At 37.2% G+C, this 219,065-nt stretch overlaps 5 protein-coding genes across 17 annotated transcripts; 2 read left to right on the top strand and 3 right to left on the bottom strand.

The window, feature by feature from the left end:
• Positions 1 to 13,183: 13,183 nt before the first annotated feature.
• KLF5 (Kruppel like factor 5) lies at positions 13,184 to 31,922 on the bottom strand. 2 transcript variants are annotated; one of them, XM_027674535.1, is made up of 4 exons: positions 30,976 to 31,194; positions 28,207 to 29,077; positions 27,010 to 27,069; positions 13,184 to 15,143 (listed from the first exon to the last, which is right to left on the bottom strand). In XM_027674535.1, the coding sequence occupies exons 1-4, from the start codon at positions 31,192 to 31,194 to the stop codon at positions 14,965 to 14,967; spliced, it is 1,329 nt and encodes a 442-aa protein (XP_027530336.1). In that variant the 3' UTR covers positions 13,184 to 14,964. The 2 variants fall into 2 exon arrangements, with proteins under 2 accessions (XP_027530336.1, XP_027530338.1); XM_027674537.1 differs by lacking the exon at positions 30,976 to 31,194 and adding an exon at positions 31,849 to 31,922 and having other exon boundaries at positions 14,339 to 15,143.
• A 19,091-nt stretch (positions 31,923 to 51,013) lies between these two features.
• On the bottom strand, positions 51,014 to 164,571 carry PIBF1 (progesterone immunomodulatory binding factor 1). Of its 6 annotated transcripts, none has more exons than XM_027674523.1 (19): positions 164,333 to 164,571; positions 163,631 to 163,719; positions 162,585 to 162,888; positions 161,652 to 161,752; positions 159,311 to 159,509; positions 155,109 to 155,228; positions 144,636 to 144,769; positions 142,524 to 142,632; positions 140,150 to 140,331; positions 136,054 to 136,179; positions 131,980 to 132,078; positions 97,528 to 97,693; positions 94,306 to 94,456; positions 90,216 to 90,306; positions 85,961 to 86,063; positions 81,726 to 81,856; positions 73,215 to 73,299; positions 53,756 to 53,947; positions 51,014 to 51,649 (listed from the first exon to the last, which is right to left on the bottom strand). In XM_027674523.1, exons 3-19 carry the CDS (start codon positions 162,834 to 162,836, stop codon positions 51,593 to 51,595), a joined length of 2,298 nt encoding a protein of 765 aa, XP_027530324.1. In that variant the 5' UTR covers positions 162,837 to 162,888; positions 163,631 to 163,719; positions 164,333 to 164,571; the 3' UTR covers positions 51,014 to 51,592. The 6 variants fall into 6 exon arrangements, with proteins under 6 accessions (XP_027530324.1, XP_027530323.1, XP_027530325.1 ...); XM_027674522.1 differs by lacking the exon at positions 164,333 to 164,571 and adding an exon at positions 163,863 to 163,956; XM_027674524.1 differs by lacking the exon at positions 163,631 to 163,719.
• DIS3 (DIS3 homolog, exosome endoribonuclease and 3'-5' exoribonuclease) lies at positions 164,107 to 185,414 on the top strand. The gene is made up of 21 exons (XM_027674520.1): positions 164,107 to 164,347; positions 166,463 to 166,620; positions 167,354 to 167,547; positions 167,660 to 167,733; positions 168,819 to 168,986; positions 169,852 to 170,016; positions 170,925 to 171,038; positions 171,129 to 171,266; positions 172,421 to 172,567; positions 174,352 to 174,468; positions 175,301 to 175,402; positions 176,020 to 176,084; positions 176,181 to 176,265; positions 176,851 to 176,978; positions 177,433 to 177,519; positions 178,490 to 178,646; positions 180,492 to 180,706; positions 181,818 to 181,986; positions 182,412 to 182,570; positions 182,925 to 183,047; positions 185,290 to 185,414. Exons 1-21 carry the CDS (start codon positions 164,111 to 164,113, stop codon positions 185,377 to 185,379), a joined length of 2,892 nt encoding a protein of 963 aa, XP_027530321.1. The 5' UTR covers positions 164,107 to 164,110; the 3' UTR covers positions 185,380 to 185,414.
• Positions 169,376 to 205,206, bottom strand: BORA (bora, aurora kinase A activator). Of its 7 annotated transcripts, none has more exons than XM_027674530.1 (13): positions 205,034 to 205,206; positions 204,017 to 204,187; positions 202,901 to 203,007; positions 199,560 to 199,605; positions 198,098 to 198,179; positions 196,863 to 196,928; positions 196,048 to 196,104; positions 193,809 to 194,026; positions 192,470 to 192,623; positions 190,849 to 191,450; positions 190,316 to 190,447; positions 188,618 to 188,795; positions 169,376 to 169,686 (listed from the first exon to the last, which is right to left on the bottom strand). In XM_027674530.1, exons 2-12 carry the CDS (start codon positions 204,170 to 204,172, stop codon positions 188,646 to 188,648), a joined length of 1,770 nt encoding a protein of 589 aa, XP_027530331.1. In that variant the 5' UTR covers positions 204,173 to 204,187; positions 205,034 to 205,206; the 3' UTR covers positions 169,376 to 169,686; positions 188,618 to 188,645. The 7 variants fall into 7 exon arrangements, with proteins under 7 accessions (XP_027530331.1, XP_027530330.1, XP_027530335.1 ...); XM_027674529.1 differs by having other exon boundaries at positions 169,378 to 169,617; XM_027674531.1 differs by lacking the exon at positions 169,376 to 169,686 and adding an exon at positions 183,068 to 183,212.
• A 168-nt stretch (positions 205,207 to 205,374) lies between these two features.
• Positions 205,375 to 210,883, top strand: MZT1 (mitotic spindle organizing protein 1). Its single transcript, XM_027674519.1, has 3 exons — positions 205,375 to 205,508; positions 208,371 to 208,516; positions 209,966 to 210,883. The coding sequence occupies exons 1-3, from the start codon at positions 205,460 to 205,462 to the stop codon at positions 209,987 to 209,989; spliced, it is 219 nt and encodes a 72-aa protein (XP_027530320.1). The 5' UTR covers positions 205,375 to 205,459; the 3' UTR covers positions 209,990 to 210,883.
• The last annotated feature ends 8,182 nt before the right edge of the window (positions 210,884 to 219,065 follow it).

Below are 219,065 nucleotides of genomic sequence, written 5' to 3'. Positions count from 1 at the left end.
CCTCAGCAAACATCAGCTATTTGGCAGGTCCCTGAGAGGTGTGTATGTGTGGAGCCTCTCTGAGCTCCTGGGTTTGGGAGCACGTCCAGACTCCACTAAGAGGTAAAACAGAGATGCACGCTGGCTCCTGGCTGCTTGGGCAGCCCCAGAAGGACCCCAGCAGATGTCGCAATGTGAGACACCACAGCTCAGGACTGTAACTGCCCGCCATCAGGCAGAGTTAAGTGCTGAGAGTCAGACTCCAGTGACCTTACTAATACCCCTTCCCTGGAAGTGTTCAAGGACAGGCTGGATGGGCCCTGAGCAACCTAGTTTAGTGGAACATGTCCCTGCCCATGGCAGGAGGAGGTTGGAACTACATGATCTTTAAGGTGCTTTCCAATTAAAACCATTCTATGACTTCATGATCCTGAGGGCTCTGCCCTCCAGCTGTCCCTTAAAGGCCATGACCAGGTAAGATCAATGTTTAAAGAACCCTTTTAAAATATATCCTAGAGATATGGGAAGCCAAGTGCTTCTCATGAATGCCCTGTCCCAAAGAGTGATCTTATACTGAGAGGCAAAGCCTTTATGTTCTGGGTTCATGAAAATACACAGCAACAGACAGTCATGCCTTTGAGTGCTCTCTGAACCTGGCTAGTAATAGCATAGGCAGTGGTGGGTGGTTCTTGGGTTGATAGCAGCTGTGCTGCCACCACAGATCCAGTGAGCATCTCAGAAACAAGGCTGGTGGTGAGGACACTCAGGCTGCCTTCTCCAACTCCTTCCAGGAGCATAGAGCATGAGGTTGCTGACTGAAGATGGCTGTGCTTGGGTCTGTTCCTGCCACAGTGAAAGGTTAGAGCACAGAACAGTACAAGTCCCACAGAGTGCTGCCCTTCTGAAATCTCTGGACTTCACTCACCCTGTTCTTTGCCTTCTGCCTTCTCCTCCCAGCCATCCAGAGCCCTTTAGAGCACAAATGTAGGCATTTCCCAGATGAGGTAGGATTGCTTGTAATCTAACAAAATGTAATAATATAGCGTGAAATTTTACAGGTGTCTGTCTATCTTCTGCAGTGTTTTCTTTTTATTCCCCTGCTATTTCTGAAATGATTTTTGGGCATGCAAAGCAATTATTGAGCTTTTCTCTTACGCAGCCCTTGGTTCCCATATTTTCTAGGCAGGCCTCGGAAGTCCAGAATGATGGTAAACCTAGTTCTTTGCCTTTCCCTTCTCCAATGAAAATCTACCCAAATTCAGGAAATTGAAAATTTTGAAAATTTGAGGTATACACCTGCTCAGAGGTTCATCTGAGCAAGTATTTAAACCAGCTAAGGCTAAACTGCTTCAGTATTACTAAACATGCTTGCATTTCTCACAAGTTCCTACATGTGACTGTACTGCACAAACATGGTCCCAGGCACGGCATGTAAGTCTGGGCAGGTATCTCTTTCTAAATCACCCATGCAAGACTCTGGTCTCGCTGTGTATGTAAAACCAAGGTCCCTGCTCACACTACGGTCAATAGTATGTCCAAGGCATTTGGCATCAGACCTTTAATGACTACAGGATCCTTTTCCGACCAGAGGTGAAAGCATGATTCCTGTAGAACCACGCACTGAGTGTCCCTACAAAGCAACTGGGCAGAAGCAAAGAAGGCTTTCTTCATGACTTAGTGGCTGTTAGCAATGGTTAGGAGTGGAAAGGGATCACATAAAAGAACCAAGAGAAAGAAACTCATCTCTTCTGCATCCTCTGGGAGATTGCTGCTGGATGCAAGGCAGTGGGAAGAGGAAGCAGAGATGTGGTTTGAAGGGTGAGACATCAAAGTCGGACTAGAGGATCAGAATGGGATCCACTGGGAGGATAAGTTTTGTAAGTTTGTCCCAAAGCAGGGAACAGAAACCTAGGCTGGTTGGGTGTGGAGACAGGAGTGATGACTGAGTATGGAAAATTGGACTAAGACCTGGGACTGAAGAGCCAGATAGCTGAGAAACAGAAGCTGCATCTGTACTTACTTGCTCTGCAGCATATCTTAGGGCCATCATTTCCTGGTCATCTGAACTGTCAGGCCTGTTGGGACACGCTGCAGCTCCCATCCAGTGCACATGTCCAGGTTTCCATCTCAGCATGCAGCTGGGGCATGACTAACCACAGATCCAGACATGGGAACTGGGAAGCACTCTTGGGTCCAATGGGGTAAACATAGACAGCAAGTCTAGATAAGGAGCTTGAGAAAGAGGAGGACAACAGCTACATGTCTATGGTTTGCCAATGGAAACAAGCAGTTTGGTCATAAGGAAAGAGTGTGCAGGATACAAAAAGGCAGTAAGATGGAGTGTTGGATCTGGAGAACTCTTCAAGCAAAACCTTGGGAATGGGAAGCAGGGCTGGGGGAACATGGGGGTGGAGTGGACATGGCACAGTGGCATGGAAAGACCACAGACTGGACTTGGCCTGACAAAGCCAAGAGGCTGGAGCAGTGTGACCAGGCTGGGTTGTAGCAAATCTTGACAGAGGGCTGGGACCAGCTGTGCAGGGAATCAGAGGTCAGGAGAGAGGCTGGGTGCAACTGATGCCTACTTCTGACATTATCCATTGCCCGTTTAACCCTGTTGTTTCATTCTTGCCTGAGTTGTGACACACAATCAGACATTATGATATACCCTGTCCAGTAAAAGGTACTTGACATGCTTTGTCTGGTTGTGGCACTTGCAAGTAGAGTGTTTTTACTAAATGAATGTATGCTTTTGCATGTATTATGATTATTTGGGTACAGAAGCCTCATTTATTTCTAGTCCTAGCCTGAAATACTGAATACTGAATTCTTTGTTACCTGTCAAAAACACAGGTCAAGCTTTTACAGATTTCTCTATCTAAATGCAATCTGTGGGACCTTTCTTAGATTGCTTTCCTGCTACTCACATTATTCTTTAAAACACTCATCTTTATTGTAACACTTTAAGGCTCATTCTCCTGACTACTTAAGCCAAAATCCTACTAGTGCTAAGAGCTTCTTTTAACACTGATAACAGAAGCCGGAAACAGACTTTCCCAGAAACATTATGCTGAAAGCCTTAGCTCCTTTTTTGGAGATCACATCCTTATACATGGTAGTCACACTACATATTTTGTCTCAGACAGGCTTTTCAATAAAACTATAATGTAAATAATGTACCTTTGGACTTTATTCCTTGGCATTTTTTCCAAGGTGCTCAAGAGAGTCTGTTTGCTTCACAAATCTCACTCAGGATTGCATCCAGTTTGTAATTCTTATATTTGTAACTGAAAAAAAAATTGTTTCCCAGCAAGATGCTTGCCAGGTCCCTTTTAGCAGAGGCAATAAGTAGTTTATGATCAGTTTCAACTGGCAAAAATTCCAACAAAGCTTTTTTACACCTCATGGCCTGGGACCAAGTCTTCCTTCTCTATTTGAGTGCTGTGATGTTTCATTTCTATAAGTACCTATGACACATGATCCACTACTGCTACTTGGCCGGTTTCCAACTAGTCAGGCCAGTTTTGCTGTGGCTTGTTAGCTGGTGGCAGAACAATTTAATCCTGGGCTTTCCTTACATGAGGGGATTGGGGGACTGGTGTGGTAGGAGAAAGCAGGGGGAATGCAATGGATCTGACGGGGTAAGGAAGAAGAGGATGAGTCTCTCTCTGCAGTCTTGGAAAAGGAAATTATCTTCCAGGTAGCCAGGTTGTGAGATGACCACAGCTAGAGTGGACAACCTGCCATGCCACCATCCAGGTTGTCCCTAGGGTCACTGTGACCACAGCTCCAATGGCGAGGAGAAAGGAAAAAGGAAAAGACAGGCTATGAATGATCAGGATAATACAGTGCTAGGACTGGGAGATAACAAGGGAAGATGATGGAAAGAGAATGATTCAGAGCAAGGGAGATGAGATGATGGTTCCTATGTCACTGTGGAGGTGAAGAGACTAGATAAAGACTAGATAAAGACAGGACTAGATAAAGACTTGGTCAAAGGCTCAGGAGAGCTGCAGTTCTCTGTCACTTCAGTGCTGAATAGTGGATGGCTTTCAGGTAGGAAAACAGGTTTGCACCTTTAGATTGCTGATTTTTCTTTTTGTTTGGGTTGGTTTTGTTTTGTTGTTGAGTTTTTTGTTGTAGTTTGTTTTTTTATTTCAAAGATTGCAACCTTATCTGCAAGTTTAATTGTGCTATTGGAAGAGGTCTGAGCAAGCCCTGTCATAGAGCTGTCTGTGGACAAGTTTGCATTTAAAATAATAACTTCTAGATTGTGTATGCCTACTTTACTGCTATGCACCATAACAGTCATTGGCTTAGAAATTATTTAGCTGACACAAATCCAGTTTTCCTTTCATACAGTCTTCCTTTGCAAGGTGTCCTTGTACATTCCTGTCTACCAGGGCAAGGCTATCAGAGATGCCACGGCTGGTGGCACCTCAACAGTGAGATAATGTCAAATACCTTGTGGACCTCTCAGTCTTTGGAAAAGTAGTCCTCTGATAAGCCTTTTATGCAAAAGCTGGCTACCACCATCATTACCCCTAGTAAGCAAAAGGTCTACTGTTTTTAGGTTGATCATAGAGGTAACCTTATAAGTATTAGCAAGCTGGCCATCCTGACAATCGCCCAGGATTAGGCACCTAAAGACCACTGGAATCCTAGTTTTAATCTATACCTAGGAAACTACTTGCAGATAGTTACAAGGGTTAGTATTTGTCTCAGAATCCAGATCTGCAGGTTCTGCTCTCAACTGGGCCACAGCTGTACCATGTCTTTCAATCAAGGCAGCTCTTAATGCTTTCATTTCCTCAGATAGGACATTGCAGAAGTTACTTCACTAACTTTGGAATGTGCAGATTACAGTTTTTCAGAGGGTCCCACTTGAGTACTGTTAAAATGCTGATGCTATATTCTCTTAAAACAATAGGCATCTCAGTCTAATGAAAATATTAGAAAAACTATACTGATCATTTAGAAGCACAGTTGCAGGCAAGAATATTCCCACATATGCCTGCTAAGATGCAATGCAAGTAAACTGGGATGTCAAAGGTCTGTGTGGCAATTGCTCATTTAAAAGGGACATTAAAAGCACTTACTGGGAGTAGGCAGAAGAATAGCAGAAAATACTGTAAGGAAAGGTGGGGAGCCACAAGCAGATCTGACCCTAGGCAAAGAGTTTCAAAAGGCGGAAAGGGCAAAGCTGAAGACAAGAAGGAACCAAGGTAGTAGAAGAGGTGACCAACTTGGCAGCCCTGTCAAGAATGAAGAAAAGGGACTGACTCTACCTGTGAGATGACAAGGTGTTGAACCACTCTGGCTCAAGCAGAGACCACCAGCAAATTTAGGAGGAAGGACCAAAATTGAGACAACACATGGATGTTACAGGAAAAAGATGGCTTTATCGCAGTGTCTTTCACTGCCACTTTGACTGCCAAGTCTGCCCCTCCGTTCAGTAAATGGGCAATCACAGTGCTTGGCAGGGCTCCTAACGCAAGCACTACAATCCCTAACATCATCTGAGGTTTGTATCGGATCAAAGTCAGAAAAGTTGGGTGCTAATCAATGGATAGATACCACTATGACCCCACTCAGGTATTAGAAATTTGTTTTCATTCCTAAAGGAGCCAGGTTGAGTTTTCTTCAGCTCTCACCTGTCCAATGGTTTATGGATTCCCAAGGTCAGGAGCAATAAAATATTAACATCTAATCTGTCATACCACCAATGAAAACTATAATCTGGCCCATGACCTCACGTGAGTACCAGGTTGTTAACTAAAGAAAAGAATCAAATCTTCCTCTAATAAATACTCCAGACTGTGACAGGTAAAATTCAGGTCATATGTCTCCTTTGAAGTTTTAATGACCACTCCAATTTTATGATAAAGCCACTCACCTTATGTTTGTAGTAATTTTGCAAAGCCTGAAGCGGCTTTAGTCATCTTTGGTGCACAGTTCCCAAGGACAAAGCTCTCATAAAACTGCAAGCTTCAAAGGGATTAGACCTCTTCTTTTCTCTCTTTTTTTTCTCTCTCTAGTTTTTTTAAAGGAACATTTCTGAATATTTCCTTCCCTGTTTTCTACATAGGTCCCTGGAGAGCCTCCCAGCTGAACCACCCAACCAGAGTTCTTCCTCAAATTCTGTCACTCACTAAAATAAAATGAAATTTTAAAAAAATTAAATGTCTTTTCCCTTTTCCTAATAGTAAGGCAATTTTCTGGATCATTTCTGCTTTTTGTCTTTATTCTATTGTCAATGCAGAGTAATTTGAAGCAAATCAATAGAGGCTGTGTATTTGCATATTTGCATATTTCTCAGGCTCTAAGAAGGACCACATACAGCAGAACTACTCCCCTGAATGCCATGGGGTTTTGTTTATTTGCTTCCCTCCTTTTAAAGTCGGGGGGAAGCCAAGCTGAATCTGCCAAAGCTTGAACTCCAAAGTTAATGTCCATCCTGGTAAATGAAACAGCACTGGGGAACATTCCCAGGCACTGGAAGGCAATTGTCTGTGCTGTTCAATTGTTAGCACAGTGCTTGGTACAGCAGAGCCAGGGCCAATTTCCCAAACAATTCCCAAGCATGGGCCAACAGCTGGCATGGGCTGAGGCCACTCTCAACAGGCGGCTTGTGTGCAGGGCAAGGAGGAGAGGGGAGGTTGGTATGGATGCACCATTTCCATCTCCATAGGCCTCAGCACTAGGGAACAGTCTAGACCACATTTAATTTACTAGTACAGACACAGCTGTGATTGTTCAAACAATGCTTGTACAACTATGCTGTTGCATGGAGAAAGCTGCTTATCCATCCTGACGGTATAAACATATATATTTGCTTGTAGACTGATTGTATATGTTGCCTTGGCTGTAAGATTGATTTGTTTCCATTAATTGCTAAGGGTATGGTTTTTTCAGATGTTTAGGCTTAAATGCAAGGCTGAGACACTCGTGGAAAAAAAACAAACCAAACCAAACCAAACCAAAATATTTATTCCTTTTTACCAGTTCCTCAATAGCACTAAGGAGTAGAAGTCTGAGCTGGAGCAGATGGGAACGTTCTGCACTAACACTGAGCACTGGGAAACAATTCAAATCAGCTGTTTGTCCAGGTATGGGCCAAACCAACCCCAATCACAGTTCTGCAAATAGCATACAGTTCAAGTTTATTCAGTTTTATCAGCAAATGCACCCGTCCCAGATGTTTCTCCAGACATGGTAAAGTGCACCAACCCATGCACCTTATGGCAGAGATGGCTGGTGGCACTTGCATGGAAAGAATACTTGCTTGGAAACAAGTTGAAGACTGGTCAGATGATCATCCTCTTTTGAGTCACCAGACCCCAGATAAGGCCCTGTTCCCCACTTTGGGGACAAAGTGAGTAACAGAGAGGAGAAACAGCAGGAGGTGCCTCCAAGGACCATCACAAAACAGCAATCCCAGCCAAGAGCAAATAAAGGATCATTTATCAGCTATTATATGCAAGCTAAATAACATAAATACACTAAATATTCTCCCAAAGATAATGAAACAGGAACATGTGGGTTCCCTGAGCTTAATTTGTCTGCAGATGTACATGTCAGAAATAGCTGGTATTCAGAACTTTCTTTTCAGGGCACACTTCTTTAAGGTTACTGAAAAGCTCCTTTATTCAAGAAATTAGCTTAAATGTCCTAAGGCACAGAATGTACTCTGAAAATACTCACATTTCATTTGATTGCTGTTGTTAATGTTTCAGAAGTGAAGTAAGTTTTCCCCTGGGGACATTGAGCCTGGCTTACCTATTTGTCTGTTTCTTCAAAGGAGGAATGACTCTTAGTTCTAGGCTGATAACAGCACAGGAGAAAACCCAAATGCAGTATTAGGAAAACAGTCATTTATTAATCTTTGGGATGGAGGGGAAGACACAGGTAAATTTAGTAATAGTATACAAATATTTGTATAAGAAAACTGCTGCTATTTCATTATTCATATGAGAAGTTAGAGAACAAAAAAACAAGCCAAAACAATTTCTACTTCAAGTGTATCTGAACATATTTCTATTGATTTTCTTACCAACAGTTTGTGAATTTGAGTGTTCGTTCAAGGGATTCATCATAGATGGGATGAGGGGAAAGGTTTGGACCATGTAAGGCTCTTAGTGATAATGGGCAACAGAGGAAATGGTGTTAATCTGGCAAGAATTCTGCTATCTTCTGCAATGGAAATCTTACTGTATTCAAACAAAACTGGAAAATAAATATCTTCTGAAGGATCAAGTCTAGATCCGGCCCCAGGAGACACTGCAGATGAAAAGACTGGCAACCAGAAATTTGTTATGAAAACTCCCCAAGAGCAATACACTCAGATTTTAGGCCTTCTTTTGTGCCGTACTTAAGTACATCAGTTTTTCAAATTAAACCCTATTTTGTGTGTATAATTTCAATCAGCGATCCAGTTCCCCAGTCCAGCCTGAAGTGTACAAGGTTCCTAGAGTCACCTACAAGGTAGTGGCAGTGTTAATCTGATGCCAGCTCTGCACCATTACTACCAAGGGAAAAGGCTGCTCCCACAGACCCAGATTTCTGAGTTGTCTCTGGTGCCAGTGCAGCCTGCAGAAACAGATTTCTCAAGCCTGCTCCAGTCATGTGAATTACTGAAGTTGCACATTGCTGCTTCTCACAGAAGCAAAACATTTGATCCACCTAAAAGAGATTTAGCACTTAAGTGTGTAATGTAAGCACGCAATCCAGAAAATCTTCATACTGGCAATGTTTAACCCTACAGGTTAAACTCGGATAAATCTATGAGTTTAAAATTCCTTATGGTGTTAGAGCTGTTCTGGTGTAGATATGCAGCAGAGCCTCAGGTTTCATGCTGTTAGGGACTCAGGTCATGTTCATTCCCTTTCAGGATCCAGAAATGAGGTATTACCCTGCCCAAATCCTCTCAGGGTCCCGATGTCAAAGGCACTCTTCTGGCTCACTTTCTGTATGCACACAGCATGAAGCTTCTCACAAGCTGCTGCTGCTTTTCCTTGCCACTGTCTTGAAGGAATTTGGTGATGGTTCCCTTCAATGATAGACTAACCTATGAAGTAGGACAACCCTCCAGTGCTCTGGAGATGTGGTACTGGCTCATTCTGGCCCTAAGAAAGCCAAAAGTCCCCAACTTCCCAGGAGACCCAGCAGGCCATGGACTATTCAGAGACATAGTGAGAGCTTGCAGCATTCACATTCATCCTCTTCAAAGCCAGGCCAGCAAGCAGCCAAGATTGGTGGATTCATTGGACTGGAAAAAGAGAATAATGAGTCTGCATCCTTGCAGCACGGGTATTGACCTGGGAGACTGAGACTCTGGTCCCTCTGAAGAGTCTATGTCCTTTTTTTGGTCTAGTAATCCACCCCAATGGGTTGGAAATAATGACAAACCACAGTAACAATAGCCAGCTAAACAAAAAAAGTATAAACAGAAACAACAACTGAGGCTGGGACGAGAAATGGCCTTTGGGGACATTATTTTGAAGAGACTTCTGACTTTGATTTCCCAGGCAGGGGAGATGGCAAATCAGCCAATGTGACTCCTCATTTCTTGAAAAAGAGACAAACCAAATTTTTCTAAAGTTTCCTGTAGCCAAAGCCATTGAACAGACTCTACTACATTAAAAAAGAGTAAGGCAGGAAAATGGGGAAGTCAGCGCAGAAACCAAGGCTGGAAAACCCCATGACTCCACTCTGAAGAGCTAAACCTTTCTGAGTTGCTGCCTCAAAAGTGCAAGAATCTCCCTTGGCACAACGTGCCTTTGTTCGATCCCATGAAAAGGAGAAGGCTGTAATTATCTTCCTGAGCCCTGTGTGGAAAAAAGATCACACTAGGTGCAAAAGTAGTAACAGCATGTCCTATGTATTGACACAAGCACTGTACATAAAGGAAAAATTTTGCCCCAGTTATACAACACAGGGAGACTGGCAGAAAGTAAACAAGCCACACTGTTATTCCTTGTGCCACAAATTTAAACCAGAGGCAGGTGAGAAGTGTGCCCCAACCGGTAGCACTGCAGCAGTGGGCATCATGCAGACAGAAGCAGGGGCAGCACCGGCCCAAGCCTGTTGCCAGCAGCTGCCCAGTCAGCTGGGAAAGAGCAGCAGGAGCTGGAGCTATGGGAGCAGTGGGAAATATGAATTAAGCCTGAGACTGATGGGTAACAGAAACAGGATGGGGCAGAGACCAGGAAAAGCAGAGCTAAGGAAGGAGGAGGTCTGCTTTGACAAGCTACCCTTGAGACCTCATTTCAGAATGCTGTCTGCTGCCACCTGTACAGGTTCTTCTGCAGAAATAACTCATATTTCTAATCTGCCTAGCTGAAGAGTTACTCTCTTTTTCAGTGTGAATTCACTTTGTTTCTGCAATATAACCACACTTCCCTCTCAGCACAGTTCTCTCTCTCTCTCTCTCTAATTTAGAAGACTTCAAAATAAAGAAATAGTTTACTCCTTGGAAACAGAAATTCATTGTTGGATTTCTTTCTCAATACAGTACACATAGGAGGGAACACAGACTTTTAAATTTCCCCAATCGTTTGGAAATTTGGTGTGGAAACATGGGAGCACTCATTTTCTCCTGAGCTAACCTGCGGAGTTTGGTGGTGTGACAGGTCGGCAAAAAGCAAGTCTTTGCGAGGATTCAGAGTTGAACTGAATACGCAAATGAACCTGCACACACACGCCAATATATATTTACATACATATTTATATATAAACAGTAACTATTTTTAAAAAGGACAATAACAACATCAAAGGAATCTGGGGAACCATGGCACTTTTCGTTTACCATTGACAGGCCTTTGTTGTAGACAGACTGGGCTCTGCCTGGTCTGTCATGGGCTCTCCAGTTGCCTGAGTCTACTTAAATCCCAAATCCTAAACAAGCAGCATTAGTGAGGGTGCTGGAAACACAGCAGATGATGACAACAACAACAACCTAATGGTTAGTAGTGGAGAAGAGGAATAAGTAAACACAAGCAAAGTATGCAAGTCACTTTATTAAAAGCATACCCATTGGGCTGCTTCTGCTACTTACAGTCACTAATAAATTCCCTCTGTCCTAATACATTCGAAGTGCCAGGATGCATTATTCAGCACATGAGTAATACACCACATTCTTTTGGCTAATAGTCAGTTGTTGAGCCAGACTCTCATTCCTGAAGGTCAATAGCAACACGACTATTATAGCTGCAAAGCATGGCAGAGTCTTGTGGCACCTTACCTATCAGGTTAAAACAAGGATCCATGCAAGGATGAACGTTACAAGGTTCCCAAGAGGGCATAGAGGTACTTCTGTGGAGGGTCAGGCCCTAAACTCACATTGAAAACCACAGGAAGGAACTCAGCACCCAATCAAGAGGACAACATGTTCATATGGCCAGTTGGCCCACTGGATTTTCCGTCTTCATATGGAATGATAATTTGGGTTCTGAAGGCTAATTGGAGAGTTGAATTTGAGAGTGGCCTCAGAACCTTGGGGGACTCTGCGCAACTACTTTAAAAGAACTGAGTGGGGGGCTATGGTGACCTGCTTTTTCTTGCAGGTTTTTAGCTTAAGCATGCTGTTGAACTCCCATATTAATATTGTGCATTGTAGCTGTAGCACTTGCCAGAGAAGAAAGCCCCTCTACCTCTGGTTTTGTAATGTATCCTGGTGCATGGGTCTGTTGTGTCTTTCTCTGTTTGCATTAGATTAAATGCTGCTGAAGTAGACGGGCCTAATTATGGCCTTTCATTCAAGATTAATATGAAGCCATTAAGTTGGTTTATGCAACCAGGTAGCTGAGCAATAGAAACATCTAAAACAAGTATGAGGTAATGTTGGAGGTTGAAATCCTGCAATCAGCAGGCTTTTGTTGTGAATAGGCATGGGAAACACAGAAGCGAGCGCTGCCCTCATCTACGGACTTGAGACAAAACACAGCAAAGACTAGAGGGCTACCAAACCCACCACCAGTCTAGCCCCAGATCGGAGGGCTGAGCTGAACAGGGAAGCTTGCTGCTCCCAATACTCCATGTCACCACTGCTACACTACCCTGTGCTCAGCAAAATAAGCTCGGGTAGTTCTTTCACAGTGACAGCACATGGACGATTGCCCAATTCACTGCCAGCTTCTTCTCCAAGCAGAAACGCCTCAAAGAAACTTGGGCATTTTTCTAATGGCTAGATCAGAAAAGGGCAATGCCACAGCAATGCTTCTGGGAGGTCTCTCCCTATTCCCCAAAACATCGCCCTTATCTTTGGGCTTATGCAGTTAGTGAGATGCAGGGAGATTTTCTTGGTAATTAACATCTTCACTGACTTTGTTCATGCTACCCTAGGTATTTTTTAAAAAGATGGATTAGCTGACATGGGGGAGAGGCTAATTAAGAGGGAAAAATTAATTTAAAAAAAAATCAAAGTTTGATTGTAAGGAAAGAACAGAGAAATTCAAGAAAGGATTTATGAGTCAGAGTTTACAAGAAAGTAATGGAATTCTGAATAAATTGATAATTAATTTAATTGGATTATCATAATTTGCTCATAAATTATATTTAAATTGATTCTTTTATTAGTTTAAGATAAATATCTTCTAAAAAGTCCAGCATGCCTGTTTTCTTTAAGCTTGGAGAAAAAGATGACAGATGTACCCCCCATCCCAATCTGAACATACACATCCACTCAAATTGTTCAAGTGAACTATATTCCTTCTCCCAAGGGAGAAATACTGAAAAGGAGATACTGCTGTGGCAGGCATTGTATAGCGCTGTTATGGGACCTTCCTGCCTTTTTAGGGCATGAAAGCACCTTTCTGGGGAGAAACATCTTTTGGGCACCAATGCTGATGAGTGTGAATAGGTTTTAACCATTTTGAAAGTGGGAAAGAATTTGTATACCTCTATACACCCAACCTTTGATTTCCAATCATGCTACTGTGGATGCACAATTGCAACCATTTTCAGGCAACCATACACTTCCTTTAAAGTTCAGATGGCAGAAAAGCACCATCCTTTATCCCTTCACATTTATTATTTTCATCAGGGCAGGAGGCAGAAGTGTCAGGTATTTTCCAAAGAGGCAGCCCCTCCTATGTAGAACAGACACTCTTTGCTTAATATTGCCATGATTTCCAGCTCCCACTGCAAAAACACAGAACTTTCATTGTCGGGAGCTAGAGAGAGCACATGCACGCACACGCACACACATTAGGCACTTTGTTTTATTTTGCAAAAAAAAAAAAAAAAGGAGTCTTTATATATAAACCATTTCATTCTCTCTCAAAACATTCTACAACTATACAGCTGTTTGCTCCATCCTTTGCATAGGAAATACCACAATACAAAAATAAGGGGGGGGGGCAAAAGAAGCAAAACAGCAACCAATTTATGCATGTGTTTTCACGTATAAACATTTGAAGCCTTACAAAATTATTTACATCATTTGTCAACTATTTACATTAAGAGCAACATTTCTAACTATAACAAACAAAACTATAATTTATCAAGTATACGTAAAATTGTCTTAAAAAAAAGAGTCTATCATATACCACAAATAAATAAAGACAAATAACGGTTTTAACAAAGCTAGGTTTTCCTGCAAGACCCTTTTTTGGTATTTTGATTGTCTATTCTAGGCTTTGGTTGACAGCTTAATATTACGGCTTGTGAAGTTCAGACACTTACTATTTTGTTTGTTTTTCTCCTGTTGTCTGGCCAAATCCTACCTGGTCTAACCTCATCTTTGGCCCTTCATCTACTATTTCAAGGCTGAGCACGGTGGATCAAAGTCATTGTTAGCAAAAAAGGGCACCATTTCTTTGACTTCAGTGGAGTTTCAGCTACTTTTGTCAGCAGCAAATTTTCCCCTGCGTGTGTCAATCTGAACAGTGGATTAACTAAACTGCACTGTAATTTTAAACAAAACTACTGTATCCTTTACCTCCTAGTAAATTACATGCAATATCCACATCAAACTAGATCAGACTGGTGCTGAACCAGCTTAACATGTCTGTGTATGGAAACTGCATCCTAAATCCTTCTTTTTAAACTGATACTAAGTTTAGCTTTTAGTAAGAGGTTTAACATTCTGTGTTCATTTTAACTATCCCCGTTATTTCAGCTTCCAACATTGACTTTACAGTTCATTCTGCATGTTTTGCCCTTTTAAGCAATTTGAAAATGAAATCCTGCTTTGAATATTCAGTGCACACCATTGAGTTAACAGGTATAAAACATCTGAAAGGCTTAGCTCAGTTCTCTTAAGAAAAATGAAGCTAAGTTGGTTCTGTTTTGAGAGGTATATAAGTAACTTTTTTTCATAAATGTGCCATGTTATCAAATGTAAAACAACTGCTTTTTTCAGATGTTTCTTAGAAAACTTTTGTAATAAACCTAAAAAAGCTGATCTGCATATTTACAAAATCTTTGTCATAGCAAACATGCAACACACAGAACAAAGTATTTTGTTCTATGGCTGTTTATGAATTTTTCCATGTATTTTATATCCACAGAATGGCTTAACATTAAAAAAAAAAAACACAAAACACATGTACTTAATATGTCCAGTAAAAACCTGACAGATTACAGTTTATGGCTTTTCCACTGTGTGCATTCATCTGCATCCTCTCATTAATTTGTTTACCAAACACTGTCACCATAATGACAGTGCTTTGGTCAAAACACCGCAAGAGGACAAAATATGTATAAAGCTGCAATGTGTTGAGATATAATACTTGTAAAGAGATGAACCTGCTGACTAAAGCCATATACATTATGAAAGCAAACAAATGACCAAACACTCTGGTATTGTGATACAGTGTCTTCCCTTTTCCCGCATAAATATACAAAATATACATTTCCAGTTTCTTTTGAGATTTCTTTTAAATGGATAACCCATACTCAAAAATTAAACTAATTTCAGTTATATGTTGAGAGTCAATAGGAAATTGCATAGATACAAAACAGCCTCAATGACAAGTCCAGGTTTTAATTCTGATGCCTCTTCATGTGGAGAGCCAGGTGATCGGAGCGGGAGAAGCTGCGATTGCAGACGGCGCACTGGAAGGGCTTTGCCCCCGTGTGCTTCCTGTAGTGGCGCGTTAGTTCATCCGAGCGAGCGAATCTCCAGTCGCAGCCTTCCCATGTGCACTTGTATGGTTTCTCACCTGAAAGAGAGCACAGAGAAGCGAAACTGTCAGCCATCACTCTTTAGCACAGACAACCGATGAGAGATCACACCAAATAGCACTGCTCTTCCATTTGAAGAAATAAATGACAAACAAGGAGCTGATGCCTCCTAGTTATTTGCAGCTCTATTCATCAGGCCCCAGACAAGCAGTCCCTTTGTTTTTTTCAGCAAATTTTGTTCTTGAAAACGTGATTTAATACCTCAATAAAATGTAAGAAACTTCCACATGCAAATCAGAGACAGCTATGGTACAGAAATGCAGAGTTAAGAAGCCTCTATGAGATCGAAATACATTCCTTTACACTCACTCCAGTACGACAGGGAGTAGGAAAAAAAGCAGTCTTGCGTGACAATCTAGCCAAGTTTGTAACTTATGCTTGCACCTTTGAAAAATGGGTAAGTTATACAGAGCTTTTTTAAGAGGTCTGAAATGGGAAGGAAGACTTTTACGAAGATTCTTTGTAGTGTGCAGATCTGTTCAAGAGCTTCTGATGTGTGAAGAAAGGGGCATGGTGTGTTACAAACACAACGAGGATAGTATTTTCTAAAATGCAATACGCAATAAAAATTGTGGTATCCTGCTTGGGGCTAGCTATATATAGGAGAAGGTACCTACAAGTTCAAAGCACCCGTTTTCAGAATGAAATGTCTGCAATAAGGTGCTTAAATATCCATATTTTAGAGGTGGAAAGTGCCTGCTGTTTCTAGCAGTCTGTACTAATGTAGGGGGAGCATGGCATCTCTGAAAACTTGCTCTGTTATAGCAGCTCTGAATGCAACTTCAAAATATCCACCTAGTCTTGAATACACTGGTCCAGGCACCTCAAATGTTTGCATTCATCAATTTTAGAACTATAAACACAGTATTTAAAGCATGCCTACAATTTACAGGTGTTTGTTGAAATGGGAGAAATATAAAGTCAAAAAGCCATGATGACTTCTGTGGCAGTAGCTTCATCTGGAGCAGAAATACACCCAAGCTGAGCACTCCAAAAAGGCCTTTCTAACCTCTTCTACCTCTCCATTGGTCTCAGACCTTTACCCTCACAGTCTCAGTCCTATTGCACTGTTGAGTGCCTCCTGCTTTTTTGTTTTTTACCATCACACAAGCATGTGAAAAAAAGAAAGAAGCCTATATCCTGTGATCTGTTTATTCTGCATAAGCTATGCAGGTAACACCACTTGAGAAACTCCAAAACATTACTTCAAAGGCCCTTATTTATCATGCAGATGAAATTATGAAAATGTTTTTGTCTGGGAGTTTCTACTGCTTCTTCTGATCAACTAGAAACTTTTCATGTCCTACTGAGTGCAGAACCAGCCCTTCGCTCACAAGGGGGATTTGGCTTCATGTTAGCAGGGTCACAACCATAACCAGACCTCTGCAAGAAAAACTAACCACCCAACCCCCCCCCTTTGCAAAAACAGCAACTAGGATTTATTGAAATCATGGTGGAAATGTAACATCCCTTAAGAACAACAAGAGCCTGGCATCACCTCTCACAGAATTTAAAATTATTTGGTGGATCGCAGAGCAGAACACAAATGATCACAGATTTCTGTCATAGCTGAATTTACTCTGAGTAAATTCTGATGCTGATTGAAGACTGAATGGTCTATCATATAGGATTGTTTTTTGCTTTGTGCAACACATTCAAACCCAGTGTGTAAAGCTTTTCTAACACCAGAGAAGTCAGATAACACAGTAGAACGACAGGAAAGGTCCCTATTCAGTGAGGGATCTTTTGCACTATATACATTAATGTATTTTAACTGGATTATTAAGGGTGTCTGTAAAAGACTGTTGCTGATCTATAGGCACAGCACCAGAAAGATCTGAGAACACTTTGCTTTAAAACATACATGCATACACAGAGGTTACATAAAAGCATTACTCCTGCATTTGAAGCATCTTAAAGCCAGTGTATTTATTTAATAATTTTTCTCATTTCTTTCTCTTTTTTTCCCTACTAGCTTTAAACTCTTCTTTAAAAGTCTTCACTTAAAACTGCCAACTTTATACTTGATGCTAAATTCCCAGTCTTGTGATTCTGCCCCCCCTCACTGCCCAGGGAGAGCATATACATAGTTAGGCCTCTATCTACTCCAAATGTTTGCTCTTACATTTTGCAGAATTACACAAGGAATGACAGAAAAGGTAAAGGGGGTAAGAAAATAGCACTAGTTAACGAAAGCCTAGAAATATCCGGACCAGACCGGAATGGGGACCCGGAGATTAAAATCTGTTTCCAAGCACAGCATCAAGGAGATATGAAGTACGTGCAACTTTCACCAAGTGTCGGACTACACTGCATTGAAAAAGCAGCCTCAAAGTTGTCCTGTGTAGGCGGTACCTGACCCTGAGAGAGTACAGACAGAAAAAGAAGGTGTCCTCCATTAAAACTTTTCCTCACGTGTGAGCAGTGTCAGCAGTGATACGAAGGCTCCTGGCACACGGACTGCCAGCAGCTGGGGCAGCAGTGAACCCTGTACCTTGCTGGGTGCCACAGTGGCCAAGCCAATGTCGAGTCCAGCAACCAGAACCCCCATCAAACTCCAGGGCACTCAACTTCATAGAGACACTATCTTGACACTTACCGCACTGTCACGGTCACTTCAGTGCCAGCCACAGCCACAATTCTCCTGGGCAACAGCGTTGCTCAGGGGAAAAGCTACATGCAGAATAGCACCGCTCCTCCCTGCCGGCAGACTGCTGCAGACCTAAGCTAAACCAAGCACTGCTCAGGGATGGATGAACAGAAGGGAACAAGCTGCTGCCTTACACAGATTGTTTTAACAGTGTTACTTTTATGTACTGGAAATTAAGGCCAGAATGCTGCTTTTAACCCCTACTTTGGCCAACAGTGAGAACTGGAAAATGTATTTTTAGTGCCAGTGTAGAGGCCTGGACTATTTTGAATAAATCCTAGGGGTAAAATACTGAATATCTATGTTTGTAATGCTAGTTTCCGTTGGAAAGTTCTATTTAAGAACTGAATCAATTTCAAATGTTTTCCTTTTGGGCAAGGAGGAAGCAGGGGTAAGAAAAAGTAGGTGGAGATTATTTTCACTCCTTTGGAGCAAGCAGAAGAACAACTATCTGGTAGTATTTTCTCTCTCTCAACCTATACACATGCTTTTTGTCACTTAGCAGAAATAAGAATTCGGTTTAAGTTTCTGCATGAGAGGGAAAAAGCACCTCACATTACATATTTTCTGAAGTGATCCTACTTCTTTGCTATGCTGACTTTAAAGCTCTGAGAAATCTGGGTTGAAGATTTATTTTTTAAAAAAGCAGGTATATACAACAAGGGACACTGAACCCTTTATCCACTGTTTTCATTGGCTACATAGTAATGCAAGATTTGTTTACTTTAATGATTGTGAGAAATACAGTAGCTGTAAAGTTTTAGAAATATTTGGTTTTCCTCCAGCAATTTAGGGCTTCTATAGGGTGTTAAACCAAGAATGCCACTGGTCATCAAATATGAAGGCAGTACGGCTTGGTTTTCTGGAACATGATCGCGGTATCAAACAGATATTTCACTGTAAAAGCAAGAAAACAGCTAACTCCTCCACTTCAGGGGAGCTTCCACGGGATTTGTTAGAATGTCAACACTGTTCAACTAAAACACCATGAAGGAAGCTGGTACCGTTTTCCAGCCAAATAGCACACTCCAACTCTTTCTTCCCTAGCCAGAAATATTATACGCAGCACTTCTGGGAAACAGAACTGCTTTCCTTTAAATTAGACTTCAACAGGATAGGGATTTCATAAGTTTAATTGGATTTCTGCATAACCTCCATCCAGTATCACTGATTTAAAATATTTTGCTAGGCTTATACATCACAAAATATATCTTTAAGTTCTTGAGCTCTTAAAACGTATCCACTCTCCAGTTTAAAAAAAATACATTTGTGGAGCATGAAAAAGAGACTTGTACTTGCGCACAGAAATTTTAAGCTCTAATGTTTAGTTTGGAAGCTCTTTTACAGAAAGCACCTACCAAGAGATAAGAGAGCTTAACCTGAGACTATTTTGCTTGCAATGTGCCCGTTACAAAAAATTATTTACAATGCTATGAGATTGCAAGGATGTCAAAAAGATATGCAGATATCCACATGCTAACCTAACCAGTCACTTCAACAGATAAAATTTCGTAGATCCCAAGGTTCGGGTTTCTTATCAATACCACAGGAGAGTGGTCTGGACCAGTAAACACACTGTGTTGCCTCTTCTCCCTTTAATTTATCTTCTTGTGATTTAGACATGTCAAAATGCAACAACTGCTTTCCAAACACTCATTCTAGTTGCTGGCAGTGACACTCATGGCCATGCTCATTTGCGTAAGGCACAGTGCCACCAGTGCAGGGGTGACGGTCATTTTGAAGACACCCTCTATCTTCAACATGGAGCCTCTATGCAAGAACATGTTTGGAAAAAACAAGTCACTGAAAGCTTCCATTATTGATGAATTTCCCTATTAAGAAGAAAATAAACTTCCTTATTTCACTAAAGAGATTTATGACTTTATTTCTGCAAATCACTGGTAGGATGGCTTTCTTTAAATATAAAGCTGTAAACAGCAAGGGCTGGATTTTCAAACCTAAAGTTAAGTAACTCTATTGGTATGCAGAAATCCAAATACAGGTATTACACCAGCCAACGCCTGCAACTTCACTTGTTTGCTATCAGAAATTTTTGTCAGAACAGCGAGTTTGGAGCTTCCTTGACGAATAAAAAGTAGCATGCTTTTCAAAGACTCCAAAAAGACAACACCTGATTACATCTTGTAAGAAAGTATAAAGACACCCTCCGCCAGTCTTTCCATTTTAATATTACTTGTGTTTATTTTATGGAACTATGTCTAGTGGCAAGTGTTTGGCCTTGATAAATTTTCAACTAGGTGTGATAAAAAAGTGGCAGGCAAAGCAGAAGTTTCTGCACCATAACTGCACCAGTTATGTACATAACCTTTATCATGTTCAGTTTCAAACCAGATTATTAAAAATATTTATGTTGTCTCAAAGCTTTCCAGTGAATTTGTTTTCAAATTTTTCACACCTTAACATCAGTCATCTTAATTCCTTGACATGCTATAGCCTTAAATTTTTAGAAAAAAAATAAGAACAAACAAAATGTTTTTTCTTTTTTTGTTTGCTTGAAATAGTGTTTCTCTAGCTCACAGCACCACAGTTTTAAACTCTGGTCTCTTCCAGGCTGACTGGATCGGAAAGTAGTTACTTGGGTGTATGCCTGCACTCGTTCAGATGTGTTTTGCTCCCACTGTTTAGTTAAAATCAGACCTTCCTTCTGCCATTGACTAAGTCGTCATTAAAAGCAGCTTCTTGGTTTCTACTTGGGTTGTGGGGTTCTTTTTTGAGAAAGAACAGAAAGCTGAAGTTTCAAAACAAATAATCCCTTGGGTGTTTAAAAGCTCTTTAGTGCACCAAAATTCTCAGTTGTCCAAGAGGCCTGGCAGCACACAAGCTTATTTTGTGAGTGACAAAACAAATTTAGTCCTTGAAACATCCAGCCCATCAATGATATGAATGAGCAGCATATGCTGCACATTTTAAAATGTGATAAAGCCGCTACCTAGTATAGTAATGGCTGGAGTGTGACCATTAGGTACTACTTCACAATGAAACAGCATTTTGAGGAATTTTTTAACAGAGAGCTATTGAGCCCTCGAAGTCCGATCACTGCTAAATCAAGCATGGACAGGAAAAAAAGATAACTGAGTGGTGAGCAAAGAGGACTGAAAAGAACTGTGCATCATCTACTTTCTGACCGGAGAGGAATTACCTTCGCAGGGCTCCCACCACTGCTTGAAGCACATTTATTTTGGTAAGTGTTGTCTTATGCAGTTCAAGGATTACTGGGGAATCTTGACTGGCCTGTGCAATGGTTTATTTTCTTTCTGGTATAACATTCTGTCTTAACAGAGGTGGTCTCTCTTCAAAGAGACATGCAAACAAAGAGGAAAGGAATTTTTTTAAAGTAGGTTTATAAGAAATCCATGCCATCTGAGGCGCATGGCTGTGTCTACGCATTTCCTAAGAACACATTTCCTAACCTATGCCTGTGGTAGAAGAACAGCTCTTTAGCTCTCTCACCAGTAACACTGGCTTTTGTGCAGTCAGATAAGAGGTGCTCTTAAAATGGAATTTATTAAACACGTACTGTAGACTTCCAGATTTCCATCTACTGTATGCACACAGACACACAAAAAAAATTTAAAAATTAAAGCAAAACGCAAAAGCTATTTTAACTCGAAGCGAAGCACTGTACACTTGCCAAAATCAAAGGTTTTAATATGTCCTTAATCAGAGTTGTTAGAGATCACTGAATATAAATAATGCAGCCTGACAGGACAGGAATGCTGCTACCAAGATACTCAGACTAAACTAGGACATTACTCAAATGTTTCTAATCTTTCACCAATGGGAGGTGCAGGTCATCTAACAAACAACAAGCAACACACTACTCCAGCTGGAAGCAGGAGTCAATCATCCCAGTCAAGCTCAGAAATTAATTACAATAAGGAATGTCTGATCAAATAATGGAAAGTTTTAATCACTGGCAATTGCTGTGAATCTTGGGACTATATTAGCCTATGGAGGGCGGTCTCAAAATGAACTATATTTAAAGTCAGTCTCTTAGGTCAACAGTTTCCTTATCAGGAATCAAATATCCTGGAACTGAAGTTTAATCCTCTCAGGGAGCAATTGACAGAAACAACAGTTTTTTTAAGCTTTCATGCTTAGAGGGACTTTCTAGGATTTTAATCAAAAAGAAAATATTAGGCTTTTTTTTTCAGTATCTAAAATCTGAATACCCCTCACCTGACACCTTAGAATTTAATTCCTGATTCATAAAAATTGTATGCTGATGTGAATGATCAGTAACATTTAATTAGGATATAGTTTTAGGTTGCTAAGATTTCACCTTCTTTTGAGCAACGCATTCTAACACTTCTCATTTAGCTTATGACTACAGATAAAGAACCAGATCAATTAATCCCAAGGTCTGCAATTGTTCACAAAGTGTTTGAAAAAAAAAATGCATTATTTTCCCTTAAACTGTGGTTTGCACAGGAAAATAATGTACTTCCATTTCTCACACAGGCAACTAATGGATTTAGAAGAATTCATAAATAAAAGATGCTAACATACTCTTCTGCACTGTCTAGCAACACTGCACTTTAATGCACTTTGTCAACAGTTTCATTTAACTCTCTTCCACTTTTCCTTATGGTCTCTATCAACGATGGCATTTACTGACAGCTCCTTAAAGTATAATCCGTGCAACTGACTCATCTAACAGGTCAAAGAAGTGGGGTCTGCACAGAAATATTACTTAGTATCTGTTTTCACGATGCAAAGATTTTTCCAGGATGAGGTTTGCTATATGCACAGACGGCTGCAACCACGAGCAAGGCAAAGTCTTTTGGGGCCTCCATTCCTCATTTGTGCTCCCTGAGCGAAATCCCTCACCAGAGTCTCAGGATGATTTGAGTTGATACATGTTTTCACAAGGTGCTTTTCTTCCACCAGGCAACAAACTACTACCTATTTTCCCTTCTCAAGAACAGGCATCCTGAATTCCTGGGCAATTCTATATGGTACCACCTTTTTACAAGTGTCCCTAAAGAGCACCAAGTCCTAGGGACTGCTCAAGTCCACTGCACACAACTGGTTCTAATTCTGATGTACCATCAGTCTAATTTTGGATCTATCGAAGCAGAGATCTAAAATAAAATAAAACGTTTAACACCTTGAGGATCTGCACAAGTCAGCAGCTGTTCCATGCCTATATAAACATTTGAAATAACTAGGGACAGTGGAAGTATTTTGAGTGCATTTCATTTAGAGAAATGCCATTTCTCTTGAGTTATCTCGGCTTCCACTTCCCATCACTAAATCCAAACTAGATCTATAGATAGAGATGAAATAGTTCTGCAGTTAATGCTAGAAACTATTAATGGCAAGCCCATCATGTGACCAGAGAACATGCCTGTACAAAGACTCTGTATACAGAAAACCAATATGCAGCTGGAAAATGTCCTCAATGTGCGTGCCTTGATGTGTTCAAAACAATGACAGATTTTCCTCTAAAAAACATACGCAATTCTGAAGCGTGCAGCTGTTCACAGAAATAAGAATTAAGAAATCCCTGGAGCCAGCAGTTCTGCAGCGTTGCAGGTAGGGTATTCCAGGTACCCACATATCAAACACTTAATTTCCACAATCCAATCTTTAACATGTAAAGAAATCTAAAAGGGTAAGTTATAGGGCCACTGTTGTTAAATGATTACGTGATATATATATTTATATACTCAGACGCCAGAAAAGGAACTGAATGAAGTTTATCTGCAATATGCAAGTAACTGTTTTTCATTCAATATTTGGCAGGTTTTTTAAGTTGGACATATAGCTGTTATGCCAAAGGTTTAGGGTGGTTTTACTGCTGAACAGCCTGCGATAAATGCACAACTCCCTCACACATTTTATACCATAGTTGCACAATGCCGAGCATAAAAAGAAACTTGTTTCACGACGAACAGGTAAAGTTATTTTAAAAGGAAGTGTTTTAAGGTATTACAATGTACCAGACACCTGCATGGAAATGGATAAAAAGTGTTATGCATCTTTTCAACATTTGAATCTTTGTTCATATTCTGGTTTGGGGTTACCAGTTTTGAACTAAAATCTACTTCATCACTTACAAATGCTAAAGCATTACACAGAGAAAGAAAAATGTGTGCCTGCCTCCGCAACTGGTACAAATACACTACCCCAGCTTAGCTCTTAATGGGAATACTGGATTCCTAATCAACAGCAAGAGTCCAAAGTAATTGCATTAAATCAGCATAACTATATTAGCTTATACCACCTGACTTGGTGTAAGATAAACACCTTGGGAACACTTAAAAAGAAAAATGTATGAGATTTTCCTCTTGCCCATTGCCTACAGTTTTATTTAAAGGTACCTCACAAAGTCTAACAGTGTGTTCATATCCCAATTGAAAAAGGAAAGACCACTGTCTACATTCCACCTATCAAAAATAACATTTCTCTTAGCTTTGTTCTCAAAAAACATCTACTAAACCCAGGGAAAGCCTTTCAGAAGGGAAAGGTTGCTAAATAAATACCGTGAAAAGGCTGAGATTTTCCAATACAAAAGGAAAACCATAAGGTCCGTCTTGACTTTTAATGGCAGACAACCTTTGCTGCAGGCTCTTTTATTTTAAGATGACAGATTGCTGAGAAGGGCGGGGACTGGTTGGGATGAGAAAGAGACTGCAGCCAATTTTAAAAGGTATTGTTAAGAAACTAAGAATAAGGAGAGAACAACTTCAGTGGTCCATGATTACTAAAGAACGGGTTTAGCCAGACAAACAGGTCTGCTATCCCTGAAGGGATTTGAAAGAATATCACACACAACTTTATTAAAATGGATTACGTGACATTTGCTTTAGACTTTGAAGGTAAAAGTTTCACAAAAGTCCTTTAAAAAAAATTTAAACTAAAAAAATCAAAACTTATTAGTGCTGTATGAATTCACAGTTCAGGGGGATGGGATGCACAGAGGCACACACCCTAATTTAGCTCTCGGCATTGAGTCCTTAGGAAATCAATAACGAGATTCCCTAGCACTCCTGGCGGAGCTGAGCAACTTCTCAGGTTTCCCTGAGTTTGCACCCCTTTACTTTAACATTCATTAATCGATTTAATGTTAAGTCAGAGATCTGGCTCTTAATACACATTTCAACCATATGTTAAGGCAGAGATCAGAATCAGTGTTGAAAATCTTCAATTATGAAGTGAATATTCAAGAGAGTTAAACTAATCCAAACTCTGAAATATTGCAGGTAACAGGATACGGACTCACATTCTTGCATGTAATGCACGCTTTAGACAGTTTATCCCTTCATTCACCTCCCCAGAAGACCCTTTGTATTACAGACCTGCTTAAATTCACTAGATTTTTATCTAAAAGAACATTCTTGTTTTCATGAATACATCAGTTCCTTTGACCTTTGCACATTTATCCACATTTCTAGGTAAAAAAGTGAAGGCAACAATAAACATTAATGACCCTAAGTAATATATGTTAGCAACGTGGGATGTATTTCTATGCGCACACGTATTAACTTTGTAAATCCTAATGTCATTACCACTCAAGCTGCAAAAAAGATATAAATTTATTTAAAAAATAGAAAGCGTTCATTTCAAATGCTGATGTAATGCTAATTTTTAGACTAAAGCTTTGCTTTTATTTTTCTTTCTACCTATTATATAATAGTAAATGAGATATTTAAAACTGGTATTTAGTTCCTGGCTGAAGAACGTAAGTGGAAATTGCACACTCTTAAATTTACAGATTATTTATTAAAAGGGGTTTCTACTCTCTGACACTACTCAGATTTACATCCTCATGAAAATATTCCTTTCTTACTAAACTTACTGCTAATGGGTGATTACATATAAAAAGTATTTTTAACTGCATTTGTGTTTAGTCTGTTACTAATGCAAAGCAATAATCTTTGTACAGCTGCTTTCGATTTTTCCCTGTGACTGCAACACAGGTAACTTTCATTTATCAAAAAAAAAAAATTTCCTTAGTAACGTTTAGCCTGGAGATACTCAATTTCTTTACAATAATCTAACGATCCATTCTAAATAGCTGCTGAACAGAAAGCCTTGTTTCCATAGAGATAGTGAAACATTTTGTTAGATCACAGCTCACGACAAGTTTTGTTTTGACTTTTGGTTTAAACTTACTCCTTACTTGAATGGCAAAGTCGCTTGAACTGTGATTCGTGTTTTGCTCTGATTCAAGGTCGATGCATAAAAACCACCAGGCTCATACTCAGTTTTAAAAACAGGAGCTGCAGCCCTCTCATTTGATTTGATACTTTTCACTGATTTAGCATGAACAGTTCTGTTCTAAGATCCTGGCAAAGAACAGTACTAGCTTCCAATGTCCTAGTGGTTTTTCTCCCCGTTTCCCTCTTTCCTTCTTCTCCCTGCCTCAGCAGGTGAATGCTTAGGAAGAGCACCTAGGGCAGTTCCACCTCCCAACCACTGTCCTCTGCATGCATGGCTCCTGCACCTACACACAAGCAACACCATCCCCAGCTCCACTCCATGCAGGCCCGAGAATGGGGACTGCCTCTCTAGCAGGAGGTGGAGTTTGATCAAGGTACAAAAAACAAGTGTGACTCACTGACACTTTTAATTGTCTCCATTTTAATGTCATTCACTGACAAAAAAAAAAAAAATTGAAATTATGTTGTTGCTTTTTTAAAATAAGTATGTAGAACCACATGTCTTTCAAAAAAAATAATAAAACACACTTAATGCCAAGGACTAAGTAAATGGACATTATCTTGGGAATTTTCATGACGTTTCTGAAAAATTCTAAGATTAAAGAATTCTAAAAGGTCAAAGAGAAATACCCAAACTGGAAAATTCCATCTACTTAGATAAATCGTTAAAAGAACACGTTTACTATGCTTAATTCATTATTCAAGGGGGAAAAAGTCTATTTTTTAAACACGATAATGGTATTTTAGATTGAAAAGGCAAGTTTCCATCTGCTTTATTCTCAGCTATTGTGAGTTCTGTATTATAAAAGGTTTAACAAAACTTCATTAATAAAAGCAATTTTTCTTTTCATTGACCAATCCCTAAATATTTCTTAACTGAACTGCCAGTTTGTACCCACACCACTCTAGAGACAACAGGGAGGAGATGGTAGACCAAACATGCTTGATTTCTCAGAAAATGTCAGCCATGAACGAACAAGAGACAGTAAGAGAGTGAATACATACCTGTGTGAGTTCTCAGGTGTGCTTTTAAGTGAGAAGACTTTGTATAAACTTTTGTGCAGCCTAAACCAAAACAAAAAAGCAGAGAGGCTTCAGTAGGGAGAAGAGGAACACTTCACATTACATTTAAACTTCCTCAGTCAGTGTTGGGGTACTATCTGGACGCATTTAAGTTTACTACTTTCTGGCATCATCTTTGTCATTTAGAAGTAAAATTTTACATAGAAAGCTCCTAAGGATATGCTGCTTTAGACAGAAAAACCACGTATGTTTCTGGCAGATTTACTGCTTTGTAATGTATTATAGATCAGGAGCTGCTACAATCTATGTACAGTAACACCTGCTACATAAGTTAACAACTCAGCAGGGGGCTTCATCGTTTTAAAATTTCCCAGAGGTCTTGATCAAGCCAGACTCGGTGTCATTGTCACCCGGGGCTCAGCATAACTCTTCCACCAAGCACTTATCACACTGCACACTGAATGGGTGCTACACCACCCAGAGTTATGTTGCTCAAGGGGGAGAGCAACCATGAGCAGCAATTTCTCTCTGCACTACAACGGGTGTGAACATCTTGTATCTGGGATCATGTACTAACTACATGGAGGCACAGTTTATAGTCCCTCTTCCCCTTCAGTATAAGAGAAAGAGAGGTTGAAGACAATCTACCTGTGGGCAATTTTCAGAGATGGTTTTAATGGATTTATGAGGGCAGCTGAATCTCCTGTTCATAACAGGGAAGATATGGCCATGGCCTCAGCTACTGGGAGCTGAAATGATTCTTTCAGTGCCAGAAGATTCAAACTGAGCTGTATTGCGTTGGACAAACCGACCCTCTGCTCCACCACAGGTATTGGAAGAATGAGAGCAGGAGCTGCATAGTCACACTGACTTACATTAGCGAAGGCCATAATTTTTTTATTTTCTATAGAGTAAAACTTTTGTAACATAGTAAAATGAGCTCAGTTGTTTAAGAGAACGACAAATGACATGAAGAAAACAGTTTATATTATTTAAAGAATGTGAAAATGTCGCATTCAAAATAAAATAACAAAGAAGATAAATTCTACTTTGACAAGAAACTATTTGGTTCTCCCTAGGTGTAGACAACAGCTAAAGAAAAACCACTTATACCTCATCCATGATTATTCACACTCTTTTTATTGTAAGGGCTGGGATTTTCTGGCATAGATTGCTTACCAGGATAGTCACAGTAGTGGATACGTCTTTTCTCCAAATCTGGGTTACTTCTCCTGTTGTATCTGACTGGTTGGATGTTCTGGGGGGTTATGGGCAGAGTCGCTGGTAAGTTCGGATTGTGAATCGCCAGCTTCGAAGCTATAGTTGCGGCATATGATGGAGGAGGGGTTAAATTCTGCAGCATCTCTGCTTGTCTGTCTGGACTTCCAGGTTCTGAGCTTGGGGGTGAAGGAGGGAAGTAAGTGGCCTGCTGCTGCAGAAACTGGTTTGGCATGGTGTAGCTACAGGGGGGGATACCCTGGAACTGTTTCATTGCAGTCTGTGGAACAGCCGAGGAGAGCGTGTTAAGGCCCGCCATGGCTGATGGCATGGAGACATTGTTTAAAGAGTCCATCACGGCTGCCTGAGTAGTAGTGTTGGGCATATCTAAATCCGGTGAGCTCAAGAGCTGATACAGCTGGCCTTGCTGGGGTGTGACAGAAAGATGAACATCTGGAGTAGGAAGCTCCTGCTTGATGAAAATATTGTTCACATCAGGAGTTTGGTGGGAGCTGAAGATGCTGGTAAATTCGGGGAGGGCCTGAGTGGGAGTAGGGGCAGGGGCAGTAGTTTCGTTCTGGTGACTGAAGATGGTGACCGGCTCTGTCTTGATGTGGGTTACACAGGGTCGCTGAGATTTGTACAGGCCAGTTCTCAGATGGCTAATGTCGGGGAGGAAGACGTTCATGTTGATGCTGTAAGGCAATCCTTCGCTGTCAGTGAAAAACTGGTCTACAACCGAGGCACTGTCTCTTCTGTATTTCTTATGTTCGGGGATGACGGGAACAGGCGGCAGCTGAGGTGCCAGGTATTTCTCCATTTCACATCTTGTCTACAAAGACAAAACAGACCATAATCCACATGATTTGTTACCAATCAAGAAAGATGATGGCATGCAAGTCATGTGAGGGTTTGCAAATAAAAGGCAATACTCTTCAGCCAGGTGCAAGACACCTAGAGAGGAAGTTATGAACGCTCACACTAACGAGAACCTGCCTTTTATAATCGCACGCTGATCAACATCATCAAGGACAAGGAGATAAAGTCATGGCATAAGTCAGTCACACATTAAGATCGATCTGATGTTTCAGCATACACAAACTTTTCATCTTTTATGCCTACAAGATAGTGCAAGGCACAGAAGTGACAGGCGCTGTGCCTAATCTGCAGATCTCCTGCTATGGAATTCTCTGCCCGAGCAGGGTGACTGCCTATCTGTTTCACCGCTTTTCTTTGAAATGCTAACTCTAAAAGCCACATCCTCAGCTGCCTATTTGAATGCTAATACTTCAAATAACGCGCTTATATACATACATATATTTCTACACTTTCAGGATTTTTCCATAAAAGAACAGTATTTGATTAAAAATATGACACCAAAGTGTAAAGTTATTAATAATATTGAATAACAAGAAGAGGGGTTGACTGCATCAGAGTACTCTTTGTGTAGTGTCTCCAGGACTACACTTAAACCAGTAATAATCTATGCAGTGTATAATTGGCTAATAGCATGATAAACATGTCCCGATCCATGCCTCAGTCCTCGGAGAGCTCTTTAATTACTGGAAAATCATTCTCTTAGCGCAGTGGTGCAAGGGAATCCGTGGGTGGCTGGAGCCCTATACATTACTGGTGTACAGTCATCGCCAAAACATTTATCACGCACTCTCCAATGGGCAAATGCTACATTCCCCCCTGCCCTGTCAAGAGAGTGCTCATACCAGACCCGTTTAGCACTCCGCAAGAGAAAGCAGCTGACAAACAGCAACTCTGCCCGAAAGCGGATTTTAGGACCTTTCTTCAAAGACCCCTAGTAAACACCACAAACAAACGGAGCCGCCTTCCCGAGTCTTTGATCTAGATCTGCCTCGACATGCCAGACTACTTTTCCAGCTCTTGTTTACGAGCCGAGGGTAGTTCGCTTTGAAGCCGTGAGTTATTTACTCGCTGGAGAAGACACCACCGAAACGCAGCGCCCGATAGCCCGCTGCGGCACCGGGGGCTCCCGCCGGCGCGGAGGGCGCGGGTGTCCCACAGGGGCGCGGGGAGCCGCCCCTGGAACGGGCACTGTCCGCGGGCTGGAGCCCGGCTGCGGTTGGCGCCTTCCCGCTTTTAGCTGCTCCAGCTGCTTGCCTGTGGATCCGCTCCCAAACAGCCTCCTGGGATAGACAGAAAATCCCGGGAAGTCCCCCCTTACCCCGTGTGTCGGGTGCTCTCGCCCCCCCCCCCACCCCCCCTTTCCGAACATGACTCTCTGCGTGGGCGAGGAGGACAGGCGGCCGCTCTAATTCTGCCGCCGGGCAAGTGCGAAGGCAGCAGCTGTAGCTTTCAACACAGCCGCGGGGGCAGCCCCGCTCCCCCCGGCCGCCGCGGGACGGCCCGCGGAGCCCGCGCCCCGCCTCGGCCCCGGCCGCCGCGCACAGCTCCGCCGGCGGGAACGCGGGAGCGCTCCGCTCCGCACGGGCGGCGAGGCCGCTTCCCCGCACACGCACACACATACACACGCGCACACATAGACACATACACCCGCGCACACATACACACACCCCGCCGCTCCCGCCGCAGCCCCGAACCTCACTGTCCGCCGCCCTCGCCCCGCAGCCCGGCCCCACCCAGTCCCACCCGCCCCCTCCGCAGCGGTCGTTCCCACCCGGGCGAGGCGCGATGGCCAGTGGGCTGTGCGGGGACCAGCGCCCACCGGCGGGCTGGGAGGGGGTGCCAGCAGCCTACCTGCACCATCTCCTCCCCCGGCAGGGTCGCGCCGCCGCCCCCGCCGCCCCCAGGGTGTTGCTGCGGCTGCTGGGGCGGCGGCTGCTGCTTCAGGTCCTCCCCGGCGAAGATCGCTGCCTCCCGGGCGCCCAGCACGGGCTTGAGCTGCGCGAACACCGGCTCCTCGGGCTGCTGCACGGGCCCCAGGCGGGCACTCATGGTCAGCACCCTGGTGGCCATGAGGCTGGCGGCGGGCGCGGCGCGGACGGTCTGCCCGCCCCAGCACAGGGCGACTGACCCGCGGGCGGCTCCGGGCGGGCGGGCGGGAGGCGGCTGCTCGTGCGCTCAGTGCCCAGGAGCCCCAGCCCAGAGAGCATCCACTCCGCTGTCGTCAATGCCTCCGCCTGTACCTGGCCGCGGGTATCTACCCGGTGACACACGCCCGCCTCTATTTCACCCTACTCCACCCCCGGCCCCCCCCCCACACCCCACCCAGACCGGCGAAGGGGGCCGGCCCTACCGCCCGCCCTGCCTACGGGGAGCGCGGGCAGCTCCTCCCCGCCTCCCGGCCCGGCCCGGCCCGATCCGGCCCTGCCCCGCAGCGGCGGCACTGGCGAGCGCGGCGGAGGCGGCGGCGCGGAGCGGTCCCAGTACCGACTCTGACCCCGGCCCGACCCCACCCCGGCGGTATCGCCCAGGCAGCAGCCAGGGAGCGGTGCCTGGCGCAGGGTCCTCGGGCAGAGGCGGCGGGCGTGATGCTTGCCGTGGAGTAGAAGCGGGTTTTCAGCAAGTGCGGCGGTCCGCCGAGGCCCCTCTCGTGCTTTCACTATTATTTATAGTCTTGTAAAGAAGCGTTGCTAATGTGGACACTTTAAAACAACCGTCTTGTCCTACCTTTCATCTTCAAAAGGGTTTTAAAGGCAGTCATTCAGATTTATTATTTTTTGTCCCGAAGGCAACTCGTACTCGAAACCTGCTGCTAATAAATTTCAGCGCTGCGATACACAGCCCCTCTACGCTATGAAAATGCTGTTTTTCAACGTATCACAGAAATATCGCAGATGAGAAGGAAGACAGGTAGAGGAAAAGAGGTAGCGAGGATTGTCTCGTCTCTTCCCTCTCCCCCCCCCCCCTTGGATGAGACAAGTTTCTATTTACTTGTTTTGAGGTGTGGTTTCGACGCAAAGCATATTTCCTCGTACACACAGGACGGTGAGCTAAGCTCCCGCATGTTTCGCTGAAGGAAGAGAAAAAGGAGGGTCCCTGTCCTTTCGTGCAACACCGGCGGGATCACGTCGTATGGGAAAAGTACAGCATGTAGTGGAGCCTTGGAAAAAAAGCACAAACTTTCCACCTTTTTCCTGACCCTGCCAGCTCTGCACTCTCGGTTTGCAGGGAGAGAGTCTGTGAATCCACAGACGTGTTGGCAACCTCCCCCTCCCCGCATTTATCCCCTATCATTTACAGATAAAGCTCTTTTTTAAAAACGTAAAAAAGCATTTTTTCTGGTCAACCTGGCACTCCTCCTCTTTGCCGCCCAGTCCACAGCGAGTAGGATGTCTCAGAGCCTGCATGTCGACAACTAATTACAGAACCAGGAAAGAGCTCAGCATAACATTTCTTTAAACAAACTGTCTGTTTAGCAATACGTAGCCGCTCGATGTTTGTTATTACTAACGCAGATCCGACTACTCCTGTCAGCGTAGCATTTAAAGCCGTGCAGGCTAATTTCCATCCACTAACACTAATACGTATTTGCATTTAGACAATGAAACTTCAGTGTCCTTTTCTGAAGACTCATGGCTGGCATTTCTTTCCTCACTCAAGCCTATAAGCAGGTGTTTTAACCAACAGATTTTTAAATCCTGTCTTGTTTTTGTGTGAATGCCCTTCGCATAACCCTAGTTAGGGCTATACTTCAAACTACAGTTTTTGAATGCCCGTCATGTCGCCTTTGTTAAGCCAGTTAGGCTTCAAACTACGTTTTTAACCCTCTGAAAGGACAAGTTTAGTATAAACTGCTTTCTAACAGCTTTAAAAATGGAAAACTAGCAATACTACACTAGGCTGTCTGGAAACTAATTCTTCTAGATCAGGCACAACATAGAGCTAGACAGCATCTGATTAGTGCATAAACCAACTTTCAGACATTTCTGTGAATTGTATGGCTGTAGTAAGTGAAATGTTTCTGAGACTTGCATACTTTAATTGCATGTTTTCCCTCCATCTCCTTATGTGAATGATAAACAGATAATTTCAAAATTTGGAGGTTTTTTGTTTTGCTTTGTTTTATATATGTACATTGTTAAAGGGTCTGCTCTAGCAAATGCTTTGGCAGGTTAATTAGAATGGTATCACTGAGTAAAGCTTTGTGTATACTTTAAACATCTTCAAAAACATCTCTGAATGTGTTTTAATACAGATAAATAAATCCAATCTCATCACCATGTTTTTGTGCTCATGATGGGCCGGGTCCTACAGTCTTTTGTCAAGAAACAATCAAATGGAAGATTACTAAAGACTACATAATTTTTAAAGGGTGATGTTTTATTTTGACATTTCTACTGTCACTAACAATAAAACAGATTGACTCTTGCTCCTAATCAGGTTCACTGCTTATCTGACCTACACAGTGCTGCACTATTTATCTTACAGTCAGTCTAAATGCACTTTTAGATCTAGACAGAGAAATTATTTGGTAGCTCATTTTAAGAATTTCCATTGTTATTAGATTTTATACTTTTGAACAAATCGTTATTATTTACAAATTTAAAGTCAGTAATAAGCTGCCAACTAATATCATCTTCTAAATTAAATTGAAATGAGAATATGTTCAGAATTTAAGAAAGAGTTTACAGCTATAATAATTTTGGAATGTTTCTGCTTCTTCACTGATTTTGCAGACAGTTAGAGGTGAATTTACACCTTAATAGACAAATTTGCAGCAGAAAAACAAGTAAGCTCTTTTCAACCCAGCTCGGTCCTGTTTGTGTAAGACTTCTGGCAGACACCTTCAGGAGTTACAGTAAGTGGTCATTCCTCTGCAACACAATTCCCTGAGCATCTTATAAAAATAACAACTCAAGGTCTTTAGTTACTGTCCTGCAGAGCAAAAAAAGGAGAAATAAAGCCTTGAGTGGTAAGCACCTAGAGCTAGATATGTGAAAGACACCTTTCAGTGTCCATGGTCACTGGTAAGAGAACTGCAACACTCTGCACTCAAAAGAACGTAACTAGGTTCAGGGAAAAAGGGTTAAACTTTCTGAAACTATGTAAATGCTGCAGGTTCTGAGCGGGCAAGGATCCAGGCTTTCTGAATGAATGTAGATTCAATTACTTTGAACTCTCTTGTTCTGTACATTCCTATTCGCTTAGTAGTGCTATACCCATTAGGGGAGACAGGAGAAAACAAGAACAAATGTCAAGTCCCAGGCGGTCGGGAGCTTGGCAGTGGAGGAGCCTTGTGGGAGTGGGGTTGGGGGCAAAGGAGTTTGGCAGAGGGGCAGGACGGAGACAGGCTCCCTGGTTTCCTAACTCATCAGCTCCACCAGACACATCTCTTAAGGAAGGGTACTTGTGTCCCACTGTCCTGGTGGGAGGAGTAGGGCCAGAGTTGATGGGGACTTGCACATGTGTTGTTTGGAGGGGTAGGGAAGGAATGGAAAGACATGGACAAGTTGTTTCATAATGATGAGGTGAGGGAAAACTGAGGACCTCATCTGAACTAAGCCAGGCTTGAAAGCCACAGGAAGATGTCTGATAATAATTTCAGGAGCTTTTAGCACATTCAGAGGCCTGTTCTGAGTCAGAAAATATCCACCTTATTTTTTCACGTAAACTAGAGAAGTGGAAATTAACACTCTTCTTGCAAAATAGTAGCTGTCTGTACTTTTGGCCACTCGTTAGACTCCATCTCCTCAAGGGGAGAAATGGTTTCTCTTTTTACTTCTGTCTTTCAAAAGAGAGCCAGTACAATCCTTTCACTTTAAGAAAGTCGTTGTTTTTCTCATTCTAACTTTCCACTGAAGACAGGATTGCACTAGCCACAAGGTACCATCTTAACTCATGACAGGCTTTGCAAATGCCACTTGTGCTATATAATACAGCACCACCACAACGAGGAATGTAGCAGAGTGACTTTCTGTTAAAGCGAATGTGGGGAATCATGAAGTGACAGTCTATTGCTGTGTACCTTTATCTGTTGCTGTTTCAGGATTAATTTACAGAGGTGTTCCCTTTGCTTATGAAAGGCGAGCCCGGTTCCCGTTTTTCATTTTATTTTACCAGAAATACTGTGATAGACTATATGGAGAAAAGGATATTCCTGCTGAACTAACAAATGGCACTTCCCTGATTATTTCAGTCTGGCATTTTGAGGAAAAACACATTCCTTCTTGACTTCTTTCCTCTCTTAAGATTCCAGTAGTCATCCCGTTCCACCTTTCTGGTCTAGTGTGCAAAGCCTTACAATCAGGAAAATGCCTCTAGTTTCCCTTGGACAAGGCTTTGTTGTGAAGCATGTACAGAAAGTGAGATTTCATTTTGTCAAAGCCCCCTGTATACCCTAGAGGACAGTTTTGTCAAACCTTCCTGTTTCCAGTGCAATTCCTCAGGCTTTCTTTGCTGTACTGCTGGGAATGAAGTGTGTACTTCCCTGAACCAGCTTGGCATTTTTGTTAATGAAATTGAATTCATACATCCGGCCAGGTAGAAACCTTCTCAACAGAGTGACTCCAGCATTAGAGAACTGGATTTGACATTTTTTTAGAATATAAAGAAAAAAAAACCTGCAAAAGAAATTATTATCTTACAGGCCCAGGGAGAGTCACCATTGCAAAGCTTGGTACAGACTTTGTAAAATGAAAGGTGTATGCAAGGTTCTCTTTTGCACAGGTAAAAATTAAGGAAAACTTTTAAAGTTATGTTTGAAGTTTGCTAAGATTACTAAAAACACTCAAATGCAGTTGTACTTGTGGTTTGTTTTTATCCTTTAGCTAAACAGATTTTTCTTGCACTGTAGGATAAGTTAGAATAGCAGTGAAGGTTTGTGACAACTAAATGAAGGAATGTAAACTTACCCACAAACAACCTTTGAAAAATCTTTTTGCAGCAACAGGTAAAGATCCTACCATGTCTGCATTTTCTGTGTTTTGACCTGAGTCAGTCTGCACTGTATAAAGCCTAATTACAGATTAATTATATAAATCTGTCTATGCAGAGATCTGTTCAAGTATTTTCCCTCAAGTTTAACTTGAGCATGTGTGTATACACTTGCATGCATCAGTCTGATTTGCTATTTATCAAGGCCAGTGCTGACTTGGCAGAACAGATGTTTCAAGATGGAAACTTCAACTGCTCATTACTTGAATTCTTGGATTAAGAATCACCAACCTGTCTGAAGCAAACAAGACATCTTACTCAGTATCTGAACCCAATCTTTAGTCAGGTATTAGAGAGTCTTAACTTTAGGTAACAGCCTCATATTACTAGGTTTCAGGTACATTTCAAATATTTTTGGCCCATCTGAGAAGAAAAAATACAGAAAAATCTTTTCTTGTTACTAGTTTCATTTTTTTGACCTCTATAGGTTTAATGTATATCTGAACTGGAGTCTGTTTATTACAACAGATGTTTTTGAGAACAACAGGTCACTGACTCAGCTTTAGGAGATGAGTCTTTCCTGTATTTTCATCCGTTGTCATACAGCTGCTCGGCTCTGACTTGTTGCATGGTAGGGCCAGAAACGACAATGACATGCTCCTTAAGCATGTCATTTAATTATTTATGTACTATTAGAGCAGATGGAAATCTATATATGTGGAGCAATTAGACAAGACTAATTAAAATGCGTACTTAGAAAATAACATTCACAATTTTTTGAAAGGTGGTTTTCCCATCACTTGGAAGTTTGGTGGGAGCCACCACCATTCTTTTCTTCCACCTCCCCCATCCAACACGGCGACTTGCCCGCTTTATAAAAGCAAATGCTGTTGGCAATGCTTGTTAGCAATAGGTGGTTTTACGCTGATGTTTTAACTGCTTGAATATATGGGACAAACCCACATTCTTTACTACTAAAGAAAGCATTTTTTGGCTCCAGAATGTTATTCTGAGAATCTGTTAATAAACGCTAACTCTAAAGCTGCCATAATTGCGTATTTTTGCTGAAATCTCCTGATTAGAGAAAAAACGTAGTAGAGAGTCCTTTGGGTCTTGTGAAATCCTGGTCTGTCAGGTGGGAGATGGAGCATTTACAGGCTTGGTTGTGCCAGAGGGGATGGTCTGGCTGGACAAACTAGGAGGACATTAAAGCAATGACATGCTACTGGCTTAACAGTCACTAGGAGCATAATGAGGTAGGGAAATGAATGCTCATTTGGAACTAAATCCTGATGTTGAGAGCAAAAATAATTAAGGTATGTGGTCAGAAAAAATTCCTGCACTTCTTATGCTATGTTCTTTCAAGTAGGGGAAGAAAGGATAAGCTCCTTAATCAACTGACTATGAGGTGCACAAAGATGATCCTGCAGCCTTCAGAGCCTCATATCTGCAGGGTACAGTGTGCTGCTTACTGCAATACTGGGAGCAATGCAGAGACCCTGACAGACCGCTTTGGCTGTCCAGAGAAGCTAATGAGCCTGTGTGGCTAATGTTTCCTGTGGTACCTGAACTGCCCCATTCAGAGGAAGTGTAGAAAGCTAAATTTCAGGGTGTCATGTAGCTATACCCTTAGTGGTGAAGCAGGAGAGCTCATGCTATTAGCAAAAGTGTCTTCATAATTCCTAAAACTAAGCTATATCTCTGTACTCAAACAGACTTACATCCAGCGTGGGTGAATTCTACATTAGACAAAACAGAAATAAATAGTAGGCTGAGTGAGATGAGTACAGTTCTCAAAGTCTACAATCCCACAGAACTCAAAACACCCCTTCTTGAAAAGAACAACCTCTTTCCTCCTGCCTCCTTAGAGGGCATTTTGTAAAGCAGTTATAATTATAGACACTCAACAGCTGGGAAAAGAACTAGTAACAGCAAATATAACTTTGATGGCAGTGATTATGGAAAAATAATATGGAGGAAGAAAGATGCCTAAGAAGTCAGTGACCTGCATTGAAAAGATCATCTAAAAGAAGTCCATGAAATGTATTAAGACCTCTACCAATTGTCTGGTTTTAGATAAAAGCTGTAGAACTGTTGATAAGCAAGGACAAAAAACATGCTAAATATTCCTGTGCTGCACTTGGGGAAAGAGGAGGAAATATATTTGTATCACATAATGACAAAATACATTTCAACAGTAATTCAAGAGCATATTAAAACAGCTACTATTTATGGTCTTAGATGAATATGTCTGGATAACCTCACACCAAGAATTTTAAAAGAGATGGTCAGTGAGTTTTCAGGGTTGATATTTAGTAATTGTTTGAATATTAGATATATTCCAGAAGACTGTTAAGAAAGCTAGAGTTAGAACCAATACTTAGAAAGTGTAAATCAAATGATGTAGGTAATTATAAAGTTGCACTGGGACATTAATTTGAGCAGCTTAATGTGAACACTCAGTGTGGGTATTTATTAAAATAGAAATATAATATAATTTCATTCATTATATGCTTATGAAAAACAAGACTTTGTTGAAGTAACTTTGAATAAAGTTGGTCACAAAAGATAACAGAGTTTATGCAAAACACATTTTTTCAAAGTGTATGACTGGATTCAGGCCATCATTTTTGACTAAAATTCCTAACTGACAAGTCTCAACTTTTTTTCAAATGGAATATGGACAGGTTGGTGTATAAGATCTCATGTGGGGGGATTGGTTTTTAACAACAAGCTGTGTACCAACATAATAGTTGATTGGTTTTATTGAGGAGATTAAGTGGGAGGGAGAAATAAATAATGAACATGGGAATGCTGTCTACTGAAACTAAAAATCCCTACATTCCTTGGCATGTGGGATGCTTCTAAACTGTACATCGTCCAGTACAGATATATATGAAGACATGGAAAGGTTCATGGCTTAATTATAGCTAGTTAGCTAGATTCCTCAGATGGCCAAAAAGATGAAAATCTTAGATGCCTAAATATGTAAAGTGAACCTCATAGAGCTGTTATACTGTAACTGGCACCGGTGAGGGTGTTTCACTGAAATGCTCAATCTTTTGTAGCATCCACAGTTCAAGAGGGGGTGAAATCACTCCCTCACACTTAGCTGTTGAGCCTGCATGCACTTCTAGTGTCTATTGAACTATTCAGTGTGTAGGCAATGGAGAGAGCTGGGCCTCAAGATGGAGGCAGACACTACTCCCCTTGGAACACTGTAATTCTGGATGGACCATGCAGTAAACTGAGGGCCTCATTTTAACAATGCAGTTTTCAGGCTTACTTACTTGTGCCCCCCTCCTACTTATGCCTCCTCCTTTTATTTTTTAATAAAAATAAATAATAATTAAAAAAAAATACACACTTAAAATTTATGTGCAGTATAGATGCCTAAATAGAGAAGAAACTGTGAAAATGGATTCTTTGAGCTATCAGATAAAGATCTACCAAGGCTGGAGGTTGATTGACTGGAATTAAATCTAGACAATTTCAATGTTGATCAGTCTCCCACAGTAAGGTTGCTTGACTATCACTGCTTGTGGTTCGATGGATCTTTTTTGTTAGCATTTGAGAATCACACAGAAGCAGCCTACAGAACACTGTTGGCATGTGCACCATAGCCCAGGAATTCCTAATTAAAGTAAATTTGTTGCTCCATTTTTGCTGTTGCACACCCCAATTAAATGATCTGTGCAGAGGAGTCACCCTAACTCAAAGGAGCACAAAGAATTAGTTAGCATCTGCCTAAACATTATACCCTTGGGGAGAAAAAAACCCCAACAACCAGAAGGAACCAGCCCTTCTGCTATCAGAAACAGCTGCAGCAGCAGCAAAAGTAGGATTTTCAGTCAGTCAGAGGATATTAAAATTACTACAGGGTTCTCACTTGCTTAATAATAAGGGTAATAACTCACGTGATCATTACCATTTTTCAACGTATCCTGGTAACTTGACTGACATTTTTTGAACAAAAAAGAAGTTTAGGAACAAATGAGTAATTTCAAAAAAATCTCAATAGCAAGTACTGATTTTCTATGCATCTGCCTCAAGAGTAATTGAGGTTTGCCCTCCAGTGAAGACACATTGAACATCTTTCAATAAGTGAGATGAATAACTGGATGTCACTTGTCAGGAGGTATAACAGCAAAGTAGAGATTACAAAAACATACCTCAGGTTGCAGTAGAAGGGTGAGCCAGGAGTTTGAAAGGTGCTTCCCAAGAAAACTTATGAATGTGTGCTTGATTTTTCATCCCTATCACTCCATAGAAGAGGAATGTCTTTTTGTGATGAGAATGTTTAAAATCCTGATCATCAAAACCCCAGAAGTTAGAGAATGTATTTGGACTCACTATGGAAGCTAAAAATTCACCAGAGCATCTGTTGTGTTTAGTGGCCATCACAAGCTGAACAATAAGAAAGATGAATGAACCAAACGCTACCAACCTCAAAGACTTCAGTGCTCCACTACGAGGAAGCTGATCAGCCTTGATACAATGTGACTGCATGAGTCCTGTCTTCTGTTCGCTTGGGGGTTGATGACAATATTGATCTTCCTGGGCGAGGAAATTTCTGTACTTTTAATTTTGTAGTGTAATGAAAAGGCACAGCTGCATCCACCTTCATGGTTTCTATTTGCCTCGTGATGAACACTTTCCATCAAGGAAGGAACTGCCTCCACACAGTTTGTTTAGTTTAATTTACTTGAGGTAAAGTGTAGTCAGAAAACGACAGATTTGCCAACACTGCAACGATCTAGAAATAAGATGATAGGTGAAAAATGACAGTGAGTATCGGTGGTGACTCAAATGTTTGCTCACAATATGTCTTTAGAAGTGATATACATCTATCAAAATGAACACAGAAACATCCCTCTTCTCAAATAAGTCATATAAGTAAGATGTCCATTGTGAGAAAAATCTCATTTATTAAATTTAGAAAAACGGCAAAAGTTTGCAAAACAAACGGAGTAAAACGAAAAGGAAAAATTAATTACAACACGTGTTGGGTGTCCTAGGCATGCAGGATTCCCAGGAACACACTTTCTAATTTCAAAGTCCCGCTTTTTAAACATTCTTAAGGTTCAACCCTGTTTACATCATAGAAGAGGCATTCCCCTCTCCCTGGTTGGCTGTGTCGTGCTGGGAGGTGGAGTGTCCAGCAGCATGGCAGCTTCCAGGACCAGCCATGTGGTATAAGGGGTTTCCTTACCAATATTCATTTTACAGTTCCCTATTCCCGTTCGCATGTTTCCCTGACACCAGTTCCAGGCTGAATCCGGCGTCTTACAACTCCACGATACGCCTTATAGGTTAGTAAAGAAAAACTCCTACGTTAGTGATTTGTTTAATTCATTTGCTTGTAATAAAACCGATTCTTTATTTCTCGTATCCATTAAAAAAGAAGTCAAATCAATTGTTACAGAAGGTGAAATATCTAATGACATAGGACAGTATTACATATCTCACCCTAGTTTTGCTAACTATATTATTCCCAGGAGCTGCAGATGCATTCAAAGTCCTTTAGAATGTATTTAATTTAAGTTTTCAGACATATATTAAGTAATAGATTATGGCAAATAATATTCAACATAGTTAAACAGTTAATTAACATAATGTTGCTTTTTTTCCCTCATAATTTTTTGCCTTTCTGAAAATATTTAGAGCCTGATCAACAGAAGTGAATAATTTTTCAGTGAGAAAAACATTAAACGCTTTGTTAACATTGGCACTCATAGTTTCAGCTTCAAGTGTCAGATTATTTTCTACAAAACATGCTAGAAAAGCATGCAACAAAATATTCAGTACAATATTCAATTCAGCTTCATTCTGCACTTATTTTAAGGATATTAATTTATTCAAGTAATTAAGGATATTGTTTTTCAAAAAGAGGCATTTAACTTGCAGTCATAAGTTACAACCAGCTTAGCTAGTTTCCACTTGTAATATACTAATATTTTTCTAAAAGTTCTTTTCATAATTTGTTTTTGAAAATGCTTTTTGCATTATTAAATAAATAAAAAGAAATATTTTCAGAACAAGAAACCAATATAAAAACCTTTCTCCATTTTAATGATACTTTGTTAATTTTTTTTTACTAGAGCTGCTCTAGATAAAAATATTTATGTATTAGGATGTTCACATTTGACCCGTAAGTATTCTTGTTTCTGGGTGACTTAATGGTAGTTTGGTCTATGCCTATTGTGTTATGGTATGGAAAACTGCTGTTCATGAATGTACAGCTCATTTAAAATGTGTTTACCTGACCGGTTCATAACATGCTTAGTTAAGCTACAGAGCTTGCTTACGCACGAACTCGTAAGTAATGTGGCAAGTTGAATGAGGCAAGACTTTAACAATGTCTTAATCCCTGTGCTACTTGAAAGATATAAATGAGATAAAGGAGAGGAAAAGTTGATTCAATCTTTTAACAAAACAAGGCTTCTTTCTCTTTAGATTGCATACTGATAACTTTGTAGAGTAACAAAATACAAAGCTTCTTTTAATTATTAGAAAATCTTGTTTCTGTGTGATTCAAGAGTAAGGCCTAATGATTCATAAATCTGGCACACAGTGTTGGGTACAAATCACCATAAGATACTACATAACTGCATGTAACATGTGGGGGAAAAAATGTATTTTATTGTACAGGAGAAACAAACTAATATTAAAACATGCATTTTGTCAGGACCAGGATAAGCATCCTGTTCTACATGTTTTAAAGTGTCTTACTGTGCAGGACTACAGTTTTTAAAATTTTAAGTTTTGCATTTAGATATGACTTCACTGACAAGTAAAAGAAGTAAAAGTGGAAGGGAAAAAGAAGTTACCTTTTTTCCTTTTGCTTCATATTAGCATAGCCAGATGATGCAAATAGAGCAGATTGCAATTGCACAAACTGTCTTTCATCAATATCACATCTGCATCCATTCCTGCTATTTTAAATCTTACATTAAAACAATTATCTGAAGATAGTGAAATTGACCTATGAAATAATTAATCATAGTATGTTAGACCAGCTTGGTCCACTGTGTTCTATCAACAGAAGCATTTTGCAACAATCTATTGCAGCACTTCCAATCCAGGTGACGTTATTTATAGTGTGAAGCAGTGTCAATAAGCTTTCCTGGTATCTAATTTAAGAATATAAATAAAAGCTCTATGTTCTTTATCCCAAGGACATTTTGGTACCATTAAACTAGTTTCATGTCAGTATTTCCTTCAAAAATATCACACTGAGGCACAGTGTGATGTAATGCCCACCCCCCTCTACTCTGAATGCAGGAGTGAAAACTGGGCTCACAGAAAGCTAAGTAATAACCAAACAGCCAAAAAAGTTGCCTATTCACTGAATTATGCAGCCTAAGGAATTCCACTCTACAATTACTTCGTTAATCACTAATGCATTATATTTTTAAATATCCACCCTCCATCAAATGCTATGGCCCTAATTTATTGTATTAAATGTACTCTAACTGGCAACATACAACTGAAAACTTCTAACCTTCGCAAAGTCAAGTGTTCAAGTAGTCATGGCATCCATACTCTCTAATATTTGTCAAAGGTTCCTTACTCTTTCATGAAGTCAGGTACTTAAGGATGGGGTAAATGAAAACTAGAAAACTGGCATTTTTTAAAGTAGACATTAGAAAATGAAGGAAGAGGCATATATTAAATTCAGTACCCTATCAGTACTTTGGAGCTTTATATAGTCTGTAGAAGGTGCCTCAAGCTAATAGACTGGAAGCTCTGAATATTGTCTTGGCAGTTTCTTTTCAAAGCTGAAGGGCTGAAGGTCACTCCTTTCTTCAGGAATGCCCCCATCATTATCTTACCCAAAGTTAACTTCTGTGAACACTCAGCAGGGTTGATCAGATTAAATCCTATCCACCACCTGAGGAAAATGGTACATACTCATTTTCTTATGGAAGCAGTATAATGACTACAGAGCACTGTGAAGCCAATAGCCTTACCAGGTTTGTTCAAACTGTTTTTGCTCCAATGAATCCACGTTCAGGATCATGCTTGTTCCTATTGCAAACTCAACAATTGGTATTTCATACAGAGTGAAGAAATGTTAGTACTGTCATCTCTCTGTGTAGAAGTAGGACTTTGTGTTGTCAGGGCTAGGACAAGCCTAGGTGATGTCTGAGAATGCCAGCATATATCTGCTTTTGGTACTTCCATGGCTTAGGGGCACCCAAGCAAGAGAACCTTACGGTTACATCTTTATGTTTTCAGAAACTAGATAGAAGTGATAAGAATATAGAACACAGAAAATCTCTTACATGAAAGAATAACAAAAAATACAGCTGAGAAGCTGGATCAGGTAATCCTGTTTCCAGAAACATCCAGTGAATCTGGAAGCTTGCTTATCAAAGACAATGTATATTTTTATGAAAACTAGGGCTGTAATTCAAATCAGTAAATGTGGTGCTGTCCACTGGGCCATGGAGAGTTTGCATGTTTCTGTCACAAATCTTACAATTCCTAGAGCCAGAACAGTAGATCAGACAAGCCTGTGATGATGATGCAGTACAGTTATATGTTTTAAGATAAAATTAATTTCCAGATACTTTATTGTCATTTAATTCATGACCAAAACCACCTTAAACATGGATGCTCACAGAAAAATATTTTGCTTTCTATTAAAAATAAATATAATTAAACTCAAATAATTTAACTTACATTTAAATTAAAAATGTGTATGTATATATATATAAAACATTTCAGTTTACAGCTACAAAAGAATAATAACGAATTATCAAAGATCTTGATATTACTGCATCTGGAAACATAAGAACTTTACATAGTTTGTTTTTTTGTAATTTCACAGAGTTTATTGGTTTGAAAATACTCTGTACTTGTTTTTAAATCATTCAGCTATCTCAGAATTACTATCATGGTGTAAATATATTTGACCAAGGTTTCAGCCTGCACAGATTTGAAATGGCACATCAGAATGAAAAACCGCTACATTTCATAGTATTGGCTATTTGGTTTTCATGGACAAGAGATCTAATCATCTCACTCAGGTTTCCCTAAGGGAGGTTTCAGACAGTCTCATTGTGTAGGAGGGCATCCTGGCTGCCACTGAGATTAGCCTGCAGAGATTTTACAGGGTTGAGAAAGAAAGGTAAGCTCCCTCCTGCTGCTGGTAAACACTGTTATTGTTCTCCATTCCCTGCTGAATGGCACAAATGCAATTCTGCAACGTTAATTACTGCAATAATGAAAGAAATGACACAAAATGACAAGGAATGTGCTAATTCAGTGAGACTCAAGTAATCGACATATTAGTTCCTTTACTGCTCATTGTTACTTTCAAGCACGTACTCCTTTACTCATAAAGACTGAGTGAATTCTGGGGACTTAGTATTTAAATAATAAGTTAATAAAATAAAGATTAATGTGTAAGAAGTGGTGCCTAATGATCTCTTAGGAGTTGTTTGGTCAGTACCTGAACACAGAACATCTCTGATGAAGTATCAGAAAAAAAGGATTTGGCCATCCTTGCAGGACTTGCAGACTGCTTCCCAAAAGTCAAGACTCACTAGAATGCTATTTATATGCTAACCTCCAGGAAGGAAAAAAGACAAGTGAAGAGACTGCATCAAAATATTGTATTTTTCCCTTGCTTAGAATTCCCACAATACCACAGATGAGATGAGTGATATTAATTTTTTTGTGAAATTAATTTTTTTGTGAACGCCTTACATGTAGCTCCAGATGACTGCTCCACTGGCATTGGGAGTTGCGTGCTTGGAAACCACAGGCCTGTGAAGCACAGAGTGATAAGTGAGTGTCCTGTATGTGTGGGACTATACCTGCGATGGGGAGCACGAGAATGCTTGGGCACAGAAATGACCCTCTCTCAAGGCCTCAGAGAGAACTCAGTGGGAATATTTTCAACTTTCTTTTAAAAAGGACCACTCAGGTAACAATCCTGTATTCACATGTATATTCACATATACATTTTATATGAAAATTCCCTTTTAGAAGTCAAGCACTACACTGCCAGATGCTACCTAATAATAACACACACAATAAACAAATTCTTCTAAAAAAACTGAATAGTAAAACAAAAGACAGTCTTGCATGCCACAATATGCATCTCTAGAATCACAAAAAACAGGACCACTGGGAATTGCTAACAATTTCAGCTGCAACAGTGAATAATCTAAGTAATCCTTTTTCTATTGAACCAAAAGGAAAAATGAAAAGACTTTCATTGAAATACAGTCATAAATTCCATCCATAAGACTTTTCCTGCAATTAAGTTACATTTACTGATCCACTACTCCCTTAAAAGGAGCATTAACACAAAGACTTCAATTATTCATGGTCAAACAAAGTTGATTCTATTACTTCAGTCAAAGCGGCATTCTCTTTTACAGTGGTTATTTCTGTAGTATCTTCAAAAAGGGCACACAGTCTGTGAAAACATGTAAGTTTTTCAGTAAAAGCTATTTCCATGATCAATCCTAACTTTTTACATTTGTTACTTCTGCCATTTGCTCCTTTTGTGGGGATGAAATTTGCTGGGAATTTTAGTCCCCTTCATCCTTTAAAGGGTAAGCTGATTGAAATTCACCATTTTTTTGAATCTAGTTCCAATGTCCTGAGAAAAAGTCTCTGTCTCTCTCAAAAAGAAAAAACAAGAAACAAAACCCACAAGTATTTACTGTTATGGAAAACTTATCAGTGAGGAAAGAAACCCGGGGAACTCTTCAAAATGAACTCTGTGGAAGCAAGTTCGTGGTTCTTGTGCTGTCAGCAGAGGGCTTAAAGAGCTGCAGAGGGTCTGACATCTGCGGCAAACTGTACCTACTTCTACTGCTCAAAGCTTCTGCAGTACTCGCCACTCCCTCTGCCTTAATTCCCAACTGCTGTACATTTCTGCTAGTGATGCTGTCCCCTGAGATTTGGCACCCCATACTGCTGTCAATTGCTGCCCAACTTCAGTCCGAAATACTCCAAGTGTAACTTGCCTTACTTAAGCTACGGAAGCATGCATTTTAAAGGTCAAGAGTTCCCAATCGATCCTAGGAATTTAAGAAGGGGATAATATTGTCCAAAGACACTAAGCAAAACTTGATCTTCTAGAGATACTTGTTTCATTTTCAAAGGTTGAGAATGAGTACAGATTCTTGATATTCTTTGCTATAGGAAAATACTAGGGACACATTTCTTTGACTCAGTAAGAAGTCTGGCATGCGATCTATTAAATGTAATGTTAACAGGGAGAGAAATGCTTTCCTCAGTAGATCTCCCTAATAAGCACAACCCTGAAAGATGACAGGATGTTACAGACTCAAATTGTTGTGTATAAATCTGTTTTCATGTAAATGTGCTACAGACTGCCAATTGATTGAGGCACACATATATAATAACATAAATACTTTTTCAAAAGGTAATAATTTTTTTCTACAGTGTCATGTTTTCTGAGTCATCTATTTCAAAGACATAGAAGTTGATGAATGCTTATCAGGAGTAAAAGAATTCTGCCTGACTGTCTTGCAGATGTCAGAGGTTTAATAGACTTAAGTGTTCCTCTTCTTTTTCTGGAACTAAGTATCCTACAAAAGTATAACTGAGGCAGAAAGTAATAGCTAATGTATAAGAGGCAGGAAATTCCTGAGATACCGACAAATACTCAGACAATTAATATTTGAATTTACAGTTTTTCATCTTTCACAAGGTTTCATCACTGTTTTGTACAGAGAATATTGAAAGGGATGAAGACTACAAATCCCAATGACATATTGTTTCTTTGTACAGAAAATATTTAGAAACTACATTGCCAGTGAATTATGACCATGGGATTCAGCAATAGGCCGTAAAAGTTTAGGTCCTTATTAAAAAAAAAGTAATTATATGTTTTCAATTTTTTCCTCAAATAAGAGATTACCTTGATGCACTAAAGGTTCTTCGGTTCAAACAAGGGACAGAAAGGTGAGAAAGCAATTACAGTGTTAAAAAATAAGGAAAAACATAAAAACATCCTAACCTGCTCTAAACTACTGTCCTTCCTTCTTTCCAGTTCAACCCCTATATCACTTAAGTAACACCTACTTAATGTACCACGAAATGTAATAGTGGACAGAGATTTATTTAGGCTTTGCTGCCTTTGGTTTGAAAAAGAGGAACTGAGGATGATTATGTGGGTTGGCACTTCAGTCACAAGTTACTTACATGCATGACCGGCCTTAGAAATTTCTCTTTACTTCATTGTTTTTGACTCACACATCATTGACACAAGGTCTGCTACAATGGGAGACTGCAAAGACCATGAAGAAGAATTCTGGAACAATTCATTTGACAACTATGTTTGTGGGAAAGAACATCAGTAAAAGTGCTGCACAGGTAATGCAACTGCGCCTTTTCATTATTTAAAGAGCAAAAAGCTTAATTAAGTTTTGCTGTAGGGCATCTTACGTTTGAATAGTTATATTTAAGTGACATTCTAGCTTTCTCATGAGAAGCTTAGAAGGTCTCCTCCTAGATAATTAATTATAGCCTTGGAGTTTAGTGAGGAATCATAGGAAAAATACAAAATCTTTAACTGGAAAAAAAAAACATATTGAGAAGATTTACATCAATTACAAGAACTTGCCAACAACATTATATGTTATCAGTGTATTCTAACAAATTACTTTTATTGTTGCACATCTAAGGATGGACCTCAGTAATAATTTAAAAAAAAATAAACAAACCAAAACCCCACAATCCTTTGTCAGAATATGTCACTTTGTCATCTGAAGAACTGTTTAAATGTTAATAAAATTTCACCACAAATCAGCCTAATATTCTGGAAGCCTTCTTAGAAAATTGGACTGCCTGGAGGACACAGAACTTTACAATGCACGATTCTGTAAGAGTCAAAATATTCCTGTGTATTACATTTCCATAGAAGAATTAAACAGAATTTTGTCTTTTGGAAGGTAAGAAGCAAATAAATATCACTATCTTATAACAGTATATTTAGAAATAACACTATAGAGTAATTTAGGTTGGACAAGAATTCTGAAAATCAGTCATCTAGTCTATCTCAAAGTCAGGTCCAATTATACCAGTTTGCTCAGGACTTTGTCCAGTTGAGTTCTGAACATCAACAAGGATGAAGAGTCCACCACCTCTCTAGGCAACCTGTTCCAGTATTTGACCACCCTTACAGTAAAAACATTTTTCATAAGAGCTAATTGAGTTTTCTAGTGCTCCATCCTGTGTCCATTGTCTCTTAAGCTATTGCTGTGCACCTCTGAGAGGAGTCTGGCTCTGCTGTCTCTTAGGTAGTTGGAGACTGCAACAAGTTCCCCCCCAAGTCCTCTAATCTTAAGGTGGTATGAATCCAGTTCTTTCAGCCTCCCCTTCTACATCAGGTGCTTTAGCCCCTGATCATCTTGGTGCACCTGTGCTGGACTCACAGCAATATGTCAGTCAATGTCTTTCTTGAACAAGCCCAAAACCAGATGCAGTGCTCCAGATGTGATCTCCCATGTACCAAACAGAAGGGATCACTTCCCTGAATTTGCTAGCTATCCTGTTGGTAATGCCACCCAGGATGCAGCTGGCTGGCACACTGCTGACTCATATTCCATTTACTGTCCAGTAGGACCTTAAGGTCTGTTCCTGCCAAGCTGCTTTGCAGCAGTATTGGCATATGGGGTTATTCCATCCTCAATGTGGGACAGCAATTGGTTTTGTTAAACTTCATACAGTTCTTGTGGACCCAATTTCCAGCCTGTTGAGGTCCTCTGAGACACTGCCCTCCAGTGTATAGACTACTCCCCCAAATTTGGTATTGCCTGTGAACTTGCCAAGGGATGCTGCTATTCCAGTTGGACTTCACATTGTTAATCACATTTTCTGCAGGTTGGTGTGTCAGCCAATTTTCCATCCACCTTACAGTCCTTATCTCACCAGTTTGTCTATAAGGATACTATGGGAGAACAAATAGTAAATACTTAAGATTCTGGCTAGTATCTTGCCTAAAATAGCTCACAGTCCTTCTAGATAACACAATTTAATTATTCATTGATAACAGACAAAGTGGATAGTCTAGGAAGTTAAACTGGGGACTGAATCATTATGAACTATCTATTGCAAACTACAAAATTACTGTCTGCATATGGGAGCTGTTTCATGGGAAATAAAACTTAAGGATTCTATTCTCATAAAAATATAAATTAAATAAAACCTAGACTTCAGGAAACCAAAGTTATTCAGAAATGTCTATACTGATAGGTTTGTGTGATTTTCTTCCCCAGTGAAAACCCTAATAAAAGATATTATCTCTGTCTACTCACTTGGCCTCCCTCAGTCACAAAATGATAATTTTAAACCTGTGATGTGTAATTGCTAGCATTTTTACCTCACTCTCTCAGAACTAAAAAAGGAAAATAAAAGAAACCGAAGCTGTCCTGGAGCAGAGGAGGTATTGCAGTGCTTCAAATTGCTGTTTGGAAAATGAAGAAAAGTGTATCTGGGAATCTTAAGCTTGATATAACTCAGCATTATAGAGTAAATAATTACTGTTTGTGTCCAGGTAGGAACAAATAATCGATTGAAGAGATATTGTCAAGGAAAAAGAAGCTAAGAAAAAGGAGCTTTCTCTTAAATGAAATTCAAGCAATATTTTCAGTATGCAGTACTTAATATAATCTATATTTATGTCATATATAGAATAAACCATACGCAGTCAAAAGTGCTTTAAAATATTAGAGAACTTTTCTATAGTCAAAATAGATGGTGGAGTAGAATAAATAAGTAGAATGTCTTCTTGGAAGATGGGGCTTATTTTCATACAATTAAATATGGCAAGTTACCCATTTCATCAGTACAGCCTTACAGTACTCACACATCAGGATTCTTTTTTTATTATTTCATTGATGTAACTACACTACTATCTAGCCCATTAAGTATCAGTGCTGATAATTAGGATGCATTTTATTGCTTCTTTAGAGTATTTTTAATGCCTGTTTGGTTATACAAATGACATCAAACGACAAACTACAAATCAAAGCTGATATGTAATTTTTTTCCAGCTGACATGAATTTCCTTCATAGAGAGTAGGATATAGTTTAATGCTAAATCATGTATATTTTTTAAATTTCTGTAAATTCGAACAGTTGCAAGGAGTGTGGCATGAAACACAGGGTCCAAGAAAAATAATACAAAAAAGCTGAAACACGCATTCATTTGAACACTCTGAATAACATGTCCTTTAACTGCCCAGATTATAAATGTGTACAACATGCTAATGTTTATTTATCTTTTAAAATTTAAATATATGTTAGTAAAATCACTGCACACATTATTTCCACATATTTTATACACAAAATTTATTCACATGACCGATCTAAAAATTATTTTATGAAGCATAAGATTATTTGACAGTTATAAAAGAACCAAAACAGTTGCTAAAACCAAAAGAATTGTTTGCTTTTATGGTAAAAAGGGCGTCATTATGGTGGAAATAACTTCCTTTGAAGAAAAGCTCCCCAAAGAATTATTTTGAATACTTCTGGAAAAATGCTATGGTGATGTTTTCTTCTGCAGTTTCTTGTACCATACAGGTGCCTCTTTGTTTGTCTGTAAAATAAAGAACATTTAATTGTGAGGCAGTGAACATCAGAGAAAAACATGCAATCTACACTAAAGTCTCTTTCCGTCTTCTGTAGTTCGCAGAGATAATTCAGTTTTTTGCTTAAATGCAAATATTAAAAATAAAAGTATGCATTTAAGGTTACTATTACAACATATCTGTATTAAGACCTCCCTATTTCCAGGTTAAAAAAAGCAGACTATACAGTAAAAACTAAATGATTTTTAAAAATATCCATCACAATGAAAACATGTATAACTGTGCCATAAATAGGTTTCATTTGAAATAACATCATCTGACTTTCCCAGTTGAGAAGAGAATGGAACTTAGAAAAGAGATCTTGAGTGTGCCAAAATTGACCAATACTTTATGCAGAAATTTAGTTATTAAAAAAGATAAATAAAAATAAAAGAATTCAGGAGTTTTCTGACACTGTAGACAGTATTTTAATTGCAGAGAATTATCCGTGAGCAACTTCGCCTTGCCTTCATAATCCTATGGGCTACTGCTACACAGTCAGGACTGCTTAAAATTCTTGTTGCAAATTCAGTGGTGGTTTGTATAGAACAAAATAGTTTCAGTTTTAGTTTTTATAGAAATAAAACTAATGAAGTGGAGGTGGAACACAGGAAGGACTATTCTGCTTTCAGGGTTGGGTATAATCTCTTGAGTTAGTGAATACCATCTCTTTAGTCTTTTGTCCTTAAACTTTCTAGTTCCATTTTCTGTCTGCTCTCTATTCATTCTTTCCTCCAAGATTTAATAACCATTCAATTTAAAGATCTACTTTATTAATTTTGAAGAATTCAGTTACAAAAATAAATCTGCTCTATCTGTGCAAGCTTTAAAAATTTAAATTTAAAAATTTAATTGACCTAAATTGGCAGGATTTTCACAGGACTACTAATTTCTTTTCCCTATCTAACAAGAAAACCTATGCCATCTATATCCCTAAGTAAGACAGGACAGATTACGCACTGAAACCCTGGATCATCTATGCAAACTAATTGTTTTCTCATGTTTTGAATAACTGAACAGCTCCATCAAAGACAAAGTTTGAGCAGTATAATTTAGCACTACCAAAAGGACTGTGAATGAGACAGCACTGGGTAAGCCTCTATTTACTCTCATAAGCTATCCAAGCAAATTCTGAACCCCTAAAATCCCCCAGTGCTCTCACATCATGTTCAAGAGATGCAGCCATTTTCTACATTTTGTGTTATAAACCCAGTGTCTGGTCTGCTGCAACACAAACCTCATATTGTTTAAGACACTGAATATTAAAGTCTCCAACAGAAAAGAAAAAAAAAATATCCAAAACTCATATTCGGACCAAAATAGCACATATGCTCTGTAGTGTGGATACACCCTACAGAAAAGTAGCATCATGAAGTGTACATAGGAGTCATGATTTGTTTTAAGATTCAGCATTGCAACTTGTCTCTCTTGAATTTATCAGTTCAGGCACAGCCATAGTCAGAAACTTCTAAACCATTTTCATGAAGCTTTCAGATACCAGAGGCACTAAATCTGAAGTGGGCCACTTCATGTATTAAAATCCAAGCATTTAGTTTCTGAAGGAATAAAACAGGGGTTTATAATATCAGGTATCCTTAGCAACAGAGGTGATATCAATACTGATCATCCATTTTTTTAATATATATTTAGATACATACACATAAATATACATATATACATGACTATACGTATACATAAATACACCTATTTCCTCACTCCTGCTGCTCAATATATATGCACACGCTCCACTCATACATGATCATGACAGATTTAAAATAATACAGTCTGTGAATCCCTACAACTATTAAAATTTTGCTAACCACTCTTAGTATTGAAATATTACAATTTTTTTTTTTTAAAAAAGACCTAGTTTGCTGTGAACTTAAGATGTAGAAAGTATCAAATAGCTAAATAACATCTAAACCTGTAATTTATCTCCTCAATGTTGACCACTTCATAAAGAGCTGCAAGTATTTAGCTGAATTAATTATACATCTCCTTGACATATGAACCCGTGTTTTTCTTTTTAAAAAGTGAGAAGAATTATCAAAAAAGTTAATGGCACTTACTCTTACCATAGTACTTACAAATAATGTTGGCTTAGGTGTAAATATATTTTCTTCTTCATGTTCTGGCAGCAGTTTTACTGAAGGGTTTGATTTGTTTTTTCCAGTTGCACTTCTTACATCAGTATGAGACTGAGGTAGATTTTGTTCATAACGTTTACCATGTAGACTAATTAGAATCTGCTTCATTGTGGCTAGTTCCTATAAAACCACAAAAGAACAATGCTAAGTTATTCAGTTAAATTACGTTTGAACCTATTAAATATTTATTTGTTAATAATAACTTTATATTCACCAAACTAAATGTGTAAATGGATCAGCAAAGATAACAAGAATGAACATATACTTGCTATAAATAATAAGATTACTAATTGGACCCCAGTAAAAGTAAAAAAATAAAATGGGCACAGAGGATTTACATAACTCAAATTTTGTCTTGCTTAAAGGCAGCAAAAGAGAACATTTACTGTATATTAGGAACCCACTATCTCTTTTAATTTAAACTTCCATTTAATTTAAAAGAACTTATTTGCATTTATTTTGTCAGGCTGAGAGAGTTTATGAATCTAATTTGAATGACTGTGACAAACTGGACTTTTGAGCACTATTACTTGCAGAGAAATCATATAAATACTTTACTAGAGATGCATATGTGTCTTTATATCCAGATTAGAAAAGAAAAAATCAATGAAAAACCTTAGGAGGATGTACAGCAGAAACAGGATCAGAGTGGAAAAGAAATTTTGTGAAAAATAGAAGTTCCAACATGGGAAAAGAAAAATGACAACATATAGAAATGCAGACATTTTCTGGATATCCTAATAATTTGCTTTGAAAACAATTTGGATTAATTAAAAAAGTAATCCTTCCTTACTACTTAGCTGAACAAAAGAGATTATTCAAAATGTACAGTAGAGTGAGAAAGGAAAAAAATAGCATTTTCTGACTTTAACTGGACATCTTCTTTTGTCATCTTGCATCACACTTAGCGCCTAATGTTCCCTTCCCGGTCCATGTAAGTTACAGAATTTAAAGCATTAATTATTATTATTACTAATTATTATTATTTAGAGCATTCGGTATTGTAGAAGTAGAACAGAAAAGCCAGTAGAAAAGCGTTTCAAAGTAAATTTTAAGATGTTACATTTTTTTAAAACTATTATTGTTTTTGTTTTCTTGCTTTTTACAAATGGTGGTGTCTTCAATAAGCAATACTGTTACTGCATTAACATTCTTTATAATTAACATTTTATCTTATCTCTCAACCAGAACAGGACAATTCATATTTATAGCTGAATGACAAACATTTGTTACATCTTACCTATTTCTTAATACTTGCCAGAAAATTACATTGATGCACATTCTATTTTCATTGCATTATTAGTAATGAGTTAAAAAAAGGCCTCAGCCTTTTAAAAGATTCCTGCCATATACCTTCTCTGTCCACTGCTGCTTTTAGTACAAGATACAAAGTCAAAAGAATCATGCTGTAGCCTTTAAATTGTCGCACACTAACTCAGTTACATGAATGGATGTTGCACTCCACAGACTGGCTTTATCGAGTGTACAAATTGTTCTTGTATCTCAGTCATTTAATATTAACTATTTGCATAATTCAGCCATGTGTGGTGGCATGTTGAAACAGCATGACTGCAGAGCAGCTGTTTAAAAGGACTGCATAGCTGATGCCAACATGTTTTTCAAAGTTGTAAGCTCTGCAAAGATGTTGCCAAAGCGACACATAGACAGAATTTCTTGATGAAAATAACTCAAGTGAGTATACAGCAATAAATACACCATTACAGGAGATTAAATTGTACATAAACAATGTTTTGACATTAGCAAATGCTGTTCCTATGCTTAAACTGCATTATTCTGTGGACCAAATAGCTGCATATTTGAACAAGGCAAAACCCCAAAACTGTCACACAGATTTATTTCAGAAACTTGTATGTGAAACTTGTATGTGTAGGGTCAAATTCTCTTGTATCAAGATCCACTTGGCAGTCTAAAGTCTTCTCTACTTTAAAGAATCTGTCCTGTACTTGACAGCACTGTCTGTGTTCAGACTTGGAATAGGCCCTGGAGAGTCAGCTCTCACACAATCTTCCCCTGTGACAGGAGGATTCTCTAATGTGAAGCTATAAGAAGGAATGACAGGGACTAGGGATGAAAAATTAGTCCACAGCGATTAAGTTATTTTGGCATTACAGACAAATTTATCATGAGGATTTAGCTAAGGTTACCTTAATATGAGTTCTAAACCCCCTCCACATTTAGTGGGCAAAAACAAACTTGGCAAAAGAGCACAAGAAACACTGAATCCAACAGAATCACTGGTATGTGTATCGCTAAACAAGGAAAGAAAATTGGCCCAACACATTTGCAAGAGATTTGCTGTTTTCAACCAAGGAAATACTGAAAACAAAGTTCCATCTTGAACTGCAAAAATGTTAACCATATCTTTAGATTTCTCTGCTCCTGAACACAATCTTCATCCTTACCTTCACTTTTAAGTTCTAAACAAGAGTCATTAGCACTACCTGCAACTGTTGGCATGCTACTCGGATTCCATGAATATGATTTTCCAATCCTAAGATCTGGCAAGTTGGTCTAAAAGCTAGCAAGAAAAAGCAGCTCTGGAGATTGGGTTGAGAATGTGAACTTGTTCCAATGGGAACAGGACCTTGTGAAAAAAGGGGAAAGAAGGTATTAGAGTTTACAGCAGATGGGAAAAATCTTTTGTGTAGAAGGATATGTACTAGTTTCAGGATAAGCTAAGGCAAGGAAGATGCGAAGAGGAAGGGACGATTAACATTTTTTATATATTTTTACTGTGTCGAGTCCATGCAGAGCTGTGCAAATTGTTTACTTACAATATTCCCTTCAGTTACTCAGTGCACTGTAGAAAACAGTGTTGCTAAAGCTCTGCATTTCCCAATTTCCCTGTGGAAGTATTTGATCTTTGCCATGCTGGCTTCTGGACATCTAAGCAAGTGATGCCATGCAAACTGTGTGTCACTGTGTTGAGGCTTCCAGGTCTGAGGGATTTGGCTTTAGAGAGCCAGACAGCAATCCTTCTTGGGAGCATTACGAGTACTGACACCTCTGAGTGGATTCACCCAGTTCCTCTCTCGGCTCAGTGAGTCTCATTGTCACAAACTCCAGCAACACAAGCACCCGCTCACTGCTTATGCAATATTCTGTGGGGACGTGGCAGTGCGGACACATGGAAAACAATGCAGTTAGCAAGAAAAGGTGGGTTAAGATGACATAAGGAAAAAAAATTAAATACTATGTGGTTGGCACAAAAACAGTGTTTATGTACAATTAGTGTCACCCATACAAACAAGTATCAAGACTGTATTATTAAATATTTTGAAAGTCTGTCCATAGAAACCTGATGAATTTTTGTTAGGGATGCTAACTTGCTCTGCATACCAGCACAAGTGCCAAAAATCAAAGTAATGAGCTGTGTGACATTAAGTGGGATTTCACTCAAACTTATAACACCTAAATTGATGTATCTAAAAGTAAGTATCTAAACACGAGCTAAGAATCTAATTTCCTATGACAGACAATGTAGCTTGGAAAGTGACTCCATTCAGAACTGGGATGCCTATTGGTATGCCGGCTGAATCATGTTGTAACAACACTACATATTGACTCTTGCAACAAACGTGGGTAGAGCCCTTCCCAAATCTTCATTCGCAAAGCCTAGCCATGATGATGATGACATATTGACTAGGCTGCTCAACTATAAAGCAAAGGAAGATACTTACCTCACCACACACACCTCCATTTTGATACCTAAATTTAGTTGTCATAAACTGAATCCATTTCTCATGTCACTCTCCTTATCATTTACTTTTCTCAGATTTCTACTTCACCTAAAAGAACTTTCATCCTGAATAGCCAATGTACAATCATAATTCCCCTTGCACGTATATTGGAAGGATCAAATTAATTTTTAAAAAAGAACTCCATTTTTAGAACATGCTTTCACACCACAGATTATCTACTTGTTTAAGCTTTCCAAAACATACATTCATACTCTAGAACAACCTAACATCCTGTACTGCACTTACTTATGCACATCAATTCACATTTAATAAAGATTACTTTAACTATAAAAGAATAATTGGAAATTTTGCATACATAACCAGAAAGTAGCCAAGAATTCAAAATAAGTGATTAAAATGAACAGACTGAGAGCACAGGGAGCAATGTAGAAGGAAGGTGAAGTAAGGTAACATATATTGCACTGTAAATAGTATCAGAAGAAATTACTTGCTTATTTCCATTTATTTTTGGTAAGTTATGTCCAACAACCTTAGTTAAAAATAGCAAAAGCAATTTTGTGTGCCAATATACAAACAGAGAAGGAGATACAAAGCTTGAATTCAATGATCTCGGAGGTCTTTTCCAACCTTAATGATTCTATGATTCCATATTTAGGTACAGACAACAGATAGACATCAGTCTTTCCCATGATGTTCATTAATTAAAATGTTTTCTGATTTGGCATATTTCCCAAATTCTACCTTGCTAATTTATTAAGCTCAATGCTATCAGTGTTGGTGTTGTGGAACTAACTGAAAATCATCAAGCTTTAAAATAGTGTCAAAGGAACCAAAACAAAGGAGTGTAGGTAATTTTTAAAAGTTAAGATAAAAAGGAAAAATAGTTGGATGTTATCTGCTCATATTACTCATATTTTTGAAAAATATGAGAGTTTTATTATGATGTTTGATTTTAAAGCAAAAGTAAAAATAAGTTACACTTTATTTAAAATTGGTTTTACCTGTTTATTATGGATAATTGAAATAGTACTTAGAAAAAGAGAGACTGAAGATCAGTATTGGAATACAAAGGATAAAATTTGATTCCTTAAACTAGCGATGCAACTAGAAAAAAAAGATTCGCAAATGCAAAAATAAGGCATGCAGCCCTATAAATGTATTTTGAGTTATAGATATATAAAGGGATCTCTGTTTACATTGGTTTTGATGTCCTTGATACAGGTTCACATATACATGTACAAAAAGAGCATCTTATTTTCATAATTCAAAATTAGTATAATATTAAATATTATAAGAAAACCATAATTTAGATCATCAAAACAAAATGTAAAACAACTACCTGACAGGGAAAATGACTGAGGCATAAAAAGGAGCTGTTTTATCATGTAATTAATTGATGAAATACATGAAAAAAATGCCTACATTAAGCACAACAGGCATTTATCAAGAGTCTCATTTCTTTTCAGTGAATTGTTAAGAGTATAATTTTTTTTTTTACTGTCTCTGTCATGTAACTATAATTAAAGGAAGAAAGTATCCTCTGTGTACACTCAAAAACTCACGATGGCACTTAACATTATATATGTGTGTCTATAATTATAATAAATATGTGAATCTATATAAACAGTTAAAATGATACATATTTATATATCAAGCTCTGGAAGCAGATGCAAAAGAAGAAAAAGCAACTGGCTTACAAGAATCCATTACATACACGTCAATTCTTATGTTCTTATGGCAGGGATGTCTTGCACCTCAAATAATCTCCATAAAATGATCTTAAAAAGAAGCTTTACGTAGATCAGTCTGAACAGCTGGAAATCCTCAGTAGGAAGAACTATCTACCTTTGTGGTCTGAAGATAATTAATTTGGACGGTAAATCTAATGGCTTTTTCATATCACTAAAATAACCACAGAAGAAGCCTAAGGATGCCAGATGCATCGGACTCCTTTCTTGTGCAGTAAAGCCCATGGTTAAATATCCTCTCAAGCCAAAGTGACTCTGATAACAGCATGTACAGTTAACCGAACCTTTACCATGACGAATGGTATTCTACTTTTAGCTTTGCATATAGAATTTAGGAATCCTATATGCAATTTATGACTGCATACCTTTATGAATTTACAATTGCAAACTTCACCTTGGATTACAACTCCATTTTGAAGCAGGGAATTTGTATTGTGGAAGCTGAATAAGAGATTTCTGTCCTAGAAAATATATCAGGTTCTGGCAGAACCACTGAATTTTGATGACTGACAAGTGTTCCCAGAGAAGAAAATAGCATAAAAGTGAAAGAATGGAAACACAGAAAAGGTGCTAAATACTATCATCTTTAAAAAAGAAAAGCAATCTCACTGACAAAATCAGAAAAATCAGTTGAAAGAGAGATAAAACTAGAGGTTTCCTTCCTCAGAGATGCTGCTCAAAAGTTAAGGTCTCTCAAAATTTGTGAGTCAAGCACTAAGATGACGATTTCATTCCTACTCCCAATCTGTAAGTCTCCTCTACTGTGAGAGCAAAGCATGCATGTTCAGGACCTCCTTCGGAAAGCTTGTATTCCTCACTTTAACTGCCATATGGTCCCCATGTGGTTAAATTATAACTCAAAATAAAAATATGTATCCAGTCTGGAGAAATTTGAGAGATTACAGCACTGTCTTTAGGTCCAAGAACAGTTGACTGTACATCTCCCACACATGAAAGGAACCGGACAAAAAATTGCTTCAAAAAGAGATTTAGTACACTACAACTTGAGCCCAGAGACTCGACTCTTCTCAATATGGAAGCCAAACAATAGGTTTGACTTTAGCAGTCTGACTACATTAACTTCTAAAATAACAATAACAATAAAACCAATACATATAATAGAACATGCAAGTGAGGGAAAACAGCCATACTGGGATGAAAAACATGTTCGTGGCAAGTCAGTGAAATCTGTCTTCACATGCACATATCCTCCCATTTAGGCAGCTATTGTAGACTTCAAACAAGTCTGCACAGGGAAAAGCAGAGTTCAGATAATGAGGCTATGGGTATATTAAAGAATACTGATTTGAGAAACCTAAACAGGCACTTAAGAATGCTATACCCATTTGGTAGTGTCCTATAAAGAGCTTATTTCAGAATGATTTCTCAAGTCTCTCAAGAATTAAAAGTTCATGTTCAATATACAAGTGTTCATAGAGAGATTCAGAGAAAAAAAACTTTTATACTTCCTATAACTCCTTCTTGAGAGAAAGTGATCTTAATATGGAAAAGGGCAGGACAGGGTGGTTCAGAAGTAACCATCTTCACAGTTATCTGTCTCAAGGCGTTCACTAGGGTCAAGCTTGATGGGCATATCAGGTGATGGTAGTGAAAATACTAAGGATATTGCCCTCTATGAAGTCCTGTGCATTTCCTTACTTGGATGCCCCTTACACTCCTACTGTAACTTTCTGTGAAAATAAAGGTGTGTTAAAAATAAAGTTGTATCACTTAATCACTGATACTAAGATGGAGAGGGATCTTTGTGAGAACTCTGGTTGCAGTTTGGCTTTGGAACATGTGACTGGATACGTGGTTGGATTTCCTCACATTGTCCTTTAGGTATCTTAGGTAATAATATTTAAACCTAGGCAAACTAGCTTGTCTGATCCCTCTATATAGCTGTTGGTTAGAAATTCAAAGGTAATATTAATTTTGCTCATTTTAAATGAAGATATGATAAATCATGCCATAATAGTGCCTGTTTTTATTTTCGGACTACTAATCACTAGATGATTTTCAGATGCAGATATCTATAGTACAGATTTTTAAAATCAGGCAAGATCCATCTCTGCTACTTTGTCACAACTTCTCAGATCATCTTTACACTGGCAGTACTTGTTAACAGCACTGGAGTTCACCAGTTAAAACAGAGGTAAACAAACGAAGCTCTCTGTACAGATTGTTGGCATAAACATATTTCTAGAGAACAACAAGCTAGATGACTGAAGTAGAACCTGATTCTACCTTTCAACATATGCAATGACTTGTATACAGCACTTTGAAGAAAAAATTTGAGTACGATACTTGAACTTTGGAGTGCACTAGAGAAAAGAGACATATGTGTCATTATCAAGGAATGAGACTCTTGAGAAGAAGTAGTACCTACAATGTCTCCTCTTCAAAACTACTGACAATTCAGACAAAGCATTATTTTAGAACTGTTCTTCATGGGTTTTATTTCTCCCAGAGACACACTGCAGAAGATAGCCTATAACCTGGAATTATGTCTCCCTTTTTTAGCTCAAAATGGAAAAAAGACCAAGACTATTAGCACACATTTAGCAACACTGGACAGTAACATTAATGATGACAAAATCTGAAATAGGAGAAAGGCACTACAGAAATGCCATTTTGATGTGACAGCAAAATAAAGCAAACGGTAAGTCAGTCCATTCCACTGTTTAAGACTGCAGATGGATTGGATGCAGTGGCACAACTGGTGCAAATTCAGGTTCAACAGTGGAACTCTTTGAGCTTGTGCCTATCAGGAGTAGAATCTACATGCACAACAGAGCTCAAAGAAGATTTTAACAACTGTCTATGAAATTAAGAAAACATCACAAGTCATGGTTCAGTCATTCAAATAAGGCAGAGTGTATTTGACATAGTTGCATCCTAATTGCAGCTGTCCTGGAAATACGAGATGTCAGCAAGAATTCTGGTGTAAGAATTGCACATATGGTCATCTTAGGCATATGGATATACGCTGTAAAGCTGGAAACTGGAAGACAGTATGAAATGTCCTGATCAAACAAATGAACCTGATAACTGGGTGGTGGAAAGATGCCAGACCATATGCAGGATGTTGATAGCTTCTCTGCACTACACTTAATTCACAAATTCTCTATATCCCAGTGCATATAAAAACTTAAAATGAACTGACAGATCTGTGACTATATGGATCTACAAACTACCTGCAGTTTTATAAGGTGAATGCATTAGAACTGTGTCAACAATAAAATGGCCCAGTCATTGCAGCGAACAGCTTCTGCCTTTTTAAATACATAAAAATCTCTGCCTATTTCAGCTGTGTCTTGAATTTGTTCTTAACAGTTAAATCCTCCTAACTTAACAAAAATAGGAAATAATTTGCCTCATAATTCAGAAATTGCATGTTAAATTCTTATGTTTTTTTCACTTTTGTATTGAGAATCAGAAGTATATTTGTAATTCATTACTCAAATGAAAGTTTAATGAAATGTATGCTTTATTTAGTAAGTATGCTTACTAAGTAAGTATACTTACAGGAAATGGATGCTAAAATGCTAATATGTCAAAACACCTTTATTTTCATAAATTATTATGTAGAAGTTACTGTATTTTCTGAGAAGGTAATATTCTAGTTGGTTCTCCCTATGTCTTTGTTATTTCTTACAGAGTATTTAAATTCACTTTCCACTTGATATTTGAACGCTACCATAAAGTGAATAAAAGTAAAATTTTTACAAAGTTAGATATGTAGCAGAATATGATAGAAATATTCATAGCCAATACAGAAAAAAGGAGTATAACACTGATTAAATATTAAGAAAATCTGAACAATTTTAAATTGATCAACAGTTAACAATTTCTTGTTTAAACGTTTATCATTTTAACTGATTCTGGCTCTCTCAAAAATGTGTAATTTAAAATCCACATGCCAACTCTATCCCATAATCCATATATAAGTTGAATTTTCCCTATGAAACTTCCTGTTTAGTACACAACTGCTCAGTGTGAATGGAAAGATAATTCTTTCAAGAATACATATGAAAATAGTAACACATTCTGAATAACACAGCCCCAAGAAAAGAATGAATGTACGCGGCCGTTAAGTCCTCCCTTTTCCTAAATTCAGCACTATTTGGAATTCATCTTTTATTAAAGCTTGACAGAAACAAAATAAATAACAAAAAATGAGAAATACTGCTTAGGAGAGTATTTTTCTTTGTAAAAGATGAGCCAGGAACTTCTCTACACTCGACTAGCAATGTAAATGTCACTTTGTTTCTCCAAGCTTAAAGCCGAGAATAGCTCCGGGGCTTACTTATGATGCAGAAATGTCCCTGTAATCTACTTAGAAAACATGCAGAACATTAATAGAAACTAGAATCTTGGAACATAAACGTAGCATAAGAAAAATGATAATTACTCTCTGGCTTAACATTTAAAAAGAGCTAAGCATTGTACATCAGCATTTATTGTATATAAAACAAGTTGCAGCACATAGATGAGCAGGAAGTCGTTCACTTTAGAAACACAAATAATTTTGACATTATCATGTACAATCTTTTTACACAGAAAAGGGGGGAAGAGGCAGTGATAGAGATTGTTTGATGGCACCTGTTACCAATCACATCTTTTCTTTTGTGCCTTCCCAACCCCTGCAGATACCTCTTCCTTCCCCTCTCCTCCAACAAAGCAGTTTTCTCCTTTTATCCACTAAGCTTCCATCCCTGATTTAACACGTACTGCCCTCCCCCTTATGACTCCAAAGCTTTTTATGAGCGTCTGAACTTCTCTCTACCTCTGTTTTTTGCAGATGGCAGCTGCTACTCTCCAGGTTCCTAAATCCAACACATTGGCTTTCTGTCCTACGTTATTCCTAGTCAATCTTCTTCAGCATAACTTAATTACAGCTAAAGATAGTATTAGCCAGACTTTAAAGTATGACTAATAATGAAATGCTGAAAACTCATCTGGAATTCTCAAGGTCATTGCTGAGACAGAATTAAACTTTGGGCACAGAAAACTTAGCAGTGAGGGGCAGGTCCCAAAGGCAATGTGAAAGTAAAAAAGATAAACATGGGAATCAAGGAGTAACTGGTCACAGTAAAGTAGAGCAGAGATACTTCAGGAGATCTTGCCTCTCCACAAAAGAGGAAAAAAAGAATAAAACCGTCTGACTTTCATTTCATTTTTGTGGGCCAGATAAAGGGATAACTATTGAGAAGTACTAGGGTTTTGTGCAGGATACTTACATGAGATGAATGCAATCACTTGAGCCTATTCTAGATTCTCAGACACTGTGAACAATGTCACAGAATTCTGATAATTCACATGGCAATGTTTGAAGTCTAACATTCATAAAGATTTACATAAATCTTTGGAAACCTTAGCCGATAGTTTATAGAAGCTCTGAAAAAACTCGTAGGGCTATTAATAAACTATGCATATCCTAACAGGACTAATTATTAGCTATTCCTCCTGCTTGATCATGTGGACTCTCTCCAATCTTAAACACAACTGGAGAATGGATTTGGCAGCTACTTATCAAAAAACAAAAAAAAGTCAGATTTTCTACATTTTAAAGACAATGACATAACTGTTTTCTGTTCTTAATTTCTCCTTTCTCTCTCACCTGTTCAGTCTTTTTCTCTGTGCACACCTATTACCTACACAATGTTGCCTTATGTTTATCTCCTTTTCTTGCACCTCACCAGATCTTCTGTTTGCTTGGACAGGATAAACTAGACTTTTAATCTCATTCACGAGACCTCCAGCCTGCTGTGAAGTTTATCTTTTTTTCCCCCCAGAAAATATGATATAAAAAATATAAAATATCCATTCTACAGCTCAAAACATTTTTTTTAAACTTATATTTTAAATTTTTAAGATTTAATTATTCATAGACTTGCAGGTCTTTGGAAAGTGGCCTTTTTCGGAGACATGGATTAAAAGTGAATGTAAATTCTCAGAATGAAACAAAGTGAAAATGTAATTTGTTTGTGAAACTACTTCCAAATTGCAATCAGTTCCTATATAAGAAGATGACTTAGAGAAAAGAGTTAATTTGTGTTTAGTTAGGCAAAATAAACATTAAGGAGATTTTCTTTTCAGGCTTTTGAACTTAAATATGTAAGAAACAAAGAATGGCTGTGATTAAGATACTACATTAGGACATATGAACTCTTAACCTCTACTACAAACTGGGGAGATTTGGGCAAAGCACCACTTCGTTTATTTTGATTGTTCCTTCTGCAAAACAGGGATAGTTTTCTGCTCTAAGTTGTAGGTATAATATTTGTGAGATAGGTGTGCAGTTACTGTGGTGAAGGCCAGAGAAATATTCAGTTATTAAACAGGATTATTTTGACGTAATGATAAGAAAGTGTGAAAACCTGGAATGGGGTAGAGTTACAAGGTTGTAGAGGAAAAACATCACATTTACTCATAAATGGTGAGTTACACATCAGATGCGGGAAGTTTCTGTCCTGGCAACTGGAAAATAAGTTCAACATAGTAGTCACTTGGGCAATTAGCATTTTAATATTAACCTGGTAGACTATTTTCAGCAACAACAGCTCAGTGAGAGTTTTTTATACTTTACTATGTTTTAAATAGAATAGAAGCTTGCAATGGCTAACCAAAATAAATTTTAACCCAATCTGTTCGAAGATTCCTACCAATTCACGTACACATATTTAGACAGATTTAACACTCAATTTGAGTGACACAACAATTTACTGACATAAGCTAACTGGCCTTAAGCAAACAAAAAGCAATCAAACCTCATGTGTCTGTAGCCATTTAACTGATTGATATCAAATAGATTTATTTAAAGTACTAGTACATATTTTCTACTTTGTCCCCTAGCAGACAGCCAGAGCCTGGTTTCTGGTTGCTAACTTCAGCTGAAGAGCTTTGGTGCAGTAACACATGAATGTGTCAATAAGGCAGGTGACTAGTTCAGCAAGTTTACATTCTATCACTTGTATGCACAGCTGCTAGTACACCATGAGTGCACAGATGTGTAAAGGAGATAAAATATCAGCAGGTTGTCATATCTTTTTAACCAGTATATAATATTCATGTGCTGATAAATATTAATGTCTGCACAAACAATTGTGTTATAGGAAATTAATGACTATTGTAAACAGCCCTAATTTGCACCATTAATGTCCTAATTTTTACCCTTTTATTTCTTACTACGATAGTTTCTCAGTATTAGTTTTACTTTTATAGGTTGAAAATTACCATATTGCGAGACATCAGATACTGGTGATTTCAAGCAGTTAAAAAAAATATATAATGTAAATTAAGTCCCTTATATTCATACAAATGGAAACTGATCTTAGCACTTGCAGAAACACCTATTGAAGTCTTCTATTGTGTTCTCTTATACCACTGTCTCATTTTTTGTTTTCAAGTATCCTAGAATATTTCAATTTAAAATGTAAAAAGAACCCCTCCATTTGTTCTACTCGCTCTGCTTTTTTTTCCCCCCAAAACCCAATGCATTATGAACTCCACATTAAAAATATAAAAACCAGTTTGTTAATTTTCAAGATTTTAGAAGTCAGTTTCTACACTCTGGACTTTGAATTGGAAAAGCTAAAATAGATTTAATTGTGCACATTATTAGTTTTCTTTACTATGACACATCTGCATCTTAAATATCTGAAGAAATACTACAATGCTATACATCAAAGCATAGCAAATTTATAACCTCTTAAATGTAACCTCAGGAAATTATTACTAAAACTTCTTGCCAAACATCTGAGTGCTGACAGACTGCCCTTCCAAGTTTTCATCTGAAGTTTGAAAGTCAATGGATAAAGTCTAGAATTGCACTTCTGATGTTACAAAATACTAACAACTGCATCGAGCATGAAAGGCAAGATCACAGACCTCATGGTAAATGTTTCTTTTAGTCAAAGGCTGACTGTTGGAAGAAAAAAAATGCAACAAACTAGATAAAAGGAATCACGGATCAAGAGCTTCAGCTAAAAAAGATTTAGTGGATTCATCCCACTTAACTTTAGCACTAAACAGAGAACTGTACTTCAGTGCCTTTAAGTTATAGATTCCCATTATGTGCACAACAGGATAAAGTTTGGATGCAGATAAAGGATGGCACAGAAAGCTGGTGTGCTATACTCTACAGTTTTGGACACAAAATGTCCTCTTTATCACAGGTAAGTAATACTGACACACAATGTCCTCTTTATCACAGGTAAGAATACTGACACACAAGTATTTTTACTTGCTTTTTTCCTTGCTGGACTCTTTCCAAAGGTGATTCAAACTGCTAACCTAACAGCCAGCCATTTTGTAGTTTTCTTTTTTTGGCCAGGTTAGGTTTCTGTTCAGTGATTTGAATGGTCCCAGTGGAGCATTAGAGATGTGTCAGAGTTTGTGCAAGAGGAGGAGAATCAGGAGTAAAGAGGTAAGGCAGTGTTATAGCTATGGGGTCAACTCATGCATAAAGTATAATTTCATCTAGATTTATGCTTTTAAGGAACATCCTTCTTACCTGTGCTTCCCTGACTGTACAAAGACTCTAGGGCAACAAAGTCCAACTCTGGGACAAGAGATGCAGTTAGTTAGTGGAAAGAATCAAGACTACAACTTAGGGGTTTTTTTTTGGTGTGGTTTGGTTATCCTAGTTAGAGGGTCAAAAGTGTAAAGTTCAGATGATTAAAAAGAGAACACAGACTACAAATAATAATGCTAAAAAAAATTAATCTGGATTTGAAATACTCCTTTTTAAAAAAAACCCCCACTGTTTACTAGAAGCTTATTAATGGGAGACTCCATTGTTCCTCCAAACAATGTTTTATGCTCTTCTGATGAATCTGGAAAAACAAATAATATCTTGACAAAACATATAAAATATCTGATTCTAAAATCAACTGAAAAATTTGGCTGTACTAACTGTACTTGCTGTCTTGCATTGAGGGACTTACAAATGGCACCAGGAGACTGCGTACCCCAGTTCCTTCAGTGGCACAGGGAAGGCTTAATTATGAACCTCTAAGAACATAATCTCAACATGATCCTGGATACTGATCATTCAAGATAATGCCATTGAGCTCCCTCTCAAATAGGAAAGTTTGCATTTATCTATATGAAGAACATAAGAAATTTTATCCTACCAGGTGATTCTCAGTGATCTAAATGAAAAGCTGGATTAAAAAGTTTTCCATGTTCATTTACTAATTAAGTCAGAAAAAAAGGAAGTAGCAGGACAAGAATATAGCTGAAAAAAAAAAAGCTTCCATTATTCTCCTTCATAGGTGGACACAAACTTTAAAGACTTTGTATAGTGACTAGTTTTCACTTTGATTTCCCACAGCAAAACATAATAGTCATCATCAAATTAGATGTCTACATAATTTTAAATAATGAACTATTTTATTACATTAATATCTAGTGTCATTTTTTCCTGTAATAAAAGAGCTCATGTAAGAGACCTATATAAATTCTTTCAAGATTCAAAGTTTAACTTTTTTCTTCCAAAATTGAAATCTGTGAAAAGAGAAGTAAGATTAAACATGAATGTAAGTTCTTTTTTTAAAAAGTGTATAAAATGCTATAATTGCCTCCAAAGCAACATTACGAAACCAGCTGATATCACAAAGAGATAGAAGTAAAAAAACCTCAATCCCTCAAACTCTAACATTGCATTAAAAAGAGTTAATACATTCTGAGACCACACAGGCTGGAATACCTTGAGTCAAAACTGTACACTTATTGAAACATGTTGGAAGATAGCATTAACATTGTTCTGGCATTTTGCTTGTACTTTTAACATACCTAAACTTCATTTTATGTTAAATATGAATATCTTGGGTTTATCTATTCAAGAATTCTAATGTTCTACTTGCAAACATGAAGGCAACAAGATAATTCCTAACAAGACATGACAGCTTAGTATGTGCAATGACTAAACGAGACTGATAGTAACCATTTTACATGATAGCACGAACACAACACATAAACCCATAATTCATATTTTTTTTCCAATTGTATAAATCTGTATTTACAGGTTGCATGTCACTTTTATTTAAAAACATACACCTTGTTTAAATGCAGTTACTAACTCAAGATAAGAAAATTTAACTTTTTTATTATAACGAGAAAAAAATATAATTGAAGACTAACTCACTACAAACTAAGTTGCCCTATCTTGAACAAAGATTTCAAAGCATGAGATAATTGCCTTTTAGGGAAATTCAAAGACTGTAAAACTAATGGAAGAAGTACGTATTAAAAGTAAAAAATAAAAGGTTGCACTAGGAATAAACAGAAATGACAGAATTAAAACATACACACACAAACAAAAAGCTATTTGTTATTTTCACACATTTTCTGGAAACAATTTTAGCTTATTTTTTGTTTCTTAGGTGTTATTTTTGTGCATAGTACTGGCATTTTGTAATTTTCTTCCCTCAAACATTGGACTTCTAGTGTTTCTATCCTTTTCTGCATAGGTGTCTTTAAAAACCATTATCACTGTTTGGCAAAACCAGTATGACTAATGTGGCCTATTTTTAACAGATGTAAAAAGAAATTTCAGAAAACAGTAATAATTTTGGAAATATTTGCTCAATTCAAACATCCGGGGTATGAGGAACATCAAAGATAGTCTGTTTCAGACTCAAGTATTTGCTTTCTTTTTTAATCAAGCCCTTCCTGATCGTTTTCCACAGCTTGAAAATCTTAAGTGGTGAAATGACACAAAGAAGCAAACTGCTGCATATCAGGAAGAGATTACGAGGGTACTTATAGGGACCAATGTTGTTTGGATGTAAACAATGTTGCACACCTTTGAGTTAGAAATTTTAAAGCTTTCTTAGAAAACATTATGAAATTTTACCTTTCTTTATAATTTTCTACTGTTTGTAATTAGCTGCAATGCATGTCAATGACACTACTAAAATGAGGCACCCAAGGCATAACTACTTTGAGAACATAACTATTTGGCAGCAGCCCTACTTGGGAGAGAAGGAGTAGGAACAGGAAACTTTGAAAGAAATTAATTTGAAATCAGCCTGCTAAGAGCCTATCATAGAAAATCCACTACATTTTTATATAATTATGTTTCCTCACAGTATTTTTCATATAATTAATACAAGAATATGATAAAGCATGAATATAATAAGGCTTAGAAATTATCTAGAAATGTTTAAATCACAGATTGGTTTGGGTTGGAAGGGATCATCTAGTTCCAAGCCCCTGGCCATGGGCAAGGACACCTTCCATGAGACCAGAATGCTCAAAGCCCCATCCAACCTGGCCATCACACTTCCAGGGATGGGACATCCATAACCTCTCTGGGCAAACTGTTCCAGTCCTCACCACCCTCACAGAAATTAATTTCTTCCAGTAACTAATTTAAACCTCCTCTCTTTCAGTTTTAAACCATTCCCCCTTATCCTATCACTACATGCCCTTGTGAAAAATCTCTCTCCATCTTTCTTGCTGGCTTCTTTCAGGTAGTGGAAGGCCACAATTAGGTCACCCTGAAGCCTTCTCTTCTCCAGGCCAAACAATCCCAATTCTCTCAGCCTTTCCTTATAGGAGAGCTGCTCCAGCCCTCTGATCATCTTGGTGTCCTTCCTCTGGACTTGCTTCAACAGGTCCATGTCCTTCCTGTGTTGGGGACCACAGAGCTGGATGCAGTGCTCCAGATGGGGTCTCACCAGAGCGCAGTAGAGGGGCAGAATCCTCTTCCTCGCCCTGTTGGCCACGCTGCTTTTGATGCAGCACAGGACGTGGTTGCCTTTCTGGGCTGCGAGCACACATTGCTGGCTGACGTCCAGCCTCTCATCCAGCAGCAACCCCAAGTCCTCCTCAGCAGGGCTGCTCTCAATCTGTTCATCCTCCTCAGACTGTACTGACAGCAGGGGTTGCCCCAATTCAGCAGCAGCACCTTGCACTTGCCCTTGTTAAACCCCATGAGATTCCCATGGGTCCACTTGTTTGTCCAGGTCCCTCTGGATGGCATCCCATCCTTCAGGTGTGTCAGTTGCACCCCTCAGCTTGGTGCTGAGGATGCACTTGATCTGTCTCTGTCATTAATGAAAATACTAAATAACACTGGTCCCATTACAGACCCCTTGAGGAACACCACTTGTCACTGATGTCCATGACTCTCTGGATGTGACCTTCCAACCAATTCCTTACCCACTTAACCGTCCACCCATCAAATCCATCTCTCGTTAGTTTAGAGAGAAGGATGTTGTGGCAGACCATGTCAAAGGCCTTGCAGAAGTCCAGATAAATGACATCTGTAGCCCTTCCCATGTCCACTGATGTGGTCACTCCATCACAGAAGGGCACTAGGTTGGTCAGGCAGGACTTGCCCTTGATGAAGCCATGCCAGCTGCCTCAAATCACCTCCCTGTCCTCCACATGCCGTAGCAGAGCTTCTAGGAGGATCTGTTCCAAGATTTTCCCAGGCACGGGGTGAGGCTGACAGTTCGGTAGTTCCCAGGGTTGGGAACTCCTGTCTACCCTTTTTAAAGATGGGTACAATCTTTCCCTTTTTCCAGTCACAGTTACATTAATAGACACCAGTGTGTTTCACATAAACAAAAAAATAACAACCCCCCCCAAAAACCCAAATGAAAAAATCCAACCCAAATCCAACCCAAACCAAACATCTGCCTTTGTTTCAGCCTTGAATTTGATATTTAAATATACATGTGGATACAGACATCAGAAATAACAGCTATTGAATGATTACTTCTGATGCACCTGCAGATGTTCCTGCCAGGTCAACAACACCTGCAGTTTGGAGAAGTACGTTCAATTACTCTCTTCTGAAACTTGACTGTTTTAATCTCTTATGCATGGAAGTTCACAAGTACTTCAATCAATTTAGAGAGTTAATGGCAAGAACTGTTCTATGAGGAAATTGTATCAGGCAAACATGCAGTGCAATTCAGAACAGAAATTACATGATTTAAGAACTTGCTTTCTTTTTACTTTTAGGTGATTGTTTCACATTTGAGTTCTGCACTCAGGGAACAGAATTAGAACAGTTTTCATTTAAGTTGAGACTTAGACTCAGCTGTCAGTAAAATTATTTTGTTTTGGTTCTAAGAAAAAGTAGTTTTTTAAGTGGTCAGGAGAGACAAATTGGTTTGGACCAATTGATGACATGAGTTTTGGTTTACTGAGTGGAATGTGGGGAATAGCATGAAAAGCAGATGATGGAGAACAATTTTGGAAGTGCAGTGAGAGGACTTCAAGAGGCACATGGATAGTCAGTTTTCTATGAAAATAATGCAATAGAATGAGTGATAATGCAATCTCTGACAGGATAATTTAGGGGAGTTGTAGATTCTTTGAAAGGAATCTCCTTATCTCCTCTCTTACCATGTCAGGTAAGTACATAAAAAATTACCCTGACCCTTGTCTGAGTGAAACCTGTGTAACTACTGTTCTGTTTCCTCTCCCCAACCCCTGTTTTGGGGTTGAAAAGAAATTCAAATGAATGTATTGGAAATGAATGGCACAATGTTTTGGTCCAGGTTTTGGTTGCAAGGATCGGGGAGCACAAAGAGATCCTGGGGCATATTTTGGCACATACAGGCCTTGCAGATTACAAGTGTATCAATTTCATCATCTTTATCTAGATACCTGTTAAATGCTTGAAAATTCTAAACACGTTGCAATGCATGTCTGTTGGATACAAAAGAAAAAAAGGACAGAGACTAAATCATCAGAGAGAATTTAGCAACTGAGAGTACAACTGAGACCCTCACCAGTACCTGACAGACACAAACACCTGTGTTTCTCAAAATGACTCAGGCAAAAAAGCCCCAAAAATCAAACCAAAGGAAACCAATTTTTTCTCCATGGTTTAAGGCCCAGGAGAGAAAAAGTGCACTTATGGTAGTAATGCTAAAAGACGAAGATTACCTCACGGTCATTTAGAAGTCTCTCCAAATCTGCTGCCATTTGATTCTTGACACGCAGCAAAGCTGTCTTTTCTTTATTTAAAAGACTGGTAAAAAGAGGATAGGAAATGCAGTAATAGCAACAGATAATCTCTTTTAATCTCGTATTCTGGCTGAAACATGCATTTTCTAAAGCTAAATACTGGCAACAATAAAAGTCTGCTTGAGTAATTGTATCTGATGATCGTTTTCTATATTCAAGCACCGAAATTTTTATAAATGGGCCTGAATGTACTGATACACACAAAATCTTATTTTAGTCAAACAGAAAAACTATTCAAAGCCTTCATAAAATGTTTTTGTCTTGTTTTGTTTTTTTCTCTGAAGGGTAATTTAATTATCAGAATATTCTATTATTATCTCTTGGTTTCTTCTAGGGAAAATGAGCTTATTTTATAAGCAAAGTAAGGCTCCTTATATCTACACTTCCATATCAAAATGTGGATTTCTTTGTTGTATTCATCACTAGCAACACACACTGTTCTCAGTATCACGTCTTTTTATACTACTGTATTTAGAATTCTGAAAATAGCAAATCGAAGGAAGAATAACATCCAGTTCTCCCTCTTTTAGCTGTGTAGTTTCTGTGAAAACTGTAAATGTATTTTTGTTATTTTTTATTTTTTATTCCAGGCTAATGCATGGGATCAAGTTTGTCCTATGAACCAAGCATGAAAACTGTTTTAGCATGAAGGCATGCTCTATTAGCACAATGTCAAGTTTACCTCTAATTGTTCTTTTGTTTTGTAGTTATACAATATGAACATTTGAAATGTTTAGCATACATATTGTGATTCCAGGCAGCAGTTCTATTATAATTAAATGTATTTTCACACTTAGCCCCAACATGAGTTTCTAACAATAAACTTCAGACTAATGAATGCATACATATAATCTAGTTTGTTAAAATAGCCACAGAGATTTTCTTGGAAGACCAATGTTATATATGCCATGAGCATGACTTAAATAAATAGGTTGTACAATATAAACCGTAACATAAATCAAGAACTATGAAAAATGCAATTCTGCATATGGAGTGCAAATATGTAATACTGAATACAGGTCAGGAGTTCAAAAGCAAATGTACTAAAATTTTATAAATGGAATGGAGCAATTACATATGTTGTAAACACAGTTTATTTAATATTTCCAGTATCTGATCCAGAAATGATCAACAAAATAAATCAATCTTTAATTGGCCATGTATCATCCACTTGTTTCGTATAAGGAACATCCTCCTTTGCCCCAGAGATTTTCTGACAGTTCCTTGCAAGCCCTGTATTGTAAATTATGAGTGTCAATTCCTTCTAGGCATTCATTAATGCTCAGAAAAAAAATGTATGCTTTTGCCAAATTGCTAAGCTGTTTCAGCTATTTAAAAAGAAAGCAGTAACATTTATGAAAAGTTATAAAGATATTTTAATATTTTCAAGTGGTTTTTTTCTGTTACATTTTTAATCATGATGAAATTGCTGTACTACTTTTTTTCCTGGGTTCATGTGTTGTAAGTTACTGGTATGTCACTTTGTCATGAATTTCTGTATTTCCTAAGAACATAAACTAATCCTTCAAGAGGCTGGCAAACTTATTAGAGAAGCAATAACAAAAGTTTCTCAATGACTTAGGTAGTGTACTGAATAAGCATAAATATCACTGTTTATGACTTAACCAGAAGTTCATGTTCAGGTTTGATTTCATCTACAGAACAGAACCTATTCTACTTATACCTTCTGAAACTAGGTGACATGACTGATCTATATGAAGCAGTTCTAAATTTCTTTGTTTATAGTCAAATATAGGACATAGACTCTATAACATTCAGTAGCACTTGATGTGTTTTCTGTCATACATACTAAAATAGAATTACCAAAGCATGTGCAGACTTTAGATTTAGTAGTTTTGCAATACTTATGCTTTTTCATCATTGCAGATAGAAGGGAATAAATCCTGTACTTCTGAAAGAATACTGCTAGAGAGGCATATACACACGTTAACAGCAAGAAAGCAGTTACCAGACAGAATGATAATATATTCACACCTATAATGACTATGTAAAGCAGAAATACCTTCAAAAGTTCTGTTTTGGGAAGAAGACTGACCATTTCAGTCACTGTTTTGAAAATGTTCTGAACCAGCGTCTTGGACATCAGCAAAGAGGTTCTAGCTTTAAACTACCTCATACTTTCATCAAAGAGTAGTTTAACCTGATCCAGTTTTAACTGGCAGTGCAACAAATCAGAGAGCAGCTTTACAATTAGTTTCAGATGACCTAAGTGAAAACTGTTGCTGAAAGATAATCCTTCCCTTACCACATTCTGGTAACCTGCTCTTCGTGTTGGTACTGCAAAATTTGTGACCATATTAAGTAGGCCCTTTCACTGATCTGGATGGAAGCTGGAGTCTTTTTAAAGGGTATTTTTCACATGGATCACCAAATTAACTGGATTTACCATGTACAGTGGAGACCCACAGCTGAAGGCGAGGATGAGAGTGCTCCATTTGGTGACGGAGGGCCTTAACTGCCTTGCTGTGATTCTGAAACCACAATCTATGAGTCTAGACAAACCAGCTTCTCACACTGCAGCTCAAGAGTTATAATTTTGATCTGAAGAGACAGGATCTTCTTGACCAAGTGTAGACCACGCTGTGTTCCACGGTCCTGGTCACCGATTGCCTCACTCTGCGTGTAGAGAAGGTGCCCTTTGTGAGATGTGGGGGCTATAACTGTAGCCCCAAAAGTACAGGTTAGAGCACCAACTGAAAAGAAGTGCAATTCCTGCTTTTTCTATGTGCTTTTCTAGAAGAAACCGAAATGTCTGGGAGAATATTCAGTTTCATTCCATCATGCTTTTAAAGCTTAGCCAGGTATGAATCCAGGTACCAGGAATGCAGGACTTACCACAAAATACTTGTCATATACATACACATTGCTCATAGCAACCACTGGTTTGTTTTGTTTTCTTCACTCAGGATCTAAAGCCAAAGTAGCTTGGATTTTATAAGTAAGACATTTTTAGGTTACATAATTTTTCTGGAGAATGGATACTAACATTTCCCAGTTTCAGACTTATAAACCCTTTTCAATTTGGGCAATTAAGTCATGTTAATGCTTAAGTTTAAATATACTAGCTACTATCCTGTTCAGAAGCTTCTATTATTAGATATTCTGAATACTGAACAGACTAAACAAACATGGTTTAATACATCACTGGGTTTTATTATTACTTCTATTCAGTTCGAAAAAAAAGCAGGTTTCTTTTTCAGTGAACTGTGTACTCCAAATGCTGTAAGAAATACGGATTGTGCCTTTCTGTTCATTTCCGCTTACAGCATGAAGTTGAATAGCCCAATCTCAAATTATTTTTTTGCATTTTATATTCAGATACAAATATTACCATCAAAAAAATCAAACACAAATAGTATATGTGAAGGTTTTGTACATGAAATGGAATATATAATATAGCCATATAGTGAAGGTATCCCTTCTCTGCCAATTACAGATTAATAGTTTGGAGCAGATGGTTAATTATTAATCTAAGTCAAATTTTGTTTTTAAGTCACATAGCTAGAAAGAGAGGTGTAAAAAGTTTTGCAAATAAAAGTTCTTTAGAAGAAAGAATACATGACAAATTAGTGCTCTCTTATTGAGCAGGCAAATGACCACAGCTTAGATTTTTAAATGGATTTAGAAGAGTATTGCTTAATGATTTTAATTGGAATGCTTCAGAAGGGTTAAAAAAATTTATTAAAAAAATATCCATGAAATGTCCAAATTGAAACTACTTTTTCAAAATGAAAAAAAAAAATTCCAAACAACTTTTTAAAAGTTGTATTACAGGTCAGAAAATGTAGAGAAAATTATGTATTTCTACAGATTTTGCTTGGACCATTTCTCAGGTAAACTTAAGTAGCATTGGAATAAATGATAGATATTTCACAGAATGGTAATATTCTCATAAAAAGCTCATTGCCACTCTGTGATGGGAAAAACTTATCTAACACTGTATGCCAAGCTTTATGTTTGGATGGCAATTAGAGAACCCAAAATGTTTAGGTAAGGAACATTTCAGTACAAAGCTTCTTAGTGAGCAAAATCCTTATGTGTCTTCTAGATTTGCCACACAGTTAAGGCTTTTGAGGAGTGCTTTTGGGTAAGTGAACCTCTTTTAAAACCAGCCACTGGTACTGAGAAATTTGAGTAAGTAACTGCATTTAAAATAAATATCCTCTCTTCATGAGTGAAGTCTTGTTTAATGTCTTCAGTTATTTATAAACCTAGATGTTTTAAGCAGAAAATTATGTACTATAACTACAATTACCTCACTACACACATAAGAATGAAATTCAGAGATTTGTTTTCCCACAGCATGACAGTTACAAGCATTTCTTTTCAAAAGGAATGCTAAATGTGTTATTTTTGTTTCTGACTAAAGAACTGTATGCTAGAGAGATTTCTTTATAGTAGCAAGGAGTCATCCTCACACATAGCACTACTCTTATTAAACCAGTGCTATTTATTTTCATTAATGAGAGTGCTATGTGGTCTAACATAAATAAGAAGTTACTTAACAGAATATTTTGAGATATGTGGACCACCTATAAATTCACCCTGCAGATGCTCTGTCACCCAATACCAGAGGTTTTGTATCTGAAACATATATGCAGGTGCATTGGCTCAGTGCACAAGTGTTCTGCTTCCAGAGCCATTGAGTTCTCTTCAAGGCCAAGTGCCAGCACAGCCCATAGGCTGTCTGGGAGAATTCTAAGGGTATGGGAATGAGAGTGGTAGTGAACATTAGGTGTGGGCAACACCTAATAGAGCTTCCATTACCCCTAAACAACCTCTCCTTTTGTCTTTGAGTGGTAATACACTTGTGCCTTCACACAGAATCTATGCAGTGACATCACCACACCTTTAATAACCTGGCAATGGGTCCCTAAGTTGTTCATGCAAATAACTAACAGCTATGACAGTTGCTCAGCTAAGCACTTACCCCAACCACAACAGCTCTTGCAGCTCCTAGTGAAGGTATGGCTAAAGACCTACAGAGCTGTGTGAAAGATGTCCAGAACAGACACACTTCTCAGCAAGCCACTAAAGTATCTCCAATTCTGGTAGAGTATAGTACTTTAAGAGATTAATTCTGTCTGGTAGGTATTTTGACTACTCCTTTCCTTTCAATGAGAAGTTGGATGGGGCTTTGGGCAACCTGGTCTAAGTGGAAGATGTCCTTATCCATGGCAGAGCGGTGGAACTAGATGATCTTCAGAGGTCCCTTCCAATCCACACCATTCTGTGATTCAGTTTGACAGCTATTGACACAAGCAATCTTGTGCATTATTTGAACAGTCCTTCCAAGTGAGGAAGACATTTTGATATGGAGGGTCTCAAAGACAGCTTTAGCTCTAGAGGTAATGACACTTAAGGATGAAGGCACGTAAGTTGCTCCAGGGGAAGTGAACTTTGAAGACCATGTTGAAAGGAAACTTAGATGGATCTGCAGGACTTCTCAAAAATATTATATCAAAATGGTCTGCCTGAATCTGTCCCATTCCTGTTGTAGAAATAACTGCTGTCAGAAATGACACTTTAATAGAATTATGAGAGTGGAGAATCCTGAACACATCTGTTGCCTGTAAAGGGACCACATTATAAGTGACTTTAGGCCATTTTGTGAAAAATTTGTAAAGATATGGCCCAAGAACATCCAAAATGAGATTTCAGTCATAGATAGCCTTCCTCATAACTGCCTTCCTCTTGAGCTGATTTCAACAGGACGGTCTATTTCATCATAGAATCAAGCTCACATCCAGTAGCAACCAACAAACTTCTCAATAGACACGGAAATAAAAATTATTGCAGGTTGCTGCAAAACATTTACAAGGTTGCAAGAAAGTACTGACCCATCATCCTTGGAAATCTGCTGGAACCTAGTCACCTCAAGAGTATGTTCTAAAAAGATTATTGGCTGTGATCACTGTGTACAGAAGCCAATTATGGATTAAGACTAAAAAAGTAAATTCACTTGCAAATTAGTCCTTGCTGATCCCTCCACACTCAAGTGAGACATGATAGAGAACACTGGCACTGATAACACAGCTATGACTACTCTGCTTAGGGAATCCATGATTTATATAATGCAGAACTGTCTTTCTTGATGAGCAGATGACATAAAAACACAACACAAAAAGAACATTCCTGCACCACAGATTCTGCACACAAAAAGGAAGGAAAATCACGATCAAGCATAGGGCAGCTGTAAGGGTAAAACTAAGTATCCAGTCTTGATTATGAGGGTGCAGGCATATTGATATTACATTGATTTATCTAGAGTCTGGTACTCAAATATAAGATTTTAAAAATATATTAAAAAAATCACTAGTATTTTTAAAAATCTGTCTGAAACAAGAATTCAAACACTTTTCCTGTTAGCTGGTACTAGTGAAATTGCTTTTTAGAAATACAACTAATGCATTTATTGTATTTAAAATTAAAAAAACCCCATACTTTGTGTAACTGTAGCACAAATTAAACCTCAACTTAGAGAGGCTTCTGCAGAATTGCAGTATTAACTATTAATTACAGGTAATGGTTGAAAGAACAATTTTTTTTTAAATGGTCTTACAAATATTAAAATTTTCCCTCAGCTCTGAGATACAGAGAAACCAGGCTTCATAAACCATGTTTAGTGTTTTCACTAATGCTTTTCTAATAACACCAACATTATCTGCAGAATTTAGGGCTCTCCTTGAGGAGCATTAATTCTCTGAACTCATCCTCTCAAAAATATTCCACACACAAACCAACAAAATGCTGTTTAATAAACTAAGAGGGATAGGAATAGTGGGCTAAATCTTTTGATCCAGCACAGCTTCACTTGGCATATATTTGGTAGGGATTATCATTAATTTACTTAAGTCCCATTCTGATTCAGTTCTGGAATAGCTGGGAGTTAGACTCGGCCACAAAGTAATCTGAAATCACCTAAGGGATATTTTAATTTAAAACTGTCATCAGTTTCCAATCTGCAATCCAGCAGATTCCAAAAGGTTATCCTCATGACAAAAGACTGCTTGAATGTAATGGTTCCCTGGTTAGAAATCCCTTCCGCTAACATTCCTCTCACTTATGGGAAAGCAAAGGACCAACATTACCAATTTTACCAATTATGATTTCTCTTGTGTGCCGGGGAATAGCAGCAATTTAGAACCTTTGTTTTGAATGTGGAGTTATGAATAGCAAAATTAGGGACTACAAATTGTACCAAAAGCCCTGAGACATTAGACTGTTTCCAAGAATTTCACTGGCCTACAAAACAAGGCAAACTAGGGGAATAATAGCTGTTTTTAGTTTACAAGGAATATTGGAAACGAGAGGAAAAAAACTTCTTACCAAAATATTTGATGTACAAAGTAAGTGTCACTTTTTTTTGCTACAATATTTTTTTGTCAGACCACATTTTCCTTTACAGGAACAGAGACTAGTGGTGAGCACACCCCAGCTCCCCACAGTAGAATACTGCTGGTATGTTTACCATGAATGGTCACACTGTGGGGAAGATCCATTTTCTTCCTTAACCTGAGGCACTTCAAGATGAAAAAAGTTCCCTTTACAGTTAATGGAGAGTAACAGGCATCTCTAGGAAATGACTCACTCCATCCAAAATCTGAATTGCTTTTTGGAGATGTCACTTCCACCATGAATTACTAAGGAAAGTTGACCTCAATCCCTAATTTAGGTACCTTAATTTGTAGGCTAAATTTAAGGTGAATACCTGGGCATACAGATCATTTCCAATGAGCCATAGAAACTCCAGAAAATCAATGTTAATAATGCATTCAAGTTCTTACATATTTTAAAGTATGAAACATACACTTTCAGAAATGACCTCATCTATTTACTTCCTTTCTTTTCTAGCTTTTGAGAGACTTTTGGACTACTATGTGAATAATGAAAGACATTTTCCTATTACCATCATCTAAAACTGTATGATGCTGGGAAGTTGGTCAGTGGTCAGAGAGTTCTGACAGACAAATATAACAGCAAATCAGAGACCCTCCACCAGAGAATAAGCTCTACTTATGCCTAAAATAACCTTTGCTGGTGGACTAGTCTATTATTTTTCTCTGATTATATTTCTTTATTTTTTACTTTTGTACATCTAGTGTGCCATTCTTTCCTTTTACTCTCCCGAATTTTCCTCTACTTCATGGGAGCTCTTCTCAACTCCAAATTCACTTTAAACCTGACTGTCATAGCTGCTTTTCCAAACCTAAAGCCCCTTTTTCTGACATTATGAGTGAAATCACAGATACTAGAGTTCCAGCATAAAGACTGGAGTTCATCAATGATGAAGTGTTAACATCTCCCACTTTGAGGCCAATTGCAACATTTTTTTCTAATGATAAACACATAAGTAATTTCACTTTCAGTTCAAGAGAAAGTAAAAAAAGAAATAGTGATTTTAATTACCTGACATCTTTTTCAAGTTGTGTAATATGTTCTTTCTGTTGACTTATTTGAGAATCTCTCTGATGCACAGTTTCAATGAGATATTTGTATGGCTGTTGCGCTTGGTTCAACAAAGAATTTGCTCTGTCAAGCTGCCAAAAAAAAAGGTATTACTACTAAAAATTTTATAATTTATAAAGCACAATTACTTGATTATTATTGAATTATTATTAGATATTATCAATTTTTACCAGTTGCATAATAATATACAGCAGTCACAAGTATTGAGGCCATGTTACTGAGAACACAGCTGCGTTGGGCAGGGCACATCTCCAGGATGAAGGACCACCACCTCCCTAAGATCTTGCTTTATGGTGAACTTGCCACCGGCTGCCGCAAGAGAGGAGCCCCGAAGAAAAGATACAAGGACTCCCTGAAACAACATCTCAGCCTTGGCCATTGATCATCATAACTGGTCTACTCTGGCCTCCAATTGGGAGGCCTGGAGACACACTATCTATAACGCTGCTGATGCTTTTGAGAAAGCACGCAGGATCACCCTTGAGGAGAAAAGACAACGCAGAAAGAATCGTGCCTTGCAGAATATACCACCTAAGGAGTCTTTCTGCTGTGCCTTTTGCAACTGGACATGCCTATCTCGTATTGGCCTTTTTAGCCACCAACGTGCTTGCAACAAACGTGGGTAGAGCCCTTCCCAAATCTTCATTCACGAAGCCTGACCATGATGAATAATATACACCCCAAACAAAAGAAAAGGGGAAACAAACCACCTTTAAATTACTAACTAGTATATTATCCTCCCAGTTTTTTGTTCTAATTATTTGTTATTTTCACTGCAATCATGCTACTCTCTACACTTCCCTAATCTGCATTTTCAAGAGTTTTAATGTAACAGCTTCCACTGATTAAAAAAAATAAGAACAGTCAATACCTCTGTTTGTGGTGTTATTGACTGGTGACTTTTTAAAAACAGTATAGTATTACAATAGAATTTTCAGCTCAGAAATTGAATCTAGATAAAAATACAGTCCAAATGGAAAAAAAAAATCCCTTTCTTGTCATCCATTACTCTGTATGAACAGCAAAATCCAACAAGATGTTTAAAAGACTAGTATAAAGTAACTGTCATTCCCATAAGTAGGAAATAAACCTTTCTAGCCTTGCTCCCTGAACAAATTAGGATCACTAGGTTTAACAATCTTGCATGATATGGTCTGCATCTTGAGCAATATAACAAGATCATTCACTAAATTATGTACAGACTGAAGATCACACAACAAGATTTAGTAGTTTCAGCAGCTGGAGTACACACAAGTCATGAAAAAATACAATGTCATGGTGAAGGCTCAAAAAAGGCATTCAGTGGCAAGCCCGCTACTCAGCTAATTAATTTCTTCAGTCAGAGTACCATTTTTTCTGTATACTGACTTGCTAGTTGCTTTTTAAGTTACCCAAAGACCACATTAGCCTTCTAGACAAAAGGGACTCTATCTATCAGTTCTGGCACTGCTGTTCAAATCTCTGCAAAGTGAATTAATTCTAAAATTTAGACTGGACTCTAGATGTAGTACTTACAGATCACTACTTTGCAGAAGCTGATATATAGGCTTCCACTTAAACTGAGAGTAACAAAGTGAGTTGCAGAGGCAATAAATGGATTATCACTAGCTGAGGATCTTTCTTGGATCTGGTCATGAGAATTCCTTTATTCTCTTTGTCCTAGGCACGGTCAACAAACCTTCTGTAGTAGAAAGAAACTCTCAATACCTACTTTAACACTGCAGGTCACTGCTACACAAAGCATCAGAAACAGGACTTTAAGGAAAAATTCTTTTCTAATGCTGTATCACACTGTCAAAATAGATAGGATCCTGCAGTTAAGGGAAACCTGACAAACTGTAATAGGACTAACAGAAGACTGACAAGTTTTTTTTTCAGTAGCTGAGCTTTTCCATAGGATTCCAACTTTCAAGTAAGTACAGTATATCAGACTTCCTTAAAATGAATGAAATTATGGAGAAGTCAGTATTTTCTTCTTGGTAATGCTGAACCTTCCCAGAGGATCAATATGATTTCTTTCTGTAAACTCAACAGCAATTGTTTCAAGGACAGACCAAAAGAAGTCTTAGAGCGTCCATTTTATTTATTGAATTATTTTTCTTTTCCACCCTCCTTTAAAAAGCTAACAAAACCCAGTTGTATCTTAAATACTGCACCGAAATAGCAGTATTTAATGCAAATTCAAAACTAAGAACTGATACAATCACTTTTGCATCAACTTTTTATCCATTTTCTAGATTTCTTCTAAATGACTGAACAAACTGTCAATCAAAAGAATAATAATGGGCTCCTCAAGCATGCTGTAGTTTACAGGATTTCTCTTTTGTTCTTAAAAAAAAATAAAAATCAAGAAAGTTACAACAGCTTGGAGTAAAAATCTATCTTGGCTCAGGGAATGATTTAAAGACAGCAAACACAAGTTTAAGAACTTTAACTATATAGAAAAAGATAATAGATAGCAATCAGCATAAAATATGAAATGCAGGAAATTTACCACAGGAGCTACAACTTCAAGGGGGAAGTTGATACTAGCAGACAAAAAATGGGAGCAAATAAATTCTAGAAACAGTACAACCCAAACTGGCAGAGACACAGTAAAACTGTATATAATGCTGATGAAAACACAGAAGTTTGAATACAGTTTTTGCCATCTGTTTGAATACAAGTCAGATGATCAGCTTGTGTAACATAAGAACAATGGACTACTTTCCACTCCACTATGTTCACAAGTGTAAACTCCTTGTGCACATACTGAAGGATGGCAAGCAGTATGGCATAAGTTATTCTTATCAAACAAATTACCTATAATCATATGCAAAATTAAAAAAGGAAGAAATAAATCTGCTGAAGTGTTCAGACCTGAATGCCAGACGTGAGTTTAACTGAAAGCAGGTCTTAAAAGATTTTATTTACACATAAGAGTTTGATGTTAGTAGACTGTGCACTAGCTATCTGCAAAATGTTTAACTTTGTACTGGATTACATTCAGATCTAAACTATAAAATTAAATTATAAAAATCAAGAATTTAACGGCAGAATAAAAAGAGGTGAGGATGTTCGAGTGGAATTTTGCCAGAATTTGAACTAGGGTCACTGGTACTCAATCTTTCATCAGTGATCTAGAAGCAAATATAAAGCTAATGTGGGTAAGAAACATAATGAAGTGAAAACCAGAAAGATTAAAGATAAAGAACAGTGATAGGGAAGAATACCAAGCATAGCAATAGATTCACCAATTTCCTGATGTCTGCAAGTAAAGATCTGAAAGAATATGTTTCAGTCAAATACAAATTACTAGGATATACTTAAGAAGAATACATAACAAATTATAGTATTGGTCAAAAAAAAACAACTTCACTGTTCATGTATCTTTCATTAAAATACTATATATAATCATATATATACATATAAAGTACATAAAATTCATAATTTAAAAATATTTAAAAAATTCAAATATTTGCACAGCAGAGTACTTGGGTGTAGTAATCCTAATTTATAATTACCATGATTTTAAAATCAAACTGTTAAATCACATTCCTGAAATTGTAAGCCTAGAAATTCCATAGTGGCAATATATCATAGAAAACATAGTTGTTCTTTGGTTCCTAAGAGAAAGTTAAAAGACAGTCCTAAAAATACCTCATAATATTAGTTTGTCCTAATTCTGGGACATTTCAAGCTAAGTTTTGTTTAGTGTTTGTTCTCTAAGTCGAACTAATATGTAATTTCAGGTATTATATACAGAATTTTAAAAGACCATTAAATTAAATTCATTGTAACAAAGACTCAAAAACCGAACAATTGTAGAAAAGGATTTACAGAAATGTCTTCAAAAGTGATTTAAGAGAAGAGCTGTATAAAAAGTAACAATGTATTCATTGAACAATTAAGTATCAAACAGAATAAACTAGTCTGGCCAGCTGGTCTTGTGTTCAGAAATCAAAACGCTCTGTGTCTGCCTCACATTCTTGTTTAGCCTCTAAAATAATTCCTCTTTCAATATTAGTTTCAAAATACAATAAAAACTTCTTTGAAAACTTTTATCATAGAGTTTTGGTTAATTATGAGGCCATTTTTTTACATCAAATAGATAATAAACATTTCATTTTATGAACAGCTGTTCTGCAATGTTTAGAGTTTCTACTGATTTGAATTTTTGTGTAGCAGTAATTTACCTCTTGTGAAATCTGTGTTACTTGTTCCTTCTGATGTTCCAGATCTTTTACAAGCAATGAGTTTTGCTTTTCTAGTTGCAGTAATCTTCTTGCCAAGTGAACACTGTACCAATAAAAATCAAGCTTAAGTTGAATTTTTTCCAACTTAGGCCTACTTTCCAAAATAGGCAAAAGAAATTCTCACACCATACTGCAGAACTTGATTGCCTTAATTTCTCACCAATGCTTAAATACTAATATATATCAACTACATAGTTAAACATGCTGCATGGTCAAATTTAGAAAAACAATGAAAATATTACAAAATGTAATAGCACTGAAATAGCATTCCCACATTTATGCCAATTGTAGTATTTTATACAAAGTAATTACCTATATAATTTTTCCAGTACTACACAGTTGCAGCAATACTGCCAAAATGCTTCATCTAATTATGAGTATTTACTTTTTAGCAACTTTACAGAATCACTGTAACAGGCTTCTCCTTAAATAATAGTTTAAAAAAACACACATCAATATACATTTCATAACGGAACAATGAAAAATGTAGTATTTTATCATTTTCAAAACAGAAGCAAAATTGTTTTGTCTGACATTTAATATGCTAAATAATAAAACACTATCGCCACTTTTTTAAAATAAACTTACATACAGTTGCAAATTACCTTGAAGAGAAAGGATTATTGAGACACTTAACAACCTAGTTAAAAATAAGATCCTCAATCTCCTGCACACTTCATGTCCAAAATCAAGAGTTTATCATCAATTTAACAGCACAGATCCATAGGCAGATTCAATATGCAATTGCAGAGCCTACTTCCAGACATCTAACCTAGTCTTCCAAACTATTATTAATCACAGTATCACAGAAGGATATGGAAGGGACCACAGTGGGTCATTTGGTCCAACCTCCCTGCTCAAGCAGGGTCATCCCAGAGCACATTGCACGGGATTGCATCCAGAGGGTTCTTGAATAACTCCACAACCAGTTCTTGACAATAATACGGAATCTATGAGAGGATAACCGGTCTAAAGCAGACTGACAGGGAGATTATATTTACCCTTAAGCTGAGGCTTACACTGTGTAAAGCTAGTTGAGTGTACAAAGTTTCTGTGAAAATTTGACCAGTCATAATTTCCACCTCCTCCTCAGTAAAATGGAATACACTTTTAGATTTGGAAGAAGTCTTAATATTTTTCATCTGTGTTATAAACCTACCCTTTCATGCAGAAATCTTTTACTTTTGCCTATTGTGAGAGGAATTACCTGCAATTTTCAATAGCTTTTACCATGAGGTTGGTTCTCTCAGTTCCTCCTACAAGGAGCATTAGGCTGTGTAAACAGTAACTGAGAAAAACAGAAGTTAATTCTCCTAACTAGTTATTTAGATTTTTGTTTAGGAGATATGTGTGAAGATCTCATCTAGCACAAAAGAGAAATGAACCACTTCTTTGACTAGTTGCTCTTAGAGTGTGAGGGAAAACTTGGGTACCTTCCTATGGCAACTTTAGGAATGCAGCCCATCCTAATTTTCCCAGCTACAACTATTCAGTGAACTTGACCTGAATTTGCAAGTTATTTAAGGATAACACAAATACGTCTTTCAAGCATACTCACTGATACATTTTTTGACTAGTTTTAGTTTAAAGCAAAGGGACAAAGGGACTGATCTGCAAAGACATCTTATTCTGGAAACCTTTTATTATAACTATACTAAAAAATTATGCAGTGCTAGAGAATGTGATAATTTATTGTTAGCAAACCACTAGAGTCAGTCTGGTAGTATTCCGCATTTTCTCATTTACACTCTCCCAAGCAGTTCCTAGGCATGGCTGAGAAGTTAGCATGGGCAAGCAAATCATTGCCAATGCGTCGTTCACGTGCAGCTTAACCCACAATGAGAATTTAGTTTTATGGAAATGGGATGCTACATGCCATTTGGTCTTGATGCTTCAGAGTGTTCCCAAGGATGTTTAGTTTAGTACTATGGGTGTATAGTGCCTATGTCCAAAGTAATTAAATAGTTGTTATTGGCAAGTAGGCAAAGAAGTACAGACCCCACAATGCCCTATGCTTGAAAATGCAGGTTTTGTACAAAGTTTCAGAAACTGAAGAGCCTGATGTGAACTTAAAAGAGCCCTTTATTTAGGATCCCATATTTCAGGGACCAAAGAGCAATGGACTCCAGAGCAATCCTAGAGACCACAAAACTTATCTGTGTTTCTTTAATGGCTCTAAACATAGAAGCTTGTGTCACAGAGTCTTTGCTTAAAAACTCTGGGAGCCAAAGGCAACACACACATTTTCTGCATGGCAGTTTTCCTTGAATCAAAACAGCAGGTAAACCATAGACAGACTTCTATGGCTTTTTTAATTTTAAAAGATAGAGAAAGTCTATGAAGTCTCCAACACCATTATGAAGGATTAAATCAGTTTTATTAGTCAATGCCTTTTGGAACAATGACATTCTGAATGACAGAGCCACTTCTAAGCTCAGAAAGTGTCTTCCAAGCATATCTGAAATCCTGGCCTACTGATCATCAGATTCAGTATTCAGCAGTGATTTAGCACAATTCTTATACATGTAAATAATCTAAACTGAATCTAATAAGGTAGGGAAAAACAAGGATATAGCCTGAAACTCAGAAAAGTTCCCAAACTATTGACAAAGGAGGAAGAAACTGAAGTTTTAGGAAATGATGTTACAGGACTCTCAACAGTCTCCAAAACCAGACCCACAACAGGGTTATGGAAGTTTTTTTTCACACCCCCACACCCCTGTTCTTTTCTTCTTCTTCATTTTTATGCAGTATAAAGAGAAATCTTACAAGGAAACAATCTGAAGAGGCTTAAAAGAGCAAATTAAGTCATGCTTAAGTTAAGCACTACATAAAATCTTTCATGGTAGTCAGCAATATGTAACTCGGTCCACAATAGGTCTAATCTGATTGACAATCATATCGACAACATTTGAAAAACAAATATATAGGGCAGAAGAAATAGTAGGTGGCCCATAAATCTTTGCTGAAAATATGAACAGACCACCATTTGCCCTTAATTCTCATTAGTAACTTTTGACATTAAATATTCTCTGTCATGGAGAAGGTGAGGGTTAAAAGAGACCTTCATGGAGAAGGTGGGTGTGCCCACCAACGATGGTGGAGTTTCTCATTTTGGTCAAAACCTACTACTAGTACAATTATGCAGCTGACTTTCCTGCACTTGAGCAATTGTAGGCGCACTTGGATCACGTGGAATAAGTCTCATCCTAGGAGAACCACCATCCTAATTTTGAACAACAGCAGAGGTTTTACTGTGGTCACAGTTTAAAAGTATTATGAATAAATCCACATTCATAGAATCATTAAAGTTGGAAAAGACCCCCAAGATCCAGTCCAACCTATGACTGAATACCACATTGACAACTAGACCATGGCACTAAGTACCACATCCAGTCATTTCTTGAATCCTTCCTGGGATGGTAACTCCACCACCTTCCTGGGCAGTCTGTTCTAATGGTCGACAACCCTTTCTATGGAGAAATTGTCCAACCTGAACCTCCCATGGCATAGCTTGAGGTAATTTCCTCTTGTCCTGTTGCTAGTTGCCTGGGAGAAGTGAGTCATAGTCACAACACATGGGCTCACAATGAGTCATTCAAATGTTAGTATTATTTCTTAAAGGCAATGCATAATATAAATTTATTATTTAAAAATGGGTATGATCAAGAGGTATGTTATTCACCTACATGTCATTTTAATCTACTGATCAAATTATCAAATTGGCCAAATCAGAGTAAACTGAAAAAATGTAAGTGGAATAAGATCCTGTAGTCATAAAAATGAAATAGGGATGCTCTGAAAACTTGTCTTTCCTAATTTCCTGACATATGTGTTTTTCTTACCATTAAATACAATAACCTTTAGGGTATCAGTAATATATTTCCTATTATATAAATGTAAAGAATGTAACTAACCTGTTTTTACAGCTGCTTAGTTTTATACAATAAAAATTAATCTTTCTGAAAGTCAATGAAAAGAGATCTTAAAAAGACTTCGAAAAACATGTATATGTTTATTCATATGCATCAACCACATTAACAGGTCCTAGTCCTCAATCTATTCCCATATACTTACGGAATTAAAAAACCTCCTTATGTTAATCAAACTGGATGGATTCCAAGAGAAAACATAATGCACTTATCTTCATTTAGTTTATCTTGAATAAGTAAATTCAGGAGGTACTTTTCTTTACCTTTGCTTTAGTCGTCTTTTGGCTGTTGTAGGAACATTAGCACCATATCCATACGAGAAGAGAACCCTTTCAGCTTCAAATTCATCTTCCACTGAAAAAAATTGCAAAAAGGTACTGTTGAAAAACAGTGTCAGAACTTACAAACTTCTAAGCAATTCTATTTATAACCCTACACATGGAAAAATATTTTTCTAGAAGCTAAATGTTCAGTTAGTATAACCTTCTGGACTTAAATGGAACAATTTTGTTCACAAATAACATTAATACAGTGCCATACTTTAATTTCTTACAACACTTTTTATTTTTATGATTAACATAAGACATGCAATAAGAAAGAAAAGACAAAGAGTTCAGAGGCTTTGAATATTCATACTATTGGTATGGTCACAAAATACATACTAGTAGTATAAGTTCAATTCAGCAGTAGAGGATTAGACTGTTTAAGTTTTTTTTCTAAATAATTAATTTTCTGTGCATATATGAGGATATAGAGGAAGATAAAATTAGGAAGTGTTTAAGGTGACAGGACATAACTAAGCCCATGGGACCAGAAGGGACACATCTGATGTTGCTGAGGAAGCTGATGTCACTGTGAGGCTGCTCACTATTATTTTTGAAAGACTATGGTGATTAGAAATTTCACCACATTTGAGGAAAACAAATGTCATAAACATCTTCAGAGAAGGGCAAGAAGGAGATTCTTATGTTTATGCAAAGTAAAAATATAAAAAATAATCTCTGCCTCCATAGATGATTGATTTTTGAAAATGCATTTCTAAGGAATTTAAACACATTACAATTGCTTTGAAAAGAAATCCCAATTGCAGCAAGATTAAAATATGTACAGATTTTCATATTTCAGCTTGTGAAATTCAGGTTTCCTCTCTCCTGTAAGATGAAGTGGGCCAGAAAAACAAAAAAAGAAAGAAAAAAAAGAAGTGTGTGTGTGAGTTAAAGGCAGGGGCAGAGAGATGGGGACAGTGAAGAGCGGTAAAGGGGGACAATGAGAAAAGGGGAGTGGCAGGAGAGAAGGAGGGAGCACAAGTGAACACCAGCCCAGGCAGCACACAACAGCTTTGATGAATCAAGTAGTTGGGAACAGGAGAAACAAACTGAGGAAATGACATAAGAGTCCTATCTGACTCATCTTTCCTAATGCTCAAGTACCTCAAAATCAGACATACCTTCACTTCTCAACAACTTGCACAATGCTATAGCTTCTGTCCTCACTTGCCTAATACCCTTGTAATGCTATTTTTAAAAAGGATTCTTAAAACACATTGAAGAAAGATAAAAGCCTCTAGTAGAGCAGTTATGATAAGTCACATATTTAGTTACGTGAAAAACAATACAGAAATTCCAGTAAGTATGACAGAAAAAGTTTACTAATGTGGCATTACAAATGCACCAGAACTTCAGGGCTGTTTTAAATATGACAGGGAACTCTCCAGTGCTGTTAAACACTTATGGTTCAGGAAAACATAAAAGTAATTTAGCTTGCTTTTGTCAATACCCTTCTTTTTGATCACAAATTCAGTGCTGCATGTTGCAGAAAAACATCAATGAGATCTTGTCCTGTAAATTCATATCTGTCAGAAGTGTTCAGTAAATGTCAGATCATGAAAACAAGCACAAAAAAATTGAAATGTTGTAGGTATCAAGTCAAGGTAATGTTCTGTATCAGTGTGTGCTTCTCTTCTCTTCTGACATTTCAGGTTCTCCACCTGACTTAGTGATGGAAAACATACATTTTACAAGTTAGCAGACACTTATTAACAACAGTTTTATACACTACTTGGCAAAACAGTGCCATTGTGAGGATATAGATAGGTTTGGTTTTTTTCTTAGGAAGATACTAACCATGGAAGCAAGAAAAAAATCAAACAACTAGTCTACAACAAAAAAACGCTAGAGTGAAGATTTTACCCTGAAAAGGAAGACTAGATAAATGCCAAGAAAGTTTACTTTTTTTATTCATGTGGAAACCACTTAGATGCTATAAGAAGTGGGTATATAAATTCTTGATAGTTTCCTGAACAGTCTGTTTCATATAATTTCAATATTAAAAAAGCGAGGCATAATGATGGGTTACTCATAGTACAAGTTCAGTGATCTTTTCCACATGCACATTTTCCAAAGGAAAAATTAAAAAGTTTATATATTTACTATTTATAATATATGTAATAATATATATATTATTTATATATTATATGACAAAAGCCACCTCACATGTGCAAACACACAGTTTATTAAAAAGTCCAGAGAACCCAACCTCCACTGGCATCCCCACATATTGTAAAACAGTGGAGGCTTTATGACTCAAGAGAAAGAAAGAAATATTATATGCTAGTTAAATATAAAGAAGTGACCACAGGACTGAAGACTAATCCTTATTACCGCTAAAATTCATAGAAAGTTAAAATTGTCTTCCACACAATGCCTCAGTCTAAATTATATTCCCCAGAAGACAGACTGAAGTTTTCCATAATATATTTAATTTGAAAAATACTTATATTTCCTTTCAACTATTTTTCTACCTTTAGCTATTTCTGACATGTAAATATCAGGACATAATTTGAGACACAGGAGGAAGTATATCTGTCTTCCCCTTTAAAGTGTTTTTTTTTTAAAAATCCTTTTTTTCTTCTGTTTTCCCTCAGATGCTAGTCTTAGTACTAGTGGTAGTATTAATCCTAACTTTCTATATCAAGTACACTATAATAATAGAAAGTTCATTATTAAATAAAAAGTAAATTGAAACAATATTAAACTGTAACACCTTTTTTTCTCCAATGAAATCAGAAAATGAAGTCATTATATTTTAAGAGAACAGTTCATTTGGAAACTTTTATTTCTCGTAGTCATATTGTAGCATAGACTGTAAATTGTAATTAAAATAGATACTTAAGAAGAAGTTAAGAATGATTTAGTTCTGTAAAATCTTTAATGCCATCCTAAGATGTGTAAGAAAATGTAAACCAGTGGAAAAAAACCAGCGTTTTGAACTCTATCTTCTCCTTGGAAAAAATTCTTTATTAATACATAAATACTCCTTAGACAAGTTTCTATATACACTTCCAAAAACATGTTACCAAATAAATATAAACATGTATATAGCAAATGTGCTTATGTTCAGACTGGAACCTTTGGGTAGTCAGGCCATTCTAAGTACAAGCTGCAGTGTATAAAATTAATAAACTATGTGCAGTCTAATTACTAAAAATTCCCTGACATCACTGCATCTTGGTAATACATACTTTGATATACACTGTTCTTTGTATATAAAGCTTATGAAATGATCTTCTACCTGGAACACATTATAAATTGTGACCATTTTTTGAGGAGCAAAGAAAGAGCAAAGGATAAGAAGATAGTTGAATTAGTTTAGAATCTTACTCTATTCTAGTTTAGAATTGTACTCTATTTACGAACAGGCTAAAAGACTTCAAGATTAGAGTCAGAGTTTCAAATTAGAAATTACTTGCTTTGTGGACTCATTTAGGCTGAGAATCAAATCAATAGAGGTTTTACAGAAATTTTGCTGTGTTTGAGAACAGACACAAATATTTTCAAGACTAATCAGGTATGAATTTAATCCATGGTTTAGTACTCAATACAGACTTAGCTGCAACAAACAAGTACTTAATATCCATTTATTATTAATACAACGCATGGAAGAATTTTCCTCCCCTTCCAATTAATTAAAGAATTCACATTAATCATGTATTATGAAACCTATATTTGTCTGTCAAGAAAGAGGGTTTCCTAATATTTAAAATAAATAATAGCAGAATCCTAAAAACCATATCCAATTATAATGGATTATCAGAATAAGGAAAAGAGAAATGACAGAATACTGAGATGATGTTTAATACACACAAACTTAGACATATGGATACACATTTACAGATACATTTAGAAACCTGTCATTAATATTTTCCATCAAAATAATTACTGTCTTTTACTTGTCAGGCATAAGGAAGGAGAATGACAGGCACTGTATTACTTTCCAAGTGCCACGAGAAAAACGAAATCTTGTCATAATGCCAGAAACACCCCCAGACAGAGTATAACTCGTTACAGAACTTACTTTCTGCTGTCTGCAATATTATCTCATCGAGCTCTTTTTCCAGTTTTTCGTAAGTATCTAGTCTTGCTTGAAACTCCGAATTCTGTGTTTGAAGCTCAATAATGCGTGTTTCACTAGAAGACTGAAGACTATAAAATTCCTTCGTAAGCACCTGTGAGAATGAATAATGAAAATACCAGAGATTCAGCATTACAGCTACTTTTGAAAGTGGCAAAATACAATACATGTAAAATGCATAGCAGTAGGATATTAAATATTTCATGTAACTTTTGCACAGCAAAGATTAAAATACTTTAAAAAGCAGTTATTTTTTCAATTATATGATTTTGCACAGATTACACTCTCGGGTCATGTCACTTATGCCTATCTCCAAAGGCATAACTCTAAGAATCACTGAAAAAGCTGCAAGAATTTTAAAGTTAGGAAAATCAAGGTAACAACTAAAAAAATTCACACATAGCAGTCAGAATAGCGTAAATGCAATTGTTTTTGTTGCTTTAATGGGATTCAGATTTCAGTTTATCAATTTTTTTAAACAAAAAACCTCATGTTCAAAAGTAAAACTTATAAAGGCCTGTATAATAACTAAAGTTTGATAGAGTGTGGAAACAACACTGACCACATAAATATACAACAAACTGGAATAAGAAAATTCTTGAGAAGTAAAATAGTAATCTATATGCTTTGCAGAAAAATCTCACCAAAACAGATAAAGTAATAACCAAGTGGGTACTGCAGCTAAATTTAATACTAGTTTCCTAAGTAAAAATCACACACATTCAGAATGACAAATGAATACAGATCTTGAGATACAGAAATATATGAATAGTGTACACAGCAGTAATACCAGATTCACTGTCAACACCACTAAGGAATGCACAATGCTTAGAGAAACAAGCCACCAGAATATAAAAAGATCAGTCTAGTGTCACAGAAGAAATAAATGTATAGATTAAAGCTCAGCAGCATATAAACAATCCCTTTCCTAGTTAGCAAGAGAAACTACTCTATGCCCCAAATAAAAGCAAGAGTTAGTTCACAAACCAGCTGTAGCTGAGCCACAAGACACTAGTGACCACACTAGGAATAAAGATTAGTATCCTAGAAGAAAGGTAAGGAAAAAACCTTACTACATAAATGTCATATATATGAAAGGAAATAAAAAACCCTAAGAGAATTCAATCATAAGGAACAAAAGAAAAAAACTTCAGACATCAAATATTTAAATTCTACAAGAACATTTCTTCATGAAAGAGCACTGGTTGAAAAGTGTCTCTCTAAAGAGAAAAAGAAGTGCCAAAAGTGTTAGTGGAATTGAAAGTCAAATATTCAAGTTATAATCAGATCAAATAAATATCCACAAAGAAAACGAAAATATAACTCGAACTACATTCTCCAAGTTTCACATGTCTGTGCAATTAAAACTCTGTTTAGCAACCTCTAAGTCTAGCAAAACTGGCATTCCCAGTGCTTGTGACCACAACTAACCTCATAAGCTAGTATCTGAATGTCCCAATACAGACAAAACAAGAAATTACAGTCTATCTAAAACTCTCTAATTCTGTTTCCACTCTATAGTTCCTGGGACCTGAAGATTGGCACCCTTTTCCAAAAAACAAAGTGCCAGCAATGGCAGCCTTTCTTCTACCCTTCCAGTTTGTGCCCTGATATTTGATTTAAACATACACTGACAATCTCATTTAAGTCTCACAAACTGGACTCTGTGATATGATTTTGGGACTAACTGTGAACAGGTGAAGAAATATTGTTTTAAAGTAAGTTTTCTCTGCAGAATATTCACATTTCCAAGACTAAAACAAGTGAACGGGATATGATACATTTTTGGAAGTACATGTTTGAAAGATAATAAATTCTAAGTTTGTAGAGATAAGCAGTCATTCAGCTCTACGTAAATAGGTGCACTGTGGGTGTAGGTGCCCAGACTGTGCCTCTCAGCCAAAGCAGTGGCACCTTCAGGAAACTATATTTAATTAAGGACAAAAATGCTGCATGGCAGTGAGGAGTGAAGGAAAAAATGTGAGAAACAGCCATGGTGCTGACACTAAGGTGAGGGAAGGAGGGGAGGAGAGGCTCCATGTGCCAGAGCAGAGGTTGTCTTGCAGCCCACAGTGAAGCAGGTTGCCCTCCTGCAGACCATGAAAGACCATATGGAAGCAGATGTCCACACTACAGTCCATAAGTACCCCAGGCTGGAGCAGGTGGACATGCCTCAAAGGCACTGCAACCTCTGGAGAGCCCAAGTATGAGATTTTCTCCTGAAGGAAAAAGCAGCCCAGAGGATCCACACTAGAGCAGGACAAAAGTGTGAGGAGAGAACCATGGAGAAGAGCTGTTAAGGACTGACTCAAACCCCTATTTCCCATCCCTCCCTGCACTGCTGTGGGATGGGGAGGTACAAGAGTCAGAAATGGAGGAAAGTTAACCCAGAAGAGAATGGAGTGGGGAAAGATGTTTCAGTTTTTGTCTTTGTTTCCCACCATCTAAATGTGTGTCAATTGGTAATAAGTGAAATTAGTTTTCCCCAGGTCAAATCTGTTTTGTCCATGATGGTAACTGGTAAGTGATCTCCCTATCTTTATATCAGTCCATGTACTTTATAGACTTATTTACCTCAGCCCCATTCTCCTCAGGAAGAGGAATAAGGGTGGCTGGATGGGTGTCTGGCACCCAACCAAGGTCAACCTACCATGCTAGGAGTAGCAAGTTTAGGTCTTTTCAATTCTGTATACACCATGCTCTCCTTCACTTTTTTTAGTTGTAAAAATTTGTTCCAGAATTGCATATCAATAAAAAGTATTTTATTATGTAACAGTGCTATTACAGATCCTAGTTTTAAATAATCATACTGAATTCACCGTAGCTGATCTGGTGAAACTGTCTTCTTTCCCTACAATTATCACATAGACTGACATAAGCAGTGTTGTGATACAAGCAGATATATAAACCTCACATGAATGATGCACTCTCTTCAACATCTCTCCATGAGAGATTTGCCTTCTTCCTCTCTCCGAAGTCTTATTCTCCACTAAAGTGATCAAACTTAATAAGCTTTGTTGTTCGATCCTACCTCAGCAGACTTTGGTGGAGATACTAATTAATTCATATTCTTTGTTACTTTGTTACTTTCCCCAAAAACTTTTCCATTTCCTAATTGAAAACAACTATATAATGCCCCATAAAATGTCTCTTTATATAACATACCTCCAGTTTTCTCTGATATTTCTCACATTCCATTTGGCACTGTGAAAGATTCTTAGCTGTTTCTTGTTGCAGGAGTTGAACATGTTCAGTTTCAAAGGACTTTAACTTACTCTGGTGAAGAAGTTCAGCTACTTTGCTTTCTGTGCCAAGTTGCATTTGTCTGTACCTGAAAGGAAAATGAAAAAATAAGTTTTAATGATTCAAAAACAAGTAAACACAGAATATATGCTAGTTCTGTTCATTACAGGTATAAATTTCGAGAACTAATACAGTATTTTGAAGAGCTTCATAGATATTAGTATGGTTATCTATGTAACTATTGTAACCTGTATTTGAAACATCATTAGGAAAATTCAATATTATAATGACAATGCAACACAATGTATGGAAAACTCAGTCTATGGCTTTCCTAAATATGTAGTTAATAATCAAATGACAATGACCTTACAGTATACCTTATTTTTCTTATTTTTAAAAATGTTAGATCAATGTGAATCTGTTTCTTGGCACACAAATGCATGTAGTGAAGTCTTTTCCTGGGAGAGATACTAAGGAAATGTCTCCTCTCTTCCCCACCATGTGTTATATGTGATAGGGAGAAGTGGTATTAGACATCAGTGATATCAGTGGTGCATCCCTTGGGATATCATGAATACCAGCAACACTGCTTTTTCCTGCACCTAAAGACTTGAAGAATTGTCAGACTACAACGGTGTATTAATTTTCACAGTCACTCAGAACCACAGGTCCTTCAAAAAAAGCAGAAATGAAGTATAATTTTGAGAAAATCACTACAATGTAATTTTAAGTGACAGATAAATAATATTCTACTCAGAAGTGGACTTCATCTATTTTACTCATTCATTGTACTTAACAGACAATCTCAAAAACGAGGCATAAAAAGGTTTGCTGATAGAATACGAAATTATTGGACTGTAGAAAATTAGGGTGAGGTGAAGAACAGTAGAAAACCTCATGAATCTTAGCATTAAATAAGACATGGAAATAAAGGAGATATATGCAAAGTAAATCACAGGTTTTAAAAATGCTCCTAACCACATACATAGAGTGATGAACTCCGAGCTGACTGCTTTCATTCATGAGTGAGATCTTGGGATTATAATAGATAAAGCCATTAAAACTTTGGTTCAGTTTTAAATAATGCTCAAAACTAGCATTTTGGAAATTACTGTAAAAGCAATAGGGAAAATACAGAAATCACTGTGTCACTTTGCAATTCCATGTTGCTGCCTGCATTACTGAGTGCTGACAACCATCCTAGTACTTCACCTCACAAGGAATAGAGCTGGTAAAGCATCAGAGAAGGGTAGTAAGGACTGCCTTTGACGACCAGCAACATTGCACACTTACACAATTGCACTGTGTGGAATAAATTACTTCAGCAAGCTAGGACTCTACAGCTTGGAAAAGAGAGGGGAAAGGAAGAAATAGGAAGCCTGTAACATCATGAGCAGCATGGAGAACGAAATAGGAGTCAACTGTATTTTCAAATAGATGAATGAGAAAGCAACTAATGAGGCAGAATGTAAACAAATATAAGTTGCTATTCATACATGAAAACTGTGAAATTCCTTACCATAAGATGCTGGGGATGCTAAAAATTAACACTTTCTCAAGAGAATACTGAACAACTTGCAGCAGAGAAATCCTTTGATAACTAGTAAGTGGAAGATGGTACTTCTCACACCAAAGCGACTTAACAAATGGTTAGATTGCCAAATGAACCTTTACTCTAACCCACCATGGTTGTTATGTTAGTTGCCATTTGTCAAATTGCAGTTGGAACACAATTCCATTCTACTTAGCATCTTATCTTCAGGTGGGATTGAGAGTGTTTAACAAAAACAAGGGGATTACTTCAGATATTTTCCCTGAGGATTTCAGATGTAGGAATGTTTCTAAGGCACAAAGAGGAAGCAATTTTCATGGAATTAACTTGAATAGAACAAACAGGTGCCATTATGATGCCTCTGATAATCACTCTGAAGACATCTGTGTATGTGTAAACAGTCCAATGCATGAATGAGATTGTTCTCACACAGGCTGAGATTGGAAGTTCTGCTTACTGAGCTCGTGAAAAGGTTTTTCTTTTAAAAACAATTTTCTTTTTCAATAGTAAGACATTTGTTCTCAGTGTTACTACACTCAAACTGCTAAATGCCAGTTACCTATCTAGATATCGACTACTACTGTCATTTTTGTTTGGGGACGCTTTTCAAGTGCTGATAATTTAAGTATTTCATCACTCCTTCCTGACTGTATGTTCCTATTTTCATTTTATGATTAAAAAAAAAGATTCAGCACTTTTGAATTATCCATATTTTGTACATGATTGGTTGCAGACATGACACTAAATCTTTTCTGGTATACACATTGTTTACAATCCTGGGAAGAATGCTTTGTTCCAAAATGAGTAAGTCTTCATGAAGATACATGCCATCCAGCCACAGTGCAGTGAAACCCACAAATTTATTTAATTACTAGTCATATTTATCGACTCTAAACAACAAATTTGCACCTTCCACCTCAACACAAACAATACCTTCCTGTCCACAGCTTCAGACCTTGGATTAGTCTGAGGTTCAATGATCTGTGCTGTACTGAGTTTCCACACCAGAAACACGCATAAACTTAGGCAAAGCAGAAGTAGGTACTTCTCTGTATCTATTTTCTATACTTTCCAGAGAAGTCTGTAGCTCTCTGATGATTCTACTTAATCAACTGGGTGCTTCCAGAGCATGCTTCTCAACCCAATCATGAACAGTAACTTCAGAAATTTTTTTTTTTTTTGCTTTGTTTTGGAAATTTGAAGCAGCTTACATGTGTGTGATCTGTTTTGTACTGACAAGGTTACAAAGGGTCAGTTTTCTTTTGACCTTACTACACTGTTGATCGGACTAGTAACTCCTCCAACGTAGCACCATTCAGAGTTTCTTTGTCATATTTCCTTTTACTTGGCCAGATAGTATCTCTGGTTTCTTGGCTACTATTTCAGCACAAGTGTGCGTGCATGTGTGTATAGAGTCATATAACACAATGTGCTGAAACACATTCCTTCATCTGCCTAGATGGTCTCTAAGGGAAAACAAAAGAAAACAAAACCACCCTATGCTTTAATACTACTATTATGGAAAAAAACCCTGTGGAATGTGGATCTGCAGGATTTTTCTCCATCAAGAAATTTTAGCAAACTTGATATAATGAAAGAGTAGAGATTTTAATCTCACAGAAGAATGAGGGTTGAGAATGAAAGGGAAATTACAGATTGAGTCAATGAAAAAGAATGGAAAAAAACCCCCATATGTAAGAATCATCTAGAATGAGGTCCCAGCTTCATTATGTCTCTCTGCCACTAGGCTGACCAGTCGATGCCTGAAGTTTGCTAAAGCAGAGTCACAGTGGTTATAAAAGAAGTTATTTCTAGAGTAAAGTAGAAGATGGAGTACTCAGAGAGGGACTTACACTCTGTTTTGTAAGGATGGTTTAAAGATTTTTCAAATCAGAGGAGTTTGTTTCTGCAAACAGTGGATAATGAAATGATAATTTGTCAAAATCTGCATAAAATGAGAGCAAACGGAAAGATTTCATGCTAAAATCATGCGGTGTGTATACAGAAGAAAGTATGGCAACCAACTGGTTTTTTTGAATGGAGGAACTACGAAACACATCAGCACAGCCTAACCTAATATTGATAATCAAAGATTTCTATCATGTATGTATAAAGTGAGATTCACTTAGCATTTCCAACTTCTTACATAAGACAGTAACTGTAACCTGTTTTTAACTAACTGAAATAGACTCTTTTTTACCATTGTCTATCCCATTTACAAAACCTGAGATGTACAGCAGTACTCAAAAAGGTACTTGAACAATGAAGTACATTAGAAGACAATAAATTTGTAAAATTAAGCATCCCAGAAGCAGCAAATCCTAGTGTTAAGCTTACTAATAAGAAAGAATGCCAAGCAAATACAAATAATACGTCTTCCAAAGGAAGTCCTACCAACATGATACAAAACACCAACCCTTTCTAATTTTGCAAACCTGATTATACCAACCTGAAGTTTTTTGGGATATATTTTAGAAATTATTTGCAAGTTTAAAAATGTTAAAAAAACCCTGTAAGTTTTGAAATCATCCTGAGCCCACAGCTGGATCAGTTCCAGATTTAAGATTTTTAAAGCAATTAGAATATACTCTTCTATTTGTACAAATGTCTGTGCTTTGTTTCAGTGCCAAATTTGCAACACAACTTAAATGCTACAGACATTTCCTCCCTAACCTATTGCAAACCTACTTCCAGTCCCAACATGTCCTTTAATGTTCCTGCCCTTCTCCCTCTCTGTCCCAGCACCAGCCCCAATGTTTTCTGAATTCCAATTCTATTTTCATTCTTTATACACCTGGGCATCTGTTTTTCTTCTTACTTCTGTTCATATCGTATTCAACTTCCATTCCTATCTTGTAGTCCTACTCTCCTAATTCTGGTTTTCTTTGTCTCTACTCCTATATCACCTTGTCATTTAGCATCCTTCATCAAATCCTACCCAGACTTCTTGTAATATGAGGTTCAAATCACAGTTTAACTTTGTCACCTTCTGCAATTGAGTCTGGCCGTTAAAGCTTCCTCACTTCCAAAGATTCCCAAGCTAAGTACAAAAGCACACAACTGATTTTTCCTTACTCTTCATTGTCCCACTTGGAGTCACAGGAGTAATAGTGGTCTAGATAGGCCTAAATTAAATTAAAGTCATGCCACAGACTGCACAAACGCTGTCCTTACATGTAGCAAACTGTGAGACTCCAGTTCAAACACTGGCATTCAAAGGATCTGGCTTCCACTGGTTCTCTTGTTGATCCTTGGTATTAAAAACTGGTTGGCTCCTTTCTGAGCAATCAAAAATTTCCCAGGAATTGCATTCACACGCTACCCATTAAGTAACTGCAAATGTAGGAACTCTGATCTGTAGTTTTAAATGCTTTCATTGTTCAGCTTTTCCAGCACTGCACATAAGTCAGATGAGTTATATATCTAGTTGGTTTCACAAACTGAAAGTATCCTCTAATATTTACTACAAAATGAGTAAGAAAACTGCCATTCTTCATTTAAATACACATATTTTATGAAGATTTTCACACTGAGTTTACAGGCACTTCAGTCTTTTGTACTATTTTTTTGCTTCATTCATGCCTTGCAAATAATTTATTTTTAATCTGGTCTAAAATAACAATGCACTTAGTAACAACACATTTAAATACCTTCAACAAACAGCAAAAGAGTTCTGAGTATAATGACAAAACAGAAGATGCAGCACGTCATCTACAAATTGTTTAAACAATGAAAAATTTGTTTGCTGATATAATTTTCACCTAACATTTATTTTCCCCAAAGAACATGCTGAGGTTTTTTTATAGCACACTATTCCTGGTTCAGGTTGTAATTAAAAAAAAAATCCAGAAACACATAGCTTAAATCCTAAAGGGGAAACTTGATTTAACATGCAAGTTCTTACCAGATGTCACATTTGCTTCGTATCAAGTAATTAAACATACAGTACTCTTGCATGTGATTCAGTAAAATCTGCGAGAGAAAGCTTAGAAGCTTTGTTTAAAGCTGCTTGCTTCAAAGCAGATTTTTGTGTTTTGCAGCATTCTAAGCATTTATTTTGCATTGGCCTCTGATCCTCATTCTGTCAAAACAAATTCCTTGGAGGCAACACTTCCACATAGTATTTCACAGCGTGTAGGAAGCGCTAGTTCCAAACATCCAGACTCAGTAAGATAAACATCTGGTTTACACTACCTGTGTAGGACACCTAAACTCAAAATTAGTTTTGCAATAAACAGGAGTTCTTCAGTATGTAGAACCCATGTATTCTTTCTATCCTAACTAGACTAATGCCCAGAATACACCAGGCTGGACACTTTTCCCTGCATCACCTGATGAGAACATGCATACTTCCCATGTATTCCTATGCCTTATTCCATAGAAAGAAACAGGTTAGCTACTGCACTGATCTTCTCACTAACCTGTTACATGACTCGTAAAGAGTGAAGTTAAAGGTGGAGCAGTAGAATACACATCTAAAAGGCGCATCATGATGAATTACTATATAGGCAACTGCTTATCTCTGTTTATTCCACTACGACAGCTACAGTGAGCTAATTACCATGATGAGTGTTCCATCTCTTAAGAACTGGAAGAATAAACAATATAAAAGATGTGTCTGCTTTAGATATATCTGCTGAATCATGCTGATTGACAGGGACTGAAACATTTTTTTGTTTCCTTGTCTCAGGACTATGCAATAGTGCTTCCTTTTATTTGACTCTGACTCTTTAAAACTTAAGATTAGCTCCTGAACTGAGACACAGCTTCAACAATATTGGTAGAGACTGCTTTAGTCTAGCCTATGCCTGTGAGTTACACTTCAGTCATGAGAATTTCATAAAAAAACTTCAGTAGGGAGTTTTCTCTCAATCCTGGAGCTCTGATGGATGTCAAATCTAGTCTTTCACTTCCTAAAAGTGAAATTATTAATTTTGGGCTACTTTAAAAAAAGAAGAGCAACTCCTGTCATGCTTTTTTTAAAAAGTGAAACAGGGTGTGGTTGCAACTCTGATAGTTCAGTGCTGCTGATGCATGGTTAGTTTGCTCAGAGTCACTTACCTAGACTGGTTTGAGTAATCACAGTCCTGATTAACGCTTTTTTATGTGCTTCAATGAAATAAACACACAATCTATTCAAATACCCTAACTGAACTTTGTCAGTATAAAGACATTATAACAGCATCCTTAACAAAAAGAAAGGATCTGAAGAAACCAATAAACATATAATAAGGGATGTGATAAAATTCCACTGCTTCCTCCTCAAAAACTATTTTTAGATATATAAACAGGAGAATAGAGTCACCTTGGTAATTTTTAGGAATCTAATGGTAGCTACTTTTCTTTTTGCCTAGGTAAATTAGTCAAGATGTATAACCTTGTGTTCTTATTTATGTTTCTGGGAATGATAAGTTCTAAATCTACAAAGAACTATACAAATGTGAAACATAGGAATCATCAGTATACATAGCTGGTCAGAGAATACCTACCAGATCAGCTATTTCAGAAGATGTAGGTACAGAGATAACTAGTTTGTGAATCCAAAAATGGAAATTACCCCCTCACAAGATCCCTTGAATGAAGCTTCAAAATAAGCCCAAAGAAAGATAAAAGATTCATCTTTTTCAAACAGAAAGGCTATGAAATGAGTTCTCTAAAGCCTAGTGAAGAGATACTACAGGAAATAGCTTCACAGAATTCTCCAAAGTCCAGGGCAACCATCTAAAACGGAAACATAGCCAAGCTAAAGGGTGCAGACAGCAGCACCCAAAGCCAAAAGCAGTCAGAAGAAGCTGAACAGTTCTACTGTTTCTGGCACAGCCTTGATATCACAAAGCTATCTTTTGCATCTGTGTGCACTAGCACATAAAATGGCAAAAGTCGTCAATCTTTAAAGTATGAAAATCATGCTGAACTGAGGTGGACTGAACATCTGGACAAGCAGCAGAATAAGCATGATTAGATTTTTCATTGCCTAATCAACATCTTTGCTCAAACAAATAAAAACTTCACTAAAAAAAAAAAATCACTTTGAAGTGACAGATTGGAAACAGTCCCTGCTCTGCAACATGGTTTTCTGTATTGAACATATTTTAATCCAAGAGCAAAGAACCCAAAGTATATTTATGAAAACCTCATTATGTCTTCAGTCACATTTTCTGTGTATAGGCTAATTCAGTATTCTGTGAGGTTTCAGAGTGCCAATATGTGCAGGTAGTTTGACTTTACATGGCTCGAATACATTCTGATGTAACATTACTGACCCTGTCAGCTCACAACTGCCCCTTGGTATGCATTTGTATGCATTCCCTTCACTGATAAGCTAGGGAAGTAATTCTTCTAGATGGTAGCTGAAACAAATGTAAGATTGATAATTAAAGAAACATGACATAACTATAATTAAACTATCAAATTTACATGAAGTTCTTGAGGTGAACAATCAGTCAATATTCCTAATACAGTGTAGATCCTCTCCAGGGAATAGATTTTTTCTTTAATAGATTTTTTTTCTTAAATAGATTTTTTTCTTTAACTAATCAATCCACACTAGTGTCACGGTGAATAAAGAATAGTGCACCCAAACATGCATGTACATACATACATACATACACAGAAAACTCAAACTCTGAAAGAAATCATAAAACCTTCTTTGCTAAAGCTAGTAGATGTTTCAACTACTTTTTAAAAAAATATCTTAAGTCACAAACTTTAAACTTCTGCAGATACTGAAAAGAAGTTGCTGACAACTTCTGATATACACACAGAGGTCAAGTCTAAACCATAAATGAATAAGTGGAATGTAACTTAAGGAAATAAACTCTTAGGATGTTAATGCTTTCAAGGTTAGTTGACTTTTCTATTATTTAGAAGATTTACATTGTGAACACATTGATCTGTACATTGCATATACTTTTCTCTCCAATCTTTTCCCTTTGCTGTTCTTTCTACAAACTAGGTTGCATAAGCAGCTTATCAAAGTTAAAAACCATAAAATTAAAACCGGAATGCAAAGATATTTTGAAAGAATATTATGGGTCATGCAAGGGGTATACAGATATGTTGTAGACCTATATAGAAACTACTACTGAGCAAAAGGCAATTAACCATCTCATACAACTTTGATAAAACTTTTGCAGTAAACCAGAGACAGAGTAACAAAAATAACAGTCTAAATAATGACATTCAAATCACATTTTACACATTAGAAACATAAAAAAATTCCACACTGTTTATGAAGAAAAGAAACTTAAATATGTAATAGCAACCTTATCTTCTACCCTCCACAATAGCTTTTGTCTGTGGTTGTATATGCTACCATTCCTCTGATTTAATAGAAAATTCACTGAGATATTTTTAGACATAATTATATACTTAATAAAAGATAATTACTGTATGATTTTTAATTCCATAAATGCAAAAAGAGAAAAAGTCAATATGACTGATAGAACAGCAGTTATACCAGTGACAACAGCAATAACTAAATGTCTCTTTTTAACAAATAAAATTGAAAAAGCATTAAAACCACAGACAGCTACAAGCAGAAGAAAAATGTTTGGAATGCCATATACCTCCTTAAAACAGAAATGAACATACAAATATGTAAGTTCTTAACTCCATAAATGCAACTTTTATGTAACTAAGAATACAAAAACTAAAATTCTGCTCCATACAGTTATGGAGCTTTTTGTATGAAAAAATAAGAAAAGGAAAGGTTATCACTGAAGCTTCCCAGAAAAGGACAGGGACAGAAATGAGAAAGTGGGGGGAAATCTTTTGAGATGAGGCTAACTGGGAGACCATCAGACAAAGCTCCTCTGACATATGAAAAGACATATGTAACTACTATATGAGCAGAGAGACTGCTTACTCCCCCTCCCTTTTCCCCACTGAAAACCTGGCAGAGTAGGTCAGAAGGTTAGGGTTCAAACTGCCATAATTTACCAAATGATTGCTATGTCCTTTATATCACACATAACAGGTTTGATTTCCTGATAAGCAGAGTTCAAAGTACAGGCATACCTCGTTATCTGTCACGGAGATGTTCCTACAAGTGCTACAGTTAGCAATGAGGGACAGCAAAGCAACTTTTCCCCTAAAAATTAATGTAATGTATGGCCTTGGTGTTTGCAATGACTTAAGAGAGGCCAGTGTATTGCTGCATAATATTCCATTTATTTCTCAGTAAAATTACCCCTTAAAAATAAGATCTCAATGATGTAAATGCTAAACAACTATTAAATAATTCAGGTTGGATGGGATTTCAGAGGGTATCTAGTCCAACATTGTGCTCAGAGCAAGGTCACCTATAAAATCACACCAGGTTGCTCAAAGCTTTAGCCACTTGGGTCTTGAAAACTCAGGGATGGAGACTGCTCATGCTTGGCTGTAGTGAAAAGATTGTCCTTATATCAAGACAGAATCTCCTGTTTCAACTGATGCTCTCTCATCCCCCTACCATGCCCTGCTGTGAAGGGCCTGGCTCCATCTCCATGCCTGTAGGCACTAGGAACACTGCTGATAGGCATCCCAGAGCCAGACTGAACAAAACCCGTCCTCAGCCCTTCCTCACAGGGCAAATGCTCCAGCCCTGACCGTTCTGGTGGCTCTACTACATTCACTCCAGTTTATCATTATGTTGCTTGTATTGAGATGTCCAAAAAATGGACATTCCTTGATGTCTTGACTATTGTGCTGTTAATACATGGCAGGATGTTGTCAGAGTACTGTTGGTTAATACTGAGCTTGCTGTTTACAAAAAAACATTTGTTCCCCTCAAATAAGGATGCTCACACACAAGATAATCTGCATTTCCTTATTAGTAATTGAATGCTACACAGTAGCTATTAATATATGAAAAATTATGTACCAAAGATTGCTATAAGTGTACTTCCAGCAGTTGTTTTAAACAAAGTATGACACTGGAAAAATCCACGGCTTTCCATCTGTCTTTCAGAACTTAAAAGAACTTCCATTTAGGTGCTTGCAGGCCATCAGGCATGCTTCAGTGCAACTAGGCAGCTCAGGGGAGTTTTTGTTAGAAGAGAAAAGGATGGAAAGACACAGCAATGGTAACAGCAGAGAGGGGTCTTACAAAATCAAAGGATACGAAAATGACTGACAGACAACCAATGGGTAGGGGAGCACTATTGGATCTGTCTTCTTTCAAGTAAGACATTTAAAATATCCTTTCCTATGCAGTGACAGTAATTGGAACCATATTAACATTACCATTAATGGGAAAACAAAGGAGATAGCGTGAAGACCAATCTTCATTCATATGACTTAAGAAAAAAAAAAAGCTCATCAATGGTATTTCAGCTCTAGAGAAAACTATCAAATAAAGTGCTGTATATAGCTAGTTTGTCTTAAAGTCTCAAAGTGTAGATACCTGTGTGTCATTATTCAGAAATGAAACATATATTGTTTCTAAAAATTATTTTTCTGAACTGTACCAGTCTTTCAAATCAACCAGAGAATCTTCTGAAGATATTGTAAGAACAATAAACACACAGACAACGGCATTAATAGAAGTAGAGAACATGGAAGATACTCTTACAGCCCAAAACAAAAGGAAGGAGCTACAGTCACATTCTGCATGCTTTTAAAATCTTCAAGTGGAGTAATAAATGAATCTTGAACAGATACATCACCAAGCTGTTTATGACATTAATGAAATAATCTCATTTCTCTTCCTTTGCAAACAAGAAAAAGTGCAATGAATCTAAACTTTCTATAAAGCAGCCTATCCCAATAAATTCTTCAGTTATCAAATTATCCTATATTACCTGCTGAGGCATGTGAAATGTGAAAATACTTCAAAAATGCAGTAACTACTGTGAAAAATAATCAGTTAACTCCAAGCTGTCTCCACTCTTGAGCATATTTGCTCTCACAACATACTTTTCTGTATTTTATCAGTCATCTGACAAGTTTTACAAAATTTTTATAGACAGACGCAACTTTGCCTTTATTACTCAAGTTATTAATTTCAAAGACTAGTATTGTGGAAAGCAGTTAAAAAAGAAAACAAAATCCAGGTCTTAATTTTTCTATTTCCCTCCCATTTTCTCTGTTCTCTCTCACCATTTCAACAATTCTTTCTTCAGCTGAACTATCACAACCCCTGCAATAACCACATCTGAGAAATAAAATTTTCCTTCTTCTTGTAGTGGACTTGAAAACAAATGTTTGTTCCTTTGCATCTTTTCCCCTAATGGGACTTGTGGACAAGACACTCCTGATCTCCAAATATTCCCTGTCCCAACTGAGTACAATGTCTTTTTATTGAGGAAGAAAGAGAAAGCTCCTGCTACTCTATGTGTTCAGTGCTTGGATCATTTCATCCCTGCCACCATCCATTCTTTCTGCTAGGAGCCCTAGAATATGGCTACATTTATCACATTACTAGGGAAGCAACTGCAGATGCAATTCTTGTACTCACTGAACAGCAGATGGAAAGTTCCCATTAACATATCATATTGTTAACATTAACTCCTTTGATAAAGGAGCCCATTCACTGAACAGTATGTTAAAACATGGCTTTAACTCTTTGCATTCTTATGGTTTACAAGAAAGGCTTCCATTGAATGGGGGTTTAAATATAGGTAGGAAAAGTTAACTCCCTTAAAAACTGGAAGAATGAACTGTTGTACTTCAGTCTGACCACGCTAGTTACTGGTTCTGTGTGAATATTTAGGTCATGACTGAAAAACAGTCTAGTTACCACTGTACTTCAGTCAACCTTGTTTTGTGTGATGTGCAATTCTTTTGCCTTCTTTACTACAATAAGGTTTCAGGAGATGGAGGTGTTTAATATTCTTGCAAAGTATTTTAAACTGTATTCCACTCTGAGCTTCATGCTCAGCATTCCATTCTTCCACAGTTAAGAGTCTGAACCAGGTTAGAACCAGACTTTAGGCTTAATCTAAAACCACTTAATAGGGTAAGAGTTCAATTTGCCTTAATTCAAAATGGAGTCGGTCTTTCAGAAAACAAGAAAATCTGCATACTGCCAGCTGTCCTTCGCAATGCAGTGTTTATAGGTATATGACACTGAAGCATGCTTGTCTTAGCAATACTAATGGGGCACACAGTCTAATACTTTGACTGCTGTTATATAAATGGGGTGGAGTTTGGCCCATATTTTCACTTCTTCCCAAACTCAAAATTCCTGGTAACCATAAACAGACATTCAAAGGCAAGCAATAAACAGCATGCACTGCAAACATGCATACAGAAATTACACCTTAAAGAAAAGTTGCAGGTAAATTGCTTCAGAATATCTACAATGTTAGTGACTCCAAGCTGTATTCCCCACAAAAACACCACGTGTATGGGTAGGGAATCTTCAATAAAAACTGCAGAATTACCATCCTGAAAGCAACACAAAGCATAAAGGTTTCATGAGTTAAAACTTGTGATTTGCAGTGCAAATCTCAGGGGTGAACTTGTGCTGGTAACCATCATAGTGACACAGGCATTACTAGATTATGATTAAAAGTATTAGAGTTTTTTCATCCAACGAGAGCTCCGAGGCATGGAGGTTCCCTAGGATCACTCTGCAACATGTTAAAAAAGTATTTAAAAGTTTGAAATCCATAAATATCAAATGAAAGCACAACAGCTATACAAGTGGTGTATAACTTCCCTGTAGAAAAATAAAAGGGAAAGGAATTCTTCTTTCTGCCTGACAGAGTTAAAGGGACAAACATTTCAAACTGCAATAAGTGATAAAGCACTAGTCACAATTATCTCAAAAAAGGTCAGTGACCTAACCATGAAGTAGTCAAGAATCTGATTGACTCAGACACACACATTGAAAAATACTTCATCATATCACACTATCCAATGACTTCAATGAGTAGGAAAACTGACAATCTAGAAGTATTCCTGATAGGGAGAATACTACTAAAAACTTTATTAGTTATCTTTCCATTTGCAGCATCCTCAGTTACAGGATGGTGGGAATTTACTGTACAGATGATTCTGGTCAGCAAAAGCAACTAGGAAAAACACTCAGCAGCTTTCCCAGCAAGAAAATAAAAAATCCTTCTCAAATTCATTCCTGATTTGTCCAAATTTGAAGACAAATACTTACTTCCTGTTGGTGTCTAATCTTGTGTTATCTCCAAGTTCTTTGAAACTAGGTCTTAAATGATCACTCCTCACTTTAATTATCTTTCAGTTGGGAACAAGCAAGCCTATTTACTAATTCACTCAACAGTCCTATCAGATGATGAACCAATTCAATTTGATCAGTTATTCCTAAGTGAGGAGATGTCATTTTGCCTTTTTTTAGTAAATGATATAAGAATAGTGTCACTCCATCATTATTTATATAATGATTCTGAACTTACAGGTAGAGGACTTTGTGAATACTTATTTCTCATTCCTAAATTCCAGGGATATGGAAGTGTAAACTGTCCTCCACAGTGAAGCTTAAGCCTTACATCAGCAGATTACTGGAATTAAGTTCTTAGATGAAGTTAAAAGGTCTCTGTCATGGGAGTGAAGGTCTTCGGAAGTGAAGTTCGAAATCATTTTTACTCAAAATAGGACCTCCATCCAAGTTTCCTGTTTTTGTCACAGACTCTTTCAGAAAAGACTCTTTCTGGAATTTTTAATAATAGCTTTTCTTTGTCAATGTTTTGAACCTTGCATGAAATGTCCCTCTTTGAAGCAGAGTAAGCAAAAAACATTAGTGTCAAATTTGAGAAAGTTACTATCAATGAGAAAGCTACCAATGGAGGTGACAACCCTGGAGAAGTGAAGATAAAGCAGAAATCACAGTATAGTTCTGGACCTCGTGCTCTATCCTTGGCTTCATGTTGAAAGAGAAGTATGAGAATATAGGACTGTGGATCGTAGGTGACATGCATGAATACTGATAAACAAAGAAAACTGTCCTTAGACTTGCGTCTGTGAATGTACATATGTGGAGATGAATACTTAAGGGAATCAGTATTTCATTAAAAAGATGTGACTTCTAGAGACGTAGTGCTAAGATTTGAAATTCAATTGGCCACAGCAGGTTTTCAAATAGATGTCTGGGCTTTCAACAATAAAGAGCATTTTCAAAGACTCCAGTCAATACACAAGCTAAGCAGAACAGTAAATTAGTCTTCACCTAACTTTGTGATGAAATTAATAACGGTATACGTGCAGACTAGTATAAAGTTAGAACAGATTCATTCAAAAACACAAGGAACTCTGTATACATAGTCTTACATATAGCCAAAAGTAACCACAGAGATTAGCTTGTTTGACCCACATTAAGTGAATGACTTTCCTGAATTCTTGTTTGAATTAAAATATTTTGGTAAGAGCAAAGAATATATGCTTTGAGAGAAACAGTATTCTAGATACGTGTCAAATTCTAAGCAGAGATTTTTGATGTGGCCTGTGGCTTAAGGTGTTTGAACAGTTTTCTTTGAACTTTCAAGGGAAGTTCTCTCCTTCAGAAAAATAAAAAATATCAAGCTAATTCAACTCTGCCTGTAACACCAAAACTGGGAAGATACAGAATATTTAGTATTTTATCCCATCTTAAAATAGCTTCCTCAAAATAGAAGGAAATGTTCTTCATGAATCTCCCTTGCCTAGCCATAGAACATAACACAACTCAACAAAACTTGCTTGTTTATATAAAACATAATCTCTTTTTGAAGCCAATGAATTATTGGTTATTTGCCACTTACCACCACACACATTATCACATTATAAATTAATGAAAGAATAAAACTTTTTTACAACTGCAGATTTTTTTGTGAGTGTGTGTGTCAGTGACAAGAAATACCTTTCCTTGCTGGACTGTAAAGAATTACTTGTAGGTTTGTAAAGTTAATGACTTTGACAGAATTCAGAAGTTATTAGTTCTATGCCCTAATTAGGGACTTTAAGAAAAACACTTGTTCTGAATTTTATTAGTCATACACATTTTTAGCATTGTAGGAACCAAAACTGTCATCATGTAAGTGCAACAGTGTGTGCCAGGATTTTTACTCCATTAAGTGCTACACTGCTTAGTGTATGCCATGACCCCTCGTGTTTCTAAAAGTGTGTATTAATGCTAGACATGGCATTATTATATAACTCAGTACTTCTGTCTTATTAATACTTTTCCTTTACTTTCCAAATTTCCATTTACTCTATTACCTGATATTCTTGCTAAAAATGACAATCAATCTCTCATTTGAATTATTCTCTGTAGCACATGGAATGAATTTAAAGACTCTAGCTGTTTGTGTCAACATTAAAATAGGACAAATATGTTGCTTTGGCACAGGGAAGTCAAATCCAGGCCACAAAAGTTTGGATTATGTTCAGACAACTCCTCTCTTCACCATTCCTTGGTATGCTATCATTTACACATACTCTACAGCATGAAAATACAAACAATAAAAAAGATTCTTGCAAATATATTTACTTAAAATGGAATTAGACACATTTGAGTTCCTTAGACAAGGAATTAGACATATTTTAAATCATTAAAGACAGAGAACAAAACTATTTCGTTCATTCAGTTATTGCAGATTTACTGAATTGGAAGATAATCCTTGACAATTTCTACAACCAACACGTACACTTCAAGTACCTTTAACTCCAGTTTAGATAAAAGCATCTTAGATTATTTTTTTTTTTACTTTGACCTAAGTTAACTACTGTTTGAGTGTTTTCCTAAAACGCTACATTTTTCAGCTGTAACAGCATCTGTCATTCTTGGCTTGGAAGCAAACTCTTGTATGAATGTGAGCAACCTTTTTTTGCTTCTTTAGAAATGCAGGGTATGTTCAACAACTGTACTATGGATCTATAGGAATCTAAAGCATGTGTTTAAAGTAACTCAATGCTTCTCTCAGATCATGATCAAATACAGCATGCAATATGATTAATAAAATAAACAGCATACTTAAGTATTTGGTACTCTTACATAGACATAAAATAGAACCATGAACTTTGCAAATAGGAAAGTAATTAAAATATACAGTAGAAGGAGAATTATAACTTGCATTTTCACTTATTTTTATGGATTTAATAAAGAAAAGTCTATTGCTACTGCAAATATTTTGGTCAGACTTTTTACTTTAAATTGCAACAGGAATTGCAGCAATACTTAGTGCTTTGGTACTATTCTCCTATGAATTTCAGTTTCCACTGCTCTAATGGCATGTACAGCTCTCATTCTACATTTCTCACTGACTTCAAATTAGTTTATGCAGCTTCAAAAAAAAAAAAAAGAAATGCACAGATTGGGACTTACAAAAGAACACCAAAGAGCAAAACAGAGTTTTAAAAAAAAAGAAAAAATAATTTAAAAAAGGAAATAGAGATACCATTCGACATTGAAGTGACTCAAGAAAAACCTATCTACAGTACTATTTAAAATATGTTTCTTTGTGTTCCAGAGTTTTGCTACTGAGTTTCAGTAGTAAAATTTTCTATGTGTGCCAAATGAACTGTATTTAACACGGCATTCCTAAAGTATTATTACTTCTATACATATTATTAGTTCTCAAAGTATTATCATTATTAGTATGCAATAAAGTGGCCATTTCTGAAATTGTAATTTGAAAAAAATTACAAAAATAGGAAAAGGAAGAGGTCTTGAGCACAATTCAGTTGGCAGGGATAGAACGCACATTTCCATGAAGATCTAGAAAACCATTTATATGCATCAGTGCTGCACTGGGAAAACTATTCTTCTTTCATGTGGAACAATCACATTTCAGCTACCTTTTTTTTCCTTATTTGAGGAGATTCTCCTTCATTATATTCCCTCCACAGATACACAAACTTATCTGTAATTTTGGAAAATATATCCTGGTTCTATTTTTCAAGCAAATTCAGCTTAGAAGATTGTTTTAAAATAGTTCATTTCCTATTTCAGAATTAATATGACAGTAACAGAAAATTACTACTTTCTAACCATATTAAAGATCACTGAACTGATATGGAATATGCACACATGCAAGATCAACAAAGAATCTTTTTTCCAGGATCATACATTTACATATACAAAGTTCTCAGACTGTCATTTCATAGGAATGTACTAGCACGCTACTAAATGCTCTAAGAGCTTGCATTATGAATCATCCATTATAATTTGTACTGCTGCAACTTGGCATCAATTTGAAAATACAAAGGTTTATTTTGTAGGGTGGTAACGAGTAGGAATGCCAAGGCAAGTAAGTATAAAAGCTGTCAGAACTGCAAATATTATGGAAAAATATCAAGTACTGATATGATGAGTGAATTTAAGAAGTGATGCTTAAACACGTCTACTCACTTCATATATGAGCTATAATACGCAGGTAAAATCTCCAAGTGTAGCATGCAAATGAAAGCTTAAATATATTGTTTGAACTGTAACATAATTTATATTATTCTCTTCCTTAAACCCATAATGTAGTAAAAAGGCATTCTTACAAATATTTTCTGTTTAATAGGACACAAAAAGATAGCCCATATGACTAGTAATTAGCAAAAAAAAGTGACTAAAACCTAAGTATTTCTAAAAGACAAAAAAAAAGGAGTGTTACTCAACATTTCCATAATAACTAAATCTGGTAGCTGCTAAATAAAATGCACTTAGGTAAGTACAAAAATTACCAAGAAACCGGTGTAATTTGTTTTATGTTTTTCATAACTAACTAATACAGAAAAAAAATGCCCTGACAGCCTTGTATGACCTGTTAAATGATAAGAACAAGAAACAACTTGAAAGTATTTGCACTTTTTACAAATGTTATTTTCATCCCACAACTCAGTAATGCAAGCTCACTCTGATTAGCATCATACACCAGTGCTAAAATGACAATTTTTGAAACCTATTTCCCTCCTTTTTTTTAGCAATTCAAGTTTTGTATGCTATTGACACATCACTGAATAGCTGAAGATCTGAAATGTAGATTAAAAACATGTTTCAGGAATGATAAAAACTCAGACATTTGCAACTCCTTTGTAAGTGTACTCAGCACAGGTACTACATTTAGCTGAATTGTACCTCACGTTGAGTATTTGGAGCAAAATGACTGCACATCTTCCAGTGCTGTGCTTCTCTGATATGCTGAAGAGTGTGATTCTTAAAGAATAATAATAATGTAACCTAATCACAAAACAATTAAGAATGTATATACAAATGCAAGACTTAGAGCAGGGCTAGGAAACTTAAGGTGGTGGTTCTCTTCATCTAGACTCTTAGAAGACAAAGCAGACTGAGGAAAAGGATCTAGATTTGTTCATGATACTAGGACAACTAAACTGCTAACATGACCCATCTATGCCAAAGACACACAGTTCCAGGAATCACTAAGGTACATCTAATGGAAATGATGGTATCATACAAGATAGAGCAGGAAATTATCTGAAACATTATTCAGAATTCCAGTTATCTGTGTTAAAGGGAGGTCAAGATTAAAAGAAATGGTACTCAGATGTCCAAGAGAACAGGGAATCTATCCCATGAGAAGTCAAATAAGCTACAATCTAGAAAAACAAAGTCTGACTAAGATTTTAAGAGGGCAAAACAACAGATATTTAAGGACTAATGCTATCATCAGAACTTCGTGTTATAAACCATGAGAAAATAATCTTAAAACAGAAATTAAAATCCCATCTGAATATAACAACTGAATAGCTTCCATAAGGAATAGTACAGTTCAGAGTTTAATTTATGAAAAGATAGTTACACGCAATGACAAAAGAATCAATGATCTAAAAGGCTCACTCTAAAATCAAGGTTTATAAACCTGATTACACATTTGTAAGGTTTGGGGGTTTTTCTTCTTTTAATAATGGAAAAAGAAGCAAAAAAGGCAATTACTTAGCTAAAAGATCTTGAAAGTCATATTTTAATTGCATTTTTATATTTTTTTGAGAATCCGTTCGACTGACTTTCACCAAACAATCCCCAGAATTTCTTTATTTTTCCTCTTTTGTGTCATTTTGCTAAACTTATGCATTATGTGCATCAAGACTTGTTGCCATTAATTCCAGGCAAATTGACGTAACTTCCAGGTAACACCAAAACCTGTTTAAATAACTAGGGAGGCAGAGAGAAACGACAAGGGTCTTAAACTTCCTAGGAAGTACTCGAGGCACGTTACAAAAGAGGCAAAGCTTAGCCATTACCTCCTCCTCTAACAGTGTTCTGGAGTGAACTCAATGATTCTGAATGAGTTAGCCATGACCTAATAAAAACAGGCCCTTCAGGGACTTGAACAGAGCTAAAACACCTCCCTACCATATCAAAATAAGCACTTAACTTTCCAAACCAGGAGACTTCCGAGCATGCAAAAGGACCTCTACCTAGATGTGCTCCAACTTGGAATGCAGACTGATTTTAAGTGCCTCTGAGGTTAGGTGGTGCTTGAGAACAGGAGGTATTGGTAAGACTTCACTGGAATGTAGTCATGGAAAATTTGCCCCCAGATAACACTATGACGACCTGCTGAAAAGCCATTAGCATGTGCAAAAACTGTACTTACCGACCATATACATTTTAAGAGGGGTGGGTTGCCCCTGGCTGGATGCCTTCTGCATCTGGACTGGACAGAAGAAATAAAATGAAAGGTTCATGGGTTGAAATAAGGACAGGGAGAGATCAGTCCCCAGTTACCATCATGGGCAAAACACACTCGACTCGGGGAAAAATTAACTTCTTATCAATCAAATCAGAAAAGGATAACGAGAAACAAAACCAAATCTTCAAGTAAACCACATTCCCCCCATCCCTCCCTTCTTCTTGGACTTTACTCCCAATTTTCTCTACCTCCACCCTCCCAGTGGTGCAGTGCAATGGGGAATGGGGGTTGCGGTCAGTTCATCGCACATTGTCCTTGCTACTCCTTCCTTCTCAGGTAGAGGACTCCTCAAACTCTTCCCTTTTGCTCCAGCATAGGTTCCCATCCATGGGACACAGCCCTCCACAAACTCTTCTAATGTGGGTCCTTCCCACAGATGCAGTTCTTCAGGAACAGAGTGCTCCAGTGAGGGGTCCCTGCGAGGTCACAAGTCCTGATGGCAAACCTGCTCCAGTGTGGGCTTCCCATAGGGTCACAAACTTCTTTGAGCAACCATCTCCCACTCCATGGACTACCATGGATCTCCATGGGTTGCAGGGGAACAGCCTGCCTCACCATGGTCCTCACCATGGGCTGCAAGGGAATCTTAGCTCCAGTGCCTGGAGCACCTCCTCCCCCTCCTTCTTCTCTCATCTTGGTGTCTGCACAGTTGTTTCTCTCACATATTCTTACTCCTCTCTCCAGCTGCAATTGCTCCCCCGTGGTAACTTTCCCCCTTCTCAAATACATTACCCCAGAGGCATTACCACCTTCGCTGATTGGCCGGTTGTGGGTCCATCCTGGAGCCAGTTGGCATTGGCTCTGTTGGACAACAGGAAAGCTTCTAGAAGCTTCTCACAGAAGCCAGCCTGGTAGGCCCCTGCTACCAACATCTTGCCATGCAAACCCAATACACAGAGTTACTGTATATTTTTTTTAATAGTGCTGCCACATTTAGACCTGAAGAGACCTATGTATTTTATATTACAAAACTGATATGGTGTATTATCCAATTTTTCTCTGTCTTTTCTCCCCTTTTCTCTAAAAAGACAAATGCAAGCTGCTTCTTCATTTGGGTGTGGCAAGAGTTACCGTAAGATAGCGAAGACTGAAAATTTTGAAGGATCATGGTATCTTCCAACCTTCTGTAGTTTTATTAACCAGATCTAATCCTTTGCATAATCACAATTCTAGACCTACATTGACTGAACTTCTGTCAATCAAAATACTTCCAACCATGGAAGACAGCAGAGTTCTTTACAAAAAAAAACAAAAAAAAAAACCAGCACAGCAGCATACAAGCCATATAATACTTCCTAATAAAAACATTCAATTTTATGACCAGCCTTTGAGAAATGCTTAAAGGCTTAAAGATTCTGCACTGGAGGAGGACTCAGTAAAGAGTGATGGTAAAGCATAAAAGCTCCAAAGCCCACAAATTTATGAAAAGAGTCTATGCAGAACTACTTGAACTCAGAAAAGCCAGGTGGGTCTCGACTCACCTAGCTTCCCCTGTTTACGGGGTGGGTACATCTGAGCCTGTTGTGTAAAGTCCCTCTAGAAGTCAATGGAAAGAAACAAGTACCTTATGGACATGATCCCATCCTGGCACTGGCATTTAAAGTTAGAGAAGACTGATGACAGCCACAGTAAACAGTGTACTGAAATCCATGTCGCATTTACTTACTTTTCTCAGGAACTAATGTTTAAACTCATCCAAAGTCTAAAGTATATTACATTTAAAAAATGCTTCAAAAAGATCACAAAATTCTGAAACAGTGGTATGAACAAAACTGAGTTCTCTGAAAATGGATGTTCAAAGGTTTTCAGTGTCAGAATTGGAAGATGTTCAACTAGTACTGAACAAAACACATTTCAAATAAATTAACATCAAAAAGATTCACAGTTTCCATCTCTGCAATTAGCTATACAGAGACAAAGAAATGGACTCTGCCATCGACTACAACACATGCCTTCTACTTACCTTCATGCAACTGTTTTGTCTTTGCCTGGCTTAGACAACTCTTCCAAAGAGAAAGACTGGCAAACTGCACTATATATTCTACACTCAGATGAATCACACTCTGTCAAGTTTTCATGACTCTTTTGTTTTCTCTTTTTTTATTTACACTATTCCTTTCCCCATCCTTCATCTTTATTAGCCTTACTCTTTTGCCTATCATCAAGTTTCTACAAGTTTCACAACTTAAGACATAATGGAAGGACAAAAGTATATGTCTGACAAAATAATTAAGTCTCTCAATCCCCTAAACTAACTTCTTCCTCTCTTTTTATAATTTCTCCTTGATAAAAATTTACTATATTAAAGACCAATTTTGGGGGGAGGGATAGGGAAAAGGGTTTTGAAATAGGTTTCCTTTATATTTTATACAACTAAGTGAAAAGGGATTCCAGGAAATCTTTGAATGAAAGACTTAGTAATCCAAGTTTATATGTTTTCCCCATCTTCTTCTGAGTCTAATAAAAAGTTAAAGACATTTTTAAGGGTGATAATTACAGTAAAACCTTACTGATAATATGGTGTTGCATCATGGACAACATACAGATGGTTAAAGTCGGAACAGAGAATAATCAGAAATTTGCGAAGTTATCCTTACCATGCATATTAAACAGATAAGACTAATGCTGCCAACAACTGGAAAAAAATAGGGTGGTATTCAAAGCCCAACTGCAGAAATGTGAGTGTATCTAAGCATTGATATCATGTGAGCAAAGTACATAAGGTCCCATTATAATAAATGTTCTAGATGCTAGGAAGTCAGGGCAATGAAGTAAAAATAAGAAATATTCTTTAAGTAAAGACAAATGAAAATAAACTTTATCAGAAATGAAACACTGGTGATTTTTTGCTGGAGATTTTGTCTGTTGGTTTTTTATTTTTAAATATAAGTATGCCTGCTCTGCCTCCCCCCTTTTCCTCTCACTCCCACTCCACCCCCATTACCTCCTAAGTCTTTTTAGGCACACAAACTATTTAGTCTTTAGTCCTTTTCTAACAGTTGAACTAAGGTAACATATCAGAAACAGATTAAAGTGGGAAATGGATATATAAACTTAAACAATACCATATTAAAGCAGAGATGGCATTATATTTATTTTGAAAAAGTTATAAAATTGAAAAATTATAAAATAAGAAAGCAGGAAACATTGCAAAATTCAGTTAATATACTTGAAGAAGTTAATATACTTGCCTGGCTAAAATATTCAATTACAACAAACTGCCTGTAAACCTTAAGGCTTTTTTACAAAAGTATTCTCCGTATTTTACAGGACGGTTAAACCAAAACATGCTAAAGGTGGGGGAAAAAAACCAGTAACAAACAATCCAAAACAAAAGACCCCTGTAAATGCTTTTAGGCTCATCACAAAGGACACTTCTGCATTCTGAAAGGTCTATTCACAGTCTTCATTTTAGTAAAATACTATTTGGAGCAGTTTGTAAAACTGGATGTAACATTCATTTACACGTAAATGCCAAGTTTTTAAATCCTTTAGAAGCTAAACTAAAACATGTTGAAAATGACTCACTGTGGTACCAGAAAATGTACTGTAGGAAATAAGAACTCATTTACAAGTGGGAGAAATACACTCACACTTCATCTATGGGAATTCACCAGACTTCCCTTCCAGTAAACATTATATTTTAAAATAATCATGGAAAATACGTTCTTTTAACTGCAGTTTATGAAAAGATTCAGACAGCTGGCATAACAAAAGAGACTTACAAAGATAAATGCAAGAATTGTCTTTAAAAATAATTAATAATTCTGCCAAAAGATATCAATTTAGCAATAAAAAAAGATTCCAATCTTTTTTACTTACTCTAATGGCTAAACTAAAACTGTTTAATACAGTTGTTCTGTACAAACAGATAACCATTTCAGACAAAGGACAAAAGGAAGATTTGGGGGAAGGGGTTGGGGAAAGCCCTGGCAGGCAAACAAATTACCATAAGGTAGCTCTTTTCTAACTTGAGCGTGTCAACTAGTTTCTATTCATCTGCACACTTTAACAATACAAATACCTTGCAGCGAACACACTACTTTAAAAAGTTTTTTCTTTCTTTGAAAAAAAGAATTCATCTGGCACCAAGAAAATAAACCTGAAATGTACTCAATTTACCAATACATATAGAATACTTTGGAAAAACCCAGAACTCTGACACAGAAAATTAGATGCAGATTTCACAACTTGTGACTAGGAACAGAACCATAAAGGACAAATCTAAAACCAAAAAACCCAGCCTCACTAGCTTCTATAAAGTATACTGTCTGTAAAAACAAAAATATCCTAGAGGGACATGCAACAGACAAAAAAGATACAATATTTCCTCACATGGTTTTAGGTCTAAAAATCTTAGAATTAAGTTATCAATAAAGGCCCCATTCCAGCCGACCCTGGGCATTTCACACGCTGGGCATGGGATTTACATCAGTCACACTTTGCTCGTCTTTTATCATTCAGAGAAACACTCTATACTGAGTATACTCGGAGATTCAGGAGTCAGTTGATTACCTGAAGTGAGTGACATATGAAGACAAGAGAAGGACTAGGGTTTCTAATTACCCCCATTTACTTACAGTACCATTTTGCACAAATAAAACCTTCTCCCCTTTGGGTTTTGAATGGGACAAATTCTTCCACTTTCTATAATCCACAAGTAATTCTAGTGACCCAAGCAATGTATCCAAGGCAAAATGGGAAGATGCAACTTTTTGAAGCATCTTGCAATTTATAATCCAGATTCTATTTCTGGAATGGAAGAGGTTAAGATCTCAGAAAAATCAGAGCAAACATTAAGCAAAATTTCAGAAGGGATAAATCAGTGCACTTCCATATCTGTTTATCCATGGCAACAAACACTTTCCATGAAACAATTAGAATATCTATGAAAACAATTCCAGATTATAGGTTCAACATCAAAGCTTAAACTACATTTTATGCATGCATACACATGCAGTAGTATTTATATTAAAATGTTAGCCAAGAGCTGCAGCATTTTAACAATATATCCAATACTTAAATTTTAGAAAAGATACACATATAGGGTTGTAAGTGCAAGTACGTATATTTACACTTTACATGTATATTATGAAATCTAACGTTTTATGAAAAATCTAAATGCCTGACAGGTATACGCATTTTAGGTAGTACCCAAGCTTCATCTGTATTTCTAGTACATTTATTTCTATAACTACACTGCCACTTGACAGAAAAAGTTTACTTCCCTTTCAGAGAAAGTCTCAAGCTTGTTTATTCCATGAGTGAGAAGCTGGCATAAACTATGGCAATTTTTTTGCTTCTGGAATACCTCAAAGGGGAACACATCCCCCATCTCTACACTGTCCATGCTTCATGAGTCTGTAGGGTGGTCTGTGCAACATTATCTCCAGTTTGTCAACATTTGTTTCTTTTCAAGTACGAAAACCTGCTATTAGACAGGGCTCATAAGCAAAGGCTGGCAGCATAGGTGCATATGAATTCTTTATGAATTCTACGTAGTGGTAAGAACTGCAGAAGCCCTTTATCGCTTGTAGTAAAGCCCCTTGATTTATTCTTTTATATGGATCCCTTCATTCCATCTTGGTTGGGTTTATTCAGTCCTCAAGTTCTGTGTCCTTACTGCTTCTCACCACACTCTTCCCACAGAATTAGAAATCCTCTCACTAATGACCACCAGCCACCACCAGGAGCAGGCCAGCATGTCTGCTTTCACTGTGCTCACCTCAGCGGCCCATCCAGAACAAATGTTCCTGTCTCACTTTGGTCTTGCTAAAGTTCTAAGTTGCTTTTTTTCTTTTTTTTTTTTTAAATCTCAATCCTGTTCCCCCTCACTGGGATAAATAGTTCAAAGTGGTACCACCCTCTTGGCATCCCCATGATTCAAATGTCATGTCACATCTAAGTGTCACTATGGCTAAATAATGTTTGGCATGTCACATTGCCATCCTTCAGCTACCCAGGATCAAGGTATTCCCTAGCAAACTCTTGAACTCTGGGTAACCGTGCGTTGAACATTAATTGCACGTTCATTTTGCTGGTTTCACAGAATACGCTTACAGAGTTACCCACATAGTCATATAAGTAGGCACAACTGTGCCTTTAGATCATTTAGCCAGGAACACAAACAGCTGTAAAAATTATCTAAATAGCTTTGCTCTGAGTAAACTGAAGGACATGGCCTTCCCACTATCCAATATGTGATGCAATACTTCAGTGCTGAAGACATACAGTTTCGAAATAAATTTACTGGTTTCCCTGTATGTAAACAACTCTCTGAGTCAACCTTGACAAAGTCTGGGATACATTCTTGAAGCAATCTTATCTAGAAACAAGACCATACAAAAGGGAAGTCAGCCTTCCAACCCTGGTCTTTCCATTCTCTCCTCATCAAGGCACTGGCCACCCAACAAGCCAATCTCATGAAGAGAGAAAGCAACAAACAGGCTGCAAGAACTTGTATGGCTGTTCCATCAGTTGTGAACACTGGTTTCACCAGTTGTGAGCACTACATGTAAATATCATACAGACCTCTCTTTCAGGAAGTCCTTGATGTGATTAATTAGGCATATTCAATGCTGGATGGAGTAATGTACAGCTCCTTGTGGCTTATGGCCTCCTTGGCTTGCTGATGTACACTTTTGGGAGCATGTGCATGAACACCATGATGGTCCTTCATTTACTCACAGTCTTTCACCCATTTACAAATGGACTAGCTATCCTTCATTCCAGAACTATATACCACCCATTTCCTTATTTGTAAGAGTTACTCACAGGAACAGGTATCCCCACCATGGAAATAAGGACCAGCCTAACCGCTTTCAGTTACACCTAACATTCAGTTACACCTAACATTTCTCACCACTTCCAATATAATTCTGCAGAAGACAAGCTCTGGCCAAAACTCAGTCCCAAGCTCTTACTCATAAATATTAAGTCTTCATGACAAACATTGCAGAGTTTCCCATGAGTTTACCATGAGGTTCATAACGTAAGATCACAAAACTCTTAACTGCCTTCTCAAACCACAAAAGCACCTATTCGGACACTGTTCTTCAGAGTTCAATATCCAGATATGAGAATAGAATCACATCCTTTTCCAGAGGACAATAAGAATGTAACCACAGCCTCTGAATGTAATTACAGAAGACAATTATTGTTAAAACTTTTATGGTTTTATTAGGCTGAAATATAGTATTACATAAATAGCCATCATTTGAATACCAAATTTTTGTACAGACATACAGAAAATACAGAATCTCTGGCTTTGAAGAATTTAGCTTCAGATTAGGAATTATAATACACAATTTTGGTAAATTCATGCAACTAACAATCCCTGTATGTGTTTACGGTCACGTTGTTATTTGTGACCTGTTTTTCTTTTGTATTCTAAAAAACATATACTTGGGATTTTCCTAAAACAGGTTCTTTTCTCACTTGCAATTGAAATGTTAGTGCTTTGGGCTACTTAATGCACAAATTTAATCTTTCAAGCTCAAATGATTAGAAACACTCCAGAAATAAATACTATTTGCATAGATAAACTGACATAACACCATACAAAATCACATTACCAACTTCTTCAGATAAATGCTTTCATTTATATCTTGTCATTACATCCATGTAATGTCACCTTTTCAAAGGGACACTAAGCACATGGAGTAAAATGGTTGAGAAGTTCCTGTGTTCCATAGCTTCTGTTCTGTTCTACACAGAATAGGTGTAGTGTATAAGATGAAAGGCCCATGTAGCCTGATAAACCTGTCTCCCAACTGAAGCCAAAAGTGTATGTCTTGAGAAAAGCAACAAAAACTTCTGCATAGATTGTATTTCTCCCTAATCCTCTGACACTATGTTAAACTATTTCTAGCTCAAGCATTTCTTGAATTGGATGTGTTTTCTATTTGTAAAGCGATTCTCAGATTTATCTCTGAGCTCTTCCTGTCTCCTTTTGACCCATGTAAACTTTTAGCATCTGAAACATGATTTGGTAATGAGTTCCAAAGGATCCCCACTCATTCACCCTGGCAGTGCTGACCATTAATGAGAAGCTGTGTGCAGTGAGTCACAAAAACAGGTTTTTGTGAGGAATACTAGCAATCACAGCAAAATCATGGACTGCAGTGGAAGTCCTAACCTTATAATTCAAGAAGTTTATGAAGTCTAAGCAGCAGCACCCTTATATCACAGAATGCCTCTTTGAAGATGTTTATAACTGCTTTCAAATTCGTTCTCAACTGATATATTCTCAATCTTTCCAGGCTAGCAAAAAAACTTAAGGACATAAAAGAGTAAATAGTTTCTTAGGTACTCAGCATAATAGCCATCACAGAATTTTAATATTTTGTCTCAACTAATCATAATATTTTAAGATTAAGACCTTTTGGCTAGTGGGAAATCAACAGGTAAAATAAGAATGTCAAGGCTTAAGGAAAATCTTTATGATATGAGGATATGTTCATATTACAACCTTTCCAAAGCATACCTCAGAGGCTAATAATATTTCATGAGAATTGTTGCTTAGGAGCTGGGACAAGAGCTACTGAAATAAAAAGATTTTTAGAGCTATAAATATAAACACTGAACATTCCTTGCACAGCAAGAGAAGAAACTTCAAAGCCTGCATTCCAGATGTACTGAAGCTCAGGAAGGTCAGACATCAGACTAACTTAGCATTCCTATGAGTTTTCATGTTGATAATTCTACAACATCAAGACAGTTACAGTTATGAGGTGACTGGTTACAGGGCTCAAAGCATCCATTCTGGAAGAACACTATCTTAGCTAAGAACATAAAATTTTGAGATCCTGACTAGGAATCTAACAACCAAAGACAACTAGGCATGCCCTAGAAAGCGTGCAGTCTTCCTAATAGCTTTATTCATCTATTTAATCAACTCAGTTAAGTAGGTTTTCTCCTTCTGTTTATTAAAATGCAGCTTAGAGTTATCCAGCAAGATGTAAAGTTCAAATAAACATATCCTTAGAAGAAAAGGAAAAGAGTAGGAGCCTCCCTGGTCATTTCAGTAGAAATATAAAATGCATAGATTTGTTTTGTTATGGATTTCAGTGCTGCTTCTACAGCTTGGAAAGAAACTAGACCCAGTCACCTGGGAAATGGACTTTTTCTTTGCTTCTCCGTCATGTTATCACTCCTGGTCCTTTCACTGACTTCTTTGCATTGATTCTGAATTTTCAAGATGATGTTTTCCAGTAATTTCCATGACATTCATGGAATTTTATGGTTTTAGCTGTACCTCATACTTTACTTTTTTATCAGGAGAACAAGATGAAGGTAGTTTTAAAGGAAATGTGAAGTAGTTACTTTGGCTAGGGCTGAAATCTAGACAAAGTCTAAGAATAATAGTGAAGGGTTTGGGTTTATTCTAATAGAAATTCTAAGTGTTATAAAATTACACATACACATAATATTATAGAAATCATAAATGAATACAGCACTAACAAATTATTATTATCAAAAAAGCATTTTAGAATACATTAAAGACGTTAATTGAAACTGAAGATTTAAAGTGGTAGTGATTTTCAAGACCTACATAGCTCTGGAATTCAAGGGATTACAAAGCAATTCATATACAAATGTAGCAGCCATGTCCAGGGAGTAAAAGACTACGACAGTAGTTTTTAATATAGAGTGATGGCAGCTTTGCCAAAGAAATATTTTGGGCAGCAGTTTTCAGTATGGATCTCTTTTTAATTCGTTATTGAAATCTTCATTGTATATAAATATTCTTGAAGAGATAATAAGCCCTTATTTAAATATTACCAATAACTCCAGCACTTAAATACATTGACTTAATAATTGTAATATTAGAATCCTGTCACTGCAGTCAGCAATTTCCAGGTTATAAAAATATGTTAACAGAAGGGGAAAATAATTAATTTTAATGTTTCTATTAACAATGAATGTTTAACGTAATAAATGAAAAACTAATAATGAGATTCCTGCATGCTCTGCAGATATTCTAAATGCAAAGCAGAACAATTATTTATTCAGTAAATCTATCCAATTATTTTCTCACCTAACATAGTCCTCTAGGCTTGTGTGCAATTAATAAGAAGATAAAGAGATCTTAATTTCATATAATTTAAAAACCTGTTTGATAAACAGGATTAATCCCATCTCTCCATGACATACAAAGTTTAAGACAGATGACTAAAATCAGATAACATTCAGCTCCAAGTGAATTTAAAAAATTGTGCCACAGTTATGAAGAACAAAGAAAATAGGGATAAAAAGAGATTCAAATTATAAAGATTATGGAGAGACTAAAATTAAGTCCCCAAAATGTATATGCATCTTGTAGCTGACTGGAAGGAAAAGCATTAAATCAGTAAATACAAATACGCAGAGAACTTCTTGCGTACTTCTCTTAACCTATGTAGCATAGACAAAGGCTATAAAGAAATGTCAATGACCTTTATTCTATTCTGGTTCTTATTTGAGAAAGGCATTTCTAAATAGAAACACTAGAAATACTCCTAAAGGTATTTTTACCTGCAGCAGATCATCCACTAGAAATCTCATAATTTTAAATAGCTATGTACACAAATTCAGAAATGTTTAAATAATAATAATCCAAAATACTTTGAAATCTTTATAGAACAAACCTAAGGGTCTAAACCATTTTTGTAGTCATCATCCTAACTTAACTCCAAAACCATTGTATAAAAACGCCCTTTCATCATCTGCGCACATTCAAATAAGAAAAAAAGTACGTACTTAAAAATATCCTATTACCTCATGGACAGAGATAGGAATTTAAACCTCCCATTAGCTTTTACCAAGACCAGGGGTTTTTTATGAATAGTGTCCACTGCAAAGTTGAAGGAATAGCATTGCCACAACACAGTTTTCTTGAATAGTCTTCTTCTGTTTACTGCATACCTACTTTGTTTCTCTTCATTACTCTACACTTCTCACTTTATCATCACAAAGACAGGAAAAGAAAAATCACTTTGAGTACATCACATGAGTGGCAATCAGCTATAACAGAGCACAAATTTTTTTGTCACTAAGAAAAATAAGATTTTGTAAAATCACACTAACTATGAATTTCCCTTGTGTTCCCAGTAATTCTAGAATTTTCAAACCAGTTTCCACTGATAGAGCTGAGTCCTGGAAAAAGACATTTTACTCCTTTAAAGGAAGTTTAAGGAAGTCAACAACCAAAGGCAAGAGATGGTTCTTATAGACGTCCTCTGAGGTGAAATGCTCTACTGTGAGTTCACCCCATTTTTGACCTTAGACTCCACTTTGACCAAAGGATCCATTTCAGTTTGATGCTGCACCTTTCAACTAGAAAACTTAAACATCAAGAAAAAATCTGATATAAAACCACGATGCATTCATTCTACTATTCGTTGTTTCCATTGGTGGTGTTTTGGTGTTTTTGGCAAGGAGAAGTAGCAGATTAACAGCTAATAGTTTCAAAATAACACTCCAGGAATATTCAAGAGAAGGAAAGGCTGGAACATATTTAGCATCTACAATTAACTATGTCATAGATGATGGAGCTATTACAGAATTGGTCTCCTCGTTCAAGTCCCAGATACTTAAAATCACAGTAATACAGCTTTAAAATTAGAAAAAAGTCCACCAACAGTTTAAAACAAAGTGAAAATGTTTCCATCTAGTCCTAGTTTTTTAGAACATGCGTGACATTGACAACAGTTTAATCCAAAATATCAACTAATTTTTTTTTCATTGTCATGGGTAAATGAAACATGCATTCTCACACAAAATTTACAGCTGTATAACAGCAAAGTGAGCCACAAAACTTACATCCTGATATCACTGTGATCTACTTTGAGGTTGAAACAGCAGATCCTTTCTCAGTGTAAACCTTTCATGAATATTATCACTTTGGTATTTTCTTGGCATTTGTAAAGAGCTGTTCACAGAAAGCTATCACAAACATCAGCAAGAAAAATGAAAATAACTGCACTTGACTAGAAAATTGGGTATTAGTTACACTTCTGATCACAAGATTTCCCAGGGGCTTCATTTAACAACCATTCAGGCCAGTCAACATTCCACATATTTCTGAAGCTTTCAAACATGTTTGTTTATATAGATTATGATACCAGTGGTAACTACGATGAGTCACCTTGTTTTCATGAAAGTAGAACAAGCTGTTATAATCACTTAAATATAGAACTGGACGACACAGGTACTCCTTTTTCATTTCAGGGGTTTCTGCTGATATCACAAAATTTCTTTGTTTCACAGAACTGTCACATGTCAGTTCACAGTAAATTCAGAATCTGAGGTCTTAAATTAAGGTATTTATACCATCTCAACATGCCAGCTAGTTACTTTGTAGATCATTTAGGTAGTTGATCTGGAATGTGGAGAAAGTCCAAGTCTTAACATCTGTAGTGTGGTTAGAAGTGAGGTAGCTTTAAAAAGAGACACCTACATTTTAAAGAAGCATAATATGGGTTTTCCATTTTCCCAAGCAGGAAAACATGCTCTTCTGAGCAATAATCTACTTCTTAGAACTCCAAAACCCCATATTAATCAAATTTCGAATTTATTTAAGATGAGGAAAGGAGATTTTTACTTAATTGGAGGGCTCATCACTGGAAAAAGCTACAGGAGCACAGAAGCATAAGTGTATTAAAAAAGGTTCTTATGTTTCTGATTGCAGGGAAAGTTCCTCCTCAAAATCAAGCAACGATATGAAAAAATACAACACATTATACAAGTGGAAATACACCAGAAAAGTATTTTCTCCATGGTTCTTAAGTTTAAAAATAAGTACAGAATTGAAAGCTGGTACTGTCATTAAATAGAAGTGCATACTCAAATGATCATACACCAGACCTATTTTCCAGAAGAGTTTCCAGTTATATATGAACTCCCCACGTCTTAGTAAATCTTACCACAGTGAAAGGTAGGAGTCTTATTGGAAAGAAACGCAGGTTGACTCACATTAGCATTTTATTTTGACTCTGGCAGTTTGGAACCAAGTTTCCTGGTTGTCCCCACTTAATTGGCTTTGATTTCCACATTTGTACTGTGGAGCCATCATCTCAGAGTTTGCAAACTGAATTCCTTTTTGAGAATCCAAGAACACCAACAATGCACTCTAACCACTAACAGGCATTCCGCACCCTTGGGCCCATTCAGCCTGAACTAGAATTAATCTGAAGTCAAATCTCTGAAAACCAATGTGGATATAAAGTCTTCTGACCCGTTCTGCTTACTCTAGAACTACCCCCGTTGTTTCACTAGTTAGTAATGACATTTTTTCAGTCCTTAGGCAATGCTATTTCTTCAGTAGTATCAACAGTGTAATTTAGGAGTTATACATGAAAATTAAAAGCTTTAATAAATTTATGCCTATGCTTAAGTTAATGACATTTTAACTGATCACTATGTGTAATTAAAAAGTACTTAGAAAAAAAAGGTTAATTTAGTACTTTCTTTGAGTAGATCACTAGGTAGCACAGCTGGTTAATAAACCAATCTCTTCATTTTAGAAAAAACATATTTCGGTTAAACAATGAATTAAATCCAATATTAAGGACACATGACAAACTTAGCCTGAACAACTTTGATTACTGTCCATAGTTTTCCATTTCCTCATAATTTACCACAGCTAATATGCTAAATTTACAAAAAGTAAGGAAAAAGTGTTGAAGAACAGGAAAATAAGAATGCTTGTAAACGCTGCAGAAAATCAACCACAGTTTCTTTCTCCATATGAATACAATTGTACATTTTTAAAGACAACATATTTATACATGGAACATGAGAGACTGAAAAGGGACAGCAGTAAAAAAAGAAGCACTTAGCAAGCTTAATTGCTTATAGCTACTACTCTCTATCTGCACTTCATAAAAACTATTACTTGAAGTCATCATATAAAATGATTTTCTACTTTCAACTAAAGCAAAAGAAACCACAACAGAACAGGTTCACACTTTGACCACTGCTACTGCACAGTATGAAATCCACATTTTTGCCATGAGATGAATAATTATGTTTGCTTGTCTTTACAGGAGTGTAGAAGAATCAAACTTCCATATCGTTGCTGCGTTGGTAATGGGAAAATTTTACTACAAGAGTAAAGTCTGTAACTTAAATTAAACAAAATGTTTGTAATTCAATTTGTTCTTTATAAGCAGAAAGCCAGTACTTCCTCCTATCTAAAACTCCTAGATATAAACATAGTTACACCTTTAGATTTATTATATGCATTTTAAAGACACTTACTGTTCCAAGAGTTGATTGTACTTTCTTAAAGCATCCTTCTCAGCAATAACTGCTCTTTCTTTTTCAGCAACAGCATTATCTCTTGCTTCTCTCAAATTTCTGAAGGAAACAAAATTTATTCTGTTAAGAACCTGTTGGGAAAAAGACTGTTTTGCTTAATTAATTACTACTGCTTGATCTAAACTTCAATATTACCTTCTTCAACTCTCAGAGAATAACAGAAAGGTCTGTCTATCTATATGCCTATTTATTACAGAGGCTTTACTTGAGGTTACTTTCATATATACCAGTAAAGCTTCCAGCTCTGAAATTCTAAAAACCAATGATCAAATCACCTATTTATACATAGAAACATATAATTCAAATTATTCTAGAATACTAGAACTATAGAATATTTTTTTTTCAGGAATTAAATAAATTGCAATAATTTTGCTTGGTACTTCACTAATAATGCTGTTCACCTAGCTGAGATGATTCACAACTTTTATGACAGAGCAAGAAAAGATTAGCTGGGCATAGAAATCCTACTTTCACTTACAACTAATTATCTAGTTACTCTGATATATATAGGTTATTGCGTATCATTGATGTCTCCTGGGTTCTACTGCTGGCAAAATTTTCGATCTGCACAGAACCATAAAATAACAAATATTTTATTACAATCAATTGATATTTTTTCGTTTTTTTTTTAAACCAAGGATCAGTGAAGAAGTGCAAGCTATCTCTATTATCCCACTGACATGAATGAGAATAGCATGATATGAAGAATAATACTGATAGTATTTATGTTAAAACATTTTACAGTTATTAATAGTCTGTTATGCTACAAGCAGACTACAGGTTAACACGGCACTAAACTGTATCTATTGCTTAGATAGTGTTTATAAGCTCTATGTCCAGTATTTAGTGCAACACAGCACCAGCCAATTTTCAGAGCTAATAGTGGTTGCTGAGGACCAGACGCTATGTTATGACTGGTTTTGAGGATTTTACTTTACTCCTGGTTTGCTTCTGTGACCTGAACATTCACTAGCATTTGGAATATACTAGATGATCTTAAAGATTCCTTTCAATTTCGTTTCATCTGAAAGGAATCCTGTTCATGTGCTACAAATGTGAGCACATTCAAGCACAAACTGCAAGGCAAGCAAAAACCCTGGCTATGACTAGGAGGTTTCACTTTAACACCACCTTCTTCATCTGAACTAAACTCCTAATGCAGATGCAACAAAGATCTTCCCACTGAAGTTGTTCCTCTCCCCATTCCCCCTAGTAACTTTCTTAAAGCAAAGTGAAGTTATAGGCTCAGGCAAGTTTTGAAGAAAATAGAGAAGTCAAGATATAAAGGAAAACAAAGTTATTAAGTCCATGTAAATGTTATCCTAGGTCATTTTAGCCACACAAAAGGTATATAATTTTTGTTTTGAAGACCATTTTCTAGACTGGCACTTTTCTGAATTCAAAATAATTCATACAAACAGGAAACAGTTACTTAGAAAAATCAGAATTAGAATTATGCAGCAGCTAACTGGTTATGAGAGGAAAATGAAAATTTTCTTTAAAAATAGAGTTACTGGGCTACAGAATTTAGTGCAGAAATTCAGGGACTGACCTTGAGATTAGATTCTTTAAAACTGACTCTTACCAAAATATGGGAACATGACAATAAATTTTGTTAACAGTATAAAGATCAAGCATATTATATCTCACAGTAGGTGTCAAGTGTTGTATCCTTAAGACTAGAGTAATAGAAGTGGGATAAAGATTAAATGGTAGGAGATAAACAGAGACTCATTTAGAGAATAAACTATTTTGCTTAGCTGAACAGTTAATCAATTGAAAACGCAATAGGAGGAAAAAAAGGACACAAGTGAGGTACTATTCAACCAACAAGATGACAACCACAGATGGGATGTAACTTCTGTTGTAATATTTTCTAGAGAGTCAAGACACACATTAACAATGCTGCCAGTTTTCAGATTGTGTGATTGCGGTTTCAGAAGAGGTGAAGTGCCTGTCTGATGGCTGCACAAAGAGGCCGTATGGACCGTCAAGTATCTACTTAGCCTACCACGCAAGTGAAAGTACCCTTTTAAAATGGAACAGAAATACTACCTAGAGATTCAAGAATGGGTATGGGGGAAAAAAAAGGTGGGATGAGGACAGGGAAGACAGAAGCTCAAGGGCTTCTGTGTTAGCTTTTTAAACAAACCTCTTGGCAACTGCCATTTATTGTACTTCGGTTCATATCCCTAAACTATTCTAGAATGCACAAACTGGATTCCAGTCAGATTGAACCAAGTCAGAAAACGTGCTCAGGGAGAGCATCTCACATGCTCAAAACGACTAAATTGTGTTTATCTATGGGAACAGACTCCAGCTCATCCAATGCCAAACCCCATGCAGACATTCACGTGCCCTGTGAATTCACTCATGCTTGCTAATGCAAACATAGCCAGTGCTTACAACAACCAAACAAGTGAAACTGATGCCAAATAAATTAGGAATGAAAGCATCACCTTTTTATTGGTGCCCCCCCCTTTCATTTAGTTTCTTGAAGACTCATCCAAGTGTAAAATAAGCACCAATAAATTCAAGGGAAATATCAGACTCATCAGGCTTGGCAAAGTGGTAAAGAATAAAAGCAATTGAATATTGGATTAGCTTAGCTGTAATCCCATTCCATTCTTTGGAATGGAAAGATGCTGGCATCTTTATTTTCAGTCACAATCAGCATCTCAGCACATCATACAAATTCACTGCCAATTGCTTTGCTAGCAATTTGGGTTTCCCTTTGTCTTGCCATTGAGGCAAATTGTCTTATGGTGGATTTCTTTTGTATTTTATAGAAAGAACATATGATAAAAAGCCTTTTTGTTTCTGTAAAACATGAAGGCAAATCTAAAGGATTTACATTTCAGAAGTAATTGTTTCAAAATGAGGAACAAAACTGTAAATCAGTTCCAGATAGAAATGAAACATCTTTCAGTAGCTTTCTCAATGATATACAGACCCTTGTCAAATCTCCACAAACAGTGGATGTTTAAATTTCTACTTTGAAATTCAAAAGAGATTGGCATACAGGAAGTGGTGTAGATGTATATGTATGTGTATATATTTTACTCACACTTGCAAAACTACACCATGATGTAATTTTTTTTTTAATTAGAACATTTCAGTTGACTGAAGACAGACAGCAGAAGTCATGTTCTTTTTTTCCACTCTTCCCAGCAGTAACAAAACTACCTATCAGAGGAACAGATGCTGATGCCATAAATATCTTTTTACTACCATCAATTCCTTCTCCACATGACACTTTCAGGACATCTACAATGAAGTTATAATTAATTATTAAACAATCCTCCCATTTTAAAGGAATAAAACAGCCGAAACACAAGCTAAAAAAGAAATCCAGTGCCAAGGTCCAAATCCCTAGATCCCTAAAGTATTACATGTAACTGTGGTATTCAACCAATCGACACACTCACAAAATTCAATATACAGGTCTTTGCAGGACTAGAATCTTCTTCAAAAGAGAATTTTATAGTAATTGACATGAAATCCATGCTTTTTTTTTTTTTTGAATCATCATGCTGTAAACAATCTCAATTACATTTATTTCATAAAGGCATAAATCTTATTGGTTTCCCTCATTTTTTTTTCTGGCTTATTTCCTGCATCAACACCACCTCTTCTGGATTCCTGGCACAGCTTCAAGACTGCCCATATAAGCATGACAGGTAAACTAACGCATTCTGTATTAATTAACTAACATTATGTACCTGAACAAACTTCAAACCACCAATGTTTATCTAGAACATGATTTTTAATAATCCTTTTCAACTGATAATTTTGGATGACCATCACTTGGTAATAAATATAACACCATGTATTTACTTTATAAGTATAAATTCATTTTAGTTTTTAAAAGATTCTCATCAGTTTTACAAATGACCTTAAGTTGTTAGATTTTGAACACCTCTCAGAGAGTCAGTCAATTAGGATTATAACTAAGCACAAAACAGTGCTTGGTCATTTCTGCTCTGATTAGGTTATTGCCTACATTTTATTTACCTGTTTTCACGTTCATACATCTCTTTTGAAGTGCTTCTTAGTTGCTCAATTTCTTGGTTTGTTTTCAACCTTATTTGCTCCAACTCTTCATGCAGTCTCTTTTCATATTCTGTTTTATAGTGATCTCTGTAAATAAACAAATACATTGCACTGGTCAAAATATCAAAACTTCAGGTACAGTTCTACAACTAGGGCAGAGGGCTTCTTGATTTTACATTTCAGTCCTTACTCATTTACCTCTCAAATTACTTGAAATACATATCAGTCTATACTGCTACACAAATTAAATGAAAATCAATCAGGAATAAATAATATTTAACTGGGAATAAATAAAAGTTGTCGGCATACTGCTTTAAATTTTTAAAGTAATTTGATGTTGATTAATCACATAACATTAAGCTTAACATTCTTCCAGAAATTCTTTGTCAGCCTATAAGTGCTTATATTACTTCACCACTTAAAAAAACCCAAACCCTCACTTTCCTCTTCCTTATTAGATACGGATTGATTAAACTTACTGACTTGCAATATTGCCACGCTACTACAAGAAGACTTCTTTGAGTAGTATTTGCACCTCAGATGGGGGAAAAACATTACAAGAAACATAGAAGATTACATGTAGAGATTTGTGAAGTCAAAAAACCCCATGATTTGGGAATTTATATTGTTAATGTGGCATGTAAATTCTTTAAAATACATAAGGAAATTTTAAAGCAACGATATCAGAAGATACTAGGACAAAGAATTTAATTTCAGAGAAATATTGACATATTTTGTAACTTTGGAAACACAGGACAGATTGCAGGGAATCCCATAAGGAATCTCTCCTACAAAACTACAAAAAAAGGTTTATGTTGTAAGTACTTAACAGCTAAGGAATATCAAAATTTTATAGCATCTAATTAATGTTCAAGAATAATCAATCAGCAATGAAGCAACTACTAGAAATTACAGGTTTGGAAACAAAAGCATATTATGAAGAAATGTGCATTTACAACCATAAAAGGTCTTAGATTTCTTCTGATTTCCAATTGTGTGACAGTCCACAGTTTTCAGAAATCTGTACTTGAGCTAGCCAAAAACTTTTTCATATTAACTAAAATATTGAAATATCAGAAAGCTTGCTGTCAGATTTTCCTGTTTTCCTCTTATTGAGACCCTGAATTTCAGCTCACCCTTCAAGGTAAAAGTAAATTTTTTTCATCTCCTTCCCCAGTTGCGCTGCACTACAGCAAATAACGTATGAAGATCTTGGACACAATTGAGAGGTTTATCAGGAAAAAAAAAGAACCAAACCAAAACCCAACCAAAAAACATGCTGTATTGGAATGCAAGCGTCCCCCCATTAGAAACTTTGTGTTCTTTATGTGTTATATGGCTCAATATGAAGAAAAAAAGCGAAGAAAAGAATGTTGACAATCAAAACATAAGGATACAATTCTTATGTGCGGGATCAATGAGCATTACCATTTTCTTGGTACTTAGACAATTTCCTATTACCATTACTACTTGGCAAAAAAAAATTTCTGACTTTGCAGAAATTACACCTTCCCTCCCATGGCAAGACAGCTAAAAGTCAGGAGGGTTCACTGAAAAAATTAGAAGTATCTGGAAAAGTCATGAACATCCACAGTGATGTCACCATAAGACAGTTCAAAGTGATGCTTATCTTTATGAGGACTAAAATAAACACATGGTATAGTAAAGCGCATGTTCCGATTACATAGCTTGACTGTCCTGTCAATGCATTTAAATAAACACCAAATGAGTTGCTGCCTAAGCAAAGGATCATCTTTAAGAATTAGAGAATCATGACAGAATGGTTTGGGTTGAGATGGACCCTAAAGATATCTAGTTCCAAGCCCCCTGTCATGGGCAGGGACACCTTTCACTAGACCAACCTGGCCTTGAACACCTCCAGGGACGGAGCATCCACAACCTCTCTGAGAAGCCTGTTTCAGTGCCTCACCACGCTCACAATGAAGAATTTCTTCTTAATATCTAATCTAAACCTACTGTCAGTTTGAAGCCATTCCCCTTTGTCCTATCACTACATGCCCTTGTAAAAAGTCCCTTTGTAATTTTTATTCCTGACCTGTTGTTACAGTTTTTAGAAATGGTTTGCCTCATCAAGTTGTTGTGTCTTCTTGAGGTTGCAGACCTTAAAAGAGCTTCTTTCCAGGGCTGTTACTAATAAGGATCTATATTGTGAATAAACTAAACATGATCTGAGTATTGCAATGCAAAAATGAACTGTGTTTTAAGATTACACATATAAAGGGAAATAATTTTTGTTGGTCTGTGCTTACATATGGATTCCTAAGAACTGTAGCTATAAGCTGCAGGTGAATTGTCGTGCCACAATCTCAACCTATTTCAAAATGTGTCTTTTTAAAAATTTGGCACGTTAATGCCTCCTGTTTCCTGAAGTCTGTAATTTTCTAATTGCCCCAATGCCAGCAGTTCTGACAGTGACCAGAAGGTGACTTACTCTTTATTTCTGAAAATAGATACCTGGATTTGCTTTATTCATCTTCATGCCTGAATTACAGCAGCTCAAAGAGATCCAGATGTGAAGAAAGCACTAAAAAGTCTCAAATTCTTCAAAATGTAGCAAATAGAAGTTTATTACCCACACTGGTGTCACCTCCAGAAACCACTGAGGACTGCAGAATATCCATTAGCTGGTACCTTTTTTTCTTGTCTACTTTTGTACCTCTCTAATTTATTTGCCAAATAAACAGCATTCTAGAGGAAGACTGCTCAGATGTACATGACTTCTTAAAACACCATTTAAAACTAGAATTTAAAAATTTATTTAAAATGTAGAAGTTCCATGTGAACATAGTTCTGAGATATAAACATGCAAAACAAATTAAAAAGCTTGAAATGACTGCACTGAAAGGAAAAATAGTATTTTAAACAGTTCTGATATGGGCTAGAACTCATAGCTAATCATTTCAATCCAGTGGCCTTCTTTCCCTTAAATAACACTTCGTATTTTAGTTGTATTACAGGAGAGTCATATTAGCACACTGCATTTTAGTTATACAAGGACACAAGATTTACAGATATTATTTTCAGTTCCATCTTCTTGATTCAAACACAAGGAAGAGGCTGAAGAGATGCTGAACCTACCTCATACTCTTAGCTTAATCATTCAATCCACAGGCGTCCTTTTAAGGACACTACTAACCAAAAAATAGGTTTATTTTCATTAATGCAGTACATATAGGCAAACATTTGATGTAATTTTGGGATATACATTGAAAAAATATCTTTTGGCATCTAGCCGTAGGGAAATAACATGAACTAGATAACTTTGAATCGGATGACGCTCTTAGTCATACGATTTAGTATTGGATAGTCCTGCAAGAAGCAGAGAGTTAGATTCAATATTCCTTATGGGTCCCTTCCAACTATGATTCTATGAAATTTTGTAGTACAGCATTACACATGTAGCAAGACATGTAGCTGAGTAGAGTAATGTTTCCTGTTCGAAATCCCATCCCATCTCTACGCAAAGAGCATAGAGATTCGATGCTATTCAGCAGTGGCTAGCATACAATGATAGATCTATTTCCCAAGGCTACACTTAGAGAATCTGTATTGAAGCTCAAGATATGAAAGACTGATAGCTCTAGTAGCTGATACAAAATATACTATATTTAACATTTGTGACAACTGTATATTTTATTCTGCAATAATAATTGACTGTCTATCAAATACTCCTGCTTTTAATAAAGGTAATTTGTGGTGGTAGGAGGTCAAATATGTAACATATGCACTTTAAAGAGTTTTAGTCTCTTTTAAGTGAATAACTACAGTTACCTTTCTAAATTTCTGTGTAAACCTAAGAGATTAACTGCCATAAATTTTCAATGCTGACATCTTCACTACTATGGTCTTATATCAAAGTTTTAAAAAAATTTTCCTGATACACATTAAGACCCAAGAAAACTGTTTCTGCTTCTAGTTAAATATATATGGACTTGCTTTCTGAAAAATAAAATTAATGAAACAGGATTTGTGCAAGAAACAAGGGAAAACAATTAAATAACTTGCTACAGATAAAAGTGAACACACGATAACTTGCCTGGATGTAACATATTTTTCATACATTTCTTCCCTAGCTTTTTTGGCATCCTCTAGCTGAATCTGAAGTCTTTCAAGACGATCTTCTTCATGTGCACAGCGAACACTAAGCTCCATGTTCTGGCGATTAAGATAATCTTTATCTTTTTGCAACAAGTTGAGGGATTGTTGTATGGTTGCCAGCTATAAATGGTATTAAAAAGAACACTTTAACATGAACTTCAAGGTAAGTATGTAACCTATGTACACATATTTGCAATTTCATTTTAACTCTCTTCTGTGAGAAAAACATAACCGTGCTCTCTCTCCAAGTAACAGGTTATATATATATATATATACACAGTGAACAGACATCCTGGATTACTGCATGAAGAAAAAAAGCAGTTACTGCTCCTATAATTAGTCCCCCCCCCCAGAACAAATACTCTGTCAAACACTTACAATTGGATGCTCCTCCAATCCAGGACTTTTTGATGCTACATCAGTATACATAAAAACCAGCAGGACCTTCCAGGAGATTAGTGCTACTTTTATTCACTCTCACATTAATTTAGTATAAAGTTAATCAAAAAGCCATTGTTTTTGCTATACTACAGTATTTGATGAGTACATACAAACGAGGTACACGACAATACTTTTTTGGCCACTGTTATATGTGGAGAACAAACTTGCCTTTTGATGTCCTCTAACAGTGATAGAACACTGAAGAATAAACAGCCTAACAAAGCCTTCAGATTAATATCAAAGTGCAGAATATAAAAGGTATTTTCTAGCAGAAACTCAGTTTTTTCCCTAACGTTTCTGACAATCTCTACGTCTACCTGTAAAATTAGGCAAAGCAGTACCATCTTTGAAGTGGAAATTATAGCCACTATTTTATGTGTAATATTGTTATACAGAGACACTAAGGAACACAATCTCTCCTGGATACTTTCAGGAGGAATCTGTTTCATGTAATCGGCTGCTGAAGTGTTAACACACAAAAATCCTCCATATTATTCTTCCCTGAGCCAATGCAGAAGACAAGAACAACCTTCTCATGCAGTGCCTTTCAAATGATAATAAAAAATAAATTCATAAATTATTTCAGAACAGTTAATCCATTATTTCCTCTATTTCTTTTGGTGTTTCCTGGAATAATTTCTGTTCAAAAGCACAGCTTAAAAATAGTCTTACGTTCGCATTCAAGTTGCACTGAGCTACAAACCACCTGATAATAAGTCAAGTACGATATAAACTGAAAAGGTTTCTTTCTTTCTTGGGATTCAGTAAAAGTCTATTCTCCCTCCTGAAAAGCTACTGCAAAGTTACACCTACAAGACAGGAATGGGAAAATCCCTTAGCAATGCTAATAGTTTTGGATGATTCCATCCTAATTAGCTTACTTAAGGTGAAAAATTCATCCTGGAGGTTCAGTGAGGTAATCCTCCCTATGAACAATTTGATGCGGAAATAGTGAAAGTGGATACTGAGTAATGGAAGCTTGTACTGGTATAAACCATCGCAAGTCCTATAGATCAAGGCAGTGAACTTGGAAACATTCTCTACAAACGTTTCTTTCTGAGTCCCTTGACCCAAAAGTTATCATACATGTCCATCACTGCACACAATTCGTGACTCTTGGATGAATGAATTATTGAACAGAGAAGCAGCAAGGGGCATTTCTTTTGATCTGACAGGCCTCTGGCTCTTGGAATGTCCTTGGAGAAGCAGAAATGTATTCTCCTGTGCAAAACTAGTGTTACCAGAATGCTAATGGCTGAGATTTGAGTAAAATGACTGACCTTTCTGGATCACAACTCACCAGAATTCTAACAAAGATAAGAACCCCTCTGCACCTGAAGAGGCATTTATTCTCTGGCAGAGACCAGAAGAGCTCTACCAAGACAGTCGTGGAATGCAGCACACGATGCAAAACGGGTTGAGAGAAATGTTTGGAGGTTTTTTCAGCCTTTAGAAGAGAAATCTGGTCAAGGAAAATCCTACTGATATCTTCACTTATCCAAGTGGAATACGTAGAAAGATCCAGACTCTTGGCAGTACATAGCAACAGGACAAGATGCAACAGAAAAAAGCTGCAATAACTCTCATTAGCTTTTATAAAAACATTTTCACAAAGAAGGCAAACAAATACTGGAACAGATTGTCGAAAAGGCTGTGCAATCTCCATCCTTGGAGATATTAAAAACTTGACAAAGCCTTAAGCAACCTGACCTAATCTTTTTCTGCATTGCATGGGAAGGTTGGAGCAGTTGGTCTCCTGAGGACCATTCTAATTAAATTATTCCATGATCCTGACAGACTTGATTAGACAAAGAATCAAATTCCTGAGGTGAAGAAATACACAATTACTAAAGTAAGAACTTTATATTTACCTCTTTTGCTAAGTCATTTCTTTCTTTAGCTTGTGCTTTGTATGACACCTCTAATATTTCATATTTTCTTCTGAGTTCTGATAATTCGTGCTCAAATACATCACGTTCACTGTTAAAACAAAGTGAAACTATTAGATGCATTAAGTGTAATGAACAAGATTCCTGTGCATTTGTAATTTCTCAACCTTATTTCAGTTCATGACGCTGACTTCTTCCATAGGGCAGTTACTGATAATCTTACTTTTTCAGTTATTAACACCTAGAACAGTATCTTATTATATGAAACAATTTAGGATTATTTAAATATTTAGAAACAAAGAAAGTTCTATTACAATAATCTTCAATTCCCATCCTAAATTATTTCATCCTCCTCTGATTATTCTTCTTTAGTGTAACTTTGGGGTCCCTTCTTAGCAATGAACTGCAAGTACCCTTATCCATAGCTTTAGCTTTACCAAGCTTTTGACGTTATTTTCCACGACATTCTCTTGAATCTTTTGCAGATATTGAAGCCTGACGAAAAAGTGAAGAAAGTTCATTCCCATCTTCCTAACCAAACAGAAAGAAATATATACTTGTACTCAGTTGCTGTTCTCCTTTGTATACAGTCCCTTGATACCAGAGAGGGTTGTACTACTCATGTTTAAAATATACATGACACAGCTGCAAAAATTATGTTAGTGTCCTGAAAAAGAGTGCTTTCCATATGCACAAAGAAGCATCTCTGTGTCTCCACTCTAACCCTGTCAGAACAGGGAAATGAATTAGCCAGTATGAGCTTGCAGTTTGGAAAAAAGTTAACCAAATTTATATTAAGTATAGCATAGCTTTAAAACTGAGATAACTTGTAGGGCAGCAGAACTAGAAGATTTGACATAGCATGTTTTAAAGGCAGAAACAAACCTGGAAGTGATTAACTCCTGAAGTGTTCCCAAATATCCTCCCTCAAACAGTCATGCCAACAGTGCTCTCCCCTCCCCTTCATCTGTGCCTACACAGATGAATACAACCTACTCTCTCATATATAGTTTTGGCACATTCATTCATGCTTTTCTCAACTCAAGACTATTTTAAATGCACACTGCTAAACACTGGGGCCATTCACATGAACGTTAATACAATCCACTTATTAAGATGCAGTTGCACATAGGAAGCAAGCCATAGGATCAGTCCATCCTATTTGTAACAAGCTGCCAGGTAGATTCCAAGGTTGTCTTAGTACATATAGCTGTGAACCAGAAGAGCCGTGAATCCAGAAGACAGATTCTCCTTCAAATGACTTCGTGGCAAAGTCATTTTTGTCAGTAACTCTGCCTGAGTTCATTCTGTACGAATAACTAAGGAGCTGGCAGGGTGTTTTCTATTTATAATTCCCATTTTTGAATCCATTTCCCAACAAATGTGCCAAAGGCGAGATTTCTTGTACTTGCAAACACACTAAAAAAGCCATTTGGGAGCTGGATTGTGAAGTATATGTCTATGAGTGTATTTATAAGAAATTCATTTTCACTATTTTGCAATTGTTTTTTGGCTAGAACTGCAAAATCTGTATTATTAAAAACAAACATGCTGGAACTTCCTGCAGTTAAACCAATCCACTAAGGTAATCCTAAGATTGTCTGACAAAGACTTCTCATAACAGCCCTTTCAAATTTATGACTACGAGAATATCTTAAATTGTAAATATTAATTCCCAAGGTCCTACCCTCTTAATTCACTCTGTAGGCACCACAGAGTAGAGCATACGGCCTTTTGTTAGAACTCTACTTTTAAACTAGGAAAAAAAGAGTACTTGTTCCAAGATGCTTGGCATCAACAGCTCCCACTTCCTTAGTTGCAAAGAGACTGCTAGGCTCTTCTGAAAACACAGTAAATCTCAAAATATAAACTTTTAGGAAGATAATTTCATGCATCAGTTTTCAAAATGTTGTTCGTTTTATGTCTGCAATATACTACAGGAGATAATTGAACCATTAGTGGACTGAGGAAAGAAAAAATATCTGTGGTGTGCACAAGTCAAAAATAAAATTAAAATCTCTAGTCAATCAAGGTTAATGTTTATCTATTAATATTTGTATGTTATTTTAACACTTGAATTATAGAGATACTTACGATTTTACTTTATCATAGTTCTCTTGTCTGTAATCACCTTGCTGAATCATCTGCTTGGTATCAGCCAGTTCCAGTGTTAAACGCTGGCATCTAACCTCAAGCTCTGACCGACTCTTCCTCTCATCTTCATAGTTCTAGAAAGTAAGACATTTTGAAATGATCACAGCTACATTGCTATTTACTTAAAGCAATTACAAACTAAGTTTTGTGAATATCTTTTACGAATATTTACACGGTAGTATTTTCATTTGTCTCAGTATTTGGAAATTTAGTACACTTCACAAAGTAACCAGCGATACCGATACTCAACTTATTTTTATCTTATTATAAATAGAATCATAAAATCAACCAGGTTGGAAAAGACCTCCGAGATCGTAAAGTCCAACCCTTGATCCAACACTGATGTGGTTACTAGACCATGGCACTAAGTGCCACATCCAGTCTCATCCTAAAAATCTCCAGGGACAGTGAATCCACCACTTCCCTGGGCAGCCCGTTCCAATGCCTGATTACTCTGTCTCTAAAAAATTTCTTCCTAATATCCAAGCTAAACCTCCTCTGGTAGAGCTTAAGACCATGTCCTCTTGTCCTACTGCTGGCTGCCTGGGAGAAGAGACCAACCCCCACTTGGCTACAACCTCCTTTCAGGTAGTTGTAGAGAGTGATGAGCTCTCCCCTGAGCCTCCTCTTCTCCAGGCTAAACCACCCCAGTTCCCTCAGCCTCTCCTCACAGGACTTGTGCTCCAGTCCCTTCACCAAACTTCTTGCTCTTCTCTAGACCTGCTCCAGCACCTCAATATCCTTCCTGAACTGAGGGGCCCAGAACTGGACACAGTACTCCAGGTGTGGCCTCACCAGTGCTGAGCACAAGTGAAGAATCACTTCCCTGGTCCTGTTGCCACACTGTTCCTGACACAGGCCAGGATGCCATTGGCCTTCTTGGCCACCTGGGCACACTGCTGGCTCATGTTCAGCTTCCTGTGGATCCAAACTCCCAGGTCCCTTTCTGCCTGGCTGCTCTCCAGCCACACTGTGCCCAGCCTATAGCGCTGCAGGGGGTTGTTGTGGCCAAAGTGCAGGACCCGGCACTTGGCCTTGTTCAACCTCATCCCACTGGAATCAGCCCATCTCTCCAGCTTGTCCAGGTCCCTCTGCAGGGCCATCCTGCCTTCCAGTAGATCAACCCTTCCCCCCCAAATTGGTGTCACCTGCAAATTTGCTAATGGTGGACTCAATCCCCTCATCCAGACCATCAATAAAGATATTAAATAGAACTGGGTCCAACACTGATCCCTGGGGGACACCACTAGTGACCGGGTGCCAACTGGATGCAGCACCGTTCACTAGCACTCTCTGGGCCCAGCCCTCCAGCCAGTTCCTAACCCAGCACAGAGTGCCCCTGTCCAAGCCGTGGGCTGCCAGCTTTTTCAGGAGTATGCTGTCAGAGACGGTGTCAAAGGCTTTGCAGAAGTCCTGATAGACCACATCCACAGCCTTCCCCTCATCCACCAGGCAGGTCACCTGATCCTAAAAGGAGATCAGGTTGGTCAGACAGGACTTGCCCTTCCTAAACCCGTGCTGGCTGGGTCTGATCCCTTGTCCATCCTGTAGGTGTTGTGTGACTGCACTTAGGATGATCTGCTCCATAACCGCCAGCTCCCTCATCACCCTTGGGTGGATCCCATCTGGTCCCATAGCCTTGTGAGGATCCAAGTGGCTCAGCAGGTGGCTAACTGTTTCCTCCTGGATTACAGGGGGGCTATTCGGCTTCCTGTCTCTGTATACCAGTTTCAGAAGCCAGTTGTCCTGAGGACAACCTGTCTTACTGTTGGAAACTGAGGCAAAGAAGGTGTTAAGTACCTCAGCTTTTTCCTCATCTTTGGTGACTATGTTCCCCCCATGTTCAACAAAGAATGGAGGTTTTCCTTGCCCCTCCTTTTGCTATTGATGTATTTGTAGAAGCACTTCTTATTATCCCTAACAGAAGTGGCTAGATTGAGTTCAAAGTGTGCCTTTGTCTCTCTAATTTTCTTTCTACATGACCTAACTAGATTCCTAAACTCTTCATGAGTAGCCAGCCCTTTTTTCCATAGTTGGTAGGCTCTCTTTTTTCCCCTAATTTCCTTCGTAATCTCCCTGTTCAGCCAGACCAGTCATCTTCCCCGCCGGTTTGCCTTTCAGCACACTGGGACAGCCTGCTCCTGTGCATTCAAGACTTGCTTCCTGGAGCATGTCCATCCCTCCTGGACCCCTTTGTTTTCAAGGGTTGTTTCCCAGGGTACACTCTGAACCAGTCTTCTGAGTAGGCCGAAATCTGCCCTCTGGATGTCCAGTGTAGACGTTTTACTGATGGCCTTCTTTGCGTCCTTGAGTATTGAAAACTCTATTGAAACTCTGTCTGTGCCCCAGACAGCCTCCCACCACCACATCTCCCACCAGCCCCTCTTTGTGAACAGCAAGTCTAGCGGGGCCCCACCCCCGGTAAGCTCATTTACCAGCTGGAGCAGGAAGTTATCCTCTATATATAAATACTTGATTAATGTGCCTATTTTTTGTAATGCATTTGTCTATTAGCACAACTTCCAAGACACATAACTCTCATATATACAGCCATCTAGGGCAATAGCCTATATAGAGCGTATGACACAAAGACACTCTGATCAACTTCACAGGCACCATCAACTGAAAGACTGACAGAAAGCCTTCTTGAAAAAACACACCTAAATACTTGTATGACACTACAGAAAAGCTCCCTAAGCTACTAAACATACTGTAACTATTCTGTTAATAAAAAAGAATTATTTTTTTAATATATTTCACAAGCCTAGTCATTTTCACTTTAACCAAAATCACATTAGGTCACAATCTCAAAAATCACAACAACAAGAAAGACAGTTCTGGATGGTCAATCATTAAAAACACATCATTTAAAGACATGACTGTTACTCATCCTAACATATACTGGTATGTATATGGCTTATTTTTATGTTTACCCTAATTAACAGATATACATTCAGCAAATTACCACTATAGAACACTTTCTTCTTAAATCAACTAACATGTCATTATTTATAAAAATGGCATCATTGTAGCAGTAAAGTCTCTGTCAGACATTTTTAAAAGCTGTTGTCCACAAGTTAGCTAGAGTTTCAAATCCCTAACATAATGGTGAGACTACCCTGCTGTTGCAGTGCAAACATGACTCACTTTGCAACAGGAAACGTTAGTAAGGGCACTTAACATTTAAGTGCAAATCGAAAGATTAAGTTTAGAATAAAATTCTTCTGTGGATACCCTGTGTTATACTGCTGCTAGTATCAAGTCGGAATTCATACACTCTTCACTGAGTGGGCTACTGAAGCTCCTACAGTATTACACATCTGGCAGCTAGAAGACAACTACCTAAATTATAAAATTAAGTTGGGTAATCTCTGGACAAATTTTTCATAAACAGCTTTAAAGCACCAATTAACAGAACAGTTAAATATCTACAAAATTAGTTCCTTCTAGTACCTCAGCCACAAACTTAGTTTTGAATTTTATTTAACAAATCAGTTATTAATGTCATGTAACAATATGGTAACTTCAGGGAAGGGAAGTTAAATTCTGCTTTTGAAAAGTGATACTATGATATACCTTAAGTATGTGGGTTTGTTATGTTTGTTTTTTAAAGATTTAATATAATTTCTGAAGAAACGCTAATTATACCGCACAGGTCACTGTTTTTCATCTACCTAATTTTAAGGTGTCAAAGTATTTTAATCACATGAAGAAACGTTCAAAGCTAATAGTTGTTCTAGGCTGTAAATAGGCTAACACAAAAAAAATCTGTATGGTATGTATAAATCCAGGTAGCAGATACACAAGCTTCTGGACTTCCATAGCAACACATCTTAAAGACATACAATCAGGCTGCCTGTGCTTAGGAAGAATAAGGTTTGCTTTGCATGTAATGAAGTTAATTTAGTTTATAACAATGTCCATATATCCTAAACTGATTTTAAGATATCTGCAATGGAACAGCTTTATCTTTCAATTTATCTTCAAGAGCTTGCTTGAAAGTCTTGATGAACAGCTTTGTCCTGCTGAAGTAAAAAAGGGGCTTATAAAAGAATCAAGATACAGTACAGTACTGTACAAGTACAGTACTTTCAAGTACAGGAATGAGGTCCTGCAAATACCAATAAATAAAAACAACCTAAGTAAGCACACAAACATCCAAATAATTAAAGGAAAAACAGTGCTTCCTCACACTGGATGTGATTGCAATAATAATTCCAACACCACATGGTTTTTCTTCAGTTTCTTACAAATTCTTTGCTACTGCAGAGAGCAGCAACTCAGACTGATGAGATGGTTAAAACAAACAAGAAACCAAACCTGTCCTCTGTGAGACAGACAGGCAAACATTGCCCAAAGAAATTCTTGACAGAGCTGTTTAAGAGAACCAGTATTAACCAGTTCAGGTACTTTCTACAAAGCATGTGAACCAGTCCCTACCAAGAAGTGCTTCAATTTGGTTTATAAACACTGTCAACATATAGATGTTTCAAGCAAGAAGATTCTGCACCACTTAAAACCCAAACTGGTAGAGAAACTAAAGACCTAATGGCAGACCTCAGTTTAATGATATTGAGCTTCACTGTTATCCTCAATCTGGAATGAACAGCAGTTTACAGCAGTCACCAAAATGAACATCTACCTCAATTGCAAGTACAAAAACTAGGTGACATATTTTTTGAACAAAGTGACACCTAATACATGGTAGGGATTAGCTGATCTTTCAAAAAGCCTTCAGGGATAAGAAGATAAACAGAAATGCAGGGAAAAGATTAATCAGCCAATCAAGCAGAAGTAGCATGACTTCTTCACACTGTCTACAGATAACCCTGCGGAAGAAAGTGATCCTGCTTTTAAAAAGCTTTTTTAAAAAGATCTTTATCTTTGAAGAATCACTTACACAGGCCAGCATTTTGTTCATATACTAAGGTACCTAAAGGCCCTCGACAAATACAAAGCTACTGTATTATTGTGATGTGAAAACCAATTCCCTCAAGTTACTTGGATGAGGTGCTGCTCCTTGCTAAAGATGACATTTTGCTTTAATTGTTTACACAGTCTGCATTCAAAAACTATTGGTAAATACAGCATTTATTGGAATACAACTGCTCAAATGTCAGGAAGAAGCTATACATAACTGGATGAATAAGACATCTCTAGTATATTGATATGAAATTGATAATCTGCCAAGAATTGTAGATGGGTTACTATCTGCCCACAAAAATTAGAAACAAAACTGTTGAGCTACTCCAAAATAGAGAAACTCTGCAAGGAAAGTAAGAAAGAAAAGCTCTGGCCTAAGTGCTTCTATAGCAAAAGAAAGTAGGGGGAAAAAAAAGCTCTTTCTCTAGATCTGAGCTTACTAGAATCTCCAGTGAAATATTCTCAGGCAAAAAGGATCCTTGAGATCATTTCATTACAGAGCAGTATAATTAAACCATTTGGTACTTCTGAACAGTCTGCAGTCAATGAGCCACAGCTATGTATCGAAAGAGTTAGAAAGATATTGGACAGAAAATTCAACCTTCATAGATACATAATTTCTTTGAGTCTTCGAAATGTTAAACTGCTCCCTCAAGCTCATAGTTACTGGTAGAGGATCTTCTTTGCAGCTTTTTTTCCTAAACAATATTAAGAACAATGAATGGGAGGAAAAAAAGCATGTACCTCATCTAAGACTGAGGCCTCATCTGTCCTTTCTAGAGAGAGTTATGAAGACCAAGTAATCAAGGCACTGCCTGAAAGAAGTGGTGTCAGGGGGTTGGGGAAGTGTTCTAGACTGCAGTCTTTACATATATGCAAACTTTAGGAGAAATCTGAGGGATCACAGTCCTTCTGGAGTACCAAGAACAGCCACAGTTTTCTAACATTCAGATATATCTAGTGCCAACTGATCCTTTGAGTGCAAAAGCTTAGTTTATTCTTTGAAGACTATAGATGGGCTTTTCCTCCAGCTGGAAAACATTATCAGAGAGAAAACTGTTAGTTATGTCCAGCAAAACTTGACAGCTACTAATCCTGATTCGGAGACAAAGTCTTAGAAGAGATCTTTGTCCTATACATAACCAGCTTTCTCTTTAGGCTAACCATAGGTTTTAGATACTGTCATACTATAAATTTTATTGCAAGTCCTGAAGACAACTTTACAGGAAAAATAACTGAGGAAAGGAAGCCCTGATAAACCTGTATCGAGACCGAATTCCAGGAAAACACTGCCAAGAAACTCCTAGCCAGAAGAAGAAAGCAATATTTAAGTCTTCTAGAGCTATAAAGAAAAGGAAGGTTTCCTTCCCAGACTCTCTCTCAGTCTTGAGAGCAACTTGTGAGTAGTAAATTACATCTGTTTGAGGGAAGGTTCTGACCACTTTGGAAGCAAACAACTCTTAAAATAGTAAACTGATGTTCTGCATGGGAACACACACATCAGAAGCTGGTTTTGTTTCTAGGAAGCTCCTGGTAATACACCACTATAGCTGGACTTCCTTTTCTATCTGTACCTCCAAAGGTGGTGGTGCCAACATTACTTAAACTTGAAGTACTAAGCACTGTACAACGAGCCTGTACTACACATTTAGTAACAAGTCAGTCAGCACTGTAATATAAGAGCATCATTTTACCAGTTCCACCACCTCCTCCTGGTCTGTGACTGCTGTACCTAGAACCAGATGCAATAATTGTGCACAGAGAGCCATTAACTTAGCAGCTGTACAGCAGAACCACTTATACTTACCATTTTAAAAACAGAAAGAGTCAACAAATATCTTTTGACACTAGCTGTGTTTATCAAACTATGTTCCAGTGCTAGAAACCAGTCTTCACACACTATTTTCTGCTACCAGTTGTTAGAAGCAGCTCCTCGCCCTGCTGGGTCTGTGTTACAGATTCAGCAGCCTTTGATTAAGTGCTATGAGCAGCTACACACAGTCAACAAGAGAAATTTACAAAGTCAAGAGTTTTAGTGGTCTCACTTTTCAGCACACTAAGAATTAAATGAGTGCTAACAGAGGCTAACACACACTTAGGACTTCCTTCCCCTTTATGAACAAACAAAATATATTTTTATACACCTTGAGTACAAATAAAGGTGGCAAACATTCAGAAGATGCGTTTCATGCCCTAAAGTCAGAAATAAAAGTTTTTCTAATACAAACGAATTAATGATTTGCCTAGAGATGAACAAGTGGATTTGTCAAGTCTTAGAAGATTAGTTTCTAGAAGGATACAATGACAATTCAATTTCTACAGAATCAAGCTTCCTATCTGGTACAGCTGCTTATAAGCTCAGTTGGCTGAGAGGCCACAATATCAGGCCACTGCACTAACAAGGTCAGGCCAGGTCTGTCATGCCAAAACCAAGTATGATTGGTTTTTCTTTGGTATGGTTCCCTTCCACCCTCCAGGAAAAAAAAAATAGCACCATGTAGCAAAAAAAGATTTAATGGGTTTGAATACCTGATTTTATATAACCAATACTGAGCCAGAATACTGGCTTATCATAACAGCATTCAGAGAATAAAACTGGTCTGCTTTATTTTCTCACAAAACAGTATATAAAGGCTCATGATAGAGAAAACAAAATAAAGTCTCTTACATTCACACCATGAAACAAGAAGAGTAAAATTACAGCTCATCTCCCTTGACCAAATTAAAGGAATACAGCCATCCTGTCACAAAAACCCAGAACTGATGTCGGGCAATGGTTGCCTTATTTGATGAATTCATTTCACATTTAAACTTTCCTAGAGTTGACTTAACATATTAAGTTTGAAATTTCCTTCAAACTTTTTCAATTGTTTGTTGGCTAGATAGACTTTCCTATGAGCCTAGAACTAATTCTCTCATATACCTCATAACCTTATTTCTGGGTGAATATTTACATGCATAGAACTTACTCAGATCTAGACAGTCAGCCATGAACAATGAGAAAAGCCAGCAAAATCCCCCCTGCCTAAGCCATTAGTAGTTAATAGAAAGATTTGGGCTAAACATATTTTTTGTTCTTTCCATGTTCCACAAAGAGGGAAAAAACCCATGTTGAAACTCATTAGGAAGAGCCTTAATTATCTGCAACAGTAGAAAAAAACCACGAATGCTTATTGTAGGAAGCGGTTTATTCTCACAATGAAAAAACAAAAAAAAAATTGTCTTGACTTCAATGATTTTGTATTTCAAATGTCTGTATTATTAGTTTCCTGAAGAAGCTTTAAACTCAGAACAGGTACTTTGTTGATAAGCCATGTAGAAAACAGAAATATTGCAGTGGTTGGAGAAAACTTAAAATGACAGGAATGGAAACCCAGAAGAAGGTTTCAAAGAGTATAAATTATTAAATGACAGGCAAGAAACTTAAGCAACCATGTTTCACGTACCTGGAAAAAAAGAATGATTGAAATACCAAAAAAAAAAAAAACAACAAAACCAAAACACACCTCCAGTAAAGAAGAGTATAAGAGCTTAGGTAAGGCTATTAACAAAACTTTATTTCCCACTGATAAATTTCCTTGCAATAAAGTTTGACCTTATTGAAGGAGCTCAAATAAATAAGTTACCCCAGCAGTACCCCTTGAAATCACTTCCTCATAAACTGCAAGAGATGATAGGCATGCCAGCTTCAGTGTACCAAGTACATTACAGATTCTAAAGTACCTTCACATACTGATGATGCTCCTCTTCACTTAATATCTGAAACAGCCTGAGGCACCTTGTTACAGTGACACTTACCAAGTCACAAGGTCAAATCTGAACTTGCCAGAATCAAACTACAGAGACTCTTAAAAATACCTCATATCAGGTCACTTTTCATTAAATACCCAAACCACACCACTGCTGTGTGTAACATATAGGATAAAGATTTGGGTTTGGGTGTTTTTTTGTACCTATTGAAGAACTGTAGTAATGGATCTTATCTGAAACCTGAGAATTTTGTGACATTTCAACATCTGGATCTCTTCCCTGATTTTTTTTTCCTAGAGACTTATTAATTTTTACTAATTGCCTCTCATTTTAAGCATGTAAATAGGGTATAGGCATTTAAAGAAGCACCTCAGTTCAACACAGGCAACATTCTAGTGCTTCTTTTGCAGAGATAAAAGCAAAGCACAGCATATTTCAAACTTGGAAAAATAGATCAATGGGAAAGGTGGACACTGCCACCATGTGGTGTAAAAAGAACAAAACTGGAAGTTTCTGTATTAAAGGTCAAACCGAGAAAATTGTTTCTAGCACAGCTTTAATTATTGTTATCTACCGTCTTGTTAATTTGCTTCAGCAAATTAATATAGATGCCAGTCAAATCTCAGAAGGTTAAATCCTTCTGAATAATTTTATTAAATCAGAGCATATTAAGTGTACAATGAAGGAAAATGCTTATGTAAGACAAAATGAACAGGATTAATTTAATCTCAGTTATGACCAGAGATAATACAAAATAATGCTGAACCACATAAATGCACACATTTTATTGACTACTTTTTCTAATTCAATCCAAAAGAGAAATGAAAATAATTTCACAAGATAATCTTATGTAAATAATTTCTCCTTACACTTGATAATTCCATAAGTAAATTTCAGAGGCAGAAAAAGGTGATAAATAAAAAAATAGCCTCAGAAGTAGTAAAATGACAGTGGCATTTAAAGTCCCTGATAGCCATGACTTTGATAAATATATTATGGGTACCTGAAACTATGTTATCCCAACTCCACATTTATGTGGAACTAAGCTAAAATGCAAATTACCCTAGCTATATACATGCTAAAAATACTAGAAATACTTTAAAAACAAAATTCTTCTTATACTGTTTCAACTCCTTTGCTCTTTGAAAATAAAAATTAAATATATTTATGTAATTTGTTTCTCTACTTCTGGTGTTTAGCCTTTACTTGGAATCAAATTATCTTTCTCTTTAGTACAGAAATAAATAGGAAAATTAAAATATAAAAAGTTGAAAAGCATAGCAAAGAAAATGCAACCATAAAGAATTATTAAAAATCTGGTTTTATATCATTAATATAAAAGGTGAAGCAAATTACTACCAAGACATCACATCTCAAAAACTATACACTGAATCATCATGGTGTCTTCACCTGCTGCTGGGTGGATCTCCTGTCTCAGCTTCCCCACCTTGAACCTTGCCCTCAGAAAGCACCAGACAGCTGGTAAGAGAGTACCCTGAACAGTCTCATGAGTGCATCTTGCAGGGTAGCCATGGCATAAAATTAGCTATTATACAGAAATGTACATACCATGTTTTTCCTTTCCCTCCCTTCCTCCCTCTCTGCCCTCTTTTCCCCCAGTAACTTTTGTACAGGAAAAAGCTTCTATATCTTATACCTGAATAATGATTTGGAGAATGAGGTTTTCACAATATACATATTTACACAGTTTCTTAACTGAGATAACTAAGAAGTACAGACCTCTGTCAGAGACTTCAGTTGGGATTTGTACCCACTTAGTTCTTCTGTTAGACTCCCCTTTTTCATCTGTAGATCACTTAGCTCTTTTCTTAAGGAATGGACTACTTCATAAAATCGGACCTAGAAGAACAAGATATATATTCAAAATTGAGACTAACAAAATTGCAATTGCAAAACTATAATCCTAAAAACAAATCAGCTCAACATTTTACGGCAATAATTCACGAAGTTATTTCTAGTGCACAACAGAAACCTGGTTGGGGAGTTGGGGTGCAGTGAAGGAAACGTTACAGCAAAACCAGCATCTTTCTTCAACCTTTGACAGCATCAGCTAAGAAATAATCAAAATATGTTTGGCACTGAACAAAAGAGAGGAATAAAGGTAAAGATTACATTGCTGTTCAACTAAGGCAGCTCCAAGTCAGGCTTCCCAAACAAACAAACAAAAAAAAGTTGCTAATGAACCACATGGCCCCATGCACTTATTTGTGTCAAACCTAGAGCCTATTTGATTAATAGTGTAAAAAAGAGAAAAAAGCGAAACCCAAACAAACCAAAAACCTATTTAGCAATAATCAACTTAACTTGCTAACTTCCCCCAAGCCAACATAAACTTTTATGAGGTGTGTAGAAATGGTGAGAGGTTAATTTTTGTTTTCTGCCAGTTCAGTGTGCTGAATTTGCACCAAGAAAAATGCAAGAGCCAGTGCAGGAAAGCAGGAACAGCACATAACCAGGAAGAACTGTGACACCCCCCCACACACACACCTTCAGCAGTAACATCTTGTTATATGGATTCAGCTGCATCAGGCAACTAGGCCTCTGAAAGACTCGACTCCGCTAAACTAAGACCAAAAAATCCTTGTAAAAGGATTAAAAATAAATTAAAATCTGCAACACATACTCCTCTCTTCCCCCACTTTAGTAATAGGCATTTTAAGTCTCACATCCATAAAACTTTTTCAGAACATTTCTACTGACCAAGAAAAAAAGACTAGAAAATAAGTAGTAAAACCACAAAGTCAGTAGTAAAAAGTAAAAAGAGACAAAACAAAAAAGAAAGCTTTTTTGGTATACACCCCCCACACATACACAGAGGTTATCACTCTTTGATTAACTTAATACCTTAAAATGTTGGTTTTGGGGGATGGTAGAAAGAATAGATAATTAGGTACTGTTTTCATGCAAAAGCTACTGCGTACCCTCCATCACTAATGCTTTGTTTGATATATGATTAAAGAATACAAGCAAGAAAGCATAAATAAAGTGACCATTCAATAGCAACGTGTAGTACACTTCCATGCAGAACGAAGACAGGTCTCAGTTTTGCTACCTGTAAGTAGCAGAAGACAAAGGAAAGTTTCAGGTGTATTTCATATAATTGACAGCATACAATTCTAAAAACACAGAAGCCATGGAAATTTGCCATGTAAACATAGATGTAGTTTGCTTTATACAGTAAGGCAAGTGCGCAACATGACTGGAAAATCAGTATTTTTAGTTTTAACTGTAGCATCTGATGATTCAATTAGTCATTCTTAATAGAAAAAAATAACCTTGATTATCACTAATTGGTAAACATTTAAATAATTGTATTTTTTTCACACCTGCTTTTCCAGTAAGCTCTTGTGTTTTTACTGCAATTTCCCTAGGAAACCTAACTTATGCTATCATGCCACATTTACTTCTCAAACCACAACTACCTTAAAACAGATTTCCCAGTAGAAACCAAGATATCATGGGATACAAGTATCAAGAATAAATGTATTTGCACAGCCCTCCTAAGAAAAGATAATTACGTGGTAACGAGAAAGTGCAAATGAATGCAGCAGATGAGGTTGAGGTTGTAGCAGAAATTCAAGTGTTGCTGTTATTTAGCTAGTTTGATGACCAATAAACATTCATGGAACTCAACAGTCAAAGCACACATTGCCTCTTGCCAACTCAACAGAGCAGAAACAAATTACTGTAAATGGGATTTCCAAAACATATCTTAGAAATTACAGGTTTATATCAATGTGCTATAAGCAAAGAGTTACTATTTTCCAGGCAATTTTAAAAAAACTCTTTGCATGTGCCCACCACGTTTTATGGAAAACTAGAATTAACCTAAAAATGGGTGGGTACAGAGGATGAAAAAGTTGACTTCTGTTAAATGAAGTTATGTGAAAGCAGTTGGATCAGTTAACCGCCGCCTTAGACAAACAGCAACTGAGCTGTAGTTAGCAAAATCATACATCTGAAAGACACAGCAATTAAAATAAGATCAAACAGAATTTGCAGATACTGTTTTTAAACAACTTGCTGCAATTTTTTTTTTTTTATGACAGAATACACAAGAGGTTCACTTTACTGAACAAACTGAACTGGTGCTTGGCAGCCAAAATACTTAATGGCCTGAAGTACTTTAAAATTTTGCATACACTTTTCTAAAAACATCATTCTTTTAAGTGGTAAAAAAAAAGTTTAAAAAATCTGAATTTTTACTTTTAAGTTCAAAAACCAGAAAAGCATGATTTTCAGAGAAAGATTCTTAAAACACAATTTTTCAGTTGTCATCATTAAATACTACCTAGTCCTCGTTCTAACATGTCATTACTCCACCCCTTTGTGGAAGAACAGTAAAAAACATCTCACATTTGCTTTAATTCCAGTATTTTAAACTTGAAATATCTCTATATACAAAAATGTCAATTTAAGCTCTTCCTGCTGTTGTTCCATTTTACCAGGTTTCAAACAAAGTCTAAGTATTGTATACATGTTTACTTCTACCCTGAAGATTGAAAGGCGGTATTTTATAACTTATTAAAAAAAAAAAAAGTCTGAAAATGTCTTGCTCAAGTTGTCTAAGCAGGACCCTTTCTTGCCAAGGAAAATTTTACCCTAATATCAGTAGACTATACTGTTAGTCTGGAGCCAGAAATTTTAAATGTCTGAGAAATACAAATTCTTCCTTAGGCAAGCAAAGCAGAAAACAACATTCCTTTCAACATCCTTTACCTAGCTGTCAGAAGCCAAATGGATGTACAGACAGGATAAGCAAAATAATTCTGTAGCCACCCAGCATCTGCAGCAGCTGAATAATTCAAAGTAATGATAAACAACCACCAAGCTTAACTGATACTTTCAGGTTCACACTAATCCTCTTGCTAAGAGAAGAAGCAGCAAACAGCATTTTACCACATCTTTAGAATGCCTTCTTTGAGGGGAAAAAAAAAATAAAATCAGCCAAAAAGGTCACTTCTTCAAAAGAAAAAAGTGACATGTAAAGAAGAAAGGGGCTTCACTGAACACATAAGTAGTAGAGTTTTTGGCACAGACATAAGTAGCATTTACTTGTTGAACACAAAAGGAAAAGAAAGGGAGGTTAAGGGTAGAGGGTGGCTGCTACTCATCTCTCCCACTACATATCTTTTTGAGACTCCCCTCCTTCTACTCACAATCTAAGCACCCTAATTGTGCTGTGACAGCTCCACTTAGAGCAGCTGACAAGGTTACTAACTCCTGGTATCTGTCCTGCCTGGCTACATAGTCTTTTGTAGAGACTGTCAACCAGCTCCCGAAGTCCTCAACTTCCTGCACGCCAATTTCAAGCAAGTTGATGCAGATTTCCATTTCTGTTAAAAATATTGCTTTTTAAACCACTGTGGTGCATGAATCAACGAACTGTCCTCAAATACTTCTGTAGAGGGCAGCAGGTACAGTAGAAATCTAGGGCGTAATAATGCAGAAGGGCCCAAGCCCTTCCTGCTGCTTTCAAAAGTCCAAGTTTTGGAACTTCTTAAAAGATACTTTTGCAAGATCATCCTTTAGATAAGAATGACAATTTAAGGTACACAATCTCCTGTGTTTGGTCAAATAGGAAAAGGCCAGATGGAAAGTGTGAGGGAAAGGTAAGGTTCTTTTTAAAACATCAGTCTGAGATTCCCCTCTTTACTGGAATGCAGTCGTAACGGACCAATCCAGAAGCACATCTTCCTCTGAAGGTCCTTCATTTCTAGCTAGGGATGAATAAGAATTCTAGGATTATAGACTGGCTTCTACTCCATGAACATCCCTTTAATTCTAAAAAAAAAAATAAATCAATTTACAGTTTGTGGTGGGTTAACCCTGCCCAGCAGCCAAGCACCTATACGCCTGCTCACCTACTTGCTGCAAGGATACAGCCTATATTTTAAACTAATACAAAACAAAATACTCACAGAAACATATTCAGAGATAGAAAGCTGATCTTCAGGAAGAGACTTTAGCTTCTCATAGCAATCATCTGTTAATTCCAAATCTCTCAAGCTATGTCGAATATTTCCAGCCCTCTCCCTCAACTGATGATTTGTTTCCTCCAGCTGCTTCTGTCTCAATAAAACAGTTTCCATTTCTTGTTTCATTAGAGCCTGATGTTTTCTTCATGATTGATTTGAAAACATTTGAAAAAAGAAGACATTAAGTAGTGAGTAACACAAGTGACAAAGCTTCGAATACCCTGGGAAAGGAGTGAGTTTTGTTCATTTTGCAAAGGGGAAAATTTACACAGATTAGTTAACTAGCACAAGAGTGTACACCACCATGGTTACACTACCATATCAGACACAGTATATATAAAAAAACAGGAACTTTATAGTCACTGACAACACAAAGCTGAATCTGAGAAGTGACAATCTCCACATATGCTGACTTGAATTTTTAAATAAATCTTAATTTACCAATCAAAAGGTTAAAACACGAAAAAGCAGAAAATATTTCCACAAAATCCCCAATGGACTACTACATCACCAAATAAAACAATAGTAACTTCAACTTGTGTTTAATCAAGTTTCAGCACATGGGTGCTCATGGTCTATTTCACACACAACCCCTCGTTTTCTAACAAGTGTAACATGTTGGGGTCCTTCTAAAAAAACCAACCAACAAACAAACCAAACACCATTACATTAAAACAAGTAACCTTACTTTCAGCCTTAAAACACCACCACTACTATTATCACCAGTGACAAGGTATTACACAGCAAGAGAAACTGCACATCACTTAACGATGTTTCAAAGTGTTTAGTTTATTTTATTCAAATCATAGAATCGTAGAATGTTAAGGGATTGGAACGGACTTTTAAAGGTCATCCAGGTCCCAATCCCCCCTGCCATGGGCAGGGACATCTCCCACTAGACCATGCTGCTCAGAGCCCCATCCAACCTGTCTTTGAACACTGCCAGAGTTGGGGCATCCACAACCTCCCTGGGCAACCTGTTCCAGTGTCTCACCACCCTCACAGTAAATAATTTCTTCCTAATATCTAACCTAAATTTCCCCTCTTTCAATTTCTACCCCTTACTCCTTGTCCTATTACTACAGTTCTTGACAAGGAGTCCCTCTCAAATCAAAGATGACCGACCTACTTTTTTGGAGGCTTTAAGCTATAACTCTTGAAAACATATCCCAATGAAATAATTCTTTACAACACAGTCATTCCTGCACTATTTAAGAAGTAATATAAAAAATACTAGCTAATACTACAAGGTGACATCTGCCCCACTGGTTTAAAAAAGACAACAGAAAGTCTGAGCAAAGCAGTCACACAAGGACATATTCTTTAATATGTACAATTCTATTAAATGGGGATGAAAATTGAAGTAAAAGACTGTCAAGACAACTAATGGAAAGACTGGGGAAAGGAAAGTAGTTCAACTTTTTTATGCCTGTTAATAACAGTTTGCACATCAGTACATTTTTACTGAGTACTCGAGATAACTCAAGTATGGCCAACATAAAAATATTCCACTGTGGTGGAACTAAGCATACAGAGCGACAGACGTTTTTCTGACACAAACAGCTGCTCTTAGCTGAAAAACTCTGCTGTAACTAATCTCAGGTCTGGCTTCACATCCCTAAATCTCTTCTAGCATTACTACAGAATGATTTTGAATTAGCCACATTTGTAACGTGGTGCATCCTTTACTGTAACATGAGACTATGTAAATAATGCTCTTCCTTCACAGGTGTTTTAAAACATTTAATTGACAAAGCAGTTTGGAGAAGCCTTCTAGCCAGTCTATTTTTCAGCTACAGATTAACTAAAAATATTTCAGAAAACTACGATGGAAAGTGAGTTTCTACATCATCAACTGAAAGCATTTCTGACAAATCTGCAATCTTGACTGGAAATGCTAAACATTATTCCCTTACCTTTCCCAAGTCATCTACTCTACAGTTATTAAAAATTTAATTTAAACTGATGGAAATTCTGCTCCCTCTGCCTACTCCTTTTGGTTTTAAGAACATTTGTATTCCTCTTTACTATTAAATGTTTAATCAAGGTAACAATAAAACCAAAACCACAAACTTCAGCCAGTGAGAGTTTAATTCAAATTTACTTATATGTAAATTAAATATGCAAATTACATATTTAGAATGAAAATACTAATATAATCTGCAAAAGAAATCCTATTCCTGCAATTAACAATTATCTGCTTCTGTTAATAACTTATTTATACAAATTTAAATTAATTATTGGACAGTAAAAGATGAAGTTCTTAATTTTACTTCCATCATACCTAGCATCTTCTTGCTGTAATGCCAACTGACTATCCAGTCGTAAAGACAACAGCTGCTTTTGATGGATTGCATCATTAAGCTTCTCTTCTAGCTCCTCGATCTAAATATAAAGAATGTAAGTATAAAATGAAGAAAAGTTACCTTAGTAATTTTCAAAAAATATTTTACAAAAAAGAACAACTTGAGAGAAAAAAGTGAATAGCCCAATGTTTTGGGAAGTGCAACAACGACTGTCTAACAAAACCTCTAAATATGCTAAGGCTTCATTGAATATGATACGGACTTTGTCCCAATAAAATAAAAATAAAATAAGACTTAGTTCTTAATTAGGTCTTTTTCAATCAAATATCTACTTGTTCAGTGACTTTCAAATTAGGCTTAAACTCAGAGCAACAAGCCAATGAAAGCCACAGTTAGTATACAGTAGGTTGTAAAAATGTGGCAAAGCTTTTATGCCTTTCTTAATTTCATGCATCTTAGAGGAAGCTGTGCACAACACAATCTACTATTAGCATGCTGGTATATTCTAGCCACATCTTTATTAACAGATAATTAATTTGTATTCAGATCGCTTTTTCTAGTATTCCGCAAGTTCATGTTCAAAGCCCTATTAAGCTGCCAACATCAGCGACAAAATTATTCTTCATTTCTGAAAGGAAACAGGTGTTTTTCCTTTGTATTTAGAAAAGGTAGTACTAATCTCATTTATTTATAATGACTTGGATAAGTCAGCTAAGTTTCCCATATCTTTGTTTCCTTTTCTTCTCATTAAAGAACCCAAACAAAACACACCAAAGAAAACCCCCAAACCACCTAAGCAGGCTTCCATCATGCAATTCAAAGAAATTTTTTCAGAACAGAAGTTTCTACCATACTCTAAAAGCACCAAAACCAACAAAAGACTATATAATGAAAGGAGAAATACTCCTTACCTTGGTCAAATATTCCACTTTCAAGTTGTCAATCATCAAGTTTCTTTGAGATAATTCTATTTTAAGCAGCTGAAGGTTATGGAGCAACTCCTTCCGTTCAATTAGCTGCTTAGTGATTTTTACAGTACCTTCTTTCTCTTCAGAGGAAGAAACATCATCAGTTGGCATTGTGGTTTCTAAGCTAATATCTTCAGATTCCAAGGAGCTAGAAATGTTTACTTTCTTGATTTCCTTAGAGCTTTCTTGCGACATTTTCTTCCACTATTTGCAAAGCTTTTTTTAAGCTATACTTTGAGATGAGCCCCTTGAAGAGTTAACAGCAAGAATCAAAACAAATGAAAGGCATTATATCGTTATGAAAAATTAACCAGTTAAACTAGACCACTAAGCAAGTAATGCTCCTCAGTATCGCTATTTATTTTTTTTTCACCCGAGAAAAACATTTTGACAAGCTCTGAAGAGGGCAGTTGCCTAAGGACTCTCTTGCTAAACAACTATCAACAAGGGTTTTGACCACAATAAGATAAATACCAGTGTGAATCTAGCTTACTAGTATGATAAACAAAGATGTGTAAGCTGTCAGAAGTGCATGCACCAAAAACTCAGGACACCCACGAGGCATATACTACATCAGAGAACATACCGTAAGAGGCATAACCAGACTTTCTGGATAAAAGGGTAAAAGAATACTTTCATCACAGAATCACTTAGGTTGGAAAAGATCTCTGAGACCATCGAGTCCAACCTATGACCGAACAGCATCTTGTCAACTAAACATGGCACTCAGCGTCACATCCAGTCTTCCCTTAAACACCTCCAGCGACAGTGAGTCCACCACCTCCCTGGGCAGTCCATTTCGAAGTCTAATCATCCTTTCTGTGAAGAAATTTCTCCTAATGTCCAACTTAAGCCTCCCCTGGTGCAGCTTAAGACCGTGTCCTCTCGGCCTGTCCTTACTTGCCTGGGAGAAGAGGCCGATCCCTACCCGGCTACACACTTTCAAACACTGACTGCCTTCCCAGCAGCAGTAGCTGCACTGTTCTTACCAGGTTGGTTGACCCAGCAGCCACACGGACTTTTACAACCCCCCAGCACAGATCACGGTTGTTTCTCACAGACGGCGCTGCTCAGAGCCCTGCCGAGAGAGGAGACACCGCGCTCGGAGCCCGGGCAGCGACAGCGGGGCTGCCCCCCGCGGGGGCTCTCCGGGGTCACAACCCCCTCCCTTCCCCACGGCAGGCGGGGCGGTTCAGAAAGGGGGGATGCTGTTCTGCCCACCGGATGCCCCGAGCTGCAGAGCCGTAACTGCGGGGGGCGTTGACCCAACTCGGCGGGTCCCCGGGGCAGCCTCCACACACCCCGACCGGCGGCGGCTGCGGTAACACGCGCGCGCGCGCTTCCGCCTCCCCTCAGCGCGGCGGGGGCGGAGCGGCCGCACGACATCACCGCGGCGACGGGGGCGCCGCTTCCCGCGCCGTTCCCGCCTCCCGGCGCTTCCCTGCCCGCTCTTGCGGCCCGCGCGCGCCATGCTGACCTCGCGGACGTTCGTGAAGCGCACGCGGGCGGGCGCGGTGGTGAAGGTGGTGCGCGAGCACTACCTGCGCGAGGACATCGCGTGCGGCGCCGCCGCGTGCCGCCTCTGTCCCCCCACCACCGGCACCGCGAACGCGCCCGGGCTGGAGGCGCGTCCCAGCGGCGCCAGCAGCAGCCTGTGTCCTGGGCTGCACTTCCTTCTGCCCGACACCAACCTCCTCCTGCACCAGGTGAGCAGCTCCGGCAGGGAGCGATGGGATGGACAACCGCCTCAGCGGAGCGACAGGCCTGGGCCCCGGGGAGGGCCCGCCGCCGCCTCCTTCTGGGCCCGGCCGTGCTCCATGTGGAGCCTCAAGCCCTTCCTCCTCCAGCCTTGGTTAAATCCATGTGTGGGTGAATTACCCCGCGCCCGTTACGCGTGGGCTTCCGATGTCTGGCAGCGCGCTGTGGGCTTGGCTGCTCCTGTTGTTCCCTGTGGCTACTTGATCCCTGGCTGGCCAGTCCGTTCTTTCCTTGCCAGCTCCTCACCAGAGGGCTACAGCATCACCAGCTCTAGCTCTGGGGTTTTCGGGGGTTTGGGGTTTTTTACTTATTTGTTTTTGTTTTTTTCTGCCTGGTTTTGTGAACGGTTTTATTTATTTGTTTGTTTGTTTGTTTTGCTCGTAGTGGTCTGATGTGGGTATGGAAAAAGTCAGTCAGAGAGAGTCGGTAGACTCTGAAACAGTGGTTGGGATCTTCTTGTGTTCACTGAATTTTCTTGTCAACCAGAATTTTCCCTAAATGGCTCTTCTGTTTTACAGAATGTAGGTTTGTGTTCTCTATACTGTGATTTTGATTTCGTGTAATGAATAGAGGCTGCAAAATCATCCCATGTGCAACTCTGGAAGCAGTGGGAGAGACTTTACTCTGTAGCCCATCAGTAGTTGTGCAAAGGTTTGAGTCTGAGCAGTGCAGACACTAGACTTTGAGCCTGGGAGGCACTGGAATCCTAAGATTCACATTTAATTTTTTTTTTTTTAAATTGCTTTTGAATACCTGTGTAGAAGATAGAATAACCCTGAGCAGACATTGGAGATTGGAAGTAATTAATGAATTGTAACATGGAGTACTCAGAAGAGGGACACAACACTTTTGCGTTTTAGCAGTTTTACATCCCAAAAGTTGTAAGTAAGGATTTTCTCCCCAAAACAGCATATCAAAGCGTGTTTTCAGCCTGTTACACATGGACTTCTTGTTGTCTATTGGTAAAGTTTGTATGTGCGTACTGTGGAGCACTCTGAGAATGTGCCAGGGTATGCTGCCACAAACTGGAGAAGTGGGGATTAGGAAGTCTTGGTAACAGTAGGGAAAGGATTTGCCTAGCAACTGAAACAGGTTTTCAAAAGTAAGGCTTGGCCTGGTACTTCAGCTTGTACGTAGAATAATACTGAATTTCTTCCCTAATGAACATGGCTCTAAATCTTTCAGGTCATCTAAACATCAAGGTCAGGGAAGCTTGGTCTGGCATTGCTTTTGATTCTTTTAGCTGTACCTTCTAGAACCTTATTACTTTCTCATTCTGGAGGTGGAATTGCACAGTTCCTTACCACAAACTTAGCAAGTGGAGCTCTCATCCTTTTATGCTGACAGCTTGCATGGATCCTTGGTGTGGATCCATGACTATCAGGAGTTAGCTAAGTGCTGACAAATTTTTAACAAATTTCCTTAAAAAAGAAAAACATGTCTTGTCTTTCAAAAGACGAGAGCAGCTAACAGAATTCCAATTGGTTTGACTCTGTGCAAATTAAAATTGCAGTGCAACAGTGGGATTATTTTTGGAGAACTTAAGCCTAAACAGGCACATCCAGGCATGTCCTGTCAACTGCGTAACAGTGCTCAGGTGCTATTTTATGGCTTGCATTCCTCACAGAGGCATATGCCATACAACCTGTAGATTATGTCTGATTACTGTCAGCTTGTGCATAGTTGTATTTTCTTTACTAAGATTACAATTTACAGGAATCCATTTTATGTAAATAAAATTTCTAGTGTACAATTGGCCTTACATTTGTTTGGAGACCTGCGTATGTTGGGGATGAATTTGTTGGAAGTCAGAATAAGTCCTTCTCTTTACTCCAGGAAAATTCAGGTCATGGAGAGTATGGAAAATCCTACTTGATTTTTTTTTCCCATAAACAGGAGGAAGCAACTTAATACACTGTTCAGTTTCACAGTAGTGAGAGAAGAAGACAGTGCCACTCATTACTCCTGTTAGCTTTTTATGTATTAACCAAACAAATATTTAAAGTCCTGTTATTGAATTCAATTAAACAGCAATTTTGATTCATTTCCATTTTGTTCCTCAGATTGATGTCCTTGAAGATCCTATTATTAAGAATGTCATTGTGCTACAGACAGTCTTACAAGAAGTCAGGAATCGGAGTGCACCAGTATACAAGCGAATTAGGGACATGATTCAAAACCCTGAAAAACATTTCTATTCTTTCACCAATGAGCATCATAGGTAAGGTGTGGAATAGGGTATAACAAAGTTTTGCTGATGTCTGGTAAAAAAAAGTGGGAAACAAAACTGGAACATGTGGACCAGGAAGAAAAATTAGACTGGTGTGCATAGAACTGTATAGTTCTAAAGAATCCTATTGGGAAATAGTTGCATGTTCCAGGAGCTTTTCTGTTTATAATTAGTATAAGTATGTATATGTTATGAAAGGAGGATTGGAATATTGCATAAACTGTATAGATAGCACTGTTATCTTGAGCAATAGAATACTGATTTTCCATTTCCTTTTAAACATATTCCAATGCTTTATTGTCAGCTCTGTCTGTAGCAGAATTCAAAAGTCTGTTAGTAAGTTAGTGACAGAAAGCTCTAAGAAATGAAGATGCAATTAATTTGCATTTATTTGTGCTCATAATTAATTTCCAATACTGCAGTATCATAGTTTTAGGAATCTTGAATCCACAGTTCTAACATCTTGAATGCAATCCTTTCCAATTGTCTGTGAGAAGGTTGTATTAGAAATTAACACTTCCTTCCTATTTTCCTTTACCTGTCTGTCTCCTGGCCCTTCAGTGGCCTAAGAAGCATTACACATATTTTAAAATGGATACAGTAATGATTCTTTTGGCCTCACAACCTTGATCTTGTTTGTCTGGAAAATTTTTCTGAGTGGAGATACATGTTGGGGTTTTTTTTGTTTTGTCACACCCTGCCTTTGTTTTTGAAATTTATTTAGAGAAACATACATAGAGCAAAAGCGAGGAGAAACTTCTAATGACCGCAATGACAGAGCCATTCGGGTAGCAGTAAACTGGTACAATGAACACTTGAAGAAAATAGAGGATGAGGAGAAGATTCAAGTTATCTTTTTAACAAATGACAGAACTAATAAAGAGAAAGCTTTAGAGGAAGGGATAACTGCTTATACATGTAAGTGAAATAGTATGTATGTTTAATTTATTGTTCAGATAAACTGTGCGGTCTCTTCATACCTAAATCCTGTGCATCTCTCTCATAAATATTTATGTGTGTGCTTTTGTAGGTGAGGAGTATATAAAAAGCTTGACAGCTAATCCTGAGCTTGTAGATCGTCTTGCTTGTGTATCTGATGAAGGGGTATGTTTTTATTTTCTTTTTATAAAATAAATTAATCAGAAATGGTTTGCAGTATAATATTGGATATTGTATGTCAGGCTATTAGCATCAGTTTAGAATATGAGGGCTCTGGGCTTTATTCCCATTTTGGCAATTTAACTTTTTGTCAACTGAAAAGTAAAAAGGAAACATTGCAGCCATTTTTAGTGCTGCTTATATGCCTGTTAGTAGGTGTCTTGTTATTTGTAAAAAAACAGTTGCTTTAGGTAACTGTTGAGACGATGAGAATAATAACAGTTGGTTTAAATAAAGTGTATAAATATGAGAAATAATTGAAACAAAATGAAAACAAAATATGTTGCTGACTACTTAGATTTTGGTTTGTGTGTACTTGAAAGTTTGTTAACTTATTGATCAAAAGTATTTTCATGTGGTGATCAGTTAAGTTGACATAAATGCAGTCTGCAGTTCAAAGATGAGCTACATCCTCTTCTGTTTCCTTGTGCTTTGTGTTTGTCAGAATCAAGACTTTTCACACACAAACTGATAGAGCTGGACACTAACTACAAAAAATGAGAAAGTTCATTTCATCATAGTTCTAACAGAATAGAGCTTTAACATGTAAGAGTAGGAAGAAAGTGGAGGGCTCAGATGATCTTCTCAGCAGCTAACTGTAGATCATTCAGGTGCTCCAAAGCTTAGTCACAGTAATGTATTTTCATAATGTTTCATATAGCTTACAGTGTATACACTGTGTGCCATACTCTTCACTATGTAGTACTGTACTAATTTTTTTTAAGTGTATGTTTAGTCAGTATATCCAAATGAAAAGTGTATGCCACTCATGCAGTATCATTTTAAGTAACTGCAGGCAAACAGGAAAACAAGAGTTCCTGGAATTGCCATGTTTTTGTGGTTTTTATGCTTTTGATGCTTTATTAGAAAAAATACTGCTTAGTAGTAGTTTTTTATTACTGTGCTTATTCCTACCTGCACATAGTTACAATTTTGGAGTTTGTCAGCTTGAGTGTCATGGTCCTGAGCTCAGTTTGGAAATAATCATGAATATAAAATACTGAAAATTTCTTCTGCTTTTTTTCCTAAAGAAAGAAATAGAAAGTGGAAAAATAATATTCCCAGAACATATTCCTCTTAGCAAATTGCAGCAAGGAATAAAATCTGGTATTTACCTCCAAGGAACTTATAGGGCGAGCAGAGAGAATTATCTTGAAGCTACTGTTTGGGTTCATGGAGATGCTGAAGAAAACAGAGAGGTGAATTTTTCATTTTATCTTTGTGCTGTGAACTTTAACTAGCCTCAGTAATGACTTAAAATTTAATTCTTTCATGGTGACGTGTGTTAAAATGGAGCATTTTAGTAATTTTCCCTTGTCTTGGTTTTTTCTGTGTTTTTGCTGACATTTTCATTTGTTCTTTGTATGGATATAGACTACTGAAATGCTGACTGTGCTCTTTGTGAAAAAAAGAATAATGTGTTTAAAATTAGAGTTTGATAAAGTAATTGGTAAAATAAAGCTGAGTCTTGGTTGTTAATAGTTTTTCACTTGACTCAACAGTTTTTAAAATCAGTTTGAAATATATGGTGAAAGACAGAGGAAGAAGTGTGTAGTAGGATTTTCAGAAAAAACTGTCATAAGGCCTTGTGGGGTTCTCTTGCTTTATTTCCCCTCCAATTTTCATGCTTGGTGAGGAGGGGATGGCTTTTTCCTGCCCAGCAGTCAACCCATCTGTCTCCCTGGTGAATTCTCAGTTGATACAGTCGTACAGACACTGTTTCCGAGCAGTGGCAGTTGTCTCCTCTCTCCCTATTTGTGGTTGCAGCTGGAGATACTTCTCTGTCTCTCTTTTATTCCTCTTTCCCAGTAGTATGTGGAGTCTCCAAGCCTGCCAAAAACATTTTTTTTATAAAAGGAATTGGAATCCTGAAATAAGATCATCAGTACTCTAAGAAACCTAGACAGAGGAAAAAAAATGAGTCACAAACATGCTTTAAAATGTTCTTTGGAGTGCAGAGCCTGTTATACATGTTTACTCTTCTGTTACACTGCTTTGATTTGGGTGTTCTGTGTTTATCATCGTGAATATTTGCATTTTCATTTTGTTTTCTAAAAAATCCAGATAATTGTTCAGGGACTGAAACATTTAAACCGAGCAGTTCATGAAGATATTGTAGCCGTGGAGCTGTTGGCAAAAAATGAATGGGTAGCACCATCCTCAGTGGTCTTGCAAGATGATGGCCAGAATGAAGATGACATCGAAAACGAAGAGGAGAAAGAAAACATTGTATGAAATAAATAATTTTACTTAACTGTTATGTTAAGAGAGAAATTCAATCTGCAGTACCTGACAGTGTTAGGCTTTACATTTATCCGTACTTTGTACAGGCTGTGAATACAGAAGTTATAAAACTTAATTTGTAGTTGTACAGTTGTGTTAAATAGATGATCATGTATAGAATGGATACTTTTTAATTAATCTCAGTTAGAAATTCCCTCATTACTTTATTAAGATTAATAAATCCAAAAGTTATTGAGTGGTAGTCAGGAAATAATGTAAATCTGTATACCAATGTGCAGATCAGGATTTGCTAGAATAGGAGCAGATGTTGTATTACACTGACAGTTACCTTTTATAGGCAGTACATTTGGAACCAGTTGTAAAATATTCTTCAGCTTCCTGCAGTAATTCCAATTAATGTGCACGCAGTCCACACACGTATCTCTTGACCAAGAAGATCATTCCTTTAAAAATGATCCTTCAGTTGAATGTCATGGGAATATTTTTTTAATGATCGTGTTGAGAATTAGTGGCGAATTTTCAAGCGGCATAAAAGGACTCCTGAAAATTAAAATAGGTTGTAAAATAAGATGGAGATTGTTATTTGTCTGGGTTTTTTTGATGAACATAATTTCAGAAAAATGAAGAACAGCAGAAAAGGACTGGAAAGAAATACTGTCTTGTCCCACTATCTCTACTCACTCCACAACTAAGAAATTGTGTCACTTACTGAAAATGCTAAAAGTTATGCGAAGCGCAGGGAGGCATAGTTCTATTTATGAGATTATAATAGAATTTATGGCATTATAATGAGACATAAAATGTTACTACCAAGGTTTGAGGTATGTGCTGTAGTCGAACATGTTTGCATGAGTTTAAACAGTTTTGTATTTTTAACCTTTGTGTTCTACCAGCTGAAGACTGCTGTTAACAAGGACATGCTGAGACCTACAGGAAAAGTAGTGGGCATTATAAAACGAAACTGGCGACCGTATTGTGGCATGCTTTCCAAATCGCAGATCAAAGAGGTAAAGAAATAATCCAGTTACTGGAGGTGCAGGTTTTTGGGTTTTGTCTTAAATTGGGAATTAATTGTTGTTTTTTCTGACTGTTAATAGGCAAGGCGCCATTTGTTTACACCAGCTGATCGCAGAATTCCTCGCATTCGAATAGAGACCAGACAAGCAGAAACATTGGAAGGACAAAGAATAATTGTTGCTATTGATGGTTGGCCCAGGAATTCTAGGTATCCTAATGTAAGTTTAAGCATTTTTTTCTGAACTTTTAGCTATCTGATTTTTATGTTATTATATATAAAATGTTTATTATCTGCAACACTGAGCAACTGTGAACAGCGTTGACATGAATTTTAAGTTATTTGTATGCCATTCAATAGTGCAAATTAGGGAAGTCCTTAATTGATGTAGTTTGCTCTTCCCCCAAAAAACCAGGTATGGATTATCATGCTTCAGAAGCTTACTCATGCAGTTCTGCAGTGAACATATATAGGCTACTTAAGATACTTTATGTAGACTAACCATGGACCACCTTGCATGTGGTGTGACTCTTGGGGTTGTCCTGTGCAGGGCTGAGAGCTGGGCTCAATGATCCTTCCAGGTCCCTCCCAGCTCAGCATATTCTATGGTTCTGTCATTGTTTTAGTCTGGGTTCCTAGAAATATGAATCTTTCGCTCTGATTTTGCTCATTCACACATACGGATCACTGTTCTGGCGGATATTTAACACATAGGCCAAATTCAATCAAAGTGCCAGTAGGGCTGAGTTACAGGTAATTAACTTCTTAGAAGTTGAGTGTAAACAAATACGAGGCTGTATGAGAAACTGAGGACACCAGTGCCAATTTGTGTTGAACACTAGCTAGGTTTTGAAGAGGCTTCCAGTGGCTCGTGTAGGAACGCATAGCTTTTAAGAACGAGCACACAGGTGACTCATGCAAGTTTAGAGAAATTAAAGGCACATGGAATATATAGAACAAGCATTAAGACAAAGCATTACTGCAGGGGATGACAGAAGTGAGGAATAAAGTGTGACACAATGCAAACCCATAGAGAAATTGGAGCTTATTAGTTTTGTTGCTTATTCAGCAATGGCTTTTCCTTCCTGCAAAAAAGAATTCACGTTTACAATTTTTTCTGCCTTAACTATGTAGAATTTAGTGCCATTCGAGGAAAAGAGGGGGATGTACACAGTGCAGACTTACTGAATCAAATAAATGTTTAAAATGAAATTTCTCTCTTAAAGATGAGTAAGTTAACTAAAGAAAAAAGATTACTCCTACTGGGTAGTTTAATATATGAGTAACCTAAGGGATAATGTTCTGAAATACTTATTTTTTGGCAAATGGTATCACTTGATGTATGCATGTGTGTGTATGTGTATTGTTTCTCAGGGTCATTTTGTAAAGAATTTGGGAAGTGCTGGAGATAAAGAGACAGAGACAGAAGTTCTTCTGCTTGAACATGATGTCCCTCATCAGGCTTTTTCCCAGGCTGTTCTTAGTTTCCTACCAAAAATGCCATGGAGCATTACAGAAGAGGTAATTATTTGTAAATTACTGTAATAATTATTTTGCCTTCTGTTTCAAAGCAAACTGTGACATTTTTGGATATTCCAATGCACCAGAAATAGGAAAAATGTTGTCCAGGACTGTTTTGTCTTAGGGTGAACTTTCAGCTGGATTTCCTATGGAAACAAGACCTCTGCAAGTTTTTGGGTTTTGGCTAAAACTGTGTTTGCTGGGGATAAACATTTTAAGACAGAAAACATATTACAGGTGAATCCAAAAAATCGGCCCAAAAAACTGCTCAGAGACTTTTTTATCTTTAAGCAGCAAGGTATTTGTTTATTCAACGTTGGGAGTCCAGCCAGCTCACGCTGGACAAACTTGCTCGACTTACAAGTGCAAAACTAAGCCATTTTATACACTTTAGATACTTGGTTACATCATTTAACATACATATTAATATGTAGGCTGGTCTCTGAGCAGAGTCTTTCCAGACATGTGCAGTCTTCTACTGTGGGGGTCTTCTCCTCAAGCCTTCATCCCTCTGGTGGTCGCCATGGACATCTTCCTCAATTTGACCTCTTCAATTAGGTGACCTGAATTCTTCAAGCTTGCAAAATCCTGGCTCTGGGCCTTCTAGATCTTATTCAAACGTCTAGTTTACCTAATTTATTACTGTGTGTGCGCTACTCCTATTCTTTCTATAATAAGGCCTTTGGTCCAGTGAGCAGAACAGAACATGATATTAACCAGTGCTCCTAAAATGTTCTTCTAGCAAAACAGGCATTGGGGTTTCTTAGCAGGCCAAGATATCTCAGTTAACTCTTTTAGGCCTGGCTCCTGTTTCACAGGTTTCATTAAAGAATAAAAAGATAAAAGAATGTTTTTTCAAACAGGAGGCTGCAATTAAAATAATTATACAATCATCCCTAAGAGTTTTTCAAACAAAATAGCTTTGTAACCAAATGTGGCAGCCTGTTTCATGGACAAAATAATCTGAGGTGTGAAGACTTAAATGTATTTCTGCTATAATAGAGTAATTAGAGAAAGAAGCAATTCGGGAAGGAAAATTTCTGTTTAAATACAGTTAGTGAATTTCAGGTTCACCCCAGTAGCTTAAATATGGGAAATGGTTGCTTTAGAATTTATGGGAAAATGTCATCGGGGGACAATTTGAGCATAGTTTTTGATTTGGGCTGGGCTGAGTGTTCTTGTGTGTGCATTTTAATTTCTTGGAGGTGGGCTACTTTTATTATAATTTATTAGCTACTTCTGTTTTTTTTAATGGAAACAGAAGGAGGGATCTTTGTGTAAATTAGCTCACTAAAAGTCAGTTGCCTAGTCTTAGATACTTGAGACCTTTTTGTAGCCATTGTACAGAGGTAGATACTTCCAAAGTGTGCAGTTCCTTTCAACTGTCTAGACATCTAAGCCTTAGAAAGCTAGAGTTGAGAGCAGTCATATCCTAAACAAGTCATCCATCTGGACATGAGTCAAAATTTCACTTCAAAAAATCTTGATTCCTGGTCCTGCTAATTCTAAGATCATAACAAGATTATGGTTCTGTTCCTCTTCCTGATTGCTGTAAAACAAACAAAAAAATTATTACTTGATAATCTTCTGTCTTATTTTTTCTGTCATTGTAGTTTCTGCATATCTGTTTTAATCTTGTCCTAAAGCAAAACAAAACAAAAGCATTCTGAAAATACTTGCTTGCTTGGGAAAATCTTATGTAATGTGCCTTTCTCAAATAGTTGTTTTTACTTTGATATGGAAGGTGTTCTTGAAAACAGTTTTTTGTTTATTTTAAATTTCAGGATATGAAACACAGGGAGGACTTAAGGCATCTGAATGTTTGTAGTGTTGATCCTCCTGGCTGTACAGATATTGATGATGCATTACATTGCAGAGAAATAGAAAATGGAAATATAGAGGTATTGTATCAAGCCAATCATTTACTTATTTACTTCTTCCTTTATTTTACAAACAGTGCAGTAGTGGTAATAGAATAGAATAATATATGACATGACTATAGAATAGTATATGACATGAGCAAAGCTCCAGATCTGTTATAAATAAAGTAATGATGTTTGCACAGCTGCAAGATTACAATGAAGAAAGGGAGTTGATTTTCATTACATCAGTGTGGGAATTTAATGTCTTCTAAATTCACCCTGGTTTATCCTTGTATGTCATGGGAAATTAACATAAAATGTATTTACTGCTTTAGGTAAGTATTATAAACAAGGATATTTATCCTTATTAGAATAAGGAACTGTCAGAAAAAAAAAGCTAAGATACTGCTATAATGCCTATGGTATGATTATTTTATTAATAAAAAAGGCATTAAAAAGCTACAGGCTTAATACCAGCTCTCTACCCCCTTATGTCTGATTTAGTCAGATTGTCTTCCTTTTGGAATTCAGAATTGTAATAGCAGGGTGTGCCAAAATGGAAGGTAAGAGCTTTGTAGTGAGCGTTGAAGAAAATGAAAGAGGTTATTTGAGCCCCCAGGCAAAGAAGAGTTGCATTGGTAATGAATATAACTTCCCCATAAACATACACATGCCTTATTATGAATAGTTGCTGCAACTATTCCCTTTCTAATATCCCTGTGATAGGATTTAACTACTCCTATTAGTAAATACAGGAGCTGCTGAAGGGAACTGGCAATGGATAAGTTGGGTTGTAAATAAAAACTTGAGAAAGTTTCTTTGAGAACTCTTTCTGTTTCATGAGATGCATAATGTGATGCTTGTTTTCCAGGTCGGTGTACATATTGCAGATGTCAGTCATTTCATTCGCCCAGGAAATGCTTTGGATGAGGAGTCAGTAAAAAGAGGAACAACAGTATATCTGTGTGAAAAAGTAATTGTTTTCTACAGCTTTTGGTGCTATTAAGTGGTTGGATTTTCATTGCTTTCCCCTTTTACTTCTTGGGAGTAGACACATTCTCTCTGAATTATGGAAAAAAAAAAGCAGACTCCTTCAGGCTGCACTTAATTTGTCTAAGACATTTTTTTCCCCTTTTTATCTTTTAAAATCCATTATCTGGAGAATATCCCTTTCAACTCCTGTTTGAAGCATTATTGACATGCGGCTCTGAAACTGGAATACTGTTTTAATACTAATCTGCAATTGCAGAATTGGCCTGGTTTTGCCTTTTCCATTGTGGGGTTTTTTTCATAATAGTTAAATCTCTGATGTTTCCTATGATTTGCATTCGTTAACACTGTAAACTTGGTCCTGTTTATCTTATTTCTTACAGACTACAATATTTTTTCAGAAATAACAGTTACTAAAAAGAAAGATAATTTAAATGGATCTTGGAATGAATTTCCTTAACGTAGCATACTTTTCTTTCAGAAATCTGAGTTTTCATAGAAAAAAAAGTTGTTATTACCTCTAAGCTTTCAATATATTAAAAATCAGTAAGTTAAAATACATATTTTAACTACTCATGATTTTTATTCTTTACTTTGCAGAGGATTGATATGGTTCCAGAGCTACTTAGTTCCAACTTATGCTCCCTGAGATCTAATGTGGACAGGTATATGCATATGATCCATACTTTGATCCTGACAAGAAACTACACGTGTTTTTGTATGGATTTTAACAGATTTTCCTCTCCTTCTCCCTCTTATAGACTTGCATTTTCATGTATTTGGGAGATGAACCACAAGGCTGAAATTCTAAAAACCAGATTTACAAAGAGTATTATTAATTCCAAGGTTAGTCACATAAATATTATTACACTTCTGAAAAAAAGCTGAAAGCTGTATTATAAAAACAATGATCAACAAATTTGATAATATAAGTTTTCTTTCTGCTTATTGATTTATATTTTCTTAGACTTACAAAATTATGGTGGAATCCTAAAAATAAAGAAAATATTATATTCTGCCTTCTTTTAAGCCTCTAATGCTGCAATGTTTTTGTGTATGGTTACTTGATATATGAGATATATATAGGACATGATTGATATATACCAGCTAGTTATATTTTTCAGGTAAATACTGTGGATTCAGTTAAATACTGTAGATGTTTAATACATTTCTGAAAATTAGATCTCTGATGTATAAAATACATCTGTGATCAGCATAAAAAACAATAAAATGCATGGTATTTCTTAATATCTTGCATAGATCTGTCCTCATTTGTCCACTATTCTTTGAGGGTGACAGGCATGTAGGTGTTGATGTATATAGCTTTATATTATTGTGAACCAACTTTGACAGGAAGCTGCACTTTCTGCAAGACAGAACTATGTATTCAGTTATGTGTCTTGATGTCTCTCCTTTTTTAACCTCTTCAAGGCTTCTCTTACATATGCCGAAGCACAGATGAGAATTGATTCAGCAACTATGAATGATGAGATTACTACCAGCCTTCGTGGACTAAACAAATTAGCAAAAATTCTGAAGAAGAAAAGAATCGAGAATGGGTAAACCAAGCAGTGTACCTATTACCTTTTTCCCTGCTTTTTTTGTCTGATTTTTTTTGTAGGTAAAATGTATGATGGTCCTATGTCCGTTTTTCCAGTGAAAAATCTTACAAAAGAGAAGTATTTGTCCCATTTTGATTTGCATAAAAATGCTTATCTTCATTTCCCCAAAAATATAAACTTGGAATGTTAACTTTTTCTTCACAAGATCAATCAATATGGATCTCTTAAAGTCGTTATAAAAATACAACCAGATGAGTAGCATTTGAAATTTTAGGAGCTACTATGGTGTGTATCATCATGACAATTTCTGCAAATTTGAACATTAATTCCACGATTTCTGCTAATTTTAAATTATAGTTTCATGATAAACTCAGATGTTGTTTACAGGCTTGCAGCTCAGCTGCTCTGTCTGCTGTACTGTAATTCATTAATACCACTTACTGTCTTCCAGAGCCTTAACACTTTCCTCACCAGAAGTTCGTTTCCACATGGACAGTGAAACTCATGATCCTATTGATCTGCAGACTAAGGAACTCAAGTATGCATTTTATTTATTAGTTAATTCAGGGTAGGGATTGATTTAAAGACATGTTTAAGTAGAAACATTCAGTTAATAGTGTACAGAGTTCCTATAATAGTGCGGGATAGTCATAGAATGAGAGGATGATTTGGGTTGGAAGAGACCTTTAAAGATCATCTAGTTCCAACTCTCCTGCCATGGGCAGGGACACCTTCCATTAGACCAGGTTGCTCAAAGCCCCACCCAACCTGGATGGGACACTGAGCAAGCTGATCCTTGGAAGAGAATTCCTGTACTCCACTACTTGTTTAGCAAGTGTTGAACTGTATTCTTCATATATGAACTTGTGTATTTACTACTGATTCAACAGAGCACTAAGTTTCAAACTCTACATCCCACTGGCTTCTCTGTGGTGCTCTTCTACTGGTAGTAACAAAGGAGAGAAATTGGAACTTGGAAGTTAGAGATTACTGAAACTTCACAAACAACTGAGCAGTTATGGCACATATGCAGTGCTACAATTTTACAGAGGAGTTCTAGTAACGGGACTATTGATTCAATTTCTAAGATAAATACTCTCTCACATACTACTACTTAGTTTCTGTGCTAAAATCTACACTAGTTTCTGTATACTGTCACAGCTTTATGGTGTGCAAAATGGTGCTTTCAAATTTCATATGTGCAATATTTTAACAGTACTCTTAGGAAGAAATCAAGAGGCTTATCTGTTGGTCTTTTCAGGCCTTTTAAAGAGCACTTTAATTTGATATTATAGAGTATTTCAGGTTTTTTCTGACTCGATATTTGAAACTTAATAAGTGTTTTGTTTTTAGTCTTGGAATTGCTTGCCTAAGGGTATAAATGATCAAAACCACTAGTTAATATTATAAAATATTGTTAGGATTGTGAAATGTTTCTTCATTAGGCACTCAAAATAAATGTTTAATTTAATGCATTTCTAACAATATAAAATATTTTATCTTGATAGAGAAACAAATTCCATGGTTGAAGAGTTCATGTTGCTTGCCAACATTTCTGTAGCACAAAAAATTTATGATGAGTTCCCAGAGTTTGCCTTGCTCCGGAAACATCCTGCTCCTCCCCCATCAAATTATGACATCCTTGTGAAGGCTGCGAAGTCCAAGGCAAGTTTTTACCCTGTTAATTAAGTGAATTCATTATGAAAAGCCTTATGAAAAGCCATGTTTTCTCTCTGGTTGGCCACTTACCCAAGAGTAAGGGTTGGAAAGCAGTATTTTGGAAGTGTATCAGTTACACTTTGAAAGTGCTGATACTTGTAGCAAGATAATTGTACCTCTAGATGAAAGGAAGACTCTTGAGTTTCTTAAACTCTTTCTTAGGTTATGAAAGTAAATCACTCTCTAAAGTCTTGTAACACTTATAATGGCCAGTCTTCGTGAACGAAGATTTTGGGAAAGGTCTTTTACCTTTCAAGCCTGCGCAATGGATTTTTTTTTAGGTGAGACACAGCCTGCGCTGAACTGAGCCCACCCTTTAATCCTAAGGTTCATCTGCCGGGGCCAAGCAAGCTTGGACAATGGCAGTGAGGTCCTCAGGACGTAGGTTTGTTTAGAGTGACCTTCTCATAGATGGATGGCCTTAGAGGGCTGACGAGCTCCATCTGCCCAGGGGACCGGGAATTGAACCTGGGTCACAGCGGTGAGAGTGCCGCATCCTAACCACTAGGCCACCAGAGTTCCCCTGTAACACTTATATGCTGTGAATATTTCTCCTGTCCAAGTCACATGTGATTTTTGAGCCAGTTTTTGGCTTTGGATCATATACATTATTGATGTACTTAAAAATTGGTCAGTCAAGTCGAATACGTTTCTCTCAAAGTCAGGAAGTAAGAAAATGTGTTTATAGTTTCCATCCTCTCCTTAGATCAGCTAAAGGTTTATTTAGCCTGAAACAAGTCTGAACAAAAAAAATTATTTTTTCAGTTTCAGGATCTTCTATTAGAGCTAAACTTTTAACTTTGTAGATACTGTGATGTGCATCCATATTTACTTTCCCTTCAATTCTTTCCTCACCCCTTTTTTCTGATTTCCTAAGGCCAAGACAGAAACTCCCAAAATCTCTCAGTGTGAGATTAATAGACAAGCCGAAACCTAGCCCATTTAATTTTCCACTGGCATAAAATTGGAATAATGATAATGATTTCATCTGTGCTCTGAAAATTATTTTTAAAGTACTGTTTTATTTGGAAAGGTAAATTTCTGTGCATAGATAAACGTTCTTTTAAATAAACCAAAGTGGTTTTTTCACTACTTATGACACAACCATCACAATGAGGTATTAATATGCTGTATTTATACTTTTTAAATATGCAATTATTTTACCATGATACAGGCATAATTTGATCGCTGGATCATACTTTGTTGTCAGTGGTGTACATGAAGGAAAGAGCATTCAACTGATCTTGTGATGAAACTTCCTTTGTGTTTCTGAAAATCTAAAATGCACTCTATTTTCACACTATCTGAATTTTTATCAGAGAACACTGGCAAACGAGGAGCAAATTGTTATACAGTACTAGTTTTACAAATCACTTCTATAATAATTTTGCGGAGGAAATACAACAAAGTCAATTACCTTGTGCTTGGATGAAAATCTCTGTGTGGCATAAATATGGAGGGGATTATATTCCTTCTGATTTATTTGGGGAAAAAAAGCAACTTAGTAATATTGGCATAAAGTGTTTTTTCGTTGAGAATTGATGTAATTTCTGAATTCCTAGGCTAATGACATTTCATTTTTTGCACAGAATGCTAGTAATAATGGGGGAGGGACCTGTGCGTGGGTAGATTTTTATTTTTGTAATAGTTGCAATCCATTATGTTATTAGGTGTGATACCTGTGCCAGTTGCTAAGATTACCATGGATGTAGCTGTTGCATTTCTGCTTATACTCTTAACATTTGCTAGTAATACCTGACCTTTATTATATTTCTTCTTCTCTCGTTTCAGAATTTGGAAATCAAGACAGATTCAGCAAAGGCTTTAGCTGAATCACTAGACAAAGCTGAATCTCCTACATTCCCTTACCTAAATACACTGTTGCGAATTTTGACCACTCGTTGCATGATGCAAGCTGTTTATTTCTGCTCTGGAATGGATAATGATTTCCATCACTATGGTTTAGCTTCACCTATTTATACCCACTTTACCTCACCTATTAGAAGGTACTTTTATTTTACAGAAGTTTCAGAGAACAAAAAGAAGTGATTTATTTGTGAAGAAATTCTATTTTAAATTGTGGTGTTCTGTTTGAAACAAAGTACTGTTTCTGTTGAGTGTTAGATTTCAATTGAAACAGCAGTGGCTTAGATCATGATCCATCTTCATGTAAGCTCCCAAATTTATTGTCCACAACTCTTAAGATTTAGTACTTTTTTTTAAAAGACCCATAAAAGTAATAGAAATATATCCCTAATGCAGATCTCTGTCATAGAAATGCACTTTGGGGTCAGTTAGCATTAATCTCAACCAGAGACTGAGGCAGTTTGCCTAGTCACTTTTTAGATAGAAGCTGTGTTTAAATTTTGAGGAGACTGTACTTTGCATATGAAAACACTGCTAATTGGAAACTTGCTTTTGTAGTTGTTGCCTTGTAATGAAATCGTACTTCTTTGAAAAGTAGGTTAGTTTTTTAATTCTAACCAAGAATTATCAGAGTTTTGAGGAAAATAACTGTTATCATCTTTTGCTCCTTACCAACATTTCAAGTGAAATGTCTTTACATGCGGATTAAAATTCCTACACATTTATGTGGATAATTTGGGGAACTTCTAGGGTCCAAATAGTAATTTTAATTACTACTAGATGTGTTAAAAAGTTCCTTCCTGAGGTTCTAATAAAAGTTATGTACCAAGAAGTTCAAATGGGATTACGTTTTGCAGATCAATGGCATTGTAATACTATTCTATGGTAAATTTGTCTAGTTCATGGCAAAGGCGAGAAGGATTAGTTTAAGATGCCATGGTGAAACATTCTTTAATCCAAAAATAAAACTTTGTTTCTTCTTTGTAAGCATTCAACAATACAGGCTCTATTGATACAATATAGTAAAGAATATATCTTAGAAAGCAGTATAGTTCATTCTGGCTCTGCAGTGCATCTTTGGTCAGCAAAGAGAGTGATCTTGAATTGATTCAGGGAGTTGCCATCAGACTGTCATTACTACAGAAACTTTTAGATCTGTAAGATTCACAAAAACAAACTTATATTCAGAAACTTTTTAATTTTCAAAAAATGTTTTGCTATGTCATTGATTGTTTAACCTCATCTTTGCAGGTATGCTGATATTATAGTGCATCGGCTTTTGGCAGTGGCCATAGGAGCAGACAGTACTTACCCAGAACTGACAGATAAACATAAACTAGCAGATATGTGTAAAAATCTCAATTACCGACATAAAATGGCACAATATGCACAAAGAGCATCAGTTGCATTCCATACACAGGTTAGTAGTCCTGAGGTGTTACAGGGTTAACCATGGACATTCACATTGATTTTAAAGCAAGGGAGGGAACACTGGTACTTTATAGCGCAAAACCAAGCAGGTCTGCAGAAATGATCAAGGCTGAGGGATGCTTCTTTGAGGAAAAGCTTAAAGGCTACATTGCTTGTTCTGAAAAATTCGGAATAATGGCATTTTAAAAAGTCTTTTAGTTTTGTGCTTTTTATAAATATGGTGAATGCTTAATACTACAGTAATGTTATAAATGGTTTATTGTTTTGTTTTTAAATCTGCCTTCAATATATGCTGTGTAATTCTCATTAAGTATAGATTGGTATTTGAATGTTTTATTTTTCTAAGGCAGTATATCTGTAATTCAGAAGAGAATGTTCTAGTGCTTTTTTTTTCTTATTTTGCTTTTGTTATAGTTATTCTTCAAAACCAAGGGAGTAGTAAATGAAGATGCATATATATTATTTGTAAGAAAAAATGCAATTGTGGTTCTGATTCCTAAGTATGGGTTAGAAGGAACAGTCTTCTTTGAAGAAAAAGACAAACCAACACCAAAGCTGGATTACAACAATGAGGTGTGTTCTTATTCTTAAGGTTTGTTCTTAAATACCTTTATTTTTTTATTTGGTAATTGAGCAGAATGACTAAAGTGTATTGTAGTTGGATTTAGAAGGGTACAAGAGGTTTTTCTAAATGCAAGTTTATTAATCCATAGTAGTAGTGCTGCTATAGTATTTGTAAGTCTAAATAAACAGGTTCTGACAGTGGTTTCTGTGATACTATTGATATCTAATTATGTATATCAGATATTATGGCACTAATTTGTGACCATTTTTATTTACATGTAAGATTGAATTTTCCTACAAAAATATTTATTTCTATAAAAACATAAGACACTGCAAGTATTTATACAAAATATGAACTTTCAGGTACCATCACTTACTGTGGAAGACATAACATTACATGTATTTGATAAAGTTAAAGTGAACATTATGTTAGATGATTCCAACATCCAACATCAGAAAATGCGGATGGTCCTGGTAGAACCGAAGGTAAGGCACAAAATTCACAAAACCATATTACCCTTCAATAATGTTACAAAATTGTCATGTGGTAAAACTGAAATTTAACCAGAAGAAAAGAAAAACAATTTAGCAGGAGCTTGTAATGATTGCTTCATATCCACTCTCGGTAGAATACAGGTCTGCTTTCACTGGCTGTTGAAAAGAATAGAGGCGTCTAAATTAAATTTCTGTTCTGGGCCCATTGGGATATTTCTGTTGATGGGAAAGGTGATGATTTGCTGAAGCAGTATCTTGAATTTCACTGTTCTGTAATCAAATCTCTCTTTGAAAATCTGCCAAAACTCAATATGATCTTTTTGCTCCAGTGAATTGTAGTGTGATGGGTGGCTCAGAAGTTAACTCTGTATAATTGCTGGCTGTCATGGCAGTTCTGTCCTACAACTCCCACAATATAAAAACTTTCTCTTGATAATGTTGAAAGAACTGTAATGTCCTAGTAACTGCCTCTGGCTTAAGACTTTTCAATTCCAGCTTATTAGTGCATCTGGGACACTGGGCTTTTCACTTGGTCTCACACCTTAGACCTGTTAAGTATTTTGCAAGACATTACAAGATTGTGCACTTAAAGTTACATGTGACTTTCTTTGTAAACATATGGTTGCAGTAATTGAGTAGCCCTAATCATAGAGGAAAAAGACAACCCAAAATATGCAAGAGCTCCTTGTTGTTTATACAGTCAAACATTATTATTTCTTTTTTCCTTGAGAAATCATGTTTCCAAGTGCCTGTAAATATTCTGATCTTTGAGCTCTTTTATTATCTTGAACCATAGAATGCTTTGGGTTGGAAGGGACCCTAAAGATCATCTAGTTTCAACCCCCTTGGCATGGGCAGGGACACCTTCCACTGGACCAGGTTGCTCAAAGGCCCCATCCAACCTGGCCTGGAACACCTCCAGGGAAGGGGCATTTACAGCTTCTCTGGGAAACCTGTTCCAGTGTCTCACCATTCTCACAGTAAAGAATTTCTTCCTAATAGCTAATCTAAACCTGCCCACTTAAAACCCTTCCCACTTCTCCTGTCACTACAAGCTCTTGTGAAAAGTCCCTCTCCAGCCTTCTTGTAGGCTCCCTTCACGTACTGGAAGGCTGCTCAAAGGTCTACCTAGAGCCTTCTCTTCTGCAAGCTGGACAATCCCCATTCTCTCAGCCTTTCCTCATAGGAGAGGTGCTCCATCCCTCTAATCATCTTGGTGTCCCTCCTATGTATTCATTTCAACATGTCCTTCCTGTGCTGGGCACCCCAGAGCTGGATGCAGTGCTCCAAATGGGGTCTCACCAGAGATGAGTAGAGAGGCAAAATCACTTCCCTTGTCCTGCTGGCCACTCTGCTTTCAATGCAGCCCAGGATACAACTGCCCTTGTGAGTTGCAAGCACAGATAGCCAGCTCCTGTCCAGCCTCTCATCCACCAGCACCCCCAAGTCCTTCTTGGTAGGGCTGCTCTCCATCTGTTCATCCTCCCCAGACTGGACTGAGTTGAAGCTAGTCCTTGTGATTTTAAAAACTGGGAGTAGATAATGAAATTTGTAATAGAAAGGAACCGTTGTATTCTGTTGTGCATTCACTTTCTGAGCTACCCCTTGTTTGTGCTCACCAACTAAGCTACTGCTAGGGGCATGACTCAGGAACATTCTTGCAGCTGTGACTCCAGTCCAAGGGACACACTTTTAAAACAGACACAAAGTAAGACTAATACAAGCTGATGGTTTGGGGTTTTTTCCCCTGTTCTTCCATTCTACTTGTAGTAATTTCTGGGAAGGTCCTTACTCTACAACAAAATAAGTGCTATAATTTGAGGTTATCCCTTGATACATGATTAGCTGTACTGGTTAATCCAAAATACTCCGTCATCTTAAATATCAGTTACTAGTCTTCCTTTCTAGTAAGAAAGAAATATAGGAATAAAGGAATAAGATGCACATGCAGTGATCATTCCCTTTGTGTCCATCCAAAGGTTCAGCCACTTAAATGCTGTCTCACAGAGAGAAACATGTCTCTGGGTCCAGTCTATAGTCTTGGTCTGTAAATTTGATCTCTTCCCATTTCTGATTCCCACACTGTCTTGTAGCAGATGATTTTCTAAATCAAAAGGTTCTGATATTGATGCAGTGTATGTAAAAGTTTGTACAAGTAAACTCAAGTTTTACCAGGATAGAAAAAAATTGAGTCAAAAATGTTTTGATTTCTTTTTTTTTTTCCTTACTATAGATACTAGGAAAGGATGTGTCTGCAAATCCATCTACAGAGGCAAGCAGTGAGAATGAACCGGAGAAAAAGAAAAAGAAGCTACAAAAATAGCTGAATATAAAAGTTAACAAGAAATCACACAATTATTTGCATTTACTTATTTTTCCCTATGGGCAAAATGCAAGAAACTAATTTTGTTTACTTTTTAAATACGTATTTTAATAATCTGTAAAAAAATTTTTAAGCTACTTTTTTATGACTATATATGCAGAACAGTATTTTTAAAACCAGCTATTATCTACACCTTTGTCTTGTGGGTGAAAATAAATGTTTCTGCAAAGCGAAGGAATGAATGTAGGGTTTCTTTTTAACAGCCTTAAGGCTATTTGAGAGCTTGACAGAAGTCTGTCTCTTCAGTGCCTCCTCTTTAGCACCTCCGAACTGAAAGAAGTAATTGAACAACATAGGTATGAAAGAGATGTCTTTATTCTGTTCCTCTACTCAATTTACAATTAGACATGTTAAAGGACTCTCATTAAAACTACTGAAATTAATTTAATGTAAACAATGACCGTTTTGTGCAATGTGTGCCAACCAATGCATTAAGAACAACTACAGAAACAGAATGGTCAAGTTATTTCCATGGTAATTTGCACAGTAGGTTTCTTCTCCAAATCTGTTGTCCAAAACACAATAAAAAAATATGCATGTTTTCATAAAATAAATATTTCCCATCTAACTGAAGACTACAAAACAGGACAGAAAATACAGGCAATTTACTTGGGGAGATCCTTAATTACTTCTCCCATTCACACATTTCTGCTGTTACTTTTCCCTAACCTTTAAGAATGTACTAATACAGGCTGAAATTAAGTATTTTAACGATAGATTTTTTATTTGTGAATACTTCAAAAGCCTCCAATCATTGAACATATTATTAAAAATTCAAAAAAAAAATTAAAAAATATAACCCATTCCTAATTACACATCTAATGCAGAACAGTTCAGAAAAAGATAATTTGGACCACCCTGCTTTTTAAATTCATTAAATTACAGTACTATTTTTAGTAATCACAGTTGCAAAAATAAATCCTGTGTACAGTCCAGAAATCTGAAATTCCTCCTTTCAATTGATTATTGCTAAAGAAAACTATTATGAGAAACAGAAAAGACACGAGGTCATACATAACTTATAAGTCTTAGACAAGTTATGTCCTGCTTTTGAGTGACAAAACTTACAAGCTAAAGCTAAGAACATTTTGAAGGCCCTATTGTATAAAAGTCATATACAATGAAGTATGTTGTTCATTTCCTACTTTTAACAAAAGTCATCCCCTAGAAGTTACCAAGTCTGTGTATTTCCAGTTTTTAGTAGAGCACTGTTTGAAGATCATGAAATAGATAATTTAGGATGCTAGATTCAATTACTGTCAATCCAATATGCATTACAGAAATAGTGATTAAAGTGCTACAGAAGTAAATATAATGCACATCATGGTTGCTGGTTAGAAAACTAAAGTAAATTTTTTTATATTTATTTTTGCAATGTGAGAAGTAAAACCAAGTGCTGTATATAGAAGCTTCCCTTTTTCTTAAGTACGTTTTTCAGAAAGCCTTCACTGGTGAATTAAAAATGAAAATATTTCAAGAACTGTTCTATTCAAACAACACACACAAGTCTCAGGTCTAACATGCTGATTTTGATGCCATGCAATTCTGCTCACATTAGGAGTTTTATGCCTTCAAATTTAGGTCTGATCAATGGTTTCAGGCTTAGTGTGCCAATAGCTACTCATCAGCCACCACCTATCACTTTGGTACAAGCTTTTCTGTGGGTTGTGGAATAGAACAGAAAGCAGGAATCCAGCACCCTGGGACTGAACATCCTTGCTATGAAAGACAGACAGACTACTTCACCTGGAATACATATTACAACGGACTTATCATTTTCATTAACCCAACAAATTTACTTCAGAGCTCTACATAAACAGAGCTCGGAAATCTCAGTATTTCCCTTATCTCTTCTTCCCCTCTTAGTCACTAGGACTAGAAGATTACTACATGGATTTTTTTTTTCCCCCATTCACATTTATAAATGCCAGAAGGTTCTTTTAAACAAATCAAATCAAATGTAACCAAATCTGATTTGATTAGACAAAGGGAGTTCTGGGATTCTAGACCCTCCTCAATTCATTATTTTAATCACTGATGATTTTCTTGAAAGAATCAAGGGTTTGTTTGTATTAATACTTTCTGAAATAAGTCGCATGCAGAAGTTAATTATATTTTTAAGGGTTTATATAAATATTTTGGTAATTTCTGTAAGCAACATAATAATACTGGGAATTAAACATAAGAGAGAAGTAAAAGTGTAATGGTTTACTTTGATAGAAGAAAGGCTGCACCATTCTCTTAGTGATGTACTGAGACCAATTAATCTTAGTGCACCTTCTTATGTTCCTTCTGAAGTGTACTGGAGCATCAGTTTGGACGCAAGTGTTCTTAGGAGGCACTGGTGGAGTCAGGTGATCAGCTCCAAGGTTAGTACTAATACAATTACTAAAGCGACACTACAATTTAATTTTAAATAACCAATAATACATTTTACTCAAGTACATAGTGAATCTAACTGACAGACAGGCAGCCTTCTGTCAAACCAAGCTAAAAGCTATTCAGAGAACTGCTAAATAGCTGCTTTTGACATAAAGCTTATTTTGTATTACTAAAAGAACTAAACTTTGGGGTTTGCTCTCATCACACCCCCAGCAGTTCATTTCTGTTCAGTGACTCACTCTTGTTACCAGTGCTAGTATTCATGAAGCCACACAATAAATCTGACTGGGGACAAGCAATCCAAATCAAAATGAATATTCCTTTCCTTTTTCTCTCCCCCACAAAAAAAATGTCCCTCATGCTTTTAGGAGGGACAAATCTTAAAATGTAGCTGGTTTTGCAGTTATGTTTGTTCCTATGCAAGTTATCCTAGGTTTGCTCAATCTATCTGAAACACCCATCTGGAAGTTGAAGCTATGTCCAAACTTTCAAGACAAGATTCCTCATGGAATCTACCCTAATCACAGAAGGAACACAATTCTGAAAAAAAAGTATTGTTTCTCTGTACTAACTCTAGACGCCTTAATTTTCAAAAAAGGATCACTTAATAATACCAATAAATTTGTTCATAAGACCTGAAAAATCCCACATTATTTAAAAACTCCCCTAATATATAACAGAAAATTTATTACATTTGCATTAACAAAGCAAAAAGGTAGGTATAATCCAGGTAACTGAGATCATATGTATAAAAATTTATTAGACAACACAAATTCTCCATCAGAAAACTACATACCAGTTTTGTGAAATTCCTGACCTTGATTTTAATTTTTATGTTTCCAAGCAGAAATATTGCAAGTTGCATTTTTTCCAAATATTGTAGTATGTGGTTTTGCCTTTTGGAAACAGGATTGCGTCTCTGGAGATTTTGCTCTCAGCAACTGATTGTCCTTATGGCTTAAAACAGAACACTCCTAGATGAATAAGGAAAAGTTAATTTTAAAACCATTTTCACAGAAATTCTCCATAAGAAATAAGATCCAAACCTACTATCTGCAAATTTCAAGTACAATAAGTACCTTAAGTACCACCTCTCCCCTTTTGAAATGAGAAAGAAATGAAATAATATGTTTTCTCTGCACAGATCTTTGAAACATGCTGTCAGCTAAAACCACCTCCTTTCAGAGCTCACATGCTCTGAATGAGGCAGACTCAATTCTTTCAGCCAGCAGTGTCTGTGCTTTTTTATTTCCATTCTCTGGAGGTTCTGTCTCTTGTGAGAGTTGAATGAAGTACTTAATGCCTTCATACTTAAATACTAATCTGAAATGCAAAATTGGGCTTAGTCAGGATCTAGTAACTGAAAGACTAATAGTGGGAAAAGAAAGCTGCATAACATTGGTGAGTCCCTCTAGGTCAGGTTTGATACTATACAATTGTTTCTGGGAAGTACATTCACACATCTAATCCTCGTCCAACAGGGTGACTGGGGCAAGACCTCAGAGTAGATGTATATTTTTAGATGTTAAAGACAAAATATCCATCTCCTTTTAATTTTGTAAGGGCACATTTATCCTAGTCTTAAATGAGCAGAGATCAGAATTTGATGTCAATGGTCTGTAAGACACCATCAGTCTGTACTTCACCTTGGCAGAGAGTTGGCTATTAGCATGTCAGATACAGAAGTGAAGTCAGGGCTGAATGGGCCTACTTGAGGATTTTTTATAATTTGGTACTACAGTTCAGTATTGTCTCCCCTTCAAGGACTGTAAACAACACTAAGTCGCAGACCATAAACTACTAAGTTTGTAAGACCATAAGACCATAATTACTAAGTGAGAGGAGATGATCTTTGCTCTCTTCTCCAAAGAAAACAGCCTTGCTTCCAATTCTCTGCAAGAAGTAGAATTCCTTCCAATCATTCACAATATTATTGGTTTAGGAGTCTTGCTAGATATGTATTGTCTTTTGTAATTTTTTTTCAGATAGGTCATCAAAGCACTTGTACTGTACCCAAGCAGAAAGTTCCCCACCAAGTCAGCATGCTAGGTGTGCTCTAAGAAACTTACAAATGAGTTTATGAAAATCAGCAGCGGACAGTTTTCCTCAAAAAATGTCCTTCTCCACAGGCACACATTTAAAAATTTAGCAAAAAAAGAAAGCAGCAAGAACAACAGAAACAAAAATGACAGACTCCAATACTCCCAATACATCTGAAACCATGAGCAGCCTCACAACTACCATTCACATATATACCTCAGTTTCCTCTGAAAAAACCTGCCTTTGTCATAAAACACATTAATTTTATCGCCACCTTAAGATAATTTTTCCTGCATTTATTCCCCATTTTCTACATACTTGAAATGACGCTACATTAAGATCTTTATTATCACCTCACCGCCTCTCCCCCCAGGCTCCCTGGAACCAAACAAAATGGGGAATGGATGCTTTAGATGGGAAGCCTCTCACTTTTGTATCACAATTTAACTCCTACCTTTGTTCTAAGCATCTGAGATTTATTCTGAAAAACTACAGTATTCACATCATTTTCTCTGCAGCTGTTTTCAGCCCCCGCAGTATCCATAATGCTGTTTCCACAAGTCTGTGTACTGTAACCACTGTCCACCTGAAATCAAGAAGCAGGGCTTGAAAAATGTACTGTAATTCTAATACCAATAAATCCCTCAGATACTTGATATGATTTTCATTTGATTAACAGAACTTAATCCAACAAACCAACTACAATCAGTTAACAACAAAAGCAAATCGTAAGCAGGTTTGTCAGAATTAGCTTGGATTAAGTTAAATGTATTGCTGTACAGAGCAACACAAAAATAATTTGTAATTGCTATGCTAACTCCACTGAGAGCAAAGACGGGATGGGAGGGAAGCGATAAAAGTCATGATACCACCAGCATGCCACAACCAATACAAGAAAATAATAATTACTTCCAGAATAGTATATGTATTCCAGTTATTATGTTCAGCTCAGTTTTATAGAGAAGCAAAAAAAATTTTTATTTTTACCTGAATACTACTGTTGTCACAAGGAATTGCACTGCTTTCGGCAAGAGGTGACATGCACATCCGAGAGCTTTCAATACTGAAAGTAATGCCTGTCATAAAGCTGGTCATTGGTGTATTGCTATTGCCAATTGTTTCTTTTATCCAAGTGTTTTCCTCTGACACTTCAGCTGCATCAGCCATATCTACAGTATTATTTTCTTTTAAGCCTTCTATATCCTGAAATGATGACAACCTTTGATGACAAGCTTCTGAGTGATCTGGTGCAATAGACACAGTTGCCACCACAAGATGTGTACCATGTGCAAAAGTATCACTGTCTTCCTGACATAAGTTTATTCCATTATCCATTTCTGGGAACCGAGCTTCTGCTGGAGAAGCATTTTCCTTATCTTCCTCATCCTCATCGTGAGTCTCAACTGCAATTGGTATTCTAATGACAGAAGTCTGATACTGGGCAGTCCCTCTACAAGCTCCAAGCCTCATAGGAGAGCAATTTTTAATTGGAGAACAACCATCTATGTAAGGACTTCTTGTACTTGGCGGTGTCATTCTATTTGAGGAAGAAGGAATATCTGGAGAACGAAATGTAAATTTTCTTTGGTCTGTAAAAAACCAAAGTTTAATTCCACATAATATCTAATAGAAAAAATTCATCATCCTCAAGGGCTTACAGTTCACTAAATCATTTATATCCAAGTAAATAGCATGTCACTGACCCCGGTCTCCCAACCAAATCAAACAACCCCAAACACCAAACAAACCAGCAGCACATTTTAACTATCATGGTAAAGGCAAGTTTCTTTCCCATTTTTACCACGAAATTTGTTTTCTGTAACATGGTTTACTGCATTGGAGACCTTCTATTTTCAAATGTCATTACTACACAATATTCAAAGGAAAATGTGTGAAGGCTGGTTCTGTGGGTTTTTCCCAAACAAGTATCAATACATATATTCTATAGGTATTTAATTTTTGGCAGCAATAAAATTTAAGATGATCAAACAAGTGAGAAAACACATATGCAATCTCCACATATAATGGTGTTTTGATAACATCAAAATCATAAACATGCCGTTAAAGCCTTTCCAGGTTATGGACATGGCATGAAATACTGACATTTTCTAGAGCTACAAAGACACAAAATGTTCGTGACTTCTTCACTCATCAGTTTCATTTCAAATAATCTTCATGATTGCATGATTTGAAAACTCAATCTAAACATTCTTTGTCCATTGACATTCAAATGCTTCAGGTTGGGCCAAATCAGAATTGTGACCTGACTTTTAGACATGTGGCTTTGAACTCCCTCCCACACTAGATTAACCCTTCTAACTTTTTTCATTCCTATAAGGTCTCAATGCCTGCTTCTAAAGTATTTTCCCTAGTTGATTTCTTTGTAAGCATATACATTTCATTGTCTCACATATTTCACTGCTAAACAGTAAATGTGTCATATAGGAGGAGACTGCTAGTCTGCCAAGCATAATAACTTGTCTCCTAACAGAAATAGGTTCCCCTAAGAATTCAGCAGTTTTTATAATAAAAAAATTTATAATAAAAAATTTTTATAATAAAAATATATGACTCAAGAAAGAATAACACATATACAATTAAACCATACCTGAGAGTGGTGTTTTTCTTATGTGAAAAGCAATTGGTGAAAAAGTAGGAGAACCACTACGTGCAGGAGACCCCTCTGAAAATGTGGGACTGGTTATACTTCCCAGACTATAAGCTCTTGTTCCTCCCTGAATAGGACTTGAAGAAAACTGGCCCTTCAGAAAAACAAAATCAAAACCACACAGCATATTTTCATAATGTTAACTTTGGCTTATATGTATATATAAAAAGTGTTCCAAAGTGTTCTAATTTAAAAGTTTAATATGGCAGCACTGAGAAAGACTAATCCTCTACAGTGACAATCTCTATCATTAGTTTAGCTTAAATATTTCAGTGCAGCTCTTTACCTGGACCTTATGGCTCCACATAGGAGAAGAGAGCAATGGACTCAAACTGTCACATAATACCAACTAGGCCTACTATATCCATTAGATTTAAGAACTCTGAGAAACCTAAACAGAGAATTAATGCTATCTGTGTCTAGTCAAGTATCTGATCTAAATTTCTTGCTCATATCAATGTTGTTGAAAGTCGGCCACTATTTATATTTTAATGTAATCCATATTTTCTGAATTACTTACTTCAGCAGCAGGCAAAACATGAAACTATTTCTCCTTAAGAAAAGAGCATTATACTGCAAGAACGTGACTACTATTCTGTTAAAGGAATTCTTTACTAGGTTGCCATAGTAAACTTTTTTTTAAGCCACACTATTCCTAGGGTAGTTTTTTTCCATGCACTTCAGCCACCAAACAGATGAAACCATATCACCTAAATCAGTTCCGCTGTGCTATGTCCACCCAGGAATAAGGTTTACTTTGTTTCAATTAAAGAACAGACATTATGTTCTGTGTTCTAATAAATGTCTATTCATCTGAAAACTCTGGTCAATGGAAAAGAAAAACAGCACATTTAGCCCTGCATTCAAAGATCCTCAATTAATGTCTTCCACTATAAATGAGTTTATGAGCTATAAGGGAAATAATTATATCACAGGTTCATATCAACTGGTATTTTAGAGAGTAGTTCATGCATTTAAACAGGACTTTTTTTGTATACACATTTTATGGAGAAAAGGTTTCAACATGCTTTCAGCAAGTCTTTTGCATGTTTTAATTTCTACTTCCATTTCATAACATTAGAACATAATTCCTTCTAAAGAAAAGAATAGCAGCACAACAAAATAATTTGATAAAGTAAAAAGTCAGTAATATATTCTTTCAATACTTTTAGTTCACACAGTTTTTTCTGAATTTGGAAAAAAAAAAACCACCATCCTTAAGTCTAGCACCTACTCCCTCAAAGTACATCCCATCCAGCCCACAAAACAGGCTACTTACTGAACTAGATGTGTCCAGAGGGCTTCTGCACCGGACTGGTGATAATTCTATTGAACAAAGCACTCCAAGTGGCTGACTACTGCATGGACTATGCAGAGAAGGGGACAAACATGCAGATACACTTCCATTTTCTTCTAAAAACAGCTTTCTTCTGAGTGATGAAGAGCTTAGATTTTCCTGAGATTGATCTGCAAATTCTTCAGTTCTAAAATATTCACCTAGAAATCATGGGAAAAAGTTGTTTCCAATAAGAATGCAGAAAAAAAAAATCTTACTACAGAGATATATATAACTAAATAAAAGCATTTAATCCAATTTACCAACGCAGCAAGTCATTAATCTAATTAGGCACCTATCCCAAAGGATAGCTTGTTACCACTACAAAACATCCACTCTGTCCACAAAGGTTCCACTTCTGCTTATCATCGCTTAATACTAGGGTCTGAATTAAAAAAAAAAAAAAAGTATATATATAGGCTAGCATCTACTTACTGGTCTTTTCCCAATTCCTCACATCTGAGTTGCAAAAGTGATTTTTTTAATACCCAAGAAAAACTAAACTCTTTTTCAGGTCTCCCAGGTGTTTAAATGGTCTTCGTGATACATCCAGAGGCAAACCAGTTTCAACTTGAAGAAAGTCCAAGCAGTTATCAGCTTACAGTAGGAAATTATACAGAGGTTAACTGAGACCCATTAAAATACGCTAAAACTTACCAGATTATTTTACTTTCTTGCTCTCGCTCTATTCTAACTGGATATTCCTTATAGAAGAAACTTTTAATGAACTCAAAAATTATGGGTTGATGGAAGCATTTGTTAAGACAAAAACCAAAGGCAATAGATATGGTATTGTTTTTCTGTTTTAATTTTGATGACCCACAGTCAGGGTTGTGAAATTTAATACTGGGATAGCTGCATGCAGACGAAACCCTCTGAGCTGGTTGTACCGACTGTTCCCACATGAGCAGTAAGAACAGGCCTTTCCAGCCTGAGAAGCTTGAGAAGGTGGCAGCAATTGCTTGACATAGCATTTATAACCAGACAGTTAATTTGGACTGTTGTCTCTGTTGCCTCCTCACTCAGCAGTCATGGCTTTTTGCTACCACATAACTTCTAGTCACCACCATGGCTTCAGTTAAATTAAAGGCAGGGTTAAAGCACAGCCTTACCCAAGGTAAGGTTGGACTATGAGTCTCACAACCAGTCATCTGTAAGTCAAACAGCTCTGCTGAGTCAAGTAACTGCTCTGTTTGGGGGAGGCAGGAGTTATCTTCTGCTTACTACCTTTATTATGGGGGACCCCTGGTGGTCTAGTGGTTAGGATGTGGCGCTCTCACCGCCGCGGCCCGGGTTCGATTTGGCCCGGGTTCGATTCCCGGTCAGGGATACTCCCCTGGGGCAGATGGAGCTCGTCAGCCCTCTAAGGCCATCCATCTATGAGAAGGTCACTCTAAACAAACCTACGTCCGGAGGACCTCACTGCCATTGTCCAAGCTCGCTTGGCCCCAACAGATGAACCTTCAGATTAAAGGGTGGGCTCAGTTCAGCGCATGCTGTGTCTCACCTAAAAAATCCATTGCGCAGGCTGGAAAGGTAAAAGACCTTTCCCAAAATCTTCGTTTGCGAAGACTGGCCATGCACTACCTTTTATGCATTTGTTAACTGTTAATCAATTTCATAGAATCATAGAATATCCTGAGTTGGGATGGACCCACAAGGATCATCAAGTCCAACTCCTGGCCCTGCACAGGACCATCCCCAAGATTCACACTATGTCCCTGACAGTATCATCCAAACACTTCTTGAACTCTGGCAGGCTTGGTGCTGTTCCAGTGCCCAACCATCCTCTGGGTAAAGAGCCTCGTTCTAATATCCAACCTAAACCTCCCCTGACAAAACTTAGGCCATTCCCTCAGGTCCTGTCACTGGTCATCACAGAGAAGAGATAAGTGTCTGCCCCTCTGCTTCCCTTCATGACAAAGCTGTACACTGCAATGAGGTCTCCTCTCAGTGTCCTCCAGGCTGAACAATTTCCAGTTGTCTTCCATATCCCTCCTTTTCTGTCTTTATGTCCACACTCAAATCATATCATTTAAGTCACATGTCCTGTGCAACACACACTATCCATTTAGAACACATACTTAAAACTTGTTCATTCATTTGGTTCTCAGTATTTCATAAGACAAAACCACCCAGCAAATATTTAGACATTCATAAATACAGATATTGCATGACATACCTAGTATTTTCTCTAAATTAATATCCACTGGCAAAGACAGTACCGTCTGACAAGCAGCTGCAATGAATAAAACCAACAAAATTAGCTTAGTGACCTTTTACTAAAACTGTAGAGACAAACATTCACTTTCAAATTGCACCACAATTGAGCTATTTAAATTACAGCTGCAATAAGGAAAAGTGTTAATTAAAGCTGTGATTCTGATTTGACAACACTATATGCAGCACATTAGGCCTAGAGATAAAAAACCCAGGAGTTGTAAGAATGCCTCTCTAGAGGCTTTTATGTTAACTGAGGAAAGAGGTCTCTGAAGAAAGGAAGGATTCAAAAGGAAATGGGAGAAAAATCATCAAAATACCCTGGGGAAAAACACTACCTATATCTAAAATGATACAGTTTAAAAGATGTATTAAGATTTCTGCTATTTATTTGGCATAGAAAATAACCAAGATTCTCTAACCCTTAACAATCCAACACATTAAAGGTTTCTTGAAACTGTAATTTACCCATAAACCTGAGACTTACATTCACTTCTTAATTCAGAAAAAGTGCATACATTGAGTTGGAAAAAATGCACCCCACAGTCTTACAGGGGACTTCATTTTTTACTTCAGAAAAAATACCAGAGAGTATAACAGAATTAAATTACTATGAGAAGTGGACATTAAAATTAATAATACCATTCAGGTCAAGAAAAACTATTTCTACAGGAATATTAACAAACAAATAATTCCCCTTTTAAATTAAACAGCCATTTAAAATGGGTTTCTTGCTTCAGAGAAAGCCTGTAATTTCAGACATTGCCTTTTACTCACCATTGCTCTTTCCAGGCTGCAAGCTTAGCTGTCTTCCAATTGGAGAAATGTTATTTAGATCAATGGCTGTAAAACACAGAAGAACTTAAATTTAAGCATGCATTGCATATAGAGTTAGAATATTTAATACAACTAAACAAAACTTTTGCATCCAAGTTTGGAAGAGATTAAAAAGGCGTACTGAAAAAAGGTTACCATTACTGCTGATTAAGAGAATTTCAGCACCTTTCTATTCAAACAAAGCATAGTGAAATACCATCAGCGTTGCTCAGACCTTTGTCTCCTGCAGCCTTCTCTACATTTGATTTAAAACAAACTAGTTTACACTTAGCTAAACAAGCTGTGTTCAAGTAGAACACATTTCCATAAAATCACTCAGTCTGGATTTGAGGTGAAGAAATATTTCAGTTTTTTTATATAGCTAAAGAACACATTAGACCATCTTCCTTTACCATTCACTTTTCTAGATCTTGGATGGTGGCTCGTGTTCTCTGCTCAAAAAATGACGATCTTACAATTGACAATAAAAAATACACTATACAAAAGCTGCATCTCCTTGATAAAAAACATATAAGTTTAGCCTTTTCCAAATCTTGAAAAATCACCACTTATTTAAGAATTTCCAATGAAACAATACTTTATAGTTGACATTTGTCCGGCTTGTAGTCCATTTACTATGTATTCTCCTGGCTATATATAAACTTCAGTAACAATAGCATTAAGAATAAAATCTCACATGGGCATAAACATAATGAACTTAGGAAACCCACGAGCAGTGACTATGAGTTAGCACGACACTAAGACGACAACAGGAATTTATGCAACAAGGGTAAAAAAATATGGAACTTTATTTCCCATATGCTTATATGGTGAGGAAAGCAGTCAGAATAGGGAGGACGTGCAAATATCAGAAATAAAAAGCAAAGTAGAAGACTTGGCTATTACCAGTATCAACAGTGCAATTCTGTATGCAAATTAAATTGGTTAAAAACAAGTTTATTAAAGTAAAAAGATTTAAGAACAAGAACCAAAAATAATAAAAAGGAAAAACTATACAAGACTTGATTAATAAATAATTCTTAAAAAGAGCACTTGGAGAGAACAGCTGAAAATATATCAGTTGTGCCATATTTTATCACCAGTTCTTAAAATTTAAATTAAGATTGAAACAAATTATGCTTGATAATTTCTCCGAAAGCTACACTATTTTGGACAGACACAGAAAAGCAACTTACATTTAGTTGAATTAAATTGAGAAACTTGTTTGCCTTCATGTTCAGTCCAAGGAGAAGGAACTATGAGCCTTTTTGTGAAAAACTAGAGCAGAATAAAAATAAGCATCTCAGCACTTTAAAAAAATTGGTGATCCTCAACTTAGATTTAGATCAGTACCCTGAACGAGAAAAATTGCAGAACTTATTATTTCAGGCCCAGAGAGATTAAAGAAAAAAATAAGTTGAAGACCCCATATTCTTTACAACACACAGCACTGCAGATCTTTCAGAGCGAAAATTGAAGAAAAGTTTCATTTAACAATAATTACTCATTTAAAAATTTGAACTGTCACTGCCTCACTTATTGCACAGTAGTTTAAAATAATTCTTTACATATTTTCAGTTTGTCAAGTTGTATTTTGACAATTGAGCTATTTCACAGAAGTGATAAAGAGACACTGCAGTAAAAGTGATAAACCAAGGCTTTTTGGTAACATTATTAATTTATTTGGCTAAATTGGTTAGCAGTGAAACATTTATGAGTTACTGGCATTTCAGTCTTTTTCTTTGAACCAGAAATTGTATCTATCATCACAGTTGCACTACGGAACGCCCTGATGCTGAGGAGATGAACACTATTACATAGCTTCAAGAAACACATGGCAAATCTTGTTTTCACAATAAATGCAAGACTCAAAGTAAATGAAAAATCTCAGCTTGAAACACAACTATTAAATACATAATTTTTATCAGAGACATGGTTTCAAGCTGTTCAGCTGCAGAATCCATTAGGTTATATCTCACAAAGAAGAAATACCTTTTTTAATGCAGATTTAGAAAAACAGAATATCTTAGCTGCAGGTCAAGTACACAGCACCTTGATGGAATCATAAAATATATATTTTGTTTGTAGAGACAGAAACTCACAGACTGGCTTACCAGAGCCTTATTTTACCTTTCTGAAATTATATTTAAGATTTCTATAGTGAAGATATGAAACACTTGTCTTTCTCTGCTATACAAATGGATAGTAAAAAATAAAATGAAAAATGGATGGAAATATATACAAGCTACCACAATAAAGTCGTACATCCAACTAAGCAGACCTTGGAAGGAACAAAAGAAATCACAAAATTCTGCAATATTTTTAAAAATGCAATAAACTACTAATGGATACTGTAAACCCCCAAATGCTCAATCATTATTTGTAACCTGAAGTTAACTATTTATAAGTTAGTTTACAGCTACATTACCACTAGCCAAGCTACATGAAAGAAAAAAATATGTTGTTTTGGCCTGCAGGTGTGTGAAAAAAGATGGGAAGAAAAAGAACATGTGGATTCCAATTACAATGGATGAGGATGAAAAAATCACTTTATTACTGAAATATAACAGGCTTTTGGGTTTTGAAATCCTATAACACATGTGGACCTTTTTTTTTGACAAAAAAAACCCAGTATTTGATAGCACAAAGTTTTATTACCTCCTCAATAGCTTTTTGCCTTCTGTCTTCTGTCTCCTTATCAATTCTAAGTAACAAATGAAAGACAACTCAATTATCAAAACCATCACATAAGTAAGAAAAAATGTAAAGTCCAACCATATAATAATTTATAGATTCTCAAGAGGAACTTTATAAATGAAATTGCACTAAACCCTAAATCGTAAGATTGTTTTTACTGTTATGCACAATAATTTTATACTATAAATTTAGAAATATAAATTCAATTCTCAGTTCAGTTCATTTGAAAAAGATCTGTACCATTTATAAGTACACATTTGCAAATCATCTATTTACTCCTTGTATCAGCAAGTCTGGACAAAAACTCAGTCACAACTGATCTTCCAAAATAATGTCATATGAATAGATTTTACTATTAGTTACTGTGAGATTAGTCTTACACTATAAAACCAAGCAGAATAAAAACCTGGGCTACAAGGAATTGAAGGGCAACTGAAGACACTCCTGGAATTTGCAAACTCAAATTCCTGACACAGCCCACTTTCCCAGCAGAGTTCTCTCTACCAAATAGATAGTCTGCCATATTTTCTTCAGTTTAGAATATAATGTCATATTTCAGTTTCTAACAATGAACATATTCTCTTATGCAGCTTTTAACCTATCTTTTAAAAAAATATTATAGTTACTTCAGCCATGATGTGTGAGATTCTATATTTATATTTCCTCTAATGGTCACCTCCTAGTCTCACTCAGTTACTACTATGGAATTTATGGTAAAATTTCTTGAAGCTTACAAATGTCCATCATTGTCTTAGCTGAATCACATAATGGTTTCATAAACAGATATTATACTTGAATTAATCTTGAATAATTTTAGAAATCAGTCAGACAACACAAACACACAGATGTGCCTAATACATGAATTCTCTTTCACAGTTCGTTCTTTCATGCTTATCACACTTCGAATGTATCTACAATGCTTGAGCACGCCATCTTCAATTACATCTGCCTAGATGATGCTAAAGTGACAGTTCTATGAAGATACTTACACAAAATTCAGTTACTGTACCAAAAAAGAATAAGCATACAATCACTGTATATTTATGCATAGTAGATCACAATAAGCAAACAGAGGAACTGGGAAAACAGCTCCCACTAAAAGTGCTGGTTAGTGTAACAGAGGACCTTTTTTCTTTAGTGCGTAACTCCAGGAAAATAATGAAGTGAAAATGTCATATGTATTTAACAAGAATAAAACCAAGCCAGTCTTGTATGCAACTTCAAGCAACATCGCACTTGCAACTGTGACGCAAAGTATGCACGATGCAGACAGATATCTTTCAATAATTAACGAATAATAGCACAGCATCCAATTTAGAAACATTCAGCTTCTATCAGTAGAAATAAAAAAGGAAAGGGAAAGTTTATGGACAAGACTGTGTCAATGTGTCTGCTCAATTATTGACAGACTATTTTTCACCAACAAGTCTGCCAGAAAAGCATTCTCCTAAACATCTTATAAGCAGTTTAATAAACTGACAGTACATAGATGATGCCCAGTTTATGGAAACAGTGATACTACACAAAATCAAGTCTATATGTGATACACACTCAGACTTTTCCAAGTGCTCATAAGCTTTTACACTGTGTTGCTCCTCAGACTGTTTTACTACATTATAGAGATTTAACAGTTTGAAATAGTTATACGTGGAATTACCTATGCTTGTGGTTGTTTGCAATTAATTCAGAAAATTACTTGATAACAAGCATTATAAATTATCTCTTTTAACAACTCTTTTAACAAGAGTATATAGTGCACGTAACATTATGCATGGGCTTCAAAAACTCAATTTTTTTATCATGAACTTTTAACATCAAGAGCTGTATTTATGACCCTTTTGTTTCCATAAAACCGTATTTATGAAATCTAAATTAAGTTTCCATGCAAAATCCTACACATACACACACACACACACTCATATACAGATATGCATTTAACCATGTACAGCTTGCAGCCATCAGAAATAACAAACTCCGTCTGTACTACACTGAAACATGCAAGCATGGACATAGCAAATCTACACATAGTCAAACCAGCCTCTTTCTAGTCACAGGAAATGATTTAAAAAAAAAAAAAATCACAGTGGGTATGAAACAGTGGGACAAACTAAAAGGACCCACTGAGAAACACATATCTGTGAGCCGTGTCACTAATCATCATTGTAATTGTCACCTAAACCATCTAGATTAAAGCCCGTTTGTGTGTGTCCAAATAGGCTTCCAGAAACAGTGTAATTGACTCCCCAAAAAACATAAGGCTTAAGGCTTTATAACATATAAAAAGCATTAGAGTCTGAAACCTACTGGCTGCTAGAGGAAGGCCAGGAAACAAATGGCTATTAAGAACAAAAATATTGACATTAGGACATGGTGATTCACAGATACAGCTGAGGACAGTTATATTCCTTCTACAGCTCTTCCTATTCAAAAAGAGAGATGTAGGTTCAATCAGACACTAAGAACAGTAAGTCTATTTCACAGTATTTTTTAGGAGGAGGGTGTTGAAACACTGGAACAGGTTGTTTGGAGAGGAGTTAGATGCCCCTTAGATCCGAGCAACCTGATTTAGATAGGATAGAAAATTGGTTTATTATCCTATTACTACGATGCTTCATGCCACGAGGTGAAATTCTTTGTGGAAGTTTTATCTGAAAAAGATACAGGACTGTCTACAGGGTTCACCACTATGACCTCCCTTGACTACCTTCACTTGACATGTTGTTCTGTTCTACTGGTATGTAAAATTATCCTCAAGATAAACTCCAAATACCAAGCCTGTTTTACCTACTCATTTTCCCCACGAAAGTTATTTTCAGAGAAAGGGAAAAATTGAGATAAGGTCCCCAAACTACTTCAAGTAACTAGCATTGGTCCCCTCCTCCTTCATGTTAAGTCTAATCTATACCTTTGAAAGGGAATGCTGGCTTCCCTAGGTAGCTTTCCCAGCTCTACCCTTCTGCAGGAGGAATACTGAGAGAAGATAAACTGTGTTGTAACAAGGAACAGAAGAGGTAGCCTGGTAACAATCACCAGCAAGACATTTTCTTGCTTCCATTGACTCCTTTTATCTGACTGTCTTCCAAACTGTAGTCACAGTGGATCAGCGGTTCTTAACATCGAAAAGAAGTTAACAGCGAGGCAGCCTCATCTAAATATTATATCCACATCACGGACATGCAAAAATTTATGTTAAAAGATTTCAATAAAAAGTCTTTAATGCTATGCTGAAATGTTAATAAAGCAAAATAACGGAGTTCTAGTATTAATGCTAAGTTAACTGCATAAAAACAGATTGCAGTTACCTAGCATGGCTCAAATACATTGCTTGACGTCGAACATCTTCTGAGTCAATTTCCACAGGATTTATTAGAGCAAGTTGATCAATAGACCATCTAAATTTTCCTGGTGTCTGAAAAAAAAAGAAACAGGCATCTTAATGCTTACTACTATAAAAAGATAAAAATAGAACTACAGGACTAATCTCAATGGAACAACACAATCACTGCTTCCATATAGTTTCGGACAATCAGAAGAGTTTCTATTTAAATGACCTACTTTTAAAAAAAAATTAAGTCAGTCAAGCTTCTTACCCTGGTAGTGGTATTACAGTGATTTATAAGATAATATTAAGTGGAAAGTTATAGCTAATATTTACAAACTGAGGTGTCAGTTTCTTCTCAATTTCTGAGGACAGATCTACTAAAGATACATCACTTGGGATAAAATTTAGTTGTTTCTAGATTGCCACAATCCAAATTGTAGTTCCATGAACACCCAGTGTCTAAACCATGTTATCCAATAAAAGTCTTCCTTTCACCTCCCATGTCAAAGACTGAAGAGTTGCAACCTCATATGCATCTTGCAAAGTCTCCCTCGTAATGCCATGCATAGTGCACAACAAAACCCAATTCAGAAATAAAGCAGCTTCATCCCTTTATCTAACAATTAGCAAGTACTGGTCAAATACATTTGAAAAATTATCTACCAAGTCTTTTTATCTTCATTAGCATAGTATCTTCTCTACTTCTTACCAGCAAATAATTTCAACTAAAAACCAAAACGTAATTTGCAACTACAAGTTATATATACACTAAATCAATAATTTGAATGCACAAACAGCTCATAGCAGTAATGCAACTAAGTTTTATTATTTAGGAACTGGGGCTTTTTTAGCACTCAATCACTTAATAAATATCTAAGGATTAAATTAGATAAATTTAGAAAGGTAGGAAGACTAAGCAACAATGTTAGTATTAAAAGCAGCATATTTCTGCAAAGAGAAGAAACTCCAAACACTACCAGAATTCTTTGGCTTAGTACATACGTTAAAGTACACTAAAAAAATATCCTTCTAAGTGCATTTGAAAATATTAACATTCCATATATATGTAGTTAAACAACTAAAGACTAGAGCTTACTGATGAGGATTTTGTTGACTTAAAGACCGAAGGACTGGAGACAATCTGCTCCTGAAGAGTGTAATAATCACTGGGACTTTCAAATGGATTCAGGATTGCAACTCGTCCTGGAGTTTCTGGTGCTATCTGCATTTTAGCTTCTTCTGTATCACCCATAACACTAAGCTACACCTGAAAAAGAGAGAGGGAGATGAAAAATTAAGGGAAATAATGAAAACCTAATTTTGATATTTTAGGGTCATGTTGAAGGCTTTAGGAGGAGACGATCAATTGTTTTAAGGTGCCAGAAGCATTTAAAGGACTAACAAAAAAACGAAGTTAGCTTTGGCTTGGACCTACTGGCAAAAAGCCGATAAATCAGGCTGATATAAACAATTAAAAATAAAGAGAACCTAAAAAAACGAGATAAGAAAGGGCAGGAAAAAGGGAATTAAAAAAAAGACCAAACAAGCAAATACCAAAATAACAAGCAACCAAAAAAACCACCCACGAACCACAAGAAGAAACAGAACGGTCAGGACGCCAAACACGTTCCTGGAGGGCAGCTCACGCACCAAGCGCGGGCACTCAGGGGCTTCGGGAATAAGGAGGGGTTACAAGACGCGGGCAGCAGGGTCTCCCCGCCCGCCCCGCAGTGCCCACACGCCAAGCAGCGACCGCGGGGGTGGGATGGATTGGCGAGCGGGGTTGCGGGCGGCAAGCCCGCCCTCCTCCCTCCACACCGGAGTAGCCCAGCAGCCCCTGCCCGCGGGAGGACTTCGGGCGGCGGGAAGGGGGACGCGCGGTGCCGCCCGCGGGCCAGGGCAGCAATAACGTCCCGAGCAGGACCCGCTTGGCCCAGGCGCTAAAACCGACCACCCTCCCCCGCCCCAACTGGCCTGGCCTGGCCTGCCCCGGCCCTCGAGGGCTTCGGGCGGCGGCACCGCTCCCTCCCGCTGCAGGGCACCTTCCGCGCCCCTGCGGCGGCGAACAGGACGGGAGCCCCGCGTGAGGGGCCCCTGCTTAGCCCCTTCTCACTCTTCTCCCCGAGATAGTGCCACCGCGCCGAGCCGCCCTCCCAGTCCCCGGGCGCCGAGGGGGCGATGTCGCGGGTGCCGAAGTCGGAGGCACAGACACCTGCCACCGTTACCGGGCCGCTGCCGCCGCGCCGCTCGCTCATCAGGCCCCACTCATCGCTCCCGCCCCCGCCGCGCCGGGCGGCCCTTTAAACAGCCCCGCCCCCTCCGACAACTCTGACCAATGACAGCGCGCGGCCTCCGCCGCCGGGCCAATGGCAGAGCTCCCTCTCTCTCGAACGGGCCAATCGGCAGGGGTGCCGCTGCACGAATTCGAAAGAAAGCCCGCCCTCCCGGCCGTGCCGCTGCGATGGGGTCTCACGTGGGGCCGGAGCTGGGGCGCGTTCCGGTTCCGGGGGAGGGGATGTGAGGGCGGTGCGGAGTCGCCATGGCGAGCAACGCCGCCAGCCTGAACGCAGTCCGGGAGACCATGGACGGTACGTGACAGAAGTGGGGGAGGGAGACGGGGACGCGCACGAGGTGGCCAAGAAACAACGCTAAGAAGCAACTCCAGACCTTCGATTCCGCCTGGTCAGGATGAAGAAGGAAGCGAACGCATCGGGCGCCTCTGCTGGGAAGAGGGGTGCGGGTTGTGGCTACTGGAAGATGCAGCGCGTAGCAATGTCTTTTTTGTTTCGTGTTACTCATAGTGTGTGAAACGCTTTAAACACCCGCATAGTGCGAGTGAATTTGGACGTCGAGTGGCTTTTCTTAGGGATCTTTAGGTAGCTAAGTACTTAATAGAGAATACTGTTGGGTTTTAGTGTTTTTAAATATATGTATATATTTACTCTACTTTCTTGTTATTTGTACCGGATAACGCAAATTATGCTACCTGGCTCTGTGCATCTTGGATTTAAGCCAGGGAGAAACGAAGTGTGTAGAAGGGAAAGGCAGGACCAACCCTGCCAGCACCTGAACTGATCTGAACCCTCCTTCTCCTAGATGGCTCAAGTCAGAAAACAGAAGTAAACTAAATAAAAAAACCAAACAAACGAAACAAAACCAAACAATATAGTGAAAAAGCTTTGAGAACAGTAGTCATTGTTACAGAATTAGAGTAGTTTCTGATGCAAAAAAAACCTCCCAAACCAAAACTGTTATGGGACGGGGAGTGTGGGAGTAGTGGCACCGGGAGTGCTGGGAAATATTTTGGAGATTTATAAGCCAAGAAACGTGAGCAGGTCAGGTGTTCACTTGCTCTTCTGGCCTCACTATGAGGAATCAAAGCTGGTACATCCTGGAGTTGTTTCTTAGTGTAGTGTGAAACTCTGGAATTCTATGAAATGCCTATGCCAAAGCCTTATATGCAGAGTGGAAAGCTGCCAAGAAATCCCCTTAGGGTTCTTAAATGTAAAGACTTTCTCTGGAAATGCCCTAACGAGGGCATAGAGGCTAAGGAGAACATTTGGGGGGTTATTGCTTTACATTTGTTATTTTATCAGCATCTTCCCTTCTCTTGAAGTTACATAAGGGTTTCTTAGCAAATACCTTTACCAGTCGAGCTGGTGTAAAAATTAGCATTTCAACCACTGATCTTCACTTTCTGACCTGCTGCTGGAGGCAAGGCAGGACTAGCAGAATTATGGCTCCTCTGATGCTGCAAGAGGTTAAGACTAATTTGTGCAGATGGAGAGAGATTTGTTTGGGAAGGACAGAGTCTAGGTTCTTGACAACCATTCTCTCCGTTTGTGCAGGAATGTTTTGGGCAGGAGGGATGATACATGGATTTAAAGGCAAAGAAAGGCTTTTGAGAACAGATATGGAAAGTGTACTGATCTTCAGATTTAGGAGCCCAGGCTCCCCATGTAAAAATGTATATCTTTTATCTAGGATAGACATAGATATTTAGCGGTTGTTCTCTGCAGAGCTAAGAGCTCGGAATTGTGGAGAAACTGCTACATCTCTCTGCCAAAGACACTGCCCCAACTAGTGACCACAGTTCTTGCTGACATAGAAATTGGAACTTATCTTCAGTTGTATTTACTGCTCTGCCTTCAAATATGTCACATGCTTAGTAAAATTTTTGATAGATTTTAAATGGTTAAAAAAAGTAAAAATTGTTTCTTTCTGGGAAGTTTTTAGTCCTTCTTAGTTCTGTAGCTCTTAAACATTCGATGTCATTTTATTGCAACTGCATCAGTTTGTTAGTTGAAGATGCTTTTGTATGGACAGGGCGTGCATGTATAATGTGTTTGGAATCGTTTGCTTTCAAGCCAGCACGAAAAAGAATGTCTTGAGGCAGAGAAGGATGGAAGCTTTCCTCCTGGCTTGTAGATAGGACTTTGGACTGACAGACTGCTTTCATGTCTTAAACTTGTTCATGTTCTTAATCCAACCTACTTGTGTGGGCTTCAAGAATATTTTCACATGTAGAGATTTTTTTTGCTGTGGCTTCAATGGAACTGACCGGATACATTAGGTTTTTAATGTCTTGGGTAAGTGGACAGTAGTCACTTGCCATGCTTTTACTTGGTGAGAAAGACCTTGTACTTCACTTTTCCCTAGCTTGGGGGAGATTTGGTTACAGAAACTGTGTGAGTAACACCTGTACAAAATCAATCTGTATTGGGGCTTAGCTTCAGGATGGAGATCACTGTAGAAATCAGAAATAAAATCTCAGTGAGTTGTTCTGTTGTATCTGGGACAAACTGTCTATGAGAATCAAAGAAAAGGGGCCTTCCAGAGAAACTTGGGAAGGAGCAAGAGAGATACCTATTTTTTAATGAAACTAACTGGAATCTCCTTCTCCAGAAGGTCTCATACTGACATGTGGTGCTGCTCTTGATTCAGGACACATAAAAATTGAATAATATTGCTTATCATTAAACTTGTGTTAATGTTAGACTTAAAGCCAGGTTTAGTTGTGGAAGAAGGTGGCTAGAAAACTGCTGACGTTCTCTGTAAAAGCTTTAACAATGTGCTTCCCAGTCCATTTCAGCAGGACATCATCAGTATCTGGAGTTCAGAAGTACAGTGTTTTTATAGCCTACCTTTTACATAATTGGTAAGCATGTTAATTGTTGAATTCTTCACTTATTTTTTTTTACTTTTTCAAAACCCATTATCCATTATTAAGTTTCCTGAACCAGAAAAGCATGGTGTTTATGTTGGAAGCTGTAGCTTTTAACTTGTGCTGGAAAGCTGAACATGAATGCTGCTGTTGAAGTTCAGACTGCAATGGACAACTACCATGTTCACATTTTACTGTAGAATTTAAATGTTGATGAATAATGATTTTGATAATTGAAATTTCATAGTATTTAGGGTCCAAAGTGCTTTCATTTTTTCTGTTGCAGTTCTGTTTGAGATTTCAAGAATATTAAACACTGGCTTGGATATGGAGACATTGTCTATTTGTGTGCGGCTTTGTGAACAAGGGATAAATCCAGAAGCATTGTCATCTGTTATTAAAGAACTGCGCAAGGCTACAGAAGCTCTAAAGGTAATGCTTTTGTTTAAACAGCCTAGGAATTTGTTTTTAAGAGTTGGGTGCACGTGCAACTTGCTATACTTCAATTTGTAAATTGTACTTTAAGATATGATTCATGTTTTAATCAAGGAAATTAACTGTTCCATGGAAAAGGCAATGAATACAACTGAATTAAACATGATGCTGGAAATGGTACAAATAAAATAGTTAGATTAACTCTTGTGAAGGGGAAAAAATAAAAAAAAATGAAAACCACAACTAAACCCCCAGATTTTTATTCTGGGCATTTGTAGTCACTATTTGCCCCCTTATCTGCATCATATCAAAAATAGATCGCTACTTTCTGCTTTAACCAATATAACTTCATTTCTATAACCTCAGACTTAACAGTATGCAGCAGTACTTGTAAATGGGTACATGCAGCTTGGTAGTGTAATCTTCACATATAGCTTTCACCACATTAACCTGTGCTTTGAACCTTTCCAAAGACCAGCAAGAGGGGATTTCATGATGTGTGCATATATAGGGCTTTTCATATATTAGCATTTACCTCCTGTTTAAACTAGTAGTGGATAACAGTGGTTTAAAAACAAATCCTCACTTGACTTTTGAAGGATTTTCATTCTTTATGGTCTACCTAAACGTCACAATCATGATTGTTTTCTAGTGGATCTTCTACTTGTTTATATCTGGGAGGTGGAGGGGAAACCTATATCTATACCTATATTCTAGAAGACTGCATACTTTATTTTTAGCTTAACATTTTTCTATACTCATGCATATTTTATATTTGTGCTTGAATGCGTGCATACATATGCATTTAACTATGCGTATTTCAGTAATTGAGGGCTGTTTTGCTTTTTCATTTGCTTTTACTGATGTATCATTCCTCTTGCTATCTTTTGACTGTTTGTCCCATAACTGGCTAAAATCTTCCAATGTCAGTCTTCAACAATGTGCCTTGTTGGTTGGGTTGAGTTATGCAGTAATAAAAAATACTGATGTTCTTAATGAAATAATTGGCAGTGTGATTTATACAATTATAGTTAGTGTAATTCTTCTAAGTTTTGTGTCAATAGCTTATCTGTATGAGTGAGAATAATAATTACCACAAATTATATCAAGTAGTAAACTCCAGAGGTAAACATATTCATGCATTTGAGCACTCCTTGAAAGCATTAGGGTAAAATGTACAGAATACAAGTTGCTCAGATACAGGACATAAAATTTAACACAAGCAAACAGGAATGGCTATTTTAGAAAACGGTGATGGCTGTCGACAGCATTATTTTTTAAGAAAATAGCGTTCATTAGAGAAATGTTCATAAGTAGTTCTTCATTTTTAGGTTTGGTTTTTTTTTTTAGTTCTAGGAAAATTAAAATAGTTACAAGAAAAGGTTGAATTTAATCTATATGATGTCTCTTTTGGTGACTTGCAATAAATGTTTTTTCTGCTTCTAGGCTGCTGAAAATATGACAGGCTAATATGGGCAAAGATTTCTGCATGAGAAGAATGCCAAGATTAACTTAACAGGAGCTCTGAAGATTGCCACTATTCAGACAAAAATGAAATAAGTGTGTATGCAAAGGTTTCAGGATATTTCTGTAATATTATTCAAAAGAATGGTGCATGTAATAGCTTTGAAAAATTTTTTAATAAGTTCACCAGTAATATCATTATGTGGTATTTTTGTGAACTGTTTGTGAATATAGTGCAATTGCTCTTCTTTGGCATCCAATACTTTTAAAATCATGCCAGATACTGTACGTCTGTTGAATTTACTAGCATGTACCAATGCATATTGTTATAATGAATGCAGCTTTGTTAATGCATCCTTTAGAAGTGCTAGTATATCCTGGGTTTTATCTCTTGCTTTGATGAAAAACTCCATGTACAATTTTAGCCTTACTTTATGGACCATAGAGGAATGAAGCCTAGTCTGACTTTATTTTAATTAGAGCAAGGGCAGTGACTTAAGTATCAATTTGAAAATAAGAACTAAAGCATTTTTGATAATATAGGTAATGAATTGTCCTTTTGATTTTGATTCAAATTGCTGGGAAAAGTGTTTCACTTAAATAACAAAGGTACTTCAGTTATCCATGCAGAAATGTATGTAAATTTAAATTCTAGATGACATGGGATGTTTTACAGAGATTAAATGCTACATTTGTTACATTTGTTCCAACTACTGGATCTAAAAATATTAAGTCTGTATGTTGTTTCTTAGTCAAAGCATAAATGAGAAGCATCAGATTCGGTTCTTGGGTATCAATGAGACTTAAACAGTCAGTTGGTATAGAAATGTCTTCTCATTTAGAACTAGGAATCTGGTGCCAGAAGAAGTCTTAATTTCCAGTAAATATTTCATCCAGAAATTCTACTTCGTAAGAAAGTAGTTTCTTGTGTATTCTTCACCTGGTGCTTTTAAGCTGGGGTTTTTTGGGTTTTTATTTTAAGCTTTTTCGATTTTGGTTATCCTAGTTTCAAGGTGTGGTGCTAATAGGACCTAAGGAACTCCAGGGTTAATAGAGTGAAGCACATTTGGAAATGAACCTGGAATCTTTGTTAAGCCAAAAGTTATGCTTGTGCAGAGATAACTCTCTACTCTGAGAGTATACAGAATATGCACTCTAGGTCATAGCTCTACAAAAAGCAATCAAGGAGGCTAAATACTTCAAATTGCTGGTAGAGAGAATAGAAAAAAATATATATTACACTGAATCGCTTACCTTTGTTTCCAGTTAGAATGTACAAAAAATCATTGCAAGAGGATGCTATAAAAACTTCTGGATAACCAAGCTGGGGAACTTACAAATGGTGTCATTTTGCACACTCACAGCACCAATTTACAAAGGGTTTTAAGTGTTCATGACTTGAATATTGGGTGTAATTTTTTTTTTTTTTAATAGTAAGATATCCTTAGTATAAAAATATATCAACAATTAAGTTCATCTTAGGAAATCTGAAAAGTCATTTTACTTAATTTTCTCTAAACGCAGGGCTACATGTCAAAAAAGAGAAAAGACGTGGAGCATTCTTGTTCTCAGGAGGCACATCTAAATCTGTGAGATTTCCCTGTGTAACTTAAACCCTGAAAATTTTCAGTAAACTATAGCAAATGTGCCCAAAATAATAATGACATTTTATTAGGATGCATATTTCTTCTGGTGCATTTCCTTTTCCTCCATTGCCAGATCTTTGAGTAATTCAGGAAGTTGTGATGACTTCCCTTGAATGCCACTCTATTGACTACTTTGCGTTTATGTATTTCCAGGGGGTTTTCTAGCTTGTTAGCTTGATTTTGGTTTGGGTTCTATGTCCTTGAAATGCTTAAAAAGAGCTTGCAATTGCAATATGAGAAAAAAAAAAAAATATATATATATAAAATTTATATAACTATATATAATTCTTGATCTGTCCAGTAAATTGCATCTACCATTTTGCCATCAGTAGGCTTACAGTTTTTATGCATTTAGACGCTTTCTGGTGGACCATTTGTCATGCAGAATTGTAGAAGCAGGGCATATCTTTGTCATTTGAAACATCAATTTGATGTCTATAAAACTAAAAATGCATTATTGCTATTATTACGTGGAACTAAATGGTAATCTTGGTTACTTAATATTAATTCATATACTTAAGGGAGAACATGTTGTTTCTCAAAACTGGTGTAAGAGAACTCCTGCTGGCTTTTGGTTTGGGGTACCATCCAGAACAAATACAGTAAGTGTTTGTTTCTTCTTCCTGGCAAGAAATAAAGAAAATCCCTCTAGTAGGAAGTTTCACATTGGAAATATTTACTGCTGTAAGGTAAGTCTGTCATTTAATAGCATCCCCATTATGTGAACATGAATGCTCAGACTTAGCACTGATGACTGAGAAGTCTTGTCTGTATTTCTAGCACGCACCACCTTCTACTGCATTTAACTAAGAAGCCAAGCAAACAGCACGTGCTTTTTCTCTGTGCTCCTTACTTACATGCTCCTGAAACTCTTGAAGATAAACACAGGAATAGCTATACAGGTCCTGACCAAAGTTCCTTTTTTTCTAACACAATAGCTTCTTTTGTAGTCAAAAGCAGCTGCCTAAGAAAGGGTAAGAACAATAGAAACGCATTTGGTTATTTTTCTTCTGTGTTCTAGCTTCTAAGTGTCTTCTTTTCCAGGCTTTCCTGAACATCCTATGGTTTGTAACTTCAGTGCTCAATTTTCCAGTACTTGTCCAGTTTCCTTTGGACTGTATATGCTTCCTGAGTAACAGCAGCCTTTATCAATTTTGTCTGTTGCATAAAGAATTACCACTTCTTGTTTATTTTGAACTAGCTTAATTTAGTATGCCCTGCACAGTAAACTTGTATCTACTATGCCTGTGCCGGTCAACGTTCTCCAGATATGTTACAGTCACTTTTAAATTTCCTCTTCTAAATTGAAATGCACTAGCTAAAATACTTCTTGGGTGACCAAAGGCATAGAATAGCCTCTGTATTTACTGTCCTTTGAAACTTTTCTGAGTCTCATTTTCTGAGAAGGGAACCAAAACTGCATGTGACATTAGCCATGTAGTTGAGTACTGGCCTGTTTGTTTACTTTCTTGTCCTTTATTTCTTTCCTAGTAATTCCTAATATTTGACTTGCTTTTTTAATATGAACCAAATGTTGTGCTCTTTCCATGGCATTATCTATTGTTAACACTCTTGAGTGGAATGTTAAGCTCAGAGGCTAATTTTTCATATGTGAAACTACGGTGTTTTATCTCTACGTGTATAATTTTTTGTCTATGCTGAAATGCCCGGGCCATTTTCTTTCCTAATCAGTCTTCCATGTGTTTCTACGGTTCATCACAGTTTGCTAGTAGTCTTGCTACTCTCACTAACTTTATAATTGGGAAATTTTGTTGCTTTGTTCCTTTTTTTGAGGTTAAGTCATGCAGCACACAACCCAGCGAAGACCCTGCAAAGGACCACTGGTGACCTAGGGCAGGAGCTGACTGTTTATTCTCATTCCTTTTCAGTAATCGTGAATAAAATGCAGTCCTGCCTGCCACTTACAGTTTCTCATTCTTACACCAAGTATCTTTAGTGTCACATATAGCAAAGGTGTGAGAGCTTAAGCACAGCTGTGAATCCAGTCATGCAGAGAGCATGGCATGCTTGATAACTACCGGGATTGCTGACATTTGTAATTTTACATTTTAGAAATACAAAATTAAGTAAGAAAATAATTTCACATGAGATTGCTAGTACTAGAAAAGAAGATAAACATATGATCCTGAAGTCTCCATTGTAACATTAGGGAGTTTTTCATAGAAAATTGTGTTAACTAAAAAAAAAAGCTGAATGGTGATTAGGCCAAGACACTTGCCCTAGCAGGTCTGTATGCATGATATAATGGCCCATCTTCGCGAATGAAGATTTGGGGAAAGGTCTTTTTACCTTTCCAGCCTGCGCAATGGATTTTTTAGGTGAGACACAGCCTGCGCTGAACTGAGCCCACCCTTTAATCCTAAGGTTCATCTGCCGGGGCCAAGCAAGCTTGGACAATGGCAGTGAGGTCCTCAGGACGTAGGTTTGTTTAGAGTGTCCTTCTCATAGATGGATGGCCACACAGGGCTAACGACCTCCATCAGGCCAGGAGACCGGGGACTCGAACCCGTGGTCGCAGCAGTGAAAGTCCTGCACGCTAACCACTAGGCCACCAGGGGTCTCGTATGCATGAAAGGTGTATATATATGTTAGATAATGTTCTGTCCCACCTGCTGTTCTCTGGGTGAGTAAATACTGGTTCAGTCCTAGACTTACTTTTTGATTCAAATGACTAATTCCTTCTGAGTTTAACTTGTATGCTGTTGCTGTTTCACACTTTACTCCAGGGACTGCTCCCAGCAGGCTGTTTACCAGATCCTGTTCTTCCCAACGCTTCACCTTCAAACACAGTCATGTGCTTTTACATGCTCGTAGTTTCATGCTGTAGAAATGCTGCAGTCCTTATTATTTGATATACTTTAAATTAAAAGAAAAGGCAAAAAAACTTACAATAACCTAAGAATCAGCAGTGACCCATGTGACAAGGTGGTAGGTAGTATGGCTGTAGACAACCTGCTTTAAAGAGATCTAATGCTGAGTAGTGGAGCTTTATATTACTCTGTGTGATCTGAGCTAGGGATGTAGGCATGGCTTTAGTATTAGGGATTCAACTCTGCGCCACAAATACTAGTTTTTAATTAAAGTTCGGAAACAGTATTTCAAAGAATATCAAAGCAATTTCAACATTTAAAAGTGCAAGAGCAAGAACAGAATTGCAGACCAGTCACCTAGCATCAGCAGTAGCAAACATCCAACTGGTGAACTTGAGATTTCATCAGCAAAGAACGAAAGACAAAAAAATGTCGGGTAACAAAGAGACAGGAGGAGAGGAAATGGCCTCAAGTTGTGCCAGGGGTGGTTTAGATTAGGTGTTAGGATAAATTTCTTCACAGAAAGGGCTGTAAAGCATTGGAACAGGCTGTCCAGGGAAGTCGCCATCCCTGGAAGCGTTCACAAAATGGGTGGATATGGCACTTCAGGACATTGTTTAGTGGTGAATGTGGTGGTGCTGCTGGGTTGATGGTTGGACTTCATCGTCTTAAAGGTCTTTTCCAACCTTTATGATTCTGTGATTTTGTGTCGATGTATGTTCCAGTTTATGCAGGACAATTTTCACTTTAAACACCGTTAGCATCATTCAGTAAAAACACAAATGTACCATGTTGTTTTGGTGTCATGTTACCTTGGGATTGAGATTTGAAAAAAAAGCTTTAAAAAATGTTAAAACCAAAATCTCAGTACTTGAAAAATGGTAATTTGAGAAGGATTTTTGAACCGTCATGAACAGCTACTTTACTGTGAGGTTTTTGTGAAGTTGTGGGAATGGTTCCTGTTGTATATAGGAAATAGGTTTATCAAGTAGAAATAGTGAAGTAAAACCATAGTCCTGTTCACTGCTTCTAGACCCACTGTTTATACTGCAAGAACATACAAGGATAACTTAAATGAAGCCATAAAGGTGTTTTAGAACTGGAGAGCAAGCCTGATGAGTTCTCAAAGAACTCAGGAGTGTGCAGGTTCTCAAAGAGAAGTTGAGAAGAGACATAATGACCCTAGTTATGGCCTTGAACGTAAAGGAAGTCGTGTGGCTACATCTTTTTAACCTGACAGGGAAAACATACCAGATCCATTACCTTAAAAATATGGAGCGACTTCCCAGGAATGAAGGTAAGTAAACTTTGACATTGCAAACTGGCTACTGCTTGATGTTGTTAAAATCAATAGTTCTAAAAGACATGCTTTAATCCAGTTTCTGGTGCAAAGTCTACAATACCTCTCTAAAGGGTGTCAGGAACACTGGCTGTAGCAGTTCCCTCTGACTGCGGAGTCCATGAAGGGCAATGTAAGAACAGCTCTAAGTAAAAGTAATGTGAAGAAAATTGGGAATATTTAGGATGAATATCAGTGATGTTTCTGTCAGTGAGATAAATGGAAGCCTGCTTTCTGAGATATTTAAACATTACCTGATCAAAAAACCCAAACACCACAACTATTAATTATCTGAACTGGAAATCTGGAATATATTAAATCTAGGCATTTTATTATCACTTTATAAATATTCTTATTTTCTCACCTCCAGTTTTTACATGTAAGGAGAGACCAGCTCATGAAAATGGATCTCTGAAAGAGCTTAGTGGTGTCATTATGTAGGCAAGTGGAAGTTTAACACTCAAATTTAACTTCCAGTGAAGGAGATAGAAAATGAAGGAGTGGAGGAGGTGGTGCCCAGCCATACTGTGGTTCCTTAACGAACCCTTAGGGACAGCCGGGAGGACCCCTTAGTAGAGAAGGAGGCCTCAGGAAGGTGAAGAGAGTGAGGGACATCCCATCTTGAGTGTATTATGATTATTTTATTTGTACACCAGATCCAAAATTGGTATGTTTGAAGATACCAACTGTTATCTTCCTGTTTAATGGACAGGAGATACAGGAAAGAGAGACTTAGGGTGTCACATTGCCTTGGCATTTGGCACGGAAGCTGGCACTGGTAAGACAGGTTCACCAACCCCTTCTGCCATCACTGCCTATTGGCATAACTTGTGAGGATGCAACTTCAAGGAGCTGAATCATCAGCTCTCACTCTACCTCTTTTCTGGGCTACCAGGGAAGCTCCTCATGATATTTCATCTTGCCTGCTTGGAAAGCTGCTTGTTACATACCCTGGTTTTGTTCGCAAGCCAGTTTATAGGGGCATATGATTGTGAACAGGATGTATTATAATTTTGGGAAGGGACAGCTAATGAAGGACAGAAAAACAGTCTAATTCTTGTGACCAGTGAACTTGTGTTTAACTCAAAGCCTATTGTAAGCAGCAGGTGGTTATTTTGAAGTAAAGATACAAACAAAAATATCTGAACAATCATTTCCTAGGACATACAAAGAGGAGCCTCACTATTCTCTTAGGGAGAATTCAGGGTACAAGTTGAATTGTATAGGATATTGTATATAAAGAAATATGGACTGAAGTAAAACAGGCTCTTTTCAGAGCAAGTGCTTTTCTAATTTGAAAGTGAATGTTCTTTTTAGCTTCACTGTTCAGGTAAAACCAGTCTCAGGCATAGGAACAACTCATCAAGGTACATGCACAGCTATTTACTCCTATGTGCTGTGCTGATTGCACTCATATTGAAGGCAGAAAAATAACTGGCACATACACAGACTGATAATCTGGCCTACGTTTTTAGCATGATATTTTCAGCTATACATTTCACTCTTAAGCATGATACCAGTAATAAAGCTGCCAGTCTTTGTCACAGAATCACAGAACATGCTGAGTTAGAAGGGACCCACAAGGACCATTGAGTCCAACTCCTGGCCCTGCACAGGACCATCCCCAAGAGTCACACCATGTGCCTGAGAGTATCACCCAAACACTTCTTGAACTCTGTCAGCTTGGTGCTGTGACCACTTCCCTGGGGATCCTGTTCCAGCACCCAACCACCCTCTGGGTGAGGAATCTTTTTCTCATATCTAACCTAAACCTTCCCTGACACAACTTCAGGCCATTCCCTCAGGTTCTGTCAATCTGTGGCTGCCTGTTTGATCTGATTAGATGACTTTACAGCAGCCATGCATTTTTAGACATGTTGGACCAAACTCAGCATTTACTTGCACTCTGTGAAGTTTTACAGAAGTTAGTGAGAATAGCAATACAGCACATAAACTGACAGAGGATATGGTCATTGTTCATCTTAACTGTGACCGGATGGAGGACAAAGACATGATTTTGTTTGGGCAAATCCTTTAGCTTTCACATGGCCCGACGGTGTAGTTAGAATAGCTTGTTTTCCTTTGTATAAATATTAAAAAATAGCAATAATTAAAGTAAAAAAGAAAACTATTTTACTGAAACTCCAGAGATTTTCATTCAGCACAGTGTTGTAATTTGTTGTTCTGTGTCTTGTGCTCCCATTTACTGTGAGCTTGGTCTTCTGCCAACTACATCTGCCACGATTCACCATTTTCCTCTCCCTTCAATTTTAATTCTCTTATTAGAGGGGGTAATTTCTACAATATTTCCCCAAGATAATCAGGTAGTATTCAATAATAGTTTTCTTGGTGACTGCTTTTTCTCCTGGAAATAGTTTTGATAGAATTACTTTGATTGGTCCTAATGTGTGCATAACTATCAGAGAAACTGGAGTTGTGCAATATCCCACATGCCTGAATCTGCTCTGTGTCCTGGTGCACAAACTTCTTTATTTATGTTATAGTGTGCAGTGTAGGTGTCCAATGCATTGGCGTATGTATGCCAGTGTTGTGTGGAGAGAGATCACATAAGTATCAGAGTTATTCTTCATTCGTCAAAAATACAACTTCTATTTGCTTTTTGTTATTACTGTCCTGTGATGTGTCCAAGTCACATTTGGCATCTGTTTGTAGGTTTAGCAAAAAATCTATAGGAAAAAATTTTGGGCAGCGCTTTGCCCTATTTTCAGCTTGTCTTATTTTATCCCAGCGTCTGGGATAATCAGCTGACAGAACCCGATTTGTGTTACAGAACTGGGTATCCACAAAAATGACTCTTTTGTCTATGCAGCAATTAGAGTTTGTTGCTTAATAATTTTATGAAGAGGGTACTGCTATCATGCTTTTCATGTTTACTTCAGTAATTTTTTTTAATGCGCTTCCAATATTTGCAAAACACAAAATAGGAGAATAAATAGAAACATTATTGGAAACTGTTGCATATTCCACTAGGTGGCAGGCAAAGATTTGCAACCACTGCTGCAGCGCTGTAAAATAACCTGTTAGTTTTGCATGGATTCTAATAAATAGTATTTTAGGATCAATTTCCAGTTTAATGAAGGATTGTTGCAATTTAACCTTTTGATTTATTTTTAAAACATTTTAAAAGTAGAAGGAAGAATAAAAATGTGTGCTACCGATTGCAAGATGGAATATACCAGTAGTAAAATGACCACAGCAAAGACAGTTTTCAGTATAGCAAATCTATAGTGGTGTCTTTTTCCTTT

This window comes from Neopelma chrysocephalum, unplaced genomic scaffold (assembly GCF_003984885.1).
Source record: "Neopelma chrysocephalum unplaced genomic scaffold, ASM398488v2 Primary Assembly neopelma1_25, whole genome shotgun sequence".
Taxonomy (NCBI): Eukaryota; Metazoa; Chordata; class Aves; order Passeriformes; family Pipridae; genus Neopelma; species Neopelma chrysocephalum.
The sequence above is the reverse complement of the archived record's forward strand: the minus strand, read 5'-3'. Positions and strand labels throughout refer to the sequence as shown.

Coding starts and splice junctions, on each gene's coding strand:
- KLF5 (XM_027674535.1), bottom strand. CDS start 31,194: ATGGCCACCAGGGTGCTGACCATGAGTGCCCGCCTGGGGCCCGTGCAG. Junction 29,078..30,975: donor CGGGGGAGGAGATGGTGCAG/GTAGGCTGCTGG, acceptor TTGTCTTTGTAG/ACAAGATGTGAAATGGAGAA. Junction 27,070..28,206: donor CCACTACTGTGACTATCCTG/GTAAGCAATCTA, acceptor GTTTTGGTTTAG/GCTGCACAAAAGTTTATACA.
- PIBF1 (XM_027674523.1), bottom strand. CDS start 162,836: ATGTCGCAAGAAAGCTCTAAGGAAATCAAGAAAGTAAACATTTCTAGC. Junction 86,064..90,215: donor AAAAGACGACTAAAGCAAAG/GTAAAGAAAAGT, acceptor TTATTGGTACAG/TGTTCACTTGGCAAGAAGAT. Junction 81,857..85,960: donor TAACACAGATTTCACAAGAG/GTAAATTACTGC, acceptor TTTTTTTGGCAG/CTTGACAGAGCAAATTCTTT.
- DIS3 (XM_027674520.1), top strand. CDS start 164,111: ATGCTGACCTCGCGGACGTTCGTGAAGCGCACGCGGGCGGGCGCGGTG. Junction 176,266..176,850: donor AGAGTATTATTAATTCCAAG/GTTAGTCACATA, acceptor AACCTCTTCAAG/GCTTCTCTTACATATGCCGA. Junction 181,987..182,411: donor CAGTTGCATTCCATACACAG/GTTAGTAGTCCT, acceptor CTTTTGTTATAG/TTATTCTTCAAAACCAAGGG.
- BORA (XM_027674530.1), bottom strand. CDS start 204,172: ATGGGTGATACAGAAGAAGCTAAAATGCAGATAGCACCAGAAACTCCA. Junction 199,606..202,900: donor ATGTATTTGAGCCATGCTAG/GTAACTGCAATC, acceptor TTTGTTACTTAG/AATTGATAAGGAGACAGAAG. Junction 188,796..190,315: donor CTCAGATGCTTAGAACAAAG/GTAGGAGTTAAA, acceptor TTATTCATCTAG/GAGTGTTCTGTTTTAAGCCA.
- MZT1 (XM_027674519.1), top strand. CDS start 205,460: ATGGCGAGCAACGCCGCCAGCCTGAACGCAGTCCGGGAGACCATGGAC. Junction 205,509..208,370: donor AGTCCGGGAGACCATGGACG/GTACGTGACAGA, acceptor TTTCTGTTGCAG/TTCTGTTTGAGATTTCAAGA. Junction 208,517..209,965: donor AGGCTACAGAAGCTCTAAAG/GTAATGCTTTTG, acceptor TTCTGCTTCTAG/GCTGCTGAAAATATGACAGG.